Below are 288358 nucleotides of genomic sequence, written 5' to 3'. Positions count from 1 at the left end.
ATTTATGTAAGAAGTGAAGGTGGTCTTGGGGACTGCCAAGCTTTGCAGAACTAGATATTTATCTCCTTAAAATTTGTTTGTGTGGTAGAGCAAAGGTTAAGAACAGTTATTTAGGACATTTAATGTGGGTCTAGAGATATAGAGAAACTGCTAAATGTTTGTGAAAATTACAAAAGTGACATTTTAAAACTCTTAAAACAGTGCCTGAAGCAGATTAAGCACAACATAAATATTAGCTCTTATCATCTTAATTCTTTATATAAAGTCATTTTTAAGTATGACTTTAATATAGCAAGCACTAGTTTAAGAATGTATACACAATCAGTCATTGTTAGAATCCTACATGACTTTTGGTTGACTTTTTGGCCAATTTCCAGTGTCTCCATTCATCAGTCTCTATTCACTCGCTAAAGGAAAAGACTGAGTTTTCAGTCCAAGGTTCTTTGTTCTGGATCTCCTATTCTGTTGATGTGACACATTTTCTGTTCTTAAGCCTGCCAAGCACAGATATGAGTTCATCTATTTTCCCAGATCTTTTCTTGAGGTAATGAGCCAAACGTTAGTTTCTTCAAACATTGTCTGCTGTCCTATCTTTGAACAGTCTCAGGAACTTTTTATCTTTTATTTACATAAAATTATATATTGACTTAATCTATAATCAATTATATACAGCATATGCATTGAATTCTCTTTGCAATCTATTAATTTATTTAAAATACTTAATAATATTTATGTGATGGTTAAATTTAATACCTAGAAATCTAATGATGCCTACTGAATTCTTATTTATGGAAATCTCTTACATATGTTCACATTTATTTGTTTTACCTAATATTTTAAATTAAGTTTACTGGTTAATAAAATTATATAGGTTTCAAACATGCATTTATTTTTTTAAGACTTAGAATATTTAATACACTGACACTGACATAAGATCAAATTGTTAGAGTCCTTCACTAAAATAACAAGACTCAGATGGTTTCACAGAGAAGTTTTGCCAAACCTTCAAACAGCCACTAATTTGCAGTGTTATTTGTTTATTTATTACATTTATTGAGCTGACATTGGCTAATAGGGTCATAGATGTTTCAAGTGTACATTACTATGATACATGATCTGTATATTGCATTCCATGCCTACCACCCAAAGTTAAGTGATCTTCTTTTAAAGTGTATTTTATTGATTATATTGTTACAATAATTCCAATTTTTTTCCCCTTTGCTCTCCTCTGCCCAGTATCCCTCTTCTCCCAGCAATCCCACCCCTTCTAGTTCATGTCCATGGGTCATGCATACAAGTTCTCTGGCTTCACCCTTTCCCATATTATTCTTTTTTTTTAAATGATTAATTAATTAATTTTTTATAACAATAAAAAATAACAACCCCCCCCTCAGACTTAAGATCCTTTACAATCTTATAAAGGACAATGGGCAAAGGTCTTGTGCTCCTCTTGCTGCTTTAAGCTGGGCATGGTCATCGTCCTACCTACCTTTGGATTCAGAAATCCCTAGTTAGAGTGGGGGTGTAGAGCGGAGGGTGGCCTTCCCACATGGGGAGGGATCTCACAGACTCCAGTTCAATTGGCTGTCCCTGGACAATGGCATGCTTGGTTTAACAAGCTGGCATCGTTGTTGTATTCTGGGGGCAACAGATTTGGCAACAGGGTTAAAAGGCATCATTCCATCCATAACCACTAGATGACAAAGGGAAGGGATTAATTTTTCAATGTCCCACATTAGGGGAAAAATAAGGCTTCTTTGGAAGAAGGTGTGCCAGGCACGTCACACCTGTCCAAAACCCTTTTGCCCACTATACTTAGTTTGGGCTGAGGGGAATATTTTAGGTTTACCCCCTCTTAGACCTCTGGGACCTTTCTCTCCAAGCCATTAGGATGGAAAAGAGAAACCAGTTTTAAAGTGAAGCACACAGACTACCCCCTTGTTCACCAACCCAGCCACTTAGTTTAGCCAAACAGTTGAATCTCAGGAGACAGCAATGCAGACAGGATGTGTTTTCTATTTTCAAAGGTCATAAACCTATGATCTCATTACTTGAGTGATTGTCTGTAAATTATCTTTTGTTACCAGATGTTGGATCCCCTTTAAAGAACCTCACACATAACTTTATTTTTTAATGGTAGGACCACTCATGTTCAATTAGCTTTTTCTTTAAGAAAACATATTTTTTATTACTTTATACACCTTCATAATGATTTGCCATATTACCAAAATTTTAATTTTCCATTTTTAAAGTGCATTAGTCCAGATAATAGACAAGTGATAAATATTAGTATAGTTATCTTCTTGTCAACTTATTTTAAAATATACTTTATTTCCTTAACACTTAACACATATGCATTTCAGTAAACTAACTTTCAATTAATTATTGTTATTTAATATCAGTGATTTTCTCTTCATATTTGAAAAAAAACTTTTTCTAATATATTCTGTTTTCAAAACCAGATAATAAATGAACCATACAGTACTTCTTGGGGGGAAACATTTATTTGATGTTATTAATTGATTCCCTGCAAATTATTTTTAAATGGTATATAGTTTATTTCTAGTAATAAATTAGAATCACTTAAGTTTATTCATATAAAATATTTTGGTATATTCTTCAATTATCTATATTCTAGGTCAGGAGTTTGTGGATGAAAAGGGGCTGTGCAATAAACCTGGTAAGCTCAGGAGGGGCCACATGTCAGGCCTGACAAATTAAGTGACCAAATGTAAACCACACAGGATGGTCTGATCACAAATTCCTTACTGGGCAGGTCATAACTTCTCAGGCCTACAGCTTCTTTAGTAAAAGTCAACTTTTATCTTAAATGAACTCTGTCCATTGTCCTCATGCATCTAAGATAACTTACCTTTGACATGTCAGAGTAATTGCCTTTTCCTACCTCGGAAAGGCACAACCCTAGGGGCCAAAGGCAAGACCATTAGATCAGGAGACCAGAGAACACATCATTGTTATTTTGTTCCTGCATACCATCTCTATACGCTGGAAATATTAATTATTAATTATCCTGAACCCACTGATGTAAAAGAAGTATGTTGTTTCACCATTTTTCCCTTTGTCTCATCCTAGAGTTCTATTACACTTTCTCCCACCTCCTTAATCTACTACCAATACATTTCATGCATCTTCCTTTGTTTCTAATGTATAAAATAAGCTGGCAAACTGACATTCTCTGAGGCACTTGAGATTTTGCTCCCTGGCATATGTTGTCACTTTGGCTCAAATAACCTCATAAAAATTTCCTACAGGCTTATGTATTTTTTATATCAACAAGTCATCAAACTATTCTTTAAAGAGCCAGATATTAATATTTTATACATCTAGTTTTTATAGTCTCTGGTGCAACTACATAAATCTGGCATTGTAGGACAAAAACAGTCATAGAAAATACAGTAATAAGATATGACTGTAACTCAATAAAACTGTTTTTAGAAAAATATATAATCAGCTCATTGGTCACGGTTTACCAAACTCTGTTGTAGATTATTGATATATAATCAGTAGACAGGTTGAAGATATCTGAATGTGATAACACACTATAATAAACATCATTTTTATTACTGAAACTATTCACATCATATTATCCCAATAAAATCCATTTGATTATTTAATATTTACTTATATACACCTAGACTAATAAAGTGAGTTTTTTGTTTGTTTGTTTGTTTTCAATGCAAATTCAAGAAGAGATAAAAGACTTTAAAATAAAGAAAGAAATGTTTAGGAACATGTAGAACAATATCAGAAATTCTAAGGTATCTATAATGTAATCACAGAGAGATAAAGTATTTGAAGAAATAATGGCTGAAATTTTGCAAATGTGGTAATAAATACAAAAGTACAGATTTAAGAAGCTCAGTAAAACTCAAGTAGGATAAAAATAAAAAGGAAAAATTAGACTTAACATCAAGGCATTGAAAACCAAAGATAAAGAGACCAACATGAAGCTTAAAAGCATTCAGAGAAAAACAGCACCTTAGGAATAATTATTTGAATGATTATTGAGTCTTTATTAGGAGCAATGGAAGCCTCAAGATAATTGAACAACTTATTTTTAATTTTTACCAAAATTGACTTGTACATCCACTGAGAATATCTTTTAAAATTAAAATCAATACAAAGTTGTTTAGAGGTAAAAGAAACAAAGAGAACCTTTTGCCAGAAAAGCTGAGCTTTAAAAAATACTTAAATAAGTTATTTAAAATTAAGAATAATGACATCAAATGGAAACATATATCTGGAGTAAGAATTAAAGAACATATTAAATAAATGATTAAAAGGATATATTTTCATCATAATGTTTTTAATAATATAATTGTTTTAAGGGAAACATATCATTGTCTTTAGGTATTTAAAACATATGCAGTCATACCTTATGCATATATGATGACTGAATGAATTTGGTGTGGGTTTATTTTTTTATACACTCAGAAGGTTATCACATTTTATATCAGGTATAAATATGTTATTTCTAATAAATGATGAACACTTATGGAATGATATTTTAACTTCATAGAGCAAGCACTAAAATTTTCTGTAAATAGTTTACTTAAAATGTCATTAAAGTAAAATAAAAGTCTAAAAAGATTTTAATAACCCAAAAGAAGGTAAGAAAAGAACTACAATAAAAAAGAAAAATAAGCAGAAAAAAGTATAATCAAATTATAGAATTAAATTCAACCTTAACAATAATTCCACTAAATACTAATGTACTAAATATAACAATAAAATGGAAGATATTGACAGAATAAAGAAAATTCATTCTATAAAATATATCTTTTAAATAAAGTGCCACAGATATACTGTAAATTGTTAGATAGGAAAAGATATACCAATGCAAACCATAGGAAGCATAAGTAAAGTGTGTGTGAGAGTAATGAAAGAAAGACAAGGTAAATTTCAAGACTCATATACCTGCAAGAGATGAGAGGTAATATTTTATAATAATGAAAGATGAATTATTTAAAAAATAAAACAATCAAAATTACTTATTTTCAAATAAAACAGTTCCTAAATATATGAAAAGAAATCAATAGAAGTAAAGGAAAAATAGGATATATCATAAGCGAAACATATGATATTAAATTTGTGTATTTAGAAATTGATAAAAACTAGAAAAAATCAGCAAAGACATAGACAATCTGCAAATCATTCCTAATTACCTGGAATTGATTGTGATGTATAGAAAACTGAACCTAACATCTTCAAAATATACATTGTTTTTAAATTTTGTTTTATTTTTTTATCACCATTTATTCTTCCTCTACCCTCTTCACCTCCACTTCCCCCTGCCTTCACCACTGTTGTCCATGTTTATAAATTCTTTCTCTTTTTTCTTTATTTTATTTTTGCTTATCCCTCCACTCCCCAACCACAGTAGTACATTCACCAAGATACACCATTTGATTAAACTTAAAACAAATGTTATAATTTAAAAGGCTCAATATTATACAATTAGTTTTGTGAGAAAGTATAATTATTAAAATCATTAACATTTCTGAAAACCACAATTTCTATGAGATTAACAATACACGTAAATAATTCAGAGATCAAAGAAGAATCACACACACAAATACACACATACACTCATATTCATTCACATGCACTACATTAAAGTATTCTGAACTAGAAAACATAGCATATCAAAATTGATGTGAAACAGCTATAAAATAATTGAGGGTAAATTTATAGTCTTAAACTTTATATTAGAAAAAATATTGGAAATAAATTTATAGCTTTACACAAAGACTACTTACATGATTCAGTTTGATTAAATTTTAGAAGAAGCCAAATTAATATTACTGCTAGTAATTAGAATTGTTGTTTTCTCTGAGTGAATGCACACAGGAATTCAAAGGGAAGGGACCATAAAGAAAATTTGTTTAGTGATGATGTTCTTTCTCTTGTTTGAGATTTCAGTTGCAAATGGTAATTAATGAAGACTGACAATCCCTAAGCCACCAAGAAATATTCATAATAATAAAGGAAAAAATATGTACTATAAAGAGTACCTGATCACAATACAACAAAATTAGAAGTCCATGAGAAAACAGAAATTCAAAAATGCATTATTTTTGGAAATTTCAAACGTATTATTAATTAACTATTGTATTTAAGGGAAAATACAAACTACAGTTTTAGAACATCTTAGAAATAATAAAAACAAAGCAATTGGTACTTATAAAATAATATAGTTATCAGAGAAAATTTGTAATAAGATATTTGTATTAAAGAGTAATAAAAGAAAATAAACTATTTATTTTTATTTACAGTAAAGAGGTTAATCAAAGAAAAAATTAAAACAATTAAACATATATAAATAAAGCTACAAAATGGAGAAATTTAAACTAGTTGTGAAAGACTATCTAATACAAATATCCTTAAATAAGGGATTAATTGAGGTGCATACTGCAATACATACACCAGTATAATACTTAGCACACTATTGAACTTAAATAATTAAATTAATATACACTGATATTAATAACTTCCTGGGATATATTCTTAAGTAAAAATGAGGTATACAATATTATGAAAAATATGCCTCCATTTATCTAATCAAAGATGGATGATGCATGCATGAATTGTGCATATACTTTATATTAAAAACACATACACAGACATAAAATGAACCAGTGAATTAACACAGACTGATCATCTATGTACAATGGATAGAGTGAACAGGGTGGAGAACACATTTCTGTTCTGTATAATTAACTTTGAATGCATAGACATGTTTTCCATATTTATAAAGCAAAATTATAATAAAAGTACAAACCCTAAAAAGCAAATATAAAACCAAATTAATGTAACTATATCAAGATGTTTGCATAGCTCATTTAGAGCTAATATATCATGTGATTTTAAAATACAGTAATCTGATGGGATATGTCTTACAGAGAAAAAAACTATAAAAAAGTATTTTAATAATATTGTTAATAGTAATATTAACATTATTATTCTGAAAATGGCATGTAGGGAAAGAAAATTATTAATAATGACAATGTGTGTATGAACCAAGTTTTTAATAATAAAAAAAAATCCCTAAGTATAAAATCAAAGAAGTAAAAATTCATAACCCTTCATATGACCTAGAAGTATCAGAAAAAAGTTAAACTTCTAATCTGTTTTTTAGGTACAAACTCTGCCTCCCAGTAGCCAGTTAATGTTTAAGGGAAAAAGCTCTTTACAGTGTTTCAGCTAAACAGAAAGAATGTATGATACAATTAGAACCTCAACGTTCTCCAATCCATAACAAAATAATGAACCTTGGTATTCATTATTTTGTTACAGAATTAGAAAATTAATGATAATTATTTATTTTCTTCCTGATAGAAGATTATATCACTTATGTGGTAATTTTGGTAAAAACAAAACAACCAAAAAACAGAATCAGATTAAAACTCTAGTTAGCATTCAGTTAAAAAAAAATACAGGGGACTTAATATTTCCAATGACAGTGCATGGAGATTCTTAGCAAAATCACAACTGAACAGAATGAATGACCTAGTTTCTTCAACAATATTGCAAACTAATCAATATAGAGGTAGGAACAACTACAAATTAAAACATTCAAGAGGAATATAAGTGGCAAGTTATTGATATTTTTTGCTGTGGTTGTTTCTGATTGAAACACATATTTAAAATAATATAAGACATAAAACAATTGGGGAAGTATGAACACTGACAAGTTATTTGATATTATGTATATTTTTAATTTTGTAGGTGTCACAATTGTTTTGTGCATGTGTGTATTTTAAAGAACTTCTCTCTTAAAAATAAAGTACAATGATCTATAGATGAACACTTACTGATGCATAATACTGATGGCTTCCAGAGTCAAACCTTATATTTAAGTAATTTTCCAACTTAAGTTGGAAATCAGTTTTGATCTATTAACCAGTTTTTTTCAAGTTTGTTTTTCTGAAATAATGATTTCCAGATACACAGAGATTGTATGGATAGTCAGGTAAGTAGGTAGCTGGATGGAAGGATACATACAAATATACATAAATACATATATGTGGTGACAGATGAATGGATCAATGGATGGATGGAAGAATTAATGGTTAAATAGTTTAGGGAAAAGAGAGACAGAACAATGAGGTCAAAGAAAGGAGGTAAATGGAAAGAAAAGGAGAGGAGGGGAGGAAAGAGGAGAGAGAATGTACACATATGTGCATACAAATACTCGCACACCAAACTGCCCCTGGAACTTACTAGTAATGTGCATGCAAATACTTGTACAGCAAACTGCCCCTTGAACTTACTATTCATCACAAGATATTTTCCTATTTTACTGAGTTAATTCCTCTCAAACCCCATTTTCCCTTCCAATATTTCTGCAAACATAATCTAAAAGGGGAAATTGCAAAAAGTTAGATCTCTATTAAAATTCTTCTTGCATTAGTTAACATAAGCATTTTGACAGGAAAATAGAATGATCTTTATTGAAGCTAAGAAAAATGCACAGATGAACAGCATGCAATTTAACATAGAAATTAAAGAAGAAAACTGTTTTATATAAAATATTGATTACTGAATGGTGGAGAATGGTAGCATAATTTTACCTGTATAAAATATATTCAAAACCAGTAAGAGCTAAGCAATTTATTTAATGAGAACATAGATATTGTTTGCTCTGTGGGAGTCTATGGAGTTTTCAACCGGGTAATTTAACTTCATTGCTATATAAAATGATATCAGTATTATCATTCTTTACTTCTGTATTTGTTTTTTTATATGAATTATATTAGCTTGGAACATCGCAACTCGCTCTGAAATTCCTTAAGTAAAATAATTTAGGCATGATATAATTTATTTGGTCATTTCACATAGCTAAATACTAAATCTGGCAGAAAATTCTGCTTTAGTTGTTATATCATATATTTTGCGAAAGAAAATGGTCCTTAATAAACGAAACTTAAAATACTTAATAAACAATAACAACAAAAAAGTGTGGGTTAATTTCTATTAAATATCACTTTTGTAGAGATTATTATCATATGATTTAGGAAAACATACAAAGTGCAAAAATAAACTCTGTCTCTATTCCTATTTCTGTTCCAGCTACTCAGCAAGTATTTCAATTTAAGAAATAACAATGTATTCACTAAGTATATATGACTGTAGGCTCATATGATCCTATTGAACCAATTAAAACAGTAAGTGGAAATTCAATTAATATAATATTTGGTGTTTTTTTCAGTGGTAGACGCTGAAATATACTTTCTTTGTTTATATACACTCTCCTTTTGCCTTCTAAAAAAGTGCATAATACTATATTATTTCTTTCAATTAAAATAAATAGTATTTTGATAATTTTTTTGCATCTTCATGACACCTCAAAGGTAACTATTCATGTGGAGTGAAAGCCATAGGCTGATTTATTATTTATTTTATAATTATTACTGCCATTTTCTATGAAGACAATGTAATTGTAACTCAATGAGTTAATTCTGCTATCCATCCACTATACATTATAAATAAGTGTCTATACTTTATCCTTATTTCAAATCTAAGAGTGTTCAAATTGTTTATAATTAACATCATGTAACAGGATTCAATCAGTTTTACCTTGTATAGCATTTTCAGCACAAAATGTGGAATCTATGCAATTTAATGTTTACCTTTGTACCATTCATTCTATTGTGGAAAATGTAAATGTTTTCTTAAGGTTTACTGAAGTTCATACTCTTAAGTTCAAGGTTTCATTGAAATTAATAGCAGTAATTGTAACATCTCAGAAACTCTATTTCTTTAACATGACCCTTTTTTCATTTCCGTTTATTGACTCCCTTCCTCACTCATTAATCCCTTAGGACATCAGATTCTGGTCAGGATCAAAGTGTCTTAAGAACAAAGCCTTACATTTGTTGACTATAGAAATAGACTTTTAGTCAGCTAAAGGTAACTTGATTTCAGCTGTGTTTCAGCCCCAGGACCATGGGAACGAAATGACCCAATGGACCACACCCTCATGAAATCAGAACAATGCCATGGCTAATATCAGGACTTGATACAATGATCAACTTCTCCTTGTTCTGACCCCAGCCAATCAACAGAGCTCACAATCCCAAATCCTTTAGCCACCATGATTAATGATCTTTCCCCTACATAACCCATCCCTTGGAAGCCACCAAAAAGCCAGGTTTTTGGACACTATGTTACTTCAAATTCTTAGCTTGGCTCTATTTTCTTAATCAATAAACCCTTGCTTTCTTGGCTGCAAACTCTAATTGCATTTGATTGGTTTTGGATGTACACAGATAAACTGACACCTTTAGTCTAGTAATATTCTTACTGAAAAAAATACTACCTTAGGTTTTACTAAATATTCATGACAAAACATTATTTATGGACTGGATACATTCAACACTTTAACTGGATTCTTTTAAACATTAAAGTTTGTAGAATCAGTTTTGGGAAATACAAGAACATCTTTTAAATATTCTTTCTGGAGTATAGTTCATTTATAGGGGATCTGCCACATTATCTTTGTCCATCATAGCATGTTTATATTATTAATCTTTGATTATTTCTTTCTTTCTCTTCTTTCTTTCTCCTTTTCTTTCTCCTTCATGAGATTGCAGGACATTACATTTTTAAAAATATTTTATTGTACACTTATTTTTTCTATTTTTTTTTATTTTATTTTTGTTCAATTACAGTTGTCCTAATTTCCCCCACCCCTTTTGCTCTCCCCTGCCCGACTGTCAACTCCCAACCTGTTGTTCATGTCCATGGGTTCTTTATACTTGTTCCTTGACTAGACTCTTCCTCTTCTTCCCACCGTTATCTCTCTCCCACTCCCCACTGGTTGTTGTCAGCTTATTTCTTATTTCCATATCTCTGGTTCTATTTGCTCATTTGTTTGTTTTGTTCTTTATGTTCCACTGATAAGTGAGGTAATATGGTATTGGTCTTTCTCACCTAGCTTATCTCACTTAGCATAATACCCTCCAGTTCCATCCATGCTGTCTTGAGGCTAGGAATTCTTTCTTTCTGCTGTGTAGTATTCCATTGTGTAAATGTATTACAGTTTTTTAATACTCCCCTTTACTGATGGGCACTTAGGCTGTTTCCATTACATTTGAATGTCAATTGTAAATCTTTTTCAAATCTTTAAATAATGAAATTCTGTAAATTTAGAAAAGAAACACATTGTATACTTTAAAAAGTAGAGACAAAAATAACATTCCCTGGAGTTTTACTACATCTTTTCTTATCTCTACGTGTCTGTCTTAACCATCTAACACAAAATAGATTTGTTTTTATATATGTTTTGGTGGTTCCAGTCTGGATTGTTGAAATAAATGAATCATGCAATTTAAATATTTCAAACAAGTTTTATCTTTAGTTTCTTTAGTGTTGCAGATTGGGCTTATTGTTTTTGTTTTCAAATATTTTAGGCTCCATAAATTTTAAGGTAATGTTAGGGCTGAGAAAGGAGAAAGGTATTTATCAATTTTGCTATTTTTTAAAGATTTTATTTATTTATTTTTAGAGAGAGGGGGAAGGAAGGGAGAAAGAGAGAGAGAGAAACATTGGTGTGTGAAAGATATATTGACCTGTTGCTTCTCACACACACCCCAGCCAGGGATAGGCCCACAACCCAGGCATGTGCCCTGTAAGAATTGAACTGCCATCCCTTTGCTTGGCTTTGCTCGGCTTTGCTCGGCTTTGCTTGGCTTTGCAGTGTGATGTTCAACCAACTGAGCCACGCTAGGTAGAATATTATTTTGGAATTTCAAGAGTGTAGTACTCATTTAAAAATCCTAAAGATGCCTGGGTGATGTGGCTCAGCAGATTGAGCATCGGCCTGCGAACAAAGCGTCGCTGGTTCGATTTCCAGTCAGGGCACATGACTAGGTTGCATGCCAGGTCTCCAGTTAGGGGCATGTGAGAGGCAACCACACATTGATGTTTCTCTCCCTCTAAAAACAGATAAATAAAATAAGTAAATAAAAGACATTTAAAAAATCAGTTTAATTTTTGTTTTAATTAAAAAACCCGAAAGATTATTACTATATAGCTCTAAGTATAAAGTAAGTATTGGTATAGCTATAAGTTCTCCTCAGCCTCAGTGATCTTGTTTTTACTTGGAGACTTAGCTTAATATAATGGTCACTTTACTCTATTTAGCTATATAAACATCAGTGTTGTAATAAAATTTCTAAGTTGGTAACTTGGGTCAGTGTGCAGTGAAGTGATCTTTCATACTGTTTTTAATTTTTTTTTTTATGAAAACTTCCACATTTGGCTGTCTTATGCTTCTGGGAGATCAACCAACCTCCAAGTATTTTCCTAAAGCCTCTTCTGGACTTCTTGTACCTTTATTATGAGAATTATGAAGTCTTTTTCTCTGAACCTTTTACAGTTGATTAATGTGGTCAGTGCTGTGCCTTTATGTGAGCCACTTTGATTCCTTTCCTTGAAACTGAATTCACAAATTTTTATACTTTCTGTTCCTTATTGATTCTCCTACAAAGGACTTCTCTCTGTTTTCCTAGGATATTCATATTCCACATTGCACATTCACTTATTTTAGCTTTTAAGCCAATTCTTACTGAATTGTTCATTCCATAACAGGACTGAGAGGATCTGGTAAAGCAGGAAGGATTCCATGGCTTCAGGTACTCAGGAGAGAAAAACAAAGCTAAAATCAAAACAAATAATTAAATATATCCTAATAAATTATTTAAATACAAGTATAAAGTGTTGAGACAAAGATGTTGTAAATTTGATATTCTACAATGTGGAGACATAAACATTGGTCAATATCATCTAGTTCAACAACTCATTTTACAGAAGAAACTGAGATGCAAGTTCAAGCAATTTGCTTAAAATGAGCTGAAACAAGAAGATAATTATGGTGACAATGTCAAAAGAAATTACCTTAACCACCTTTTCCCAAATGTGTATTAGCTTTCAAACTTCAGAAGGAATTGACAGGGTCATTGATATGCATTAAATTAAATGGTTAAATATTCCTTTTAATTCAACAAACATATCAAATGCCTACTACATAGATGGATATACAGTTTGCAACATGAATACCATGATGGTTAAGGCATGTTTCCTCTGTCTAATGCATTTTAGTAAAAAGTAGGGAGATATAACACAAAGTTATGCATGCATTATTTCAGGAATAAATGATCTATTGCTTGAATGTTAGTGTATGAATATCTTCATTGATTAACTTAATAATAAAACATTATTTTTATTGTCATCATAATTCAAACTTTAGATTTCTCTTTAGCATACACCAAATTTCCTGGAAAATATTTTTAAAAATCTTAGATATTTTAATGAGCTGAGCTTTTAATGTTTTTTTTTAAATGTTCAGCTCATCACACTTAAAATAGTATTTTATATTCTTTTACATACATAGAATATTTAGAAATCCTTGGAAGGCCTAATTAAAGAAACAGCTAATAGAAAAAAAATTTTTAAGAAGTAGTATGATTTTATTGAAATGCTTTAGTACAGTGTTGGAAGATCTGAAAATCTTATATTCTAAACCAATACAAGCACTAAAAATGATATATTGCTGAATCGAGTTGACACCATATTTAACACAGGACAGTTATCCTATGAATATCTGTAAGTTGATTAATATAAGTTAACTTGGAGCCTGAGAAATTTTGGTGTCCACATTTCTTTGGCTCCTCTGTGTTGACATTTCTCTAGCTCCCCTTTTTGGCTAGATACACAGCAAGTCAGCCTCCACTCAGCAGAGCTGGACAGGACCAACATCTTCGGTAGTTTCATGAAAATGTTTCCACACCAGCAGTAAGAAAGGTGTGAGTTCTGGGATGAAGCTGCTAGGAGGCCACCTTCCTCATCTTTACTGAACTAAAAACAGGTTCACAGCTGCTCAGGTTCACACTGCCATGATGTATGGCTAAGTCTAGTCTAATTAGTTAATCAATGTATTAGAAGTACTTTGAAACACACATGTGGTGCCAAATAATGTAAGAAATCGTCGTCGGCAGCCGTCCGTCTCGAGAGACGATGGTGTAGCTTCTTAAGAGTCTATCTGCACCGCCGAGAATGGCTGTGCAGTCCGACTCGGGAGTGACACGGTATCTGTCTCCTCCCGTGTTGAATCGACATCTTGTGATGACGCTGAAGCTACAGAGCCTGGGCAGGGTAATATGGAGGGTCTGCTGTTGCCCATGCAGCAGACCCCCCCTCTCTTCGCAGCTGAAGGGTCCAAGGGAAAGACGGAGTCGATACAGCTTGGGTTCAGGTGCGCCGCAGGAGTTGCCGGTGTTGACTACAACGTCAAACCGCCTTAGGGACTCCGGCTCCGGATTTTCTGTCGGGGTTTACTCCCTTAGCCTTTCCCCTGAAGAGGTATGCCGCAAGGCAGCGGAGGTTTTTTGGAGTCAGAGTTTTCCTTCTCTGATGTACCCTGACTGGAAGATCGAACCAGCGACACTTAGCTCGCAGGCCGACGCTCAATCCACTGAGCTAAACCAGCCAGGGCAATGTAAGAAATAATCAGGTCTTATTTCAGAGGATTACAATAAATGTTCTATTATTTTTTCTCTTTAGATCGTTTTTTTAAAATTAACTCCCTGTTTTACTATAAATATTAGATGAAATGATTACCCTTAAATCAACTGGTTTTAGTCATGTCAACAGGTCTATACTTGTATGCCAAGCTGTCTACTTATGCATGTTCATAAAGACATTTTCATTTCTCTATGCATGGAAATGCCAAGAAATATAGATATCACTCGTTTATCAAAAATTAAAATTACATAGCATCTAAATATACTCTTTACATATGTCAAGTCAACTCTTTCTAGATATAGTCAATCTGTATTGTATACCTGGCTTTACCAGGCTATAATATCATTTTATCTCAAAAACCATTTTAAGGTGCAAGAAAATGCTCATTTCTGCAATGACCAAAATTACACTTTTTACCTTCGATTCCACCTCTGCTGTAGTGAACTTTGAAATCTTAACAGCTGCTCTATTTGTTAATAACTTCAATAGATTTTACTTTTCCATCTACAGAACTTAGTTTATTCTCTTCAAGTTTTAAAATTCAACAGGAGGGACATGTTATTTATTATTCTATGTAGGCAAATTCTCTTCTTCTGGGGATGAAGAATTCAGTTGGTTGTGCATCAATGTGCACATAATAAAATTCACAAAGAGGCAAGGTGTGCCTTCTGCCAGTGTCAGGGGGGCACCTCGGGTGGGATGTTATCAAGGGCCACCTTGTGGAGAAAGCAATCTTCCCCTCCACAATCACCCTGGAATATTTTTTGGATATTATTTTAATGGAGGAACAAATTTTTACTTGTTTGTATTTTTTTTTGTAGGTCTTTCTTACCCACATTTTTCATGTAGTGGCTTTAGTTCAAATGATCAGTTGTGTAGACTTGCTGCTTCTGATTATAAAAAGCTAACAAACATGAAAAATTAAAACTAATGATGCTTAAATATGCATTTAGTATAACACAAAAATACACCTTTTTGTTTATGGCAAAGAAAAAAATTATGATACGATTAGTCAATAACCACAATGGTTTATTTGAAACCCAGCTGCTAAAAAAAAATAAAAATTCACACTATTATAAATTTTCAAGGTGTTCTTAGAAGCTTTCATTCTATACATGGTTTTATTCAGATGTCCACAGGCATTATCATTATATATCTACATAGAAGTCTTTATCCTAAAGTCACCTTTGGCAACCCTGAAATATATAAATTAGAAACTTCAACAATGCAATTATGTACGTAAATGCTGTGGCCTCAAGTACTGACAAGACAAAAGAAAAAGTCACCTATCAAAACAAGATGACAGTTCACAGATTGAATAACCATCTCTCTCCCCCAAAACTGGAAGTAAATGATCTTGAGCTATAGAAGGGGGAAACAATGGATCTTGGAGGATTCAAAGATCTGATGCTTTTGTATTCTAATTGCTGAGCTCTAAAGCTAAAAAATTCAGATAAAAACACACTAATCAGAAACCAGCAGGCTTGCCCCATGCTCCCATCCTGGATTTACAGCGGGAAGTGGCTGAACAGGTAAGACACAGATTCACTGTTATGGGTCTGGCGGATAGCCTCAGCCATTATCATCAAAATGTTAATAATCTGTATCTCAGAGCAGTGTTTGTGACAACAGCCTCAAAAGAGGCACTATTTGTTCTGGAAATAGCTGGCCCAGAGTAGATTCCATGGGTAAGGATAGCATAAACTTTGGTGGCTCCGGCCGAGAGCAGCTTGTCCACAGCGTGGCAGGTTGTGCCCCACGTGTCAGCCATGTCATCCACGAGGATGGCCACGTGGTCCTCCACATTGCTCACCAGGACCATCCGGTCCACTTTGTTCACCTTCTTCCTCTTTTTGTGAATTAAGGCAAATCCCACATTCAAACTGTCCGCAATTGACGTGACCCTTTTGGCTCCACCTGCATCCAGGGAAATCATGATATAATTCTTCCAATCTGTGATGTTCTCCTGAATCCACCGAAGGACCGTGGGCTCCACGTACAAATTATCCACGGGAACATCGAAGAAGCCCTGGATTTGAGAAGCCCATGGTGATGACATGATCTGCCCCGCAACCGAGAGCATATTGGCCACATGTTTTGCAGAAATCGGAGCACAACTCTTGTCCTTTTCATCTTGGCAGGCGTATGGAAAACACAGAATCACGGCAGTCGTCCTGGATGATGATGCAGTCTTGCAGGTATTGATCATAATGAGCAGCTCCATCAGGTTGTTTTGATCTCTCCTCAGCCACTCTGGGTGATGCAGGCATTTTCCCGGCTCTCGCTTTCACCAGTCTCCACACTGGCCTCGTGGTTGCTGAACTTCTTGTTGGCCACCGTGCCCAGCTCCAGGCCCAGCCAGTCGGGGACAAGCTGGGACAGGTCCTGGCATGAGCTGCTGCTGAAGAGTGCAAGGTTGGTCCCCTTGGAACTCACAGGTACGTGGCCAAAATTGAGGTAGCCGGTGGCACTAGAGGTTGCAACAGGAGCAGGAAAGCACGGCTCAGGAATTTTTAATATGCATGCTTAAATGCATCTTATGATAGAATATGCATGATGTAGATCAGAATTGAAAACAATTTAAGTAATTAAACTACCTTCTTTTTCGTGCACTGAAACAGAAGAAGGTGTCTTAGTAAATCCCCACCTAACACTTTTCTGGATTAGCAAATACTCTTTCTCTTTGTAAAATATATTGACTCATATCAATGACAAACTAAATATTTGGTATTAGAAATCTCTTCTTATATGTACTTTTATTATAAAAATAATATTCTAAAACCTTTTTAGGCTACATGGACTTGTTATTTTATGTATATAATGTTATTAAATATTATATTTATAGATTCATATTAATACAAGTATAATGTGCAACTCAAAGGAAGCAACTAACACAAGCCTTGGGTATAAACACATTAACATGAAAGTATTAGTAAAATGATAAAACAAACCTGGAAATATTCTGAATTCAAAGTCTTACAGAAATTTCTTTAAACTTTTTTATTGTTGAGGTTATTACAGATGTTCCAATTTACCCTATTTTGCCCACCTCTACTCATCCCCACCCCCTTTCCCTTTGGCTGTCACCCCACTGTTGTGTGTGTCTATGCGTTACTCATTCATCCTCTTTGGTATTAACCTTCACCTTCTTTCATCCAGTTCCCTTCTCCCATCTGAAAGCTAGAAGTCTGTTCCATAGGTCCATGCCTCTGTCTCTATTTTGTTTTTCAGTTTATTTTATTAGATTCCATATATAAGTGAGATCATATGGTATTTGTCTTTCTCTGACTGGCTTATTTCACTTAGCATAATAATCTTTAGGTCAACCCATGCTGTTGCAAAAGGTAAGATTTCCTTCTTTATTTATAGCCACATAGTATTCCATTGTGTAAATGTATCACAAATTTTTTATCTACTCATATACTGATAAGCACTTGGGCAGTTTCCAGATCTTGGCTGTTGTAAATAATGTTGCTCTGAACATAGGGGTACATATATTCTATTTTTGTTGTTGTTGGAATATCTGACAAGACTTTATTCCAGGGTGGGGCAATCCATGCCAGTGGACAGTCCTGACTCCCTTATATACTAAGCGTAGACAAAGCTGGCTGGATGCCAGAGTATGACATTACTGGTTATATAATGGTGAGTGTTCTGCACATGCAGGTTTTTAGCTAGTACTGCTGAGTTACAGTGGCCTGGATATCCCAGTGAGGGAGCCTGACTGACTCCATTTTCCCTACACTAGGATTATCCCTGAATCTGAACCCTGAATTTCAGAGATCCTCCACAACACGTGGCTCTACACTCACCAAACTAAATACTTGTTCAGCCTTAAAGTAATTCTGCATCAATCCACAGCTGGCAGTTACGATGCTGAACTATGGCATTCTTTCCCATGGTCTGGGAAATTCCATTCAAAGTCCCCAAATTCTGTTAGTGTTTTCAGCATGTACAATTTAACATAGCTAAATAATTTTATAAAAAACAATTCAATATTTACAGGATTCTGGTCACAGCTATGGCTCACTTAGGAATTATTATAAATGCCTTTTTTAGATTTCTTTGTTCAACAGCTATGGTGCTAGTATTTTCTGTAGAAATTTATTTCTCCCCACAAATTAGATGTTAATATCTGGATTCATTAGACTGAGAATTCACAGAAAGATGATTGACTTTATCCTCCCTTCTAGGATGTTCAATTCACTTTTTTTTTTTCAGATTTAATGTGTTTTATTGATTAAAATATTACATTTGTGCCAATTTCCCTTCCCTCTGCTCCCCTCCACCCGGTGGCCCCCCTCCCTCCAGTTGTCCCCCCCTTTTAGATTATGTCCATTAGTTGTGCATACAGTTCCTCCCAACCTCTCTCCGTCTATTCCATTCCCTCCTACCTTGATCCCCAATTCCTATATCATCTCCCTCCCTTTCCCCATTCCCCCTCCCTGTTGACCTCCCCCCAATATGCTTCCCGTACCCACAGTTCCTTTTCCACTCTCGTTGCCTGTTTAGTTTGCCTTTGTTTCATCTCCTTAGCTTCTGTTTTTTAAACCAGTCCCTTTAACATCTCATATAACAGTAGTTTGGATCTAATGAACTCTTTCAGTTTTATTTTGTCCTGGAAACACTTTCTCTGTCCTTCTATTCTGAATGACAATTTTGCTGGATAGAGTATTCGTGGTTGTAGGTTTTGGATTTTCATTACTTTGAATATTTCTTGCCAGTTCCTTCTTGCCTGTAGGGTCTCCCTTGAGAAGTCAGCTGATAGTCTAATTGGGACCCCTTTGTACATAATTCTTTTCTTCTCTCTTGCTGCTTTTAAGATTCTCTCTTTATCTTTAATTTTTGACATTTTGATTATAATGTGTCTTGGAGTGGTTCTCCCTGGGTCCAGTCTCTTGGGAACTCTCCTTGCTTCCTGGACCTGCAAGTCTATTCCCTTCCCCAAGTCTGGGAAGTTCTCCTTTATTATATTTTCACTCAATTTTTCAAGTTCTAGTTCATCTTCCTCATTCTCTGGCAAACCAATGATTCTTATGTTGGGCCTTTTATAGCCGTCCCAGAGGTTTCTGATCCTCTCATTGTTGCTTCCCATTTCCTCTTGCTGCATTGGCTGACTGCTTGTTCCTTCTCCATATTCCAGTTTGTTGAAATGAACTCTGGATTTTTGTTCCTCACCATCTGTCTCGTATGCGGTTTTGTTCCTTTCGTTATGAAAGTTTTTCGCTTCTTTCTTATCTTTTTCCTGCTCTTTTGTGAATTCTGTAAGCCACCTGATAACAATGGCCCAGAACTGAGCCTCTGACAGGTTTCTTATCTGTTCATCTGTCAGGTTCTCTATCTGCTGCCTGGTGAGCTGTGTCACCGGTATTTCTATAGTTGTCTGCCACATTTTGACAGATGTGTTTTGTTTTCTTGGGCCGGCTGTCGGGGGCAGTGCCTGTGTACTCGTAATGACCCAGCGACCGGCGCCATTTGGCGTCACAAGTCAGCGACCGGCGCCTGTCTGAGACCTATTTTGCAGCCCTGTGGTGCTTTCTTTCTTTGGGGGCGGGGGTCCAAAATGGATTCACACAGTTATTCAGCTAGGAGACCGGGATCCGTCCTCCCGCCCCCCTGGGCCTCACTGTTCAAGGCGATGCGGTGGCCGCTCTCCCCAGCGCTGGGGTCCGCACTGCCAGGGGCTTGACTGCCGCCGGGATTTTTCGCCGCCCCGTCGCTGACCGCAAACAGCTTTGCCCTCTTTAACTCTTACCTGCCCGAATGGCACCGCTGGTTTATAACTTCATATGTTGGGCTTCCATGTAGTTTTATTTTCTGGAATTTCTAGTTATCCTTTGTTTTGAAGTAGTTGTATTCCTCTCTAGTTGTAGAGGGAGACCTAGCGTGTCCGTCTAAGCCTCCATCTTGGCCGGAAGTCCCATATATTCTTTTGAATTGGTGTTTGGGATTCTTACAATATATTCCCAGCAGTGGAATTGCTGGGTCAAAAGGTAGTTCCAATTTTATTTTTTGAAGGAACTCCATAGAATATGTACATGATACCTTAAGATGTAATATATAAAAGCTAAGCAATTTATAATTTGACTCAAAAAACTTTTAAAAATATATATTATTTAATATATATAAATTTGAGTATGCATATGTATTTGAGTCCACACACATATGTAAGGTGAAATAAATAATGATGAAATATATGTTCTATAATCTTGCTTAAAGATCTTTCTTCCACCTACACAGTACATAGGGTGGGACAAAAGTACGTATATAGTTGTGCATATGGAAAATAACTCAAAAATTAATAAATAATAATACAAGAATAAATTCTGTGTTTCACATACTCACAATTGTAAAACTACTTTTACCCCAGCCTGTAACATGTGTAAAACTTACTTGTAACCAATAACTGTAATATTTTTATTTCTATTTATTTAAGTGTATTTCTTTATTTGGAGACAATAACAAATGTGTTTTTATGTTTCTTTCCATATAATCTTTCTAATAGCTAAATAGTTTCTAAAATTTACTATAATTCTTCTTCCAAAAATTACTATTTTAACAAGCTTTTGTAAAACCTACAGCAAAGGGTTAAAAATTATACTGTTGTGGTCTACTTTTGTCAGAAAGCTCTTCTTGTGTCAATCGATTTTTTGCATATATAGATTTTAAACTAATTTTACATTAATTATTGGTAGTGTCAAATATATATAGGAAAAATATTCCCACGAAAAATAAAAATAAAAAAAAAACACACAAAGAGAGAAAATATGAGTGCTAAATACGTGTTTTTTATGTATCACATTTTGGATTCTCTATGCAGGGACCAAAAATAATTTCTCCTGTATTTTAATGATAATACTATTAAAGGGAAATCCTCTGATATTTTCTTTCCAATTATCACTTCTTTTAGGCTATAGGTTTACATATTTTATGTTTCAAAAGAAAACGAAAATGATGTAAGCCAAAATTAAAGAGCCATGATCACTGATTATCATTAACTCAGAAATTATCAAAGAATAATGATGACTGATCAATGTGAGGGCAGAACAATACTCAGTCAGATATATTATCCTTTATATCAATGTTACATTGAAAAGATAGGTAATCCTTGACTTTTTCTATCTGACTTATGTTTTATAGCATGATATTCTCAAGGTCCATTCATGTTGTTGTAAATGATAGTATTTCATTTTTTCTTGTAACTGAGTTGCATATATGTACCACATCTTCTTTATCCAATCATCTATGGAAGGACACTGGTTGTTTCCATGTCTTGGCCACTATGAATAATGTAGCAATGATTTCACTCATATGTGGGATATAAAATTGAAAGCAACAAATGAACAAACAAGACAGACAAACAAAAACTCATATACACAGACAACAGTATTGTGGTTATCAGAAGGGAAGGATGGGTGGGGGGAGATGATAGAGTGTCAAATACATGGTGACAGAAGGAGATTTGACTTTGGGTGATAAACACATAATGAAATGTATAGATGATTAATTATAGAATTATACACTTGACTAAAATCCCAATTCATTTAAGTTTAAACATTAAAAGGAGAAGATAGGTAAAATCAGGCAATTAAAGTTATAATTATTGTGTATTCCTCCATAAAGTATGTAAATAGCCATAGGTTGGAAAAGATGTGAAAATGTTTTCACATTAAAAAGTTTTGCCCTGGCTGGTGTGACTCAGTGGATTGAGTGCCAGCCTGCAAACTGAAGGGTCACTAGTTTGATACCTGGGTGTGGGCCAGGTCCCCAGTTAGTGGCATGTGAGAGGCAACCAATTGATGTTTCTCTTGCACAATGATGTTTCTCTCTCCCTCCTTTCCCCTTTCTCTGAAGGTGAATAAATAAAATCAAATTTTTAAAAAAGATTCTAAATTCCTCCTAATATTAAATTAACATTGACTCTTGATGAATTCTAAATTAATAGGGATGAGAGACCTGTTCTGGTAGATCTTCCTTTAATAGATTAAGAAAAAAAGTGTGACTTCTAAACTAACCAATGAATGGTGAATCAGAATATTTTCAGAGTTTGGAGGAGGATTGGGCAATATAACCAGGTCAATGGCAGCAAAGTATTCTAATCACATGTAGTTCATGAGCTGATTCTCTAAGGCAAAAGAATTTACATTGGGAGAAATAAAATAATTATATTAGAGTTGGATCATAGTGTGATAGTGTGTGTTTGTTTGTGCTTGCATGCATACACATGCAGGTGCGCACACATTTGTATGCAGAGTTCAAAGTAAAGGCGTAGGAGCAGCAATCTATTTGAAAAGAGAAGACTGTGAAGGCAACTGTTTCACCCTTTTCATATAATGAGACTAAACATCAATTTTATATATGAGTGTTGGCTGGATCACACTGATTAAGTAGAGCCTCTGAAGTTTTCCTTTTCCTCAATCTTTGTGAATAAATTGGCTAAGCCAAGGCATTGAGGACCCCTCTCATCCTTGTTAAGGATAATGGATGTGAATATGGACATAAAAATTGTTTGAGAGAAATTTTATGCAGATTAGTGAGAAAGAGAAAAGCAACCACTGACATCTGGGACATTGCTGGACATCTGGGACTTGACAGCCAGGCCTTGGTGTTCTCCTGTGGAACATAAACAATTCCAGGGAATATCAACATCATTGAAGTCACTCTGACCATATGGTTCAAGACAAAAACAAGATCATCTGTACTTATGCCTGAACAAAGACAATGAACATTATCAATCCACAAAAATGAGCAATCTTCTATTTTGGCTAAAGTGAGTGTTGCTGCCTCTTTACCTATTACAGTTTTAACCTCACTTTACTCTTCTTTTATTCAGGATAAGAAGATGCACAGTCACAGAACTAAACTCGCTTCCTGACATTACAACCAATCCAATCTAAAGGCAAAACCCTGTCTCCTTAAACTCTCCCTTAAATCATGGGACCTGAGTTCAAAACCTATGACAGGCATATCAGATAATCCATTCATGTGTGTTCCTTACTGTAACTGCATCTGTATTCCTCGTAGACTTTAGCTAGAATCCACTGACATTAGTAGCTATAAAAATATTTTCAATTTCTTATTTGGTTTCCAAATCAAGGTTTAATAAATAAATGAATATTTTATTTGAACTTTTTCAGAGAAAAGTAAAGGGAAATTTTATAAGACATGAAAATTAGAAAAGAAATTATTACATGATTTAATGGTTCTCTCTCTCTCTCTACTGGTCCTAGAAGAATAGATCTTCAAATTTCTTTTGAAATTATTGCATCTCAAAAATGGTAGATATATTTTTAAAAACAATGTGATTTTTATTGTATTAATCACCATTAATTCTATAATACTTAGTTTATAAGTACTTTTCACTTATGTTATTCATTAGGCTCTTTGAAAATGTCTTCTAAAAAAATAAATTTTTCTAAACATATTTAATTATGTTGTGAGTTAATACATTTTCATAGTAGTGGTAAGAAATATAATGCTTTAAAATTATTTTATTTATTCTTTACTATTAATAATTTGTATTCCTTAAATAGTAAGAAGATGCATCTCTCTATAAAATTGTGATTGAGACTAGATTATTGTTATGAAATATAATTTAAAAGTTTGTATATTTATTAAATACACATATAACTTTATTCATTGATAGTTAATACTTGCTTATAGTTTTTTTAAAAGATTATTTATTTATTTATATTTAGATAGAGGGTAAAGAAGGGAGAAAGAAAGAGAGGGAGAGAAACATCAATGTGTGGTTGCTCTTGCACGCCCCCAACTGGGAACCTGGCCTGAACCGAGGCACATGCCCTGACTGGGAATGAAACTGGTGACCCTTTGGTTCACAGGCCAGCACTCAATCCACTGAGCCACATGAGCCAGGGCTCACTTATAATTTCTGCTGTTTGTCATAGATATTCATAATAGTGCTTGAAAAAGAAATGTGTAGTTTTTAATTAGTTCTGATTTATAAGTATATCTGTTAAAAAGCTTTCTACCTCAGAAAATTAAGAACCAGCTTTACTATTTATTTTGTTGAATTCCTATGGTTGAATAGTCATTTTTATGTAAAAAGAAAAAAAAAAAAAAGGACAGTGGTGTTGTGTGATGTAAAAGTGAGGTCTGTCTGGAAAAAAGTCCATCCATTGTTAATATAATGAGAATGGTTTGCACAACATCGAGGTATCCTGGCAGCCAAGAAGAGTAGACTAGAATGCACATGTGTGAATAATGACAATTTCACTGTATTAGTCAGTGGGGGTAGTAAATGACATCTAGTGAGCATGTGTACTGTGTGGTCATTGCATTGAAAATGACTGAGTAGAGAAACAAATCTGCATCAAATTTTGTGTAAACTTGAACATTCCTCTGTGGAAACTATCTGGATGATTCAGAAGGCTTTTGTGGACAATGCAATGAGTGCAATGCAAGTAAACGTGTGGCACAAATGCTTCAAACATGACTGAGAATCTGTTGAAAGTGATCCATGTTCTAGAAGGCCTGCAACAAACAGAACACATGAGAATGTTGAACATGTAAGAACTGCAACCCTCAACAAAGATCAGAGACTGACAGTACAAGAACTGGAAGCTGATCTGGGGATGACAAAAACTGTTGAATCTGAGATTTTGAAACAGGACTTTGGCAGGAAACATGTAGTGGCAAATTTTATTTCGTGGCTTCTGCTACCAGAGCAGAAGGAGCATCATGCTGCAGTTGCCAATGACTTGATTCAAACTGTTACCAATGAACCAAATTTTCTCAAGAAGGTCATAAATTTGAAAGGGACTGAGGCATCACTGTCCTATGTACAATGTTTCTTGTATCTTGTATCTTCTTCAATAAATGTCTCTATTTTTCATATTGTATGGCTGGATACTTTCTGGACAGACCTCCTCGTATATTCAATTTGATATAGGAGAATATCTCAAAATATTAAGACAAAATAAATCACTGATATGAAGAATAAGAACAGGAAATTTTTGAAGTATTATTTCAAATGCTAATCTAGTCATTTGAAATTTTTTTCCTTTTTTTTTTCTTGAATTTTGAACTGGCTGTGTTATGAATTTACTTGGTGAATTTTGGGGCATACTATGCTGCAAGACTATTTGCATATTTATCAGAGTTCTATGTACTCTACTATGTATGGATGCTTAAGTTGGACAGGGAAGGCTGATTGGGGAAAAAAATTCATCTGATGCATGGTCTAGAAAAGAATTCTACTAATACCTTGAATCATCAGAAAGGTAAACAAACGTTCTAGAGCAAATTAAGCCGAAAACATTGTTAGAGACAAAAGTAACAAATTGAAGCTTTCCTGCTTTGGGAAAATCATGAGAAAGCTGACTCAATGGCACATAATATTTCTTCAGAGGAAAGAAACAAAATAATGTGCATATATAAATATAAAATTTATTTTAAGAAATTGATTCATTCAATTATGGAGGCTGGAAAATCTAAAATCTGCAAAGTGAGGTGACAGACTGGAGTTATAAGGAAGCACTAAAGTTGTAGCTTAAGTCTGAAGGAAGTCCGGAGGCAAAATTCCTTCTTCCTCAAAGGACATTTAGATAATTGGATGAAAGCTGCCGTACTCAAAGTCTATCTAAATGCTACTCTCATCTAAGAAACACCTTCACAGCCACATCTACCCTGGTGCTTGACCACGTATCTTAGTATTGTGTTTAGCCAAGGTGAATTAACCATCACAACATGTAATATTACACACATATCATCAACATGTCAGATGTTTTATCCTCATGCTACAAGTGGACTTGTGCTGCGTTCCTCAACCTTTCCCATATAATTTTACAAGCTTTAGAAAAGAAAGGAGTATACATCCTATCTTGAGATGAACAATGACTTAATTACACTAGAGTATTGTTGTGAAGCTTTTGTAGAAAGAGTGTGACTGACATTAACATTTTTTTCCATAAGTATTTTGATACTTAGGCTAGTAGTATAACTGTGTGTATTAATAGGTATATGTTTAAAAAGTACTGAAGTAGCCCTATCCAGGTGGCTCTGTTGGTTGGAGCATTTTTGCATACACCAAAAGGTTTCAGGGTTTAGGGTTTGATTTCCAGTGGGAGCACGTACAGGAAACAACTGATCTATCAATATTTCTCTCTCACATTGATCTCTCTCTCTCTCTTTCTTTCTCTCCACCCTTTTTTCTCTTTCTATAATCAATAAATATATCCTTGGGTGAGGTTAAAAAATTATAGTCAAAATAATTAAATAATAAGCTGTTCTCAAACTAACATGTGCTTTCTTGATTAGATAATTTTTTAAAATGAGAAATAGCCTTGGAAAAATATTTTTTTTTAATTTTGTTCATGAAGATCTATTATAGGAATAAAAATTCAAATATTTGTTTACTTAATAATTATGTATAAAATAAACCATTATTTTGAGAAAAATTCTAAACATCCTAAATGTTTAGGTATATTGTTTTTTCATGGGGCATCAACTAACTGGTAGATTAAGTCTTGGTCTCTTCCCCCTACATGCATTTTGTGCTTCCTCTCTCCCTCCCTTTCTCTTCCTGCATCCTTTATTCTTTGGCAAGCATTATGTATTCATTTTCATTTAAGGAAATACAGAAGGTGATTTTTAAAAGTGTCCAAAATTTAAAGCAAAGACCCATTTTTTTTTATACCTGTGTATATATGGGCAGAGTATCTAGTACTACTTTTGACAAAGTATTATTGAATTGATAGTTAAGTGAAACTTTTAATTGTTTCAGATGCATGATATACTTCATAAGTAGTACATTTCATTTTATCCTAAGTGCTCATGATCTAAATAATTAAAACAATTGTTCAAATGTTCAAGTGACTTTTTATTCAGTGTTTATTAGTTAGAAATATCTCTGATAGCTATGACACATAAAATTAGTAGCACCGCATACACAGAGTCAAAGCTACAATTCTGTTAACTTCTACTCAGGCAATATCTACTCTATTATTGCTGATGTTTGTAGGCCCAACACAGAAAATAGTACTACATAAGCTTTAAATAAATGGCAATGGCACTTTCGTTAACTCATTACATTTAATGGGAAGTGTGCACAAATGTAACAAAGCAGAATTTTTAGTTAATAAATCTCTAAGACATTTACTTTTTCTTTTATATATATTTTTAACTCTACACAGACAATATTATACATTTCCACATCTTTGGTTGTTAATGGATAGTTGGAAGAAAAAAACATATGCAAAATTGTTACCGTAAACACACATACACACATACAAATAAATAAATAAAAGCAACAATGTTAGAAGGGCATTATCTTATTAAAATGACTAAGTTAAAAAAGTTTACTATTTCCCCAGAACTACTGGTCTTATAAAAATATTTTGCTAGTAGTCTGTGTTCTAGAGGATCCAATGTACATGGATGTTTAGTGATAGTGTTACATTTTAGGTTGGCTGCATTTGTGTGCACACAACCAGAAATAGCAGAAGCTTATCTGTGGTAATATAAAAAACAATTTAAAAATATACTTTCTACTTTATGTTTTTAACTTAATTTTTCAATTACAGTTAACATAAAATATTATATTAGTTCTAGGGGTACAACATAGTAATTAGGAATTTATATACCCTACAAAGTAATTACCCTGATAGTCTAATATCCATCTGACATTATACACAGTTGTTAAAATACTTCTGACTGTATTCCCTCTGCTGTACTTTACATCCCCATGACCATTTTTATAATTGGAAATTTCTACTTCTTAACTTTTTTAAAATTCTCACCACAAGATATGTTTTTACTGAGATTAGAGAGGGGAGAATAGTGGGGGGAGAGAGAGACATCAATGTGAGAGAGAAGCATTGATTGGTTACCTCTTATACACAACCCAACCAGGGATTGAACCTGTAATTTTTTGGTATATGGGAAGACACTCCAACTGAGTCACCCAGCCAGGGCTAACTTTTAACTCTTTTACCTTTTTCAACCATCCTGCATACACACAAATCCCCTCCCATTTAGCAGCCATCAATTTGTTCTTTGTATCTATGAGTTTGTTTGTGTTTTGTTTCTTCATTTATTCATTTTTTTAGATTCCACATATAAGTGAAATTATGCGGTATTTGTCTTTCTCTGTCTGACTTATTTTACTTAGCATAATACCCTCTAGATCCAACCATGTTGTCACAAATGACAAAATTTTACTCTTTTCAACAGCTCAGGATTATTCCAGTTTATATATATATATATATAAATATATATATAATTTTTTTTCATTTGTTTATCAAGGTACACTTAGGCTGCTTCCATATCTTGGCTATGTAAGTAATGCTGCAATGGACGTAAAGGTTCATATATCTATTCAAATTAGTGTTTTGAATTTCATTGGATAAAACAGAATGAAGTTGAAGGATCATATGGTAGTTTCACTTTTAAATTTTTGGGAAACCCCCATACTATTTTCCATAGTGGCTGCACCAATTTACAATACCACTTAGGCAGTAAACTTTTTTACAATAATATTAGCAATAATTTTTGGACATGTCTCAGGGAAAAGACAAAAAAAGCAAAAATGAACAAATGGGACTATATCAAATGTAAAACTTTTTGCACCACAAAGGAAACCATCAACAAAACATGATGGCAACCTGATGAATGGAAGAAGATATTTTCAAATATATATCTGATATGAGGTTAATATTATATATATATAAAGAACTCAAACTGTTCAATATAAAAATCAATAATTCAATTAAAGACAAGGGCAGAAGACTTAAACATTTCTTCAAAGAGAACATACAGACAGTCAACAGATGCAAGAAAGGATTCTCTATATCAATAATCATCAGGGAAGTGCAAATCAAAACCACAATAAGCTATCACCTTACACCTATCAGAATGACCATCATCATTAAATAAACAAACAACACCTGTTGGAGAGGACGTGGAGAGAAGAGAGACTTTGTCTCACCATCTTTATTTTTAGAAGACCCAGAATACTAATCTTACTTTGATGTCTATTTATAAACATCCAGAATATATGAATTCTCAAAGTTACACAGGAAGTTTTTCTTTGATTCATATTTTTATTTTTTCTGGTTTTTAAAGAAAGGACTGATATTTAGATAAGGCACCTCATTTGGTATCTAGCCAAACCAAGCAACTTTTCTGTTTTGGTGAATGAAGGTTTCTACATATTTCAAATATCACGTGACACCTCTAGTATCCATAGTTTTAATGTTTTCTTAAAGGTAAGTCAACTTCCCCTCAAATGTTATCAATGATTTCTTTGGGATTTTTTTTGAGAATGTTTGATTTTTACTCTTTGAGGCAGCAAACTGGTGATATTTACAAAATTTTTACAAAATACAGAAAACTCAGTAGTAACTTTAATTTTACAGGTGCTTAATATAACACTGGTTCAACACAGGATAATGGGACTTCCTGTAATTAAACTCTTAAAGTCTAGGTTTTGAATAAAATTTTTTAAAAAAACCCCTCTTCAAATGTAAACAATGCTATTTTATTTCTTTTCTTTTTCTTTTCTTTTGTGCAGAATTCAATTACTTTAGATATTTTACTTTTAATTGACTTACATATGTGGTTACCATATTCTATTACTTGCTAAGACAAAAATATCATCATGACAAACAATAATATATATCACAACTACAGGGTAAGAAGAATTGTATTAAATGTCATTAATTCTTTTCCAAAATCTCCCCAAACACAAAGTATGTGCAATGATGCATCATACTGAGAATTTGTTGTAAATTAGCTTATAACTTTGTTTTAGTAAGAAATACTAAATATTGAAAGGCAACTTTTCCAAGACACCTTCAAAGAAATTAAATACAAGGAACACGTTCTATTAAAATAATCAAGGAGTCTGTTATTATAAAATGATCTGTACTGTTCATTTAAGATTTAACTCTCTCCCTTCGTTCTAAGACAAAGTATTTGCAGAGGATAGCCACAAAAAAATTTAAGAACCCAAACTTAGGTAAAACTACAGCCCATGGTAGGGAGTAGAGGAGAAATAGCATATTTGGTAAGTTATTTCATTTGTCACTAACAGTGTGCCTTATGTTGAAACATGTTGTTCATTTTGTTTTGATTTTAATTTTTTTCTTATATATTCCTGATTTCCCTCAAAGGCATTATTAATTAAAAGCAGTTTTCATTCTTGTTCTTCTCTCTTCTTAATTCTTTAACTCAGTATCTCTTATTAAATCAACAATACAAGTGACTAATGTGAAAAACCGGAGAGTTAAAAAATTATTATCAAGACACACAGGAGACTTCCGGACAAGATGGAGGCCTAGACTGATACGCTCCATCTCCCTCCACAACTAAGAAGGAATACAACCACCACAATAGCAAAAATAACGAGAAGTTCCAGAAAATAAATGGAAATTCTACATTTGAAGTTATAAAGAAGTGGTGCTCATCCAGATGGGTAGGAGGGGCGAAGCGGGGGTGGAGAGGTCAAACTGTGCTGTTGGCGGCAGCAGTGGAAACAGTGACCGGATGGCAGTAAACACAGACACACATATTTAAGGGGAGGTGAGAAGCGGCTGGGGAGCACCCCCTAGCTGCAGACCAGACCCATCAGCTTGCGATTCCAATGCCGGGGAAGGAAGACCTCTATTGCCTTGGACTGTGAGGCCTGGAGGGAGCGGGGATGTAGGAGGAGGCTCCCAGTCTCTCAGCGGAGAGTGAATGGCAGGAATCCATCTTGGACCCCTGCCCCCATGCGAAACACCACAATGTGATGAGAAAGGTCACCCAGTTGTGAGGAGTTCATGGGGCTTCGCCCCCTAAAGCATAGGAAGCAAAGGTAAACACAAAGCTGTCAAGATGGCACAGATCATGATAGAGATCCCAGTGACACAGCTGACCAGACAGCAAATATCTAATCTAACGGATCAGCAGATATATAATATTTCTGAGGCTCAGTTAAGAACTTTGGTTATAAAAATTCTTACAGACCTAACAGCAGATCTTAAACAAGACGAGGAAGGAATGAAGGCTAGTCCTGCTGAAATGAACAAAAACACATATGAAACTAGTAGTAAGGGAAAGAAAACCGGGAATCAAATCAACAAATTGGAACATAGGGAAGGAACAAACAGTCAACCAGTGCAGAAAGAAGAGATGAAAAGTGAAAAAAATAAGGAGAGGTTCAGAAACTTATCGGACAGCTATAAGTGGGCCAACATCCAAACATAGGGCTGCCAGAAGGTGAAGAAGAAGAACTAGAAATTGAAAAATTATGTGAAAAGATAATGAAGCAGAACTTTCCGAACTTGGGGGAGGAAACAGACTTACAGGTCCAGGAAGCACAGAGAGTTCCAGAAAAACTGGACTCAAGGAGAACCACTCCAAGACACATTATCATCAAAGCAGCAAGATAGAAGAAAAGAATCATGTACAAAGGGGTTCCAATTAGACTATCAGCTGATTTCTCAAAAGAAACTCTGCAGGCAAGAAGGGACTGGCAGGGAATATTCAAAGGAATGAAAATCAAAAACCTACAATCATGAATACTCTATCCAGCGAAGCTGTCATTCAGAATAGATTAGCAGAGAAAGTGCTTCCAGGGCAAAGCAAAACTGAAGGAGTTCATCAGATCCAAACCACTGTTACATGAAATGTTAAAGAAATTTGTTTAGGAGAAAGAGGATCAAAACTATGAACACTAAAGTAAAAACTGTATCACAACAACCAACAGCAGAAGCTAGATAACCAAAACAAATGCAAACTAAGTAGGCAACGAGAGTGGGAAAAGAATTATAGATATGGGGAACATTATGGGGGGAGGTCAGCAGGGAGGGAGAAGGGGGGAAAGGGAGGGAGATGGTGCAGGAATTAAGAAGCATAGTAGGAGGGAGTGGAGTAGACAGGAAGATGTTGAGAAGAACTGTATGCACAACCAAAAAGTATGGACTAAGGTGGGGGAGACACTGGTGGGAGAGGTGTCACTGGGTGGAGGGGAAGAAAGGGAAAAGAAATTGTGACACTCTAACAGCATAATCAATAAAACATAATAAAAAAAGTAAAAAAAAACAATATTATCAGAGAAGCAAGAAACAAGTAGCATCCTTCCTCTCAGGGGCCGTTTCTGAGATCCACTCAGAAATTCAGAACCAGTTACTTTAGTATGTCTCTTCAGGAAATAACAGTGAGAGAATTGTCCATCATTTCCCAAGTTGTTTTTTACTGTGCATCTGCTGATACCACTTGAAGTTTCACTCTCTGTTGTGGACTAAATGTTTGTATTCCTTCAAGTTTCATATGTTGAAGCCTTAAACCCAAGAATGGCTGTATTTAAAGGTGTGGTCATAAAGAAGTAATTAAGGTTAAATTAACCCCTATACATGGGCCCCTATTTTGATAGGACACCAAAGAACTTGCTTTCTCTCTTTTGAGATACACATAGGAAAGGCCATTTGAGGGCAAATCAGTCATCTATAAACCAGGAAGAGAGACTTTCTCAATAAACCCACGCATGCTGGAATCTATCCAGACTCCAAAACCATGAGAAATGTATTTCTGTTTTTTAAGCCATGCAATGTGTAATATTTTGTTCATTATGTCAGCCTGGGGAGACCAATACATCCTCCTGCTCCAGACCACAACTCCAAAAACTTCTTCACTATTTAGATTTATTTTTGTCTTCTGCCTTTTTTTAAAACAGTTATTACTACTACCGAAGTAGAACTTCTACATCATATCATGCAGTTTTATTTCTACTTCTTCAAGTGCCAAATTTCTGCTGCCTACGCTGGATAACTATTAACTATCACCATGAACTGTTATAACAAATGAAAAATGAAAAATATAAATGCTAGAGAATGACTTTGGTGATATAGCAAAAAGTTCTTGTTCCACAAGGATAGGTTAGGGAAGCAATTACCAGAGATAAGAAATGGTGGAACTCTTTTATACTATGGGGGCATTAGGCAAAAAGAGGGGGCTAATTTATACTTTACATATATATGTATGAATCCTTATATAAGCATTTTTTGTTTGTTGTGTGAATGTTTTCTGTCCTGTGGTGACTCTAATGGCATTTAATAGCAGAGTTTAGTTACCCCTTTTACCTGCAAAAAATGAGGCACTGAAGAAAGCAAACCTATTTTAATTCTGAATGTCTGGTGCTATTTAAAACATCAGTGGACTTTGATAGTTTTAATTTTAAGGCATTCTGAATTCTGACCCAATTCTGTCACAGGGTTGTTATTCATTTCATATGTTTGCTGTATATTCACAATTTCACATATTTTGAGATTGTCTCAAAGTTTTCATTGGTTTCTTCATTGGTAGTTGGTATATTGCAAATTTAAATAATTTTCATCTAAACTGGAACGCTTACAAGATTCTTCTTTAAGTGATCTTGGAGAAACATAAGACAATGATGACATTGATGATTTTAGTGATGTGTATTTCCTTTGAAATTTAATGAATAGTTGAATGACATATGAAAGAAGATACATAATGTGTAGGCTTTATAAAGTGGGAAAATGCAATAGAACTTTCACCTTCAGTTTTGTTTTAACTCTGACTTTGGCAGCAGCCACTCCTTTACTTGTCATGTGTTTGTACAAGTGGCAAGTGCCTGGACACTAAAACTTCAATATAAACAATCATGTTTCAAATTAGTTTGCATGGTCAGTTTTAAGATTCAAACCTGTTTTCACAGTTAAAAAACAAGGAAGATTAACAGAGAGATCTAGTCTATCTCAGGAGTAATGTAAATCTGTCTGGCTGGAAAAGCTGTAAACACTTTATTCAACAAATGGAGTCTGATAAACTTAGGTTTTAAGAAAGAAGAGTAACTCTTAAGATGAGTAATCTATTTGCAAGAGAAGCAGCCTTCCTTTTGCTGATTCCTACTTTACAACTTCCTGTTCCACTGACAACCTGGAAACACTATACAGATGTGGTCACATTAATTTTACATTTATTTGGTAATTTACTTTGTCATAAACTTTTATTATATTGCCTTATAAATTAGGCATGGGCAAATTGGTGAATAAAATGTATTCAAATTGAACTGGGTCTCTAATATTATGCTTCAGTTTGCTTTTCAAGTCACTTTTAACAAAAAAAGTAGTGCAGATCATTTAAAAAAAATAGGAATCTATACTGAATAGGTCTATACAAGTCACTGTCAACCCAGAATTAAATATACTACCTCTTTTAAATTATATTTGAAGGGATGGAGGACACTTGCCCTACATTTATTTACCCTATTCTCTTAGACTTTACAACATACTGAATCCTGGTTTATATCGTATTTTAGAAGAGAGTAACTATAGACTAAACTTATTTAATGACTGTAAGACCTGAAAACACAAAATACTAAAATGATCATCTATCTTCTATCTATAAAGGTGAATGGCATTTGCTCTCAAATACACTCACTAAAGATAATGTCTGAGATTATTTTTTGTTTCTTAATCCTGAGATGTCTGCATATATTTTTGTAGATTTTTACATGCTGTGCACTACCAAAATTTGCAAAGTTTTTATTTTTTCCAATGTGCAGCCAAGGGCGAGAGATAAATTATTCTCTTTTATCTTAAATTCGCTTGGGTCCATATCATGCTATATATTATATTCGTTTTTTCTACTTCACTGAAGATGTATAATCCTACTTTGTCTTTTCAGATCATGTTTCATCATATTTTTTGAAAAAGACAAAGTGGAAAAAGAGCATCCTCTGAAATTATTAAAATTAGTTCTTGCCAGTCTCCTATGTGTCCTTCAATTGTGGAAAATAGGAGCGTACCCTTTGGCTCTGAACGTGGCCTGCAGCTGAGGAGCCAAGGACTGGCTGACACCTATTGGGGAAAAGTGCCTTCACAGAATATCCAGCATCAGGTCTCAGCTTTTAAATCTATAAAATGCGGCAGTGACAGGGGGAAGACCCACTAGTCTTCCAGATCAAAATAATCTGAATCATTTGAATTTCTGACAATATTTCAAGTCCGTTCATTTGGAGCATTTTACTCCATTTTGAATTGGGAAGAAACCATAAACAGAGAGATTATTTTTAACAGTTGAGACAAAACTGGTTCTATCAACATCACAACTAAAAAATACACTAATGTCGGGTCTGAGACCCTCGAATAGCAAGGTAGCCTCTTGTCCGGTGACAAAGAAAAACTTCCACGGAGCCTTGGGGAGCTTTTGCATGCTTTATTGGTGCAGCATGGCCAAGAGCGCTGGCGGTACCCTCTCACGCCTACTCTACAGTGCTATGGGCTTATATACTGTATACAGTAATATCACAGGATTTTTAAAAATATTATATTTAATTATTTATCACAGATTTTTTGCTATATCACAGGATTTTGTGGTACTGTATATGTATGTTGTTAAAGTTACATAGGTTTAAGAGTGTAGAATAAATGTAAGGCTGCTACTTCATGGGTGGTGGGGGGTGTCTAGAATGTAATGCCCGCGATAAGTGAGGGAATACTGTCACAAAGGTGACTGCTAGCCAGAATTACATCAGTCACAGGAAATAGTTACATCAGTGGTTATACTATAGCTGCTGTGTCAGCTACCAGAACTCAGCTGCTGAATCACCTATCTGGAGGTCACTCTCCAGAAGTAGGCCCAACTCCATTTTAAGCCTTGGCGACCTATCGCCAGGGGCCTGGCCCGGACAACTTAGCCTTCTGAAGCCACACAAATTTATCATTGCAGTAAAAAAAGGTTTTGCCTTAACTATAGACTCATTTTAGAGTCAAATTGAAAGGAAGAATGTTTTGAACTCAATAATAGACTTGTATTTTAGGTTCAACCAATAATACTTTATAAGAAAATATAAAAATTTGTGCTCTTACTTTGAAACAACAATGCTAGGATTATGAGCATTTTAGACTGATAATAACATGAGTTAAAACTTTGAATATTTATTTTATGTAACATTCATATTTTAAAGCAATATTGAATATAATAATTTAGAGTATACGCAATTATCTATTTTTGTTTCTATAAAGTGCAGATGAATTTTTAAATATTTATCTAGTACTTTGCCTTGCGCTTTCTTAAGAAAAAAAGCTAAACAGAAATTTCCGGAAGAGGCTCCTAGTGAGATGAAAGAATAGAAGCAACACTGAATAAAGCTAATGCAAACAAAACTCTTGATAAGCTATTTAAAGCTTCATGGAATGTAACCTTTTAAACTTACATTTTGTGAGCACACAAATGACCTTTAAAACTATGTGGTAAAGTTTGATGTTAGATTCTCTGCAGTTTGATAATGGAGGTGGGTGTTGGATTTTTGTTTCTGACATATCCTTGGAAATGCATCTGCATGCCAATTAATTATAACTATTAAATATTGTTTAAAAAAAATAAAGAGAGAAAGAAAAGACAGAGGAAAATCTCCTGTCTATGCACATTTTAGTGTAAGCAGAAAATTGAAAGGATTTTCAAGAGACACTTTAACAAGTTTATGTTTTACTATATTCAGAAGTAATGGTTCCACTAATTTCATTTAGGCTGATTAGCATAGAATTTAAGAGGGTTAGAGCTAAATTTTGAGACTATATGTGCCTCTTTCCAAACATGGAACCTTGAAAACTTAATTTGCCTTTTAAAATTTCCAATTGTAATGTATAAAATGAGGCCAAGGCTAGTATATTTCTTATAAGATTTTGTTGAGGACAAAGTAAGACTGTATAAACCAGTTACTTTGGTGTCTCATTTATGCTCAGAACTTAATATATTTGAGTAATTATTATAGACATTATCTGGGAAAACTTTTATGTACATTGGTTTTATATTTTAATATTTTATAGTTTCTTATATTTTAAATTGTTGGCTTATTTTTGTTTATATAGTTTCCTCCTAATTGCATTGTGATAATTTCCTTTCGATTGGGTATCCTTTGAGAAATTAGACCAATACCATGCACATACTATATATTCATTATTTATTAACTACTAATGAAAATGAAAACCATTGCCATTAAAACAATTCAGCTAATGGCAAAAAGCAAACAAAAAAACAAACAAACCCCTTCCCCCAAAAAAACAAAAACAAAGAAAACCATGGATTTCCAAGTGCTTTTGGTGTTAAATTTCCCTGTCTTTTTTTCCCTGAAAAGCGTGCTTATTCACAAGAATAAGCTAAGCTCTTGATCTCTGCCTTCTAATCATGGGATAGGAAACTTCTCAGAAACTTTATTTACCCTGCTATTTCCTCTGTGTTTCTAGAAGCTCATTTAATAGTTCTACTTTTTCTTTTTTTTTTTTTTTTAATGACACCCTGGTTGGTTGTACCATTGTGACTCTTGGCTCTTAGCTTAAATTCAGGGCTCTTCTCCTACAAAAAATGAAAACTCTATTGTAGAATAAAAATATATGATTTATTTTATTTTGATTAAATCTCTTGACTAGCTCTTACATACTAAACATTAACATTTACAATTTCAGAGAAATGATGTGTATAGATATTTATTTCTTTATGGACAATTTTTTTTTATTCATAGCCATAAAAACATTTATAAGACATTATCAGTTTTTATATATTTTAATCATGTATTACCTTCTAAAGACTATTACATAAAGTAACACATACACACACATATGAGGTCTGTCCAGAAAAAGCCCAACCATTGTTAATATAATGAGAATAGTTTGCATGACATGGATGTAACCTGGCAGCCGAGGAGAGTAGATTGGACTGTGCATGTGTGAACAACTTTACTGTACTAATCAGTGGGGGCAGAAGACACCATTGAGTGAGCATGTGTACTGTGTGGCTGTCATATTCAAAATGACTGATCCAGTAGAGCAATGTATCTGCATCAGATTTTGTGTTAAGCTTGAACATTCCTCTGCAAAAGCTATTCGGCTGATTCTGAAGGCTGCAGCTACAAGCAGCTAGTGATTGGCAGCTTTATCATGACAACACACCCGCTCATGCACAATATCTTGTGCAGAGTTTTTGGAAAAACATCAAGTTATCCCTACTGCTCATATTGGTGCCCTGCATCTTGTGACCTTTCCCAAACTCAAATCACCTTTTAAAAGGGAAAGATTTCAGACCAGCAATGAAATTTAGGAAAATATGACAGGGCAGCTGATGACAATTGGGAGAACTGTGTGAGGTCCCAAGGTGCCTACTTTGAAAGGACTGAGGCATCATTGTCCTATGTACAATGTTTCTTACATCTTGTATCTTCTTCAATAAGTGTCTTTATTTTTCATATTACATGGATAGATACATTCTGTGTAACATGTCATAAAAATGTTTTACATGAATGTTTTTGAAAGACCCAGATAGAGTGTAAACAATCAAATATGAGTAGGCCATATGGATGCTGAGGACTACATTTAGGGATTGCTAAAAGTAATTTTTTTAAAAGAAACTATTTAGTTTAGCAATGTAAGAAAATGCTTTCAATATTATGAACCACAGTACGATGATAAGTGATATCATTGATTTCTACTTTACCTTCACCGGTGAAATTAGAAAAGAAAGGAACCGGCAAAGCATGTGTGGTAGGGGAACTAATTATAGTTATGGTTGGGATAGTTTTACAGATGTTACTACTTATAAATGACAACAAAGAAAATTAACATGGGAAAAGTAGAACTGAAAGTCAAAAAAGGTGAAAATTAACAAGAAAAATCTGAAGATTAATGAGAAAAGTTTAGGTATCATGTATAAATATTGAATGGAGGATCAAAGTAAGTCCATAAACAGAGTTGTTGCATACATTTGAGAATGTAGGTCCTGATACTAAAGCATTTGCCTATATTCTGTACCTGTTATCCCCACTGGAGTTGGGGTGTTTTGAATACAAGATAGTAATTATAGTCAAAAAGAAACATAAGTGTATTAGGTTGTTTTCCTTCTGGATAAAGAAAGTTCTTCAATGTTTCTACAGAGAAAGAAAGATCACAGGTTAGAAATTGACAGGGAACTACAGTACACAAGATACATTTCTCATGGGCATGTTTATGAGATTCTAGATAAGGCTGTTGTTAAACAAAGGGTTAGTATGAGACCTGAATTACATACTTGAGAAGAAACAAGAAACAATACTGAAACTTTTCAGGAGATATAGTATTTCACACATACAAGTCTACAGGAAAGGAAAAATAGCTTAAGGCTATTTTATCACCAAAGTTATTTGTTTCTTCAGGAGTTATTTGAACTTCAGATGTTTAACTATAAAGTTCCTTAGAAAGTTTGGATTCAAAGGGAAAGAGAAAAGGTAAGATTGTGTCAAGGTTATGGATAACACAGCATATATTTATAAAGCATATTTAATATTATATAGGATTTAAGTTGAAAAATATTAGTAAGAATGTGTAAGAATATTAATTAAATTGTTTTTAAGCAAGGATCATTATAATTACTTTAAAATCTTCTAAAATTTTATGTTTCATTAGAAGTAATTTGAGAAAAAATTTATATAAAGAGTTGACCTTTTCTTAAATAGAGATTTAATGATTATAATAAACTATTAATCATAGGTGGCAAAACATGGCTTAATGAAATTAGAACATCTTAAATTTTAAAGAACCATTATGGCTTATGAATTTGATATCTTCCAGGTTCTCTCAGAATCAGCATCATTTAGAAACTTAATAGGTATTCAAATTCTTGTGCATCCACCCAGATTAAGTGAATCAAATACTTTGGTGTAGTTTTCAGTAATTTGCATTTTATCAGGCCCTCTAGGTCATTGTTGTACATGTTAAACTGGCAGAGCTACTAACCTATCATTATTATACTCAAATTAGGGCTGTCAGGAAAGAAAAATAACTAAGAACAATAAGAGCAAGAAAGGGATATCATTTAAATTATATTTCCAAAACAATAACAAATATAATTTTAGTATATGTATGTTCCACATAGACCAATATTGTTATGGATCATTAGTTGATTATCTGAAAGTCTAACTTAACCGAGTGTCTTATGTTTCATCTTGCAACCCTAACTTGAATGGACAAGATTAGAGATAAATTGGTCAATATAACACTTATTTTAAATACAGACATACTCAGGTTTAAAAAGATATAATTATGATCATATTTGTTTCTAGAGATAGTCTGTGTGCCAAAATATGTTGAATTCTAGATCAATATTCCTTCAGCTACTTCCTCTTGACATACCCTGAGGTCGGTGAAAAGTTTCCTTAGTCCGCTAGACCTAACAAAACACCATAAGCTGGATGGTTTAAAGAAAATAAATTTATTTTATCATAGTTCTGAAAACTAAAAGTCTGAGATTAGGGTGCCTATGTATTTGGTTCTGGAGAGAGTTATCTTCCTGTATTGCTGAATGCCTTCTTGCTGTGTTTTCGTATGAGGTGTGGGGAGAAAGAGAGGGAAAGAGTCAGGGAGCAGAAAGGGAGGGAAAAGAAAGGAGAGGTAGGGAAGAGAAGGGTAGAGAAGAAGCCAACTGTCTGTGGTCTCTTTTTATAAGACCTCCTCAAGCAAGTCCCACATAATTTCATCTAGACATGATCTCCTTCCAAAGTCTCATTTCCAAATGCGATTTCACTGGGGGTTAGGAAATCAACATATGAATTTAGGGGAGGTGCAAATTTCAGTCCGTAATAAGGATTATTCTGTATTTTATAAATGTAAAAAATAATGCAGCTGTACTTTGACAATATATATTTAGCTATTTTATATAAAGAAAATAAATGCTGAAATTCCCAATTAAAATACAGTGTTCCTGAGAAAAATTCTGGAGTGTTTTTTATCTGAATTACCCACATTCATGAAGTTTTATGCTAAGCAACAGAAAATAAGGACACATAACCCAGAATATATATTGAGTCTGCCTATATTGTATAGACAAAATTGCATACCAACTAGCCGGGATTCTTTTCTTTTTAATTAAAATACTTTATTTTTTGTGTAGCTTTCCTTTTGCAGAAAGTATAGGGGTGCAGTGTATCTCCTTACCACACTCTCTGTTTCCCTTACTATTAGCATCTTTCATTAATATGTATATTTGTTATAATTATTATGCCAATATTTATATCTTATTATTAATTAAAGTCTCCAGTTTATACTAATTAGAGTTCACTCTTTGCATTTTATATTCTCTGAGTTTTAGCATCTGTATGTCAGGTTTCCACCATTACAATATTACACATAATTACTTTCTTGCTTTAAAGTCCCTTTGCTAAAGCATTCATTTCTAAGCCATATGTTTTCCTTGATTGCAAAGTAAAGTCTCTACTGCAGATATCTAAAAGGAAGTGTTTGTACAAAGGAAGAGAAACATCTTTAATTCCTGCAGAAGCAATTTTTAGAGTTGTATATTTGTTATTACATTCTTACTTTTTTCAGTAAGTTCAAAGGTCTGAGTAATATGGACTTTACAGGTGAAATTTTTCATCTCCCCAAATTCACCCCGAGCACCACCAACTAAAATTAAATGAAACATGGAAAATAAGAATAATTAGAAAGCACCCACAGAAAATCAGAATCTTCCTCTGTGAGTTTCTTGGCAGCAATAAGTGACATACAGGAGAAATTTGTTACCTTTCTAATAGAAAAGCAATCTTCTTTATTTGCTGTGTTCAAGCTCTAGCATCTGGTTGGTTACATTTCAGCTAAATTTCATGTTGTTAATAGTCTGTTTAAAACAGCTACTTCAAAGATTTATTTCTGCAGCCGTGTTTGATATTGGTATTTGTTCTTAGTCCTTTGTGGAGTGCATTAATTGGATCATTTTATACTAATCAAAACTGTTTGCCAAGCAGTTACTTTGGCAATTTGGGATGGAAATCCTATTTTTGTTGTGCATACAGGCTCAGTCTGGATCAGGGTAGATATAAGAAAACATATAGATATGCATTTTCCTCTTATTATTTCTCAACTTCTTAACTTCATGGTTAATTATGCTCAATCCACATGCCTTTAGAGATAATGAGTAATTTTAGTTATAAACCTTTTCATTTTTGCATTTTTCTAGTTCTGCTGGCTAGAAACCTATGCATATTTAAGTAACTAGATCTTTTACCTTTTTGTTTCTATTGGTTATTAAAATTCTAACATAAAAAATGTTATTTATTTGTTTTAATAAAAACATTGTCAAAAACATGAGCTAACCTCATGAAACACTTTCCAAACATTAATATCTAACTTATGTTTTCCTAGAAAATTTGACCTGTGATTTGGATTAGTAAAAAACATTCTAGTTAAGCTACAAAATGATATTCAGTAACATCTCATGGACATTAAACAAGAAAGGAGGGCATAAGAACATAAACATTTTAGGGTTGCTTTTACCGGAGTATAAAATCTTTAAAAAAAGAATAAAAAAATTAGGAAGTGTAACCACAAGAGTATTATACTAATAAAGTACACAAATATAAACATTATGAGTAAATTTTAGATCAGAAACAAAGAAATAATATGAAATACTGAAACTTACAATAATTATAAGCATGTAGCAATATTTCACATTCTTTTTCTGTGGTGATACAGCCAAAGAGAATAAAAACCACAAATTGATTACTGAGTTGTGTTGATAGAGAAAGGAGCATATAAAAAAATAATCATGGGCCACTGAAGATTCATAAATTCTGTAAGGCTTCATAGTAAAGACTAAGCCTTTCTTGGAATGAAACACTAAAAAATGAAATAGAATCCAAATACTTGTGGATTAAAGAACTGACATTAGAAAGAAAAATTTATGAGTTTAGTTACTACCCTTCTGTGTAGGATAAACATGATGGTGTAGAGTTTTGAGCCTTCCTGTTGGGAGGGAAATATTTAATAATGGTCCATAACTGTACCTTTGACCATGCCATACTCCACATTTTATGAGTAACACGTTAAAGATGTACAAAGCACACTGATAAATTTTCAAATTATATTAATTAAAAATAGAAGGAATACATTAATATCAGAACCAATAACCAGAAAGATAATAACTAGATTAACAAGATTAAATTTCACAAAAAGAAATTTAATTTTCAGTACTTGAAGAGGGGGGAAAGCTAGTGTTTCATTTATAGCTCGTATTTGGAAAATGTGCATTAAATTTTTAATTGGTCATAAATTTTGTACAATCAAAAAGTGGTAAATAACCATAAAATAACTATTTTTTAATCTACATTGACAGCTATATCCAGAGTAAGTAAGAGATATGATAGTTCTGTCTTCTTGGAATGCTATTACATCTTATTTGAATCATTATGTTATATTTTTGTCAGGGCGCTTTAAGGAGAATAAAAGAACTCCAAGAATATTTACTCAATAACAATGGCGGTGATGCAACTTAAAAGCACAAGTTACTAATAAAAAGATTGTAATCAAAACAGACTGGTACTATCCTGACCAGTGTGGCTCAGTTGTTTGAGCATCATACTGCAAAGCAAAAGATCACTGGTTTGATTCCCAGTCAGGGCACATGCCTGGGTTGCAGATTTGGTCCCCAGGCAATGCATGTATGAGAGGAAACCGATCAATGTTTCTCTCTCACAGTGATATTTCTTTTTCTCCCACCCTTCTGCTCTCTCTAAAAATAAATAAAATCTAAAAACAAAAAACTTATTTCTTAATAAAGGTGTGTTAAAAACTTGCTTGTCGACTACCTATGACTGCTGACCCAACAAAACAACCAATTGAACATTCAGACTTTTTACTTTTCAAGCAAATATTTTACTTCATGTTGGTAAACTTTTAATCCCTTTGAATTATTTTTCTTATCTCTAAGATTGCTGTTACCTATATACCTTTTAGAAAAGCTCTAAGTAATAACAAAAAATATCTCTTATTGAAGTATTTTGGAACACGGAAGCATATAGAACATACTATTAGTAACTTTTAAAAAATTAATCCTCATACGTCTGTGAGGAGTATATCCTTGATATGCAGGTGAAAGAGGATTATATAACCAAGCAGTGAGCCAGAGTGTTTCAATATAGCTTATGCAACTATGACAAGAGTTTCTTTTCTGATTAGGTTTACTATTTACTGAGAGTTGTTCTTGTTAGAAATAATCTCACAGATTTAAGAATTATATTTAGGAAAATAAAAATAGTTAAAACATGGTAGTTCTCACTGTCAGCCTATGAAAACAAGTTATAATAATTCAGCATCCATGTAATAAGTTCGCCTTAATATTTTTGCTTTGTTTGAAAAAATAATACATGAATAATTTAAACTTTTGAGTGATTATTTTCAGTTTTGCATGTATTTTATAAATGTTGGCTAAAACATTCTAGACATCTACATCCCCTTTTTAATGTAAAGTTAATATAAAATTATTTGATTTTAATTGAATTTTGAGGACAATTTTATTAATATACTTATTTACTCTATGTTTATTTAGAATAAAAAATGTGAATAATATTTCTAGAATTTTAAGACCAGCATAAAATGTGGTATTTACACTCAAGGTGCTTAATATTTATTAAAATATAAATTTGAACTGTAAAATATTTGAAATCAGTAATTATGTTCACAATGCTATATTAGTTGTTCAGGTTAAATAATATATTAATCAGTAATTTCACTTATAAGAATATCTTTGTTAACTAACCTTACTTAGCATAGGAATAATAATAGAATAATATTTTAAGCAAATAATACATTTTAAAGTATTCTGATTCATTTAACATTAGTGAATAATACTGTGGGGTACCTAATTCTAACTTAACATTAGAAAATTATTTTAGAAAAACTTCATGTTTTGCCAAAATTCAAACAGTACAACTCAGCATTTTTTACTGCAAATGCAATGTTTCATTCTCACATTTAAATACGTATGTTTTCCTCTTTGCTAGAGTAGCACTGATTGCAGTCATAGCACCTGTTCACAGTTTCGCCAAAGGGGACTAAGCCAAATGAATGTTGGTGATTATTTGCAAGTCACCACTTATTACAAAGGTAAGACAATAAATATACCTAACAATAATAGTCAATGTTGTATTTCTTGAAATAATTTTTGGCCTCTTAGATTCTACTTCTTAATAAATTTTCTTTTCTTGCTTCATTTACATTTTGAGGTTGGAAAGCCATCCTTGAGGAAATTGCCTTGAGCTTGAGGAGAAAAGAAAACTGCCTGGAGTTAGTTTATTATGCGTGTAATGCACCTCCCCTTAGTCAAGTTTCTTATATAATTATCAAATAAAATATTAAAATAGTCTTAAGCAGTCTCAAATAAATACTAAAATAACAAAGTTTTGCAGCATCTTTAAAACAGATTGTGTATCATAATAAATATAAACCCATAAATCAATAGCTATAAATTGATTTAAAGATATAACACAAATATTTTTGCATTGTGAACTCTTGCTGCCCTACTGTATTTATAATTTACAAGTTCTACTAGAGATCTCTCCCTGCGTATTTTACTTTCATTCCAGCATGTTTATTCAGTAAACCAAATATTTGGCTTCAGCATATTTGGCATGTGACTATCAGACTGATTATTTTACTTATCACATGTCAATAACCTGTATAATTTTAATAGTTTTTTTAGAGAAAATTTTTTACCAATACTGCAATTCCCTCAATATTCTGAGCTTATATTATTATACTGTTGTCTATAATATGTGGTCCTTTGGGAGAATAAAGACCAACTTCTATTGAATATCTACTATTTCAAAGTAGTATCATACGAATATCTATTTTCTTAAATTAGTTAAATACACTCAATGCCACAAGTGAGGTAAGTTTAAGAACCATGTTATCATGTTTTATATAATAGAAAATAAGTTGAGGTTTTTTCTACTGATACTTAACTTTCAATAATATCATGATCTTCTTCCTCTTTCCACAACTTTGCATGTGGCCAGAATGATTTATAACTCTTCTAAATATTCTTCATACCCCTGCTTCAAAGTTTACCTTATATCTGATTTGCTTCATACATTTTTAATAATTTTAAAAGGTGTAGATTTATTATTTTAAACTATATTTTTGCTTAAAATTAAAACTTTATAAAATATAAGTAAGTTGAAGGTAAGGCAATTGTTTTGTTTTTTATTGAATCCCTTAAACTAGGTACATATCCAGTATGGGCACAACAGGTAATATGTATTGATGAAAGAGTTCTTGAGTTTAGATCATTCCAGCATCACTATAAATGTTAATAATTAAAAAAAAAACATATACTATATTTTACACCATGTTTCTAAATATCAAAAAGTGCACCTAGGACTTCCAGCCAAGATGGAGGCTTAGACGGACACTCTCGGTCTCCCTCTACAACTAGAGAGGAATACAACTACTTCAAAACAAAAGATAACTAGAAATTCCAGAAAATAAAACTACACGGAAGCCCAATGTATGAAGTTATAAACCAGTGGCGCCCTTTGGGTAGGTAAGAAGAGCGAAAGGGGGTGGTGCTGTTTGTGGTAGCACCAGGGACAGCGGCAGAGAGAGCAATCTCAGCTGCAGTCTAACCCTGGCAGCTTGCGACCCCAACGCTGGGAAGAGCTACCACCGCATCACCTCGAACGGTGAGGCCCAGAGGGCAGGAGGACAAATCCCGGTCTCCTAGTGGAATAACTGCAGGAATCCATCTTGGACCCCCGCCCCCACACAAAGCACCACAGACCTGCGAAATAGGTTGCGGATCGCCACTGGTCACTGGGCAGTGATGACAAAGGGCCACAGTGCGGCGAAAAAGGTTGCAGATCGCCGCCGGTTGCTGGGTTGTGGCAAGTACACAGGCACTGCCCCCTATAGCCTGCCCAAGAAAACAAAACGCATCTGTCAAAATGAGGCAGACAACTATAGAAATCCCGGTGGCACAGCTCACCAGGCAACAGATGAAGAACCTGACAGATGAACAAATAAGAAACCTGTCAGAGGCTCAGTTCAGGGCCATTGTTATCAGGTGGCTTACAGAATTAACAAAAGATCTGGAAAAAGATGAGAAAGAATTGAAAAACACTCATAATGAAAGGAACAAAACCACATACGAGACAGATGGTGAGGAAATAAAATCCAGAGTTCAAATCAACAAACCAGAATATTAAGAAGGAACAGTCAACCAGTGCAGAGAGAGGAAACAGGAAGCAAGGAAAATGATGAGAGGATCAGAAACCTCTGGGACAGCTATAAGAGATCAAACACACGGATTATCGGATTGCCAGAGGGCGAAGAAGAACTAGAAATTGAAAAATTAAGTGAAAATATAATAAAGCAGAACTTCCCAAACTTGGGGAAGGAAATAGACTTACAGGTCCAGGAAGCACAGAGAGTTCCAAAACAACTGGACCCAGGGAGAACCACTCCAAGACACATTATAATCAAAATGTCTAAAGATAAAGAGAGAATCTTAAAAGCAGCAAGAGAGAAGAAAAGAATCATGTACAAAGGGGTCCCAATTATACTATCAGCGAACTTCTCAAGGGAGACCCTGCAGGCAAGAAGGGACTGGCAAGAAATATTCAAAGTAATGAAAAGCAAAAACCTACAACCACGAATACTTTATCCAGCGAAGCTGTCATTCAGAATAGAAGGGCAGAGAAAGTGTTTCCAGGACAAAATAAAACTGAAAGAGTTCATTAGGTCCAAACCACTGTTATATGAGATGTTAAAAGGACTGATTTAGAAAAAGGAGGATCAAAACTATGAAATCTAAAATGAAAACTGCATCACAAGAAACAACAGAAGCTAGGGAATTGAAACAAAGGCAAACTAAATAGGCAACGAGAGTGGAAAAAGAATTATAGGTATGGGGAGCATGTTGGGGGGAAGTCAGCAGGGAAGGGGAAGGGGGAAAGGGAGGGAGATGGTATAGGAATTAAGAAACGTAGGAGGGAATGGAATAGACAGAGAGAAGTTGAGAAGAACTATATGCACAACCAATGGACATGGACTAAAATGGGGGACAAGGGGAGCGAGGGGGGCCACTGGGTGGAAGGGAGCAGAGGGAAGGGAAATTGGAACAAATGTAACACTGTAATCAATAAAACACATTTTTTAAAAAAGTGCACCTAATTTAGGAGGCAGTCTGCATGTTGACATTATGAACAGCACAGGATATATGTGGTAAACCAACATTTCCTCCACTTAGAAGCTCATCTTCAACAATTCCTAGGAAAGCCATAGACATGTTTCACTTTTTAAATATTTTGTTTCTGTTTTTGTTTTTATTTTTCTGAAAGTAAACTATACCTTCTGCTCAACACTTGGAAAAAAGACAATTTAAGGCAGGGAGGATACCATTACTTTATCTATTCTTGAATAAAGTGTCCCACCAGTTTATTGCTGAGAACTGATATTTTATATCAGAATCTTCTAATTATTGAATATGTATACAATGAAAAAGTGCTTCTGAGCTATATATGCTTATATTAGTACATATATATTACAAATAAAGTTTAGTATTTCATATAAATTCTTCATGAAAATTTATAAGAACCTGGCTAAAAACCCTTGGAACACAGCATTAAAAATATTTTTTAAAGATTTTTTAAAATTTATTTTTAGAGAGAGGGGAAGAGAGGGAGAAAGAGAGAGAAAGAAACATCAATGTGTGGTTACCTCTCGTGCACCCTCAACTGAGGACCTGGCCTGCAAGCCAGGCATGTGCCCTGACTGGGAATCAAACCGGTGTTCAATCCACTGAGCAACACCAACCACAGCAGAACATAATATTTTAAATGGATATTTGAACAAGCTAGACTTTCATAAATAATATTTTAAAATTCCCATATCACACCCCTGCTAAAACTGTATAAATGAGGTTTATTTTTTGTTTAGTTGAACAATATGTTAAAGTTATCCCTATTTCCTATCCTTTTAAGTTTTCTTACAAGATTTTTTTTTTTTTACTCAACTCTGAACTTTCTTTTCATTTCTAAAGGCCAAGAGATTCCACTATTTGTAAATATCAGAATGTAGCACTCTCATAGAATTATACTGAATCATTAGAGCCAAGTGGTGATGACTGTGAGTTTTTGATTCAGGTGTATCAGGTTTGAAGTGATTTTTCCAGGAGTGTATCAACAATATAACTATGGACAAGTTAGTAAATCTTTCTGATTATCAATTTTGCTATAATTCTTTAATAACAACTTTTTGTTTAAAAATTAAGTAAAGAATCTAATATCTTATTATAGAGATTAAAAGATTTAATTAATTAAAATCATGACTAGAACCTAATCAGTGTTTATTAGTATTAGAGTTAGTATATTATTTGCTGTAACATCTTGTGGAAGAAAAGAAAATTAATATGTGCAAATTAGAGGTCATTTCATTATTTTGAAATCTTCATAATTGTTGCTATTACTTTAGAATATTAAATTACTATTGATACAAACGTCAAAATACTTTCCCATCACTTACATTTTTAATTGCAAATTATTTTGAGCATTACTATTATTTTGACATCTAAAATATATTCAAAACTTGGATTTCTTAAAAGTGAGTTCTTTAATATTAAAAAAAAAAGTCAAATGCATATCCACTGATAGAAAAACATAGGGGAAAATAATATTCTATATTCAGATATTGCTTTTTAAAAAATTTTGTTAAACTTATTGGGATGATATTGGTTAATAAAATCATATAGGTTTCAATCTATATAGTGTATTTTGCAAAAGTATTTTAGATGTATTTCAAGTGATGCAACAAAACTGGTAGGAAAATAAGATACTGCATTCTGAAACTGATTTTATAAAAATATTCATTTCAAAATATCTTTCTTAAAATAGTATTCAACTTCATCAAAAACATGCAAGCACATAAAAGTCTGTGCAAAGTATTCATTTGTGTGAGATTTAATGTTCTCAAAATTTTAAAATACACAGATGGCTAAAGTACTTATGATCTTTGGGAAGTCTTGCTCCCTCATGCCTCTGGGTGTGCTGAGCTTTGTCAGAATGATGTCAAGTCTGTTAAAGCAGCTTGGCCCATTTTGACAGATCTTTGTAAATTAAAGATAGCAAAATTAAGTTAGGGGAAACTTGAATTCTATCACCAGCTCTCAATGAACAAAAACATATTTCTCACTCCATTTTTATTTGAAATAAAATAATTATTTTCAATGTTTCATTAAAAATTGTATTACATACACATAGTAAAAATACTGTTGACTAAATTTAGTATTTCATCAGACCTATAGGTTTGCTATCAGACAAAAGTATATTTGAATTTTGTTTCTGCCAATTCATACCTGTATGGTTGTATGTTATTTGAAGAGTATTTAATTAAACTCAAAATATCATGAGCTTTCATTAATGTTGCAGAACCCAACTGAAAGTATTTATCAGGGTGTTTAACAAGTACTTAAAAAATCAGGCCTATGTTCGTATAAACTGTTGTTTCTATTTTATCATTATAGATATATTGAAATCTTGATCAAGAATCTTATTTATCATAATTGGTTCATAGAGAACTGATGACCTGGGTGTAATCCTGGGGAAAAAAATTCTTAAACCAATTTATAAAGAATACATGCATATTCACACCTGATGTTAAGCATTATGTACATATTACATAATTAAAATGGTCACCATTTTACAGATGAAAACCATAAACTCAAAGATGAAATTCTACTTTTATTTTTATACTCATAGAAAATATTCAATCCAACATTTGAACCTCAGCCTGTGTCCTATGCTTCAGTTGATGTCGCATTGTGTTGGATTCAGAATTATATTAAGACTTCTGTATTTTGGGAAATTTTACTCTCTAAAAGATCATATCATATCATATCAGATATGATTAGTTTATAGTCTAAATCAATTTTTTGAAAATTAATATCAATAGTTGACAATTAAGTTATATCAATATTACAGAAAGAGTAAATTATTGTAGCATTAATAAATTTGATACTAAAATTGCTGGTAAAATAATCTCATATAACCTTGCATGAGACTATTTTTCACATATTGTTAATAATTTTAACAAATTTGTTTCAGAAGTAATGTAAGTCATACTTAAAACTCAGCTATTATAACAAATGGAGTCTGAACAATTTCCAAGGTATATAAATTGCTAAGAATACAACTAATAATGCAATTGCTAAAATAATATACAACTGACACTAGTGATTTCAAGCCATTTGTGTGAAATAGTTGAATTTCTAAATCTGGTACTAAAAATGTTGATTGCTTTACATATAATAACATGATTCTAAGTCAGATTAGTTTCTTATTTTATATCCTTCAATGAGCACTAACAATAAAATTTATGGTATGATAAATTTTATTCTGTACTATAGCTTACCTTATGAATTACCAATCCACAGATCTGATAAGATAAAAAATAAGTTATTAACTTTTTGAGTTATCAGTTAATTAAGCTAGGTATAAAGAAGTACATGTAGAACAAATAAATTGTTGACCGAAGTCAAAGAATAAAGTAAAGGCTTTTGGAATATAATTATTTGTGCAGTATTTTATACTTCTCTAGTGTCTTAAAGTACAGTTTCATATTTTAATTGAGTGTGTGCACATGTGTACATGCAGTTGTAAGACATGTAAGAGTACCCCAACACTCTCATTATTAGTGTTATTTTTAATTTATTTTCTTTATATGTTCTCTGCATTTCACACAAAGTATTTAGAGATGGGGATACACTTATAGGTTCTATTGCACAATGTTAATACTTAACATGCAATAGTAGAAATATTTTTGCCTTTGATGAACTCACATTGTAAATAAAATTTTCTAGATTTTTCCTTTTAAGAAAAAATATTTGCATGGTGATCTAGATTTCTTAAAGACTAGATAAGAAAGAAAATAAGAGTTAATAAAGTTATGTATGTTGTCTAGTATGCAGCCTTTCTGTAGTGTGCTACTTGGAATACAAACCAAACATTTGTCTTGGAATGCACTCTTCCAAGATACCTGCATGGCTCTTTCATTCAAATCTCTTCTTAAATGGGACATTATCAGATAATCTTTTTGTGAGTAGTCTGTTCAGATTACCACCCCCTCTTCTATCTCTATTCCGTAACCTTGTTCTATTTTTTTTTGCTGTAGCTCATACCAACTAACACAATATGTGCTTTGTAGTTGCTGATGACAATGTTGTATGTTTGTTTATTATTGATTTCTCTCACGAGAACTAAGTATATAAGGTCACAGACTTTGTTTTTGTTAACTCCTCTCTCCCAACTTGTGCTACAATTATGCCCTCAAATTTTTGTTAACTATTGAATGACAGGGCACAAGAAACATAAAGCAAACTGCAACGTATTTAAATAACACATAAATTAGTATAGGTGTTAAGATATTTGTATACAAGGAAGACTTTAATTAAAGACATGATCATTCGTCGGCAGCCGTCCGTCTCGAGAGACGATGGTGTAGCTTCTTAAGAGTCTATCTGCACCGCCGAGAATGGCTGTGCAGTCCGACTCGGGAGTGACACGGTATCTGTCTCCTCCCGTGTTAAATCGACATCTTGCGATGACGCTGGAGTGTCCTCTCCAGTGAAGCTGAAGCTACAGAGCCTGGGCAGGGTGATATGGAGGGTCTGCTGTTGCCCATGCAGCAGAACCCCCCCTCTTCGCAGCTGAAGGGTCCAAGGGAAAGACGGAGTCAATACAGCTTGGTTTCAGGTGCGCCGCAGGAGTTGCCGGTGTTGACTACAACGTCAAACCGCCTTAGGGACTCCGGCTCCGGATTTTCTGTCGGGGTTTACTCCCTTAGCCTTTCCCCTGAAGAGGTATGCCGCAAGGCAGCGGAGGTTTTTTGGAGTCAGAGTTTTCCTTCTCTACATGATCATTATTATAGTTATAATATAGCCATGAAAGTTATAACTTTAATTTTACCTTCATGGTCTTCTAAGGAGTTTCTCCTGACAGAAATCTGTGATGTTAAGAGCACTGAAAATACTCTTTTGCCACAATTTACACTTGGTAGTAAGACACAGAGGTCAGCACATACAACAACACAAAGCTAGTCAGGCAGAGAGAGATTCAAGATTTGGCATTTTCCTCATATCGGTGGAACAGAACAGGTGCTGAGGAAGTGGCCTACATTCACAACCATACCTTTAAGATGTGTGCTGGATTGCTGAAGGGTCTGACAGACTTATGTGGGATTCTGAAAGGTGATTTTGATTTATCAATTAGTTGCCAATGAATTAATCAATTAATTGTTCCATGTTCTACTGATTATGTCTTTCAGACTGATAACATAATCCTTCTCTCTTTCCTATCTATATGCCCAATACTATGTTTTTTATTATGGGCTTTCAAAGACATAAGTGCAATGCACTTTTTTAAAAAAATTATTTATTTATTTTTAAGGAGGGGAAAAGAGGGAGAAAAAATACCAATGCATGAGGGAAACAATGATCAGTTGGCTTTGCCACACACCCCAGCAGGGATCTGGAACACAATGCAGGCATGTGATCTGACCAGGAATCAAACCAGTGACCTTATGGTTCGCAGGCAGGCACTCAATCCACTGAGCCACACCAGCCAGAGCAGCCTTGTGATTTTCTATTATATCTGTTACTCTGCTGCCAGCACCAGCTTCCTATATTCAAAACACATATTGTCACTTCAACATTTCTTAAAGCACTCATTACAAAGGATGCTATAACTATTTTTGTTGTTAATAATAATAATTGGTTTCCTACAACCTAGACTATAAGCTCTCAAAGGAAATGATTATTTTTGACCGTTTTTGTTCCCTGATGTACCCGCACTTAATATATACTCAATAAATATTTATTGAATGACTAACACTAAATAGTTGTCAAAGAATTGTTTGTAGTGTTTCATTTATTTCTGATCAGACCTAGGACCATAAGCCTGACAGTGATTTTAAACTGTGTCTTCCTTTATGTAACGACTCTTGTATCTGCTTTTACCTCTTGTCTTCTCTTTTTTTTTTTTTTAATGAGTTTTTAAATTTTTCGCCCATTGCTCCCCCTCACCCAGCCCACTCTTTCTCCCACAATCATATCCCTCCCTATTGTCCATGTCCATGAGTCCTCCATACACGTTCCTTGACTAAACCCTTCCCTCACTTATTCCCCTTTCCTCTCTCCCCCTCCCCGCTATTGACTGTTATTCTGTTCCTTGTCCTATTTAGTTCATTAGTTTATGTTGTTCTTTAGTTTCCTGTATTAGGTGATATCATATGGTATTTTTATCTCTTTGCCTGGCTTATTTCACTAAGCATAATTCTCTCTAGTTCCATCCATGCTGTCGCAAATGACAGGAGTTTCTTCTTTCTCTCTGCTGCATAGTATTCCATTGTGTAAATGTACCACTGTTTTTTGATCCACTCATCTACAGATGGGCACTTAGTTTGTTTCCAGCACTTAGCTACTGTAAACAGTGCTGCTATGAACACAGGGCTGCATAAGTTCTTTTGAATTAGGGTTTTAGGATTTTTCAGGTATAATCCTAGCAGTGGAATCGCTGGTTCAAAAGGCAGTTCCATTTTTATTTTTTTGAGGAAATTCCATACTCTTTTCCATAGTGGCTGCACCAGTTTGCATTCCCACCAATAGTACAGTAGGGTTCCCATTTCTCCAAATCCTCACCAGCACTTGTTGTTTGTTGATTTATTGATGATGGCCATTGTGACTGGTATAAAGTGGTATCTCATTGTGGTTTTTATTTGCATCTCTCTGATGGCTAGTGATGTTGAGCATTTTTTCATGTGCCTATGGACCTTCTGTATGTCCTCTTCAGAGAAGTGTTTGTTCAGTTTCTTTCCCCATTTTTTAATTGGGTTGTCTGTTTTCTTGATGTTGAGTTGTATAAGCTCTTTATATATTTTGGAAATCAGTCCCCTGTCTGAGATATCACTGGCAAATATGTTTTCCCATATGGTTGGTTTCTTTTTCATCTTGCTGATGTTTTCTTTTGCTGAGCAGATACTCTTTAGTTTGATGTAGTCCCAATTGTTTATTTTTTCTTTATTTCTCTTGCCTTAGCAGATGTATCCATGAAAATATTGTTATGTGGGATATCTGAAATTTTCCTGCCCATGTTTTCCTCTAGGACTTTTATGGTGTCACGGCTTACATTTAAGTCTTTGATCCATCTTGAGTTTATTCTCATGTGTGGTGTAAGTTGGTGGTCTAGTTTCATTTTTTTTGCATGGCCCTGTCCAGCTCTCCCAGCACCATTTGTTAAAGAGGCTCTTCTCACTCTATTTTATGTTCCTTCCTCTTTTATCAAATATTAGCTGACCGTAGAGTCCTGGATTTATTTCTAAGCTCTCTATTCTGTTCCACTGATCTATATGTCTGTTCTTATGCCAGTACCAGAATGTTTTGATTACAGTGGCTTTGTAGTATTATTTGATATCTGGTGTTGTGATTCCTCCTGCTGTGTTCTTCTGTCTCAAGATTGCTTTTGCTATTTGGGGTCTTTTTTGGTTCCATATGAATTTATGGAGTATTTGTTCTAGGTCTGTGAAATATGTCATTGGTATTTTAATAGGGATTGCATTGAATCTGTAAATTGCTTTGGGTAGTATGACCATTTTGATGATGTTGATTTTTCCCATCCAAGAACATGGTATTTGCTTTTATTTATTTGTATCTTACTTAATTTCTTTCTTCAGCATTATATAATATTCAGAGTACAGATCTTTTATCTCTTTGGTTAAGTTTATTCCTAGGTACTTTATTTTTCTTGTTGCAATGGTAAATGATATTTTCTTTTTTGTCTCTGTCTCTGATATTTTATTGTTGGTGTACAGAAATACCTTAGATTTCTGTATATTTATTTTGTACCCTGCTGTTTTGTCAAATTCACTTATTATTGTCTTCTCTTTCTTGATCACATCTTCCTTCTCCCTCTAAACCTCCAACTTGCCACAGCACACACTCAAACCTGCATTAATATTATCCCAACCCCCTTCTTCTGATTCCAGGATGACACCTTATTTTGAACATCTGTTATTTAGTAAGCACACATAAGGCACAAAAATCATAGTATTGTTTAAGAAGTAGCAAGTAATTGAATGCTACTGGAACTTAAATGAAGGGAAGAGAGAGGAAAGGCAAAACTACACAACTATGAAAGTCCTTGTACATCTTATTAGAAGTGGGAGAGAGAGATGGAGAGAGGTGCACAGATGTTACACTGAGATAGGGCTTGATCTTTACTTCAGGCTCCTGAATGACCTCTTTGAAACAACCACTCCTAGTCATGGTCTATTCTTTTACCACTAGACTGATTTTCTTGGTCAAAATTTTTACCTGATCAAATAGGACCTTTCAAATATTAAATGGGTTAAATCAATGGGAAGGAGAGGGTAAAATATACTTAAATTCTTTCTGTTTAATTTTTGGACCCAGCCATGAGTAGTAGAGAAAAGCAAAGGAAAGATACGATGTAAAAGTTGATATGGTATAAAGTAGTTCTCCCGCCCTTTTTCACTTTTTGTGGTTTCAGTTACCCATCATCAACTGCAGTCAAATAATATTAAATGGAAAATCGCAGAAATAAACAATTTATACGTTTTAAATTATGGGCCATTCTAGCAAGTGTAATAAAATCTCATTTCATTCTGCTCTGACCTGTGCAGGATGTGAATTGTTCCTTTGTGCCCCTTATCCACACTGTATATGGTCCCAGAGTGTTAGTCACTAAGTAGTCACCTTGGCTATCAGATCTACTGTTGCAGTATCACAGTGCTTGTGTTCAAGCACCCCTTAGTTTACTTAAAATGGCCCCAAAGTGCAAGGGTAGTGATGCTTTCAATTTGGGTATGTCAAAGAGAGCCATAAAGTGCTTCCTTTAAATGAAATAATATTTATGTATAGGGGGAAAAATAAAACTATGTACAGGGTCAGTACCATCTGCAGTTTCAAGTATTCACTGGGGGGAGGGGGTCTTGGAAAGTATAATCCATGGGCAAGGGGTGACTATTGGTTGCCCTTAATTTGCCGTGTTTGAAAATTTTAACATTTAAGTCACTCTAGGTATACAACTGACATCAAATCATATTCACTTATGATCTTATTAAAGAAAACTGAGGAATAGAAATCTAGATACTTGTCAAGCAGAACACCCAAAGGACTCAAGTCAACTTAAGAGCCATGTTTTCATTGAGAGGAGAGAACAAGATTGAAAAATGGGGAGGTGGCATGGAAACAGGAATCAGAAAGAAGATGGAATTGAAATTGATGGAACTCCCATGACAACCTTCACGTCTTTTGATTCCTTCCTCAGGCTGACTGGATATAATACCACTTACGACTTTGCTCAATGTAAGAAGAAAAGGATGAATTTTTCAGACAGCTATTTTTTTGAACCTATCTGGAAGACTAACACAGGATTCTGTGTTCTTCTATAATGGTATGTTGATTTGAGTTTAATTTTCTCTTTTCCCAGTAATTTCACCAATGATTGAAGAAATACAAAATTGTCTTTGTCAGAAAGAAAGAAACCTCAAATTTCCCTTTTTAATGAAAGGAATACAAAATGGGATTGAACTGAATTGAAAGATGATATATGTTAGTAGAATGGGCATAGTGAGAGATCAGATGACACTTGTCATAAGAGGACTTTTAGCCAAATAGTTCTATTATTAAAGAATAAGCTTGTCTAAGTGTTATGTGTATATGTGTTTTCCAGCCAAAATCATACTATTGAGGTTTTTGCAATAGTTGACATTTTTCTAATGTTAGGCTCACTGCCTTTGTCAACAGAATGAAGCTCTAGCAGAAATATTTGACCACTTTTTCAAATCCTAACCAGGAAGGGAAGTCCTAAATAACCGAAGGACTAATGTAGTAATGAATGATACAAAAATAATGTTACTGTGCAATTGAGGGCAGTTATTAATTTGTTACAGTTGAATGCATATGCCAGAAAGCGCTGTTTATGCAGGCCATTCAAGGAGAGAGAGAGATTACTCAGCCTGAGGGAACATATCTGTGAAATATTTTTTAAACAAGATCTGTTCTTGCACACAACACAGTGTCACATTCACAAGCTGATATTCAGAGGGAGGGGAATTGAACAAATTTTCTTAAGCTTTTCTCGAAATATTTTAAAGAGTATCAATAAGAGAAAATTCCACCTTTCTACCTTATGTTTCCTCATGTGCACAGGAGGAAGTACTTCAGAATATGCAACACAAGGTTGGCATTCTTATACTTACATGCTGGGTTTTGTATACACCTTTGAGCTTTTAAGTACTAAATAATTAAAATATGCATTGCCATTTATTGACATTTAAATAACTATTTAAAACTTACAGCTTCATTTGTTTTAAATTGTCTAGACAAGAATCATTCCCTGATTAAAGAATTATTCTATCCCCAATCTGTTTTACTTCACTTTAATTTGAATATAGGGAAACTTATTTTTTATACCATAAAGTGTTTTCATGTAAAATTATATATTTAGAACATCATGTTGGAAAAGTGCTGCACTTTTACAGTAATTGAATAATGAATCATACCTAAATCTGTATCTTAACCATGCTAATTTTACCCTCTCACATAGTTTTGGCTTTTTGTTTTATTTTGTTTTAAGTATTCACAGTGAGTTTTAGGCAAAATTCTAAAAGATGAAACAATATTCTTATATAGCAGTAGTGTTTTTATTTCCCTGTTGGTTAACTCTGGATAGAATACACCAAGGATTCTCCTCTAATTGTGTGATATCGTGATATTTTCAGTAAAAATTAAGAATTGCAAAAAAGTTAAAAATTATTCTTTAGAGGAATATATGTTTCATTATAGATTATTAAATACTCAATTATTTCATGTTAAGTTTCATAGAATTAATAGTCATGAAAATTTGTCTTAAAATCTATGAGCAAATCTATCAATATATTAAGATATAATTATTTAAAAAGTCAGTCTATTTACATTAGAAAAACACTGAATAATTTAAAATCAACTGAAAATCCATGTCTGTCAAAGTCTTAGATATAATAAAATGTGGGAATATTCAATGCAAGTTGTAATAAGTTGTAATCATCTAAGAACCATTAGGTCACTTTAATAATTTTGCTTTAAATAACTAGGAATAAATAGGAAAAACCCCAATTATTTTCTACTTGAACAGAAGCTGTGTATTATAGCTGTTGGGGCAATGTCATATTTTTTAATGAGATATAGTTTCTACATGTGGATCAAAATATAAATATGTTGAAATTTTACATAAAGCCTAGGTACATGATGTAATTAAAATTCAAAAGAGTGTTTTGTTCTAAGGCAGATGGTTTACTTTATGATGAGCAAGCACATCCTCTAAAATTGGTCCAGATAAGAGAATTTGTCCCCTAGTAAATTGAGTTATCTGAGATGTCAGCCAAGTGAAATAATTCATCATTGCAATATGACTTGAAGATGTAAACTTTTTTAAAAATGGAAATAAAACAGAAGTTAATTTAAATACGAATCTTAAAGACCTTTAAAATTCAACAAAAAAAAATGATCTGAGAAAATTCGGAAATTCAGAGATAGAGGAAATGATATAAAAATATGAAAGTAACAAAGAGTAAGATTGAACTTTGGAAACGTAAGAAAAATGGCAGTCTTAAGGAAGAGACAAGGGTTGACGCTTTCTAAAGCCTGTGTGTAATTTCCACAATTTTTTTTCCTGATGGACCATTTTACTAGTGAATTCCTTGTGACTTTATTTATTTATTTAGAGCATTCCTGTAGGAAATTAAGGGACTTAGAGGCAGAAAACTTCTGTTGGTAACAACACAGCACCTGGAGCCAGTTGAGACAAAGGGCAAAAACCCAGTAGAGACAAAGAGGAGAGGTATTTGCATAATTTTCCCAATTTGCTTCCCATTTTAGAGTGAAAGTATTGTGAGTCATACAGAGATTCTGTAATTGGATACAGTGTGGAGACACAAAGTGTCTTTATTACCTGAAGCTGTCTTGCTATTATTTTATTCAAGATTAAGAGTTCTTTCAAGTTAGTAGCATTGTAGGAAATGTGTTGAAAAGTTGATCACAAGAGGAAAAGGGGGAAAATTGGCATGACTGAAACTGAGGCTCCAGTTGATCACTCTACAGCTCTTGATGTTTTCGGGATTATTTATATTACACAACAGGTAATGAAATTTGGCTCCATATAAAGATCAAACATAGGCATTACTGTAATATTTGTCTTGAAGGAGGACTTTATTTCAAACTTGCATGGCAAAATGACTCTATTGCAAGGCAGAACAGAACATAAGATTCAAACAGCTTAATCACATCTGTATTTATATTTTTTTCAACAAAGCTATATAAAACACTCCCTGAAATCCTCCTTAATTAACTCAGCAAATAATTAATAAATTTTTAAACCTACATAAAATATCAGAGTGAAATGCTTTTTGCCGCTGGTGTACAAATGTAATGAACACAAAATTTACAAAGCCAAGATAATGCTCATGGTTTTCTCTCAGAATGTGAGATGGCAAGTCTCTAAAAAAATATCTTTGTTCAAATTCTACCTGGGTCAAGTCAAGGTGAGATAAAAATAACGTATCTCTCTTTTTTACATTTAATTTTAATGCATTCTTTTTTACTTAGATTTTTCTTCCCTTTGCCTGTTTTTTTGTACTTGTAAAAACTCTTTGGTCAGGTAATAATTTTTAATGTTAGTACTTAAACAAAGTTGTAAAGTTCTTTTCTTTGTTCCCTCTGATCTCTGAATGTTCACCTGGCATTAAGATTCTTCCCTATTTATTTGGAGTCAATAATGCAACTTCATGAGTTGTGATCACGAATATTACCTTTATGCACTAATTAATTGAATATGGTAATGAGGGCATGACTACAAAGTCAAAGGAGAAGAAAATAAGAAATAAGGCAATTTATTTACTGGTGCATAAACAGTGAAAGCAGTTTTTATTGTCTTTAAAACAATTGTTTTTGAATAGGTATATTTTATGTATTTGAATAGATATAAGAAGATTCCATTTTATTTTATTTTTTAAATTAAAAAATAGCGATAATACTTGAAGCTAAGCTATCAAGCTAAACTCTGTGACTATTGTATACTTTGTATCCCAAATTACTGTTAAAAATGGTTGTTTCTACCTTATGTTTTGTAAGTTTAATTTTAATGAAAATCTTTGTATTATGAATTGTAGTAGAAAGAGTTTCTTGACCATCCCTGCTAAAATTTAAGGACAATATAAAATTGTATCATTAAGAAATACTCCTTAATAATTATACAATTGTTTTAGCAGTCCATTGCAATTGTTCCAAAAATTGCCAAAAATCAACATGTGACATTTTGTTTTTATGTTTATAAAATATTTATTGTCTGCTTAATTGATAAGATCTCTGCTCACAAAAACAAAATTAGTAACCCTTTAACTAAAAATAAATAAATAGATAAATAAAATTTTTGTTTGATACTTGATAATTTCCCTTATATTATAGAACATATTTTTCATGCAAAATTGAAGTAGGATCATAAGGTATGTAAGCTATATCATGAAAATGTGTATTGCTAAGTGTCTCTATACAAAGTTAATTAAGAAAGAAAGAGATTGAGAATTAGGAATTTGGAGTTCACAACCAGGATCACATCTAAAAAACTGCTATTAGAAGATATGGTCATAGAAGGTAATTATAATGCTTTTCCACAAAAAGTTACCTTGGTCACTGTTAAAGAGAGAATATTTCTTAGAAAACTGAACTGATGAAGTATGACATTTCTGTGTCTAAGTATAATAATTACGAAGTATTGGTGTTAATATAATTTTGGCATTTGTATGTTAATTTGTAGAGTTTTATTATTTTTTAATCCTCTAAGGCAATATTTTTTCACCAAGAGTAGCTGTTTTCAACATAAGGAAGGAAAGGTGAAGGGATTAATATTTAAATATATACAGCTCCTAAAAATGTTTGATTAGATCAGAATGGGAACAGTGTTTAAATATAGAAATATTATTGTAAGAAATAAGGATGTTATATATTTTGTGTTTACATAAAAACTATTTGTTATATAATGATGAATCTATCTCTTCATCTCTACAATACTGCACAATCAATTAGTTATCTACTTTCCTAACTACAGATATTGTAAAAATAATCTCTTGTGTAATATAAGTTATTTAAATATCTTGATTAATATGGCTCATTTTCTCTATTTCCTTATTTATTTTTCTCTCAACTACTGGCCATCAGGTTCATTTTCATTTTGAAATCGATCTGTGAAAATTTCCAACCTCATTTTTGTGATTAAACATACAAGTGGTAATCACTGTATAAAACATTTCTGTTTTAAAAATTGATATATTAAAAAGAAATAGTCTAAGAACGTTTTCTTTTTATATTTTTCACTTATTCCAATATGTGTAAACTGACTTTTCAGAAAGGATTCATATAACATTAATACTTCAGAAAAAGCTTAACCTAATGCAGTAATTTGGGGCCTCCCCATCTAAAGCAGTAATTCATAAAATGTGTAATGTACATCTGAATCACCTGGGGGTGCTTGTTAAGCATGCAGATTTTTGGATCCACCTTCATATTCATTGAAGCAGAATTTCTGGGAGAAATTTTTATGCAGATAAATATGGAACATGCTTTGGCAAAGGCTTAGCTGTCTAAATGAAACTAGCTAACCTCTTAAAAACTACATATTTAAATTCCTTTTGTGTTCTTTGAAACTCATCTTGAAATTCAAAGTGTAACAAAATTAGCCAGTTTTCTTTTCTTTAAAAAGGGAACTAACATTTGTCAAAAAGCTGGAAATTGAAAGAGTAGAATTCAAATGCAGATCTGTCTGGCTCCCAAATTTGTGCACTTGCTGCAGCAATATGAACATCAATTTTAGTTTAAGAGTTTTTTTTGCATAGATATATAAATTACTTTGGCATCTTGGGTTGCATAATCATATAGGGAAAGAAGCAGAAAATGTGGAGTTAGGTTTTCCCTACAATTAAGTTTCAGCCTTCGCTGTAATATTAGTTTACAATTTTGAAAAAGATGTGAATTAAAATCTTACCTTCTTACCCTACAAAACTGATATGATTTTTATATATTACTCTTCTTAACATTTTTATTTTATCAAATTAATTATTTCCCTAAAGATTTACTTTTTAATACTCACTTTGAGCTTTAAGACCTTCCTAACTCTACATCTTTGTTCTTAAACTTTCATCTCTTACTTCTACAACACTTTGCTTCAAAAGAAAAAACAAAGAAAGAAAGAATAGAAACAATGAATGTGGGTAAAAACATTTGCAATACTTATTTTTTTAAATTTTAAAATACTTTATTAACAGAAGAGTTGTAAAAAGAGTGTGAAAACTTCCCATATGCCCTTTATCTACATTTCTCAACTGTCTTGTATTTTATTATATTTATTTTAGCTTTCTCTCTCCCTCTCTCTCTCTGCTTTCTGACCCATATATGCTCTGTGATGAGTAAGCTACACATTCCTCATGCAGTCAGAGTGCAATTATCAAAATCAGTAAATTAATATAATTATGTAATCTACAGACATTCTAATTTTATCATTGTTCCACTCATCGTCATCGGCAGCCGTCCGTCTCGAGAGACAATGGTGTAGCTTCTTAAGAGTCTATCTGCACCGCCGAGAATGGCTGTGCAGTCCGACTCGGGAGTGACACGGTATCTGTCTCCTCCCATGTTGAATCGACATCTTGCGATGTCGCTGGAGTGTCCTCTCCAGTGAAGCTGAAGCTACAGAGCCTGGGCAGGGTGATATGGAGGGTCTGCTGTTGCCCATGCAGCAGACCCCCCCTCTCTTCGCAGCTGAAGGATCCAAGGGAAAGACGGAGTCAATACAGCTTGGCTTCAGGTGCGCCGCAGGAGTTGCCGGTGTTGACTACAACGTCAAGCCGCCTTAGGGACTCCGGCTCCGGATTTTCTGTCGGGGTTTACTCCCTTCGCCTTTCCCCTGAAGAGGTATGCCGCAAGGCAGCGGAGGTTTTTTGGAGTCAGAGTTTTCCTTCTCTGATGTGCCCTGACTGGAAGATCGAACCAGCGACACTTAGCTCGCAGGCCGACGCTCAATCCACTGAGCCAAACCAGCCAGGGCTATTGTTCCACTAGAGGCACACTAATATACTAGAACCCAATCATGGACCACATGATGCATTTGATATCATGTCCTTTTAGATTCTCTAATTTGGAAAAATTCCTTGATTTTCCTTTGTCATTCTAGACTTTGCATTTTGAAGATGAAAGCATAATTATTATATAGATGTCCTATAATTTGTATTTATCTTGTAATTCATCATGGTTATGCATTCAACTTCTGCCTTTGTGGCAAAAGTGCCATAGAATAGCTTTTCAGTTTTCAATGGTTCATAAAAAGAAACTTATGATGAAGAACTACCCTATTACTGGTGATGTTAAGTTTTATAATTTGGGTTAGGTGGGTTTCTGCCAGGTTGCTCCATTGTAAAGTTACAATTTTTCCTTTGAACTGTCTTGATGGAGGTACTTTTTGACAATATATCCTCATTCTCATGTTTATTACTTTTATGCTCATAATGCATGGAAGATTAATGCCTAAACAATTATTACTATTTATTAATGATATTGCCTGAAAATTATTACTATAATAGTCAAATGGTGACTTAATAATTCCATAATTTCTTTTACATTTATTACTTAAAAATTAGACATAATTTAGAGCCTTCCTTGCTCTTCTATCCATCTATCTATCACATATATATCTATGATTTTTATTCATAATGGTGTAATTGCATAAATCTTATTCATTTGGTGGGTTATAAAATATCTTGAGTCATATATTAAGACTATAGAAGACCACTCAAAGAAAGCATTTATTATTTCATTTTCTTTACACTTAGGCATCAGATACATTTGGAATGTATTCATATGTATGGTGAAATATATTTTTAATAATTATATTCTGTTTATCCAAAACACTATCCAGTTTTTTTAGCACAATTTTTAAAAGATAATCTGTCCTGATGTGATTAGAGATTCTATGATATAATCTTTATTATGAAAATTGCATATTTGATGTATACTCATAATATCTGACCTATTATTACTTATGTTTTCTGAATCTTATTTGTATTTTGTCTACATAAACAGTTGTAGAGAGACAGTCCTTGAATTTCTTTTTGCCTAGTAGGGGGATGTTATATTATTTAGTGCAAGGATATTCATCTAAACTATGAATTAGCACGTTTAGCCTCAAAATAGTGTCATTTGCATGAATAAAGCTATTTTATTTGAATTCCACTTTTTCTGGTACAAGAGAACTAACCCTGCATCTTTATTGTTTTTATTCCTCGGGTATATCTTTGACAATCTCTACTTTTTCCCTGCTCTTAACCACTCTAAGTATATCTCTTATCTGAAGCAGATAGTTTCATGTGTGTGTGTGTGTGAATTAGATTGGAAATAATTTTCATAGTGAATTGCATATGCATTGATATATTGCTATATTTAGTCTCGATTTTGTTATATAATTTTAATCATATGTGGTATAATATAGTTGACATGTTTCTTTGTGCTCATGATATACTTTCAGTGTTTTTTTTAACATAATACTTAACTTTTTAAGAAATGCTTCCAATTTATTGTTTACTTTTGTACTCATTTCTTTTTTTAGTGTACTTCCCTGTTTTTATATTTACTTTTTACTATCTGGTTTATTAGCTTTCTAAGATACACTTTGACACATATTTTACTATTCAACAGTCCATAAACTAATTTTACTTTCCCATTACTATCTCCCTTTTGTTCTCCTATCTAATTGCATATTTCTACTTTATCAGAAAATGTATTTGTATACTATTCTTCTACTTATGACCCCAATTTGTTTAGTATTAGGTGGAAAGTTAAAAATAATAAATGTTCTTCACCATTTTTGTGTCCATCTTTTTTCCCGTAATTTTCTTGTTGAATAAAGATTGTCCATTAGTCAGCTCCTCAAGAAAAGCTGAAGGGTAGAGAGCTTTCTGAGCTCTTCTGTGTTTAACACTGTTTTTATGTAGCTTTAAAAAAAATACTTAATGAACAGGTGGAGGCATATAAAATATTTGGTTGACACTTATTTTCTTAAATATTTTGAAAATGTTATCATATTTTACTCATATAAAACACTGTTTCTTTTCACCTGGAAGCATTAAGGAATTTGTTAACAAGACTGATTGGCGGACTTAAAAAGAAAATTACTTAAAAGAAGACTTGAAAGAAAATTACTTGTATAATTAAAAAAAAAACTTTCAAAATGTGATAGATTAAAAACAAGTCTACAATATTTTGTATCTCCTTCTTAAGTGTTGGAGTCTATTTCCCCACACTTTGAAACAATGCTGGCCTTGTAATTTGCATTGACCAAATGTATGGTAGAATTTATGTTATGTAAATTCCAGAGCTTAGGTCTAAAGAGACCCTGTAGCTTCTATACTTGACTTTCATAAAATATTATCCTGAGACTGACAGTCCTGTTTGCTGCAAGTTAAGAGGTCACTAGTGGTGTGGATTAGAAGCAACATACCACAGCTGACAACCACCTTCACACACTCATGTGAGGGGCACCATTTAGGATCAACAGACCTGCTGTTCCTCTTGCTGATGGCAGCCACACAAGTGAGTCTCAGTATGTTCTACAGGGGATCCATCTAGCCAAAGCACAAAATTTTGAGAAATATTATATTACTGTTGTTTTAAACTACCAGGCTTTGTGGTAATCTCTATGTCAATAATAGTTAATTAATGCAAATATTTGACATGTTCACAGACAAATGAAGCATTAAATATTCAAATAACAGTTCCCAAGATATTTTAAAATTAGAAATATAAAAAAATGGTAGATAATTAAATTACTTTAAGGTTACTTCCAAATCCAGAATTCAGTCATATTGTAAAAAAAAAGCTTTAAATCATAAGGATTTCCCTTTTAGTGTCAGCTGAAATTTAGTTTTCCCAAAAATATTTTCTTTTTTTTTTTTTTTTTGCTCCCAAACACTTCAGTTGTCAAAAAGAAATCAATCTTAGATATGAAGATGCATGAGTATGGAGAGTACCAACTTGTGAAGTCATCAAAAACATACATTACTTAGACCAGGCCATTTCTTCAAATACTGTTTCTTTGAGAAGAATTGCCTCTCTGGAATAAACAACAGCCTAAAATGCACTACCTCCTGATGTCCAGTTTAGGTTTCGTTAAATTGGAGCTAGATTTCTTCCTAATTCTTGACACTTACAAAGCAAATTTAATAGAAAATAAATCTGTGTTGCAATACTTAGTTCCCAAACTCTCAAAGAGTCTTTTCATCCACACTGAGTACGTCATAAAATTAGTCAGCCTTTCAACTACATAAGACATTTCTTAGAACTCAACTAAATTTGCACAAAAATCAACATTTTCCATCTTTTCATGTTCCTATTTAATGAATTTCCAGAATATTTATTTGATCTAAATAATTATAGAAGCAGTATGCCTGATAAAATTGTTCTGAGGGAATAGACACAACTGACTATTGGTATGGAACAACTAATAGGAGCAAGTAAACACATTAGAGTAGTCTAATAGCCATCAATGTTTAGTTCTATACTCCAGTTAGCAGTTTAAAGAGGAAATTCAATCATCAGTTAAAAGGCAAAACATTTAAGTGGAGGCCATACAAGAAATCTCCTTTTGAATTTTTATAAAATAAAATATGTAATTATAAAAATATAATATGGAGATATATAAAAGCATAATGTTAAGACCAAAAATTGAGTGGAGAATTTACTTAGTGTAAATAATATTTACATGCTAATACTATTCTTATGTTAAATTAAAATTTCTAAGAAAAATATTTAAAAATGGACTCCAAATCATCAGAATTAAAGGAATCTATTATAAAATTAGATAAATAGAAATTAAATCAATAGTTTTCAAAAATTCTGAAAATTGATCAAAGAGGGAATCAGTCATGAACCCCTATTAAGTTATTGATTCAATAACTACTTAAAATTTAGTTATAAAAATTATTTTTGTTATAATATGCCTTGGTGAAGGGATTAATAAAAAAAGAAAAACACTCGTAGAAACAGAAACACAGACAACAGTATGGTGATTACCAGAGCGAAAGGGGGTGGGGGGAAAGTAGAAGTGGGTAAAGTGGGATTAACAGTGATAGAGGGAGACTTAACTTCAGTGGTAAACATACAGGAAATTATACAGATGTTGTATTGTAGAATTGTATACCTGAAACCTATATAATTTTATTAACCAATGTCATCCCAATTAACACATTTTTAAACAGGCAAAAAAAAAAAAAAAAAAAGACATTGATAGATAAACATAATTAACTGGATCAGTACATTTTCTTAAAGTTAGGAACAGTTATTTTCTATTATTTTTTATAAATCTTGTTATCCTGTTCCCTTAAATATAATATCTAAAAGCTCCTCAAAAGGTAGTTTTATTTAAATTACTCTACACTTTAGAGATTATGTAATATCTGAAATCTGTACTAATTATGCTATGATTATAAGGGAACATAAAAAACTCAATAATATACCTAAATAGAGTAGAAATAGAAAAGTTAATTGACATGATGATGGGTGTAGGAAGAGATCTCAGAAATATAAAGTGAAAGGGAAAGAATAAAATTAAAGGTAAAGTACCAAACATCATTAAAACTTATCTCTAAGCTTTTAAGTTATTAAAGAGTCTCTTTTGAGAAGAGATAAAAGTTTTACTGGATAGATATCTGAAGTTCTAGAAGTATAAAGAGATATACTGAAGAAAGTAGGTTGTACCTGGTCAAATAATTTGAAGTGAAGAGGGAGCTTTATATTCTGAAGCATATTTTGCATTTCTAATTTGGGCAATTACTTGATACCAAAGACTTGATCACGACTTTCATATAAAATCTAATATCATATATGAATTTAGGTATGCTATAACAAAATGTCTTAAATATCTGAATGAATAATATGTCAGAGGGCAAGCTGAATCATTATTTGAGAGAAGTCCACATTATTTATCTCTTAAAGAAAATCAAGTATTAAAAATAGAGTCCATAAGTTTTCTTGACCAGGATATTCCTTTAAATATTATTATAAAAATATTTTATTTTTACGCATTTTAATGTAAGAACGAGCAGAATAAAAACATTGTTTTTTATATATTCATTATGATATTCCATATAAATTAAATTGTATTATTCCTTTGAGGATACATTTTTGTTTATGCTCAAAATTTTATTACCTGAATTTTTCAGTCTTTAGGTGAAAAATAAATTGTAAACTTTATGTAGAGAAAAAAAGGAACAAAGATCTGAATGAAAATTAGAGAATTAAAAACATAGGTGAAGGGAGTAGCCAAAGATACATGTACATGACCCATGGATGTGGAAAATGATATGAGGATAGACTGAAGGAGGGGAGGAGGTGGGGTTGCATGGAGATGAACAAAGGGAGATAAAACAACAAAAAATCACAGTGAACAATGCTCTAAATCTGAAGAAATTATGCTTTTTAAAAAAATAAATATTAGATTACTCTGTGAAGCCATTTGTTTAGAAGTCACATTTTCACCATATTCAAATGTCAATTAAAATACTTTAAGGAATAAAAGATAAGATAAAAATTTTATCAAACTATCCAAAACACAGACCATTAATAAATCTATTTGAAACATTGATAATGAAGTTTTTCAAAAAACAAAACAAAACTGAAATTTGAAAATTGTGTTGCCTCTAACCCTGGCATACATAGTTTTTCTCAACATTTTACAGTATTTTATTAATTTTTATTTCTAATCAAGTAATAAAAAGAAATATTTAAAAAGTCTAAAAGCTCTAAGATTTATCATGAAAGACAGTGTTTTCTTAAACACCTTCTCTCTGCTCTTCCTGCTTTTCAGAGGTAACCAGTTCAAATGCTGGCTAGTACAGTTGTAAGTAATAGACTAATGGTGCTATTTTTTATTTTATTTATTTGTTTTTAAATATTTTTTTACCTCTTAATTACAGTTGACATACAATATTATATTTGGTTTAGTATACAGCATAGTGGTTAGACATTTATATAACCTATGAAGCAATCACCTTGATAAGTCTTGTACCTATCTGACACCATAAATATAATCCCTATGCCATATATTATTATATCCTCTGACTTTTTATAGGTGACAATTGGTACATCTTAATCCCTCCCCCTTTTCTTACCCATCTTTCTTAACCACCTTTCCACCTGGCAACCATCATAAAGTTTTCTGTACGTATGAGTTTGTTTTTGTTTTTGTTTGTTTCTTATAGTTTTTTAAAGATTCTACACTAGGTCCATTCGTGTTGTTGCAGGTGGCAAGATTTCTTTTTTTTTTTTTTCTTTAATAGCTGAGTAATAGTCTGTTGTACATATGTACCACTTTTTCTTTATTTGTCTATCAATGTACACTTAAGAGGCTTCCATATGCTGGCTATTGTAAATAATGCTGCAATGAATATAAGGATACCTGTGTCTTTTCAAATAAGTAATTTGGGTTTCTTCAGATAGATATACAGAAGTGGAATTACTGGGTAATATGGTAGTTATATTTTTAATAGTTTCAGGAACCTTCATACCATTTTCGATAGTGCCTGAATATATTTTCAATCCCACCAAAAGTATACATGGTTCACTTTTCTTCACATCCTCCCAACCATTTGTTTGTTAATTCATTGATGATAGCCATTCTGACAGGTATAGGTGATATCTCATTCATTGAATTTTAATTAGCATTTCCTGATAATTAGTGATATTGAGCGATTTTCATACATCATCTGGCCACCTGTGTGTTCTTTTTGGAAAAACATATGTTTAGGTTCTCTGCCCATTTTTAATTAGATTGTTTATTATTTTGCTGTTAAGTTGTATAAATTATTTATTACTTTAGATGTTAATCTCTTATCAAATGTATAATTGGTAAATACCTTTTCCCAGTTAGTAGATAGTTTTTCTGTTTTGTTGATGATTTTCTTTGCTATGAACAAATTCTTCAGTTTTATGTAGTCCCATTCTGTTTTTTCTTTTGTTTTTCTTGCCTGAAGAGATCTATCCAAAAATAAATAAATAAATAAACAAACAAACAAGAAACTACTAAGAGAGATGTCAAAGTGTTTACTGCCTATGTTTTCTTCTAGGGTTTTATGGTTTCAGTCTTTAAGCTTAAGCGTTTAATGCATTTTGAGTTTAGCCTTGTGTATGGTATAAGGAAGTGATCCGCTTCCATCCTTTTGCATGTGCCTGTCCAGCGTTTCCAATACCATTAATTAAAGAAACTATTTTTACCACATTGTACATCCTTGCCTCCTATCTCATAGATTAATTGATCATATAGTCATAGTTCTTTTTTCTCTATTTTGTTTCATCAATCTATGTGTCTTTTTTATGCCAGCACCATGCTGTTTTGATTACAACAGCCATGTTGTATAGTTTAATATCAGCTAGCATGATATCACCCACTTTGTTCTTCTTTCTTAAGATTTCTGTGGCTATTCAGAGTCTTTTGTGTTTTCATGAACTTTTTTGAATTATTTGTTCTAGTTACGTGAAACAAGCCATTGGAATTTTCATAGCAATTACATTAAATATGTAGATTGCTTTGGGTAGTAAGACAGTACTATGCTTACTTTCATTTGTACTTTCTTCAGTTTCTTTTTTTTAATGTTTTAAATTTTCCAGAGGTCTTTTTCTCTTTGGTTATATTTATTACTAGGTATTCTATAGTTTCTGAAGAGCTTGTAAATTGGATTGTTTTCTTATTTTCCTTTACTGGTAGTTTATTATTGATGCATAAAAATGAAACCAATTTCTAAATATTTATTTCACTGAATTTATTGATCAATTCTCATAGTTTTTTGGTGGAATCTTAAAGTTCTCTATATACAGTATCATGTTATCTGCAAGTAATAACAGTTATACTCACTCCTTTCCAATTTGGATGCCTCTTATTTCTTCTTGTCTGATTGCTATCACTAGGGCTTCCAATACTGTTTAATAGAAGTGTTGAAAGTGGACATTCTTGTCTTGTTTCTGATGTTAAAAAAATTTTTAATTTTTCACCATTGGGTATGGTATTAGCTGAGAGTTTGTCATATATGACCTTTGTTATGTTGGGATATGTTCCCTCTACTCCCACTTTGCTGAGAGTATTTATCATAATTGTATGCTGGATTTTGTCAAATGCTTTTTTCTGCATCCATTTATATAATTATATGATTTTTTAATATTCATTTTGTTTATATGGTGTATCACACTCATTGATATGTAGATGTTGAACCAACCTTACATCTCAGGAACAAATCCTGCTTGATCATGGTGTGTGATCTTTATAAAGTATTGCTAAATTTGATTTGGTAATATTTTATTGAAAAAAATTTGCATCTATATTCATCATCTATAATGGCCTACCATTTATTTATTTATTTATTTATTTATTTATTTATTTATTTATTCTTGATGTCTTTATCTGGTTTTGGAATCAAAGCACTGCTGACCTCATAAATGAGCATGGGGGGGGTCTTCCCTCCTCTTTATTTATTTATTTACTTTTCTTTGAAAAAGTTTAAGAAGAATTGGCATTATTCTTTTTGAATGTTTGATATAATATATATGTGAAGCCATTTGGTCCATGACTTTTTTTAGGGGATGTTTTTTGACTATCGGTTTGATTTGATTAATCATTATTGGTATAATCAGATTTTCTATTTCCTCTTGATTCAGTCTTGGAAGATTTCATGTTTCTAAGAATTTATCTATTTCTTCTGTAAGGTACAAATAAACTGGTGACTCTCAAACCAGAGTAGGAAATAATTAGCAGCAAGGAACAAACATAATTTAATCCTGAAGTAGGGAGTCTCTGAGTCAGTCAACAGTCTTAGCATACCTACAAGTCAGGAAGTGATATTTCCACAGCTCAAGGTAAATGTATCCAAGATCAAAGGGGAAAAATATTCAGTACCAAACACCAGGAAATGAGAAAATGTAGCTAGACAGCTCAGCAAACAATGTATAAAATTACTACCCTCAATTAATGTAGTTAATCCCATTAGATTACCCTGGCTGGTTTGGCTCAGTGGATTGAGCGTCGGCCTGCGAGCTAAGTGTCGCTGGTTTGATCTTCCAGTCAGGGCACATCAGAGAAGGAAAACTCTGACTCCAAAAAACCTCCGCTGCCTTGCGGCATACCTCTTCAGGGGAAAGGCGAAGGGAGTAAACCCCGACAGAAAATCCGGAGCCGGAGTCCCTAAGGCGGTTTGACGTTGTAGTCAACACCGGCAACTCCTGCGGCGCACCTGAAGCCAAGCTGTATTGACTCCGTCTTTCCCTTGGACCCTTCAGCTGCGAAGAGAGGGGGCGTCTGCTGCATGGGCAACAGCAGACCCTCCATATCACCCTGCCCAGGCTCTGTAGCTTCAGCTTCACTGGAGAGGACACTCCAGCGTCATCACAAGATGTCGATTCAACACGGGAGGAGACAGATACCGTGTCACTCCGAAGTTGGACTGCACAGCCATTCTCGGCGGTGCAGATAGACTCTTAAGAAGCTACACCATCGTCTCTCGAGACGGACGGCTGCCGACGACGAATCCCATTAGATTATAACTCCGGAGTATCCAAGCATGGAGAAATGGAGGGGGAATGGGAATGGGGGATGGGGGGCTACTTGCATTAGTATAAAACCAGCTTGTTTTTCTGTTTGGGTGTGCATATCTTTGCTGTGCACCCAGCTCTGTAGACCTGTGAATAAACAAAGCCTCATCTACTGCTGAAGTCCTGTGTCCCAGTGTTTTTATTGTGAACATTTCTCACACTTCCAGATTGTCCAATTTGTTGGCATATAATTGTTTGTAATATATCTTTGCAATCCTTTTTATTCCTCTGGTGTCAGTTGTTACTTCTCTTTCATTTCAGATTTCATTTAAGTTCTCCCTCTCTCTCTTTTTTTATGAAGTTGGTTAAAGGTTTATCAGTCTTGTTTATCTTTTCATATGACCAGTTTTTGGTTTCACTGATTTTTGTAATGTTTTTTATAGTCTATTTTGTTCATTTCTGCTCTGATCTTTAGTTTTTCCTTCCTTCTACTCACTTGAGACTTTGTTCTTTTTCTAGTTCCTTTAGATCATGAGGATATATTGTTTATTTGAGATTTTTCTTGCTTCTTTTTTTTACATAGGTCTATATTGTTATGAATTTTCCTCTTAGAAGTTACTTAGCGGTGTCTCACAGATATGTGTTTATTGTTTCATTTGTCTCAAGGTATCTTTTTTTCTTCCTTTATCTCATTGTTAACCCAGTCATTAATTAGTATCATGTTATTTAACCTCCATGTGTTTGCATGATTTTTAGTTTTATTTTTTGCATTTGATTTCTAGTTTCATACCATTGTGATCAGAGAAGATGTCTGATCTGATTTCTACCTGCTTACATTTTTTGAGACTTGTTGGTGGCATAACATGTGGTCCATCCTGGAAAATGTTCCATGTGTGCTTGAAAAGAAAATATACTTTGTTGCCTTGGGTGAAATATTCTAAAAATATCTGATCTAATGCATCGTTTTAAGGGCACTATGTCCCAGTTGATTTTCTGTCTGGATGATCAATTTATTGATGCCAATGGAGTGTTAAAGTATCTTATTCTTAAAGTGTTACTGTCAATCTCTCCTTTTATCTCTCAGTATTTGCTTTATATATTTAGCTGTTCCTGTGTTGGGTATGTAAATCTTTACAAGTATTAAATCCTTTTGTTAGAGTGATCCCTTTATCATTATGAACTGTTCTTTGTATCTTGTTCTAACCTTTGTTTTAAAGTCTATTTTAACTGATATAAGTATTCCTGTGTCAGCATATTATTATTTCCATTTGCATGAAATATCTTTTTTCATCCTTTTACTTTCAATCTGTGCATCTTATCTGGCTTAGATTTCACTGTGCACTATTATAATTACTTCATCAACAACTTCTTTATCTCTTGTGTCTAACCTTTTATTTAACTGACAAAAACCTTAAACTGATCAAACAGATTACTCCTCTTAATTTAGGTCAATAAGAACATGTAAATCCATGCAAACTATCTCCTAGAAAATATGCCCATATACATTTAAGTTGATAAGAGACCTGAAGCCTATGTATAGTACCTAGTTTCTAGGTTCTTTTACTTTCCTATTTGACTCTTTAACAACTTCCCAATTCTCCTGTAACTGCAGAAGAATATATATATGTGTGTGTGTGTGTGCGCGCGCGTGTGTGTGTATATATATATATATATATATATATATATATATATTTACTCATTCTCTAGTTAGTCTCAAGTATTTACCTTTTTCTGAATTACCTAAAGCAAAAGAAACAACAAAACATAAAACTGTAAAAACGGTCTTTTATTTCTTTTTGCATTCCCATAATTACGAACCCCCCCCCCAAATGGAATCATCTTCTAAAGAGCAGACATCTTGTGGAACAAGTTTTCCCCAATAGGTTAGTGTCTAGGAACTCTTCTGTATCAATGTACCAGGTGGTGGTGTTATGAGAGGCTGCATTTGGCTCCAGTGAATTTTTTTTTTGAAGACTCAACACATTCATCCATTTCATGATGAGTGATTTATGAGCACACCTGTCCATACTACGCTGCATGTTCAGCAGTTTTTGACCAAAAAATTGCATGATCTCCCTTTCTATTGACCTGATCTTGCCATGAACGACTTTTTTCTTTGTTTCCATGGATGGAAAGATGTCCTCCAACGGAAAAGTTTTGCTGATATGAAAGAGTTGAAACAAAAAACAGCAGAAGTACTAAAGGACGTCAAAATTGATGAATTTAGAAACTTTCTTGATCAGTGAAAAAAATGTCTCGATAAGTTAGTAAATCAGATGGAGGGTACTTGGAAAGTGACTGAAGTTTAAACACGTAAAACCAAATGCTCAATTTTTTATAAATAAATTCTTTTTTTGTGTGTGTGGTCTCCCCTCATAAGTCTACTAGTGCACTTGTACCTCCTATCCACATACTTTGTCTTTTGTTAAAGCAATGAATCTCCCCTATTCTAACCATAGCTTACCTCACATTTCCCTCTTAAGGATACATAATATAAGCCATGTTTAAACAAAAACTTTCCTTGAAACTATTTCCCTTTGCAAGATCTCATCCTCTGTTCAACATAACACTAAAATTTATCAAAAATTATGTTGACAGGTACTTTTTCTCTCCATATTTTTAATTTTTATTCCTTTATAAACCAATGTTCATCAGGTTTTCATCCCACCATTCTATCAAAACAGATCTTACCAATGTAACTAATAACCTCCACAATCTTAATTTATAATAAATTTTTACTCAATTTTTCAGCAGCATTTGATAACTTCTTGCATACCTCTACAAAACAACACAAAATAAACAAACAAACAAAACCCTCTTATTCCTTTGAATGCTGAGATTTGGAATTCAATTATGTATCTCCTTCAATCACACTTGCTTCTTTTTAGACATGTTTGCTTATTCATGGTAAAATCTTTCTAAAGAATTATGTGTTCCATATCTCAGGCTTTAGTTCTCATCTGTAATTAGATACACTCTAAATGACATCATTCAGCCTTAAATGCACTCTATATAAACGGCTCTTGCATTTTTATCTCCAGCTCAAATATCTCCACAAACTCCTGTTTTATATATTCAATCCCCTACTCAACACTTTACCTAGATGTTGCATTAAAATAAAGAGCAACATGTTGTAATAGGAATACCCCAAAATGCAATGGTATGGGCATGTAAAAATTATCCTTTACTTACATTGCGGTCTAGTGATGAACAATCAGACAATGCTCCACAAAGTCAATTATGAGCACTACTTTCTATATTGTTTCTTTACAGTCCTCTGATAAGTTTTTCCCATGTGCATGATCAAAGTTGTGTTTTTAGCCCTATGTAACTGCCATATTGCAAGGGATAAAAAATGGAAGGACAAGAATGAGGACATTTGTATTTTAGTATACAGGCTGAACATTATACATACCATTTCTTCATACATCTCTTTAGACATTTAGTCTCACTTAAATTAAATAAAGGATGGGAAATTTATTTAAACTAAATAAAGTACAGTGTTTCATGGATTCTGCTCCTGGTATTACCGTATCAACTAATTTAAATCAAAACTATCATGGACAACAACTAGTAAAGCTGATCAAGTTTTCAGAAATATATAAATAAATGAATAAGAAAGGTAAGAAGGCAGTGAAAATCATGATGGCAAGATTTGGGAAGAATATAGACTCCCAAAGTTGAACCAGAATTTAATCTGTCATTCCTGTTATTCTTGCATAGAAGTTTTTCAATTATAAAATAAGGTGATCAGATACTGAGGAGATAATTGAAATTTTTGAGAGTCTTGTAGTAGTAGAAAGAATGCAAAGAATTGGATTCTAGCAAGGAAAAATGTTGGGAAACTATAAACTCTCTATATCTATTAGGGAACTTTATGTGCCAAAACTTAGTGGCAAGACCAAAACAAAAGTGGAAAAGTTCATTGAGAGACTGATACCTAGTTTCAATTCATTTCAAGCCTGAAATTACTTTCAGGTGATTTGAATACCAGTGCTTAAGTAGCTGGCAAGAAAATAAAAAATAAATTATCTTGTTAATGAAAAAAAAATACAATAAAATTTTTAATAAAAACAAAAAATGTAAATTCTCAAAAGGAAAATATTATCCAAATCTTGGTTTTTATCTATAATTTTAACACCACGTATGATAAGAAATCAAATCTGGCACAAGAAAAAGAACAATATGAATGTATGATAAAAAGAGATAAATCACAGGTAAAAGAGATTCATAGGAGAGTTAGAATTGTTTCATTACAGGGAGGCTTCAGTAAATATTTTTACTTTGTTTAAAGATATAAAACATGGAGAAAGTTGGTATCTCTATCAACTTAGAATCTATAATAGAGTATGTGGGGAACCACTGCTTGTGGTTTAGGGACTTGTAGCCGCGGCCTGAGCATGACCTGCCACTGACACTCCGGCCATGCTTGCCTTTAAGTCTCAACAATGGCTGCATGGAAGACATACCCAAAAACCGTTCAGAGGGTTTCCCTGGGGATTGGATTCAAAGAATATTAATATGCTTTAGAACTTGCTATGCTTTCCTTTATCTTATAATTAAGTATAAACAATCTCTAACAAGGAGTATTTGAAACCTTGTACCTAGTGCCAATGTGGGGCCAACATGTTTAATAGACCCTGGCACAGACTATTCATTGTACCCGCTGTACTAGAATTTGTATTCAGTTATTGTTAATTGTAACCTAGGTACCTGAAAGCTATTGATGATTTATGAATGTTAATCTTGTGTCTCCCATGGTATCCTTCTCAATAAAAAGCATGAGGGACAAAGGTCTAGCTGCTGTTCTCCACTAGAGAGGCAGTCACCTTCCTTCCCCCAGACATAAAGAAATGTCCTGGGTAAAAGTTATTTAATTGGACATAATAAAGTGTCCTAGGTAAGAATTTGTTCCTCCATGGTCACGAAGACTCTGCTGGACTGAGCAGCTTCCAACCGAGCCTAGTGTGTGTGAGGCACCTCTGCCTCAAGAGTAAACCAAAATTCTAGAGCTGAAATTGTAAGAATCCAGTGAAGGTATTTGGCAGCTGATTAGAGCAAGCTGAAGAGAATATTAGTGAAACAAAAAGAGTCAGAAAAAATTAATCACAATAAAATACATAAACAAAAAATAATTAAAATGGAAATATAATAAATGAAAAATATGTGAATATTAGACTGATAAATTGTGTATATGGAGTATAAAAAAGAAGTTAAAATATTCAAAAGTATAATAGTTGTAGATTTTCAAAAAAAATAGGAAAGATTTAAAATTATACATTAGCAGACACTAAAGAATGAGAATCAGAATATATTTTGACCTAATTATAGTTAAATATTTTCTTAAATATTTATGGTACTAGTAAAGCTAATCTTGAGGAAAAATTCAAGGCCTTAAATGTACATATAAGAAAAGTTGAAACCCAAATAATAATAAAACAGAAAAACTATATTAATAAAAATAAAATAAATGAATATAAATAAAAATAATGAATATTCTTTTTTTAATGACATTAAACAATATTAACAAAAATATGCTAAAAAGCCTATATTTGGTACTTTCACAAGACTAATAAAATTAATATTGCCAACAAAAAAAAGTAGACATTAATGAACAATATTGAAAATCATGAAGGAGACACTACTACATCTTTCTGATATTGAAAAGACCAAAGAAAATATTAAAGGAAATTGGGCAGAGATCATGGAAATTTTACATTAAATGAATGTATTGCTGAAAAATTACCAAGGTCAACACAGAAATATAAATACGCTTGTATATTTTATAATGAAATATGTAATCAAAATTTACAAATAAAATCTAAGTTATAATGGCTTTACAGACAAATTTTACAAAATAGCAAGAATTCATGATTGTCAATATTTTGGAAATATATCTAAATAAGGGGAAAATATGAAACTCTCCCCCATTTGTTTTCTGAAGCCAGGACAACATTGATTAAAATAATAAACTTGGCTAGAATGTTTTGAAAAAAGAGAATTACATTTCCATCTCATTCACGAAAAAATATTAGATAAAAGTTAATATATAAAAAATCTAATACCTCAAGACACGTTGGATTTCTTCCACTATTAAAAATATTTAGCCCTAGCTGATGTGGCTCAATCGATTGAGCATCGGCCTGTGAACCAAAAGGTCACCAGTTCTATTTCCAGTCAGAGCACATGCCTGGGTTGCAAGCCAGGTCACCAGCTGAGGGTGCGTGGGAGGCAAGCACACAATGATGTTTCTCTCCCTCTCTTTCTCCCTCCCTTCCCCTCTCTCTATAGGTAAATAAATAAATAAATAAATAAATAAATAAATGAATGAATGAATGAATAAATAAATAAATAAATGAATAAGTAAATAGAATCTTCAAAAAATATTTAACTTATGGGGTGGAAGGGTTGAGGAAAAAGGAAAAGAGGACTCATGGACATGGACAACAGTGTGGTAAGTGCTGGGGGTAGGGGATATAAAGAAACTATTTGGTAATGGAAAAGATATAATAAAAATTAAATTAAAAATAAAAATAAATATTTAAAGTATTAATGGATGTATCTTTTTAAATTTATAGGATAGAGAAAAGTAGCATATGTTTATTTTTATAAATGATATGTAAAAAAGATGGGCCTGAACTGGGATTGAACAAGGACAAACTAGAACCCATGAGGGCAAACTAGAACCCACTGAGGTGTGTTACCACATCCAAATTTCCAATTTGGTGATATGAATCACCTTCATAAGAAATTGGTCCCATTCAACATGGAGCAAAAAGTGCAACTGGCCAAAGAGTCAGGCTTGGTACTAGAATAATAAGTCATGGTACTAGAATGCGATTTCATTATTGCTCACTTTGAATTCAAATACACTATTTCCAATTTTTGTATTGTTACTTGGGTCCTAGACTCATTATCTTCTGTAGCTCCTATAGTAAGTTTAATCATTTAAATGTTCTTGATTTTTAGTTCAACTCATTGAAAATGAGGTTATTCTGAGAAGACATTATGGAACTAATTGATTTAGAGTAATGTGCTATTTTTCCTACTTATAAAATGATAATGAGATTAAAATGGTAAAACCCACCAGGAAAAGAAAACAGAACAGATGTTGACAAGTTAATGTAAGATAGAAAACAGGTGAGTAGGTAAAAGTTTTGAAATAAGATTGAGAAATTTACAGCTCAGTATATACTGTGATAAGAATACTATAAACATTCTGATTGATGGACTTTGCATTGAAATGTCATCTTTAGGGAGTAATACAAGGAAATGAAAAAAAGTAGGATTAATTTAAGATCTGCCTCTTATCCACCTCTATACACTCCAACCACGTAATAATTTTCTCCAAGCCAAGATACTTTAAAATTTTTATTTATTCAAGAGAAATGTCTGCACAATCCTGAGGCCCAGGGGCTCTTTAGTATTAAAAATCATTCCCTTTCTGGTTACTTGAAAGATATTTCAGATGCGTTTAAGGTTTGAGTGAGTCAATGAAGCACATAGGATACAAAATTTAATAAGGTAATTACTTTCATGTTCACACAAGTGCAACTTTTTTATTATTAGTATTTACATGTAATTACTTTTTAAATTCTTTTGTATGTACAAAATATGCTTAGGTTTTGCTTATCTCTTCAGTCTGTCTCTTCCTTTTAATTGAAGTATTTAGATTGTTTCAAGTAATTATTTTTTAAATTTTTAATTATTTTTTGTTATCCTATTACAGTTGTCCGAATTTTCCCAGTGCTCTCCCCTTTCTTTCCCACCTCCCTGTTGTCTATGTCCATGGGCCATTTATACTAGTTCTTTGACTGGACCTTTCCCTTTCTTTCCCCCCTTATCCTCACCCTCCCTCCCTTCTGGTCACTGTCAGTCTGTTTCTTGTTTCCATGCCTCTGGTTCTATTTTGCTCATTTGTTTATTTTGTTCTTTAGATTTCTCTTATGAGTGAGATTGTATGGTATTTGTCTTTCATTGTCCTGCTTTTCTCACTAAGGATAATATTCTCCAGTTCCATCGCAAGTCATGTGATTATTGATGGTTGGATTTAATTTACTATTTTGCTGTTTTTCTCCTTTCTTTTGTTATTTTTGTCTTTTCCCTCTTTATATTAATAGAATATTTTTGAAAACAATATAATATACATTCATTGGTTGGTAAAAAATGTAGCAATCATTTGTTTCCTTGGCACTTAAAAAAGAAAATATAATCAAACCACCATCTCTACAATTGTAAAATTTTCAGACTGTATCAGTGTTGTAAGATATAGAGAGTTGTGCAATTAGAGGAGAGGTGTTTAATTCACCTTCAATGGAATGAGTGAACATTAAAAAAAAAAAAAAAAAAAAAAAAAAAACTTCTTGCCCTGGCTGTTGTGGCTCAGTGGATTGAGCGTCGGCCTGCGAGCCAGGTGTCGCTGGTTTGATTCCCAGTCAGGGCACATGACTAGGTTGCACATCAGGTCCCCAGTTGGGGGTGCGAGTGAGAGGCAACCACACAGTGATGCTTCTCTCCTTCTCTTTCTCCTTTCCCCTCTCTCTAATAATAAAAAAACAAACAAACACACAAACACATAAATAAATTAATAAAAAAACTTCTTTGTAGAGTGATGTATGAGGAGAATCTTGTAGGTTAAGTACGAGTAGTTAGAGAGAGGTCTTTAAAAGTAAAACAAACAACATGAATGAACATTATTTTTTTGTCCCCCTTTATGCTTCTAGAGAATTTTTATTTCTGAATAAGATCACATGGTTGTACATTTTCCAATCTTAAGCACACAGTGCATGCATCTTTTAATTGATCATTTCATCATTGCTTATACTTTCTAGTTATTGAAATTAAATAGATTTCTTTATCTTCTTAATGTTAGAATTATTTGGCTATTTTTGATGACATTTTTTAGAGCAGTTTTAAATTCACAGGAACAGTGAGTGGAAGGTATGGAGCTTTTCCCATATGCCCTCTGCCTTCACACATTTATACATTTACAGCTTCTTCCGTTATCAACATCCTCCACCAGAATGGCACATTTGTTACAGCTCATAAACCTACAGTGACATATCATTATCACCTAACGTCCACAGTTTACATTAGGCCTCACTCTTCATGTTGAACATTCCATTGGTTTGGACAGATTTATAATACATATCCACCATTAAAGTATCATATAGTGTAGTTTCATTGTGCCCATTTTAAATCTTTACACATCAATTATATTGTTCTCAATTTATACCCTTTGCACTTGTTATTTTTTCTCCCTAAAACGATGTTCTATTAGATCTGGATGTTCAGGTCTCAGTGTAAATGTCAACTGTTCAAAGCAGTACTTCCTGAAGTCTCTTTGTATGTTCTTTAATCCTGTAATTCTTGTTCAAATGCATATGTTAGTACTCAATATCCTTGTCTTTTGTTTGCCTCTTTTCTGCCTATCTCTGTACTTGCACACACACACAAAGTCCATAATAGCAGGCACATTATATGAATTATTTGTTGCATCCACTCAGCCCTTAAATTTCTGAGCCCCTGACCTGCAGGATCTGAAAGAATGTTGCAATTAAATTGTACTTATAATATACACATAGAGAGTGTAAAAACTTTGCTTAAATTTTCTGAATTGTATTAATTGAAAATCTATCTTAATATCTGACCTTTTAGTTAAACACAGAATTGCAAAGTATCAGAAGTAGAACTATGTAGTCTGTAACACCATTGTTCTGAAACTTAATTATAGATATATTAGAAACTAGGATATTTTGTACCCCAATAGTTTAATATCATTGTTAAGAACCACACTCCTGAAAGCCTTGCATGCTGCCTACTTGAATGCTGCGAGAGAAATTAGCAGACCAGAAACAAAGACAATGAAATATAATAAATATGAATATTTCTTTATTAAGACACATGTCTAATATCTATTTCATATTTAACTTTTTTTCTGCTGTCTTAGAGAAAATTTGCTTTTACTGTGTGATTATACATAAGAAAGTGTTTTACATTTTGGCTTATGATTTTGTTAACATTCTTAGTATTATAAGTATCAATGTGTGTATGTATATATGTATGTTTTTGTGTGTTTACATGTATATCAGGTCATAATTCATTATATGAGTAAAATAAAATATTATTTCTAAAAATAAAAAAGGGAAATTATCTCAAAATTATTCTACTGTCTGGCTCTCATTTGCTTATTTCCAAAACTCTACAGTTTTATATTTAAGAAAAACTCTTATGTTAGTATTTTGTGAATGCTTGCTCTGTAAATGACTCTATACTGAGTTCTACCAAGCATATACAGTCCACCCTACTCTTACATAATGCATTCCAGTTCTTTAAAATGTTTGTTATAAAAAATGAAACATTTTGACTATATATGTATATAAGAAAATATTCCTCATGAATTTTACAATTTACCATTTCAGAATTCCAGTCATTATAAGTATATTTACACAAATTTCAGTTTCATAAAGATTACAATGAAGCACAGACTTGTGTCACAGAACATTCAGAGAGGACTTACTATATAACAAGAAAAATAATACACATGTTAAAGCACAGTGCACCAATGTATATATAACTTTAATAGAATGTTTAAAGCTTATATTTAAAAGGTAAAAAAGATTAGAAAAAAATTTAATTGTTATGCATGACTGTCAACTACCATTAAAATATCTTTCTTGCTAGACATGTGTTTTCTATTTCTCACAACTTTAATATAAGATTACCTCTAAGCACCTAACATTTTCATTGCTTTATAGAAACAGAACATTTAATGACATAATAATTAGAATAGTATTTACCTAGCTTTAATTTGGAGACAAAATATAATATCTTAAAAGAAGATAAATCTTAAAATATATAGTATTCTGACTTATCATCATTAAACTTTCTAAACACTGAAACCAATATATCCTGCATAATGAAATCTTTTATACATTTTAGAAGTCAACTTAAAAAATAAATGAGAAATAGAAAAATATTTATTCACCATTTTATTTTAAAATTTGGTGTATGCCTTTTAAAATGTATATTTGAGATATAAATCTTATTCCACAAAGTTGTAACTTAATGACCAAATGATAAATACTGGTCTATGGTTGTAATAGCAAAAATGTAAGTAAAATATTGTCATCTGTTGATTGGATGAACTAATAACTTTTATGTCCATACACTAAAAAAGTACTTGGCAATAAAAAGTAAGAGAAAACTGATATAGATAACAATATGGACAAATATCAACAATTTTGTACCTCTGAAAGAAGCCATATTCAGTAGCACACATTCTGAGTGACTGCATATATCATTCTTTAGAAAAAAGTATTTTATCTTTAGTGATGGAAAATAGATCAGAAAATGTATGGCCATGAGATTATGATTTGTTTGGAACAGGGTATGAGAAAATTTTGCAGATGACTAAAATATTTAAAATATTTATTTTGAAGGTGATTACATGAATGCATATATTTTTCAAAAATAACCAAACTATATAGTTAAAATTGTGCATTGTATTGTATGTAAAGCAAAAAAGGAAAAAAATCAAGTTGATTAAAAAAACATACCACACACACTCATCAAAATAGGAAAAGTTAAAGGTAATTAACATACAAAACAACTGAGATTCCTACATGTTGTTGGTGAAAGTATAAATTAGGACAACCCATACAGAACTGTTTGTCTATATCGAATGAGGCCAAAATGTGTATACCTTAGGACTCTCTCTCTCTCTCTCTCTCTCTCTCTCTCTCTCTCTCTCTCTCTATATATATATATATATATATATATATCCAATATAAATGAGTTAATCCATTCACCAAAAGATGTGTAAGAGGATATTGTCTACACCAATGATTGCATTTGCCAAAATTTAGATAAAAATTACATTTACATAAATTTTGAAGGAATAAAATCATTGTGATATATTCATAGAACTATAATACCATATTGCAATGAAAATAAAAAAAAGAAACTGGAACTCTACTCAACAAGATATATAAATATTGCAAACATAATGGTGACTAATAAAAAAGTTATAAACAACATGATAAATAATATATACTCAATTTATAAAGTTCTAAAACTATTTACGATACTCTGAATAATTACTGTGCACAGAAGAAGGCTGGTAACTTAAAGTGATCACAATTTATGGATGATGCCTCTGACCAGAATTAAACAGTGCATTTATTTTGTGATGATCCAGAGGTGAACACTTATTAATCAGGTACTTTCTATATGTATGTTATACTTAATACTTCGACTAAAAGTTTACTTAAAACAAGTTACAATGCTATCAACATCCAAAGGAATGCAAGTCACCTTAGACCACTGTTTCTGAAAAACGTGATTTAAGACTCCTACTGAATCCATATTCCAATGTACTCTATTATCCAAAGCATTTGAAAAATTAGTACATATCACTCCAGAAAAGTGTTTTATAGCATAATATTTGGAAACATTCTAAATGAAAGTTACAGTTGCTTATTTAGTACAAAAATTTTTGAAATGTTTAATAGTTAATATTTAGATCTAAAATAGGTAATGCATTTATTCCTGAAAAATATTATCTTGTAAAAATATTATTTTGTAATTTATGTATACTATAAATTGATATTCTAAATTATTTTTCTATTATTTGGTTTAAAAAAACTTATACAGATATAGAAGTATAAATTGCTTTTAGAATTTAGATTATCACATCATTCTGCAAATACGAAATTTTTTATTGTTATTATTAGTGTCAATAATAAATAAAATTATGTAGTCTATTATGCATATTGTTTGCGTTAATTATCATTAAACTGGGTAAAGAAATAAGAAATTATTAAAATAAAAAATTAAACAATGACTTATAAAAAAAACACTCTAGCTTTGAATGGCCAAGTGAGAAACACAAGCATTTTTATAATTTTTATTGTCCAAAAATAGATGATATTTTAGATAGAAAATTTGTACTCCATGAATAATCCCTTGGAATTTTACTGCTGTGATAAATATTAACTGTGTCTGATAAGATGCTTTTAATGTGTTTCAAGTGTAGACTTTTCCAGTAATGTATTCCTAAGATCATATAGAAAGTGATGATGAATTGGAGAGAGAAAACCATGTTTCTGTCCGTTAAAATACTGAACAGCTCTAAATATTTTCTCAAATAGAATGTAAAAAGAGTAAAACATAATAAATTTTTCTCAGTTATAGTGTAAACTTAATCTATAAATATATAGTAAAGTATTATTCTGGAAAGAATCAGAGCCATTTGATTTATGTCATTAAATTAGTTATGATTTTTTTAATTGAAAAGTTTTGAAAAATAAAAATAAAACCAATTTATTGTCTATTATCATACCAGTGTTTGCCACAAGTGTATATATCTCTTCTAAAATTGAAAAACACATATTGAAACAATTTACATTAATAAAAATACTTGAAATAAAAATCCATATCAATGTCGCCATATCAGAAAAATTTTCATAACTTTCATATAAAAATCCTATTAAATTTAGAGATATATGAAATATGGAGAGTTACCAATAGATATAATTGCTTATGTTACTTTTCTTTGCATAAGGTAAAGTAAGGAATATTTTGTGTTTCTCAGTGACTTTCAGAAAACCCAATCTAGCACGGGGGGACCAAGATGGCCGCGGAGTAGGAACAGTGTTCTCAGCTCGCTCCAGTTAAGGAGACAATCCAGGAGGAACAAACTCGGGGAGGAATGACTGAGTGAGTGGGAATATCTGATAACGTGAACGGGGAGGAGATCGTGGGAGCAGCGTGGAGGGGGGTGGAGGGGTTTATCACAAACTACAGGCTGAGTCATTCTGAGACTCCGTGCGTTTGCAGTATCAAGCCGGAGAGCTCACTAGCCAGGAGTGAATTCTTGTAGGGAGCTAGGGAGAGGATTTGGCCGAAAAAGCCAGAGGAGGGAGAGAACAGTGAACAACCAGGACTGGGAAAAACTGTGTGACCTGTGTCTAGAGAGAAACATCCTCAGCTGCAACCTCCGACGGAAAGCTCGGCATCCCAGGCGCGCCCAGCACTTGCGCTAGGGCCCTACAGAACAAAGGAGCAGTTTTGGGGCTAGGAGACGGGCCGCACAGAAAAGCTGCTACGGAACTCCGGACCGGGGGAGAACTGTGTTCTTGAAATCAGTGTTTGCTCTTTAGTCGCGCTAGAATCCCACAGAACAAAAGGCAGGTTTGGGGCTAAGAGAGAAATAGGACGTGCAGGGTGTGTAAGTAGGGAAGAGAGCGGAGGTGGAGGTTCTGGAGGGGAGACGATTTTAGGGCAAGGAGAAGGGGCCCCAGGGAAGGACTGCTGCGAAGCTCCAGACCGGCAGAGAGCTCCGGGGAAGGAGAGTGCTGCGCTGACCGACCACACTAGAGTCCCACAGAACAAAGGGACGGTGCTGTGGTGGGAAGAAAGATAGAGCACGCAGGCCGATAGGGGAGCCAGCGGAAGCGGTAGCTCGGAATAGAGAAAGTTTTGGGGCAAGGAGAAGAGCACAGGCAGGAAAGCCACTGCAAAGCTCCAGACTAGGGGAGAGGCCCTGGGCAGGAAAGGGCCACTGGGCCCGGCACTTTGACCGACTGTGCCAGAGTCCTGCAGAACAAAAGGACGATCTTGAGACAGGGAGAGAGGTAGGGTGCACAGGCATATAGACAGGGAAGAGAGCAGAAGCTGTAGCCTGGGAATAGAGACAGGACTGGAGGCAGGGCGGGGATTGCTGGCAGGCACAGGCTGGACCAACAGAGGGAAGGAGTAGCTGGACAAGCCTGAGGAGGGCTGAGGCTGCCTCAGGAGGGGACAACTAAAGGCAGCTCACAGCAGAGCGGTGGTAGGCCCACGAAAAAAAGACTAACAACCCCAGAATCAAGCAGAACCCTCCCACAGCCAGCCAACCAACCAGAAAAGATTTGAAACTCATGGAATTTTGAATAGGAGCAGACTCAGGAAGGAAGCAAGGAAAAACCAAAAAACAAACAAACCAAAAATACCCAGAGACTGTGCATAAAAGTTGAATTGAGTTAAAATCCTCATTCTTTTATCTCTCACTCTCTCTCTAACTACCTCTACCGTCAGTCCCTTCTTATTCTCGCTCCTTTTCTCCCCTCCCCTTCCCTCCCTTCTCTCCCCTTAGCATTCTCTCCTGCATCCTATTCTCAGTTAATTTTATAATTTTAAGTTCTCTCCCTTTCTCACCCTCTCCTTTCTCTGCGCTACGCACCTTCAACTTTATTAAATTTCTTTATTTTGTCCCCCTTCAGTCTACATTCATTTTTCTTTCATCTCTTGTCTTTATTTTCCTTCTCTCCCTATACATAATCTCTCTCTCTCCCTATTACACTTTATATTCTAATCTCTTAATATTCAAATTATAATTCTAATCTATCCCCCTCTCCCTTTACTCTCCCATTCTTACCCCTTCTCTTTTTCTACCCCATTCCCCCACTTCTTTCCCTACCTCTTGTATTTCTCTCCTTCATCCTATCTTTTGCCAACTCTTCAATTACAATCCTCCCCTCCCTAATATCTCCTCTTCCTCCTGATTTCCTTCCCTCCTCTGAGCTCTTTTCCTCCCAAATCCTCTTGCTTTCCTATCTCCTATTCCTCTCTCTCTATATTCACCTTTTCTCTCTATCTTGCAACTTTATATCATGTTTTAATCTCCTAATCTTTTTTATAACATATAATTTAAAAAAGAATTTTAATCCAGTCCCCTCTCTTCTACCTCCCCTTCTTCTTTTGTTCTCTCTCCTACCCTTCTCTTCTCTACTTTCTCTCTCTCTTTCCTCTCTCCCTTCCTGTCTTGCTATTTTCTACTCTGTATTTTTATCCTTAAAAAATTCTCTCTCAATCTATTCCCTATCATCTAACCTCCCCAGCCCTCTCTTTCAATTTCTGGCTGTATGTCTACCTGGATGTCTGTTGTGTCTACCCTACCTCCCACGCTAATCATATAGTATATACCGATTATATAATCCTAATACTATACACTTCAACTTTCACACTCCACACTGTAACCCTCCCCTCCTTTTCAAACAGACAGTGTAAGTGTTAATTGCTCTCTTACATAACCTTGATCCCAATTGCTAATATTAATACTCTATCAACTTCCAGCTCAAAAATTACCCTTCCTTCATTTAAAACAACTCCTTTCTGTTTCTCCTACGAAATAAGAGTCCCAGTATCTCCACAAGTATATTAACAAGGGCTCATTTGCAGCCTATAGTGGGATTGTATTTGGGGGAGACATTGGAGGGTGTGGGTTTCTTGCCTGGGTTGTGTAATTATGTTTTAGCAGCACCTTCACAAAAGATCTCAAGACAAGGTGGGCAGAGTGACTCTTAATCAACTAACCAGAGAAAAAGATCCACCAAAAAGTAGCTGAAATTCAACCAGACAGATTAAAGAAATATCATCAAGGACAACACAGACGGAGATCCAGGAGGGTGGAGGAGTAAGTGGAAGCTACACTAACCCCTTCCCAGGACCAGCCAGTGCTGACTCAGCCCCAGTACAGCAGACAGACCATCCCCCTCCAAGTGGTGTCATACTAAGGGGAAATAAAAGCCGTGCCTACAGGAATTAAGTTGCCACACCCACGGTCCTTAAGCCTGACGGCTGATCACAGATTGAGTATAGTAACAACTAAAGAAGAGAGGCAAAGGCAGTAGATCCCTGGAAGTCTCCAACAGGCTGCCTAGGGCCAGTCTGGTACATGATCTGACGCTACCAGAGGCAGATCCAGGAAGAACTGATCATTCCAAGAAGCACCAACAAACAAAAGGAATCACAAAAATGGGGAGACAGAGAAACAACCCCCCATCAAAAGGAAAGGTAGAATCCCCAGAAAGAGTGCTAAAGGAAATAGAGGGGAGCAAAATATCAGATACAGAATTTAAAACATGGATAATGGAGAAGCTAAATGAGCTCAGCAGAAACTACAAAGAACTCCAGAAAAACTACAGTGAACTCCAGAAGAACTATAAGGAACTTACTGAGAATTATACCAGCATCAAAAAGGACATGGAAGCTATCAATAAGAGCCAGGAGGAAATGAAGAATACAATCTCTGAATTGAAGAACACAGTAGAAGGAATTAAAAGCAGGCTAGAGGAAGCAGAAGATCGGATCAGCGAGCTGGAGGACAACGTACACAAAAACTCCCAGACAATGCAACAAAATGAAAAAAGACTGAACAAGACTGAAGAGGTTCTAAGACAGCTGCAGGACAACATGAAACGTAACAATATCCGTATCATTGGAATTCCAGAAGGAGAAGAAGAAGAGCAAGGGATAGAAAACCTCTTTGAAAAACTAATGACAGAAAACTTCCCTCACATGAGGAGAGAAAGAGTCACGCAAATCCAAGAAGCACAGAGGGTCCCAATGAAGATGAACCCCAACAGGCCCACCTCAAGACACATCATAATTAAAATGGCAACATCCAAAGACAAAGTGAGAATCCTAAAAGCAGCAAGAGGGAAACAACTAATAACATACAAGGGAGCTCCAATAAGGCTATCCTCAGATTTCTCAGCAGAAACACTACAAGCCAGAAGGGAATGGCAAAAAATATTCCAAGCAATGAAAAACAAAGGCCTGCAACCAAGAATACTCTACCCAGCAAGGCTCTCATTCAAAATGGAAGGCGAAATAAGGAGTTTCTCAGACAAAGGAAGACTAAAAGAATACATCTCCACCAAACAAGCAATGCAAGAGATGCTAAAGGGTCTGCTCTAAGAAGATAAAGAAACAGAGAGAAACAGAGAAGAACACGAGTACAAAGGGGGAAAATGACAATGAATAAGTACTTATCAGTAATAACCTTAAACGTAAATGGATTAAACGCTCCAATTAAAAGACATAGGGTAGCTGAATGGATTAGAAAGAATGACCCACATATATGCTGTCTACAAGAGACCCACCTTAGAACAAAAGATCTACACAGACTGAAAGTAAAGGGATGGAAAAATGTATTCCAAGCAAATGGACATGAAAAAAAGCCGGGGTAGCAATACTTATATCAGACAAAACAGAGTTCACAGCAAAGTCCATAAAAAGAGACAAAGAAGGGCATTTCATAATACTTAAGGGAAAAATCCATCAAGAAGATATAACCCTTATAAATATATATGCACCCAACTTAGGAGCACCCAAATATGTAAGGAAAATTTTGAAAGACTCCAAGAAAGATATAGGCAGCAACACACTCATCGTAGGGGACTTTAACACCCCATTGTCAACAATGGACAGATCTTCAAAGCAAAGAAACACCAAAGATATGGAGGCACTGAACAACACTTTAGATCAAATGGACTTAGTCGATATATATAGAAGTTTACACCCCAAAGAAGCAAAATATACATATTTCTCAAGTGCACATGGAACATTTTCAAAGATAGACCACATGGTAGGACACAAAACAAGCCTCAATAAATTCAAGAAAATTGAAATTATATCAAGCATCTTCTCAGATCACAATGCCTTAAAATTGGAAATCAACCTCAAGGAAAAAACTCAAAAACATTCAAACTCATGGAGAATGAATAACATGCTATTAAATAATGAATGGGTTAACAATGACATCAAGGAAGAAATCAAAAAGTTCCTGGAAACCAATGATAATGAACACACAACAACCCAAAACCTATGGGATACAGCGAAAGCAGTCTTAAGAGGAAAGTTCATAGCAATACAAGCCTACCTAAAAAAGCTAGAAGAATCTCTAATAAAAAAGTTAACACTACAGCTACAAGAACTAGAGGAAGAAAAACAAGCAAAACCCAGATCAAGTAGAAGGAAGGAAATCATCAAGATCAGAGCAGAATTAAATGACATAGAGTCTAAAGTAACAATTCAAAAGATCAACAAGAGTAGGAGCTGGTTCTTTGAAAAGATAAACAAAATTGACAAGCCTTTAGCCAGGCTCATCAAGAAAAAAAGAGAGAGAACCCAAATAAATAAAATCAGAAATGAAAGAGGAGAAATCACAACTGATACCACAGAAATACAAAGAATTATAAGAAATTATTACGAACAACTGTATGGCAAGAAATTTGACAACCTAGAGGAAATGAACAGATTCCTGGAAAACTATAGTCTGCCCAAACTGAATCAAGAAGAAGCAGAAAGTCTGAATAGACCAATAACAGTTAGCGAAATTGAAGCAGTAATCAAAAAACTCCCAGCACACAAAAGCCCAGCACCAGATGGCTTCACAAGTGAATTCTACAAAACATTTAGGAAAGAACTAACTCCTATCCTCCTCAGACTATTCCAAAAGATACAAGAAGAGGGAAGACTCCCAAACTCGTTCTATGAAGCCAGTGTAACCCTAATTCCAAAACCAGGTCAAGACACAACAAAGAAAGAAAACTACAGACCAATATCGCTGATGAACATAGATGCTAAAATCCTCAACAAAATATTGGCAAACCGGATCCAGCAACACATTAGAAAGATCATACACCACGATCAAGTAGGATTCATCCCAGGGATGCAAGGATGGTTTAATATTCGCAAATCAATAAACGTGATACACCACATAAACAAAATGAAAGACAAAAACCACATGATCATATCAATAGATGCGGAAAAAGCATTTGATAAAGTACAACACCCATTTATGATAAAAACTCTCAGCAAAATGGGAATAGAGGGAGCATACCTCAACATAATAAAGGCCATATATGAGAAACCTGAAGCCAACATCATACTCAATGGGCAAAAAATGAGAGCATTCCCCCTGAGATCAGGAACAAGACAAGGATGTCCGCTCTCTCCACTCCTATTCAACATAGTCTTGGAAGTTCTAGCCACAGCAATCAGACAAGAAAGAGAAATAAAAGGCATCCAAATTGGAAAAGAGGAAGTAAAACTGTCATTATTTGCAGATGACATGATAGTGTACATAGAAAATCCTTTAGATTCCACAAAAAAACTACTCAATCTAATAAGTGAATTCGGCAAAATAGCAGGATACAAAGTCAATATTAAGAAATCGAAGGCATTTTTATACACCAACAATAAAAACTCAGAGATAGAAACTGAGAGAAAAATCCCATTTACCATAGCAACAAGAGAAATAAAATACCTAGGAATAAACTTAACCAAAGAGGTAAAAGACCTGTACACAGAAAACTACATAACACTGAAGAAAGAAATTAAAGACGATACAAATAAATGGAAGCATATACCATGCTCATGGATGGGAAGAATCAACATCATTAAAATGTCCATACTACCCAAAGCAATTTATAGATTCAATGCAATCCCTATTAAAATACCAGCAACATATTTCACAGACCTAGAACAAATACTTCAAAAATTTATATGGAACCAAAAAAGAGCCCGAATAGCCACAGCAATTTTGAGGCAGAACACAGTAGGAGGAATCACAATACCCGATATCAAACTATACTACAAGGCCACGGTAATCAAAACAGTCTGGTACTGGCATAAAAACAGACATATAGATCAATGGAACAGAATAGAGAGCGCAGAAATAAGCCCAGGTTCATATGGTCAACTAATATTTGACAAAGGGGGAAAGAACATCAAATGGAGTGAAAAGAGCCTCTTCAACAAATGGTGTTGGGAGAACTGGACAGGGACATGCAAAAAAATGAAACTAGACCACCAGCTCACACCATACACCAGAATAAACTCAAAATGGATCAAAGACTTAAATGTAAGCCGTGACACCATAAAAGTCCTAGAGGAAAAAATAGGCAGGAAAATTTCAGATATCCCACGTAGCAACATTTTCACTGATATATCTCCTAAGGCAAGGGAAATAAAGGAAAGAATAAACAAATGGGACTACATCAAACTAAAAAGTTTCTGCTCAGCTAAAGAAAACATCAGCAAGATGGAAAGGAAACCAACCATATAGGAAAATATATTCGCCAATGACATCTCAGACAAGGGATTGGTCTCCAAAATATATAAAGAACTCATATGACTCAACACCAAGAAGACAGACAACCCAATTAAAAAATGGGCAAAGGACCTGAACAAACACTTCTCTAAAGAAGACATACAGAGGGCCCTTAGACATATGAAAGTATGCTCAACATCACTAGCCATCAGAGAGATGCAAATTAAAACCACAATGAGATACCACCTCACACCAGTCAAAATGGCAATCATCAACAAATCAACAAACAACTTGTGCTGGAGAGGATGCGGAGAAACGGGAACCCTGGTGCATTGCTGGTGGGAATGCAGATTGGTGCAGCCACTGTGGAAAACAGTTTGAAATTTCCTTAAAAATCTAAAAATGGAACTGCCTTTTGAACCAGCAATTCCATTGCTAGGATTATATCCAAAAAATCCCGAAACACCAATTCAAAAGAACCTATGCACTCCAATGTTCATAGCAGCACTATTTACAATAGCCAAGTGCTGGAAACAACCTAAATGCCCATCTGTAGATGAGTGGATCAAAAAACTGTGGTACATTTACACAATGGAATTCTATGTAGCAGAAAGAAAGAAGGAACTTCTACCATTTGCAACAACATGGATGGAACTAGAGAAAATTATGCTTAGTGAAATAAGCCAGGCAACAAAAGAAAAATACCTTATGCTGTCACCTATTACAGGAAACTAATGAACAACACAAACAAATGAGCAAAATTGAACCAGAGGTATGTAAACAAGAAGTAGACTAACAGTAACAAGGGGGCCAGGGGGGGGAGGAAAAGAAAGGTGTAAGGGGATGGATCAAGTTAAAAAATATATATATATATATATGAATGACCCACAGACAGGTGCAACTGAGTGGGGACTAAATGTGGGGGAGGGGAGGGACAGGGTGCAGGGTAACAAGAGGGCTAAAAAAGTGAGACAACTGTAATGGAAAAACAAACAAAAATTTTTTAATGGGGGAAAAATGAAAATATGAAGAATGGAAATGCCAGTTCAGTGAATATTAGGACAAAGATTTTCCTTCACGTTGTATATTTTTCTCCCTATTTGATCCCTCCAGAGTTTGGCATTCTAAACAAGTAAGTAATGACATAAGTTCCTTTGCATAGAACTAATAAGACCAGTTGTCAACAGAGGTTCTTTTTTTTTTTACCAAGTCTTTGACTGGAATGTCAAGCCTAAAGGAAACATACTTGGGCTCAGATTGTTACCAGAAAGCCCTGAGGAACTGGGAATGACTTTCAAAGGTAATAAAAGCCCGTGAGATAAAAGGCCTGGTACCATGGTTGGTTGTGCGGTCCACAGCAATCTTTCCAGGGAAGGAACGAAGGTTGTTTTCCTGAAAGATGGCTAGAAGGGACCTTAACGCACAAGGAAAGACCAGAAAGACTTGGAAAAAACAGGTGTGTACAGGCAAGGATGAATGCCGGATATGTGGCACAGCTTCTGTGCCCTGAAGAACAGACTGAAGGTCACCCCAAATATTCCTTGGGTAAGTTCCAGCAAAGCAGAACTAAAGATCATAAATGGTCATTTGCTGCTCTTGTTATGTTTATGCAAACGAACAGGATAAATTAAAAATGGACTTAATGTAGTCCCTTTAAAGACAAGGAGGGTAACCTTAGGGAGAAAAATTATTATTCAAGGAAAATCACAATGATCAGTAGTAGAGTAAAAAACAGGGCAACTAACGGTCTTAAAAGTTTCTTCTCCAGATTTAGAGACTTGTTTGCGGGTTATGTTACATAAATTAACACGTGTTTTTTGTTTTCAAAGGACATAAGCCAATGATCGCATTACCTGAGTGATTATCTGTACGCATAAGCCTCACTTAATCCTCTCTGCAGCGCTGCCTCCTGAGACTCAACGGTTTGGCTGAACTAAATGGCTGGGCTGGGGAAGAATGGGGTGGTCTGTGGGCTTCACTTTAAAACGGGTTTCTCTTTTCTATCCTAATGGCTTGGAAAGAAAAGGCCCAGAGGTCTGAGAGGGGGAAAAACCTAAACTATTTACCTCAGCCCAAACTAAGTATAATGGGCAAAAGGGTTTTGGACAGGCGAGATGTGCCTAGCACACCTTCTTACAAAGAAGCCTTTTTTTTTTTTTTTTCTCTCCCTAATATGGAACATTGAAAAATTAATCCCTGCCTTCTGTCATCTAGTAGTTATGGATTGAATGATGTCTTTTAACCCTTTTCGCCAAATCTGTTGCCCCCAGAACACAACAAGGACACCAGCCTGTTAAACCAAGCACGCCGTTGACCGGAGACAGCCAACTGACCTGGAGTCTGCACGATCCTTCCCCATGTGGGAAGGCCACCCTCCCCTCCACACCCCCACTCTTATTAGGGTTTTCTGGACCCAAGGGTAGGTAGGACGACTACCATGTCCAGCTTGAAGCAGCTAGAGGAGCTTGAGACCTTCGCCCATTGTCCTTTACAAGATTACAAAGGGTCCTAATATTTGAGAGGGGGGTATAGTTAATTTTTATGAACCAGGGGTATGGACTTGGGGGGGATTGCTGGGGGAGGGGGGTGCTGGGTGGAGGGGAACAGGGGGGAGAAAATTGGAACTGTTGTAACAATATAATCAATAAAAAACATTAAAAAAAAAAAAGAAAGAAAACCCAATCTATTTTGAATGTAAACTATGTTTTAATGTTTTTATTTATCAGGATCTGTTTTTGAATTTGAGGAAAACAAATTAAATATGTCATCAAACAGACATCTTACAGGAATAATAAGTATTAGTAATCTTGGCTATTTCATTACTAATATAGCAATAGGACCTTTAGCACACACACAAAAAAGATAATATTATAAAATTTATTTATTTGTCATTTGTCTGCTTATTTATTTATTTATTTATTTTTAGAGAGAAGGAGAAGGAGAGAGAAACATCACTGTGTGGTTGCCTCTCACTCGTGCCCCCAACTGGGGACCTGATGTGCAACCTAGTCATCACCCTGACTGGGAATTAAACTAGCAACACTTGGTAAAAAGATAATTTAACATAATAATTATTGAGCCTTTTTTTATCCTGAAGTCATAAATCATGATTATTTTATTTTAAATATTGTAGAAGACAAAATATTAAAGAACAATTATTGACATAAAAATATATTTATATAGATTAATACCATTTTATTCTTTGAGCATATTTTAAAACTGAAGGTAAACTCTAGAAAATACTGCAATTTATAATAGCATAAAAATAATTAAATAAAAATAAATTTAACAAAAGAAATGGAAGACATATATTAAAAAATACAAAACTTGTTGAATAAATTAAAGACCTAAGGAAGTGGAAAGATATCTTGAATTCATGGAGTAAAAAAATTAATATTATTTAAATGACAATATTTTTTCCTATTTCATAAAAGAAAATTAATGTACCATAACTGAAAGTATAAGAAAATAAGAGAACATACATATCTAACTGGTCTAGTGATTACATTAACTGGAAGTAGTACCCCTGGGCTTTCTCTGCATGTATAAATTCAAAATTTAAAGACTAAATTTTTAAAAATAAGTGTGAAATCAGTTTTTTTCTCATCTCAAAATTTTATAACCAATACCACAAACTTAACTCAGAGCCTTAGCTACAACAAAAATTATTTTTTAATTAAATTTATTGAGGTCACATTGGTTAATATAGTCATAGAGTTTTCAAACATACATTACTGTGATACATCATCTTTAATTGCATTGTGTATTCATCACCCATTATCAAATCATCTTCTGTCACCATATTTTTGACACTCTTTAACCTAAACTACCCTCCACCCCCTTCCCTCTGGTAACCACCATACTTTTGTCTGTCTCTATCTTTGAGTTTCAGATTTATATCCCATATATGAGTGAAATCATATGGTTTTTAGCTTTTTCTGACTGACTTATTTTGCTTAGCATAATATTCTCAAGGTCCATTCCTATTATCACAAATGGCAGTAACCTTTTCTTAAGGTTGAGTAGTATTCCATAGTATTTAAATACCATATCTTCTTTATCCAGTCCTCTATCAAAGGATATCTTGGTTGCCTCCATGTCTTGGCCACTGTGAATAATGCTGCAATGAACATAGAGGTGCATATACCTTTTCAAATAAGTGATTTCAAGTTTTTTGAGTAGATGCTCAGATGAGGGTTTGCTGGATCATATGGTAACTCTACTTTTAGTTTTTTGAGGCACTTCAGTACAGTTTTTCATGTGATTTAACCATTTTAAATTCCCACCAGCAGTGAATGAGGTCTCCTTTTCTCCACGATGTCTCCAAACTCATCATTACCTGTCTCATTGATAATAGCCATTCTAACAGGTGTGAGGTGGCACCTCATTGTAGTTTTATTAAGGAGAGTAATTTATTTATTTATTTACATATATTATTTTAATATTTTATTGTTTATGCTGTTACAGTTATCTCACATTTTCCCCTTTTACCCCCCTCCACCCAGCTCACCACAACTTCCATAGTTAGTCTCACAATTTTCCATGTCTATGGGTTCTGTATATATGTTCTTTGACTTATCACTTCATCTTCTTTCAATCAGTCCCCACCTCCTACCTCCCCTTTTACGTTGGTCAGACTGTTTCATGATATAATTCCTCTTCTATTTCTCTCATTAGTTTATTTTGTTTATTAGAGTCCTTTTATAAATGAGATCACATGGTATTTGTCTTTCACTGACTGGCTTATCTCACTTAGCATAATAGTCTCCAGTTCTATCCATGATGTTGAAAAAGGTAAGAACTTGTTCTCTTATTCTGCTGCATAGTATTCCATCATGCAAATGTGTCACAGTTTTTTTATTCACTCATCTATGGATGAGTACTTAGGTTGTTTCCAAATCTTAGCTATTGTAAATAGCACTGCTATGAACATGCTGGTGCATACATTTTTTTTTGGACTGGTATTTTAGGATTTTTATGGTATAATTTCAGCAGTGGAAATTTTGTGTCAAAAGGCAGGTACATTTTAAATTTTTTGTGGAAATGCCATATTGTTCTCCACAGTGGCTGCACCAGTCTGCATTCCTACTAACAGTGCACTAGAGTTTCCTTTTCTCTACATCCTCACCAGCACATGCTGTTTGTTGATTTATTAATGATGGCCATTTTGGCAGGTGTGAGGTGATATTTCATTGAGCTTTTAATTTGCATCTCTCTGATAGCTAATGATTTTGAACATATTTTCATATGTCTATGTGCTTCCCATATGTCTTCTTTGGAGAAGCTTCTATTCAAATCCTTTGACCATTTCTTAATTGGATTGTTTATCTTTCTGGTATTGAGGCACTTAACTTCTTTTTAAGAAGAGGTCTGTCCAGAAAAAGTCCAACCATCATTAATATAATGAGAATGGTTTGCAATACATCAGTGTAACCTGGCAGCCAAGGAGAGTGAACAGGATTGCTCATGCATGAACAATGAAGACTTCACTGTACTAGTCAGTGGGGGCAGTAGAAGTCGTTGAGTGAGCGTGTATATGGTGGCCATCTCATTCAAAATGACTGAGTAGAACAACAAATCTACATCAAATTTTGCATTAAGTTTGGACATTCCTCTGCAGAAACTATTGGGATGTTTCAGAAGGCTGCAGCTATGGGCAACTGGCAGCTTTATCACAACAATGCACTGCCTCATGCATCATATTTTGTGCAGAATTTTTGGTGAAACATTAAATCACTCAGCTGACTCAGCCCTCCTACAGCCCAGATTTGGTTCCCTGTGAATTATGGTTTTTCCAAAAACTAAAATCACATTTGAAAGGGAAGAGATTTCAGAACATCAATGAGATTCAGGAATATGACAGAATAAGGGATAACAATTCCAACAAACAATTTTGCAGAGTCTTTTGAACAGTGGAAGTGATGGTAGGAGAACTGTGTGAGGTTCCAAAGTGCCTACTGTGAAGAGGACTGAGGTGTCATGAGGTGTTATTATCTTATGTATATTTTGCTTTGGGTAATATGAGCATTTTAACTATGTTGATTTTTCCAGTCCATGAACATAGAACTATAGATTTTATTGTGTCTTTTTCAATTTCTTTCAATAATGCCTTGTAGTTTTCAGCATATAAATACTTCACATCTTTTGTGAAGCTTATTCCTAGGTATTTTACTTAATTGTTGAAATTGTAAAATGAATAGTTATTTTTCTATTTTTTTTTCTGAAACTTCATTGTTAGTATACAAAAATATAGTGGATACTTGTACATTGATTTTTTTTTAAGATTTTATTTATTTATTTTTAGGGAAAGGGGAAGGGAAGAAGAAAGAGTTGGAGAGAAACATAACTGTGTAGTTACCTTTTTTGCATTCCGCCAACTGGAAACCTAGCCCAAACCCATGCATGTGCCCTGACTAGGATTCAAACCAGTGACCCTTTGGTTCAGTGCTCAATCCACTGAGCCACACCAGCTAGGGCTGTACATTGATTTTTTACACTGCAACTTTATTATATTATTTTTTATTTTTAATAGTTTTTTTTCTTTCTTTTTGGTGTAGTCTTTAGGGTTTTCTAGATATAAAAGTTTCTGAATATATTTTTAATAAGCTATTAATCTCCAAGTATTAAAAGTAAAAAAGTTTAAGAGGAAGCTAGTTACAGACAGATTTTTTTTTAAAGTCAGCCCAGTGTAAAAGGCTAATTATATTCCTTTTGCAAGAATTGTTTGCTTAGATGCAGACAGTTTTGTCACACAAAATTGGGAGAGTCACTGTGACCAGATTTGGGTGCAATTTATAAAAAGTGTCCTTGGCTCTTGAGAATTCTACTAAAGCCATTCAAACAACTAGAACTATATAAATTATTGCAGTATGGATACAAAAATCTTCTATGTTAATTATATTAGTAATCTCTCTTTTATTTATTTTTAAAGTATATTTTATTGATTGTGTTGTTACAGTAGTTCCAATTTTTTCCCCTTTGCTCCCCTCCACCCAACACCCCCCTTCCCTCCAGCAATCCCACCCCCCTTAGTTCATGTCTATGGGTCATGAATATAAGTTCTTTGGCTTCACTCTTTCCTATATTATTCATAACTTCCCCTTATTTTGTACCAACCGATTATGCTTCTTAGTCCCTGCATCATATTCTCATTTCTCCCCTTCCCCCATCCCAGCTGATAACCCTCCAGATGTTCCCCATACCTAGGATTTTGTTTCTATTTTAGTTTGCTTAGTTGGATTTTGTTTTTATTTTTTAGATTCAGTTGTTGATAGTGGTGAGTTTGTTGTCATTTTAGTGTTTATAATTTTTATCTTCTTTTTCTTAAGTAAGTCCCTTTGACATTTCATGTAACAATGGCTTGATGATGATGAACTCCTTTAGTTTCACCTTGTCTGAGAAGCACTTCATCTGCCCTTCCATTCCAAATGATAGCTTGATGGATAGAGTGATCCTGGTTGCAGGTTGCCTTTCATCACATTGAATACTGCTTGCCAGTTCTTTTCTGCCTCCAAAGTGTCCTCTGAGAAATCAGCTGATAGTCCTATAGGCACCCCCCTGTAGGCAACTCTCTGCCTCTCTCTTGCTGCCCCCAGAACTCTGTCTTTATCTTTCACCTTTGGTATCTCAGTCATGATGCATCCTGGGGTGGTCCATTCCGGGTCCAGCTTGCCCAGAACCCTCCGTGCTTCCCAGACCTGTATGTCCATCTCCTTCACAAAATTTTGGAAGTTTTCCTCATTTTTCTTCATTTCTTGCTTCCCCATTCTGCACTGGTTAACTGTTTTTTTCTTCCTTATGTTCTAAATCATTGATTTAAACCCTGGTTTTCTTCCCTTCACCATTGGTTTTGTGTAGATTTTCCTTTGTTTCACTTAGCATAGCCTTCACTTCTCTTATGCGTTTGCCTTACTCAAACATATCTGTCAAGCCTGTGAGCATCTTTTTCACCAGTATTTTGAATTCTGCATCTCTTAGGTTGTCTATCTCCTCATCTGTGAGGTTGGCTATCTCATCGTTGCTTAGTTCACCCACTGGAACCTTGATCCATTCCCCCTTTTGGGCCATACTTCTCTATATTCTCATTCTGACAGGCTTCTGTGTTTGTTTGCCTCTGCATCCCAGGTAGAGCTGTCACTCCTGTTATGTTGTAAGGGGTGAAGCCTTAGGGATTTGTCAGTACAGGGCGACCTGTTTCACCACATGGCCCTGTATGTGAGGGAGAGGTCCTAGAGGGAACAATGCTGCCTGCCCAGCACTCGCCCCTTTTCCAGTCACCTCTCCCACTTCCACACTGGACTGGTGCCTCTCTAGCTGCTGCCCTGGCCGTTGTTCCCAGAATAGGTGTGTCTGTGGATATTCTAGGACTGTGGGGGCCCTTTTAACAAGTGGACTCTGCTGAGACCAGTAGTTTCTGCCTCCACCCCAACCCCTATTGGTCTTCACAGTCAGAAGCAATGAGGCTTGATTTTCCCCGGTGCTGCGACTGTGAGCTTTGAGGTCCGGTGAGGATCTGGGAATGCTCCCTGGGTGTCCCTTCTAACTTTTCAAAATGTGTGACTGCACTTTCCACCGGCCTGCTGCCACCGCCTCCACCACCACACCACGTCCTCTCCACCCTGGCTCTGCCCTTCCTACCTGTCTGGATGAGTATTTTTTCTTTATATCTTTGTTTGCTGGACTTCCATGCAGTCTGATTTTCTGGAACTTCTGGTTGTTTCTAGTTTTGAGGTAGTTGTATTTCTTCTTAGTTGTGGAGGGAGATGCAGCATATCTGTCTATGCCTCCATCTTGGCCAGGAGTCTCAGTAATCTCTCTTTTAGGCAGTCAGGATAGAGAAGTCCACATGGACTTACAACAAGATGATTGCCTCAGACCCATACACTTACTGTGTCTCTGAGGACAGCAGTTAATAATGTAGGATTAATGGTTTTGTTCAAGCCCTATAAAAATTATATCAATCAGGACAAAGAAACAATGAAACAAAAATATACTTAATATAAAATGAATATAAAGGAAGAAAAAAGTGTTAATAAAGTAGAGGTTCATCTACTGATCTCTCTAAAGGTCTCAATCAGAGAAATAACTTCAAAAGTATCTTTTCTATTTTCAATAAACAAAATAAATTTTGCTAAATTTAGAATTTGAAGATGTAAATATGAATTAGTGTTCAAATCACTTTTAAATTATTATTTAACAGCAATTGACCAAAGAAAGTTGGAACATGAATAAGAAAAAAAAATGTTGGACTAAAATATGTGCTGCTTATATAGAAAATCACAAGATTCTGTTTGTTAAAGATTTTCAAGTTAATATCTGTATAGATTCTCCAAATTGTTAAAACATATATCAATACATACTTAAAACTGCATTAATTTTTGCAGGGGAGAAACACAGACATAAATATAACCTCCCATCAAGCTAAGAAATCAGGTTTTTGGATTTGGGGGGAAAGCGGAGATTAAGTAAAACATAAATAAATCATTATTTTGGTTGGCTCAAAGAAAAGTAGGGCTGTATGAAAGAAAAAGGTTAACCTTACACCTGGGTTGTAAAGTGAACTTAGGATCCAAATTCTTATAAACCATATAATTAAGAGCTTCACCTTGAGTCTCAAAATTATTTATCTAAATGATTTCACCTGCTTAGATTCAAGTTTCTTTCCCTGTAGCCAAAGTGATTGATTTCAAATAAGGTTTTCAATCTTGTATCCCTCATGTTAATTAATCAAAGCAATTACTTCTTATTGAGGTCTGCTTAAATTCTGAGTTCAAATTTGAAACTGTGTTCATCAAAATCTTTGTACAGTGATACCTCGGTATTTGTTGTTAATTCATTCCAGAACTTGTGCCCAGTGTCAAAAACTGACTAGTGCAACTGATGAAGCATTTACTCTTGTGGGATGGCATTGTGACTCATACAAGTTCTAGGAAGTGCCAAGAGTCCCAAGCAAGTGCCCACTGCTGAAACATATTCTGCTCCTCAAAAAGCGACAAGTGCATGGTTTCATGTGTTCTGAAGCTGATGAGTATGAAGTATGACTTTCTTTTGTTGGTATGTTTTCTTGATACTGACTTCTTGCTATGTCTTTGAATATTCCTGTAACATCTGCAGAAATTCTGAGGGCACTTGTGCCTGGTGCTGCCATTAGGTAAGTAAGGTTCTGTGGTTTTTTTCCTCCACAAAGGCCATCTCAAGGAAAATTGAATACAAATAAGATGTTTTTTTCAGAATGGCATCTGTGAATTCCCAGGAGCATCTTTAAAAAAAAATCATTTTGAGTATGCTATTACAGTTTTCCCAATTTTTCCCCTTTGCCCCATCCACCCAGCACCCCACACTCCCTCAGGCAACCCCCACACCATTATTCATATCACTGGGTCATGCTAATACAAGTAAGATCTTAAAGTTGTATGTTTGTTTACACTTGCTGCAATGACTATTGTCAGTCTTAACAGTGAAGTACTGTTTTCCACAACTCAGGTTTATGAGCTATTTCACTTTTTGTTTGGTTATTATTTTCTTAAAACACCTTTGGCAGGTATGCAGTTTGTACCTCTCCCTTTTCTGTATTTTTGGGTATACTTTTATTTATTTTCTGTGAAAGTCGCACCCTTGGTATTAGATTATTGTAAAGTCTTCTTAATTAAAAAAAATTTTTTTTATCACAGTGGGAAGCTTATCTTTGATGGAACATAATAAAATCTGCTGACACAATAAGTAACAGTAGAAATATTTGGTTCCAGTTGGGTTAGAATCTGCTCTATCCCTAATATCCAAGAAGAAATAATAAGTTATAATCCTATCTAATTCTTGCTGTCTTTCATCAGTGAAAGTGTAAAGATGAATCAGAAGGAGCCTGTAGCAACTCATTAGTGGAAAAAAGCCCATCATTTATTTCTTCAAATTTTTATTATTTTAATACTTAATTTTCATAACTTTTTATCATCTATTAGTTCCATACACTTGTCTTCCTCACTGTGTCTCTTTTTATTCTATTTATTTCTATTTTTGATGGATTTTTGATTCATTCTTTTATTAGTTTGTTTGAGTCTCATTGTTTACCACTATAGGCTGAGAGTCTAGGACCACTTGAGACAAATAGCATTTGCTATTTAATAGGTAGTTATGTATTTTTAATAAAAACAATATGAAATATCTGGGAAGTAAAAACACACACACAAAAAAACAAAGTTTAGTTTCAGAGACAGAGTATAAATAACAGAGATTTTAAAGTTAGATAATCTCAGCTAAAAATCTTCAATCTTTCTGTCAGTCATCTGCAAAACAGGAAATGCTATAAATCATGCATGGATCTTACGTATGTCAAATGAAACGTATATAAAAATAATTGACATTGGCATACTGTGCTTAGTAAATCTGACATTGAACAACACAGTGATTATTGCAATAGTAGTGAGATACAATAAAATTTACCCATAATTTCAATACTTAGGAGTAACATTTTAAAGTTCCTCTATTATTTTTTTCTTCTAAAATATATATATTTGCTTGGCAGAGAGCATTTCCTAAGGAAATATATTTCACTAAACTTTTCAGTATAGCCTCAAGATGTTTTCAACTACTTACGATATATGATTTAAAAATTGATGGTGGAAGTGTGAAATAGTCCCAACTTTTATTATAAAAGAAATAAGGTTTTTATTAAAAATTTTTCTTCTGATAGTGAAACCAAAAGATGTCTGTTTTTGTGCAAATGTACAGTTTTAACTATTATCATTAGAAAATGTTTTCCTAATAAAAAACCCTAAATTATTCATTTTTGAGTATTTTAAGAATACTTTAAATATTATTCATTTGTATTGTCTCTTTTGTGAATAGTTTATTCATTTCTTTGGCCAAAGCATTTTCTTTTAATTTATTTGTATGTGCCCATTATCTTAAGAATACACACTTGTTAACAATTAAAATAATTGTTAGCATATCAAATGTATTTTAATTGTATTTTCAATATTTAGGAAATTATATGCAGTTATAGTTATCAAAACTGTTATTATTCTTGGTTATGCATCCCATGGCATTTAAATGTTCAAAGCTCATTTGCATAAAAAAGTTCAGGCTTTCTAAAATTTAATTTTTTTATCTATTTGTAATATGGTTTGTTTTGTAACATGAGAAGAGTTAATTTGTTTACACTTAAAAATCTTTTCTTATGTCAATGTTGACACATTCTATGTCAAATGTCATCTTTGTTATTACAGTTTCCTCTAATGGTTTTAAGTTTAATTTTACATTATATACAGTTAAATGTTTAATCATAAAGTTTATTTTCATTTTTAGAATAAGATGAGGATTTAATTTTATCTCTATAATTATTATATTTTCATGCTACCTTTGCCATTTATTCTTTAATTTCTTACAGTCAAATATGAAGATGACATAGATGTTTAATACATTTTATGTCCACTTTTTAGTACAGTGTTTCTAAATTGTAACAGTAGTAATAAAATAACTAAGCAGTAGAGGAGGATGATAGTTTCTCTTACTTCAACTGTGAAGCTGTCCAATTAGATTATCTATATAATATATTACCATTATCCAAAAAGCTCAAAATGTGGAAAACATTTTTGACTCATTTTTCCCATTAGCTACATTTTCACTGTTTTAAGAATTTTAATTTGTTCCTATGCTCTATTGTTTAAATTGATCAATAATATCTATCCATACTCTTTGTTACCTCTTTTTTTAATTAAAAAATATTTTTATTTAGGCAGAAATGTGTCTTTCTGCCAGTCAGCATTTCTTTTTATCTTTTTTTTCCTATTGTTTATGCTATTACAGTTATCCCAATTTTCCCCTTTTGTCCCCACAGCCCTATAACCCATCCATTCCCACAGTCAATCCTCACACCATTGTTTATGTCCATGGGTGATGCATATACATTCGTTTCTAATCCCTTCACCTTCTTACGACCACTCCCCCACTCCCTCCCTTCTTACAGCTGCCAGTTTTTCATATATCTCATTAGACTAAGGATAATATAACTTCTTACTATTTTCCCAATATGTTTTATTTCCTTACTCAAAATCATCATTCCTAATACTGCTACTTTTTGCTTTTAATGGAAATTTCTGCTTATATTTTTTCTTCATTACTTCATTGAAATGTATGTACTGGTGCTGTGCTGCTCACTGAATTCAAGTGTTAAACGTTGGACTATACTCACCTCAATACCCATTCTCAGATGGCCACACACTCTTGATGCATTTTTTAACTTCCATTTTGACCTCAAACTGTTTTTTTCTTTTTTCCTTCACTGTTTGAAATCTTTTATTTCTTCCCATTTTTCTCTTCTATAGAATTCATTTTCAAAACCATATCTGTTTAATCTCAACATTCTATAAAAAAATTTCTAATCCACCTGTAATTATTTTAGGATCCTTCAAAGTGTATTGTTTTTATTTTTTTGTAACATTATTACTTCAGTGTGCTTTGTTAACACTTGGTATTTGTTTTTTCCATCTTATAATTTTTAAGGGATTTAGGCATAACACTGAATATTGACCCTTTTATATAGCCTAAGGCCCTGGCTGGTTTAGCTCAGTGGATTGAGCGTCGGCCTGCGAGCTAAGTGTCGCTGGTTCGATCTTCCAGTCAGGGCACATCAGAGAAGGAAAACTCTGACTCCAAAAAACCTCCGCTGCCTTGCGGCATACCTCTTCAGGGGAAAGGCTAAGGGAGTAAACCCCGACAGAAAATCCGGAGCCGGAGTCCCTAAGGCGGTTTGACGTTGTAGTCAACACCGGCAACTCCTGCGGCGCACCTGAAGCCAAGCTGTATTGACTCCGTCTTTCCCTTGGACCCTTCAGCTGCGAAGAGAGGGGGGGTCTGCTGCATGGGCAACAGCAGACCCTCCATATCACCCTGCCCAGGCTCTGTAGCTTTAGCTTCACTGGAGAGGACACTCCAGCGTCATCGCAAGATGTCGATTCAACACGGGAGGAGACAGATACCGTGTCACTCCCGAGTCGGACTGCACAACCATTCTCGGCGGTGCAGATAGACTCTTAAGAAGGTACACCATCGTCTCTTGAGACGGACGGCTGCCGACGACGATATAGCCTAAGCTCTTTATAATTTCATTATACTATATCCAGTAAGAATAAGTATCTAAAATGTGCACACCAAAATCATATTTTTGTTATTTCAACTTAATAATTTTTATTTTAAAAAAAGATTTAAAAATCCCATTGTACTCTAGTGTTCTATTTTTATGACAAAAAGCATCAAATGAAATAGTATGCATTTTAGAATAGTGTTTTAGAATTTCTACCAATAATGCAGCAAACTGTTTACACATATAAATTAGGAAATGTAAATAGTAGATGGAGATTTCTAACTTAATATTTAATGAAGTGTGTAGCCTACTTGAGGATTCTTTGGAGTCATGTTATGAAAATTTTTGTGTACATTTTCCATATAAGGAGCAAGGCATTTGATTAGTTAAGACATGATTAGTAGTAGTAGAACAGTTTAGTGAATTAAATTTAACAATAAGGAAAATTAAGAAAATAAATAGACAATAACAAGGGAGTTTTAAAAGTATGTCAAGGGAAGGAAGAGATGAATCTGCAGAGCATAGAGGATTTTTAGGGTGATGAAACTACTCTGTTTGATATTAAAATGATGGATACATTTCATTATACATTTGTCAAAACCCACAGAATGTACACCACTAACTATGGACTTTAAGTTATTATAATGTGTTAATGTAGATTCACCCTTGGTAAAAATGTATATATGATGAGTGATGCTAATAATGGTAGAGCCTATGCATGTGTGGGGTTAAGGGATATATCAAATATGTGAACCTCCTCTATTTTATTGATAAAATATTGCTAATAATGATGAACCAGAGAGAAAACATTCATTTTTAAATATGCAAATACTTATAAAATGCATTTGACCTCTAAGTAATAAAACTAATATTGAGCCCTGGCAGGTTGCTCAGTTGGTTGAAGTGTTGTCATGTACAGCCAAATGTTACGTGTTTGATCCCTGGTCAGGGCACATAACTAGGTTGCAAGTTTGATTTCCAGTTGGGGCACATACAGGAAGCAACCATTCAATGTTTCTTTCTCTCTCACATCAGTGTTTCCTCTCCCTCTCTCTTATCTTTGTTCCTCTCTATGAAAGAAAAACAAAACAAAATAATAAAACTATATCCTCAGGTGAAAATTAATAAAAGACAACTCATTTTGATAATTTAGAGATGCCATCAAAATATGTATTTTAAATTTTATACTATAAATAAAATTTGATACTCAAAATGGTTGAGGTAAATACTCAAATAGCTGTTGAAATTATTTCAATTTAATTACAAGATTATGTATACTGCTACCCTTTTAAATCTCTACATTTGGAATTGTTTCTGCTTTACTTTTGTTTGAAATCTATTCTGCATTGTATATATATACATACAGTCAGCTTCTAATTCTCAACTCTCAAATAGATCAAACAGTATGTTCTTCTATGCACTATATCAAGGAAAACTGATTCAGATAAATGATGATTCATTTCCATATAACAGTATTGTGTATGCATAAAATATGTGGTTCGAGTTAAATGTCCAGTTGTTTCAGCATGTAATCTCTATAAATATCCTTTTGAAATAATAGTAAAAATAAATAAATTATGTTTTCAAAAGGTCTGAACAAGTGAATATTTATACCAACACAATGATTTTCAAAAATTCAATACATACAAAAAAACATCTTGAGCATACAACCTAGAAGGGAAGCCATAATATCCAGGTATGTCCCTTGAGTGCTTGCAATGGAAATGAAAGCTGAGTCATAGAGAGACTTGAGTACAGAAATTAAGGCTCTTTATTTAGACTTTTATCTGTTCACAAAACCTAAGATAAAGTCTACTTATAAATATTGCCCTATTTATGGCACAGATACCTCTGCAATTCAGTGGAAAAGTATTGTTCTTTGAAATACATGGTGTTATATTATTTAGATATATAAGGTAAAAAAATATCATACTTTACATTAAACCACATATGCAAATAAATAGTTTGAGATAACTAGTAGAGCTAATGTAAATGTTAAGACAATTATGCTAATAGAAATTTTAAAAAGTAAAATATCTTTATGACTGTGCCTTCAACAGGATGCTAAAATTACTAGCCATATAATACTAGGCTAACTGAAATAAGCCAAGTGGTGAAAAACAAATACCATATTATCTCGCCCATAACAGAAACCTAATGAACAAAGGAAACAAACAAGCAAAATAGAACCAGAGGCATGGAAACAAGGAACAAATTGACAGTGACCAGAAGGGAGAGGGGTGGAGGATAAGGGGGGGAAAGAAAGAGAAGGGTCTAGTCAATGACCCATGGACATGGACAACAGGGTGGGGATTGACTTCGGGAGTGGGTTTGGCGGGGCAGAGAAGAGCAATGGGGAGAAAATTGGGACAACTGTAAAAGAACAATACAAAAAAGCAAAATAAATAGATAAATAAAAGGATTTAAAAAATAAAAGAAAAAAGAAACTTACTAACCGTGTAATTAGAGATTGATACATTGAATTTTATTGTGTTTGTAGAGTTTGTTCATTAAAATTTATCATTAAAATTGTGAAACTATAAGGAATACACTTGGAGAATGTATTCTAATATCAATAACTAACCAAAATCATACCCAGAATACACAATGTATGCATATTTCTTAATCTATCCTTATGCCCAAACCATATATCTTAATTGATGAATATTTATATTAAGTCATGATAGTTGATAACATGATTTCTTAAGTTTGTTGTTTATAACATCAAGCTATTATGGGGCCTTTGCATTTTTCACATAAATTTTAGAATAAGTTTGTTCATTTCCATAACAATAACAAAATATTCTGAGGTTCTAATTGAACTTGCATTGACTCTACATAACCAGCTGAAGTAAGTTGACATTTTACTCCTGAGAGTGGTTCCAAAGGAATAGAATCTTAGGATGATTTTTCTTAATTAATTCTTTGGTTTCTACAATTAGCTCTCTAATCTAATTGCATTTAAAAAGCACAAAAGAAAGAAAACGAGAGGAGAGAGAGAGAAAGAAAAGGAAAGAAAAGGAAAAAAGAGAAGAGGAAAAAGAAAAGAGAAGAAAAAGAAAAGAAAACAGAAAAGGAAAAGAAAATAAAGGAAGGGAAGGAAACCAATTACTCTAGTTTCAGTAGCTAAAAGAGCACTGATAGTCCATATAGTCATGCGCAATAAAAAAATTTTAAATATTACTACTGGATACTCAAAATCAAATTGTATAAAAGGGAATTTTGCCTCAAGACCGCCCTCAGACTTGAGCTGCTACAATACCTCCTACTTAGGTCTCCAGCTTAACAGTTTCTGTAGATTTCAACATACCGGTTCCCAAAATTATGTTTCTCTTCTTTAAAATCAAAATTTCTCACTTATAAATATATATAAGCATTTATTTGCTTTTATGTTGCTGGAGAACAGTAATACAGATTTTTAATCTTTCAACCCATAAATATGTACATCTCCATTTATATAAGTCTTCCTTCATTTTTCTCCTATACTTTATAGTATAGAAATCTAACACATCTTTATTAGTTTTTTAATAAGTAATATATTTTAATTGTTAGTTTTTAATATAAAGACTGCAAATATTTTTGTATATTGTCCAATTACTTTGCTAAATTAACTTATTAATTTTAAAGTTTTGTAGATTCTGTTAAATTATTTTTTTATAAAATCATGTCATTTGTTATGAAACCTTAAATACTCATTCTTCTTTTTCATATTATAGATATATATTTTTTCCTTATTTCCTTACTGAGCATTCAGTATAATTTGAATAAAAGTAATAATAATCAACATCTTGTCTTGTTCATGAACTCATGGAGATAGTGTTCAATATTTCACAACTAAGTATAATGTTGACAATGGGTCACTTATATATTTATATTATTTATCCAATTAAGATGAGTCATTTAATTCCTGAATTGTGTAATTTATTTTATGGACAAGTATTTACTTTGATCAACTGTTATTCAGCCTCTATTGAAATGTACATTTAATAACTTTATTCTGCTGATGAGATTAATTGCTTTAATTTATCTTTATCATTTTTCTGTATGTCTGGATTTAATTTTTAGTTATATTGTTCAGAATTATTGTGACTATCTTATGGGAGTAACCCATAATTTTTCCTTTTCCCAGTGTCCTTTTTCAAGTTTGATTTTTAAGATATAAATTAAGCCTGGATTCATAAAACAATGTGGAAACTAATTTATTTATTCTTTAAAAGAGATTTTATAAGACTGATATTATTTAGTTCTCAAATGTTAAGAAAAATTGGTCAGTAATGACTTCTTGGCATGTAATTACTTTGTGGAAGGTTAAGTATAGATCAAATTTTTATAAAACAATATCACAATTAGTTTCTCTATTTCTTATGTGTAGTTTTGGTAAGTTACTTTTTAACAACTTATTTCTTTTCATATAAAATATAAAATTTATTGTATGGAGTTGCTCATAAAATATTCTTACCATCTTTTCACACCTGAGACTTCATTTTGATAGCTCTTTTTTTATTCCTAATATCAGTAGTTTGTGTTTTCTTTTGTTCCTTTGAGCAATCTTCTAGTCTTATTATCTTATTAATTTTTAAATATATCAACTTTCTGATTTCTCAACTTCTTATAGGTTTAATTTTCTTCATCTTATCTTCTTTGATTTTAATATGCTACTTCATTTTAACTTTTTTACACTGATTTTCTACTTATTCTCACTTCTAATACAGATAGCAAAGCTCTAAATTTACTAATAAATATACCTCTACCTACACTGTACAGGTCTTTATTATAATATTTTTATTATTGTCTAGTTCAAACTCTTTTGAAATTTTCACTGTAAATTCTTTTTTACCCTTTCATTATATAGGTTTCCAGGAAATAAATAGTAAATAATTGCTAGATAGTGTTTGCATTTTATACACACATATATGTGCACACACATATACAAATACGGTGCTATGGCTTAGAAGTTTGCAGCTTTAGAACATTCAAAATCATATGCTGGTTAGCTCTACAGAGTTCCAAAAATTCATATGTTTATGTTTATACTAGCAAAATAGAATTATATGTATATTGAATATATGGTGCAACAGATATTAAAAACACTTTTTTGTAACATTCACTATCAATTTTTCTTAATACCTAACACACTCTGAAAGAATTGTGTGTTTTTTCACCTTTAAAAACTATAAAAACACATATAAGGAATAGTTTTAATGTCTTAATAAAAACTTGGGTCTTAAGGAATCTAAAAATGTTCTGTTTTACCATTGACTGGAATTGTCCATCACTTTTGATATAGAGACCACTAAGGTGATTTCTTCTCTCCATACATTTGTTTTTCTAGGTATTTAGAAACCAGAACTGATTGACAGGTGTGCAAGTATACTGAGAAACACTGTGATCTTAGTGTAGTAAGTTTTTACCACCCAGGATGTATGACTATGCAGATACTAGCAGATGGTTATGTAAATGTAAATGTACTTGTTCTACTAAAGCTTGACATAGTGACACATTTAATTAATTTTACATATATTAATAATTTATTCAGAAAATTTATATTAAGAAATTATTTAAATGATTTTCATTCATTGCAGTATTCTTACCTCTTAGCCAGGCTGATGGGCATTGTAAAATCTTGGCAGAAATTTTATAATTGAAAGATTTCAATCTCTGAGAAGATTACACGGCAGATGGCAATGTAAAGGAACTACTCAACTATTTGAGTACAAAGTTTACGTTGCCATCTGTTGGATATTTACTTCCCTGGGCTTCACAATTTACTTGGAGACTAGGAAGTGTGCAGATTCAGTGTTTTAGGGTCCAAGCATTAACATATATGTGAATGTATACAGTATCTACATATGTATGAAATATTTAGGAAAGTATTTTGCTGCTATGTAGCTGGTTTATATTTTTAAGTAATTTTGTAAGACACTATTAAATATTCTAAATACATATCAAGTGTCCTGTTTAGTCTTTCAACTTAAAAGCTTGAAAAAGAGTCCACAAATATTTATCTTAGACTAGTTAATTTTTCTACAATTTAATTAAGATTATATTTGAAAAGCAATTGTTTTAAAGATAAGTATCTTATTAGATGAATATTTATTGAGCAGTATGTTCAAATAATAAAATAGTCACAATAATATACTAGGAAATATTAAGCCAATAGGTTAAGATATAATTCAAATACTTTCAGAGTCCCTTTTATTTATTTTTATATTTTGTTTGTTATCACTTTATTTACCTCCCTTATTAATTTTTTGAGTAAAACACAGGTTCACTTATCAACCACTAAGATGACCACTATATTATTTATATTGTAAAATATTTATACAAATGCACCTATTCTGTGGAATAGATTGTATATTGACATTTAGTCTAAAACAGTACTCAAAAATACCTGTGGAACTTGTTAAATTGTACAAACTTTATCTGTAGAAATTAAGTTACAGTGTTCTGCCATTACTAGTGTAAAGTTTCTGAATATATAATGGTATATATATACGATTGAGAATTTTCCTGATAGTAATGAACAACTTGAAAATTATTTCAAATTATAAATATTACTTTTAAAGTTTTATGTCTCTAATTATCATATAACTAAAGTAAAATAAGTTTTTGTGAAATATATTGTATTTTGAGGTAGATATTTTTTAAGTATATTTTATTGATTATGTTCTTACAGGAGTCCCAATTTCTTTTCCCTTTGCTCCCCACTTTCCAGTACTCCCCTTCCCTCCAGAAATCCCACCCGCCTTAGTTCATGTCCATGGGTTGTGCTTATAGTTCTGTGGCTTCACCCTTTCCTATATTATTCTAAACTTCCCCCTGTCTATTGTGTACCAACCAATTATGCTTCTTAGTTTCTGCACCATTTACCCATTTCTCCCCCTCCCCTTACTCCCCTCCCAGCTGATAACCCTGAAAATGATCCCCACACCTATGATTCTGTTCCTGTTCTGGTTGTTTGCTTAGTTTGCTTTTGTTTTTACTTTCTAGATTCAGTTATTGATAGTTGTGAGTTTGTTGTCATTTTAATGTTCATACTGTTGATCTTCTTTTATTTAAATAAGTCTGTTTAACATTTCATATACTAATGGCTTGGTGATGATGAACTCCTTTAGCTTTACCTTGTTTGAGAAGTACTTTATTTGCCCTTCCATTCTAAATGACAGCTTTGCTGGATAGAATAGTCTTGGTTGTAGGCCCTTGCTTTTCATCATTTTGAATACTTCTTGTCAGTCCCTTCTTGTCTGTAAAGTTTCTTTTGGTAAGTCAGCTGATAGTCTTATAGGCACCCCTTTGTAGGTAACTCTCTGCTTTTCTCTTGTTGCTTTTAAGATTCTCTCTTTATCTTGAACCCTTGGAATTTTAATTATGATGTGTCTTGGTGTGGTCCTTTTTGGGGCCTATCTTCTTTGGGACTCTCTGTGCTCGCTGGACTTGTATATCTATTTCCTTCACCAAATTTGGGAAGTTTTCCTTCATTTTTTTCACATAAGCTTTTGATTTCTTGCTCTTCCTCTTCTCATTCTGGCACCCATATAATTCATATATTGGCATGTTTAAAGTTGTCCCAGATGTTCCTAAGCTTCTCCTCATTTTTTTTTTTTTTCAATTCTTGTTTCCTAATTTTGTACTGGTTGACTGTTTTCTTCTTCCTTATGTTTCAAATCATTGATTTGAACCCCGGTTTCCTTCCCTTCACCATTGGTTTTCTGTGGATTTTCCTTCATTTCAATTAGCATGGTCTTCACTTCTTCCCTTATGCATTTGCCATACTTAAATATATCAGACAAGTCTATGAGCATCTTTATCACCAGTGTTTTAAACTTTGCATCTGTTAGATTGGCTATCTCTTTGTTTGTTAGGTTGGTTACCTCTTTATCACTTAGTTTTCCCACTGGAACCTTGATCCATTCCCTCTTTTGGGCCATAGTTCTCTGTCTCCCCATCTTGACAGGCTCCTGTGTTTGTTTGCCTCTCTGTCTTAGGTAATGCTATTGCACCTGTTACATTTAAGGGGCAGAGCCTTAGGTATTTGTCAGTATAGGGCGACCCGTTTCACCACAATGTGGTGCTGTGTGAGGGAAGGGCCCAAGAGGAAACAATGCCACCTTGTCAGCACTTACCCCTTTTCCACGCACTTCTCCCACTTCCATATGGGACTGACACCTCTCTAGCTGTTGCCTTGGCTGTTGTTCCCAGAGTGGGTGGGTTTGTGGACATTCTAGGACCATGGGAGCCCTTTAAACAAGCAGAATCTGCTGAGAGACTGGCAGTTTCTGCCTCCGCTCCAACCCCCACTGGTTTGCACAGTCAGAAGCAATGAGACTTTATTGTCCCTGGCACTGGAACCATGAGCTGTGGGGTCTGGTCTGGTGCTGGGACTGCTCCCCATGTGTCCTTCTTGACTTTTTAAAATGTTTGACTGTGTTTTCTGCTGGCCTGCTACTGCTGCCACTGTTGCTGCCACCACCACATTGGATTCTCTCTGCCCCAGCTCAGCCCCTCCTACCTGTCTGGATGAGTGTTTCTTCTTTATATCTTTGTTCATTGGACTTCCATGCAGCTCAATTTTATTAAACCTCTGATTGTCTCTAGTTTTGAAGCTGTTGTATTCCTTCTTAGTTGTGGATGGAGATGCAACGTGTTTGTCTAGGTCTCCATCTTGGCTGGAAGTTGAGGTAGATATTTTTTACCAGAATAAATATCAAGACAAATACTTAAAGAAAAGATAGTATGTGCTCTGTGAAGTTCAGGCTAGTAAATCCTCCAAAACTTCATGATCATGGTCATTTGAGATACCCAGGGAATCAGTCAAGATTTCTTTCAGGACAATAGATGAGTTATTTACAGGGCCTGAAAGGAGTTCATTTTACTCATTTCCTGAGTAAAATGAGCACTTAACAATCATTAACTTATATAAGGAATTTGATTTGTAGATTGCAAAAGTAGCTTGCTCCTCTGCTCTTCTGTAGACCAGACTGAGTAATCCCATAGTAGAAAGAATTTTATTTGAATATTTCATATTAATAATTATTGATGTGCATAATGTTTAAGGCTATTTTCTGATAGAAATTCATTTTACTGAAGCTACTGAAATGTTTTCATGGATTTCTTTTACAGGATATCTCTGATGATAAAAATCCTCTAGTTCATTCATTTGTGCCAAATAGTTAGTACTTTCCTGACCTTTGGTAAATAATTAGTTCCAGTTAGTAGCTTTGGGAATCCAAAAGAAATTTGCCTTAATGTTAAACTCTCTCATCTCATAACAATGCTGCTTGAGGAAATAAGATTATTTATGTAAAATATGAGAAAAAGTACATATGTTAACAAGTAACAAACATTGTTTATTACTACTGTAGTTGATATGCATGTAATAAATGTGCTTTAAAATGGAATAAAGTGGCTTGTTGTTCAATAAATTGTGAAGTAAAAGATATGAATATATCATTCTTTAATAGGTGCCTGGTATGCTCATTTAGAAAACTATAGAACTTCTGCATTTCTTGACTGTGATATGTGACCAATGTTAAGGAATATTTTCTAGAAATTTTAGACAATGCAGTATATATTTTATATTTTGTAATGCATTTTATACAATATTATTTATAGCTATCTTAATCAACTGAAATAACTTGTTTAGCTGTTCTACTGGAAAGCTGCAAGTACAAATCAGCAATATTTAACTTTATCAATTAATTTTCTTGCAAATGCATTTAAGTGTTTGCATGTGTATTTTAAAAAGGAGCAACATATATATATATACATATATATGAATATATATAATATCAAATTAATTTAAACATAAGATTAAGCCAGAAAAGATAAAGCACATAATATTATCTCAGCTTTTTGGTTTACCTGTTTACTTTTATGTTTATTTTTATTTTACTCCCTTTTCAGGTTATTCTTTTGAATTACTCAAAATTTTGTTATCATCCACTCAGGTGCTGACTACAATATTATTAATATTGTGAATATTATTAGTTGTATGTTGATATTTTAATATTGGATGCGGTATAATCGATGCTAACATGCCTCAATTTCTTGACAAAATAAAACTTCTAGAGACGCCAATCAGCGTTTTTTCCTAACCTAAGTAAGTCTAAGAAAACACTATGTATACAATAAAGAATTTATTTAATTGAATTGTTTAAGATTTTAGGTAATATAAGGTATCTTCTATAGCTATTCTCCCCCAAGAATTTAAAAATTTTACAGTTGCTTAACAAGGAGGGAAAAATACATTTAACAGCATGGTCATTATTGTAGCTAATCCTAAAAAGGAGGATATTCAAGTATCCAGGTACTCTAAATCATGTACATTGTGCCAGTGTAATTAAAGAGTAGGAAAGTTTCTACATTTTCATTTATTCTATTTATTTTCATCAAATATTGAAATACCTAGGGATCTTAAAGAAGTCTTCTCCTGTATTTTCTTTCTTTTTTAAAAATTTTATGCTAATCTGAATATATAGTAGCTCCTGGGTATCAAAAAGACTATCTTAATTGAAAGATCCATATGAGAAAGCAAAAAAGACTCATGATTAAAATAAATGAGCAATTCTTTAATTTCCTAAAACCCTAACTCAATATTGAGATAGAAAAATGATTATACACAGCCCTACATAAGCAATGACTGATTGCTGTTAATCTGGAATTCAAATTATTGTATATGTTATACTTATTCTTTTAACCAGAAATGTATATATTGAAGAAGGAAAGACATGTCTATGTATTTTAAATGATGAATATCTAAATCAGTTGCTCCCATATTAGTGAGTTTCATGTATTGTCCTTCTGTTATTCATCTGAAAAGTATACAGTGTCATATGCTTTTTGAGTGATAATTAAAAACTAAAACTTTTATAAATCTATCATGGGAATTTCACTACTATAGATTGACCATTTGTAGAAATCTCTTTTCAGAGATAATTGAACCTAACTTTGATATTTGACATTTTCGTTTATGAGAGGATATAACCTTTATCCTTTATGCAAAGGCAGGTTGGAGGTGATATATATGATGGACCTATTCCTGATCTCAGATGAAATAGGAAATTACAAGTTAAATTTTAAGGTGACTGTATAAAGGATATATTGTATTCTGTCAGGGAACAGAAGATTAAAATTTATTGAATAAAAATGTCCATCTGGCCATGCTTCTTAAAATTTGACTCACATGTTAAAAAAAAGTTTATTTGAAAAGAAAATGGAAATAAATTTATCTATAGATAAACTAAAATTGTTAATTTAAAATTTTTTAATAATAGGGTCAAATTCAAATTTTAGGGAGTTTTAAAAAAATAAATACAGAATGTAAATTATAAAATTACATATAAATATGAATATTTATGATGATGATATATTACAATAAATTATAAAAGTTAAAAAAGGTAACAAATAACACAAACTTCACAAAACACATAAATGTGATTATTTAGATTATCTAATATAAAATATTTTATTACTTTATTAAATGTTAGATATAATATTTTCTATAGAGAAAGAGGAACATAATTTATATTTTCCTATAGCATAGTTAACCAAAACATTATTATAATTAGAAAATTAGAAAAGATTTTTCATCTCATGACATATTATAATTTAATGCAAATTGGTAGGATTTATGCAAATTTGAAAAATTCTATAAATTCTCTTTCATACATAGACTGCATTTAGAAAATATTTCATATTCTATTATCTGGCTCCCTCTATTTCAAACCTCATTTCTCTTCCACAAGCTACATTATTTATATCTTGTGTAGTAGCATCAACTATTTTATATTTTACTGAGTGCTAAGTCTTAATTTATCCAAAATTGATTATCTTTAGGCTAGACTATAAGGAAAGAAACAAACCTTTTACAAAGCTCCAAGGAAACCATCTAGTCTTTGTCAACTATGACATATGAATATTGGTAACTCCAACAGACATTTTATCATCAATTATGCCAGAGATGTGGCACATTCTACAATTACCTTGCCAGGTTATTCACAAGACACAAATCCCTGATCAGAGCACATGAGTGTTGCTATTACCAATCACAAACTGAGTAGGCAGGATGAGAGATTATCACATTTTTACTAGTCCTTATTGCTCTCGTATCCTTGCCAATGCTATGAAGAACTAGAAAGGCCAATTTTCTCAATCATGCCACTTAAAATTCATAAATCCCAATGTTTGAGATCACTCTTCCAGAGTGTGATTTCTAAGTTGCCAGATTGTTACAGCCAAGAGTGGGTTAACTGCTACTCATTTTAGGTCATAAATTTTCTCCAGTGAACATTACTCTAGATGGTCAGGTGCATGAGCTGGTTGGTCATCTGTTCTTGTTTGGATTATTATCATTCTTCAACATCATCTTTGTTGAATTGGAAAGAATAATGACTCTTTAAACTTAGTGGTAAATAACAGTTTTGTATAAAAATGAACTTTTAAATTAAAGAGCACATCATTTTGCAATAAAAATAATATAGTATGAAATAATTGTCAAGAGATTCTAAGTAATTATTGACCTCTGAATAAATTTCTTCACCAGTGAGTATATTCACTTAAATATTATTTTTGGGGGATACTGATGAACACTGTAATATCAACAAATTTCATGCTTTTTTGAACTTTGATTTTTTTGGAAGGATACAGAAAATTAAAAAAAAAACATATACTATGTGTTGCTATGAAATTAAATGAAGCAGAATAAAAAGATAGAGTAAGGTAGAATAATTAATGGAGTTTATATGACATATAATAATATTGAAAGTAACTCATGTTTTAGAGTGAAGAGTCTAATAGTAAATATATAATTAACAGTTCTGGTCAAAGTTGCTAGTTTTTCCACAGGCCAAATTTGAGTGTTTCATGAGGAAAACTTTTGCTTCCCTGAACTGGGTTTTTGGTTTTCTTTAATATGCCTTCATTTCTTTTTAATTTACATATTATTGACTAATAACATTATATTATTTTTAGTTGTACAACTTAATGATTCACTACTTGTGTATATTGCAAATGGTCATCACAATAAATCTAGTTAGTATTCAGCACCAAACATATCTATATAAATGTGTTTTGTTTTTTTTTTGCCAAAATTGGTATTAATTTTTTTTCACTTGGCATCCCAATTTTTTATTAGGCCATTTTAGGAACATCTAAAATTAAATACAATTAAACAGTAAATAAGTAATTCAAAATAATTACAATTTCAATTCTGTAGTTGGTTCATTAATGACATATAACAAATCTATATGCAGAACCCCCTTTATTAACAATAACACATAGCAAACTACATGAATATTTCTAAAATATTTATGCTAAAATTATGCATTCTAACTGATGCACAATGAATCCCAAACAAGATGGACACAAGAGGATCACACCAAAACATCTTATAATCTAAATGTCAAAGGTTAAAGATAGAAACTTTTTCCTTTCTTTAAATATGTTTTATTGATTATGATGTTACATTTGTCCCAATTTTTTTCCCTTTGTTTCCCTCCACCCAGTAACCCCACTCCCTCCAGTTGTCACCCTCCCTTAGTTCATGCCCATTGGTTGTTCATATAGTTCTTCTCAACATCTTCCTGTCTACTCCACTCCCTCCTACTATGCTTCTTAATTTCTGTACCATCTCCCTCCCTTTCCCCACTTCCCCCTCCCTGCTGACTTCCCCCAAAATGTTTCCCATACCTATAATCCTTTTCCCACTCACATTGTCTACTTAGTTTGCCTATGTTTTGCTTCCCTAGCTTCTGTTATTGGTGGTTGTGATACAGTTTTCATCTTAATTGTTCACAGTTTTGATCTTCTTTCTCCTAAACAAGCCCCTTTAACATTTCATATAACAGTGGTTTGGATCTGATGAACTCCTTCAGTTTTACTTTGTCCTGGAAGCACTTTCTCTGCCCTTCTATTTGGAATGACAGCTTCACTGGATAGAATAATCGTGGTTGTAGGTTTTTGATTTTCATTACTTTGAATATTTCTTGCCAGTCCTTTCTTGCCTGCAGAGTTTCTTTTGAGAGTCTTGTTGGGACCCCTTTGTATGTAATTCTCTTCTTCTCTCTTGCTTCTTTTAAGATTCCCTCTTTGTCCTTCATTTTTGACATTTTGATTATAATGTGCCTTGATGTGGTTCTCCCTGGGTCCAGTTTTTTTGGAACTCTCTGTGCTTCCTGGACCTGTAAGTCTATTTCCTTCCCCAAGTTAGGGAAGTTCTGCTTCAATATTTTTTCACATAATTTTTCCATTTCTAGTTCTTCTTCTTCACCTTCTGGCAGCCCTATGATTTGGATGTTGGCCAACTTATACCTGTCCCATAGGTTTCTGAGCCTCTCCTCGTTTTCCTCACTTTTTGTTTCCCCTTTCTGCACTAGCTGACTGTTTGTTTCTTCTCTATGTTTCAATTTGTTGATTTGATCCCTGGTTTTCTTTCCTTCACCATTAGCTTCGTAAGTGTTTTTGTTCATTTCAGCAGGACTAACCTTTATTCTTGCTCTGTCTTGTTTAAGATCTGCTGTTAAATCTGTAAGCATTTTTATAACCAAAACTCTGAACTGTGCCTCAGAAAGATTTTCTATCTTCTACTTTGTTAGATTAGATATTTGCTGGCTTGTCAGCTGCATCACCAGGATCTCTATCATGATCTGTGCCATCCAGACAGTTTTGTGTTTACCTTTGCTTCCTGGGTGGGGCTGTCAAACCTCCTATGCTATATGGCTGGAGCCCTGTGCATCCATCACTATCAGGTGACCCTTCTCACCACACTGTAGCATTTTGTGTGGGGCTGGGGGTCCAAGATGGATTCCTGCCATTCCCTCTCCGCTGAGAGACTGGGGGCTTCCTCCTCCATCCCAGCCCCCTCCAGGCTTCACAGTCCAAGATAATGGGGGTCTGCCTTCCCTGGCATTGGAATCACAAGCTGATGGGTCTGGCCTGCAGCTGGGGATGCTCTGCAGGCGCTTCTCACCTCCCCTTAAATATGGGTGTCTGTGCTTACTGCTGTCCCACCACCGTTGTCTCTGTTGCCACCGCCAGTACAGCTGGACCTCTCTGCTCTATCTTCACCTCTCCTACCTGTTTGGATGAGCACCATTTCTTTATAACTTCATAGGTTGGACTTCCACTTATTTTCTGGAACTTCCAGTTATTTCTGGTTTTGCGGTAGTTGAATTCCTTCTTAGTTGTGGAGGGAGATGGAGCTTGTCAATCTAGGCCTCCATCTTGGCCAGAAGTCTCCTGTGTGTGTTTGCCTCTGTGTCTTAGGTAGAACTGTCTCTCAGTATTAATTTCATATTCTGACTAATAGCTTTAAAAGAGAGAAACATATTTGGGGAAATGTTTCTTTAATATTAAAAATAGAAAGTATGATTTGATTTACATTTGTTTGCTATACACATAGATTTTTAATAAAAATTCAAATATTTATAAAAGAAGCAGCAAAAATATAAGAATATTTTTGAAAGGAATGTCCAAGTTCATAATGGAGGAGTTCTATTATTTAGTCTTTTTCTAGCTTTACATTCCAAAGTGGCTTAATGCAATAAAATAGTTTCTGCATATTCTATGTCTATGTTTTTTTACACCATAGTCTAGTGCTGCTGCTGAAAAGTAGCAATACAATGTCAGCTTCTACTGAGATGCCATTTACACCACTGGGAATTGTGGGAATTTGAAAGTAATGACAGGTGTTTCTAAAAACTTTTTTGAATTATTTGTTCACCTTGTTGGTAATGTTGTCCAAAAATAGTGCTTTTAGTTTTAGTATTATGTTAAAACAGTATTTAATAGTTAATACTCCCATGATGCCAACTGTAATATAGTCTACAAAAACATCTATAAGTAAATATTGAAATAAGAGTAGAGGGATAATTATTGGGAAAATGTGTAGATAGTGGGTATAAAAGACTATATTTCTAACATTAAATTTGCAATGTCAGAAATGAGGATTGAGGAAATTATGAGGCTAATAACCTGGGAATTTCTATAAAAAATTTCTTTTTGTAAAAAAATGCATAGTAAAAAGTAGGCTATAAAAGAATATGCTTCATCTACTTGCAAAACAAGTAGTGCCCAATAACTCAGAAATATTGCTTTCACTATGCACACCTGCTGTTATAATCATAAGACTCTTGTATGTATCAGTGAGTGCTAGAGTACTACTGTAATTAGAAAATGTTCTGTTTATGTTTGGTGTAGATTATTAATTTTAAATTTACATGTTTGTATTTTAGAACAGTGGTAACTATAGCTGAATAAAAGTAACTCTTAGAAGTACCTCTATTACAAAGATAAAAATCCCCTTAAGAGGAATGAATTTGAACAATGCAAAGATTATTAATCCATTTAAAGGCCTCCAAGAAGTAACTGAAAGAACATTGAACCTTAAAAATACTTACTGTGTCTAAATAAACAGAATATACAAATATGAACCAGAGGTAGAAAGCTAAAACCAGCAATCTGAGTATTACAATATGCAGATCATAAACACATCTAAGGTCAAAACATCACTTAGAATTATAGTATTTGACATATGTCCAAAATTAATGAAGAATTTATTTAAAAACACAAGACACTATAAGTGACTTAAATTTTACAAATACAGTTATTTACAAATGACAGTGTTGCTACATATAATCTTTTGCAATTTGTGGATTTTTTAATTACATCATAAACTGACTTGTATGTAAAATAGTTGGCAGAACCTTATAAAAGGAAATGCCTGCTTATCCAAATGTAGCATTTCCAGTGATCTATGAATTGAAACCTAAGTCCCCGAAGTTACTGACATGATGAGATTTGTCAATGATTTAACATTATTTAGATTCTCTACCCAGAAAATATGCAGCTCAGCTTAGATATCAAACTCCAAAAGGTCAGATCAACATCAACATAGAGTTTTACAGATTCATAAATTCTCCAGGTTCAACAAGGGGATGAAATACCTTGAGAGGCTAAACAGTTCATAATTCATTACAATGAAGTTCAGGACTTCTAGGAGTTCTTAGGATCTGACATCAAGAGTGCTTGAATCCTTACTTCTGAGGTGAGGTTGTTAAATTGATTTTGAAAATTAGAAAATTAATCAGATAAATCTACACTAGTGGTAGTCTATTTATTCTTCTGTGTTGTTTGGTTTTGTTGAGAGAGGTATTGGTTATTTTATCTCAACAAACTTTCTTGTATTTTATTATATGCTTGTCAGAAAAACTTTGTCAGTCTCGGCAACTGATTATCTTTCTCTCAGGCTGTATTGCAGATGCCCTAATTCCCTAGGAGAATATATATCTATTTCTCTTTTTGTTCCCAATCTCATGTCTAACAGATGCTGTATTTCTAGAAGATACTATGCTGGACATATTATGATTTTCACTTAGCATGAAGCAATGCATTGCACTGCTCAGAACACTGTCCCTTTGCACACCTTGGCAGGAATGTACTATTTGCACCTCTAAGTATACTAGATTCATTAATGAAAGAATGATTTAAAAGTCAATGGAAGCATAGTTAAAATAATATCTGAAAATATGAAATCTTTATTTTAGAAAATATAATATATTAATTTGAAATTTTTACTTTATTTATATTGTTAGAAGCCAAAAATTGATTTGATTGACTATCTCTACATTTCACAATGAATACCTTAGGGACTTGTATTCTTTTATTACTTATGAAATTTTATTTTTACACTATGATAGGTCCCACTCTCTTGTTTTCCAGAGTTACAATTTCCTCTTTTTTATCAGCAAATTTGCCCTCTTCTCAGTATTAAATTTCAATCTTTCCAATATGATGTCCATCTAATCACATAATACTACAAAGACCTGTGAAAATACCCTTGTACTCTGTGTCTGAAGAGATTTGTCAGTTGATTTATTTATATCCTTTTGTACTGGAAGTAGGATAAATTATATGAAAACCTGAGTTAAAATACAGTTTATGGCCAACTATGCTTTCACATGAAATTTGTGTGAAGATCTTCCTTCTTTACTGGTGGCGGTTAATATATATAAAGTGAACGGTGACCTGGTCTTGGGCTCATTATATTTGTGCTTAAAAAAATCCAAAGGCACATAATTAATATCTACTGCTTTTATACCCCACCATTTCAAGGCTCTCTGGCATAAAACAGAAATGGCATTGCAAAACATTTCCAGTCATTGGAATGCAATGACTTTCAAGGACTACCATCTAAATACAGTTAGCAGCTCCCCAAGTTCGGGCCTCCATAATATCACAAATTTAAGTGGCATTCTTTTTTCCCCCAAAAAAGAACTCAAGGAGTTTTTGCAAAGATAATTTATATGACTCTTATTCAATCTCACAGCATCTCTCTGGTTTTGAATTCTCTAATTATTTCTATTTTGCAGATAGTGAAAACTTTTATAGCCTATATGGTTAAATGAAGTCCTTCTCAGAGACTTAGGAATGTTTAAGGAATAATCATATAATAGAGAATTCAGAGTTTAGTCTCCTGGGATCTTGCCTTCTCTATGTACTCATTTCTTTATGAAGAATTGAGTAGATCCTATAACAAAGATATTATAAAAATAGAATGTAATGCAACCTTCTTGAGTGAAACCCTATTCAATAAAATACAACATAACATGGGATTTCCATGAAACCAGTATCTGCACAAAGAATAATTTTTAGAAAAAAAAATACAAAATAAATTACTCCTAAACTCAAGCTTGTTCAAAAAAATAAAATAATAATAAACAAACAAAAAAAGAACATTAAAGGCTACTATCAGAGCTTAGGTTTAAGAAAATAAAAGATACCTAATTTAATTGATAAATAACAATAATAATTTTTATCTTCATCCAGCATTTAATAGACAGAAATGTTGGTTTCCAAACAGTGGTGTTATAGATCTTAGCAACATAGTCACACAGAATAAAAAGGACTCTAAAGGGATTTAAATGTCATATACATAGAGCTTGTGACTGCTGTCAACTATAATGAAATTTGCAAAGATTCTCTCAGGTACATTGACATATTTTATCATAGCAACATTGACATATTTTTATAATAGAAACATTGACATATATTTATCATAGCAACATTGACATATTTTTATCCACCTTTTGACAAACATAACACATTAGTTATTGTGGTGAAGAGCACAGTGCAATGTTACCACATTCCTATGATTCTTTATAAATAACTTTATGATTAAAAAAAAAGCAATTTTAAGTGGAGGGAAGTAAGCTTAGGCTGCAGGGATACTACAGAAGCTAGCCCATTCTGGCTTCTAAAAATCAAGAGAGTAAAAGAAAATAATGCGTTATCTGGGGGTATACATAATACATTTGTATTTTATAATATATTAGTTTTAACATTAATGTTCTTATATATTAATTTCAAACTGAGGCTTTTCGCACATATAAGTCAAATTATTTTCAATTTTTTTCTATTTAAAGGGATTCTGACATATAACATTCAAGTAATAAACAGAATAATTCCATGCAAATTGTGTGCACCCACATGCTCATGAAGTTGAAATATTTTTTTTCTGCAACTTGCCAAACACAACAATATCTGAAACACAATTAAATTTAAGACACAAATCAAAAAATTTTACTTAATTAAACAAACTTCAAAATATATATTTGAATTAAGGCTAGGTTTGGAAAAGGAGGTAAACATTTTAAACACACACATACATGTATACACACATGAACAAATACACAAAACAATTTCAAAACGACAAAAATAGAGACAGGCAAATTAAATTGGCTCAAAGATTGAAAGGCACCTATAACATAAATTCCACATGAGCAAGACTTTGGTTTATTTTTTGCTCTATGCTCAAAATTTTGGTCAGGCACATATTTAAGATAGATTTGATAAATGAGAAAATAAGGGTAGAGAGCAAAAACCATCACAAATTTCTATGCATTGAGATACTACCTATAATGGGCTAAGTACTATGCATTGTTCACATTACTTTTGTTTTCAGAAGCACTAGAAAGTACTAGTATTTCAAGCAGAAATAAGTAATGCAAAGGAATTATAATATCTTAGAAAACTACACTCTGAAATTTCCATTATATGAAGTTTAGAAAGCCTTGAAAAGATTTCATTTAAATATACCAGTTACAACAATCTTAACCATTTGCAATATAAGAATAAAAATATATTCCAATTTTTAATTAAATAACAATTTTACTATATTTTCACTTTTTTTAAACAAATGGGCAAGCAAAAAGTCTTACTTGTTTTATCAGGTTTGCTAATATTCTCAATATTCATATGACTTCCCATAATATTGATGAGCATTATCAGACCACTTTTAAATTTGATAATATATCATTAGATGCAATATGAGGATCATATTTTGCCAAGTAGAGATGAACTCTGCAGCCATATACCTGTGACTGTAAAACATTTCCTTGAATTTTTGTATTTTAAAAACCCATATTTGCATAAATTTATTAAAGAACATGTTTCAATCTGTATAATCAAGTTTCCCTGATTAGAGATCCCCTATATTGATTAAAGTAATGGCCCATAACTTTATTGCACTTTTTCACTCTGACTCCAGGCTTAGCTTTGAGACATGCTTTGGAAATTAAATAGTAAATTATGATATTTAGAAGAAAAGGCTTGAGAGAGTATTTGCATGTTCCTGTTTGCCTTCTTCTGCCATCATTTGAGAACATACTCAGGCTATTCTGCTGGAGGAAAAGAAATAGAAATATCAGAGACAAGTTCCCCCAGTTTCCCCAGACAAAGCCAATATAGATCCACTGACACTCAGACATGTGGACAATCCCAGCCAAGGTTAGGACCTCGCCAACCACCCCAGATAAGTAAACAATTTATTGTTTATGCCACTGCAGTCTTAAGAGGGCTTGTTTTTGTTCTTGTCATTGTTATGTTGCTCTATAATGTCAATGGATAGTGGATAACAAAGTAATAACATGAAAAGTTATGGTGTTTATTTTATTTGTGTGCTCCTTCCTTCTTTCAGAAAGTTGCTAAACTTACCCTATTAAATCATGAGTACATTAAAGAACTTGGCAGTCATTAATTCAAGCTTGATTCATTTCTATTAAAATATCTGAAAAGACCACACCAGTAGAGAGAATTGGTAGTGTCCTTTCTGTGTCCTCATGGTGAACCCAAATTTGACCTCATCAACTATTCTACTGATATCTCAGATAAACTCTCTGAAGTATTTTCCCTATGGACTTCTTTGTAGTTTGTTCTCTAAGAGCTATTAGGTATTCATTAGGAAGGAATAGAAAAAAGCTGCCTATTTTCACTTGTGGTGCCTTAGCTTATCCTGGTAATTCCTGACCCCTTAAACTCTGAATTCATTGAAAAACTAAAAAGAATAAATAAAGTCCCCCAACCTTTCCAAGGTTATGCAATGTGAAAAAGTATCTTGGAGGAGTAGACTAAGTCACTATAATTTTCTCCTGAAATGTGTGCATATCTTTCTGAGCTTTATGATTAATATTATTTTCTAATTCTGAAATTTTGAAAATATGTGTTTATTTTTTTCCACAAAGGATCAGTTCGATGCAATGGCCTAGTAGTGTAGTATAATTAAATTCTGAAGAATTTGAATGAAGTTATTAAAAATTTTGAACTTAAAAAGTAACTGGGATGTCTATGTGTTTTCTACATAATGGGGTGTTGTAGGTTGAAACACTTCCACATATGTCCACACCAGAATCCCTTGAATTTGTCAATGTCATGTACATGGCATGAAAAGCACTTTGAAAATGTGACTAAATCAAAGATGTTGAAATGGGGAAAATATTCATCAAACCCTAGTGGATCTGATGTTATCATGAGGGTCCATATAGGAAAGATACAGGAGGATCAGAGTTAGAGGTGATAGGGATGTAGTAATAGAAACAGAGTAGACTGGTGCACTTTGAAGATGGAAGAAAAACCCACAAGCCTCAGAAACTGAAAAAAATAAGAAAGCACCTTCTCCCATTGGAAGCTCCATAAAGAAACAGTTGGATCTTACCCCAGTGAAACCAGTTTGATACTTCTGACCTCCAGCCCAGTAGGAGAATATTTTTGTGATGTTTCAATCCACTAAATTTGTAATAATTTAATTTGTTATAGCGCTAGCAAAAAACTAATCCATGTAGCTATTGGGTTTATAAATCTATCACCTTCTGTTTTAAAACAGTGTTTAATTTTATTTGTTTGTTATTCTCCCAGGCCTTGACTGCATCTGCTTATAACATTCCAGTGTTGAGGTCACGAATGATTGGATTTGAAACCCATTCCTTTTAGTCCTTGTATTTATAAACTCAGTAAAATTCAGCATCTCCCTATAAGGCTGAATCATGGGGTCATAAAAATTGAGTCTGATCCAAACATAGTTCTTCAAGAAATAGAATGAAACACATTTTTGGCCTCCCTGGGTGTACCCTAAAGGTTTAAATTTTTTGCAGAATTTTGTTTCAATTATTTTATGTGCACATACATATGTTCACATTTGCTGCAAATTTACTATGAATTCTACAAACTTTCCTACACACTGTATGAAACATTTTCTATTGTCTTTAATATACTTTAGGTTTTTTTTAAATTTGTTCCTTTTGATCTTATTATGCTGTTCTTTAGCAAAGAAGCCTGTCTTCTTACCCTTTTCTTTACTAAACCATAGTTAAAAGTTTTCTGATTGTACTCACAGACTTATGACTTTCCACACTTTGGTGGAGCCCTTTGCTTTCCATAAAAATGTTTAACTTCACTATTTATTTTTCAACAGAGTCTATTTTAAACAAAATTGTGTATTAGGCAAAATGTGAGTCTTTATGCATTTAAAGTTGTCTAGTCCATAAAACTATTGTCTTTCTTCCTAAATCTTAGGTTTCTCTTCTTTAATACTTATCCTGATTTTATTTCAGAACTCTCCTTAAGTTTGTATGAAGTTTTCAGCAAGATATGAATTGATCTATAATAAACTATGCTGTTGACAGAAAACAAAGGGGTATCTCTCAGGGAGTCACTACAACTTAAGGACAAAAGTTGTCATAAACTTCTTTTAAATTAAAATAATGAAACTTTATAGTTACATCTGATAAAACTATTATTTTGGATATTTTTTCCTGTCTGAAAATATTAAACTTTGCCAAAAGTTCATATAACTGAACTTGTTCTTCTTTTTTGCTAACCTAAAATAATTTGAGTCTATGAGAAGTCTCTCAGAATTAGCTTCATGTATACAGTGAAAAAACATATACACTGTACATAATGATTACTTCAAAGTCACCGCATGGAAATGCCTTTAGGGAAAAACAAAACATTGTCCTTTATCTTGCATGTAATAAAAAGCATGCATGCAGCTGTGGCCTATTTAATACTACACTTTCCCCTGAATTATTATTATTTTTATTTTTATTATTATTATTTTTTTGCTTTACTCATTTTCTAATTCACTGAATGCAGAAAAAATACTGGGTTTTTCTAAAATGCTCATTAATGAATCACAAATAAATATTCCAGTATACAAAGTGCTAGTATTGGCACTGCATTTTTGAAGTGTTTTATAATTTCTAACAAGACTCTATGCAACTCTGGTTACTGAAAGTGCCACTATCACCAGGTTTTTGCTGATAAAATAGGGAAACTCTTCTTGACATATTCTAGTTCTTAAAATAAAAATACCATGAATCATAATCTATCTTTCTGCAGCATTTCATTTCCTGGTATTAGTTACTTACCCTTTGATGCCAGTCAAATTATATAAATTATGACATCAACAAAGCAGCAGTTCTTACAGGCATTACAATTGCAACTTTTGAAGGGGTTGGGTAGGAAATGTTGATGTTCTGGATCAAATAAAAATTTCTATGGTTGAAAGTCAATAATCAAGTTGTAATGACAAGTTGCATTTGAATATTTACTCAAAATATGTAATTGTGGAATAGATATTTGTATATAAACGTGAATATGAATTAATGACATGTCTCACCACAAAATATTAGCCTAAATCTAAGCATTTATGTTTTAAATAAATTATATGCAGGGTTGACATTTCATGTAACTTGGAATTTTCTTTTTTATGTACTGACACTCAACAGTTTGGTTATCAATTCCTCTAGACCTCTGTTTTGCTTAAACAAGTGCCATCTGTTAAGAGTTTGTTCACAGTTTTATGGTTAAGTGCAAAGGTCCTTAAAACAAGGATGACTTTTCCTGGAAACAAAGAAGAAAGTGGAAATTATAGATACAGCAAGGATATAGTTCTTGTTTTAACTGTTGCCATTATCAGTGTTTCTGTTGTTGCAATTATTAAATATCAAGTTGGTTTGAAAAGAGTGGAGAGAAAAGATTTATGAGTAAAAATAAAATCCAGAGACCACTTATCCAACCTGTCTTCTGTTATCTTTTGACTAATTTCCTGAAATATGTGATCTTGTTAACCACAGAGTTCTATTTGATGAATGGAGATTAGGTGAAACTGGGGTGTGATGGTGGTCATACAAATCTATATATGCATTAAAATCCATGAAACCATAAAAAAGTCAATGATAAGGGTGAGGTAAAGAAGTATGTTATTGCATGGTGTTTACTGACAATGGAACTTGGAGCTATATGTTCCTTGTTGCAGAATAATATTTTTGAATTTAGAAATATATATATATTTTTTTCATAGTAAGTGATTTTTAAATGTATACATGTGTTTTTGATGCAATAATGACATAATAATATAAATTAAAATAATTTAGACTTTGATGTTTTGCCCTTACTCTTTATAATTAACAACTACTTACCTCTTTATATGTAATCATGTGGCCTTAGACAGTAAATATTATATATTTTCTCATACAATAAATTCCTACTTACAATTACTTTTCATTACTCACACAAATTTGCATATTTTAGTGTGTTTAAAACTTAGGTCATACACATAGAATATTCTCAATAGAGTATTGCTCAGAAAATATGCTAAAATTATAGACTATGCTTAATATATCCTTTGAGTGAATTATGTTTGTTTGATTGAAATAAACTAGCAATTTTTAAAAACATACTGTCCTTAAGGGTATCTTTTAAGTATATCCTGTTAAAACTATTTAATATGCAAAATATATGACATATCAAATCTATTTTTAAAGACTTTCAGTTTCTAATGTTAGGTAATAAATGCTGGCCTAATACGTAACACATGTTTTTTTCACAGAGCGTAAAAGAAATTTGCATGCATTGAACTTAACATGTGTTGGATTGCTTAGCTATTGGAATATTTCACACATAATCCTAAAAACATAGCACAAAGACACAATTTTATATCATAGTTTAGAGCACCATCTTTGACACCAAGTAACTTAAGCTGGAGTGCTGATGCTGCCACTTACTGCCAGGATGACTTGTGAATGTAGATAAAAATGTAACCTGAGCCAAAGCTGATTACAAGAAAAACATTAAATAATTTGCTATTATTATACACTACTTTCTTTGTAACATTTTCATTCTGTTTTTACTTCTATATACTTTCAATGTTTTTTTCCAAATTTACACCTTATCTCACACTCTTATGTTGCTGATATATACTGTTAACAGCTGCATGTTAATTATTCTCAAATCTCAGATAGTACCAATTGAGGTTGCAGTGTGTCACCACTAGCTGGCTAGGAGCTGCCTAATTAGAGCATTTAAAATTCCGTTGCTCATAAACCATTTTTATAAATGTAAACAGCAGCACCTTAGTATAGCTCTGTTAACAAACAAGGCTGAATTACCCCTTACATTAGAAGACCATGAATGGAAGCTTACTGATCCATTCTAATGAGGGCTCTATCTTCATTATTAAAACAAAGAACAGATGAGACACAACAGCACACACAGGACTAAATAACATTTTAAATTCTTGATAAATTCAATTGTAATCAATGTAGGTGTGGATCTAAATTGACTTGTTGGACATAACTAGATGATACATGAGTATGACATGGATTATGAAAAGCCCATTTGTTTTGTTTTTCCATTTTTGAAAATAACATTTATAGAATTTCTATATTTATGTCTTTCTTTCCTTTTTATACCCTACATATATTAAATCTTCATGGATCACTTACACACATTTAGAAGATACACAGCTTTCCAATTAAAGTATGGCTTTGAAATAGAGAACAGATTACTATTGCAATTGTTTTTCCTGCACAATGTAATGCAGATTAAATGGTAAAAGACAACTTGTAGACATTTAATTAGCCCATGTAACTTTTACTAAAATACTATTGGTCCAATTACTCTGACCTTTGTACTGTTGTTTATGCTTATAGATTTTAAAATTGTGTTTGTTCTTATTTTATTCTAAAACATTTTAAAACCAGGTGTTCTATTTCTGTGTCATAAGATTTAAAAATAAAATGATATTTTATAGATAAGGTTATACTAGTCCTCTTCCTAAATTAAAAAAAAAAAAAAAAACATGTAGTAGTACATTTTTATAATACTATTTTAAGGTATACATTTAGTTTAATGAGCTGTCATTTATTCTTAAGTTATATCTATATTTTTATTGCTTTAGTAAATGTGATGTATGATAGGAGACACATTTTTGTACAATTTTTTTCACTAACAAACAAAACAAAAAACTCAATAATTATACGTTTCCTCATTTTAAAAAAATCGTGATATCTCACTGTTCTAGGTGAAATAGAAAATTTAAAAATCTTCAGCATGTTATAAATGTTTTCAATTGGTATGCTAAAATTCACTTATGTTTCAGAACCTTTCCAAAGTGGTCAAGAGATTTTTGACTATTCTAGTTATATCTGGCAAACATCAGATTAAACTGAAGAAGCAAAGATATGCATTTTCAGTGATAGCATATATTCCAAGTATGTGCCTACTGGTGCATATTGACCTCACCAGCTACAAATAATTAATAAGTCTCTTTAGGATGCAAAAATATTGCTTCATGAACATTTATGGGAGTGTGTGATCAAGGCAGTAAAGCATTTAATTCAATAGTGACTTGGTACTGAAGTGACTAAATAAAGAGTGCAATATCTGCCCCATAACTTCTGGCTGTAAAAAACAGCAGGGATTCTGGCAAAGTGAGATGAGGGCTTCTGAAGAACCAGGCATTCCTCTGAAAGAGCCCATACACAGACTTACTCAGAATCACTCCTTCTGAGTTCTGGCACTATGACAACAGCGTGAAAGATACAAGGGGCATAATGGGTTAGAACTGAACTGTCTGGCATCAGGGCCAAACCTGGACAGGCAGCTTTCTTCCAGACAGAAATGTTGGTAGATGCCATTGTTACTTTGCTAAGTTTTGCTCCAGTTTTCCCATTTCCCTCATAATTCCAACATGTAGACACCATATCTGAATCTTAATCAACCTGAGTATCACAGTTCACCCTTCCTGGTGATTCCCTGAGACCTCACTCATCCCAACTTGAATGGTCCCCTCCCCCCAAGCTGTTTCTATTGAGTTTTCCATAGGAATGGCCAGTGATGGCACAAGATTCAGATTTTCCTCAAATCCCTCAAACAAGCAGCATCTGGCCTTGGCATGTCTTATACATCTCACTAAGTGGCCCCAGGCCCAGCACTAGCAGCAGCTGGCCTTGGTTTGCAGCTTGGCCTCTCCTAAACACCTCAAAGCTCAGCAGAAGTAGCAGCCATCTGCAGACTCCTTTGTAGCTCATGTTGGGTGACCCTGGGAAGAACAGAAATGGCAACTGACCTAGGCCTGCACCTCCTGGGAGTCCCCAAGCCAGCACACCCCATGGATAGCCTTAGACCACATTGAAGTACCACCCCTCTATCTCACAAAGGACATACTTAAAAGGTAGACTCAGCATGCACCAGACCTCACTGAAGTAAGTACTGCATCTTGGGGTGGGCCTCAGCACATCCGATCCTCCATGACGGTCACAGCCAGTCCTTACAGCAAAATTGAACTGGGGTTAAATTCCTCCCATGGATGTGCCAATGGCAATAGTGGCTCAACTACAACAGAGGGTGATACACAGCCCACATAGAGGCCAACCTTGGGTGAAAGGGGAGGCTGTGCCACTGGACCCTACAGAACACCTACTACTTAGGCCACTCTAACAAGCCCTGGAACTGTAGCAGTTCTACCTAATGCATAGAATCAAGCACAGAGAGGCAGCCAAAATGAGGAGAGAAAGAAAGAAAAAAAAAGACAACCACATTTTCCAAGTGAAAGAAAAATGAAAATCCAGAATAATAACTAAAGAAATTGGAGACAAGCGCTGGTTATAAGGCTACTGAATGAAATTAGGGAAAATGTAGATGAACTTAGGGAGAACTTCCTCAGTATAAAAAAAGACATGGAAACCATAAATAAGGATCAGTCAGAAGTGAAGGATACACTAACTGAGAGGAAGAATAGTTTACAGGGAATCAATAGTAGAGTAAATAAGCCTGATAATCAAAACAGAAATTTAGAATATAAAAAAAGCAACAAACACCCAGTCAGAACAGCTTCTGGGACAACTTCAAGCATATTGACATTCACATCACGGGGTGCTGTAAGTAGAAGAGAGCAAGAAATTAAAAAAAAAAAAAAAGAAATGTAATGATAGAAAACTTCCCTAACCTAAAGAAGGAATATACATGCAAATCCAGAAAGTACAGATCACCTCTAACAAGATGGACCCCAAAATGCTCACATTAAGACACATAATTAAAATGCAAAAGGTTAAAGATAGAGAATATTATAAGCAGCAATAGAAAAGCAATTAGTTACCAACAAGGGAGTCCCATAAGACTGATAACTGATTTCTTAATAGAAACTTTGCAGACCGGAAGGGAATGGTAAGAAATATTCTAAGGCATAAAAAGGAAGGACCTACCTATAACCAAGATTACCCAGCAAAGCTATCATTTAGATTGAAGAACAGATAAAGATCTTCCCAGACAAGAAAAAGCTAAAGGAGTTTATCACCATCAAAACAGTATTAAGGATCCAAGATGGCGGAGCAGTAAGTAGAAGCTACACTAACCTCCTCCCAGGACTAGTCTGGATTTACAACTTAATTTTGGAGAAATCATGTGGAATAACCAACCGAACATTACCTGGAGAGAAGCCTTATAACCACGGAGACACAGAAAAGGCCGCTACTTCACAACGTGACCCATAGGGAGAGCAGAGATTCAGAAGGACTGGCTGGGCTCCCGCGGGTGGCAGCTGAAGGGACTGAGAAACAGCTCAGCAGCTGGGGGTTCCTCCTGAGAAGGGCAGGGTCTAAACCCCCAGCTGAGCTTCCCAGCCTACAGCAACAAAGTGGAAAGTAAAATAGTATCCAGCTGTGAAAAGCAAAAAGCCACAGGGTTTCTTGCTAGCCGGAGAGAAACAGCAGGAGAAATAGAGCTCTTAAGCAGATCACATATGATAATATTTTGGTCCCCACTTACCCTGGGCCCAAGCAGAGGGAAGGCAGAGAGGACTACTCTAGTAGTAGTACTCTAGCTTAGGGAGAGTTTGGTGTGGTGGCTTTGAGGGGAGAACTGGGGAAGCAGCCGACCGGGTCCCAGTGCTGACTCATCCCCACACTGCAGGCAGACCATTCCCCTCCAAGTGGCGTCAGCCTGAGGTGAAACAAAAGCCCTGCCTACAGGAATTAAGCTGCCACATGCTCAGTTCTTAAACCTGATGGCTAATCACAGATTGAATAGATTAACAACTAAAGGAGACAGACAAAGGCAGTAGATCCCTGGAAGTATCCAACAGGCTGCCTAGGCCCAGACTGGTACACGATCTGATGCCACCAGGGGCAGATCCAGGAAGTGCAGATCATTCTAAGAAGCAGCAACAAACAATAAGAGCCACAAAAATAAGGAGACAAAAAAAACAACCCCCATCAAAAGGAAAAGTAGAATCCCCAGAAAGAGTGCTAAGTGAAATAGAGGGGAGCAAACTATCAGATATAAAATTCAAAACATGGATTTTAGAGAAGCTCAATGAGCTCAGTGGAAACTTCAAAGGACTCCAGGGAAATTACAAGGAACTCCAGAAAAACTACAAGGAACTTACTGAGAATTACACAACATGAAAAAGAACATAGACGCTATCAATAAGAGTCAGGAGAAAATGAAGAATACAATCTCTGAATTGAAAAACACAGTAGAAGGAATTAAAAGCAGGCTAGAGGAAGCAGAAGTTCAGATCAGTGAGCTGGAGGAAAACATAGACAAAAACTCCAAGACAGTGCAACAAAATGAAAAAAGACTGAACGAAAATGAAGAGGTACTAAGACAGCTGCAGGACAACATGAAACCTAATAATATCCATATCATGGGAATTCCAGAAGGAGAAGAAGAAGAGCAAGGGATAGAAAACCTCTTTGAAGAACTAATGACAGAAAACTTCCCTAACATGAAGAAAGAAAGAATCATGCAAGTCCAGGAAGCACAGAGGGTCCCAATGAAGATGAACCCCAACAGGCCCACTTCAAGACACATCATAATTAAAATGGCAACATTGAAACACAAAGAGAGAATCCTACAAGCAGCAAGAGAGAAACAACTAATAACATACAAGTGAGCTCCAATAAGATTATCATCAGATTTCTCAGCGGAAACACTACAAGCCAGAAGGGAATGGCAAATGAAAAACAAAGTCCTACAACCAAGAATACTCTACCCATCAAGGCTCTCATTCAAAATGGAAAGTGAAATAAGGAGTTTCCAAGACAAAATAAGGCTAAAAGAATACATCTCCACAAAACCAGCATGCAAGAGATGCTAAAGGGTCTGCTTTAAGCAGTGCTATTTACAATAGCCAAGAGCTGGAAACAGCCTAAGTGCCCATTTGTAGATGAGTGGATCAAATAACTGTGGTACATTTACACAATGGCATATTATGTAGCAGAAAGAAAGAAGGAACGTCTACCATTTGCAACAACATGGATGGAACTAGAGAGAATTATGCTTAGTGAAATAAGCCAGGAAACTAAAGAAAAACACCTTATGCTATCACCTATTACAGGAAACTAATGAACAACACAAACAAATGAACAAAATTGAACCAGAGGTATGTAAACAAGGAATAAACTAACAGTAACAAAGGGGAAGATGGGAGGGAGAGAAGGGGGTAAGAAGGGAAGGGTCTAATCAAAGAACATGTATAATTGATCCAAGGACATGGACAACAGGATGGAGACTGAATGTGAAAGAAGAGGGTCAGGGTGCGGGGAAGAAAGAGGGAGAAAAAAGTGGAACAACTGTAATGGAAAAACAAACAAAAATTTTAGTGGGGGAAAAAATGAAAATATAAAGAATGGAAATGCCAGTTCAGTGAATATTAGAAGGACAAGGATTTTCCTTCACACTGTATATTTTTCTCCCCATCTGATCCCTCCAGAGTTTGGCATTCTAAAGAAGTAAGTAATGACCTAAGTTTCTTTGCATAAAACTAATAAGACCAGTTGTTAATAGAGTTTTTTTTTTTTTACCAAGACTTTGCCTGGAATGTTATGCCTAAAGGAGACATTCTTGGGCTCTGTTGTTACCAAAAAGCCCTGAGGAACTGGGATTGACTTTCGAGGGTAATAAAAGCCCACGAGATAAAAGGCCTAGTACCTTGGTTGGATGTGTGGTCCATGGCAATCTTTCCAGGAAAGGAATGAAGGTTGCTTTCCTGAAAGATGACTAGAAGGGACCTTAAGGCACAATGGAAAACCAGAAGGACTTGGAAAAGACAGGTGTTTACAGACAAGACTGAATGCCAGGTATGTGGTTCTGCTTCTGTGCCCTGAAGGGCAGACAGAAGGTCACCCTAAATGTTCCTGGCATAAATTTCAGCAAAGCAGAACTAAAGATCATAAGTGATCATTTGCTGCTCTTGTGTTTATGCAAATTAATAAGACAAATTAAAAATGGAATTAATGCAGTCCCTTTAATGACAAGGAGGGTAATCCTAGGGAGAAAAATCGTGATTCAAGGAAAATCACAATGCTCAGTGGTAGACTATAAAGTAGTGCAGCTAACCATCTTTAAAGTTTTTTTTCATTTAAAACTTTTCATCATTTGAAAGTTAAACTATGTCTGTGGTATTATCAGAGATGTTTCATTTACAAGCAAGAAGAATGTCAAATGCCTTGCAACTGGATGTCTTTCCAGTAGGACAGTCTTACAGATTTAGAGACTTGTATGTGGGTTATCGTCGGCAGCCGTCCGTCTCGAGAGACGATTGTGTAGCTTCTTAAGAGTCTATCTGCACCGCTGAGAATGGCTGTGCAGTCCGACTCGGGAGTGACACGGTATCTATCTCCTCCCGTGTTGAATCGACATCTTGCGATGACGCTGGAGTGTCCTCTCCAGTGAAGCTGAAGCTACAGAGCCTGGGCAGGGTGATATGGAGGGTCTGCTGTTGCCCATGCAGCAGACCCCCCCTCTCTTTGCAGCTGAAGGATCCAAGGGAAAGACGGAGTCAATACAGCTTGGCTTCAGGTGCGTCGCAGGAGTTGCCGGTGTTGACTACAACGTCAAACCACCTTAGGGACTCCGGCTCCGGATTTTCTGTCAGTGTTTACTCCGTTAGCCTTTCCCCTGAAGAGGTATGCCGCAAGGCAGCGGAGGTTTTTTGGAATCAGAGTTTTCCTTCTCTCATGTGCCCTGACTAGAAGATTGAACCAGCGACACTTAGCTCGCAGGCCGACGCTCAATCCACTGAGCCAAACCAGCCAAGGGCCAATGTGGGTTATATTACATAAATTAACATGTGTTTTCTGTTTTCAAAGGGCATAAGCCTATGATCTGATTACCTGAGTGATTGTCCGTATATATAGGCCTAACTTAATCCTGTCTGCATTGCTGCCTCCTGAGACTCAATGGTTTGTCTGAACTAAGTGGCTGAGTTGGTGAAGAATTGGGTGGTCTGTGGGCTTCACTTTAAAACTAGTTTCTCTTTTATATTCCAATGTCTTGGACAGAAAAAGCCCAGAGGTCTGAGATGGGGGGAAACCTAAAATATTTCCCTCAGCCCAAACTAAGTATAATGGGCAAAACAGTTTTGGACAGGTGAGATGTACCTGGCACACCTTCCTCCAAAGAAGCCCTTCTTTTCCCTAATGTGGGACATTGAAAAAATAATATTTGCCCTTTGTCATCTAGTGGTTATGGATTGAATGACATCTTTTAACCCTGTTGCCAAATCTGTTGCCCCAGAATACAACAAGGATGCCAGCCTGTTAAATCAAGCATGCTGTTGTCCGGGGACAGTCAACTGACCTGGAGTCTGCACGATCCTTTCCCCTGTGGGAAGGCTACCCTCCCCTCCACGCCCTCACATTTTTAGAGATTTCTGGACCCAAGTGTAGGTAGGACGATGACCATGTCCAGCTTGAAGCAGCTAGAGGAGCTCGAGACCTTTGCTCATTGTCCTTTATAAGACTATAAAGAGTCTTAAGTATGAGAGGGAGGGATTGTTATTTTTTATTATTAAAATAATTAATTAATTAAATAATTATTTTTAAAAAAAGAAGAAGAAGAATATATTAAAGGGTGAGGCAGGAGAACTTGTATGTATGACCCATGGGCATGAACTTTGCGGGGGGATTGTTGAGGGAGGGGTTGCTGGGTGGAGGGGAGCAAAGGGGAAAAGTTGGAACTATTGTAACAATATAATCAATAAAATATACTAAAAAAAAACAGTATTAAATGCAATACTAAAAGGTCATCTTTAAAAAGTAAAAAAGATACAAAGTATGAACAACATAATGTTAATAAATACATATCTATCAAAAATTAAATCTAAAAAACAAAATAAATAAATAAGCAGGAAAAGATTTTGATGGTTGTTAGACTGGAGAAGTTTGGGAGTATGGGTAAAAAACCGTGAAAGAATTAAGAACTTAAATTGGTAGTTACAGAATAGTCATGGGGATGTAAAGTACAGCACAGGAAATATAATCAGTAATATAATAGTTATGTATTGTGTCAGATGCATGTGAAATTTATTCTGATGATCACTTAGTAAGTTATGTAATGTCTAATCACTTGTGTGTACACATGAAAGTAGTATAAAATGGTATGTCAACTCTAATTGAAAAGTAAACAATAAAAAAGTGCATATCTATAGAAAATCTATAAAAGCTGAACATCATTGACTTAATGGGTTATTGATTTAATTACAATAATCTCTTTTTAGTTCTTGTACAGTAATTCCTCCAAAAATACTAACTTCTTATAGTGACTTAATCTAAAAGGATGTCATTCAGGAGACACTGTCCTGGTTCTTAAAATAAGTCAATCAATCAATTTGGCTCTGACCCCAGGTGTATAGGTTATAAATATGTGATAAAAAGCAGAAGAAAGGCAGTGAAGGGATTAACCAAAGCACATTTATGGACTACCCATGGCCATGGACATCACTGTGTGGATGGCCTTGGAGAGGGAAAGCCATGTGACTGGATGGAGGTGGGGAAAGGGAGAAGAAGTGGGAGCAACTGTGACAACATAAAAAAATAAAAATAAAAAATGCAGAATCTGGCTGTTTTAATTCCCATTCTTCTCTATTACCCCCTTGTAACACACACACACACACACACACACACACAGATTCACATGCACATAAAAAATTACAAACACATATGCACAATTGTATAAAGAGCCCCTAAGTCTTGAGACAAGGAAGAGTTGGATGGATATTGGAAAAGACCCTCATAAGAACTATTGTGAAAGAGACATGTATCTCCTAACCCAATCTTGTGATTAAAATCCACAAGGATATTAAATAGCTTTCAAGGAAGTTTGGAGACTCAGAGGACAAAGAAAATTTTACACTATTTGCTTTGTAGAATCTTTGGCAATGGCTGCCTCCCAGGCAATTTGTACATCACAGTTCTATGGGAACAGTAAAGTGGGTATGGCTGTGTGGCATATAACTGTGCCTGAGTTTGGAATCTATCACTCTAAGAAAGAACTACTGAGTTTCTGGCAGTCCTTTAAGAAGAAGAGAGAATGACTGTATTTTCATGTGCTATGATGGGCAGCACCCAGAATAAAAGATAAAGATAGGAGGCAGATTTGGGAAGTGTGCCACCAGTAGATGCAGAATGGAGGGTACAAGTGATGATAAGATGGGGATAAAATTATCATGGGGTTTGATTGTATAATGAGGTGAGATGAAAAATAAGAATTTGATACAGCCATGTGTTCATCTCATGTGATGTAAGTTTAGAAAATTGTTGACTTTCCAAAGACAAGACACATCTGCCTGATGTTATGACAACTCAGACAGAAGGACAAAAAAAGAAAAAAAAAGAAAAAAACTTAGAACTTCAAACTTTACACTGAATGTTTTACATTAAGAAAAATTCCTGTTGCTTATTTAGGGGGTGGTGACCAAGACAATTACATTTAATTTTGAAATATAGAAGTTAAACCTACATGTGTTCTTTTAAAAAGCAAGTTATTTATGGAGAACTGGAATGGGAAGAAAAAGTCAGAAAACCAATTATCTTGATATTAAAAAATGCTACTCAGAAATAAACCTGTAAGAATGTAAGTTAATCTACCAAATTCATTTAATGAAAATGGATTATTAATTAAGTTATACCTTGTATTATTTAGCTTGTAAATTATAAACAAAACGATATTAATAAAGCCATTAGAAATCACAAAAAAGTAACATGATGATACTGATAAGAATTATCTTATTGGAAATTAACTTATATGCCATGCATAATACAGAAAAGATTTTAAGTGAGTCTAGAAGCAATTCAATTGAGCTCAGTTTTCAACTGTTTCCCTTTTTAGTCACTTTCTACAGGGGTCATTGAATAAATTACTTATTTTTATGATTCATCCATCACTACCCCATTTTCATTGTCATAGATCACATAGATAATTACTTGAGTTTCAGTAAGTACTGTGAGTGGACTTAAATACATTGTTTGTAGTGAAAATGATTGGTAAGAGGTAATAAGGCTATTTCCATTATGGTTCAAGAGCTAATATGCTCTGTTCATTCAGAAAACCCAGAAGAAAAGTTATCCAGATTATATCTTATGCAGTGGTTGCTTGCATAGATGTTATAGGAAGGACATGCATATGCATTGGTAATATGTCTAAGTATAAGCTCCAAGCTCTTTCAGTATTAAGCCATATATGCTTGCAGCAAATTCTAAGACTGATTTTATATTTCTGGATAAATGGGACAGTAATCACCATCTTCGAAAAGAAGAGCATGTGAACCCCATATGGGGTGAACATAAAATCATCAGAACCAGGGGAGAATATTTTGCTTAAGATAGTACAAAGATGTCTGAAGTTGAGTCAAATTTAAAGTTAGAATTCTATTTGTCTTATTCTATTTTCCTAGAAAATTTAAGATAATATCAGCAGTAAAAATTATTGATTAATTGATTGATTTCCTTAAGCAACACGTTCTTCATAAATTCAGGTATGATACTTGTGCTAAAGAAGTAATTTAAATGCTAAAAGATAAGTGGACATACATATATCTAATAAGAAGACAGAAGACAAAGTCCAGCACTTTCTTTGACACCATGATCATGTCAAAATGGCTTTTCTAAAATGAAAGTTATTAACTTATCCTAGGTTGAGCAAACTACTAAGAGAATATTTTTATAACCTATTATGTAGTTGTAATACATTGTCAATTTGTTGATACTTGAAGGCTCAGTTAATTTGAAACCAGTTTTTGTGCCTTTCTCATAGAGTATTTGAATCACTTCATGGAGTCATCTTTCTGTAGATATTAATCTATATCACGTCACTGATTTTTCTAGAATAGTGTTGCCTACTAGTGAGACATATGCTAGTCATATTTTCTAATTTCACCAATTTATTGCTACTATGAAGAGTTGTCTCACATACAGTTTTTATTAGTACTCATTTGAGAAACCTGGTTTTATTATATAGATATTTTATCTTTGCCAGATTTATCTTCCTGGATTTTTCATTTTGATAATTCCCAGAAGTTTCTTTTCTCGTAATTTGGAGCCAAATTTTGTTCCTTTTGCATACAGTTTTTGAACCATTCTATAAGATTATTATTATTATAATGAGATACTCTATAAAAAAATCAATGTGTTTTTTTAAGTATATTATATCTCAAAGCATTTCTCCTTCATATAACTACATAAAAAAAACTAAATACAAAAAAAAACTAATTATTTTTTACTTTCATGATTTACATTTTATTTAAATTATGACAAAGTATCTTGGTCTGGTGAGGCTGCTACAGCATAATGCCAAAGGTTGAATAGCTTAAAAACAACAGAAATTTACTTTTTACAGTTTCAGAGGCTGTGAAGTCCAAGATCAAGGCACTGGCAGATTTGGTGTCTAGTAAAAACCCATTTTTAAATTTATATATGGCACCTTTTTACCATGTCCCACAAGGTGGAAAGGGTGAGGGATCCTTGGTACATCTAATATATAACAGCACTAATTCGATTTAGAGGGCTCCTGCACTCCCATGATGTAAGCACCACTCAAAAGCCCAACTTTCTATTATCATCACATTTGACATTAGGTTTCAATGTATGAATTTAGGGAGGCTCGAATATTCTGACCGTAGCATGGGCATTTATAAAAATGTTGATGAACTAATATTCAAATTATTTGGTTCTACTTTATGAATTTGCATAATACTGGTCATCGTTATCAACCTGCCATTTAATTTGGACAAACGGTAAAACTGCAAACTTTTACTTCAGGTAGACAAAATATGGTGCAGTGAGACTGCAAACCATTAGTAAACAATGTATGATTATTTTGCTGATAACCCATTGGAATTATACAAACTATGCTCTGGAAAATTAGGTTTTTCACCCAGAGGAAAAGATACTGCAAGGAGAGTGTAAGAGAAACAAAGAGATAGTGTTTTCTACAAAAGTGTTTACAATGTGCTTGAAGCCTTCTTTGACTTCTATAGTATTATAATAGAATATTATTGTGGACCCATTAGTCCATAGAGTCCATGAGGTCAGGATCTAGTCCTCAATTTTATGTGGAAACAATTGGTTCTGTTATACTTAAAGGAGCAGGTTTACAACCAGTGGTTATTACTTAATCAGTAATGAAATGAGTTATACTCATTTCCAAAGCTTATTTTCTTGGGGTAGATTCTGTATGTTCATATACATACTTCAACTCCTGTAACTTAGTTATTTTTCACCTACTTGATGTTTTCCTTACTAGACCTTTTATATTGCATCTTAGTCAATTGACAAAATTTCCTTAAATTTGAAAGTTTACATCTATTGTTGTCAATAAACTCATTTTTCTTGATAACTGGAATATATATGTATATATATACATTCTAATCTGACATTAGAAGCTATTTCTTAAGGATCTAGCTAGTCTTCCCTATTTATCCAATTTTCTTTATCTGATGACTTGATAAATTAAGTGATAAATATCTAGCAATTCTAGATAATGCATAGCTAATAGAATTCCATACTCAGTTGTGAATTTAATTCTACCTTTCTAATTTTAGGAAAGATTTTGGTGATAGAATGAATTTCAGCCTGAAACCAAAATAAAAATTATAAAAGCACAGGGTCATTTTTAGGCTTATTTATCTTCAAAGGAAATTGAAATTTTCTTGATTGAGAATTCTTGAGGAAAGAAAAATTATTGGAAAGGACCAAAGGGATATTCACAGAATACTGAGGACATAGAATAAGATACAAGAAAGAGATGGATCTAAGGATTTTGTGACGGATTTGTGATAGGGCTTGAGAAAAAGAAAGAATGTCAATAATAATACAAATTTTTTTTTAAGTTGAGCAAATAAAAGCATAGAACTGTCATTAACTGAGGTGGGAAAGAATGTGAGGGGAGACAATTTATTGTGTTACAGCTGAGATGTTGCTTAGACTTCCAACTGGTTGTGCAGAGCAGATCATTGGCTAATTAAGTCTGGAGTTGAAAAGTTTGGAAATAATGGGCACAGAGATAGATGTATTTACTACCCTGCGAGTGTATAGATAACCCAAGGATTAAGTTTGCATAGAAAAGAGTAATAAGGAGCAAGTCCTGGGTCAATCCAACATTAAGAATTTGGATTAATGCCATGCATCTTGTGAATCCAGCTGACCATTTCATGCTCATTATTTCTTTTTAAGGAATGTCTTTGTGTTTCTTCTTTGCTTATCAAAGTCCACTTATTTTTGAAAATTGATTTCTCTTTCTCTCTTTCACCCTCCTAAGCAAGCCAGTACTTCTCTCTCCATATTTTTCATTCTTATTACAGTTTTGTTACAGACATATTTATCTGTAAAGAGTGGACACTTAGTTTTTCTCTGTGTGTTTTAGTTTTCTTATTGCTAAAACTTAAGGATGAATATTTGGTAAAACAGTCTAAAGAGGAGATTTTTGGTATATAATAATTATGCAACAACGTTACTTATAAAAGGCAATAAAAATAGCAAAGGGAAATTTTATCTCCCTGAATTTTACCTTGAATAATCATAAATTTTTATCACCAGGCAAAGAAAAGACTTTTGCCAATCCAAGATGAAATATATTAAATAAAAATCAATGATACATTCACAACTCTGCCACCATGTTGGAAGATCAGGAGAGAAGCAAGTTCTTATCACTTTACTGCCAAGACTTGTAGGAGGCATTGTGTGATTGTACAATGATTATGTCAACAAACACCAACAATTAATAACTTTTTAGGCCCAACAAAGAGTTACTTGGTTACAATCAAGATAAAAACATAATTTAGGAGCATTTACTGCTTTGATTATTAAAGGGATTGTGGTGTCTTGGCTATCACACACACACATCCTCTCTGTTAACAAGCAACAAGGGAATAAAGTTAGGGGGCTAAAATATTAACTATTTGGCTGCTTATTTCAGTAACTGAATTCTGTTATAAGATTCCGCATGTCATGAGTGCTAAATATTATTTGAAGGCAAAAATGGAAAGTGAAGTTTTTAAGGGTTTTATAGTCTATGATTTAGAGCTCTCATGCTTGACAACTTCACATTTAAAAAATTATTTTTTATAAATATAGATATGATTGTTATAGAAATAATTATATGTCTGCTAAGAACAAATCATACACACATGATAAATGGATTTGTTGCCATTGTAAATACAGCAAAAACGTCAGTTGCTCTTTAGACACAGTTGATACCCTTTTAATAGAGGGTAAAATAACAAAGTTTTCCCCCAAAAATTTAAGAGCAAGTTGTTAAATTTAAGATAATGTCATAAGCACAATTAAAATGTACCATAAATAAGTTATTTTAAATTCTAATGTAAGAAGGTATTATTAATATTTCATTGGAGTGATTTTAAAATCAAAGTTATTAAAACTGTTCTGTAGATAGTAGCAGTATCATTTCTGATATATTAAGCATACTTTTTCTAATTTGAGAACTGGTTTGTGAAAAGTCACTAAACGTAATCAAAATAAATTGAGGTTACATTGCATTACTTTAATTTTATCTTGAATACAGGCTTTGATTACTTATTTTTAAAATGTAAATATATTTAACAGTGTCTTATTGCCAATCATCACATTTTAATTATTGAATACATGTGTGTCCCCCAAAATTTATTCATATGTTGAAATCTTAGTCCACGATGTGATGGTATTAAGAGGTGGAATCTTTAGAGGTAATTAGGTAATAAGGGTGAAATCCTCATGAATAAGATGAGTCTTCTTGAAAGAAGAAACCAGAGTTTGCTCTCCCTTTCTGTGCTCTCTGCCATGTGAAAACATGACTAGAAGTCAGCCAACTGTGTACCAGAATGAGCATTCTCACCAGGCACTAAATCTTTTACTTCTCAGTTTCTAAACTCTGAGAAATATATTTCTTTGGCTGCTTTTAAGATTATCTCTGTCTTTAACTTTTGCATTTCGATTAGGATATGTCTTGGTGTGGGCCTTTTCAAGTTCATCTTGTTTTGGATTTTCTGTGTTTCTTTGACTTCTATGTCTGCTTTCTTTACCAGCTTAGGGAACTTTTCTGTCATTATTTTTTTAAATAGGTTTTCAACTTCTTGTTCTCTCTCTCCTCCTTCTGGAACCCTCATGAAGCAAATGTTGGTACACTTGAAGTTGTCCCAGAGGCTGCTTACACTATCCACAATTTTTGGAATTTATTTTTTCCTTTTTGTTTTTTTCTGATGGGGTGTTTTTTGCTTCTTTACATTCAAAATCACTGGTTCTCAGCTTAACCTACTTCATTATTAATTTCCTGTAAAGAATTCTCCATTTCAATTATTGTGTCCTTCATTTCTGACTGGTTCTTTGTTTTTGGTTTCCATGTCTTTTTAAATGCTAATGAAGTTCTCTCCAAGTTCATCTACTCTTTTCCTAAGTTCACTGAGCATTTTATAACTAGTGTTTTGAACTCTGCATCAGGGTTGATTGTTTATCTCTATTTTGTTTAGTTCTTTTTCTGGACTTCTGTTCTTTGATTTGGGACTATTTTGTGTGTGTGTCTACTAATTTTCCCCCTCCCTGTGTTTATTTCTATGTGCTAAGTAGAGCTGCTATGTGTCCCAGTCTTGGTAGAGTGGCCTAATGTAGTAGTTGTCCTGTAGGGCCCAATGGTGCAGCCTCCTGTTACCTGAGCTGGATACTAGTGTGTTACCCATGTGAACTCTGTGAACCCTTTCATTGTAGTTGAGCCTTGATTGCTGTTGGCATGTCAATGAGGGAAATTTACATTAGTCCACTTGGCTGCAAAGACTGGCCAGGTCTACCATGGAAGATCTGCTGTGTAGGGGATGACCCCACAAAGAAGAACTCACTATAGTGGGGCTCAGGTACCACCAAATCCACCCCTTGAGACATCATTTGTGGAAGTGGCTGGGTCTGAAGCTGTCCATGTGATGTGCAGTCTATGGGGCTCCCTGGGAGGTACAGGTCAAGGTCATCCACTGCCTGTGTGCTACCTACGGCCACTTGGCATTAGCTACAAAGTGTTCTGTAGATGGCTGCCACTTGTGCTAGGCTTAGAGGTGGCCAAGAGAGGCCAAGGTACAAATCAAGTCTGGCTACTGCTAGTGCTGGGCACGGGTCCACTTAGTGAGAGGTATGAAGCATGCAAAGACCAGTTGCTGCTTGTTTGAGAGATTTTATAAAAGTTTGAAGTATGAGCCAAGGCATGCTGTTTGTATGGAAAAACCACTGGAAAGGACTTATGTAGGCCCTTAAGTTGGGTAGGGCATAGTCTCAAGGAATCACCAGGGTGGGGCAAACAATGAGAACCAGGTTGATGGACACTCAGATATGTTACTAGCCTGCCAACTCTTTATGAGGAGGACTCACCAAAGAAACAATGGCCTCTGCCAGCACTTCTGTCTGGGAGAAAACTGCCCCTCCAGCTCTCACCCTGATGTAAAACAATTCAGTTTACACTCCTTTGTTTATGGTGCCCTTCAAATTGCTGCTCCAATGCTGGAGCTTAAAAGGAGTGAGCATGAGTAAGTGAGTATATGGTTTGGGCTCTTTCAGAGGGATGCTTGGGACTCTAGAAATCCTCCATGTCACTCAGCCACAATCCCCACTCGTTTTTATACCCAGACGTTATGGGGACTTCTCTTCCAGGCACTGAAACCACGGGCTGAGGGATGTGCTGTGAGGCTGGGACTGATTGCTTCTCAGGGGAGCACCTCTGTAGCCAGCCAAGATATCCCTCTTGATATTTATCTGCCACACAAGGTGGGACCATCTTGTTGTATGTCTCTGTCCCTCCTACCAGTCTTAATGTGTCTTATTCTTATATCCTTAGTTGTAGGAATTCTGTTCAGCTAGATTATAGAAAGTTATAAGTGATGGTTTTCTGTGGTTTAATTGTAGATTAGATGTGGTTGTGAGAGGTTCCAAGTACTGCGTTTACTTATACTGCCATATTGAATATCAAATTTCTGTTGTTTAAGCCACCCAGTCTATGGCCTTCTGTTATAGCAGCCTGAACTAAGACAACACATAATATAATTTATGTTGATGTAAATCAATGTGGTGAAAAAGGCTTGTTTTGCCTTCTATAATATTTTAAATATAGGCATATATAAGGTTTTTCCCATTATATACAATCATAACATATAAAACCTAATTCTTTTAAGTTATACTAAATTTAAATACTATTTAGACCACTCACCAGAAATATGAAATTGAACATTTTTATGTAAATGGAAATTTACAGTTGATGTATTTTGGGCTAATGAATCTTTATAATTTAGAAATAAAAATTGTATGTGTGTTATATGTGTGTGCTTTCCAAAATATTTTGATATAGCTTAAATTCTGAACCCTGAATATAACTTAGAGCCACCTGAGGGTCTTACTTAAAAATTACCATTGGTGGCAAGAGACCTCCAGGTGTTTAATGGAAAGAATCTAAGGCTCAGGATTGGTATAATTTACTTATTACAACTCCAAAAGATTTTTTGTGCAGTGAGGTTCAAGAACCACTTGCCTAAGTATGAGCAGATAGTGGCACAGGATTTGTTAATGATTTATGCTTCCTCTGGTAAGAAGAAGGAGGGAGGCAGGGAGAGAGAAAACAGAGGACAGGAGAGGAAAGGATAGGGAGGGAAAAGAAGAGGAGAGGGGAGGTGAGGGGAGAAAAGGAGAGGAGAGGGAAAACAGAGAGAGAGAAAGATGATTTCTTTCCTTTGGCCAAAACACACTTTCTCTTTGACCTAGTAGGAAACAAATGTTGAGAGTGAGGTAAATTATTTGAGAGGAAAGTTTTCTTTGAGGTCCTTTTCTTTCTGCTTATATGGGCAAAACCTTGTGACCTACTACTTTTAATATATCTTGGTAACTTTGCGGCGCTTTACACCATGGGCTGCCAAACTTGCTTTATATGCTTTGTTTCCAGTATGAGCATATTTAGATTTACTCAAGTCTTTGTGCTGTTAGCCAGAAAAATAATAAGGATTTAGCATCTGAAATAAATTGTGGTTGTCTTTACAGGGAGTACTAACATGTTTGTTTTAAGATATTATAACAGTTGTTGAGCCAATTTATTTAATGTAAAATTTAAAACAGTGCAATGCTGGGAGAAAAGCACATAATTTGAAATATTCAAGTATTACATGTACTGCAGTGATACTGCATTAATATTTTTATACACATGCTCCACATTCACTATTATGCAGACTCTGGCAAGTCTCATCAGCATTTTCATATACAATATTCAAATTTTTATGTATTTACTTTGAAAGGGCAGATATGTAATTGATGAATCTATCAAAAATCTGTCAGTACCAACCCTGTATCTGATCAAATAGTATCATTAAAAAAAAAAAGACCTGATAACTATTTTAACAAATTTATCTTGCTCTTAGATAGAAAATGTGTGATTACTGTTTCAACTTGGTACATCTTTGTTTTGAAGACATGATGTGTATAAATTGTGGACTCAAAAATAATAGCAATAGACTGGGCTGTTGTTTTCTCTTTTTAAAGTTTTCTCTTGAGGGGGAGAGGATCTCTAGAATTCTTTAGGCAGTGCTCCTCAAACATAGAGGTGAAGTAGGTGAACTGTGGTAGACATGGAGATTCACTCCACAAATTCTCTTTTTAGGAAGCATTAGCTGCCCAATTGTATGTGTGTGTTTCTCATCAGAGAGCCTCCAACCTCCCCATCTTCTCCCATATTGGCCCTGGAAGGGTCTTAAATTATAGCTAATGTGGAAGAGAAGAGAAGGAATTGACTTGAGAAAGAGAGAATAATGGTAAAATTTCAATTTTGATCTGGAAAAATCTTTATTTATAAAAGAGATAAGATGCCAAAGCCTGTCTCCAGATGATACATTAGTATAATCCTGAGCTTAAATGTCATTTCTGTGGATAAAGAGAAGTTTTACAGTTGAATACATTGAAAATCTTAAATATAAAAATGAAGTTTATTTGCAATCTAAATAGTCATGTACACCTTTATTTAAAAGGCTACTAAAATAAGTAATGTACCTGATGAATTTTTATCTAATTATAAAAGAAGAAACAATATATATTTATATTTTAAAAGAATGGTGGGAAACAAAAATGCGTGCTTTATGTCATGGTGCACACTTATACTTATGTCAATATATTTATTATTTATAAATATTATGTATAATGATAAGATTTATATTATATATATATATATATATTATCTTTTGATAATTGTAAATTTAACCATAGAAAGGAATAGGGCTCTTCACTGTTCTACTCAATGTTACTAATGCCAATATCTGAAAGTGTCTAACGCAGACTAAATATTTAATAAAAATCTGAGCGATTAAATAAATGAACCAAATAATTATTTTTGACAGGCTACTTAGCATATCTTTCTACCTTAAAATAAAATCACTATTCTAAATTCAGGGTGTTCTTATTTATTGCAAAACATGTTATAACATGTATAATTCTTTATTTAATTTTATTTTATTTATTTAATTTGTTTCAATTCTTTTCTTTATCTTAACAAGTCTTCCTTCTTCACTTTCACTATCCAAATTGTTTTGCCACTCCGTAGATCTACAACTTCATCTACTTTTGAGCCACATTGTTTTTCTTTTTCATTTTGTATATTTTATTGATTATGTTGTTACAATAGTTCCAGTTTTTTCCCCTTTTGCTCTCCTCTTCCCAGTACCTCCTTTCTCCCAGCAATCCCACCACCCTTAGTTCATGTTCATGGGTCATGAATACAAGTTCTTTGGCTTCACCCTTTCCTATATTCTTCGACTTTTTAAAAATAATTAATTAATTTTTTATAACAATAAAAAATAACAATTCCCCCTCTCAGACTTAAGACCCTTTATAATCTTATAAAGGACACTAGTTGAAGATCTTGTGCTCCTCAAGCTGCTTCAAGCTGGACATGATCATCGTCCTACCTACCCTTGGGTCCAGAAATCCCTAATAAGACTAGGAATATGGAGGGGAGGGTGGCCTTCCCACATGGGGAAGGATCTTGCAGACTCCAGGTAAGTTGGCTGTCCCCAGACCATGGCATGCTTGGTTTAACAGGCTGGCATCCTTGTTGTATTCTGGGGTCAACAGATTGGGCAAGAGGGTTAAAAGGCATCATTCAATCCATAACCCCTAGATGACAAAAGGCAGGGATTAATTTTTCAATGGTCCATAGGATAGAAAAGAGAAACCAGTTTTAAAGTGAAACCCACAGATTATCCCATGCTTCACCAACTCAGCCACTTAATTCAGCCAAACTGTTGAGTCTCAGGAGGCAGCAATGCAGATAGGATTAAGTGAGGCCTCTATGTATGGACAATTACTCAGGTAGTGAGATCATAGGCTTATGCCCTATGAAAACAGAACATACGTGTTAACTTACACAACATAACCCACAAACCAGTCTCTATGTCTGCAAGACTCTCTTATTGGAAAGACATCCAGTTGCAAGGCATTTGACATTCTTCTTGCCTATAAACTAAGCATCTTTGATGGTGTCACAAACCTAGTTTAACTTTAAAATGAAAACAAATTTTAAATTAAAATAAATTTTAAAGACAGTTAGCTGCACTACATTATAGTCTACCACTGAGCATTGTGGTTTTCCTTTAATTGCAATTTTTCTCCTTAAGATTACCCTCCTTGTCAAAAGAGGGACAACATTATGTTCAGGTTTAAGTTATCCTGTTTGTTTGCATAAACACAAAAAGAGCAGCAAATAAACTCAAGATGGATCAAAGACTTAAATGGAAGCCATGGCACCATAAAAGTCCTAGAGGAAAACATAGGCAGAAAAATGTCAGATATCACATGTAGCAATATTTTCACTAATGTATCTCCTAAGGCAAGGGAAATAAAGGAAAAAATAAACAAATGGGACTACATCAAACTAAAGAGTTTCTGCTCAGCAAAAGAAAATATCAGTAAGATGAAAAGGAAACCAACCATATGGGAAAATATATTTGCCAATGATACCTCAGACAAGGGATTGATCTCTAAAATCTATAAAGAACTCATATGACTCAACACCAAGAAGACAGACAACCCAATTAAAAAATGGGCAAAACCTGAACAAACACATCTCCAGAGAGGACATACGGAGGGTCCATAGACATATGAATGAATGCTCAACATCACTAGCCATCAGAGGGATGCAAACAAAAAACTCAATAAGATACCACTTCACACCAGTCAGAATGGCCATCATCAACAAATTAACAAACAACATGTGCTGGTGAGGATGTGGAGAAAAGGGAACTCTGATGCCCTGTTGGTGGGAAGGCAGACTGGTGCAGCCTTTGTGGAAAACATTATGGAATTTCCTCAAAAAACTAAAAATGGGACTGTCTTTTGATCCAGTGATTCCATTTCTAGGATTATACCCAAAGAATATTGAAACATCAATTCAAAGGAATCTAGGCACCCCTATATTCATAGTAGCACTATTTACAATAGCCAAGTGCTGGAAACAACTTAAGTGCCTGTCTGTAGATAAGTGGATCAAAAACTGTGGTACAATTACACAATGGAGGACTATGTAGCAGAAACAAAGAAGGAACTCCTACCATTTGCAACAACATGGATAGAACACAGAGAATTAGCTTAGCGACATAAGCCAGGCAATGAAGGAAAAATACCTTATGCTATCACCTATTACAGGAGACTAATGAACAATATAAACAAATGAAAAAAAATTGAACCAGAGGTTGTAAACAAGGAGTAGACTAACAGTGACAAGGGCGGAGGGAGAGAAAGGGGTAAGAAGGGGAAGGGTCTAGTCAAAAAACATGTGTAAATGACCCATGGACATGGACAACTGGGTGAGGACTGACTGTGGGAGAAGGGGTGGGCAGGGTGCAGGGAAGTAATAGGGAAAAAAGTGGGACAACTATAATAGAAAAACAAACAAAAAAAATTTTAGTGGAGAAAAAAATGAAAGCAAAATAAATTAATAATTGAGCCAACAACCCCCTACCCCCCAAAAAAGAAACAAACAAACAAACAAAAAACTCACATGTAGGGCAGTGAACAAAAGAAAATGTAAAGTATGGAAATGCAATTTTAGTGAATATTAGAAGGACAAGGATTTTCCTTCACATTGTATATTTTTCTCCCTACCTGATCCCTCCAGAATTTGGCATTCTGAAGAAGTAAGCAATGACATAAGGTTTTTTGCACAAAACTAATAAGACCAGTTTTAATAGAGGTTTTGTTGATGATAACTTTTATTGGAATGTCATGTATAAAGGAGACATGTTGGGCTCTGGTTGTTACCAAGAAGCCCTGAGGAATTGGGATTGACTCTTGAAGGCAATAAAAGCCCGTGAGAGAAAAGGCCTGGTTGGTTATGCAGTCCATGGCAATCTTTCCAGTGAAGGAATTAAGGTTACTTTCCTGAAAGATGGCTAGAAGGGACTTTAAAGCACAACTGAAAACCGAAAGGACTTGGAAAAGACAGGTGTTTACAGGCAAGGCTGAATGGCAGGTATGTGGCTCAGCTCCTGTGCCCTGAAGGGCAGACTGAAGGTCATCCTAAAGGTTCCTTTTGTAAGTTCCAGCAAAGCAGACATAAAGAGCCACATTGTTTTTCTAACTTTATTTTTAAAATTAATTTTAGCAATATTGTATGTGTGCTCCTTAACCATGTAATGAATTATAATGTTTTACTCTTCTCTAATTATTTCAACAATGTATTTTAATATACTATATTGTATTGCAAGACTGTTTGCATGCCTTTGATAGGCCTTGTAATTTTTGCTGTTGCTGCCCTCTGTACTAGATGTTTTAAAATATATCTGGTCAATCTCCTGCAGGTTCACTGTACAGGTCTAAAATGCCAACAGCCTTCCATATTAAGCACTTTTGACTCTTTCCTTCTGGATTTTGTGCTGCTCTCCCTAAAGCCTTCCTTAAAAATTTTGGAAGCTTGTTTAGCCCTTCTGAGCACCAGCATACTAGGTATGCTTCTCAATTAGTGAGAGAAGGAGTTGTCAGAACCCACAGCTTCTTCATGTGCCACAAATGCAATTTTGAGATATGTGGCTTAAAGGATCCCCAACCGGGCTCCAGTTACTCATATTGATACTTTTCTTTCATTAGCAGTCTTTGTTGGATAATCTCCCTTTATTGTGTCTATTATAACTTATACTTACTGGTATCACTTCCTAAATAAGGTACTACCCAGGGTCCTTTGACTGAGTATGTGCTTTCTAAGAAATCCAAACTAGAATAAGATATTTTTTTTAATTTTTGTGTCACTGGCTCCTTTTCCTTCAGAATTTAGTTTAATATCATAGTAAACTATCATGAATAATAGTCTTTCAAAGTTATCCATGTTCTAATTTCCAGAATCTGTTAATATGTTATCTTTCATGGTAAAAGGGACTTTTCAGACATGATTTGGTTAAAATCTCAAAATAAGATTATCCTGGATTTCCCAAGTGGGCCCAATATAATCACAAGAATCCTACTTAGGAGTCAAGGTGAGAAAAAAAAAAAAATGGAAGCAGAGGTAAGAGAAGAGAGAAGATGGTACACTAGTGGTTTTGAACATGGAAGGGTCCACAGAACAAGAAATGAAGTCCTCTAGAATTTGGAAAAGGTATAGAAACAGATTAACCCCTACATTTCCAGAAGGAATGCAGATTTGCAGACCCAATTCTGACTTCTGAATTCCAGAATTATTGGATAATAAATCTGTGTTTTAGGTCACTGAATTCGTGGTAATATGTTACAACAGCAACAGGGAACTAATACAAATATCATTACCTCAAAAGATTTTCCTGATCATCTTCTCTTTGAAAAATTTTGCTCAGAACAATATATGGAAAATATAATGTGGCTTTTATTTTGTTACATAATATGTGCTTCACATTTAGTCAAACAAAGGATTTATGAACCTTTTCTTTATTTTATTATCTTTATAGTACTATTACTTGATATTATGGTGGGAAAATCTGTGTTCCCATCTCTAATTTATGAATTGACACCTAAAGTTTTTTTTCCAAGATAATGTCATACCACTGTTTCTTAACTTTTTCATGACCTTGTTTCCTCAGATTATTTCAGTAGAAAGCCACACTTTTTAAAATGTCTCTGTTTTCTTAGTCCATAGGTTAATGTATGCATTACAGTTCAGAGATGCATGACTTGCCAGGCCTATAGCAATTTTTTCTCTTTTTTATTTAACTAAACTGGAGATTGTCATCTTCATAACAAATAAGTCCTGAATATATTCCCAAAATAAATCCTAAAAGTCTGTACTCTCTTTGAAAAATGTGGCACTTATTTGACATGTTCTCTTGTCTCCCAATGTACATATAATATCCTTGATCTCCTGAGTAAAAAGAAAACAAAACAAAAGCAAAGACAGGTACATGCACATGCGCACACACACACTAAAACAACCTGACGTGCCCAAGTAAGGCATCCAAGTGCTATGTGTTCATGACCATCTTGCTTCTACTATGCAAAAATCTACCCACTTTTTCCAAGTAGCAGAGGTGCAAAGTTGTGGATCTTACTGATAGCATGTAGCAATATTCTGCTATTTCAGTGGATGTCTATTGCAAATTTGTTTTAATTTTTTAATGTACTTGGTATATTTTTTAATCTTCATAAATGATTTAGATATGGCACAATTATATTTTGTACTATTTTTCTTTAGCACTAAATTTTGGCTATCGACAACACATTTAGTTGATCATAAACTATCATGATTATCAGAAATCACAAATATTCTCCTTGAATAAGGTATTTGAAGAACAAAAAAAATTCTGGTTGCCAGATGCAAGCTGAAAAAATGCACAGTCCTTTAGATCTCTGGTCAGGTAAATTTTTCAGTAAGTGCCTCAGAGTTGTTACTCATCAACTTGTCAATAAATTCAGATATATATTCAATCATTCATTCTACAAGTATTTTTTAGAATACCTAATACCAAAGACACTGTGCTAATATCTAAAATACAGCACAAAATAAAAACACATGTAGTTCTTGCAATCATAAAGCAATCTAGTTAGGCACAGATAATTAATATTAAGCAAACAACAACAACAAAAAAGCCATAATTGTGGTAAAGACTCTAAAACAAAATGATAGTAGCATGTAGAAACAAAAGATGGGAAAGAAGTTTACTCTTTTATGTGGATCAAATAGTGAGAATCTCCAAAAATACAGTGATATGTCAATTGAGAGAATTGAAGACATACAAGGATCAAGCCGTAAGGAAAAAGAAGGAAAGGCATGAGGGATGGCACACCATATATGACTTTTCTTAGTTAGGAAATGTATGTATATTCATGCAACAAAAGTAAAATATGACAAAATGTAGAAAAAATAGGGAAGGGAAGGATTAGATACAGTTTCAAAAACAGTGGTCAGAACTTGAACATGTTTTGATGCGATCACAAATAATCTAGGTTTTCTTATCATTGCAATGTGATGCTGCTTTTATTGTGACTGAAACAAACTAATCATGTTCTCAGTGATCATTCTAGCTACTGTGGGAAATAGATTGTAGCCCACATCATCCCATTTTAATGCCTCAAAAAAGTACTGAACTGTCATTGGCTTTTATATAGTGAATAAAGTTGGTGATTTAAATTTTAAACTCTTTTCAGTGGATTCAATGAATTTTTTTGTTTTTATTTTCTTCAATTGGACTGAAACTAAGCCACCCAGATATTTTAATTTGACTTCAGTTGACTTTTCATCATAAAATGTTGCATAACCCAAACAGTGAAAATGTAAAACGCCATTTCTGAATTACATTGTTTTCCCATTTACAGATGTTGTGTAGCTACTCTCAGGATAGGATGTTCCCAATCAAGATCATTTCCCTTTTCCTTTTTAGAGTATTGTTTTCCTTTATTAAATTTCTTTAGCCTCAGTCTGATACTACTGCTTTATTTTTAGGTGGTGTTTTTTTTAATAGAAGATGGAAACAGATTTTGAATACTATTACCACTATGTTGCCCCTCTCCATCACATAAAATTAACCCTAAACAAATTGTAATCCATAGACAGGATTCTTCTTTCATTGAGAAGTAACACTATCTACATCAAATGTGAGAACCCAGAAGAGCTAGACATAAGTGGAAAGGCAGGACTGTCAATAAATAAGTGTCTTCACATAATGATAGGTATTTTCCAAAGATGTGATAAAGATGATGTATAATAATCAATCTAAGTCTCAATATACCCTATGTGGACAGAAATGTACACATGAATCATTTGCTATGACACCAGTAGCAGTAATGATAGTACAGCCAGAAACAACAATACATACAAAGAGCAGCAAATAAGATCTGAAGGAGAAAGATGATGATGTAGAAAAGGGAGATAAAGATGGGAATGAATAGGGATCATAGCAACATAAACAATAAAATGTGGGCACAAATAGGATTCTAGCCAAAAGTCATAGCGACCAGGTCTTAATTAGCTTGGATACTACATGAGTAATTTCTGTAATTTCTTTTATTGGTTCTACTTCGGTTTCATTAATCTGAATAATTCAAAATAGGTATTGCTAAGAAGCCTTGTACTGGACACTTGTAAATTCAATCAGAGTTACTCTCAGTGACAGCCTGAGTGGTTTTTATTCAGGTTGAAGGCAGTGAAGTTTAAATGAATGATTAATTCATTAAAATATATTGTTAGAAATATTAGAACAGGCTGAATATATTTATTACCTATAAACTTAATTAATCTGAACTAGATTCATATTGTAAACACTTGTCATAAAATATAATTGATATAAAGAATGATAGCAGCTGGCTTCTTCTTTTTATTTTTATTTTTTGGTCTAACAATAATTTTAGTAAAATGACACTAATGGAGGATCATGAAACTCAACCGAAACAAAACTTTGTTGTGTTAAAACAAAGTGATATGTAGATTTGTATAAATTATCTTTATTTAATAGGATAGATTCATTCTTGTTAGAAATGTTAGGTGACCATGGACGTAATATAATTTTTATTGGCATTAATTGGGTAAATATTATAGAAATATTCCAGGTGAAATGTCTAAGAAAATAAGTGATTAGTATCCTAATTTTACAGAGTTCTTCCAAGAAATTATGCTTTCTATTGCTCAAAGTATTAATTCCAGGTATGAAAGCTAAACAAATGTCAATATAGGAACCGTGTAGTTTTTTTTTTATATTTATTATGGTCTATCAAAATCTAATTTTATGTTTAGTTTTATTTTAGTTGCTTGGAATTAATTTGAGAGAGCTACTCTTGCAATTTTTATATTGATTTTTATTAGCAAAATAAAATGATATTTTTATGGTTGTTCCTTCTTTCTGCATTAGTTGCTAAAATCACAATACTTTAGTTAAATATTTGTGCTAATGGGCTTAGGACTATTTCTCACCTAAATAAATCAGAACTACCGAATCTGTTCAGTTTACTCAAACTGCAATCAATGTTAATTTCCATTTAGTTCAGCAATTTCATTTATTTGTGTATTGGAAGTTCAATTATTTGCAATTACAGCTTCAATGTATTAAGATAAATGTGATATAACATCTAAATTATAGCTTACAGAAGCTCAATTGTTATTATTTTGTGTATTGGAACCTATTTAAAAATAATCTAAGAAAAGGGAATAAGTGTTATTAATTCTAGTATTTACATATTTTTCTGGACATTATTTATGCAAATGTACACATAAACACATTCACTGTCAACATATACATTTAAAATTATAAAATAGCAAAATTAACAAACAAAAATAGGATTAATTCAAAACTATCTCAGTGTCTTCTCTAGAATGAGTATTAAAACATAGAAGTTATTTTATGGACATCCCTTTCCCATAATTTCTTAATATTTTAGATTTTAAACAACACTAAACTTGTGAAATAGTAAACAATCTTATTTAATGCCAATGCATTTTCCATAATTGTACAATATTGATTCACATGTCTGCTAGATATCTAAAGTCAGTCTAATTTTCACCTTTGATTTTAATAAAATAACAATATTTTTGTCACATTTATTAACACTGAGAGAATGCTATACATAAATTAAAACATTCAGATTTACTGAAAGAATAATAATAACAATAAGAGTAACTAAAACTTTTGAGTGCTATATAATGAATGTTGTAAAGATTGCATTTCAGTTTTTCAACTAAAATGTTTATATTATTTATGAGAAGCAACTGACCCTGAGTAGTTTGAAAAATTTTATTTTAAACAATGAGGCACATTTTCTTATAGATGAAGGAGACAGGGTGTGTTAGCCTTACCTTTCAAAACAATGAACTCCTTTTGTTTAAAGATTTTAATAATCCAATTAATGTTATAAAGAGATCTTTTGATATAGAGAAAATAGTAAATTTTAAAGTAATTTCCCCTTACATTTTCTGTATCTTTCTAATACTTTTAAGAAAAAAATTCAGGTTTCTGGCCAAGATGGAGGCATAGACAAACACGCTGTGTCTCCCTCCACAACTAAGAAGGAATACAACTACCTCAAAACTAGAAACAACCATAAGTTCCAGAAAATCAAACTGCATCGAAGTCCAGCAAACAAAGATATAAGGAAGAAATACTCATCCAGACAGGTATGAGGGGTGGAGCTAGGGCAGAGAGGATACTGTGTGATGGCAGCAGCAGCAGCAGTGGCAATGGCAGGAGTTTAGAAAGCACAGCCACACATTTTAAAGTCAGGAGGGATGCCTGGGGACCATTCCCAGCTCCTCACCTGACTTAGCAGCTCATGGTCCCAGCACCAGGGAAAATCAAGCCTCATTGCTTTTGACTGTGCAGACCAGTGGGGGTTGCGGTGGAGGCAGAAACTGCTGGTCTCTCAGCAGAGTTTGCTTGTTTAAAGAGCCCCCTGGTCCTAGAACATCTGCAGACCCACCCACTCTAGGAACAACGGCCAAGGCAGCAGCTAGAGTGGCGTCAGTTCGGTGCAGAAGTGGGAGAGGTGCCTGGAAAAGGGGCGAGTGCTGGGCTGGCAGCATCGCTCCCTCTCAGACCTCTGCCCCACATACAACACCACAACATAGTGAAAGAGGTCGCCCTGTATTGAGGAATCCCTAAGGCTCCGCCCCTTAAAATGTAACAGGAGGGACAGCTTTACCTGGGACATGGAGGCAAACAAACACAGGATCCTGTCAGAATGAGGAGAGAGATAAGTATGGCCCTAAAGGAGAAATGGATCAAGGTTTCAGTGGGAGAACTAAGTGATGAGGAGATAGCCAACTTAACAGATGAGGAGATAGCCAATGTAACAGATGCAAAATTCAAAACACTGGTGTTAAGATGCTCACAGGCTTGACAGGTATGCTTGAGTATGGCAAACACATAAGAGAAGTAAAGACTATGCTAAGTGAAATTAAGGAAAATCCACACAAAACCAATGGTGAAAGGAAGGAAACCAGGGTTCAAATAAATGATTTGGAACACAAGGAAGAAAAAAAACAGTCAACAAGTGCAGAATAAGGAAGCAAGAATTTTTAAAAAATGAGGAAAACTTCCAAAATTTTGTGAAGGAGGTGGACATACAGGTTCTGGGAAGTACAGATGGTCCTGAGTGTGCTGGACCCAGAGGGGACCACACCAGGATGCATCATGACTGAGATGCCAAAGGTGAAAGATAAAGACAGAGTCCTGGGAGCAGAAAGAGAGAGGCGGAGAGTTTCCTACAGGGAGGTGCCTATAGACTGTCAGCTGATTTCTCAGAGAATACTTTGCAGGCAGGAAGGGACTGGCAAGCAGTATTCAATGTGATAAAAGGCAACCTGCCACCAGGATTACTCTATACAGCAAGGCTATCATTTGGAAAGGAAGGGCAGATGAAGTGCTTCTCAGACAAGGTAAAGCTAAAGGAGTTCATCATCACGAAGACATTATTATATGAAATGACAAAAAACAACTATCAACAACTGAGTCTAAAAAGTAAAACCAAAATCCAGCTAAGCAAACCAGATTAGAAACAGAATCATAGGTATGGGGATCATATGGAGGATTATCAGCTGGGGGGTAGTGGGAAGAAATGGGGATATGGTGCAGGGATTAAGAAGCATAACTGATTGGTACAAAATAAACAGGGGAAGTTAAGAATAATATAGGAAATGGTGAAACCAAAGAACTTATATGCATGACCCATGGACATGAACTAAGGGTGATGGGATTGCTGGAGGGAGGGTGGGTACTGGGCAGAGGGGAGCAAAGGGGAAAATAATTGGAACTACTGTAACAACATAATCAATAAAATATACTTAAAAAAAGAAAAAAATTCTGTTTATTGAGATTTTGGTTTCAAAAACACCGTAAAATTTTGAGTTCCGTTAAAAATCATATTTTTGATATAAAGAATGGAAACTAGTTCTGAAATAAATATTTGGAAAAAATTTAATATTCTCTGAATAAAGAAAAAAGTTATCTTTTTTTGTTATAGGGGGCATTAAAAAAATCCTCAGGCATTTTATAAGTACTCAACTGATAGATAAGCGTATTTTATTTTGAAGAAAATATGCATTAGTTGTTATCTAAGAGATTATGATTACACTTGAAAATATTCAGCAAGATACTTAGATGTAATATAAAACATAAATGAAGAATGGCCATGGTTAATTAAATTGCATTTCTTGAGCAAAACAGAAAGTGTGCTAATCAGATATGAGGTTCCTAGTTTCTCTCCCTGTTAAGCATTTAGACTTTGGGGCAATAAAAAAAGGAGTAAGGTGGGTTTAGTATTATAGAAGTGAACCACATCACTAGGAAATAATACCATATTATTTTTCTGTAATGAAAATGAGGACACTCACTTTAAGAGCTTCCTTTTTATGCAGTCTTTAAAATCGAGAGTGAGGACTTGCTAGGAATAAAATAGACCTACAGGTGGTGTTTTGGTATTTGAGTTTCTAATGCTTCAAATAGATGAAGTGAATTGACAGATGAAACACAGAATCTGTATAAAGTGTGAACGTGTTCGAATATTTAATTGTTCTGTTTAGCTCTTATTAATAACAACAAAATACATTATCACAGAATTGAGTAGAGTTTGAATAATTATGAGTTAGTGAATCATTATTATTTTAAATATGAGTTATGTTTTTAAGATAAATAAACATTTTTGAGAATTTACCAGTGAATACACTTGTTTAAAATGCTTTTAATCACACTTTCTTTAGACTTCTTTTTTTAATTCATCAAGCACTTTTCTCCAGAGTAAAACTCAACTATTGAGTAAAACTCAACTATTGAGTAAAACTCAACTTTTCCCCACTATATAAGCTAATATACCTCTGTTGCTAATAAGGACTGTAGGCTCACAGGGCTTCCTGAAAAGTGCCTCCCAGTCAATGACATATGAAGTATAGTGGCTTGTGGGGATTGTCAGTTTGACTTTTCAGCACAACAGCTAAAGAGCTAATAAAGTCTATAGTATGGTAGTATACTACTGGTGTTTTGAAATTATTCAAGTATATATAATTGTAAGCTAATAATTTTAGTGCGTAACTGGAGCACTATGTATTTTTTTTTTCTGGGAGACAGTAATGATAAGTAAAAGAAATAAAGAAAAACTTAGGAGAACCAGAAAAATTTAATATCAGAAAGAAATAAACTTTAAAAATATAAACATAAAAAATATAGTAAAGTTCCAGGTAACTGTTGAAAAGATTGCAATGGTCATTGTTAAAAAGCATATACTTGAGAACTGTTTAATGTATAATAGATTGAGGCTGAGCTGCCTCCAACAACCTGGCTTGGTTGGAAACTACTCTGTCCAGCAGAGGTTTCATGACCATGGCAGAAAAAATTTATCCAGGATACTATATTTTGTCTGGGTGGAAAAGGAGGCAGTTGTTCCCGCTAGTGGAGAAAGCACAGGACCTCCATTCCTCATGCCTTTTATTGAGAAGGGTATGTATGGGAGATACAAGGTCAAAATTCATAAATTATCAATAGCTTTTAGGCACCTGGATTACAGTTTACAGTTACTGATTATAGATATCAATATAGAAGACACAGTGACCAGTCTGTGTCAGGGTCTATTAAACATCTTGATGCCACACTGGCATTAGGTGCAAGGTTTCATACATTCCTTGCTAGAGATTGTTTATAGTTAACTGAGGGACAAAAAAAGTGGAGCAAACTCCAAAACATAATAAGCATTCTTTAAATCCAATTCCCATGGAAACCCTCTGAGTGGCTTTCAGTCCTGTCTTCTCCACCTTCCAGTTTTCTGTTGAGACTTAGAGGCTTTGCATGGGGTAGGGGCATCTGGCTCACAGCTTGGGTCACAATTCCCAAAACCACAAAGAGCAGTTCCCTAAAATAAATTAATGCTTTTAATAAAAAAAGTTATAAAAATTATTAAAATCAGAAACATTATGGTTTATTAAGACTTGTTAACTTACACATGTGTTCTTTGAGACAAAGACAAAAACTTCAAAAATTACTTTTAAATGTTTCTTTAGTAAAATAATGCCTGAAAACTTATAAAAGTGTTTTGTCTTTATTAAACCATCTGACTAATTGACAACGTCATTTGATTATTAATCAAACTTGTGGTTCTTCAGTCCTTTGGCAACTATGTTAAAAATATCCTTTGAATTTTTAAAGAATCTAATGTGTGTGCTTTTTAAAATTTAATTTTTTTTTTAAATAGGAACAGGTATAATAAAATATATCATTGCTAATAGCTGTACTTTTGGTCCTCTGTAAACAAAAACCATAGCAGAAATGGGGTCCAGGACAGTAGCTTACACTAGAAAAATGAACTGTTGGGTCAACAAACGAACTCTTGTTCTATCTAAAAGGGGTATCCTAAATCAGTTAGAATAAGTTATTGTCCTGTGAAATGTGGAGTCAATGTTGTCAAATCTAATTATTTTAAGAGAGTATAGGAATTCAGTTTCTATATCAGGTTTTATGAGATTACATATAAAACAAATTCAAATGTTTTGAACATTATTTTTAAACCAATAAATCATGGGTGAAGTCTCTATTTGGCATGGTGCACCCAGTTCTTTATCTCTAGGTATAAGGAGCAAAGAGAGAAAATATTTTGAATGTGGCATTTTCCATACTGACATTATTTGCTCATGCATACAAGTTATTCAATTATTTAAAGTTTTTTAGAGACAAACTCATACATAGAGGGCAGGCTGACAGTTGGGGTGGGGATGGGACTGGATATGCAGAGGTTGAGCAAAAAATAAAAGAAAGAGAAAGAACTCATGGACAAGTACAACAGTGTGGATTGCAAGGGCTGGATGTGGAAAAGAATATGAGGTGATAAATAATGATGGAAAAATAAATAAATAAATTCTAAAAGAGAATATAAGGAGGATAAGTGGTAATAAAAACACAATAAATGAAAATTATATGTATGTATATATAATTCAACACATTTAAAAACTATGTTTTAGTTCTCTTACAGTTGACAATGTTTTTTAAGATCAACTAACCTTTAAATGAGACAGTACCTTACTATAGATGATAAATGCCATACTTTATGGAGAACTGAGAGGTTAGAATAGATCATACCTGTTCAGTGGACACTGAGACAAAGTCTGCCCAAGTGAAAGAGAACTTGAATTTTAACTCAAAGATTCAACTTGAATATAGCATTTAAACTTAAATATATGCCTTCATTTTTATTAAACAATTTAGTTTTAACTAATTTTATGGCACATATTGAAAAAATGGTATAATGCTAACATTTGTAGCAATATTCATAGTTTTGTTATTTAGTGATAGGAATATCAGCATGTGAATATTTATAAACCATTATTTTGAGATATACCAATTGAGCACTGATTATGTTATTGAAATATTGTATCATTCAAATTTCTCACATGCTGGTTCTATTTACTAAATATTATCCTGGCCTTACAAGTTTTAATGAATTTTTAATTGTGAGGTGATGATATAGCTTTCGGCTAATGCTCAAACACCATCCATCATTAAATATATTTTAAAACTGATTTCTTTCAGTTCCTGATCACCTGAAACTGATCTACTCCTTTGACAACTTATCATCTGATTTTTTTTGAAATAAACACAAAATACATTACTTTGCTTTTTGGATTTCCTCCTTATTATGGTAACTTAAATTGTAATTTCTTATTTATGTACGGTAAGAACTTAATTGGATTGTTATCTTAGTTTCTCTTGGAAAATTCTCTCTGAATATGAAACTGCATTTTGAACTCAATCTTGCTGATCCTGTTTATTTGCAAACATATGTATATTTATTATTCATTGAAAAGCTGCCTGTTCATAGTTTTGCATATTCTCATCTTTTAAGCTACAATAATCTTTGCAAATCATTTGAAATTGTTAAATTTTCTGTCACTTTCCAAATTTAAAAAATGCTGTTACTTACCTAAAATATGCCATAAGATTAGTTATAAATATAGTTTCCCACTTCTGCATATGAATAGTCTGCTTTATAAATGAGTATAGCTAGGAGTGAAAATGACTCTCACAATCAGAAAATACATGCACTGTATAACTGAGATCAAAGTCTTGTTATTAGTATCATGTTTGGGATCACATGATTTTTAGATTTCAATTTAGAACATCATTATAGAAAATAAAAAGGTGCTTTAAGAAAGGTAAAAGGTGAGAAAATATTAAAATGAGAATGGTTGCAGGGCATTGAAAGAGACATGAGTAGAGATTCTTAAATTTAATAACCCACTCTACTTTTGAAGTTAGGTTACTGCCTTTAAATATGAATTTCAGTGTCAATGAATACCTATTCCTTAGATATAATTTTAATTAAAATTAACAAATTTTTGTGTAATAGTTCACCTCAGATATGAATCTCAAATATATAACCAGAGTTAAAAACAGAATTTTCCTATATTTACACAGATATTTATTAATCTCTTACTTTGTTTAGATATGACTTTTATTCAAGTACTTGCTAGAGTCAGGAAATACTCCATAGAGCAATAAATATAAAAACAAGTACACACAGCCTAGATAAGAAGAAACAGTTTCATCCTTTTATTTTATCTATAATTTCAATGCTTTTTTCAAAACATCCTGTGGACATCTGAACCACTATTTTTTTCAATAAAAGCTTATTCATGAATAGAGACCATGTTTCATCCTAGATAACCATTCACAATCTTCAGACCAAAGTTAGACTTCTGATTAGATGGCTACTAATTTTTTATAATTTCTTCCCCATATGCCTGCCAAAGTCCTGGAAATTCTAGCAATCCAATACCAATTTCTCTGGGTTAAGGCTTTGCCTGCTATTAGAAAGCAAAGTAAGTCACATTAGTCCTTAGCCTTAGGTCCAGTTCCTGTAGCTTGGGCCATGATTCCCAAGAATGTGTTTGATCCATTGTCGCTGCAAAGAATAGGGTTGAAAACATTAAAACAGTAAAAAATAATATAATCTAGTATTTTAGAAAACCACAAATGTTCAGAAAAAAGGGGTGTGTTGGATTTGAACTACTAGATCTCCTCTTCTTATGTCATTTACTTATTTATCTAATCATCAGTGACCCATCTGTAAAACTACGACTGCTTCCCCACTTTGCAGAGAATGCAGAACTGAAATAAAACAATATGTAGTTCATTGGTTTGTCCTAAATCAAAGGTCTTTCTGATTATTGATGTTGAAGGAAAAGTTTGGTCATGCAGCGTTGAACAGCAGAGGTGTATGGAAGTGGAAGTATGACTATAGAGAAAGAAAGAGTTAAACCTAACAAGTGGAACAGGCAGCATGTGAAATAAGCATGCAGAGATAAGGTGCTTTCTATGCCCATTTCTCCCTTCAATATTCCATTGCACTGCAAATGAAAATCAATCTTCCATTTTCTGATAGCCTTCAACAACTGGTCTATTCTTCCCTTAAAAAAGTAACCCTGTCTTAAAATTTAAGTTTTTCATAAATATTTATAAAATAAAAGGATAAGGAGAGAAGACACTTTATTAATTTTCCAATCATCTGTTTTCAGAGACAGTGAAGACTGAGTGTCATGTGAACAAATTAACTTGAAGATGTCTTTGTGTGGTTTTGATACTCTTGCCCAGAAATATCCTCAAAGCTCCTGTTTATCAATAACCAGTAATTTTCCCAAGAGAAGGAAAGAAAAACTCATTGGTTTCTAGGCTACAAAATTCACTGTATTCAAGGTAAAACATTAGTTTTTTTTTTATTTATATGCACAATTCTTTGTGTGTGTGTGTGTGTGTGTGTGTGTGTGTGTGTGTGTGTGTGTGTGTTAGGCTCAACAGCAAATTATTTAAAGTCCGTAAACTTCAGTAAACTTAGCAGCTCAAGGAGTGGGTTAAAAGAGATACTTTTAAACTTATTATAGAATTGAATATATGATAAGCACTTAAAAAATAATTAAAATTTACTGAGTTCTCATTTCATACCAATCATGTTTTAATTGCTTACATGGGCTAGCTCATTCAATACCTTGCCAATTCTATAAAGCAATTCTTATAATATACCCACTTTTCAGACTAGGATACTATGGCATAGCAGGTGGAATGACTTTCCTAAGAACACAAATACAAGAAGGGATGAACAAAGTATTCAAATTCTGGCAGTCTAATTTCAGACATGTGTTCATAATGGCTGCATTCTATCTTTTAATACTCTCTAAGCTGTAAGAGTTTTTTATTATCATCAGTGATATTTATTTTATTACAATGATATCTTTAAATAAAAGTGGTTTTAATATTATTAATAGACATATCAGAGTTAGACACGAGATAACAATATATTCTTACTTGAGCTTAGTTTATGTTACCTAGCCCAGGACAAAACTTAGCATGCTAAAAACTGTACTACTTTTTTTATTTAATGATGAATTTTTTTGGTAATATTTCGACAATATAAAATTGTGTCTTTTTAAGTTAAAGCATTAATATATATTTGAATACCTGAGAAACTCTTTGTTGGTAAGATCTTTGGTAAGACCTGAGCATAAATACAAATGAATATAATAATGAATAGATTCTCTGGACTTTTTATTTTAATTAGTTTTTTCACTGATTAATAAGTTCTCCATTCACAGATCAATGGTTTACAAGGTAGGTCTCCATTGTTTTCAACTTTCACTAAACCAATTCTGGGGGTCTTCTGCCCATCATTCTAGTGAAAATGATTTTTTTGACTCTCAAACAGAATAGTGATATTTTTAGTCATTATTTTATTTAACCACTGGCAACACAAAAATGTCCTGAGGTTGCTTCACTAAACTTTCCTCCTCATTTGGAGTCGCTGTTAATTTTCTTAGCCACTATCTGTGTCTGTTGCCACCTCATTCTCCTCTAACTACTTTGATAATATTCCATCAAGACCAGGCTCATAGATATTTTCTCTGTTCACTGCCTCTTCTTAGGAATAATTTTATTCATGCCTTGTTTCAGAAGTTATTGAATGGTTTATAAAATATTTCCACTTGGATGTCTTAAAAAGATGGTGAAGGGATTAACCAAAGAACATTTATGTACAAGCCATGGACACTGACAACCATATGGGAATTGACTTAAGGAAGGGAGAGGGTGGGCTTGGGTGGAGGTAGGGACAGGGAAAGAAGGTGAAAACAACTCTAATAGCAAAAACAATAAATATGAATAAATTTTTAAAAATACGGAAAATTTATCTTCCTTTTGTACAAGCAATATATTCATTGTAGAGACAGGTCAATAAATAATGAAACATTGCTGAGCATTAGTGTATAATCCCTTGCACCAAATAATAATTTGCTCATGATTTTGTCAAAAGATGCTGATACTATTTTTCCATATCTCCCATTGTATAACCATTAATAAATTAAAATTTAAAGTGTTGTGTTTATTTAAAGAAAACTGTTTTTTAGAACTACTTCTCATTCATTATTTCCCTAGAAAAGTTTGCCCCAGAAAATAAATAAAAAACATAGCCTTCTCCATGATTGATTCTAGATGCACCATTTGATGCCAAACTATGGAATGTACAGAGTCAAACATTTTATTATTAAAGTTGAAAAAAAAAAAACCTGTTGCATCTAGATTCAAACTTTATAAAAATGAATCATACCAAATGACTTTTTCATGTCTTTTTTGACCTGTCACTGTTATAAAAAAGAAAATAAATTATTTTACCTTAGCGGGGAAAATTCAATATATTTCTCATAAAAAAAAGAATAGGAATGGGTTTTCAGGCTACAAATTGATACCTTTCTTTTAACCATTACCCACATTTTATGGAATGCTACATGTATTCCTGATGAAGTTAAAACAAATAAAAATATTCCATGTAAATTTGTCTTCTCTGCTACTACATAAAATACTACTACTACTAATAATAACACAAGATACATATATGTCTTAGATTCTCAGTGAAAAAAGTTAGCGAGTGTGTATTCAAGAAAAATGGGAAGTATCAGCAGGAAAGCTTTCCAATGGAGAGATGTGTTTCTAAATACAATTAACATATATAGCATTATTAGATGTATTAACAAAATTAGCAAAACAGCACAAAGCATTTAGTATATTGTTAGAATGAATAAATAGTGTTATAAAAGGGAAGTATATGCAATCATTACTGGTCACAGATTTGAACCTTACTAGGTTTTCCCTATAACTGCTTTACTCGTGAAGGAATAACTTTGACCAAGCAAGATCACAATTCTACTTGTGGGTATATAGCCAAAAGAATGAAATCAGAATCTTGAAGAAATATATACTCTCATGTTCTTTGCAACATTATTTATAATAGTAAAATTTTTTTGAGAGAGGTGGATGATGAATATCAGATTTTTTCAGTTCCCACATCAGTGTAATAAATAATGTGGACAGTGTTCCTCCATGGTATTTCCAGTATTTTGAGTAATTAATGTTTATAATATTTATTATTATATGAATCACAGTAATATGCTGACCATCTAGATCAGCATAGTCCAACAGAACTTTCTGTGATGATAGAAACAGTCTATACTAGTACTGCCCAATATGTTAGCCGCTGGCCACATATCAAAAGGAACTCTTTAAAATAAACCTAAAACAAGAGAGGTACTTAATTTTAATTTTTTTAACTCTATTTTTATTAACTTAAATTTCCACATATGGCTGGGATTTACTGTATTGGACAGCACAAATCAATTCTCTTTTTGATCATTATTGCCTAAGTTTAAATGCCCAATAATTGTCTCTATGTAAAATGTAAATTACAAATTTTATATGAATAAGCAGTAAAAATTACAAAGTAAACTAGTTAAATGAGAATAATTTGAATTATACCTATTTAGATGTATTATAAATTCATAACCTCTTAGAAGATAAAAATATCAAGATACTAAAAAATACTTGCAAAAAAGAGATATTCAACATATTTTATGGAGTAAGAGATTATTAATAATTTATAGAAAATTATCTACATTTTGATGGTCTTCAAGACCATTAGTTCATAAAGTCTCATATCTAAAAACATTTATATTGTTTCCATATAAATAGTTTTATTAAAATCATAGCTATTATTTTGAAAACTTTATGCTAAATTTTAAATGAGCAATTCAAAAGTATGATGACTATAGTTAACAATGATCTATTGTATATTGGAAAGTTGCAGAGAGTGGATATTGACAGTTCTAATCACATGAAAAAGAAAATGTAACTATGTGAGATGATGAATGTTGACCAAACATTGTGGTAATCATTTCACAATACATTATTCAAATAATTATGTTTCGTATCTTAAACTTATATGATGTGATATACCAATTCCATCTCAAAGCTGATTAAAAGCTGTTTCATTCACAGCAAAGCTAGTCTTAAAAGAGGCTTAGCTGTCATTGTGATAAATACATTGAAGCTTGGTTGTTTATATTTTTAAGCTACTAAGCAGTGGAAATATTATAGACTCTTCTGAAAAAAAATATTTTATCAAGGGAATCAAAGCATCAGTGAATCTATATATTCATGTGTTTTCCTGGATCTACATCAATTACATCTTATTTTATTATATATTCTTATAACAATTCAAAGATTAAATTAAAGAACATTAAATCTATATAAGAAATACTTCTACATTAAATTGTACTATAAAATTTCCTTAGGAACACTTAAGATGATAAATAAAACAGGGTGTCACTTTGAACATGGCTTATTTCTAAGTTTAATTATGATCAACAATAATTTTACATGCAATACAATGGATAATACATAAGATTATTTTTCCAGCCTCTCTGCATTTTCCTTAACAATTTCTTGGATCTCAATTATTCACTTCGTTCCTATAAAATATAAATCTTGGTAAGACACAATGTCCAAAGCCTATCTGTGTCTGACTATATAGTGTGTGTATTTATTTATTTATACATTTTATACTTATTTCTTTTTCCAATTTAATATCTAGGTTTTATATATTTTTAAAAAATTTAGCTACTTTAAAATAAGCATTTGTGACATTTTGTAGTTCCATCTGACAAATGGAACTTTGTAGTGAAAGTATAAATATACTTTTACTTTCATCTTAACTGAGGGTTTTGATGTGATTTCTCCAACTGATACTCAGGTGACAATGTCTAGGGAAACATTGTTAGAAATAATAGTATACTGACAAATAACTCTAATATCATAATAAACAAAATATGTGAAGTGTTGGGAGCTATTTCTTGCATCCACAAATTGACTCAGGAGCCATGCATGAATTTTTGATTTATTTGCATGATTGCAATGTTCTCAAATAAATGTACTCAGATATTCTGTTAGATATACTGGAACTGAGGTGTGCCCTATACCTTCATTTTGACTCAAAGAGACAAGCAACCACATAAATAAGACTCTAAGAACAGAATAATCACACTGAAGCAGATTTTTCTGAAGTTGAGAAAAAAGAAAAAGCATGAATTACAAGTGAATATATAAATTATTTACAGGTCAAGACAAGTAACATCACTAGCATCCTAGAATATTCACTTGTAACCACGCCCAGTCTCTACTCCCTCTCTTCTCCCTAAGTTAACCACTATACTAGCATCTAACACCACAGAGGGGTTTGGCATGTTTTCTGTTTTTATATACAAAATACATAATGATATTATTTTTCTTATTTGATTAACAGTTTATGAAATTCATCCATATGATTCAGATATATTAATTTGTTAATATTATAAGGTATTCCATATATATATATATATATATATATATATATATATATATATATATATATATCGTCGTCGTCAGCAGCCGTCCGTCTCGAGAGACGATGGTGTAGCTTCTTAAGAGTCTATCTGCACCGCCGAGAATGGCTGTGCAGTCCGACTCGGGAGTGACACGGTATCTTTCTCCTCCCGTGTTGAATCGACATCTTGCGATGACGCTGGAGTGTCCTCTCCAGCGAGGCTGAAGCTACAGAGCCTGGGCAGGGTGATATGGAGAGTCTGCTGTTGCCCATGCAGCAGACCCCCCCCCTCTCTTCGCAGCTGAAGGGTCCAAGGGAAAGATGGAGTCGATACAGCTTGGGTTCAGGTGCGCCGCAGGAGTTGCCGGTGTTGACTACAACGTCAAACCGCCTTAGGGACTCCGGCTCCGGATTTTCTGTCGGGGTTTACTCCCTTAGCCTTTCCCCTGAAGAGGTATGCCGCAAGGCAGCGGAGGTTTTTTGGAGTCAGAGTTTTCCTTCTCTGATGTGCCCTGACTGGAAGATCGAACCATATATGAGCCCTGGCTGGTTTAGCTCAGTGGATTGAGCGTTGGCCTGTGAGCTAAGTGTCGCTGGTTCGATCTTCCAGTCAGGGCACATCAGAGAAGGAAAACTCTGATTCCAAAAAACCTCCGCTGCCTTGCGGCATACCTCTTCAGGGGAAAGGCTAAGGGAGTAAACCCCGACAGAAAATCCGGAGCCGGAGTCCCTAAGGCGGTTTGACGTTGTAGTCAACACCGGCAACTCCTGCGGCGCACCTGAACCCAAGCTGTATCGACTCCATCTTTCCCTTGGACCCTTCAGCTGCGAAGAGAGGGGGGGGGTCTGCTGCATGGGCAACAGCAGACCCTCCATATCACCCTGCCCAGGCTCTGTAGCTTCAGCGTCATCGCAAGATGTCGATTCAACACGGGAGGAGACAGATACCGTGTCACTCCCAAGTCGGACTGCACAACCATTCTCGGCGGTGCAGATAGACTCTTAAGAAGCTACACCATCGTCTCTCGAGACGGACGGCTGCCGACGGCCGACGATAATTGGTAAGCGTATTCTACTGTGTATGTGTATAAAAATATGCACACATACGCAAAGAAATGTGGGTTCCAGGATACACTATTATAAACAATGTTGTTATGTCAGTGTATAATCCTTTTAGAGTAAATATGCATTCATTTCCGATGGGTACATACCAAGGAGTGGAAACGTTGCACCAAAAGTTTGCATAAATTCAAGTCTACAAGGTACAGTCAACAAGTTTACAAAATCTGTATAACCAATTTACATTCTGACCAGCAGTGTATGAGGAATCCTCATTATTATAATTTATATTTGTAGGAAGACTAAAAGGGCAGGGCATCTTTCATATGCTTACGGTTCATTTGGATATCTTTTTTTTTAAGGGTAAAGAAATCATTGACTTTATTTTAAGGCAGTAGATACATGATTTACCTTTCAGTGAGGTGTGTGTGTGTGTGTCTGTTTCCTTTAATTTTTTTAAAACTTGTTTTTCTATTACAGTTGTCTCACTTTTCTCCCATTGCTCCACCCCATCCTGCCCACCCCTTCTCCCACTGGCAATACCCACCCCATTGTCCATGTCCATGGGTCACTTATACTAGTTTCTTAACTAGACTCTTACCCTTCTTTTTCCCCTTCTCTCTTTCCCTCCTCCCCACTGGTCACTGTTAGTCTGCTCCTTGTTTTCATGCCTCTGTTTCAATTTTGTTCATTTGTTTGTGTTGTTCATTAGTCTCCTGTATTAGGTGATATCATATAGTATTTGTCTTTCATAGCCTAGCTTATTTTGCTAAGCATAATTCTCTTTAGTTCCATCCATGTTGCTGCAAATGGTAGAAGTTCCTTCTTTCATTCTGCTACATAGTATTCCATTGTGTAAATGTACCAGTTTTTTTATCCACTCACCTACAGATGGGCACTTAGGTTATTTCACGCACATGGCTATTGTTAATAGCACTGCTATGAATATAGGGGTGCATAGGTTTTTTTGAATTGATGTTTCAGGACTCTTTGGGTATAATCCTAGCAAGGGAATTGCTGTGCCAAAAGACAGTTCCATTTTTAGATTTTTGGGGAAATTTCATACTGTTTTCCATAGTGGCTGACCAGTCTGCATTCCCACGAACAGTGCACTAGGGTTCCCTTTTCTCCCCATCCTCGCCAGCACTTGTTGTTTGTTGATTTGTTGATGATGGCCATTCTGACTGGTGTGAGGTGGTATTTCATTGTGGTTTTTATTTGCATCTCTCTGAAGGCTAGTGATGTTGAGCATTCTTTCATATGCCTATGGACCCTCTGTATGTTTTCTTTGGAGAACTGTTTGTTTAGGTCCTTCACCCATTTTTTTAATTGGGTTGCCTGTCTTCTTGGTGTTGAGCCATATAAGTTTTTTACATATTTTGGAGATCAATACCTTGTCTGAGGTATCATTGGCAAATATGTTTTCCCATATAGTTGGTTCCCTTTTCATTTTGCTGATGTTTTCTTTGCTGAGCAGAAACTCTGTAGTTTGATATCTTTTTCAAAATGTTTCTTTGTAATTGGCTGAATCAAGTAGATCAGGGACTGTCAGATGGTCCAATGACCATATTTTAAGTAGAAGTGTTGTATGGGATAAGGGACCTCAAATGCCAGGCTCTCTTCTCTCAGGTATTGACTGTCTCATTCTTTACTGCTTTAAATACATTTCTATTAATAGTCTGGCAAGTATATTTTTAATTGTTTTCAGTAGGGGTGTGTTATTCAAATTTATCTAGACCTCATTTACTAGGAAGAGAACATAAAATTCACTTCTCTAGAGTGTCAAGTGTATTTGTTATTTCCATAATTAATTATATAGTGTAAAATTTTCACTTGTCAACGTGTATAACGGGGCATGGCAAAAAGTATCATGGAAATTATTTTTTATTCTCTAAATTTCAGACTTTAAGACCTAATGTCACTCTGTTTCAATAATGAAACAAAGTAATGCTTTATTTTAATACTTATAATTTTTTTAGAATTTTAATATTTATAATTTTTGTTAATCACTTAAATAAGGATAGGATTAAATCAAATTTTAATATGATGCAGTATTCTGTAATGTTAACGTATGACTTTCAATGTTTTTAGATAGCGCTAACATCTGGAAAAGTTAATGAGGTTAGGAGGTTAATTAAAAACAAAAACAAAAAAAAGAAATATTGAATACATGATTTGACTAGAATATTATTTGGTAAATTAGCTATGATAACATACTATATTCTGTGCTAGGTAAAACATATGAGTCTAAACAAGTACTTATGTTATTGTTTATACCCAAGTAGTATAGAACTGATCTCATTTTATTATAATCAGAGAAAGTTATTGAACAAAGAAAAGAGTGTAATGATTGATTACCCAGAATAATCATTTACATTGTTCACAAAAAAGAACTCTGAATAATTTCTAACTATCTTCAAATATATATTTTAAAATCTATCAAAGAATGTCCAAATGCTGATGTAAATATGTAAAATGCAATTTTATAGACTACTGGATTCATTTAAACAAGTATTTCATATTTATAAAATCTGTTAGTTAGTCCTGGCTGGTGAGGCTCAATGGATTGAGCATTGGCCCTTGGAACCAAAAGGTCACTGGTTCAATTCCCAGTCAGGGCACATGCCTGGGTTGAGGCCAAAGTCCCCAGTTTGGGGTGCACCAGAGGCAACCACACATTGATGTTTCTCTCCCTTTCTTTCTCCCTCCCTCCCCCTCTCTCTAAAAGTAAATAAATAAGTCTTAAAAAAATAAAATCTGTTACCATCTTAAAATCTCATAAATAAAAATAATCAACATAATTATTATCAGCAACAGAGTATTAATTATTTGCTATTTTTGTTACAGAAGTTCTCATTTGATCATGCATGGTTTAAAAAAATATTTTATTTAATATTTTGTCCTGTCTAAAATTTATGTCATAACATTGCTCTCTATACATTCAACACTATGTTAAAAATGTATTTCCTAGATGAAAACTATCAATGAAACTTCCATCAATGAAAGTTCAGTTTGAATTCTCATTTAAAATATAGTTGCATAATTTAAAATGTTACAAGATCTAGTCCACAGACCATATTACTTAGCATAATAAGTTCACCTATTATTTCTTCAGCACAGATTTATAAACTTTATCATTTACTTTATTAATAGAATGGTTTCTCATAGTATTTTATAAAATTATTTTTTATAATTATTAAGAGATTTTATCCATTATAAAATAAATTGTACTATCATTAACAAACACATTTTAAAACAATTTATATAACTTTCATTTTTGACAATAATTAATGAAATATTTATTTGTTTTAAAAACAGTTAAACATTTAGTCATTTTTCAAACCTCTAGTTTATTTGGCTTTGAACTGTACAACTTACTTGACCTTTTGTTAGCTTTTGAAAATATGCTCTTGACACCAAGTTCACCACTGAGTTCTAATTTGTGATGCACAGAGGGAACATTAGAAGTCCATTTAGATGATAGAAGGAAGCTTTTATTTTTCACTGAATATAACTTTAAGAATATAATATAGTTTTCACAATATCCTTGGGTTCTTAATTCTGTGTTCAGCTAAATCTATTAAAAATCAGATAAACCTGTTTCTTAGATTTTAATCAAATGTATGAAGCAAATTTTGTGTATTACTTTTCTACAGAATCAATTGTTAGCTTTCTAAAGTGTGCAATTATTGAATGCATGTGTTTTTATATCAGCTATAATCTTCTTTAAGATTCCCATTTTGTATCTTTATTTCTATAATATTCTATTGGAAGAAAGTCATATCTAGAGACAGTCCATTAACATATCCAAAACAATTAAGAAACAAACAGATTTTTATAGGCTATATTCTTCAACCATCAACTGTATGTTGAAATAACCTTTGCCTAGAAAAAAGGAGAAGAGATTAGTCAAAGATCACATATGAATGACAAATGACAATGATATGGAGACTGACTGTGGGAGAGGGCAGGTGGGTGGGGTGGAAAAGGGCAACTGGGGAAAAATTGGGAAAACTATAATAGAAAAAACAAGAATAAAAAAATAAAGATAAAAAATGTAAATGCATAAAATTTACGCTTTCTATAATTAATGAAGTTAATTAAACTCATCTTGTCCAGTTGGACTTGTTTGCAATGACATTGTATTTAAAAGAGCATTTCCTATAATCAAGCATTTTATATAGTATTGGATTTAAGGCATTCTTGTGAATAAAATGCCTGTGAACAACCTTTGGGAATTACATCTGGTCAATATGCAATCTTTGTAGCACTATGAGAAAGGTTCTTCCTTAGCAGTGAACTGGTGAGGTGAATAATTCAAGTAAGAATTGACATTGCTAGAGGCCAAACTGCTGAAATAGTTTTCCATTAGAATTATAAGAACAGGAGAGATTTTTGGAAAGAGAATAAAGGTCATTTGGTCCATCAAGGCATATCCTTTTTAGTACTCTATTTCCCCAAGGATGGCATCTAATTGTTTCTTGAATGACATTTCTGCTTTATGCCTCAACAACTTTGCCTGCAGGCTCTTCTAAGCATTTATTATTCTTCACATGAAAAGGTGCTTCCTGAAATATGTGCTGAATTTATTTTTTAATTTCCATTTATGTCTTCCTGTCCTATAATCTGTGTTGAAATGGAAATAATAATTTGGGTTGACATTATCTGTGGCAGTTAAGACTTTATAGGCTTCATATCAGACAGTTCCAACCCTGTTCTTAATATTATATGCTCAGATTGATAGTCCTAACAACCAGCACTGCATAGCAAGTAGTGGTAAGGGTCCCAGTTAGAACATTTAATGATTCTAAAATTCAAATTTGCTTAGTACATATTTTTACTTAGCAAAATAGAGACTAGACTTCACTGAAAATAACTGAAAAGTAAATGAATTAATTGGTGTAAATTCCCTGTCACTTGTATATACTAATTAATATGGATATGTATACATATATATGTATAGATGCAGCATACATACATGCATATAGGTTGTATGCATACAGGTGTATAGTATACACATGCATGTGTGTATATATATACACAATGATATATATATGTCATATATATATATATATCATATGTGTGTGTGTGTGTGTGTATCCTGATTTTCTCCTCAAAAAAAGGTAATGAAAAAAACAACTAGGTCAGTGCTATCTAAATAGGCATTTTATTCTCTATTTTCACAAGATCAAATAATGATTTTATTCTTTCTTTACTAAATATTTTAATAGTAAATAGTAAAATCTAAACTCCCACAATTTAATATATACATGTAAAATACATTGTATTTTAAAGTCAATGTAAAAATTATAGTAATAGTTATAGAAACAAAGAAGTTAAGTCTGAAAATTCACATCTAGTGAATTTTCAAAAGACGGGTAACACTCTTTTTGTTTTTGTTTTTGGAAATATAAGAAGAGGGAACCATTGCTTACCCTATATATAGAAGAGATATATACATAAATATACCCCACCTTAACATTAACCACATTTTAGACAATCAATAATTTTATTGCAAAGATACTATCTGTCATGTTAGTTATATAAGAATCACAATAAAATATCTATTATAATCATTGATGGTTAGATCTGGAGTGAGTAGTAATGTAGGTTAAGCCAATTAGTTAAACAAGTTATCTCCTGATATTGCACTTGTCACAGTGATTAGTATCAGTTGATCCAATAAAATATAAATTATTTGACTTGTGGAAAACAATTATTTGTTTTCCTTTATCTGTGAAGGAGAAAGTGTGTTGCTTGCAATTGGTGGAAGCATGTTGCCACTCATGAAAAAAACCGGCTATAGCTCATGCACATGTGAGTGTACAGATACTTTCTCAAAGTAGAAACGAGCCCTGAATCCTGAACTAAATTTTCATTTTTCAGTTGCATAACCAGTAAAACATCACAATAACTAAATCACTTTAATTTGTGTTTTGTTATCTAAAACATAAAAACATTCAGTTTGAAAATCTAAGTTTTATTTTAAAATTAATCTACAGCATTTTTCCCTGCCTGGATTTTACCTAACGCTTAGGGAGTTCATACCATTGGGAAGTTTGATGTTGCTAGTAGCCATCATACTACCTCAAAAACTATTTTTAAGGGTCACTACAAAATGTTTAGGAATAATTAACATACTCCACTAGCAATGGTCTTGAGATGGGCAAAATTCATACACACATGCAAAACACATAAATAACACAGTAAAAGAGGTGGATGGACCAGGGCAACAATGGACATCATCTTACTGCCTTTTCCTGGCAGAATATTGACCTCAACAACAGCTAGTTGAAACATCAAATTTGACCTTGGCTATTTTTTTAATCATACAGGATGCTTAATATCAAACCTGGTGCTCCAAATTAACTTATCCATCGGATTGTCCATTCATTTGGAATAAAGTGAAAGAGAATGTCACGTTACACTTCTCACTTATGTGTTCCTTCTGCAAAAGAGCTAAGGAAGAAAAATATTACTTTTTGTTATCAGGGTCCTTGTCACTAGTTTTTATTGTCACAAGTGTAGGAGAAACTTTTTTATGATCATAAGAGATACTTTAATCGCAAAGAAAGAGAAAAGTTATGACACATCTTCCTTTTTCTTTTATCACAGAGCAGCGGGACTCTCCCTTTATCATAAGTGAAGTGAATTTCTTTTCCTATCTCTCCTTTTGAAACAACTTATGGAATAAGAGGGTCACAAAGTTTAGGAAGGAAGAGTATAATTCTAAGAACACTCCTATAGAATTTTTAGGCCTATTTTCTAATTTGTAAAAGTTTTTAAAACTTCAAGATTGCTTCTTTCAACTTTTTAAAAAATTTCTTAATGCTTTAATCTAATGGCAAGTCAGTAAAACTGAAAAATTTAAAAAGATAGTGATTTATAAATTATCATTTCTATAATTTCTTAAATTTAGGAGGCTTGGCTTGTGAATATGGGACATTATAAAACCTTAAAGCATGCCTTAGTGCAATGTAAAATAATGGAGGATAGCAGAGTAAGAATTGGTGCTGATGAAATGTAATCCACGGTCATTGGTCTGAAATGACAAGCAAAAATTGACTTCCTAGTGGATAAGCTAAACTTTACAATTCATATTGTGCTGCACACATTATACACATTATCCAACTATTTTAAATTTTATGTTGTCTTTTGACACAGAGAACCAGTGATCTCTTGAAACTAACAAAAATAAGTAGTAATATGACTTATTTGAGTACAATGTCAAACTTACATACCCCATCTTTTCATGACAAATTATACTAATTTTCTAAATTATTTTAATAAGAGAAAACAACTGTGAATTGAGTACATATGTAGCATGCCAATTTTTCTAATACATAATTACATCGACTTTCCACTTTCAAAATATTTTAAAATAAATTTCTGTTACAGAAAGTAAGCACAGAGTAAGAATAAATATGCACATCTTTATATTCAGGCAATTTTCAATACATAACAATTTTATATAGTTAATTTAGATTGAATTTAATAATTTAATAATTCAACCTAAATTAAATTAAGAGTCAGTTTATATTACCTGAAGTAAATGAAGGTATATTTTATTTTTAGCTGTTAATTAGTTCAGCGCAATTGTAAATTCTGTATTTACATTGAAATATAAAGACGACTGCTATAACACATAAGATTTGTGCTCACCACATACCTCAGTTATTCTAATAAATGGCACCAGACTCCTAAAGCAAATAATTATCTGTGAGTAAATTGCATGTTGGCTTGACAGTGTCTCCCATAGAAGCTGCCAGGGCTCTTTCCAATCTTTTTCTTCTCCCTGGTCTATCCCTTTTCAACAAATACATCTAACAGCTGTGGATACAAACAAGGCGTATTTGGCAAAAGTAGGAACCAGATGCTAAAGTCTGAATGTATGTTCTATTCAAAGCATCAGGGCCTGTTGCTAACTCCTCGGTGTCACCTCTATTGGCTGTCTTTCTTGATCATCTACTGGCAAGCACCAGAGGCGCATCTGGAGATATGGCCAGGTCATGCAGCTGTGGCCTGGTTTTGGCTAGCTTATGAAATTGAAATCACAACCATTTTGAGGTGGTTTTCTATTTCTAAGAATGTCATGGTAGAAAATAATTTTCAACATTACATACACATATGTGTGTGTATATATATATGTATATATTACCTGTGTTCATTGAAAAAAAAATCTTCAAATTTAAGAAAGCCAGAATTTTGCCTGAGAGGAAAACACTGCTTTCTGAAATAATTAAAACACATTATTACAAAGGATATTTGGACAAGTGTAATGTAGAAATCAGTATTAGAATCTGCATAATAAATTTAGATATCCTACACAATAATATTTTTGCTGATATATCTCCTCCTAAAGCAAGAGATATAAAGGAAAGAATAGACAAATGGGACTACATCAAACTAAAAAGCTTCTGCACAGCTAAAGGAAACATCAGCAAAATAAAAAGGGAATCAACCATATGGGAAAATATATTTGACAATGATACCTCAGACAAGGATTTGATCTTCAAAATATGTAAAGAACTTATATGACTCAACATCAGGAAGACAATCTGACTAAAACTGGGCAAAGGACCTGAACAGACACCTCTCCAACGAGGACATACAGAGGGTCTATAGGCATATGAAAGGATGCTCAACATCACTAGCCATCAGAGAGATGCAAACTAATACCACAATGAGATACCACCTCACATTTGTCAGAATGGCCATCATCAACAAATCAACAACCAGTTTTCTTTACCTAAAACCAGCTTGCATGTATAGTGTTTATTTGGAGGTTGGTTCCAGAGAGCAGAAGGGATAATCAGAATGGTTGGGTAGGGGTGTTGGTAGAAAAATAGGGAAGGTGAGAAATTCAACAATAGGATAGACAACATATGACTGGTGTTGGATCTCACAGTAATTTCTGGGGACCCTTGTGCAATATTTTTTCCAGAGCAACACCTCTGAGGGAGAAAAGGGAAAACATTGGTTTTCATTTCCTCGTGACCAAGAATTATTTTCCATTCTCCCCTGCCACTCGTGTTGTCTGGGTTGTGCATGTCAAAGGGTTAGCCAGATTTCTATGTTCTTTACATTGTGTGAAATCAAATAAAGCAGTGTTTTACATGTCATGACCTTACATCAAGGCACTGTCAAATCACAACCAAAAGAAAAGTAGCTGCATCCTGGAGGTGGGGATGAAGAGATCTGAAGTGCTAACTATGCAGGAATGAACACACAGATGTGATTTCTTTTTTAAATGCTTTTATATATTTGACAGTCATTTGGAAAAACATAGGAACCAGAAATTACCCAGAAATAATTGTTGATAAAAAAGGTTCTCTAAAGAATGTTATTAATTCTTAATTTATTAATGTTATTAATCAAAACATATTTAGAATGCCTTAATTTATTGAAGGTTATGTATCAAGAAGTCTGCTTAACTCTTTACATATATTATTACATTATTTGTCACCATAATGCTACAAATAGATATTCTTATCATTACTGTTGTATTTTCTCACTAAGAAAACTAAGGATACAGAAAAATAAGGCAATTTCCTCAGAATCATTCACATAGAGGAGCCCCAAACTAGAATTTGATCTTTTCCTAGATTATGCATAAAGTTCAGTCCCTGTTAGTGGAGGCCTTTGAAACAAGTGACCTAATGATTTGTCCCTCAGCAAAAATAAAATACCCTCCTATTCATTTCACTGGATAAGTGGTCTGCCAGAGCAACTCCCTAATGTTGGCTATAGATGGAGTTCATGCCTCATCTTTGCCTCCTCTTTCCTGTGCTCAGGATATCTTTACATAGTAAGTATCTCCTAGCTCCTTCCCTCACATCCCTTGCCCTTATCTGCTTACATAGTCACTTTCTTATGGTTTTCAAAAACAGACTTAAAAAATAAATCATAACAAAACTAACCAAACAAAAAAACAAACAAAAAATGCCAGAAAAATCAAATATTCATTTGATTTTACATTATGGGAAAAACAATCTTGTTTCTCTCCAAAGGAATGCTTGGTGCTGGTGACTCACTGGAAAAGGAAGGGTGAAGAAAAAACAGACAAAAATAAAGGAACTAAGTTATCAATATTACTATCTGCCATAATTTTATATGTAGAAGGAAAACTGATTTCTACAATCTGTATCTTTGGAGTTGTGTTAAATTTATGTTTGGAAGAGAAGTACAAGAGTGAATAAAGTGTTCATTGGTTTAGCATAGATAATTAGATTTAACTAGTGTGGTGGTGTGTAGTATAAATCAAATTAAGGAAGATATATAATGGGAGGTATATGGAAGATGGCTAACCATTTCTTGAGTTCAAGAGGAAGAATAATTTGTATTTGATCAGCAGAGGAGAAATATATCTAGGTCCTCAAAGAGGAGGTAGGGAGCATATAGTATTTGGAAAAAGAAATCCTAGCAGTTATGTTAGGGTTTATTGTTAATTGAAAAATTAAATGACTGAAGTGAGAGAAATAAAGTAGTTAATGTCTAAAGAGTAAAATATGAGTTGACATAAGAGCTATCAAATACGCAATTGCCAAAATTTATTTAAAGGATAACTTATGAAATATTTGAATACATGCGATTTTATGTCTTATCTTAGAGAGGTCAAAACTTAGAATTTTAGAGACAATTTTAAGAGTGAAAATTTTAGGGAAAATACTACTTTTAGTATTTTAGTATTTTAAATGTATGTTACTATAATTCATCACCCTGGCTGGTTTGGCTCAGTGGATTGAGCGTCGGCCTGCGAGCTAAGTGTCACTGGTTCGATCTTCCAGTCAGGGCACATCAGAGAAGGAAAACTCTGACTCCAAAAAACCTCCGCTGCCTTGCGGCATACCTCTTCAGGGGAAAGGCTAAGGGAGTAAACCCCGACAGAAAATCCGGAGCCGGAGTCCCTAAGGCGGTTTGACGTTGTAGTCAACACCGGCAACTCCTGCGGCGCACCTGAAGCCAAGCTGTATTGACTCCGTCTTTCCCTTGGACCCTTCAGCTGCGAAGAGAGGGGGGGTCTGCTGCATGGGCAACAGCAGACCCTCCATATCACCCTGCCCAGGCTCTGTAGCTTTAGCTTCACTGGAGAGGACACTCCAGTGTCATCGCAAGATGTCGATTCAACACGGGAGGAGACAGATACCGTGTCACTCCCGAGTCGGACTGCACAGCCATTCTCGGCGGTGCAGATAGACTCTTAAGAAGCTACACCATCGTCTCTCGAGACGGATGGCTGCCGAAAAAAAACTATAATTCAGTTCATTTTGTATTTGTGAATAAATGAGTGAATGAATCAACAAAATTATTAATGAGTAAAAAGAAATTGTCTTCTTTCAGAAGACAGGAGAAGTTGTGTTTTATGTAAGCCCAGAAAAAAAATACTGTAAGTGGCTGATCCCAGTAAAAATATAAATATAAAACAAGTTTAAGATAGATTAACATGGATCATACCATAAGCCTTCAGACATTTTTCCAAGTAAATGGTTAAAGAAAAGAAGTGATAGTGAAAGAGAGCGTATGTAGCCAAAAGCAGCATAGGAGAATCAGAGAAGACATTATCTATATAGAAAAAATAGCTGCATTGACATCTTATCCTGCAGAAAACATCCAAAAAATTATGGAAAAAAAATTTGGTGGAAAGTAATTGGACATCATAAAATCATTCCAGAAACACAGAAAGGAGCACCACAATGCAAGAGCAGGTGTACTGATGAATAGAATGGAATGCTGTATTAAGTTTAATTCATGATAATATAGAAAAGTGTTTTATTGATGCCTGACTGATCTTCAAATCTCCCAAAAGGAATTTCAGAGAAACTTGAATAAAGCAAATACTTAGTTGAAAAAACGTGTTTTTACTGAAACATTGCAAAGTAAGCAAAATAAATAAAACCACTAGCACTTTTGAAAGATGACCATAAAATATTAACACATTGTGAGACAAACACATACTTCAATAGGATTAATACATTAAAATATAAACCCAATTAGTATGTTAAGGAATTATAGAATTTTGCCAAATAAAACATGCGAATTCCCTTAGATGTAAATTTCAAAAATTTAAATTGTAGACCAATAAAGATAAGATTTACAATCATAAATGTGGCCTATTCTGCCTGGCAACATGAATACATGCATTTCAATAGAGTTTTATCCAATGAAAAGGCTAAAGTGGCAGCTATTCTGCCTCCTGGTCTTTGATATTTTTTATTGTTGTTCAGTAAAAACTTAAAATATAGTAAGGAGTCCAGACCTCTGAGAAGTATTATTGAAAAGATAGCAGATATTTTTAACACTTGAAGTATCTAATAAAAATGTGTTTTCTAAACTTATTTTCAGGATCATTAATATACTAATAATGGCTACAATATGTTATCATTTCTACTTTGTGATCATGAAGGAATTAGTCTGAACATGAAGGTACTTTTTTTTATGAGAAAGTTAATTTAATATAAAAGTTAAAGATATTAGTACATATAAGAAGTAATACAGTCATCAATTAACCAAAAATGTTTTCAACATGTTTAAAAATTTATTTTGTTGTGTATGTAGGTATTACACATAAGAAGCATGGCAGTTGGAAAAGGTTTATACATTGAATGCCTTGTTTAAGATTTGAATTATAACCATAAAATACTCTTCACATTTTAAACTGTAAAATTATTTGAACACAAACACACAAAGAAGTAATGTCTTCTGGTTGAGCAGGTATTTTTAAAAAATATTTCAATACTAACGTCGTAGGTCATTGCAAACATGTTGGCAATTTTTAACTAAAAAAAATTTTACATATAAGTACTAAATGTTCAAAAACAAGAACTAAACATAAAAGGATGAAAAAAAGAGCAGAAGATGGGTAGGATGTGAAAATAACCGTATTTAAGGAGCTAAAACCAATTAGGAAGATATAACTGCTACTATTCCACAGCAGACCTAACATGGAGAGCAAGTGTGATAATAAAATGCCTTGGATGATAGCTCTTAAGGCCTGTGAAATGTCAAGAAGCAGTAAGAGTATAATGTTAGCACCTTAATAAGAAAATTATGAGTAATTCAATGCAAGACTGTTTCTGTTTTTGGAATTTAGATTGAGCACTGGATACAATGGAAAACAGTTGGGCAATGCTGTTAATCTGTGCACTAACCACATGTTCAGATAGCTTCTGTGGCTGATAACTGGCAAGAGGTTAAAAATGGAAGATCACTACATGTTAAGGATTTAGAAAATGTAATGGTGTGTTCCTCCATGGAACTGCAAAGAAAAAAAAAAACTATGGAAAAACAAAGGAATTGCTGAACAAATAGCATATCATTCTCTCAATTTTCTTATCAGTTTACTGTGGTAGACTTCAGATTTGTATTAAAAATTAAAGATTCATATATATATGTGAACTTTACAAGATAGTTTGAAGTAAAGAAAATATTCTTCATCTAATAAAAACCTCAAAAACACATTCCAAATTATTTCTCAGTATTTATTTTTGATGTAAATATGTTTATATATTATTTGTGTTTTAAAATATGAATAATGTGATTTGGATTTAGTATGTGTGTTCAAAAGTATTTTTGAGGATGATATGGTAACCTATATAATAATTTCAGTCATCCAATATGGCTGATTTCATTGCTGAAAATAATCTTTGTAAAGAAGTAAAGTAACAAAATATATTTTTGTGAATTAGTTGAAATAATTTTAACATATTTAATATAAAATTGTTCACTTTAAGTTCTTCTCCTAAAAATCATCCCAAAGCCATACATTGTTTAAATTGGTTACACATCAGATGACTTGAAGCATACTTATAACTATTTAAGATAATGCTATACACTTGTATTCATCTGTATGGATTGAACATTTATATATGGAGATAAATCATTGTAACTGAAATTTAAACATCATGATTGAAATAAACTTTGGGGAAAGTCCATTGGGAAAACATTTTCTGCCTTCTGTACCTTAATGTATGCTAAAACTACAATATGTTACCTAATGATTCTCCTGAAGTGGAAAATTTGTTTGTATATGAAGATTAAAAACACTGGGTTTACCTGGCCACTCGTTTCATATTGAGAACAAAAGTAAACTAATCACAAATAATTGTCAAATTTGAATCTAGAACTTGATCAATAATTTTAGGGTTAATCATGAACTGCATATTTTTCATAAAGATTCTAACCCTTTATGATGAGAATAAAATAATCACTATTCCTTAAGTGAATATTGATATATGTGAACATCTATGTTTTTTAAACTTGTACTGAATATTCCCTATGATCTACAAAACTTTTCTTGCTTTCTATAAATTGCTTCAAATATAGAAATACAATCACACATTGATATATACATATGTATGATCTGAAAGGTCATGAATAATATTTATCTTCACGTTGTGGATCCAATCACTACTATTACTACTTTCCATTTTAAAATGTATGCAAATACAGTAAAGTTTTATTTATAATCTTTCTATCTTTTTTCTCACTGAGGAAAAAATAAGTAAAGACAAGAATGTCTATTAATCATCTTGGTTCTGTTAATAAGTATATATTATCTACCTCTGAGAATTTTTAAAATCACTTTGGGCCTCACTTTTCCTTTGAGACAACTGAGATTTTTCAAGAATTTATAAAACATAGACAAAGTGATTAACCAGCTATATTGGAGACAAGTGCATCAATTTTAAAGGGTACTATACTACTACAGAAATTTAAATGAGATAAAGTTATTTTTAGTCAAATGTCTCTCAGAAAAATAGGGAAAAATAGCTAGAAGTAAAACTTTGAGAAGCCACTCGAGGTAAAGGCACATGTGATTCCTCAGTGAGCATAGTCAAATAACACCACTAGTTTGCTCAGCTGCTTCTAAGAAAGTTGAATTTTGACACCTAGGAGACATTTGTTTGGATAAGTGTAGATTTTGGTCTACAATTTATTTGCTTAGGACAATCTGCTAGAGGCTGAGTATTTCTACTGAAATCTCGTTCTTTTTGCTCCCTTTCATCACTATAGTGCCTAACTTATTTCCCTTATAAATGAGATAAAAATTTAATGAATGCCACTTAGACAGTCACAACTCATTATTAGTTTGATTGGCTGTGCAGTTATTTTGTATGGGCTTTGATTCATATTTAGAATCTAATAAGTCTTGAAGATTTAATAAATGTGTTAATTTCGTCACGTATTTGGGAAAACATCCGCAATTGCCACAAAATTTTCAGTCACTTGGAATTTCCAACCCCATGCTGATAGTTTATCACTGAATGATGAGATAAATCAAGACTTGTCTCAGTGTCTTGGCAGCCTCTCCATTTTCTCTGATTCTACTCTCCCACCTTAACACAATACATAGAGTTAACAGGAAAAATTGAAGCTTCCTGGTGTCTTAAGTAATTTCATACTTTGATTTTCAGACCAAATCTTAGAATGCCTTGTTCCCTTGTTCTCCTTCACTATTTAACATAAAAGTGTCAAAAATAATAGATTGTTTATGAGTGCTAATTTCCATACTCCTCTGCACATTCCCTTGAAATACTAGTGCTAAATACATACTTGTCTCTCCCTTAAAAAGCTGTATTTTGTTTTCACAATAGTGTGAAGAGCAGGTATTCTGTGTATAATGGTCTACATTTAAAAATAATGGTTATAGAGAGAAACAAGATGGCGGAGGAGTAAGTGGAAGCTACACTAACTTCCTCCCAGAACTAGTCTGGATTTACAACGCAATTTTGGAGAAATCATCTGGAATAACCAACAAAACACCAGCTGGAGAGAAGTCTTATAACCACGGAGAGACAAAAAAGGCCACTACATCACAACGTGACCGGTAGGGAGTGCGGAGACACAGAAGGGCTGGCTGGGCTCACACGGGTGGCAGCTGAAGGGGCTGAGAAACAGCTCAGCAGCCGGGGATTCCCCCTGAGAAGGGCAGGGTCTAAACCCCCAGCTGAACTTCACAGCCTACAGCAACAGAGTGGAAAGTAAAATAGTATCCAGCTGAGAAAAGCAAAAAGCCACAGGGTTTCTTCCTAGCCGGGGAGAAACAGCTGGAGAAAAAAAGCTCTTAAGCGGATCACATACAAAAATATTTTGGCCCCCACTTACCCTGGCTCAAGCGGAGGAAAGGCAGAGAGGACTGGAGATGCTTGGGGAGAGTTTGGTGTGGTGGCTTTGAGGGGAGAGCTGGGGAAGTGGCCGGCCGGGTCCCAGTGCTGACTCATCCCCACACTGCAGGCAGACCATTCCCAGCCAAGTGGCGTCAGCCTGAGGGGAAGCAAAGGCCCTGCCTACAGGAATTAAGCTGCCACACCCACGGTCCTTAAGCCTGACGGCTAATCACAGATCGAATAGATTATCAACTAAAGGAGACAGACAAAGGCAGTAAATCCCTGGAAGTCTCCAATAGGCTGCCTAGGCCCAGACTGGTACAGGATCTGACACCACCAGGGGCAGATCCAGGAAGTGCAGATCATTCTAAGAAGCACCAAGAAACAATAGGAGTCACAAAAATGGGGAGACAGAGAAACAACCCCCCATCGAAAGGAAAGTCAGAGTCCCCAGAAAGAGTGTTAAATGAAATAGAGGGTAGAAAACTATCAGATATGGAATTGAAAGCATGGATTATGGAGAAGTTCAATGAGCTCAGTGGAAACTACAAAGAACTCCAGAAAAACTACAGGGAACTCCAGAAGAACTATAAGGAACTTACTGAGAATTATACCAGCATCAAAAAGGACATGGAAGCTATCAATAAGAGCCAGGAGGAAATGAAGAATACGATCTCTGAATTGAAGAACACAGTAGAAGGAATTAAAAACAGACTAGAGGAAGCAAAATATCGGATCAGCGAGCTGGAGGACAATGTAGACAAAAACTCACAGACAGTGCAACAAAATGAAAAAAGGCTGAACAAGACTGAAGAGGCTCTAAGACAGCTGCAGGACAACATGAAACATAATAATATCCGTATCATAGGAATTCCAGAAGGAGAAGAAGAAGAGCAAGGGATAGAAAACCTCTTTGAAAAACTAATGACAGAAAACTTCTCTAACATGAAGAGAGAAAGAATCATGCAAGTCCAGGAAGCACAGAGGGTCCCAATGAAGATGAACCCCAACAGGCCCGCTTCAAGACACATCATAATTAAAATGCCAACATTCAAAGACAAAGAGAGAATCCTAAAAGCAGCAAGAGAGAAACGACTAATAACATACAAGGGAGCTCCAATAAGGCTATCATCAGACTTCTCAGCAGAAACACTAGAAGCCAGAAGGGAATGGCAAAATATATTCCAAGTAATGAAAAACAAAGGCCTACAACCAAGAATACTCTACCCAGCAAGGCTCTCATTCAAAATCGAAGGTGAAGTAAGGAGTTTCCAAGACAAAAGAAGGTTAAAAGAATACATCTCCACCAAACCAGTATTGCAAGAGATGCTAAAGGGTCTGCTTTAAGAAGATGAAGAAACAGAGAGAGACAGAGAGGAACACAAGTACAAAGGGGGAAAATGACAATGAATAAGTACTGAAAGAAAGAAGGAACTTCTACCATTTGCAACAACATGATTGAAACTAGAGAGAATTATGCTTAGCAAAATAAGCCAGGCAACAAAAGAAAATTACCTTATGCTATCGCCTGTTAAAGGAAACTGATGAACAACACAAACAAATGAGCAAAATTGAACCAGAGGTATGTAAACGAGGAATAAACTAACAGTAACAAAGGGGGAGATGGGAGGGAGAGAAGTGGTAAGAAGGGGAAGGGTCTAGTCAAAGAACATGTATAAATGATCCATGGACATGGACAGCTGGGTGGGGACTGAATGTGGGAGAAGGGAAGGACCGGGTGCAGAGAAGCAAGAGGGCGAAAAAAGTGAGACAACTGTAATGGAAAAACAAACAAACACAAAAATTTTTAGTGGGGGGAAAAATAAAAATATAAAGAATAGAAATGCAAGTTCAGTGAATATTAGAAGGACAAGGATTTTCCTTCACACTGTATATATTTTCTCCCCATCTGATACCTCCAGAATTTGGCATGTTAAAGAAGTAAGTAATGACCTAAGTTTCTTTGCATAAAACTAATAAGACCAGTTGTTAATAATGATTTTTTGACTAAGACTTTGACTGGAATGTCATGCCTAAAGGAGACATGCTTGGGCTTTGGTTGTTACCAAAAAGCCCTGAGCAACGGGGACTGACTTTCAAAGGTAATAAAAGTCCATGAAATAAAAGGCCTGGTACCTTGGATGGATGAGCGGTCCATAGCAATCTTTCCAGGGAAGGAACGAAGGTTGTTTTCCTAAAAGATGGGTAGAAGGGACCTTAAGGCACAATGGAAAACCAGGAGGACCTGGAAAAGTCAGGTGTTTACAGGCAAGGCTGAATGCCAGGTATGTGGCTCAGCTTCTGTGCCCTGAAGGGAAGACTGAAGGACACCCTAAATGTTCCTTGCGTAAGTTCCAGCAAAGCAGAACTAAAGATCATAAGTGATCATTTGCTGCTCTTGTTGTGTTTATGCAAATGAACAGGATAGATTAAAAATGAACTTAATGCAGTCCCTTTAATGACAAGGAGGGTAGTCTTAGGGAGAAAAATCAAGATTCAAGGAAGATCACAATGCCCAGTGGTAGACTATAAAGTAGTGCAGCTAACCGTCTTTAAAGTTTCTTTTCATTTAAAATTTGTTTTCATTTGAAAGTTAAACTATGTCTGTGGCATTATCAAAGATGTTTAATTTACAGGCAAGAAGAATGTCAATTGCCTTGCAACTGGATGTCTTTCCCATAAGAGAGTCTTACAGATTTAGAGACTTGTATGTGGGTTATGTTACATAAATTAACATGTGTTTTCTGTTTTCAAAGGGCATAAGCCTACGATCTCATTACCTGAGTGATTGTCTGTACGTATAGGCCTCACTCAATCTTGTCTGCATTGCTGCCTCCTGTGACTCAATGGTTTTGCTGAACTAAGTGGCTGGGTTGGTGAAGAACGGGGTGGTCTGTGGGCTTCACTTTAAAACTGGTTTCTCTTTTCTATCCTAATGGCTTGGACAGAAAGAGCACAGAGGCCTGAGAGGAGGGAAACCTAAAATATTTCCCTCAGTCCAAACTAAGTATAATGGGCAAAAGGGTTTTGGACAGGTGAGATGTACCTGGCATACCTTCCTCCAAAGAAGCCCTTCTTTTCCCTAATGTGGGACATTGAAAAATTAATACCTGTCTTTTGTCATCTAGTGGTTACGGATTGAATGATGTCCTTTAACCCTGTTGCCCCCAGAATACAACAAGGATGCCAGCCTGTTAAACCAAGCACGCCATTGTCCAGAGACAGCCAACCAACCTGGAGTCTGCACGATCCTTCCCCTTGTGGGAAGGCCACCCTCCCCTCCACACCCCCACTCTTATTAGGGATTTCTTGACCCAAGGATAGGTAGGACGATGACCATGTCCAGCTTGAAGCAGCTAGAGGAGCTCGAGACCTTCGTCCATTGTCCTTTATAAGATTGTAAAGGGTCTTAAGTCTGAGAGGGAGGGATTGTTATTTTTTATTGTTAAAATATTTAACTAATTAATTAATTATTTTAAAAAAAAGAAGAAGAATATATGAAAGCGTGAGCCATGGGCATGGACTTGGGGAGGGGATTGTCGGGGAAGAGGGGTGCTGGGTGGAGGGGAGCAAATGGGAAAAAATTGGAACTATTGTAACAATATAATCAATAAAATATACTTAAAAAATAAAATAAAATAAAAATAATGGTTGTAATTTGAATTTCTAGCCATCTGAACTATTCAAGTTTTTCATGAACCTGGACCTTAGCAATCTTTTACATATAACTCTAAGGATCTTTATATATTTTCAATATTATGTGATTTTTGCCTAGAATTTTAATCATCAAAATCAATGGTAGACTACACTTTTTAAAATATAAAATTCTACCAAAATTGTCACTATTTTGGAAAGTTGGATTCCTGGTAGCCTCTTACAGTATTTGAGATGTTAATACAGCATCCTGGCAGTGTGCACTTTCATATCCTTCAGGATGGTTCCAAGGAGAAATTCAAGTTTATGACTATTATATCTTGCATTATATTTATGTCTAATCTTTTATTTACCCATATTACATCCTGGATCTTGCATTGATTTATTATTTCATTTGCAAAGAAGACCTTAGTGATTGTATTTTTTTTCAAGGACTGATAATAAATATTGAATGTTATGGCATTTAAATTCCAAAAGATATATTGTAAAAAGTACTCTAGAAATTTTATTTTTAAAGGTTGATATTTAAAGTATTATTTATTTTGGAGACAATTGGGGAAGTATATGGAAAATTACCACTGAAGTTTTGGTGGAGGTACTAAGGACATAGGAGTAAAATGAAGTTCAGATGCTATTCAGAAAGCCAAATGTAGAGTTTCATGGAGTAGGGAATTTCCAATATTCTCAAATAGTGCTGAGAAGCTAAGCAAGAAGACAGAAAAACAGCCATTAATTTGAAAAAAAAAAAAAAAAAGGTTAATGTTGACCTTAATAAGAGCTGTTAGTTTTAATGGTAGATAAATTAAAATGTACTGCTAGCCAGATTATAGTGTCCTGAATAAACAGTAGGAAATGAAATGGAGAGGCACAATGTTTTAATGTCTTTGGAGAGGAATAGAAAGAAGAGACTAAAAATAAATGAATATATGGGGTTACAGAGTTCTTTAAGTGACTGATGGTCACTAACAAATGTCATATGCAGAAAGAAGACAATGGAGTTCTAAGAAATGTGAATAACCAAGGAGCCCCATCTCTTTCTTTCTTATGTGTTTGCCAACCATTCATACTGAAAATCATGTCATAAAATAATAGAGAAATATAGCACCATTCAGTCTTCCTTATTCATCAGTAATCCACAGGTAGACAGTGTTAATAGAATCTACAAATATTAATAAATTATATAAAAGCAGTTGAATTAGTCTTATGCACTGTGTCCACTATTCTGGGTAAATGCAATGCATATGGATTGTGAACTGTGAAATACAAATTTCAATGATTCTGCATGAGCTAAATACTATTACATTTGCATTTAAAACAGGTATTTTACAATATAAAAATGAACTGTAAAATCCATACTAATAATATGAAATTTCAAATGGCAAAAAGAAAAAGCACTATAAGTCAAGAGAGAGCCCACAGGGGGAAAAAAGAGGTATACCTTTAATAGGAAAGTTTTCTTACGTTTTGAACTAGGAGACCTCACAATTTTGTTCTGCGATGGGTCTCACAAAGTATTTACCAGGCTGTGCAATGATCATATCTGGGATCTCAAACTCAAGAGGCCACTGTTGAGTCTAGGTTTTAGTAAATAGCAAGCAAATGATTAGAAATCACCCAGGCAGTTTCAAAAGGTTGTGAAGGTCTTCAGAGAAGGACATCCCAAATTGTCACTATGACATTTAAATTGTTTTGAACTGAAAGGAATTGAGGAAAAGAAGACATAGGATGAGCTCTCTGGCTCCGCCTCATTTGTCTGAAAGCAGAGTGTAGATTTCCCCAGTGAAGGTGTCCTCTTCCATTTTCTGTACTGAGACAAAGATAACAATCTAATCATCAGTGATGAGATGGCACTTGAGAACTAGTCTACACAAATAAACCTTACCAATGAGGACTTATCTTCTATTAGTTTCCCTATATATTTACCTTCCACAATTTCCTGCCTGTAAGAGCCTAAAACTTTTCATTGTCTTGTCACAATAACACACAGTTATTGTTCTTTGCTAAAATACTCTATAAGCTCAAGTTCAAATGACCCTTTTGAGTGTTACTCATCACTGAAGTCCTTCCCTACCTGCTGAGGAGAAAGGCATGAATTAATAAGCTGTTTTTATTTTCTTAATCTGCCTTTTATCTGTCCAATTACAAAGTTAGTATTGATTCCCACATATATTTCCTAGAATTTTACTAATAATTATTTAGATATAAGTATCTATATAATATATGTAGATATTTATACAGTATCTATCTATTTATCTATCTATCTATCCATCTATATCGTCTTTTGGTGCAATTTTCTTGAATTTGATTTTTGATTAATTATTCAAAAAAGAATAAAACCTGATTCGATTTTAAATCAAGGCAGTTTGATAAGGTAATTACAATACATCAACGCCCCCCCAAAAAACAAAAACAAAACAAAACAAAAAACAAGAAAAACTTCATCAGTAAAAAACTGATTTACCCAATATGAATGACATTCAGGAGTTTCGAACACTAGAGTCATTTTTCTCTTCCATATACCATCATTTCAATTCTAAATGTTCAGATGTTTCTCAGTCAATAATTCTATTACCTTTACATTTTGGTCTCCACATTCAGGAGATTGACAGTAAGTTATCATAGACCCCTGAGTTATTGACCCTGACCATTAAAAGTATGTAGGACTACTACTACATAATGGAGGCAGGAATAATAAGCCTCACACACAGGTGACCTACTGGAGCTCTCTTGGAAGGCTGTAAGGTATACAGCAACTATGGCCTACCAAGAGTGTGGGAATCTGTATATTAGGTATGGAGATACAGCACCCAGTTCTTCCTTTAATGAAGGACATTCTGCCTGGCTTTAAGAAGGACAGTCACCTCACAGCTTCTATCTGTCAGCTTTTTAGTATTGGCCTCAGCTGCATAGAGTCACCACCTCCAAGCTTCCACTTTTTCAGAAACCTTCATCTGATGCAGTGAGGGACAGGTAGAGAGACCTAGGTGTTTTGTCCTGAAAGAGAATAGCTCTAACAGGTAACCGTTCCCCAGAACTCACAGGCAAATTGACCAAGGTTTTATCAGGCCTTTGTTATGTTTTCCCTTTGTCTAATTCTGCTTCGTTTTCCTTCTTTTAGAAGTGTTGAACCTTAGTGTAATCTTGGATCCCAAACTTCCTCACTTCTTTTCTGAAGAATCCAACACTTGACACAGAGTTCCTGATCCTTTATGCATGAGAGTCTGGGTCACCCCAACAGGCAAACTACTTAAACAGGCAGAATTAGTAGCTGGGGACCTAGAATGAATGGTTTAAGAAAGTAAGAAAGTAAGAATAAAAGCCACTTATGGCCTTGGTACCAACTGTAGCACAAAGAAGGCTGTATTTCATCTCACTAACACCATTCTTAAGCTGTTTGATACTTGTTCTAATACTAAAAAAAAGGCAACAGTAAAATTTCTTTAAGACATATTCCTTCATAGAATCTGATGAGAAAGAAAAATTCAAGAAAGAAAGTTTATTTGGTCAACTTGAAAAGTATTTATAATCCTTTCTGTTATGAGAAGAGAAATAAATAAGTTACTCACTATACTTAAACATGAATTTTTTGTGGTTTCTTGATATTTAGTTTTACTTTGTGGCACATTTATTAAATGCTTTATTATTTACAGATTATTTTAATCTGAATGGCACTAGGAACTAGATTTCTCAAATGGTGTCCAAAGTAATTTATAACACTACAGAAAAGCAATAATGTAAAAACACTTGGAAATATAATAGCAGTCTTGATAGCAATGCTCTTGTGGATTATTTTAAATAAAATAAAGTATTTCCAAGTTTATGATAAAAAAATCACTTTTTTAACTTTTTAAAAAGTGGTGTTTGGAAAGAACAAAAGAAACTTAACATATGTATTTGTTTCTGAAAAGAAAATGCATTCAGTAATTTCCTAGTGCAACACATGTTCCAAAGAAAACATTGATTATCTTTCAAGGCTGTTACACTTCAAATGGCATGACCTTTAGCCTGGGAATCTGAATGATCTCTCTTTGAGCATCATGGGTGTTCATATTATACTCTCCTACATGGAAACATATTAACCAGAATAATACAGCCATATATTCTGTTATTGTTTATGCATGCATTTATTCAATTTGTTAATTGTATGCTTACCACTGACTATTACCAGGGCAAGGTTGTAAGCATATAAATACTCTGGTGAACAAAACAAAATAAATTATAATCTTTGTGTTTCTGCTTTAATTAAATTCTTTTTTTTATTAATTAAAATTTACTTAAGTAGAGATATACAGAAATGAAGTTAACCCAACATCTTAATGGAATAATTCTGTACAAAGGTCTGCTCTGTTTTGACCCTTGCTTATACAAACGTTAAACTCAAAGTCTCTGATCTTACCACCATAAATCATGAAATTATTTCATACTATAAATATTCAGGAGAATGATACTAGAAAAATAATAGGTGGCAGTGAGAATGGATTTGTACATCTCATATGGAGAGAGAGCAGTAAATCCAGATGCAAATGTTAACTGGTGGGAAGAAAAAAAAAAAATCCAAAAACAAAGACAGAAAGCACGAATATGACAGAGATTTAAGATGGTCCCATGATCTCTACCTGTTGGTGTCAATGCTCTTGTAAAATCACTGCCTGTCCCACACCATCACCAACCTTGAGTTTGTGCAGGGCTATAACTTACCTATAACCACTAATAAAGCAAAGGTGATGAGATGCTACTTTTGTAAGTAAGATTCCTTATATAAGATTCTGTCTTGCTAGCACTCGTTCTAGTCTCCCCTCTCTTCTTTTGCTGGCAAGAAGTGAGCTAACATGAATCTTACAGTCACAATGCACTGAATGTTGCCAACAGCTACAGGAACAGGGAAGCAACTTTCATAGTCAGCTCTCCAGATGAGAAGCCAGGCCTTGCAAACACCTAGATTGCAACCATATGAGACCTTCTGCAGAGAAAATAACTAAGCCATGCTTGAACTTCTGACCCACAGAATATGTAAGGTTATATGTGTGTTATTTTAAGCTGCTAATTCTGTGGTAATTTGCCATATCATATAGAAAACTAATACTACATGTATGACACTTCCTAGCCTCTCAACACACTAGGCACATGGAAGAGAAGGAGAATAAATGAAGTCTATTCCATGCACTGAAATAATACAGGTGGGACAAAAGTAAGTTTAAGTTGTGAGTATGTGAAACAGAGTTTATTCTTTTATTATTATTCACTAATTACTTTATTGGTTCCCACATGAGCAACTGTAAACTTACTTTTGCCCCACCCATATAAAGAATGATTGGAAGTGAGAAATGGGGAAGGTCAGTGGTCTGCTCAAATAGCAGTATCTCACCACAGTAAACCTAATTATGCTGCTCCTATTGCTTTGAAATCTTAGATGTTTTCACTTGCTTCTTACAACAAAATCATTAGAAAATTTAATAAAAATCTGTGTGGTGCTCTCACCCTACTTTATCAAGCTCCCTTTCTGCTTCAGCTACACTTCTCTTCTTTCAAGTCTTTGAAAAAAAAATTATACTCATCTTTCACATGACTTCACACTTCTAACATTTTGAGTTGGGTTCTCTTCACCTTGCCTAATGAAATTTTACTCACATTTTATAACTTTATAACCAAAAATTGCTTTATCCTGGATACTTTTTATGACCCTTAAGACTAGGTCAAATCCTCTATTTGAACTCTTATTACATCATATATCTCTATGATATTTTTACAGGATATCTTGCTCTATAAAAAATCGATATCTCATTACACATAACAGAGGGTGAGGAAGTAAGTGGAGAAGCTTGAAAACAGAAACAAGAAACAAGAGCTTGAATATTGCTTGTTTACAGAATTTACTTATCCATGTATGATTTATTATATTACCTAAATATTAATTAACATTAAGTAATAAATAATGACAAGGAGATTGCTTTTCACAGTGATAAACACATATGAAGTCATTGATAAATTTGGAAGATGCAGACTTTCAAAGACATCTGTTGGCAACTCAAATAAATGGATGTTTCACAATCTATTTAATGTGGCAATCAATATAGGCATGTCTCTAGAAAAGCTTATATAAGTCATTCAAAATATTTAAGGACTTTTTAACAAATGTCAAGAATATTCAGTTTAAGAAAATTTAAAACATCTATTACAATAATCTGTTTTATTTCCACCACAGTAAATTACATCCTTAAAATGTAATACAGCATGCATAGACAAACAGCTGCAAATTAGAATGATTCAATGAAGTATCTTTTCTCTAAGACTTGTTTTTTCTTTTTTATAAATCTATTTAATACAAACTGATTTCTCCTTTATTTCACAAATATTTAAAATTATTTGTGATGTTCTAAAAATTATGTTTTAAGTTTCATGTTTAATAGTTTTCAGAAAAAAGATGTTTACTGTGATGAATGCCAAATGTTAAGAAAACTCATTGACAATTGTGACCTGAGAATAACTTCACTAACAAGTCCTATTTCTCTGAACAGCGTATTCATTTTATAAATCTATTGAGTAGCTACTATTTGTTATCTTTTTATACTGGAAAGAGTAGCTATTCCAATAGCTCTGCCTTAAATAATTCTATTTTCTTTTCTACTCAGTTCAGCCTGAAGTGTATGGTTCTTCTTGACTTTATCTTGAAATATGCTGAAACAGCAGAAGTCAGCATTTATTGAACATTTCTGATCTCATCGTACAATAAAAACATTTTTTACAGGCCTGCCCTATGTGTTACTTATTTTTAATAATTTTTTACTACTTTCCCAGAAAAATGTCAAACAGTTATACATATTTTAAACACGTAAATATAGGAACAGCAAATGCAAAGTCAAGCTATAGAGATGAATGGACAAGGTTATGTATTGAGAAAAAAAATGGGGAGGGAATAAAATGAAAAGAAGAAAAAAGTAGCCTTGAAAAAAATGGATAAATATTGCTTAGATTTTGTTCAAAAATATTTGTGATTTTAGCCCATGATTTGGAATTGTAGCAGGATCAAATATATGACTCCTCTTAGACAATATATGTTAAAATTCCAAAACTAATCAGCATTTTACATATTATTCAACAATCTTGTCAGGGCTATGAAATACTTCTTCAATTTAAATTTGTATGTTGAGTATTTGAGAAATATGTGTACCACTTCCCAAAGTCCCTAATGAGGTATGCTGCCCACGGTGGTCACAGGTACCTACCTGCTATCTCTGAAGTTTAAATTTCATGTCAAGAGAGAGTTAAAATGTTATAACTACTTTTAAACTCTATAAAATACTTGAATCTAAATCTAAAAGGTGTATTCTATTGCTTCCATAAGAAATTACCCCAACCTTAAGGGTTTAAACAACATCCATTTATTTTCTCCTATTTCTAGGTGTCCAATGGGCTCAACTGGAATTCAGTTTAGTCTCCCAACACTGTAATCAAGGGGTTCACGTGGCTGTGTTCTTTTCTGGATGCTCTGGGGAAAATATGCTTCCACATTAATGCAAACTGTTAATAAATTTGAGTTGGAAATAGTTGTAGGACAGAGGTCCTGTTCCCTTGCTGTAGCTGGGATTTTTTCCCAGTTTCTCGAGGCTGCCTGCATTACTGGGTGATAGCCTTCTTTATCTCAGAATTGCAAAGGTACATCTAGTTCTTTTATGCTTCACACTTCCCTGCACTTTTTGCTTCATCTCTCTTCTGCCTCATCTTCTGCAGTAACTTTCTGGCTGACTCTTCTGCCTCTCTCTTCTCTCTTAAGAACCATTGTGGTTATATACAGACCATGGCTAATTTAAGATTACCTCCCAATTTAAAGGTCAACTGATTAACAAATTTAATTCTATCTGCAGAATCTCTTTTGTCATGTAACTAATATATTCCAAAAATTAGTGTGTGAGCATTGTTGGGGTTGGATATTATCTGGTTTAGACATGTAACATATGTAAAATATATAATACTTAAACATCAGGCAAACTTACATTGTTTTTATTTTTAACTATGAGCAGGTGTTGTTTTAATGAAAATACTTTACAGTTAAAAGAATTGACACTTAAAAATTACAAAGTTATTATTAGTAATAGTTTATTTCTTGCCTTAAATATAAATTTATACACTGCTTTTTTGCAACCATACAAAATATTGTACAAAATTTCTTAGATTTATAATATGCGTTTCTCCCAAGGGATTGTTTACACCTTCTCATCTTTAAACAATTTCATATTGAGTTTCTTCAATATTTTACTCTAGATGGGCACATGCTGGGTTGTGGTAGGGGAGTGTAAGAGATGAAACCAATCTATGTTTTTCTTACATCAATATTTCTTTCTCTCTCTCCCCCCATCCCATCCCTCTTTTTAAAAATAAATAAATAAAAACTCTTAAAAATATTCCAACACTAAATCATTTATTTGATCATTGAATAAGAAGAAAATACACATAAAATATACATTTGTAATCCAAAATATTGGAAACAACACAATAAAAATATTTTAATGATCTTATATTTTAGAATTTCCATCTAAAATTGTAAATTAAGTTTTAATAAAGATCGACGTCTGGTAATTTACAGAAATATTCATAAATATGGTATTATATAATTTAGGCCTTAATAATTAACATAAAAAATATATAAAGGTATGAATGGGCATTCTTAAGAAAAGATATATCAAAAATAAATATCGTAAGTAGAGTCAATAACATTGTCTGTAGTAACTATTTTCAGTGACATGTGAGTACTAGACTTATTGAAGAGATCACTTCATAAATTATATAAATGTCTAAACAATATGCTATACACCTGAAACTAACATAAAATAATATTGAATGCCATCCATAATTTTGAAAATGTAAAATTATTATTTTAAAATGTGGAGATAACAGTGAGGTGTCTAAATTTGTTAAAGATTAGAAAGTAGATTAAAGTAATATTAAAAAACTGAAACTTTAACTTTAGATCAGAGCATGAAAACATTCTCTGTATACCAAATGGAAATGACTCTTCTTCCTCAAAAACTGTCTGTGTTCTTCACTTTATCCTATTGCTACATTCAAAATCTTGGTTATATAATATGTCCATCTTTTCTACATCAAAAATTACTCTCTGCAGCATATACTTTTTCCTTTATTTTTCAAATATTTGAGAATCCAGTATGCATCCAGTATGTACAACTGTCTGCGTATAGCTTTATTCTTCACTGACATCAAGATTATCTTTCCATACATTTAATTGTTTCAATTGCATATTATAATGATTTCTACAAATCTATAGCTGAACTTGACTTTGTTGCACCTCACGTCTGAACCAATAAGGTATGGCAAATTGGCAGGTTATTTTGATAGAAAGTATTTTTGCCTAAACCAGCCAGCACAGCAGGGCTTGCAGGAGTGGGAGTGTGGACGTGGTAGCTAAGTAGTGGAAGCTGAGTCCACTTGCTCTTGCTCCCAACTGGTATTCTTGGCTAATAATCATCCAAGAAATAATCTGAACAATCAAGGGAACCTTACCTGATATGATGTTTTGAAGTCAAGGAGTACAGAAGTTGCTTCACAAAGGGCAGTAAGGAGATTTTATAAGTTGAAGGGGAAACACCCTATGCATGGCACCTGCAGCAGCGGAGAGACTAGTCAGAAAACGCCGCTTTGTGGCTCCCTTCCCTCACAGGGCAGGGGGCCGCAGTCCCACACAGTGAACCCCCTGGCCTGGGCTGGCAGTAACTTGGGAGGATATACAGAGGGAGATCCAGGCTACACATACAAAGTGAGCAGTACATCCATAGGGGTAATGCCTGATGCCAACCAGAAGAGTGCCAGAGAAACAGAGACTATCTCCCAGAACAATCAGGGGCTGCACCTGGCTAGGGTGAAGGCCAGCTGCAGCCAGCCATGATGATGAGAGACTTTGGGCTTTTTGGAGAGGTGGTGCGCATGAAAAACCAGACAGTGACTGGGTACTGCAGTGGCCATAACACAGAGAGATTTTCTGAAAGGGGAGCTGAAATGTTCTTGTAAGGAATCACGTGCACAGCTGCCCAGCCAGCAAAGGATCAATTGACCCGATCTGCTCTTTTTCAATGCTTAATTATAATTAGAGGTGTAATCTAGGCTCTCTTAGGGAATTAGGGCCTAGCTGTTGGGTTAGCTTCTTCTAGGTACTTTGTTATCTCATCATTGTTTAACTAATTATTGGGTCCCTTTTTTGCTCCTTTCTACATGGATACCAATATGTGGCCACCAAAGCCAATGAATGCTGTAGGTTTTGGCATATTACCTTTTTCACTTGAGTGATTACTAGGCTTATTCATATTTAACACTATTCTTTCCCTATCTGCAAAAACTAAAATACATAGATATGTTCTTTGATCACTCTTTGGCAGCATTTTCTAGCAACAACAAAATGTCCCAGATGCATATGATTTATTTTTTTGTGCCAAGTCATGAAATTACTCTTCAACAATTACAAATTGAAATGGTCTGATTTTTACATTGTTATATTTCTAGCTCATAGTAAGGACGTAAATAATGTTTGTAAACATATGTAACAATAATTATAGTAATAGAAAATATATAAATAATATTTTTATATATGTTATTGTGTATTAGGCACAATCTAAATGTTTTTAAGACTTTCACATTTAAATCTGAGAACAGGTAATAAGGTAAATTAGTAAACAACATCAAGGACTCCCTGAAAAATAATTATTCAAGTTAAATTCTGAAGAAGCATCATAATATTTATTGAACAGAATTCCTGATATTACCAAACAGTTTAGGAAGAGCTACAGTTAGTGATTACATATTTCTATTTCTAACACAATTTTAAAGAATAAATTAAAAATTTACATTAGTTGTGTTTGCTCAGGATTGAAGAAGCTGATTCATTTGAAGCCTGAAATTAATTGAAGGTTGATATTTGAAAAGTAAATTACTTGCAAAAAACTTCTGCTTGTTCTCTTCCCTTTGCAAGTCTACAGCATGCCCCTTAAGTTATTACTTCATCAAATAAGTTACTAATTTTACATGAATATCTTTTGTAATTTTCAAAATATTAGCTAATGCTGAGAACTTTAGTCAATGAACACACATATATACATCTGCACACAGCCTTTTATCCAGCCTTCATATTGAGAAGAAGAAAAAAACACCTTAGATTTAGAGAGAAGAAAATAAGAGAGAGAAGAAAGAAAGACAAAATTTGACATTGACTTCAACTCTAGGACAAAAGAAGAGCAAAGTAGTTAGATGTAATGAAACACATACTCCATATATTGTGATTATTCAATAAACGAAGAAAAGGATTTGGATGACAGGCATTAAGCAGACACAGTTGAGAGAGAGACAGAGAAAAGGAGGAGACTAAAATTTTGCATAAAGCGAGAGGAAAGCTGCATATGACGGACGAGATATAAAGAAAGGATAAAAAATGCTGTAATGCTGATATTAGCCAAGATTGCTCGTGATCACAGAATGAGTAGTAGCAGACAGGATGACAGAGGAGAAGTCAGTTTAGAATGATGTCACAATATTTGAACAGTTTCTCAGCCTGAGGATGAGGACACATTGTGGTATTCTCAAGTGTACCCAGAACCCATTCTGTCAATCATAGGAGAGAGATGAGGTAGGAATTAGTGGTTACTTGAGCATTCATATTTACTAAGGGTACAAGCTTCTCTTACCAGATGGGCCATGTCTAGGTAAATCTGATACTCCAGTTGTGGGTCAACTGGGGTAAGAATGTAGTTAAACTGTTACATTGGCTTGTTTATATAAATTATTTTTAAATTAAATGTAACATTTTGGACATATTCACCATATTCTGTGTATTTTAAAAATACCCTTTGTGTCCTGTACTGTTGACTGGTCTATTTGATATACCTTTCATTTTAAAATAGTGTAATTTTTGGTAATGAAAAAGTAAAGAGAATAGTTAGTATGTTTTCTTAGGTAAAATACTTGGGTCTGAAATATATCTAGAAAACCCGTGTTTTATGAAACTTCTTTGGAATGGTTGCTGTAAAAGGATAGAAACAATAGATGAGGAATTACGGAGCGTGATGGCAAAACATAGATTGGCCTAATGAGCATGGAGAAGCCAAGAGATTTAGCAATTTATAATTGCTAGAAATGGTATGATTTAATTGACAGTGGTGCCTGGTTAATAAATCTGTAATTATGAGGAAACTAGAAAGCATGAAGCAGTTAGAGGCTAAAGTCATAATTGAGAAGAAGGAATAAAAAAATTAGGAAAGCAGATAATAAATTCATTGAAGGTAGAGATAGGAAGCTGAGACAAAACAGCTCCTAAATTTTAAAATTGTAACAGAAATGGTCTCAGAGGAAGAATCTATACACACACACACACACACACATATATATATATACACATTTGTATGACCACACATGAATGCATACATACACATATACACTCATAAATGCATATAGGGTGGTGGTCAAAGCAGTGTTACAGGAGGTAGGGTCTTAAGTTAGAATGCGGTTATATCCCAGAACAGCCACTTTAGCAACAATAATTTAAACCTCATCTAGCTTAATCTGCTTAAAAAATAATAAACAGTCAATAAATGATTAACAAATGCTGTTTTTGTTATCATTTACATCACTGTTAGCATAATTATAAATAATTTCATTATTTTTAAATTAAATCTAATATTTAACTTCATAAAATTTAATATTAAGAATTTTTTAAAAATTATATCAGCCTGCTTAGGGATGAAGATTAAAACTCGTAATCATGGGAAAGTTAAAAGCCTTGCTGTATAAATATAGTCCAGAACCAACAGCACAAGTGTTACATGGGAGCTTGTTAGTAATGTAAAATCTCAGGACCACACCAGATTCAGTGACTCAGAATCTGCATTATGATAAGAACCCCAAGCCATTATTATGCACCTTAGATTGAGAAGTTGTGAAAAAGTTTACTGAGTAAATCTAACTTCATAACATGTAAAGATCTTTTAAAAATATTACATATCACAAAATTTATAATTAGAAAGGTCCATAGAGATCATTTAGTTCAGACTATATTATACATTATAGGAAATTGAGACCCAGAAGAGTGAATTTATTGCTTCAAGTTTACACAGCTAGCTTATAGTGACTGTTTTAATAATCATGGCTTTTTTCAAAAATAGCTGCAATTTACTTTTACATTTGAAAAGCATTGTAATATTCAGCATGAAATTTAGTCTTATACTAATATTATATTTCATTTAACTAATATATAAATAGAAAAGAGAAGCAAGGTCACAATTTGTAATATAGAGGAAATCCAGTGTAAACATCTATAAATTGACTAACATATTTAAAACTACTATATATATGTATATATATATTTAAAACTACTATATATATATATGAAAATTAGTTTTCTAGGGCTGCTGTAATGAAGTATTACAAACTTGGTAGAATAGATAAGAGAAATAAATTTATTGTCTCAGCCCTGGACACCAGAAGCTTGATATCAAGGTGTCAGCAATATTGGTTCATTCCGAGGGTTGTGAGAAAAACCTGTTTCATGCTTCATCTTCTGGTAGTATGCCAGCAATCCTTTATGTTCCTTGCCTTGTAGAAACATCAGCCATATATCTGGCTTCAACTTCACATGGTATTCTCCCTGTGTGTGTATGTGTCCCTGTGTCTGGATTCCCCCTTTTCATAAGGACGCCAACCGTATAGGATTACAGCACAGTTTAATGACCTCACTTTAACTTAACTAATTATGTCTGCTGCAACAACCCTATTTCCAAATAAGGTCACAGTCTGTAGTACAATGTACTGGAGATTAGGATTTTAACATTAACTTCGAGGGGACACGATTCAACCTCAAACACCAGGTTTTAAATATACTTTAAAAAAAGAGAGGGCCTATAATTGAACTTAAAATTTGAAATTGCAATCAATCGGTAGCTGCTAAGCTACTACATTTTTAAAATGAATATCTTTCATTCTTATTTAAAAATAGTTATATTAAGACTAAGAAAATGATTATTACAAAAACTTTCTAAATGTCTCTTAGTTTATCCTTAAATATATATGTATGTATGTATGTAAAAGAATAATATATAATCAAGCAAGTGAAAAATAATTGTTGAAAATTTATTTGAAACTCAGGTTTTTATAACATTTTCAGCATGTTTTTAATCTGAAGCTGATACAAGGAGATCCCCGGGGAGAAGGGAGTGGTCACAGCAAAAGGTGGAGGCATCCGGACTGAAGCCACAACATGTGATAGACTTCCCTACCCTGGTAAAGGGTAAACAACCCAGGAGGACAACATTGCTTTGCCCAGGCAACCAAGCAAGCACAGGGGGTGATGCCCTGCCCTGGCAGAAATGCTGTGCCTGTGTGGCACTAGGGAGGTGATTGAGGAAGGAAAAACCCTTCTACACCCTTCTGGTTCCTTATTGAATGGGAAACCAGAGGCCACAGCAACACGTGTACCATGGCGTTTATCATGGTGGCCGGGGGAGGAGCAGACCTACCAGTCTAAATTTATAGGATTAACTGGAGTGTTGGATGCTTTCAGAGTGTGTGGAATTTTGGGTCTGGAGGCAGAAGTAGATTAAGATCAGTTGAGGCCCCGGGTGCAGAAGAAAATATTGGGCCCCTTAAAAAAAAAGAGTGACAGGGAAAATAAAAATATATGTTAACCATATTTTTAAATAAATAAAAAATATTATGTACTATTAATGTTTTATTTCTGATAAAATTTGAATATATGTATAATATAATTAACAATAGCATAATAATAATAATCACAAAGTTTTGAACTAGTAGTTGAACATAAAAGTATAAAGTTGGGGTTTCGTGGGGCCCTTCAGAAATCGGCGCCCAGCGCATCTGCGGTTAAAGCCACCTCTGGAGGTTTAAAAGGAGGAAGGGCGGAGTCTCAAGCTTTGTCCTTCCCCTTGCTTTCCCTGTCGTGCTGGAGCACTCATAGACTGGCAAACTCTGGATGCCATGTGGCCTGACAGTGGCCCTGGGCCCCTAGGTGCGGGAAGCTGTGGCAGTGGCACCTCTGTGCAGGCTGCATGCACGCAGACGCCAGGAAATTGCTTGAAGCAGGACTGCCACTGGGAACAAGCTGAGCTGCCTGGATAATCACTCTGCAGCCACCTGCATTTTCCAAAGGATGGCACTTTTAAATGGGAAAAAGAAGTCTGGGTGTAGCCTCGGATTCTTCTGGCAGAGGGTGGCCAGGTTATTTTTCTCTGGATGTTCTGGAGGGGAGGGGCTCTGAGGCAAAGGCTGCCATTCTTCCAAAATTGTGTAGCTTTTGAATGAAAGACTCCTTTCCTTTTTCACCAAACCTCTGCCTCTGGAATTTATGGGCAGTGGGCAGCAGGACCCCAGCTCTGTTTGATAACAGAGATTTACAATTGATGACCTTAAAATGTCTTCCTTCTGTAATAATTATAATAAGACATTCATTTCTCTAGTTAATACCTTACTAAATTAAAGTTCACATATTTGCAGGGGAACAGAAAACAAACAAACAAACAAAAAACCCTGTTAAATATAATCAAAGAAGAGAAATATTGCTATGCATACATTCTCCTAAAAGATTTTAAAAGCCCACACTCTTTTATATTCCTCTCTACAAATGTCTAATCAATACCAAAATCCATATTAATTTTATTTCACTTCTCTCCATTCCTCCAATCTAGATCCCTCCAATCTAAATCTGCCATAACTACTTTAACAATCTTTAACTCTTCTCTGTATATCAGCTTTTTGCACTTTAAGTTTTTCTGTACATTAGAACAAGATTGACTCTAAATCATAAATATGGTCATGTTGCTCTCTTGATAAAATTCTTTCAAGAGCCTATGACATACCCTTAGAGAATGTGAGATATGAAACCAAACCTCCAGCACTAGAATCTTGGTTTTAAAATTAATTTAGTTGAGTGAACTGGATTTTGGAAAAATGTATTTGTTCTTACCATGTGAACAAATGTATTTACCTATGAAGCAGAGATAATTACAAATATTCCATGCTTTATGGGATTACTGTGGGGGATAGAACATATAATATATATGTCACTAAAGGACTGCATAAACTTCATGAATGAATCATTATTGCTATTACTAAAAACTTCATACAAAATTTTACTAAATAGATGTGATCAAGGAGTTTTGGCTCTTTAAGTAAAATATTTAATATCAGATCTAGTTCTGAAGGCACAAGGTCCCTGTATATTGAAAATAGTGCTAGTGTCATCCACTCTTCACTCATAATTATAACTTACATCTATCTTCACTGTAAAACATATTCCTGTTTGGATAATGAAGTATACAATGAGTTTATTGGTATTCTTAGTTGCTTATTTCACAAGTAGATAACATACATGTACTAAAGAATTTACAGTAAATGAATTAATTAGTTAGACATGATATGACAAATAATTGCAAAGTAACTCCACCTAATTTAATGTACAGTGGTCCCTATCTATAATTCAGGATTCAGACAAGGTAACTATACCCTGCATTATAAAATCATTATTTGTTAGTTCCAAACATGGTGTATCACTCTGAAATTTTTCCTTTTATTAGCTGGTGGAGGAGAAGCATGGAAATAGAGCCTCTTCAGATAGTGAAAGAAAGGACAGAGGCTGTGGAGTCAGAGAGGGCAGGATTCAAATCCCCATTCTCTGTCACTTGCTAGCTGTGTGACCATGGGGAAGTTATTTAACCTTATTTTTTCTCATTAGCAAAATGGAGATAATAATAGTGCTTTCCTCATGTAGTTGTTTTGTGGATTAGATGAGTTACTATATGGAAAGTGATTGGAGTTCCTGGTACAGAAAGTACATTCATTAATAATAATAGAATCCAGCATGCTTAATAAAGGTTCGATCTTCCAGTCAGGGCACATCAGAGAAGGAAAACTCTGACTCCAAAAAACCTCCGCTGCCTTGCGGCATACCTCTTCAGGGGAAAGGCTAAGGGAGTAAACCCCGACAGAAAATCCGGAGCCGGAGTCCCTAAGGCGGTTTGACGTTGTAGTCAACACCGGCAACTCCTGCGGCGCACCTGAAGCCAAGCTGTATTGACTCCGTCTTTCCCTTGGACCCTTCAGCTGCGAAGAGAGGGGGGGTCTGCTGCATGGGCAACAGCAGACCCTCCATATCACCCTGCCCAGGCTCTGTAGCTTCAGCTTCACTGGAGAGGACACTCCAGCATCATCGCAAGATGTCGATTCAACACGGGAGGAGTCACTCCCGAGTCGGACTGCACAGCCATTCTCGGCGGTGCAGATAGACTCTTGGGAAGCTACACCATCGTCTCTCGAGACGGACGGCTGCCGACGACGACGACGACGGTCCCTATCTATATCGTGGTTCACTTATCGCGGCCTCACTGTATCGTGGGATTTTTAAAAATATATTTAATTATTTATCGTAGATTTGTCGCTATATTGCAGGATTTTGCGGTACTGTATATGTATGTTGTTAAAGTTATGTAGATTTAAGAGTGTAGAATATGTTTAAGAACGTAAGTAGTGTTTATAAAAGTGTGACAAATGTCAATAAGGGAGTGGGAAAGGCTAATAAGGGACTGGGAATGGTTTATAAGTGCATGGGAAGGGTTTATAAAGCCTTAAAATATATATAAATACGAAAATAAATGTAAGGTTCCTACTTCACGGATTTTCACCTATCATTCGGGGGTCTAGAACGTAATACCTGTGATAAGTGAGGGAACACTGTGCTCCATCCTCAGATCCAGAAATAATAATAGAAGATAAATCTTAAGTTGAGTCTGCTGCTCCCTGTACTCTACATATTGTTTAATGTCTTCACAGACGCCAATTAATTTAATTCTAAGAATAAGCCTATGATGAAATATGGGCTATTATTATCTCTGTTTTACAGGAAAGCACACTGAGAATTTAAATCTAAGTGTTACAGGTAGTCATTAGCAAAGCCATAATTCTACCTCAGGCAGTTAACTCCTGAGTCCAAGCAGGGTATTCAACTTCACTGCACTGCCTCTGAACATAGATGGCTAATGTTCTCTACCTAAAAGTTGTGTCCATGTGTGTCAGGTTAAACACTCTCCATTGACCTTGGCCTTTCCGAGCTCTTCTCTATCTTTTCCTTAGTTCCAAAGGAGTTTTACTCAGGAATCAAGTGACTTTAGTATGGCATACTTATTTAGGTACCAGAAGTTGTTTGTTTCATTCTCTTTTTAAAATCTATGGATTACTTTTTTGAATTTTTGGCAATATAAAAAAGGATGTAAGTTAATAATTTCTTAATAAATATCCATTTTCTATGTTTCTCTGTCAACAACACATCTGGTAAGTGTATAATCTCCTCCTTTACTGCTTTAGGCTATCTAGACCTGATTGCCCCTGCCAGCCAGCATCTTTCATTGCTTTTTCCTAAAGCAAAAACAAATCTATAAACAAGTAAACTGAGAATACAGTTCAGACTATTTACATGACTTCCCAAATCATTTATGTTTGGTTTCTGATTACATATTTACTCTCTTTTCTCACAACTACTTCTCATGGCCCCACAGAGGTCTCTTCAATTCTTTGATGGTGATTCTGTCTCTAGCCTTTAAAAACTTGAAATTAGTGTTTTCTATCCTTGCAAAATTCCCAACAACCTTCTTTGCCTGGATATCTCTTTTTTATCTCAAGACTTCAGTGTATCTGTAATTTATTTTGTTAGTGTTTTAAGTCTCTGCCAGATGGCTCCCTCCATGTCAACTGGACTTCTCAACCTAAGTCAACAGGACCATGCTACATGACTTTTATGTGATCTCTACTTCCCAGACACTTAATAAGAGTAACTGCCTACTAACTTGTCTTACTCTCTTTTGTATTTTTTTCTTCATTGGGAAATAACTATGCCATGTTTACCATTGAAATAATTTATTTTAGTATATTAACTAGTGGTCAACAAATGTATACATGGCTTATTATAATTTTTTCTTTTTTTATAAAATTTTTTTATTTAATTTTTTAAAGTATATTTTATTTATTATATTGTTACAATAGTTCCAACTTTTTTCCTTTGCTCCCCTCTGCCAGCACCCCCCTCCACCAGCAATCCCCCATTCCCCAGTACATGCCCATGGGTCGTACATACAAGTTCTTTGATCTCACCCTTTCCTGTATTATTTTTTTAATTAATTAATTAATTTTTATAACAATAAAAAATAACAATCCCCCCCTCTCAGACTTAAGACCCTTTATAATCTTAAAAAGGACAACGGACGAAGGTCTCGTGCTCCTCTAGCTGCTTCAAGCTGGACATAGTTGTCATCCTGCCTACACTTGGGTCCAGAAATCCCTAATAAGAGTAGGGATTTGGAGGGGTGGGTGGCCTTCTCACATGGGAAAGATCTTGCAGACTCCAGGTCAGTTGGCTGTCCCCTGACAATGGCATACTTGGTTTAACAGGCTGGCATTCTTGTTGTATTCTGGGGGCAACAGGGTTAAAGGACATCATTCAATCCATAACCACTAGATGACAAAAGACAGGTATTAATTTTTCAATGTCCCATATTAGGGGAAAAAGGGCTTCTATGGAGGAAGGTGTGCAAGGCACGTCACACTTGTCCAAAACGCTTTTGCCCACTATACTTAGTTTGGTCTGAGGGGAATACTTCAGGTTTCCACCCTCTCAGACCTCTGGGCCTTTTCTGTCTAAGACATTAAGACAGAAAAGAGAAACCAGTCTTAAAGTGAAACCACAGACCACCCCATTCTTCACCAACCTGGCCACTTAGTTCAGACAAACCATTGAGTCTTAGGAGGCAGCAATGCAGACAGGATTAAGTGAGGACTATAAGTACAGACAATCACTCAGGTAATGAGATCATAGGCTTATGCCCTTTGCAAACAGAAAACATATGTTAATTTATGCAACATAACCCACAAACAAGTCTCTAAACCTGTAAGACTGTCTTATTGGAAAGACATCCAGGTGCAAGGCATTTGACATTCTTCTTGCCTGTAAATTAAGCATCTTTGATGATGCCACAGACATACTTTAACTTTCAACTGAAAACAAACTTTAAATGAAAAGAAACTTTAAAGACAGTTAGCTACACTACTTTATAGACTGCCACTGAGCATTGTGATTTTCCTTGAATCACAATTTTTTTCTTTAAGATTCTCCCGTCATTAGAGGGAATGCATTAAGTCCAGTTTTAATTTATTCTGTTCATTTGCATAAACACAACAAGAGCAGCAAATGATCACCTATGATCTTTAGTTCTGCTTTGCTGGAACTTACGCAAGGAACATTTAGGGTGACCTTCAGTATGTCCTTCAGGGCACAGAAGCTGAGCCACATACCTGACATTCAGCCTTGCCGGTAAACACCTGTCTTTTCCAAATCCTGGTTTTCCATTGTGCCTTAAGGTCCCTTCTAGCCATCCTTCAGGAAAGCAACCTTCATTCTTTTCCTGGAGAGATTGCCATGGACCTCACAACAAACCAAGGTAACAGGCCTTTTTTCTCATGGCCTTTTATTACCTTTGAAAATCAATCCTAGTTGCTCAGGGCTTTTTGGTAACAACCAGAGCCCAAGCATATCTCTTTAGGCATGACATTCCAGTCAAAGTCTTGGTCAACAGAACCTCTATTAACAGCTGGTCTTGTTAGTTTTTTGCAAAGAACCTTATGTCATTACCTAATTCTTCAGGATGTCAAATTCTGAAAGGATCAGGTAGGGAGAAAAATATACAATGTGAAGAAAAATCCTTGTCCTTCTAACATTCACTAGAATTACATTTCCATTCTTTATATTTTCTTTTTTTCCCCCACCAAAGTTTTGTTTGTTTGTTTTTCTATTATATTTATCCCACTTTTTTCCCTATTGCTTCCCTGCTCCCTGCCCACCCCTTCTCCCACAGTCAGTCCACACCCAGTTTTCCATGTCCATGGGTCACTTATACATGTTCTTTAACTAGACCTTTCCTCTTCTTACCCCCTTCTCTCCCTCCCCCCTCCCCCCTTGTCACTGTTAATCTACTCCTTGTTTACATAACTCTGGTTCAATTTTGCTCATTTGTTTGTGTTGTTCATTAGTCTCCTGTATTAGGTGATATCATATGGTACTTGTCTTCTATAGTCTAGTTAATTTTGCTAAGCATAACTCTCTCTAGGTTCATCCATGTTGCTGCAAATGGTAGGAGTTCCTTCTTTCATTCTGCTGCATAGTATACAATTGTGTAAGTGTACCACAGTTTTTTGATCTACTCATCTACAGATGGGCACTTAGGCTATTTCCTGCACATGGCTATTGTAAATAGCACTGCTATGAATATAGCGGTGCATAGCTTCTTTTGAATTGATGTTTCAGGACTCTTTGGGTATAATCCTAGCAAGAAAATTGCTGGTTCAAAAGGCAGTTCCATTTTTAGTTTTTTGAGGAAATTCCAAACTCTTTTCCACAGAGGCTGCACCAGTCTGCCTTCCAACCAGCAGTGATCCAGGATTCCCTTTTCTCCGCATCCTCGCCAGCACAGGTTGTTTGTTGATTTGTTGATGATGGCCATTCTGACTGGTGTGAGGTGGTATCTCATTGTGGTTTTTATTTGCATCTCTCTGATGGCTAGTGATGTTGAGCATTTTTTCATATGTCTATGGACCCTCTGCATGTCCTCTTTGAAGAAGTGTCTGTTCAGGTCCTTTGCCCATTTTTGAATTGGGTTGTCTGTCTTCTTGATGTCAAGTCATATAAGTTCTTTATATATTTTGGAAATCAATCCCTTGTCTGAAGTATCATTGGTAAATATATTTTCCCATATGGTTGGTTCCCTTTTCATCTTGCTGATGTTTTCTTTTGCTGAGCAGAAACTCCTTAGTTTGATGTAGTCCCGTTTGTTTATTCTTTTCTTTATTTCCCTTGCCTTAGGAGATATATCAGTGGCAATGTTGTTATGCGGGATATTTGAAATTTTCCCGCTGATGTTTTCCTCTAGGACTTTTATGGTGTCACGGCTTACATTTACGTCTCTTATCCACCTTGAGTTTATTCTGGTGTGTGGTGTAAGTTGGTGGTCTAGTTTCATTTTTTTGGATGTCTCTGTCCAGTTTTCCCAACACCATTTTTTGAAGAGACTCTTTTCCCTTTCATTTGATGTTCCTTTCCCTTTTTTCAAATATTAGTTGACCATATAGACCTGGGTTTATTTCTGGGCTCTCTATTCTGTTCCATTGATTTATATATCTGTTTTTATGCCAGTACCAGGCTGTTGTGATTACTGTGGCCTTGTAGTATAGTTTGATATCAGGTATTTTGGTTCCTCCTACTGTGTTCTTCTTCCTCAGGATTGCTGTGGCTATTTGGGCTCTTTTTGGGTTCCATGTAAATTTTTGAAGTATTTGTTCTAGGTCTGTGAAATATGTCATTGGTATTTTAATAGGGATTGCATTGAATCTATAAATTGCTTTGGGTAGTATGGACATTTTAATTATGTTGATTCTTCCCATCCATGAGCATGGTATATGCTTCCATTTATTTGTATCTTTCTTAATTTCTTTCTTCAGTGTTATGTCGTTTTCTGAGTACAGGTCTTTTACCTTCTTGGTTAAGTTTATTCCTAGGTCCTTTATTTTCTTGTTGCAATGTTAAATGAGATTTTTCTTCTACTTTCTATCTCTGATATTTTATTGTTGGTGTAGAGAAATACCTTCAATTTCTGAATATTGACATTGTACCCTGCTATTTTTCCAAATTCACTTATTAGGTCCAGTAGTTTTTTCATGGAGACTATAGGGTTTTTTATGTACACTATCATGTCATCTGCAAATAATGACAGTGTTACTTTTTCTTTTCCAATTTGAATGCTTTTTATTTATTTTTCTTGTCTGATTGCTGTGGATAGAACTTCCAAACTATGTTGAATGGGGGTGGAGAGAGTGGACATCCTTATCTTGTTCCTGACCTCAGGGGGAATGCTTTCAGTTTTTGCCCATTGAGTATAGTGTTGGCTTCAGGTTTCTGGTATATAGTCTTCATTATGTTGAGGTATGATCCCTCTATTCCCATTTTGCTAAGAGTTTTCATCATAAATGAGTGTTGTACTTTATCAAATGGGTTTTTTTGCATCTATTGATATGATCACGTGGTTTTTGCCTTTCATCTTGTTTAGGTGGTGTATTACATTCATTGATTTGCAAATATTAAACCATCCTTGCATCCCTGGGATGAATCCCACCTGATGGTGGTGTATGATCTTTCTAATGTGTTGCTGGATCCAGTTTGCTAATATTTTGTTGAAGATTTTAGCATCTATGTTCATCAGCAATATTGGCCTGTAGTTTTCTTTCTTTATTGTCTCTTGACCTAGTTTTGGAATTAGGGTATACTGGCTTCATAGAATGAGTTTGGGAGTCTTCCCTCTTCCTGGATTTTTTGGAATTGTTTTGTAAAATTCACCTGTGAAGCCATTTGGTCCAGGGCTTTTGTGTGCTAGGAGTTTTTTGATTACTGCTTTAATTTCACTAGCTGTTATTGGTCTATTCAGGCTTTCTGCTTCTTCTTGATTCAGTTTTGAAAGATTATATATGTTTCCAGAAATTTCTCCATTACATCTAACTTGTCAAATTTCTTGTGATACAGTTGTTCATTATAATTTCTTACAATCCTTTGTATTTCTGTGGTATCGGTTGTGATTTCTTCTTTTTCATTTCTGATTTTATTTATCTGGGTCCTCTCTCTTATTTTTGTTGATGAGCCTGGTTAAAGGCTTGTTGATTTTGTTTATATTTTCAAAGAACAAGCTCCTACTTTTATTGATCTTTTGAATTGTATGTTTAGTCTCTATGTAATTTATTTCTGCTCTGATCTTGATGATTTCCTTTCTTATACTCACTCTGGGCTTTGTTTGTTGTTCTTCCTCTAATTCTTGTAGCTGTAAGTTTATATTTTTTTTATTAGAGATTCTTCTAGCCTTTTTAGGTAGGCCTGTTTTTCTACGAACTTTCCTCTCAGGACTGCTTTCGCTGTATCCCATAGGTTTTGGGTTGTTGTGTGTTCATTACCATTAGTTACTGGAAACTTTTGGAATTCTTCCTTGATGTCATTGTTAACCCATTCATTATTTAATAACATGTTATTAATTCTCTATGAGTTTGAATGTTGCTGAGTTTTTTCCTGGAGGTTAATTTCCAATTTTAAGCCATTGTGATCTGAGAAGAGGCTTGACATAATTTCAATTTTCTTGAATTTGTTGAGGCTTGTTTTGTGTCCTACCATGTGGTCTATCTTTGAAAATGCTCCATGTGTACTTGAGAAGAATGTATATTTTGCTTCTTTGGGGTTAAAAGTTCTATGTATATAAACTAAGTCTATTTGATCTAGAGTGTTGTTTAATGCCTCAATATCTTTGGTGTTTCTTTCCTTCGAATATCTGCCCATTGTTGACAATGCGGTATTAAAGTCCCCTACCATGAGTGTGTTGCTGTCTATATTCTTCCTGAAGTCTTTCAAATATTTCCTTAGATATTTGGTTGCTACTATGTTGGGTGCATATATGTTTACAAGGGTTATATCTTCTTGATGGATTTTTTCCTTAAGTATTATGAAATGTCCTTCTTTGTCTCTTTTTATGGTCTTTGCTGTGAAATGTTTTGTCTGATATAAGTATTGCTACCCCAGCTTTTTCTTCATGTCCTTTTGCTTGAGATACTTTTTTCCATCACTTTACTTTCAGTCTGTGTCGATCTTTTGTTCTAAGGTGGATCTCTTGTAGACAGCATATATGTGGGTCATGCTTTCTAATCCATTCAGCTACCATATGTCTTTTAATTGGAGCATTTAATCCATTTACATTTAAGGTTATTACCAATAAGTACTTATTCATTGTCATTTTCTCCCTTTGTACTTGTGTTCCTCTCTGTCTCTCTCTGTTTCTTCATCTTCTTAAAGCAGACCCTTTAGCATCTCTTGAATGCTGATTTGGTGGAGATGTATTCTTTTAGCCTTCCTTTGTCTTGGAAACTCCTTATTTCACCTTCCATTTTGAATGAGAGCCTTGCTGGGTAGAGTATTCTTGGTTGTAGGCTTTTGTTTTTCATTGCTTGGAATATTTTTTGCCATTCCCTTCTGACTTGTAGTGTTTCTGCTGAGAAATCTAATGATAGCCTTATTGGAGCTCCCTTGTATGTTATTAGCTGTTTCTCTCTTGCTGCTTTTAGGATTCTCTCTTTGCCTTTCATTGTTGCCATTTTAATTATGATGTGTCTTGAAGTGGGCCTGTTGGGGTTCATCTTCATTGGGACCCTCTGTGCTTCCTGGATTTGCATGACTCTCTCCTCATGTTAGGAAAGTTTTCTGTCATTAGTTCTTCAAACAGGTTTTCTATCCCTTGCTCCTCTTCTTCTCCTTCTGGAATTCCTATGATATGGATATTATTATGTTTCATATTGTCCTGCAGCTGTCTTAAAACCTCTTCATTCTTTTTCAGTCTTTTTTCATTTTGTTGCACCCTCTGGGAATTTTTTCTACTTTGTCCTCCAGCTCGCTGATCCAATCTTCTGCTTCCTCTAGCCTGCTTTTGATTCCTTTTACCATGTTCTTCAAATCAGAAATCATATTCTTCATTTCCTCCTGGCTCTTATTGATAGCTTCTATGTCCTTTTTCATGTTGGTGTAATTCTCAGTAAGTTCCTTGTGGTTCCCCTGGACTTCCTTGTAGTTTCCCTGAAGTTCTTTGTAGTTTTCTTTGAGCTTCCTGATCTCATTGATCTTCCCTATAATCCATCTTTTGAATTTCATATCTGATAATTTGCTTACCTGTATTTCATTTAGCATTCTTTCTGGGGATTCTTTCTTTCCTATCGATGGTTGGTTGTTTCTCTGTCTCCCCATTTTTGTGCCTCTTCTTATTTGTTGCTGCTTCTTAGATTGATCTGGACTTTCTGGATCTGCCCCTCGTGGTGTCAGATCATGTACCAGTCTGGGCCTAGGCAGCCTGTTGGAGACTACCAGAGATCTACTGCCTTTGTCTGTCTCCTTTAGTTTTTAATCTATTCAATCTGTGATCAGCCATCAGGCTTAAGCACTGAGGGTGTGGCAGCTTAACTCCTGTAGGCAGCATTTTACTCCCCCTCAGTCTGAAGCCACTTGGAGGGGAATGGTCTGCCTGCCGTATGGGGAATGAATCAGCCCTGGGATCTGGTTGGCTGCTCCCCCAGTTCTCCCCTCAAAGCCACCACACCAAGTTCTCCCCAAGCATCTCTAGTCCTCTCTGCCTTCCCTCTGCTTGACCCCAGGGTAAGTGGGTGCCAAAATATTTTCATACGTGATCTGCTTAAGAGCTCTTTTTCTCCAGTTGTTCCTCCCAGGCTAGCAAGGAACCCTGTGGCTTTTCGCTTTTCACAGCTGGGTACTATTTTACTTTCTGCTCTGTTGCTATAGGCTGTGAAGCCCAGCTGGAGGTTTAGACCCTGCCCTTCTCAGGGGGAACTCCTGGCTGCTAAGCTGTTTCTCAGTCCCTTCAGCTGCCACCCTTGGGAGCCCAACCAGCCCTTTCGCATCTCCATACTTCCTACCGGTCATGTTGTGATGAATCAGCCTTTTCTGTCTCTCCGTGGTTATACGACTTTTCTCCAGCTAGTGTTCAGTTGGTTATTCCAGATGATTTCTCCAAAATTAAGTTGTAAATCCAGACTGGTCCTGGGAGGAGATTAGTGTACCTTCCACTTAGTCCTCCGCCATCTTGGATCTCCTGTCAATACTTTATTTTTTTATTTTTAGAGTGAGGCTTAGTCTAATTCTTTATGTCTTATACAGAAGCATATAACCAATTATTCCTATACTTAAATTATTTACATGCAACAATACAGTATAACAATAATAAATACAAGATATTCAAGTAAAATTTAATGTTAAAAATAAAATACAATATTAATTTAAGCTAAAATATCACCATTAAAATGATTAATACTGTGTCACATGGTAGTGATGCTAATATAAACAGATAACACATATGCTTCCTATTACTTGTATTTAGCTAAAAAAAAGGAGAGAAGATTATTGACCTAAAAGATGCTCTGAAGATTCCTCATTTATTTTTTCCCTCTTATGAGCCCTCTTCTAATCTAAAACTGCCAAATTTTTTTTGGTGTTCACTTAAGGCAATCCAAGATTGGCACTGAGAAAAAGAAATAGGAAATATATTAAATCCAAAAATTAGAAAAAAAGTAGGGATTTAGAAACAGCAGGAAATAGCTGGTTCGATCTTCCAGTCAGGGCACATCAGAGAAGGAAAACTCTGACTCCAAAAAACCTCCACTGCCTTGCGGCATACCTCTTCAGGGGAAAGGCTAAGGGAGTAAACCCCGACAGAAAATCCGGAGCCGGAGTCCCTAAGGCGGTTTGACGTTGTAGTCAACACCGCAACTCCTGCGGCGCACCTGAAGCCAAGCTGTATTGACTCCGTCTTTCCCTTGGACCCTTCAGCTGCGAAGAGAGGGGGGGGTCTGCTGCATGGGCAACAGCAGACCCTCCATATCACCCTGCCCAGGCTCTGTAGCTTCAGCTTCACTGGAGAGGACACTCCAGCATCATCGCAAGATGTCGATTCAACACGGGAGGAGACAGATACCGTGTCACTCCCGAGTTGGACTGCACAACCATTCTCGGCGGTGCAGATAGACTCTTAAGAAGCTACACCATCGTCTCTTGAGACGGACGGCTGCCGACGACGACGATGAATACAGTTTTAATTTTAATCCAAAAGTAAACATTCACAGAACTGGGTGTGAATAAGAGGAAATAAAGTAAGCCTCTTACTTCTGGAAAAATTAATTTATATTAAAAGAATGACAAATTGATAGTGTTTGAAAAATAAAATATAATCTTCAATTTTCTAAGTTTATATAGCTTAAAATATTTATTAGATGATTAGTATGAAACCATGTACAATAATATGATCTCATTAATTACTAATGTTAGAAACAAGGACATAGTGACTCCCAAACCAGTAAAAAGTCATTAGTAACAAAGGGCAAATGTAATTAAAGGGTCTTAAGGGAAAATGTAATTAGAGGGTCTCTGAGAAGGGAGCTGACAGCATTGGCATATCTACAAACCACAGAAGGGGCATTTAGATAACCGTGTTAGATTGTAACTCTGGAGTAACCAGTAATGGAGAAACAGGGAAGGAGAGGGGAGGGGGAGCTAATTGCGTTAGGGTGGGGAAGCTAATCACTCTCACTTTAGGGCAAGGAAGATAATCACTTTAGGGTGGAGAAGATAATCACTGTAGGGTGGCAATTTCAGGGTGGAAAAGATAATCACTTTAGGGTGGCAATTTCAGGGTGGGGAAGCTAAGACTATAAAACCAGTTTCCTTTGTCTACTTGGCGCGCACATTCTCCTGGCTGTGAGGGTGCGCCTGGCTCTGCAGACTCGTGAATAAAGGCCTCGTTTTACTGCTCAAGTCCTGTGTCCCAGTTTTTATTGTGAGCGTTTCTCACACTAATAATAACTACTAGGTATGTATTAATATCAACATTAAAAGTTACTGTTAATATTACATAAAAATAGGTACTAATCTTGATACAGAGAACTCTGATTAAGGTTCAGTGGGGAAAAGTAAAAAGGGCCATAGGAGGATTTTGCCTCAGCAATGGAAAGCAGTCTAGGATGGGATTGGCTCAGAAGCTGAATGTCTCCAAAACCAATGGAAATAAAAAGAGGGCTGGCTCTTTGGCTCAGGAGATTTACTGGCTCCTGACCTGGCTCTCTCTCAGACTCTGGCACTGGCTCTGGTTCTGGCTCTGGCTCTGGCTCTGTCTCTGGCTCTGCCTTGGGCTCTCTGACACCTGGGCTGGCTGGCTCTGGCTCCTGGGATCTTCTTCCTCAAGCATGCCTGGATGATTGTGCTATAGCTGCCTACATTTCCCACCACATGTGTGGGAAGGAACTCCGGGCACAGCCTGGGATAGGGCTGGACAGGCAGAGGCTGTTAGGTTTATTCTTTGGTTGTTCTAGAGGAAACAAGCTTTGAGGCAGAAGGCTGCTTTTCTTCCAGAATGGTGTAGCTTTTTATATTATGTTGCTTTAGTTTGTAAACTGACCCTACAGAAACTAATAGGGGAAAAGATATGAGAACCCAGGTGTTAGTTAGTCTTAATTGATAGGTTTAAATGATTAAAGCTGTGACTTGATAGGCTTAAGTGACTGCTTTTGCTTTTGAATAGACTCCTTTCCTTTATCACCAAACCTTTGCCTCTGGAATTTTGCCTGGAGGGTGGTGGCGGGCAGCTGGACTCCAATTGCTTTTTGGGAACAATCTCACTCTTAAAAAGAAGCATAATCCTTGGTGATTTAGTCAATTCTTGGGCAAGATAGGAAATAGCTAATAACCATTAGTATTTGCTTTATTCTTATGTGTCTTCTTTTTTTTTAATTATGAGTATACTGAGTTTGTGGACCTAGAAAAGAAAGATCCATTTGATGTCAGTCCTGAGAAAAAATATATGTGTAGAAATGGACTCCCAAGGTTAGCTGAGGCCCAAATTTTATAAATAATAAGACTCTAACAGCCATTTACTAGCAGGAGCTCCTCATTAGTCTATATACCAGGAAGAACCTCAGGTTGACCTCCCAGCTTCCTGCACTATGACCAGCTTGTTTATGTCAACTGAGTCAACAACTGAAAGAAACCCCAGTTTCATCTTTCTACCAAATGAGACTGACCCTCTCCTATCATAACTTAATATGAGATATCATACCTCATTTACGTAAAATGAATCTAATTAAGAACCTCATTTGGATACTCCATTTACATAAAATGAATCTAATTAAGAACTTGGGTGGGGGGAAACTTTTGCTAAAAAGGTGGCCTTTCTTATGTCTCTGTGTAACAAAATTTAGGTAGTTCCTGAGTATGTCTCCTGAGCTGCAGCTCCTTTTTGCTCAAGTAAATTTTTTAATTCATTATTACCTTCAATCAAAATTCTTAATTTTGATTCACAGCCTTAGGGTAATTATGGGAAAGATAATAAAATCAGGTAGTAGAATCAAGATTCAAATCCATTTATTTGTCCTCTTAACCATTAGACCAAATAGTGTCTTTTCTTTGAATTGTATGGTGTTTTCAGTTTTTCAAAATTGAATGCAAAAACTTATGCATAAATATGTTTTATAAATTAGCATATGATTAACTGATGAAGCTTCCCATTTTATTTACCATATTTTTCCGATGTGTTAATTTTAGGAACTTGACTTACTCTATACATTTTTCTAATATAAAGTATTAAATGCAAAAGCAAAAGATAAAGTTATTAGATAATATCAAAATGATTTAGCTCATCAAGATAAAACAAAACAATTTTGAGAAATAGAAGCACAGCAATATTAAATATCTAGGACCTTAATTTTCAGTAACTGTTTAAAATGTGACACCTACTTTTGAATTTTCTTTTTAATAGATTAAGATACAAGGTCACTACAAAGCTCTATGCCCAACTGTGACAAGAAGATAACAGAGAAAATCTTTCTGGTTATCTTATTTTCTCAAAGAAACTTCAATTTCCTATAATAAATAACAATAAAAGCAAAATAAATGATCCCTGGAAAATGTTATAATAAAATGCTTAAATGAAGATATATTTTTCTAGCAGTCTTCAAGTTTAGGGATAAGCATATATGGTGTAATACAGACATATAACTTATTTTTGTTAATTTCTATGTAACTTTTTGTGATTACAACTTCTCTAGTGTGTTCTCAACTAGTAAAAACATTTAATAATGATGTTGGTCTTTAAATTAAAATACTTTCAAAATAAGATTATTAGCCACTGGTACAAAATTAAATTACTTAACATTAGTTAATTACACATGCTTCTAACCCCTATCTCATTTCTTTCAGAAAAACATAAAGATAGATTTACATTTCTAATTCTTAAATCATTGGTTAGAAAAAAAGTTGGTTTCTATTATGAGAATATCCTTAAGCAAATTTCTTTGAATCTTTGAAAAAAATATAGCATGGAACAATATCACCCAAAGGAGCATAGTCTCTAGGGTAACAGTCACTTCTGCCAATATGCTCTATCTCTGAGTCATCACTCAATTATAGATATCCATTCTCACAAAATAACTTGTAAAGTGAATATATTCATCTATTCCTGATGTTGTTTACTTCTTTTGTCTTTCCCTTTTTATTTTTTATTTAATTTTAATTTTTATTCATTCATTCTCTCTCCTTTATTTCTCTTTCCTCTGATATTTATCTTTGGATGATAACTAACCAAACAATTTCGCTTGATGTTTTGCATTGTTTGGTCAGAAATCTAGTTATGAATGATATTCCTATTAGGTGCTAGATAGGATGGGAGGAGAAAACAGCAGGAGTTTAAAACTGAAACATACCTAAACACACAGATAGACACACAGTCTCCATATTTGGAATGTCTTCTTTATTTAACTTTTTTTCAAATATATTTTATTAATTATGTTATTACAGTTGTCCCAATTTTGTTTTTCCTTTGCCCTCCTCCACCCAGTACCCACCTTCCCTCCAGCAATCTCACCTCTCCTTAGTTCATGTCCACAGATCCTGCATGTAAGTTATTTCGCTTTACCCTTCCCTATACTACTCTTAACATCACCCTGTCTATTTTGTACCTACCAATTACGCCTCTTGATCCCTGCATCATTTTCCCCTTTCTCTCCCATCCCCCTTCTAGCTGACAACCCTCCAAATGATCCCCATACCTATGATTCTGTTCCTATTCTGGTTGTTTGATTAGTTTGTTTTGTTTTTGTTTTTTAGATTTAGTTGCTGATAGTTGTGGGTTGTTGTCATTTTAATGCTTATAGTTTTTACCTTCTTTTTCTTAAGTAAGTCCCTTTGACATTTCATATAATAAGGGCTTGGTGATGATGAACTCTTTTAACTTCACCTTGTCTGAGAAGCACTTTATCTGCCCTTCCATTCTAAATGATAGCTTTGCTGGATAGAGTAATCTTGTTTGTAGGTCCTTGCTCTTCATCACTTTGAATACTTCTTGCCTAAAAAGTTTCTTTTGAGAAATCAGCTGAGTCTTATAGGAACCCCTTTGTAGGTAACTCTCTTTTCTCTTGATGCTTTTAAACTTCTCTCTTTGTCTTTGAGCTTTGGCATTTTAATTAAGATGTGTCTTGGGGTGGTCCTCTTTGGGTCCAACTTGGTTGGGACTTTCTGTGCTTCCTGGATTTGTATGTCTATTTCCTTCACTGATTTAGGACCGTTTTCCTTCATTATTTTTCCACATAAGTTTTCAATTTCTTGCTCTTTCTTTCTTTTTCAGGCACCCCTATGATTCAGATGTTGGTACATATGAAGTTGTCCCAGAGGTTCTCAAGCCTCTTCTCATTTTTTTTTTTTCATTCTTGTTTCTCCTTTCTGTAGGAAACAGGGACATAGTGACTCCCAAACCAGTAGGAAGTCATTAGTAACAAAGGGTAAATGTAATTAAAGGGTCTTAGGGGAAAATGTAATTAAAGGGTCTCAGGGGCAAATGTAATTAGAGGATCTCTGGGAAGGGAGTTGAAAGCATTAGCATATTTACAATTCACAATAGGGGCATTTAGATGATCATGTTAGATTGTAACCCCGGAGTAACCAGTAATGGAGAAACGGGGAGGAAGGAAAGGGGTGGGGGAGCTAATCGCCTTAGGGTGGGAAAGCTAATCAGTTTCACTTTACAGTGGCAATTTCACTTTAGAGTGGGGCACTTTACTTTAAAACCAGCTTTCTTTGTCTACTTTGCGCGCACATTCTCCTGGCTGAGGGTGCGCCTGACTCTGCAGACTTGTGAATAAACACCTCGCTTTGCTGCTCAAGTCCTGTGTCCCAGTTTTTATTGTGAGCATTTCTCACAATTCTGTTTTGGGTGAATGTTTCTTTCTTTTGTTCCAAATTATTGATTTCACTCCTGGATTTCTCACCATCACTGTTGGTTCTCTGTATATTTTTCTTTATTTCACTTTGTATAATCTTCACTTCTTCCTTTATTTTGTGGCCATACTCAATTATTTCTCTGAGCATTATGATGACAAGGGTTTTGAACTCTGCATCTGATAGGTTGGCTATCTCCATTTAGTTTAGTTTTCTTGAGTTTTGTTCTTTTCTTTCATTTGGGCCATATTTCTTTGCCTCTTCAATTTGGCAGCTTCCCTGTGTTTGTTTGTGTATATTAGGTAGAGTCGCTTTGACTCCATGTCCTGGTAGTGTGGCCTAAGGTAATAGGTGTCCTATAGGGTCCATTGGCACAGCCTCCCCTATCACCCAAGCTGGGTCTCGAAATACACCCTTTGGGTGAACTGAGTACACCCTCCTCTTGTTGTTGAGACTTGGTTGCTGTTGGCAAATCAATGGGAGGGATTTACCCAGGCCAGTCAGCTACAAAACTGGCTGTGACCACTGACCACCAACCTCAGCCCTCTGTCGAAGATCAGCTGTGCAGGGGCAGGTGGTTGGGCTCCTATATGGTCTGTAGCTGTCCACTGTGTGCACTGGCCCTGGGGTTTCCTGGGTGGTGCAGGGAAAAGTCAGCCCTCACCTGTGACTTGCCTGGGGCACCCCATCTGAGCTGTAAAGCAATCTGAGAGGCTGCTACTTGTGCTGAGCTTGGAGATTCCCAGGAGAAGCCAAGCTGTGAATCTAAGCTGGCTGCTGGTGGTGACAGGCCTTGAGCTCACTGAGGCCAGCTGTTGTTTGTTTAATAGGACTTAGGAAGATGTGAAGCATGAGCCAAGACCACCCATTCATATGGAAAAGCAGCTTGGGTGGATCCATAAATTGGGTGGGGTGGAGTCTCTGGGGATCTCCAAGGCAAGTTAAACAGAATTAGCCATGTTAATAGTCTCAGATATGGCACCAACTTGCTGACTCTATGGGGTTGGGGGAGGGTTTAGAAAAGAGATAATTGCTTTTGTTGGCCTTAATACCAGCGACTCCCTGTATACCACAGGTGCCTCCCAAGCTGCTACCCTGGCACTGGAGCTCAGAGGACATGAGTCTGAGTAGGTGAGTCTGTGTGTGGTCCTTTAAGATGATCTTTTTGGAGCTCCAGAGGTTTCTCCCACAAACTCAATCCCCATTGATTTTTGCTGCCAGAAGTTGTGGGGATTTATTTTCCCGGTACTGGAATCCTGGGCTGGTGGTCTGGTGTGGAGCTGGTACTCCTCACTTCTGAGATATCCCTCCAAAATTTTTACCCACCACATGGGGGTGAGAAACCAGCATTTTTTGCATCTGTGCCCCTCTTTCCCATTTCGATGGTTGTATTTTCATTAATTCTGGAGTTGTCAGACTTCCATTCAACTCAGTTTCTGACAGTTCTGCCTGTTGGCTGCTCCCTGTTTTAGTTGTAATTTTGATGTAATTGTGCAAAGAGGCAAGCCATGTCTGCCTACACCACTATCTTGATCAGATCCTTTTAATCAAGGGTTAAAATTTTATAAACAATAAAAGCCTAGCAGTCATTTGAGGCTCTTCACATATTTTGTATACTGGGAAGAAACAGACTGAAAACTTGTCTTCCTGAACTATGCCTGCTTATTATTACATCTGAGTCAACAACTGCAGGCGAACCTTGGTTTAGTCTTTCTATCAGTGGATTAAGACCTGCTTCTCCAATCAGAATTGTACAGTTGGATACCTCGTTTACATAAAATTGACCTAACTGAGAACTTAGGCAGGGCTATTCAATATTAAAGGTGGCCTCCCCTTTGCCTGGTAGAGCATGGTGTTGGCTGCAACCTGTATTTGTGTCTCCTGGGCTACAACTTCTTTTTACTCAAATAAATGCTTTTTCTTCTTTATTTCAGTCTAAAATTAATTTTGGTTTACATAACAGTGGCATACCCAGAGATGAAGAGGAATGAATAGTACCCAGAGCTGCTACAATATATTTTCTAAAATGTACAGTTTCCAACCAAAAATTTTGAAACTTTCATGACAAGAAATAGGAAAGTATGATATATACACTGAGAAAGATGAAGCAGGAAACAAGCTGCCTGTGAGATCTATGAGATGTCAGATTTATCAGAAAAAGACTTCACTGTACCCACTATAAATATTTTCACAGAAAAAAAAAAGAAAAATGTGATTAAACTAAAGGAAGGTATGATGAAAATGTCACATCAAACAAAGAATATCAGTAAAGAAATAAAATATTAAAATAAAAAAAATGGAAACTTTAATTTAAATGAATAATAACTAAAATAAGTAAACCACTAATGTGTTTCAACATTAGGTTTGAAATGACAGAAAAAAGAATAAGTTAACTTAAAGAGAAATTTAGAGATATCACACAACCTAAAGAAAAGGAGAAAAAAAAATGAAGATAATGAAGAACCTCAGAGAAATGTAGGTCACTATTAAGTACACTAACATATGCATGATTAGAATATCAGAAGAAAAATGAGGTAGAAAATTTATTTTAAAATATAAGACCTGAAATCTTCTGACATTTACCAAAAAACATTAACCTAAACCTGTAGGAAGATCAGTAAATAATAAATTCTAAGTACAGTAAAAACAAAAGAGCCACAGATATGCACAACATAGTGAAAGTCATAGTAAAAGTCATGTTTAGTCATCCCTAGAATGGGTAGGGGCAATGGGCAGAAACTACAAGCTACATGAATACTGAAGCCACAGTACTTAAAATGTTTAAGAAAAACTCAAAACTTTCCTCAGTCTATATCTCTTCTAAGAACTGAAGTTCTTAATGACTTGGTCCACTCATGAACCAAAGCTGAGAGTGTACATCTCATGCTCCCTAGTTGGTTATGCCATATCTTACAAGTATAAACCAGTCTGAAATCTCAATAATTCTAAAATAGGACAACTGTAATTGAACAACAAAATAAAATAATATATATTAAAACTAAATACATAAAATTAAAAAAATATATATATATATATTTACAGTCACAACCAATCTGGAGAAAGATACCAATGAATCAGGTTCTAATAATTGCCTAGGGTTCATTCAGACCTAAAATGGGTAAATGATTCCTATAATTTTCTTTCTGTTACCTCAGTGTCTCATGTTATTGTTAGTCTCCTAACATCAAATTTTAGGGAATTTAACATTCCCTCTAATTAAATCCCTGCAGTTAATATAACTAGTGTAGCTTCCGCTTCTCTGAGTAACTCTGACTAATATGTCAATGTGTTTTCAATTATATTCTGCTATTGTCCATTTGTAGAAAATATTTATTAATAAAGACACATGTTTGTAAAATCATATTATACACTCCAATATAAATATCAGAGAACACATTTAAAGTAGTCATGTAACATAATAGAGAAAATTGTCAATGGTGAGAGATTTACTGTAGAGGTAGTATATCTTTAAATGATTTAGAATCATAGTGCCAGATGATCATTTATTACTTTATATTAGAGTTTCATTAGGGTAAGAATAATTACTTACAGTTTGTGAAGATTTTTGTGAACATTCTCTTACCTACAAAAATAAAATAGATCTTTCAATTTCATGGTCTACATTTTCTATTGGACTAGAGTACAAAATTAGTGAGACATATGCTGCTATGTTTTGTTAACTGTGAAAGGAACTAAATGCCTTTAGAAGTCTCTTGCTGCAATCTGCATTCATACCACTAAAATGAATCTTCACCATGTCATGTTGTATTTCCAAATCTAATTAACAAATATAGTTCAAGGGGTATTTGATTAAATTTTTCTAGAAGGCAGGAGAGATATATTAGTTTGCTAGGGTTGTCATAACAAAATACAGCAGACTGGGTGACTTAAACACAAAATTATATTTTCTCACAGTTCTTCAGGTTAGAGCTACAAGAGCAAGGTGTCAGCAGGTTTTATTTCTTCTGAGTCCTCTCTCCTTGGCTTGCAGATGCTGCTTTCTTGCTTTGTGCTCACATAGTTTTCCCTACGCACATATGTGTATGGCTGTCTGGTTTTCTCTCTCTCTTTCCTCCTCTTTTATAAAGACACCAGTTGCATTGAATTAGGGCCCACCCTAAAGACTGTTTTAATTTAGTAACCTCTTTAAATGCCCTGTCTCCAAATACAGTCACATTTTTGAGGTGTTGAGGGTTGAGGGTTAAGCCAACAACTTATAATTTTGTGGAAACACAGTTTAGTGCATAACAAGAGATAAATTATCCTAAAAAATATTTGAACATTTTTAAAACTTAAGAATCTTTGAGATTCAATCTCTTGATCAAGTTCATTGAGATCATCACTGACAGAGTTCATCGTCGAACCCAAATATCCATATCCCAATTTAAATATTCTATCTCACAACCTTGTTTCCATCATTGTATCAAATGCACTACATTAAATTAGTATATTACACATAATATAAATGGTTGGCATAGTAAAAGTATTTTTATTTTTGTATTATTTTATTATTGGTCAACTTGGTAAAATTCCAGTCTTCATTGGGATTTAATGAAGAGGCATGAGACTTATGAAGCAACTAACATATTAGTGTTCAATAAAAATTTTATCCTCCACAATTGCTAAAGATTCCTATCCGTTTTCAAAGGACTCCACAGGTATTCTAGAAACTTTCGCATCAGCATATCGCTAAAAGTCTGAAGATATGTGTCTATTAAGAGGTAACATGAAAAATAAGAAAACATATTTTGCAGGCATATCTGTAAATCATTTACAGTTTACACATGGTTTTTAATATTATGAGAATAAGCATGAAGCAGAAAACAAGAACTGACAGTGTAATTTCTTTAAAAAATGGTTATATGAAATATAGTCTAAACCATGCTGTTTTTTAGTGAAATACAAATTCATAGTAAATCACACAAATGACAAACTGCTTAAACATGAATACAATCAACAATTAGAACTGTTTAAAGATAATTTTGAGGGAGGTGATAAAACTAAATCCGAATTAGCTATGTACGTTTTAGGTCTTGAGTTGGAAACAGTAGTCATACTGATTTATAATACTTGTAAATAAGTGTCATATGATATTAGAATCAAGTATGCCAATAATATTTTTAATTGCCCTTTCTTTAGATCACAAAAATAATTTTAATCTGTCAATATCTACAATACAGGCTTGCTGGTCTACAAAACAAACTATTGGAAATTTAATGTCATTGGATCTGTGGTGCTATTATTAAATAGCATTGAACAGTTCTCTCAAAAACACGTTCCAAAACAGAGACATATAAACCCAAGTATTACTGTAGTTTTCTACAGGTTTTTTAATCTTTCACAAAATACTGGTCTCTTCATTTGGAACAAGCTTATTGAATTAACAAACATTCAGAAACCATATGCCAGATCTGCTTGAACATAAAACAGGGTGTTTTATGGAAGTTGAGGGATGGAAAAAACAAGAATGGGTACTTATCAAGAGATCTGCTTTGGAACCACGGTCAAGACTTTAAGAGCGGAAGAGATAATCATGCTTCCAAATAGACTTTTGAGACTAAAATATGATTTATAGGTATAAAGACCAGACCTGGCATTATTGCCCTAAGGCAAAGTTTAAACCAGAATCCAATACCTATAATATCTCTGTGACTAGGGCCATGGAAGGCAAGCAGGAACAGACCGTGTAATTATTTTACAATGACAATTAGCATCGTATTAAAAGTCAGATGTGTTTTATAGTGCAGTTAAAGTGAGAAAGGAATTTCAATGGAGATATAAACAGTAAAACTTAAAGACAGATAAATATTTATCAGGACATTACAGCAAAGACTGTTCAGCTTCAATCAGACTTATGATATGGTCATTTGTTATTGACAATGTAAACTGACTTTTGTCATTGAATATATATCATTTTATTGCACACAAGCTTTCTTGAGTACTCTGCCTACTGAGATGTCACAGATTCTATAAAGTTTCAGGAGCTTGGCTATAGGCATTGATTTTTAATAAGTTCTTTTGAGTTTATCACCACTGTGGAGGGAACAAATCAAATCATCTCCCTTGTTTGTGATGAGAAATGTGGTGTTAAACCAAGTTGTTACAGAGTCATAAACTCCTTTCCTACAAAGTCTACTCAGAAGGTATATTTTCAGATTGTCCAAACTTTACAAAGATGATGAAAATATATCAGAACAATGCAGGATGATTCTCAGCCACTTCTGCTTGATACATTTGGATAAGCCTATTTTCTACATAATCCTGATCACATGACTAAGTGTCATTGTTATTGAGTCCATAGCTGGGAACCAAGGATATCCAGTGGCTCTCTAAGTTAAATTATTATGCTAGCAATTCCTGAAACCATACATAATTCACCCAGTGCTTACATAATTAGAAAACTGCACTAAAGACTAAACACTCACCTATATGTAATTTATTGAGACTTCTAACTATAAGCATTGGTATAACATCTGTCGTCTGTAAAATATGCATTAATTAAGTTCTTGATTCTACAAGGTTTAGACTCTAAGTAATGATAAGATAGGGAAACTAAGGTAACAAACTAGGGATTTAAGTACAAAGAAAAATGTAACTATGATTTCAGAAAGAGTTACTCCTAGCTGTCTCCTTTATTACCTCTTACTTAATAACTTCAATTGTTTCTGTTTAATTTATGTATTTTTTGACTGATTTGATTCATACAATTTTAACAAAGTGGGATGAATCACAGTCTAAAATTTTATTTTGAGCCCTTGCTCAAAATATCTTTACCCACATTAATCATAAATACAAATTTAATATGCCACAAATATAAATCACTGTCTCCTTTACACTCCTCAAAATGATTTTCTTCTTACAGCACCCATCTCAGTCAATGTATCCATGTTTTTTCCTAAATTTGAAACCTTAGAGACATCCTAGATCCCTCCAGGTCCTTCATTCTCCACATTCAGTCACCTAGATTTCTTGCTTCCATTTATATTGTTCTGTTCATTTTTTTCTATGTCTTCATGACTCTAATTTTCTATAATTGCTCTTTCCTATTGGTTTTGAAATGTTCTTTTTGTCTTTTATTTCACTTTATTCCAATCTATGCTAAATTTATCAATAGGAAATTTTTAAAAATCCTCACCTGAGGGTATTTTTTCATTGCTTTTAGATAGAGGGGGAGGGAGTGAGAGAGATACATTGATTTATTGCCTCCTGCATGCACCCAGACTGGGGATTGTACATGCTGGGACTGGGAAAAGAATCTGCAACCTAGGCATGTGCCCTGACTGGGAATGGAAACCTCAACCTTTGGATTACAGGATGACACTCCCAATCGATTGAGACACACCAGCCAGGGCAGAACTTTTTTTTTCCCCCAACTGCAAACTGATCATCTCAATTCTGACTCCAAGTTCTTCCATAGTTTCTCTTTTATAGACATAAAGGTCTTCATATGGATTATGTAATTAATATGATACTGCTCAGGAGTACACTGTTCAATCTTACCTGTTCCAATACCTTGCCTATATTGTATTTAGCAATATTTAACCACAAACTTGTCTGAGTTCATAAATTGTCAGGCTTTTGTATTTTCTCTTTTCCTAGAATATGCTCGGACTTTGTGTTCAGCCACCAAACATATGCTTCTCTGAAAAGTTTTAAAATGTGACTTCCTTCTGTCTACTTTCATGACTTTTTGCATGTATTTCATTAAAGCAATGATCACATTGCATTTAAATCAACATATTTGTATTTTTGACTGCCTTGTCACTAGCACATATGCTCCTGGAGAACAAGGCCCAATTTTATCATTATTGTGAATGAAGAGCATTAAACATGTTACTGAAATCATGTTTACCAAAGCACTAAATGCAGCTGGATGTTCCTGATAGACTTTAAACAATTTTTCTTTTATACCACTTCTCTATAGAAATAAGATAATTTTAAACATGAGAAGTTAGTGGAGTGAGCTAGAAGTCAAATAATCAGTTGCAGGAATTAGGTAAAGAAAAACCCTTATGAATCAGGATAAGCTTGGTTACACTGAACTGACACCCCCGCATACCTCTGTAGTTTAATAATTAATATTTATGTTACTCTCAACAAGTCAGCTGTTAATATGAGTGTCCTTCTAGGGAAACTTTTCACTATATGTGTCGGCAGCCGTCCGTCTCGAGAGACGATGGTGTAGCTTCTTAAGAGTCTATGCACTGCCGAGAATGGTTGTGCAGTCCGACTCGGGAGTGACACGGTATCTGTCTCCTCCTGTGTTGAATCAACATCTTGCGATGACGCTGGAGTGTCCTCTCCAGTGAAGCTGAAGCTACAGAGCCTGGGCAGGGTGATATGGAGGGTCTGCTGTTGCCCATGCAGCAGACCCCCCCTCTCTTCGCAGCTGAAGGGTCCAAGGGAAAGACGGAGTCAATACAGCTTGGCTTCAGGTGCGCCGCAGGAGTTGCCGGTGTTGACTGCAACGTCAAACCGCCTTAGGGACTCCGGCTCCGGATTTTCTGTCAGGGTTTACTCCCTTAGCCTTTCCCCTGAAGAGGTATGCCGCAAGGCAGCGGAGGTTTTTTGGAGTCAGAGTTTTCCTTCTCTGATGTGCCCTGACTGGAAGATCGAATCAGCGACACTTAGCTCGCAGGCCGACGCTCAATCCACTGAGCCAAACCAGCCAGGAAGTTTTCACTATATGACAACACAGCTATCCATATAGAGGGAGACTCCAGTACAAAGAATTCTTTACTCTTCCATTCAAGATGACAAAAGAAGAGGGAATAGGAAATCTCCTGTTAATTCTTATGTATTTCAGCCAGGAATTGTTTCACTTTTCATCAGCATACAGCTATGCTGAACTTCAATGAGATAAAGAAGTAGAATTTCCAGTATGCTTAGCAGAAGAGAAAACAAGAAATATTCCATTTACCATAATGATAACTAACCAACAGCAATTATTAAAAATAAGTTTTAACATTAAATATGTGCTTGCCAGTTTAATGCATTACAATAAAACCATTTCATATTGATTAAATATCAACAGTGATAAATTTTTTAAAATATATATGATTGACACTTTTTTCTTTTAATTAGGTAATGTCTGACAAGTCTAGCTAATATTAAAAAAGAAATATTGTGGCTTAACGGGTAGGATAGCTGCCTTTTTAAAGACTGATAAAAATATGTGGCTATGCACCTTAACACATCTGGGCATTATGAAACCAGTAAGTTTGAACACTATAAGATGTGTTAAATATTTGTATTAGATTAAACAATCATTAGTTATAAATTTAAAATTTTTCCCAATTTTTAAAACTAAATTTGAATATGTATTTGTATAGTTATAATTACTATTTAGAAGGGAGGAAGTTCAATCATTGTAAAATATTAAGCCATGCAAACATCATCTTAATTCACAATTATAACATGGGCTTTTTGATGCTTAACATACTATATTTTAAAGTAGTTATAATCATTACATAAAAATAATGTGCATACAGTATATACTTTCTTCTATGTGGAGTTCAGTCTTTCTATTGTCTGTATAGTATGTGTGTTCTTAGTGAGCATGTCTAATGACCTACTTCAACCGTCTTCATGAATATAATAAAACTGCCCTATCTAACATCTAAAAAGAAACCAAACAAATAAATAAACTATTTTTGTCAATATCTCTAGATTGTGCAACAATTCATTGGTGATTTTATATTTGACATTAATTCATTTGAATAACTACTAAACCACTGAATGTCCCCAGAGACTGTGATTTGTTAAGATGACAGCAGATACTATGTTGAGTGGAAAACCCCTCCAGTTTTGTTTCTGCCTCTCTTCCCTGTTTTAGTCACTCATCAAACACTCATGACAGTTAAGTTCCTTTCTCGGAAGGTGCCTTGCATTTCTCTTGCCAGCTGTTTTTAAATTCTTTATTTCTTCCCAAAATGAAGAGATGAAGAATTTTCCCCTTCTCTGTTCTTTATTTTCTGATTTAGGACTTTCATAGTTCATAATTCAACTCTCCATTTCAAGCTGAGGGAGAACTAAAGTCAGATTTGGAATAATATCTCCTTTAGGATTGCTGAGAATTCAAAGAGTCTCTGGAGACACAGATCATAAAATTATTTTAGAGTAATTCTCTGTGTACATCTCTTATTCTGCCTATTATTTATTTTCCTTATGCAATTTTTCCTTTAGTTTGCATTTAATTTTGAGAATTTTATAAGGCTACAGTATGATAACTTTACAGGTCTTAGCCAGACTTAAATTTAGTAAAATATTTAATGTGTGGCAAATTTAATTTCTATTTAATATTGGTAGAATCTACTGGTACTTTAGAGATACCTAAGAGAGAGATGCATATGGTCAGCAAGGGGTATTATCACACTCCTTGAAAGAACTTTTACATGTTATTACATAAGAATATCTCATTCTGAAACATTTTAGGGAAAAAAAGAAACAAAACCTTGGAATCAAAAAATACCTGCTTTGAGTTTTACTTATTTATAATTATGTTCTTCCTTTTATCTCATGTATTGTCTAATCATGCAGTAAATATAAATTACTAATTATTTGTTTTTCTTTGATACTTTAAAAAATATGTTGCAAAATTTTTCTTTGCTTACCTTTTCTTTAATTAAATAATTTAATGCAGATAATAAAATGTATAGAATAGAAATAAATCTTAATTTGCAAAAAAAGAATGGGTCTGTGAATGTTGTATATACCTATTTATTTATAAATCTATTTTCTTTATTGAAGATATATGATTTTTCCTCTTTTGTTTATATTAACCAAGAAAAGTGATCAACTTAAGGTTTCTCTGACTATTCTCAAAACAATATTAAATCATTTCAACTGAATTTCTAAAGGGATGCTAGAAAAGTTAGATCTAATTATTAAAAATATTGACTTAAAAATTGCCATTTGTAATGTCTACCTAATGATGTACTTTGACTTATTGCAAACCATCGTGGCAGTGATTATTCTAAAACACTATGTGTGTATAAAATTTTAAATTAGCATACAGAAAATCTTACAAGTCCTTATTTTATCAGTGAATTTTGAGATTGTTAAAGTGACCTGGGCTAGATTTTACACCAATATCTGTGTTCACTATCAAAATTAATATTCTACTGCAATTAACTTAACTGTAAAACAAAACATTTCTTTTAGTGAAGTTCAATACTTTTTAAAATAATAATAAATACCATTTATTCAACATTTACTCTGAACCATAAAATATACCAACACTTTACATAACCCTATGAGATAATTACTATTGTACAACATTTTATATACAGAAATATTTAAAAAAATAATTTAACAATGTCTGCCTGAAAAGAACAATGAAAACTTCAAAATAGAGAAAATTCAATTAATTGTCTCCACTGAGGGCAGAGGAAGGGGTGTTGTAAGGATTTATTTATTTTGGTTATAATAACATACTAATAATTAACATGGTACAATGTAGTATACTATTTCATATTTTTAAATCTGAAATATCTCAAGTTTACTAGACAATCAAATTTATATTTTGATTTCATATTTTTTTCATCATGAGATTTTTCAAACTTTGAAATGCTATTTCAGTTAACGTTTTCTCTATTACTTTTTTCCAGGTGATAACATTGGGCTATAGATAATATACTTTTTGTGATAACTATTCTAATTTCACAATTTGTTCAGTTTTCTAAGAAAACTAATATGACATGGCTGGCAATTACTGTAAATAAGATATTTTAATAATTACTTCAAGATAAGACACATTTTATAAGGCATCCACAGCATTTCTTTGTGGCTGTTGATATTCTGACTTTTATTATGATCCCCTTAAATTTATTTAGGAAATCAAAAGGTCTATCTTACCATGTTCTTTAATTTATTACATTTATTTATTCTGACATTAATTGCTTCTTCCTTAAAAACCACAACTGTAGCTTGACCAGTATGACTGAATCCAGTGGTTACCATGCAGATGATACTTGTTCAGCAACTCAGAATATTTGTAATGCTTGCATGTGTGCAAATTAAGCTACTATGTACTGTAGTATTTTGGCAGAAAAAGTTTGATAAATAATTATGTTTGAATGGATTAGATCCAACTTTCCAGAGATTATGAGGGTTTTGTGGTCTGGTAGCTATAAAATGACGAACATAATTTCAGTAATCATTTTGTGATTCTTATTCTATACAGTTTATATCAACTCAAAAGTAATAGTTGATATCATTTCAAAAGTTATAGTACGAAGAGAAAGAAAACAGGAATGTGTGGCATTCTTCCTACAATAAAAATGTAATGAATTTGGAGTTTTAAAATGCAATCCTGACAGAATCAACATCAGGCAGCTTTGCCTCAACTGGGCACAGGCCAGCAGAGCTGGCACCCTGTGCTCTGCAAAGGCCCCGAAGTTGACAAGTGATTCTGGATGGAGGTGCAGTGGTACAGCTGTTTGGGGGACCTCAAGGGAAATGTGTCTAAATATTTCTTTAGCCAATATTAGCTACTACTTTTCTTTTCATGAATGTTTATTAAATTAGAAACAAATATAAAGAGGTACTGGTGGGATTGATTACATTTATTATCATTAAAAATTTTTAAACAATGTATAAAAAATAATATCAAAAAGAAATAATGTAAAATACATAAGAACATCTGTGTGTGTTTGAAACTTTAATTACATTTTCTAGTATTTAATTTCCCCCTCCATTTTTCTGGTTAAAATTAAGGTCACTCTTAAAATATTTCTGTTCACTTTGTACAAATAATAATAATAGAGAGAATAATGCTTCCTTTTCACTAATCATTCATGAGTTATTAAGAGAGTTGAAAAAAATATACATATAATAAGTAGAAGCATCAAATAATTGAATGTTTTCTGTTCACAATAGGTTAATTTTTAAAAAGGTATATGTGGGAAAAAAATAATTTCATAGTGTTTTTAACTTGCTTCCCAAAGCTTTTTGGAAAAATAAGAGGAGAATAATAGAAAATATAAACTGAAAAAAATGTTTAATGGTTTTTGTACAGCAACTTTGAACATGTGAAAATTAGTGTTGCTTTACTGAAAACTTTTCAAATGGTAGTTAAAATTGTTCATGTGAATTTTAATACTACTTATAATATATTAAATGAGAATAAAAGTACATTAATTTATATGTAAAAATTTTTAAAAATACATCATATTTGTTTAAATATCTCTTGGGAAAAAAACAAAACTGGCTTTTTAGTACATCACCAGAATTTCAAATGTAGCAAAGTATAATTTGTATATTAATTTAATTAGCATATTTTGAACATGCAATCTTGAAGATATAAGCTAACAAAGATTGCTTGCCTTCGCTGAGCTAAATCTAGTGAATTTCTGTGAACATAAAACTTTAGGATAACTGCTATAGTAATGAAAATAAAATTGTGCCACAGTAGTATAATACCTAAGCCTTAAGAAAAGGCAAATTCTGAAAATGAGTGGGATCTGGGCAGAGATAGAATCAAAGATAATAATCAAATTAAGAGAAAATAAACCTATAAATATTTGAGTGCAAAAATAGACACAGCTCCTAGTTTTATCTATGTTCACATCCTTATATTTGGTCTGCAGACTTGTAGTGTCCTCCCTCTCTCATTCTGGGCCAGCAAGTCATGTGATTTACTATTACCAGTGGATTATCAGTACACTAGATGCAAGCAGAGACTTGAAGGCCCTGCCCTTGCCCTATTCTGATTTTGTTTTCTGGAGTTTACATGAAAATAGGCAGTCATAGAGTGCAAGAGTATGACAGAATCATGTTGAAGAGATAATTTATCCCGGTGTATTATTTTCCTATTGGCTTAAAAAAATAGAGATTTATTCTTTCACAATTCTGGTAGCCTTAAGTCTGAAATCAGTACCAGTGGGTCAAAATCAAGATGCTGGCAGGATTGTATACTCTGCAAAGGCTGTAAGGGAGAGTCTGTTCCAGCTTCTGGTGATTATCAGCATTCTTTGACTTATGGCCACATGACTCCAATCCCTGCCTCCATGGTCACATTGTTTTCTCTGTATGTCTCTGTATAATCTCCCTCTGCAACTCACTTATAAGGACACTTGTGATTGCATTTAGGTCCCAACTGAATAATCCAGAAATTTCTTCCCATCTAAAAATATTTAAGTTAATCATGTCTGCAAAGATTTTTATTTTCAAGTAAGACATTTACAAATTCTTAGGATTAGTTTCTGATAGATTTAGTGTTTCTTTCTTTTTTTTACTATATTCCAGTTTTTACTTTGGTCCAAAAAAATAATTTACACCAATGACACATGCAAAATACATTTCTCACATCCCAACATTCCCAAATATCTTACTTATAACATCAATTCATTTCCAAGATCTCAACAAAATGTCATCAAATCAAATATCTCAAATCTCATGATCTAAATTGTGGGGGACAGACAGACATGGAGAGATGTGGGAAGCAGACAGGCTTGGTTTAAGAAACTCTGACCACTGTGCAGACCCACCCCCCACTGGGCCCTTAGCCTGGCAGTTTGTCTCCCAAGCCTGCTCTGAATCCCACCCTCTGGGGGATTTTAAAGATAGAATAGAAATACAAAGTGGCTTTTAAGGAAAAGGGAACCTGCTCTGTTTTTCTCTGTAAAGTCTCAAATCCTTGTCAGTAAAATGTGAAGAACAGAACGATTAAGTAAGAGGAAATGCTTTTGACCTTGTATAAAATACCTGAATGTTTCAACCCTGTATTGATCTGCATTTCTGTTTCAATCCCTACCATTTGGGGAAGTGCTGCATATTTTCCTTAAGTACTTCCGCATGTGGAAAGTGGATAAAAACCCTGGCTAATAAAGAAATGGGGCGATTTCCACTAGAGAAAACCCCCTCCCTTTCTTCCTCAGATGGAAAGTGTCTGAGTAGTTTCTTCATCTACTCCAAGGGACCCAGAGTCTCTCTCATTAAATCGCTTAAATTAGATATGTGTAAGGCTATGAAGGATCCATCCTGGAGTAAAATCTCTCCCCAGTTTCCTATGGACTTGTGAACCTAGAAAACAAGTTCTGTGTTTCTAAAACACAATGGTCAGGCAAAGATTGGATAATAGTCATAAACATTCCTATTCTTAAAGGGTAAAAGGGGGATCATTATCCCCAAGAAACTTCAAATTTGCTAGCAGGGCATATTTTATTAGCTTTCAATCCCTAAGAACAAATTTCTGAGTCTGGAGACCCTAGTCTCTGGGCTCATTGCTCTGCCCTCTGGGCCCATGGCTTTGCCATCTCTTTCATAGGTCCACCCATATAACCAAAGCTAATGTCCCTATCTCAAAATTCTTAGACATATCAAGATCTGTACCTTAATTATATCCACAAAAAATTTCTTTCTATATTTGGCAATTTACAAATGCCCATATCTAGAACCGGATATCTTTGAGGAGAAATTTTTCAGCTTCCCAGTTGAGGCCATTATAAATCAATAAGCATATCCAACTAAGACCAGTCTAAATCACAGACTCACAGATTTGAGCAATAAAGAAATGTTTTGCATGGATGCTATGAAAAGTTTGTAATTGTTTTGTGGCACAGCATGGTTGTGAATATAGTTACTTTAACTCTTTGTGAGGACAGCATATGTTCTAAAAACTTCAAGAGATTCAATATAGTTAAAACCTAGAACTTATAGAGTGGGGATGGGGATAGAGCTGGTGACTCAAAAAAATGAGACAGGGAAGTAAGCAAGATCTAGATGTTAGAAGGCTATGTGAGACATATCAAGGCATTTAAAATTTATAATTATTACAAGGGCAATGGGAGGGCATTCAGATATTCTTTCAAAAACTAGATTGGATTCAGGACTAGCCAAATCTCATGGACTCATAGCTCTAGAAAAACAGGTGTATGTTATGCTTATGAGGTCAAGCAGAGAAGGCACATGGTAGTACCTGAGGGTCTGTAGTTGCAGGCTTTGGTACCAGATAATTTTTGTCTGCATAAGAAAGACTGAGAACTCCACATTATAAAACAACTGATCCCAGAGTTTTAACTTGTTCTGTTTTGTTTTCTGTTTATTTGTTATTAACAAACAAATGCAGGTGGCATTTAAATTGAGAAACCAATTTCTTTCAGAGCAGTGCTTTTAGCAGGGAGGAAAAAAAATCTTTTTAACTTGATTATTTTCTAATTACTTACTAATTGTTAACCCTGGCTGGTTTGGCTCAGTGGATTGAGCGTCGGCCTGCGAGCTAAGTGTCGCTGGTTCGATCTTCCAGTCAGGGCACATCAGAGAAGGAAAACTCTGATTCCAAAAAACCTCCGCTGCCTTGCGGCATACCTCTTCAGGGGAAAGGCTAAGGGAGTAAACCCCGACAGAAAATCCGGAGCCGGAGTCCCTAAGGCGGTTTGACGTTGTAGTCAACACCGGCAACTCCTGCGGCGCACCTGAAGCCAAGCTGTATTGACTCCATCTTTCCCTTGGATCCTTCAGCTGCGAAGAGAGGGGGGGTCTGCTGCATGGGCAACAGCAGATCCTCCATATCACCCTGCCCAGGCTCTGTAGCTTCAGCTTCACTGGAGAGGACACTCCAGCGTCATCGCAAGATGTCGATTCAACACGGGAGGAGACATATACCGTGTCACTCCCGAGTTGGACTGCACAGCCATTCTCGGCGGTGCAGATAGACTCTTAAGAAGCTACACCATCGTCTCTCGAGATGGACGGCTGCCGACGACTTACTAATTGTATACTAGGGTATGACTTAAGTATAAGAAAGTCATCATCTCAAATGGCAGTATTTAAAAGATTTTTTTCCCTCTCTCAACACCATAAGGAAAAAAATGTTTTCAACATTTCTGGGTAGGCCAGGACATTCTTTATAATAAACCTTGAATTAGATCTATTGTGGGTCTGGATATTTACTGAAAGGATGGGAGAGCTTGTGCAGCTGGCCATGGGAAAAGCTAACTGGGCTAGTGTGGTGCAGACAGTACAGGATGTTTACATGCTTATTCCACGATTGCTTGTCTTAAGAAGGCAATGCCTTTCAAATTCTATTTCTGAAGGTTGTTTAATTTTTCTTAACTTATATCGGGTTTTTCAATTCTAAAAATTTAATGAAGAGCTAATAAAATAATATTTTTTAACTAAAAAATATGGGGGAAAAGACTGAAGCTTGGGAATCCAATTTTTAAGTTATTGAAATGATGTAGGTCAGGCATATTGGAGACCAAATAAATAAGGGTAAAATGGCTGACTTAGAATTTACCATACATATACCTGTATACATCTCATAACTCATTCTCAGAGAAGATTCTTTCAATCACAGAAAAAAATATCTATCAGAGAGAAATGTTTTTCAAGTTTCTGTCACTGATTAAATTGCATGTAACAATTTGTCTTGCTGAGCATTTATTAGAAATAAACATCTGTTTTAGAAAGGGAGAATAGCAAGATTGAGTATAAAAAGAAGTAGAAATGTGATCTCAGAAAATCCCATGGAGAACTCTGGAACTTATATGTCCCCGCAAAGTTGTTCTATTTTGAGGAAAAAAATACCCCAGCCTCTATCAGTCATTGATTTGTGCTGTCCTGAAGGCCATTTCCTTGAACAAGATGGATCTCTGCAGCTGGGACCAATGCTGAACCAGTAGACAGCTGTGACAATCAATGCTTCCTTGGAGGAAGACATGAGCAGTGCATCTCCATGAGCTTACTAAGTAAGGAGAACCATCATACTTGCATACATATCACTCTTCTCTCCTCCCATCTCATGGAAGAGATCTTCTTTCCTAGATTAATTTCCTTTTCATCAACTTTGCACTTTCAAGTTTCTTTAAACTCTCCTTTTGTATGAGCTCTTTTCAAACATATTTAATGGTTTCAAAGTTTTTATTTTTTAAATCTTATTTATCTACATTTTCTATCCCGGCCACAATCATTTTCCTTAAGATAAAATACAAAACACTTACATGATCTGCAAAGTTGTATATGAATATTTTTCATGGTTTTCCCTCTAATCCATGTACCTGCTTTACCTATTGTTTATTCCTGTTCTAGTCATATTGACCTTTGTTGTTACTTATTTTTTTTAGAGTTTTTCTTTCCTGCTTTCTTCCCTAGAATGTTTTCCCCCAGACATTTATACATTATTTACTTTTTCATTTCCTCAAGTTTGAAAAATGACTCTGCCACTCCCAGGGCATTCTTGAACCCTTTAGTCTGTTTTATTTTTATTCAAAAAATGAAACTCTACATGAAATTACATATTCTTTATTTGATTATGTATTACCTGTCCTTCTTAAATGCAAACTCTATGAGAGAATGTCTCATTCGACAATGTAACACCTATAATAACACATGTCATAATAATTCATAAAACTTTTAAAAATTTATTTTGAGAGAGAGAGAGAGAGAGAGAGAATCAATTTGTTTTTCTACTTGTTGGATATATTCATTGGTTGATTCTTGTATGTGCCCTGACCAGGTATTGAACCCACAATCTTGGCATAGTAGGATAACTCTCTCCCCAACTGAGCTATCCTAGCCAGATAGGACTCATAATACAAGTTTTTACTTAAAATAGCTTATTAATTTGGTCATTTTAACACCAGTATCTCATATTTTAAATATACAAAAGAAAATTAATAAATTTATTTAACAACCTTATGTTAATAATGTACTCTGTGGCAAGGTACAAATTACAAAACTATACAACATGGATTTCATCAGAATATTAACAAGCTCATGAATATAAATATATGAATAAGAAATTGCATCACAGCATATATGTTTAAAAGTACACAATTATACAATGGGCACAGTAGTCAAATAAATTGACTATACACTAATAAACTATAGTAATGTAGTATATCTTATGGTCTAACCATATAGCTTTTAAAAATATCACTCTTAAAAAGGCAAGAACTTTGAGAAACATGAATTGTTCTCCTAATGCCCAGCTTCTAACTTACTATATTTTAGGCTAATATAAAGACTTACTGAATTGTTTAGCCTGTAATTCTTAGAACCCAAAAGTGCATTCATCAATAAGCACAAGGCTAAGGGGATAATCAGACTATGATGTTTCAGCTCTTGAAAAGAACAAGTAGCCATACAGGACTTGAGGGTAATTGTACATGTCCTGATCTCCTGCCTGTAACCTCCCTGGTGGAGGTCCTATTGAGAATACCCATGAGGGTTGACAACAATGAAAAAAATAAGTGGTGGCAGCATCCACATACAAAGAGGAACCAAAGTGATATTCTTACCAGAAATAGAACAATACAGAGAATTATTACAAGATATATGTGGCAAGTCACACATCTCACGGTTTTAGAATAAGAAAATACTGAGGCTATTGCCTAACATAGTTAAAGATACTTAGAAATGGAACATTTATTTTCCCCTTCTTCATAAAATAACGCTATGGGAAATGGAAAATTAGGGTGAGATACAATTCCAATGTATATTTATGAACGAAGACATTTGTTCCAAAATCCCACTGATGGTCTCTTTTTAGGCTAGTGGTGAGACATAGAAGTATATATGACATGTATTCATTCTAATTCCCATCCCATATCTGAGGAGATGGTAACAATTAGAATAATTGTTCCTGAAGCATGCTAAAGAAGAAAACTTGCTGCATATCTTTAGACAAAGTATTAAAGTTTACTCCATGCAATATTACTAATAATACATTTTAATTATGGGGCCCATCATCACAGAGTTTTAAAACCTTCATGGGATTTGGTGGATCAAGAAAATCTGGACCTTTAAAGACATTAATGGGACCAGAAGATATTAGATGTTATATGGATTTGCTAGTAGGATAACATTAAATAATAAAAAGAATAGCCTGTTAGTTCTAGCAAAGTATAGCCAAACAGTTCAAAACATTTTATTTCTTGATGACATCAGTTCTTTATGTTTTATCAAAAGAATACTCAAAATTATACTTTAATTTGGGTAGGCAGAAATATAAAATACACCAATACTTTGTTAAGAAGCAAAATATCACATCTTATATTTTAGAAATATTTTCATAAAAACGGGAATAATTGTTTGAAGTTTGAAGAGTTACTTGAAATACATGCTTCAATAAAATACCTCTTTGTCCTGGAAATTTCAAATAAATTATTCTACTCTTCAAATAATTTGCCCAATAATCAAAATTATTGTTTGTAAAATATTAAAAATCTGTATGCTTAAAATGTTGATTGTATTATTAAGTGTTATTTTTGACAACAATATGTATTAAAATTTATTAAAAACACATTTTCATTTCATTCTAAAATGTTCTGCCATAAAGCTAAAACTTGCTAATTATCAACTGTTACAGATATTTGCGCAAGCTTCTGGGAAAATGAATAAAGTCCTGGTGGAAGTATGAACTTTTCTAATAAAGCTGCTTTTTTTCTAGTCTCCTCTGGTTGCTTAAAAACCATTCTTAAGACTCTTAATCTCCAAGACCAATGAGGAACTATTATGGTGGGAAGAGAGACCCTGGTCAAGAGGCTCTCTCCCCTACCCTTGTTTGTGTCTCTCCACAAGAGAATAACCAAAGTGAGAGACAACAGGTATAGTGGAAATGAGATAACATATTTATTTATGAAACACACATGAGCACAAAGTTGTAAGCAAGCACCCAGCTAGCCTAAACAACCCATGTATAGAGGAAATAGAGTTGTTAGTAAGTTTGTTAGTAAGTTAGTGAGTTTGTCCCATACACTTGAGCCAAGGCTACAAGTAAGTACTTAGCTAATATAAGTACACCATCTATTGGGGTTCAGAGGTTATATACCTCAGCTGGCTTCTAGGTTCCCCCTCCTTCCCCCCAATTGGGAATAATGTACACCTACAAAGGCTTTCTTTTTCATTTAGTAAGGCTCTTTGTCTTTGTGAAATTGTTACAGAAGCTCCCTTTCCCAGCACAAAATCTCAAGGACTACCCCCTGTTCTTGTACGATTCCTGTTTGTGACATTCAGAACACCTGGCAGTATAAAATTATTACAGAAGTTCCTTTCTCAGCATAGTCTCAAGGACTCTCCCCTCCTCCTGTGCTGTTTGGCTCATAATGATCAGGACACTAGGAAATCTTATCAAGCCAAGCTCAGGACTGCAGAGTTAATTGGTGAAACACTCTTTCTTTTGCTTTTAGCCTCTTGTGTTAAGTTCTTTGTTAGATTGTAATGGTGAGGGCCTTGTCTTTATTTCCCCTCTGGCCACTCATTTCTAGCTGCTACCTAACAGAAGGATTCTTATAAATTCTTATAAGTTACTCCTAACAATTACTTTAATTTTCCATTTAATGTTCGAAATAATTTAAAAGAACATACAAAGGAAAACCAAATTTTCTTTAAAACATAAGAGAATTAGATATAATAAGTCCTCCATCCTATTTTTCACAGTTCAAGTGATAAGAGCCTATAGTAACTGGAAATTATGTACAGATAATGATATTTGAAGATAAACAATGTTGTAAAGTGGAAAACATTTTACTCTTAAAAACATGTTTGAAAGAATGTTAGGAACCTTTGAGAATTGGAAACTAAAAATGAGGCAACAAAAATCGAGCAACTAGGAACAGGCCAGGGAACAGTGGTAGTGTCACAATGGGGTTTGTTCATGTGGTGCTTTGGTGTAACACCCAACAACTGGTGTTGAGAAAAATAGGGCTTTATTTACAATTTTTCAACCTGGGAAGGGCTGTGAGCACTTCAGCTAGGAGCCCTGTTCTCCCATGGGACCCAAACTTCCCTTGCTCCCCAAAAGGCTAGAAGCCAAAAATATGCCCAGAATTTTCCCATTTCTTATCTGTCAGCTGTCTCCTTCAGGATCTGGGGTACGATGTCATCAGCCTCCACGTAACAGTCCAGGTAAACATGTGCCATGTTGCACTGGATCACACATGGTTCTCTCTCTGCCCTTTCAAAGCTGCATGGGTCTCTTTTCTTCTAAAACCACATGGTGCGCTCTTTCTACTTCCTTGCAAACTGCGTGGAATTCCCTCTCTGCAAATGGCTGCTGCCTTTATTTTTAAATTCCTGACCACAGCCTGTGATGTAGTGGGCAGGGCAACCAGTTCTGACCATTCACAGAACCTTGTGCCAATCCCGTATATTTTTCCTTCACCATTCAATGGTCAGAAGCCCTCCAAGCTCCTTGGGGCCCTGGAAGAACTAAATCCATTTGCATAACTAAGACTAGCTATCAGCCATAGATATGCAAAGTCATCTTGAAAGCTGTCCCCTTCCCCCATTCCCAAACCACAGGCTCTGAGGATTTGGGGGGCCCTGCTCTGTAACAGCTGGAATTAGCAATGTGAAGAAACATTTGTACAGCCAGCAGACAAAGATTGCTCAAGGGTTTGGTTGTCAAAATGTGAATGAACTAATTGTGATGATTATTTCTGAGGAAGATGAAGGAAAAAAAATAGTATATCAGTCTATAGCAGTACAACTTTAACTGATATGTTTCTGTGAAACAGGATATATTTTTTATTATATCTGACTCCAAGTTTACCTATACCAGAGTAAAAAAGCCAGAGAGTAAAAACAGCAAAGCAAACAATAACAGCAAAGAACATATTTTAATGTCAAATTTTAAAAAATTGAAACTCATTTTCAACTTTCCAAAGCATTTTTGATTCAAAAGTTGTCATACTTTCATCTTTTCCAGGAAATCTTTTTAAAATAAATCTTAGGAGGAATGAGAAAAAAAATCTTTGCTACATGTTGGTTTTCTGAGGGATTTTCATTCTGTTCTTGAGTTGAAAGAACAATTTTGAATAACATAGGGATCATAAAAGCAGTGAAAACAATCTTGGAACTATCAGTGTGCTTCTACATTCAAATATGTAAAAGGAAAGAAAGGCATATGGTTGGCCATTACTAAGAGACTTTAGAGTAGAGCACGTAAGGAAATAAGCATGGAAAATAAAGTGCCCATTACCAAGTGATGATTTACTGTATGATTTATGGTAGGGTACAGTGTGCTTGAAACTGCACTTATCACCTGGATGCTATGAAGTATAAAATGAAATAAAATGTTTTCATGGAATTCCCTTATTAAGGAATATGATGTTGATTTCCTTTCTATTTTGTTTCTGTTACCAGAGAGTAGTAGTAAACCTAGGCAATATTCAGTAGCTTCTACTCGAATATTTCTTAGACTCATAAGACCTTCGTTTTCAGAGTCTAGAAATTAACTGGTATAATCTCTTTCTCTTTCTCCCTCTCCCTCTTTTCTCTTTCAGTTCTCTCTCTCTCTCTCTTTCTCTCTCTCTCTCTCTCTCTCTCTCTCTCTCTCTCTCTCTCTCTCTCTCTCTCTTTCCTGCCCTGTGTTGTCATACAACATTCCTGACATATGGAAACCTAACACACCAAAATATATATTCTAGGGGACTGTTACTCATTTATTTAACACATCTGTATTGTCTATCTAATATACTTCAGGCACAATTTTCAGCACTTGAGATACATCAGTAAAAAAATTTACCCAAAGCCTTTTTTCACAGAGCCTACATTTCATAATGGCAAATGGTGGGGTGGTTAATTTAGTGTACTAATCAAGGTTCTCCAAATACACAGAACCAATAGAGTGTGTATAAATAGAAAAGAGAAATTTATTTTAAGGAATTACTCATGTGCTTGTCGAGGCTGGCAAGTCCAAAATCAGCAGAATAGCTTAGCAAGCTAAAGACACTGAGAAGAGTAAATGTTACAGTTCGAGTCTGATGGTAGTCTATTGGCAGAAACCCTTTTTGCTTAGTGGAAGATCAGTCTATGTCATATTAAAGTCTTCAGCTGATTGGATGAGACCCACCCACATTATGAAGAGCAATGTACTTTATTCAAGGACCCCAACTTAAAGTTTAATCTCATTGAAGAAAACACCCTTACAGAAAAATCTAAAATAATATTTGACCATATGTCTGGGCAATATGGACCAGCGAAGTTGACAGGTAAAATTAATCATTGCATTCAGGAAGTAAGAAAATTTTGGGTGAGGATATTGTAGAAATAAGTGAAGATCAAGAAAATGAAAACATCAAATTCTATTTATTTAGGACTTGCTCACAGAAAGGAAGTTAGCCATTGTCAGTTGTGTTTTGACAGAGTCTCAAAGGCAAGCAGAGGAGTGGGGAAATGATACAGGAAGAAAAAAAAAAGAAGGCTTCATATATGACCTTATTTAAGGCTGTTGGCATGGGGAGGTGTAGACAGGCTAACTAGAAGTTGAACATCTGACATAATTGCTTAAGGCTGTATATTTGGCTTAGTTGGTCCTAAGTTTGAAACAGGGACAAAAATTAGGGAACATGTCAATTACAAAAAAAAAAAAGTCCTGGTCATTTGTGGCCAAATGTTACACATTATTTGGTTTCCTAGAAATAGAAGTTGCTAGAGAGAGCAGTCTGGCTTTCTACAAGTATGACTTACAAAAGTTTGGTTTTCTGTGTTGTTTATAAGAGTTTTCTGAAAAAGGTTACTACAAGTTATAAGTCAGATTTCTATTTTTATATATGGTCTTGTCATTTTCCATGTATGTAGTTAGTCTCTCAATATAGATAATAAACAATGTAATAAAAAAGTAAACTGAACAGTGTATAAGAAGGTGATAAATGTTGCAGTAAAAACCTAGGGCCATGTGTGAAAATTGTGTAGTACGAAATGAAAGAAAGTATGAGAAACTTGGCAGTATTAAATTAAAGGTTAGATTTAAGCAAAAACTTCAAGAAAGTGATGAAATTAACTGAGCACTGATCTGAAGGAAGATAACCCTAATCATATTAAACAGCTGCTTCTAAGCTTGTAATATTTATACCAAAAAAATTTATAAAAATTTGTGTATTTATTATTACTTGTTTAAAAGTCACCTTTTAAGTACCCTCCAATTTATTCCTTCTCCCTCAATCCTCTCAAAATCAATTCCCTTTCCTCTGACATCTCTTAAGCTTCTCTAACTCTCTTATTTTGTTTACCTCTTACTCCCATCCCAGCTATACTACTCTTAGCTCATAGGCTGTTGATAGTGCTGTGGTGAAACTTTTTCTCTAATTTGGTGCCTATGTTTTCCATCTTATTCATCTTCCTTGTCTTTGTATTTGTTCTCTCTCTCTCTCTCTTTCTCTCTCTCTCTCTCTCACACACACACACACACACACATATATATATATATTCTACAACCTGTTTAAACCTAATACTACAGACTTCCCCTCTCACTTCATTTTGCCTTCTTCCTTCCCTTTTTTATATATGATATAAAATTTACTTTCTCTCATTGCCTTGCCCCTACTCATTACTTTTATTGCCCCTCCATCTCCCCTCTCAAAAATCATTTTTCTTTCAGTTAGTCAACTCTTATTGGTTTTTTCTTTCTTATAATAGTCTTAATGTCTTTACATCCTTAATAATACTGGCTCATTTGCAATTGATACTGTGACTGAGGGTGGGGGAAATCTTTGTGGGTGTGGGTTTCTTGCCTGGGCTAGTGGTTTTGTTTTAGCAGAAGCTCAACAATAATTTACAAGACATGGTAGATAGTGTGACAGCTAGCTGGAGGGAAGGACCCATCAAAGAGCAACACAATGACAACCCAAACCAAGATACTAACAGACAGCCCAAATAAATGGCACAAGGGGCATCAAAAGATCATTAATTTCAGGAAATCAAGGAGTCTGCACCACTGAATCCCACAGGACTTCTACCACAGAAGATCACACCACAAAGGAAGAAAGTTAAAGCAGATAAATCTAACATGCAGAATCAAACAAGAAAGGTCACCTTAAATGTGGATATGAAGAAACAACACCCCATCAAAAGGAAAAAAAGGATTTCCAGAAAGAGTGATTTATGAATAGAGGCAAGCAAACTATCAGACATGGAATTCAAAATAATGATAATAAGGAAACTCAAGGAATTCCACAAACTCAAAGAAAATTACAGTGAGCTCCAGGGGAGCTATAAAGAACTTCAGAGGAACTATAAAGAATTACAAGGCAACTACAAAGAACTTCAGGGAAGCTACAGGGACTTAATGAGAATTACATCACCATTAAAAAGGACATAGAATTTATCAGTAACAGCCAGGAAGAAATGAAGAATTCAATTCAGAACTGAAGAGCACAGCAGAAGGAATAAAAAGCAGGCTAGGTGAAGCAGAAGACTGAATCAGTGAGCTAGAGGACAACGTAGGAAAAAAATCCCAGAGAGTGCAATGGAATGAAAAAAGACTGAAAAAGAATAAAGAGAACTGCCGGACAAAATGAAACATAATAATATCTGTATCATAAGGAAACCAGAAAAAGAATAAGAGGAGCAAGAGATGAAAAACCTAATTGAAAAAGTAATGAAAGAAAACTTCTTAAACATTATGAGAGAAAAGTCTCACAAATCCAGGAAGCAGAGAGGGTTCCAGTGAAGATGAACCCAAAGAGGCCCATTCCAAGATACATCATAATTAAAATGGCAACATTCAAAGACAAAGAGAGAATTCTAAAGCCAGCAAGAAAAAAAACAGAAAATAATGTACAAGAGAGCCCCAATAAGGCTATCAGCTGATTTCTCAACAGAAACACTACAAGCCAGAAGGAAATGGCAAAAATATTTCAAGCAATGAAAAACAAAGACCTACAACCAAGACTACTCTACCAGCAAGGCTCTCTTTCAAAATGGAAGGTGAAATAAGGAGATTCCCAGAAAAAGAAGGCTAAAAGAATACATCTCCACCAAACCAGCATTGCAAGAGAGGCTAAAGGGACTTCTTTAAGAAGAAGAATAGAGAGAGAGAGAGAGAGAGAGAGAGAGAGAGAGAGAGAGAGAGAGAGAGAGAGAGAGAGAGGGGGAGAGAGAGAGAGAGGAACACAGGTACAAAGGGAAAAAATCACAATGAATAAGTACCTATGATTAATAACCTTAAATGTAAATTGATTAAATGGTCTAATCAAAAGACATAGGGCAGCTGAATGGATACAAAAACATGACCCACATATATGCTGTCTACAAGAGACACACCTCAGAATAAAAGACCTACAAACTGAAAGTGAAGGGATGGAAAAAGGTATTTCAAGCAAATGGACATGAGAAAAAAGATTGGGTAGCAATACTTATATCAGACAAAATAGATTTCACAACAAAGGCCATATAAAGAGACAAAGAAGGACATTTCATAATACTTAGGGGAGCAATCCATCAAGACGATATAACCGTGGTAGACATATGCACCCAATATAAGAACACCAAAATATATAAGGAAAATCTTGGAGGACTTCAAGAAGGATATCAACAACAACACACTCATAGTAGGGGAATTTAACACTTTATTGTCAACAATGGACAGATCTTATCAGCAAAAAAACACCAAGGATACTGATGTATTGAACAACACTCTCAATCAAATGAACTTAATTGATATATACAGAAACTTTCATTCCAAAGAAGTAAAATATACATTCCTTTCAAGTGCACATGGAACATTTTCAAAGATAGGCCACATGGTAGGACAAAAAACAAGCCTCAATAAATTCAAGAAAATTGAAATTATATTAAGTATCTTCTCAGATTGCAATGGCTTGAAATTGGAAACCAACCTCAAGTAAAAAACTCAGAAACATTCAAACTCATGGATAATGAATAACATGCTATTAAATAATGAATGGGTAAACAATGACATCAAGGAAGAAATAAAAAGGTTTCTGGAACCAATGATAATGAACACACAACAGCCCAAAACCTATGGGACACAGCAAAGGCAGTCCTGAGAGGGAAGTTCATAGCAATACAGGTCTACCTAAAAAGGATAGAATAATCTTAAATGAACAATCTAAACCTACAGTTACAAAAACAAGAAAAACAACAACAAACAAAGCCCAGAATAAGTAGAAGAAAAGAAATCATCAAAAATTAAATGACATAGAAACTAAACAAACAATTCAAAAGATCAGTAAGACCAGGAGCTGATTCTTTGAAAAGCTAAAAAATAAATAAATAAACAAACCTTTAACCAAACTCAAAAAAAAAAAAAAGAGGAGAACTCAAATGAACAAAATCTGAAATGAAAGAAAAGAAATGACAATTGATACCACAGAAATAAAAAGGATTGTAAAAAATTTCTATGACCAGAAATATGACAGGAAATTTGACAACCTGTGTGAAATGGAATAATTTCTGGAAACATATAATCTTCCAAAACTGAATCAAGAAGAAGTAGAAAGCTTGAACAGATAGATAACTAGTGAAACTGAAGCCATAAAAAAGAACTCCTGTCACACAGAAGCCGCAGAGTGGATGGCTTCACAGGCAAATGTTATCAAACATCTAGGGAAGAACTAACTCCTATCCTTCTCAAACTATTCCAAAAAATCCAAAGAGAGGGAAGATTCCCAAACTCTTTTTATGAAGCCAGTATTATCCTAATTCCAAAACCAGGTCAAGACACAACAAAGAAAGAAAACTACAGGCCAATATCATCGATAAACATGGATGTTAAAATTCTCAACAAAATTTGGCAAACAGATCCAGCAACACATTAAAAAGACCATATACCACGAACAAGTAGATTCATCCCAGGGATGCAAGGATGGTTTAATATTGACAAATCAATAAACATAATACACCACATAAACAAAGACAAAAATAACATGATAATATCCATAAATGCTGAAAGTACAACACCCATTTATGATGAAAACACTCAGCAGTGTGCGAGTAGAGAGAGCAAACTCAACATAATAAAGGCCATATATGAGAAACCTGAAGCCGACATAATACTTAATGTGCAAAAACTGAAAGCATTCCCCCTAAGATCAGGAACAAGACAAGGATGTCTACTCTCACCACTTCTATTCAATATAGCTTTGGAACTACTAGCCACAGTAATTAAACAAGGAAAAGAAATAAAAGGGATCCAAATTGGAAAATAGGAAATAAAACTGTCATTATTTGTAGATGACATGATAGTGTACATAGAAAATCCTATAGAGTTCATGAAAAATCTACTCTACCTAAGAAGTGAATTTGGCAAAATAGCAGGGTACAAAGTCAATGGTCAGAAATTGAAGGCATTACTGTATACCAACAATGAAATATCAGAGATAGAAACAAGAAAAAAAATTCATTTACTATAGCAACAAGAAGATAAAGTACCTGGAAATGAACTTAACCAAGAAGGTAAAAGACTATACTGGGAAAACTACAGAACACTGAAGAAAGAGATTAAGGAAAGTAAAAATAAATGGAAGCATATACCATGTTCATGGATGGGAAGAATTACCATCATGAAAATGTCCATACTGCCCAAAGCAATTTATAGATTCAACACAATCCCTGTTAAAATACCAATGGCATATTTCACAGACCTAGAACAAATACTTCAAAAATTTATATGGAACCCAGAAAGACTCTGATAGCCTCAGCAACCTTGAGAAAGAGGAACAAAGTAGGAGGAATCACAATACCTTAAATCAAACTATACTACAAGGCCACTGTAATGAAAACAGACTGGTACTGGTATAAGAACAGACATATTGATCAATGGAACAGAACAGAGAACCCAGAAATAAACCCAGTTTTCTATGGTCAATTAATATTTGACAAAGAGGGAAGGAGCCTAAAATGGAGTGAAAATACCTTTTTAACAGATAGTGTTGGAAGAATTGGACAAGGATATGCAAAAAAAAGAAAGAAAGAAAGAACCTAGACCACCAACTTACACCATACACCAGAATAAACCCAAGATGGATAAAAGACTTAAATAAAAGCTCTGACACCATAAAAGTCCTAGAGTAAAACATAGGCAGTAAAATTTCAGTTATCCCACATAGCAATATTTTTGCTGATATAACTTCTAAGTCAAGGGAAATAAAGGAAAGAATGAACAAATGGGACTACATCAAACTAAAGAGTTTCTGTTCAGCAAAAGAAAACATCAGCAAGATGAAAAGGGAACCAACCTTATGGGAGAACAGATTTGCCAATGATACCTCAGACAAAAGTTTGATCTGCAAAAAATATAAAGAACTTATACAACTCAACACCAAGAAGACAATCCAATTACAAAATGGGCAAAGGATGTAAACAGACACTTTTCCAAGATGGACATACAAAGGGCCTTAAAACCTCAATATGGTAACCACCTCACACCAGTCAGAATGGCCATCATCAACAAATCAAAAAACAACAAGTGCTGGCGAGGATGTGGATAAAAGGGAACCCTAGTGCACTGTTGGTGGGAATGCAGACTGGTCAGCCACTATGGAAAACAGTATGGAATTACCTCCAAAAACTAAAAATGGAACTGCCTTTTGATCCAGCAATTCTATTACTAGAATTATACCTGGAGAATCCTGAAACACCAATTTTAAAGAACCTATGCACCCCTATGTTCACTATTTATAATAGCCATGTGCTGGAAACAGCTTAAGTGCCCATCTGTAGATGAGTGAATCAAACAACTGTGGTACATTTACACAATGGAATGCTATGCAACTGAAAGAAAGAAGGAACTCCTACCTCATGACAACATGGATGGACCTGAAAAGTATCATGCGTAGTGAAAGAAGCCAGGCAGTGAAAGAAAATGCCATATGTTCTCTCCTAATACAGGAGACTAATGAACAAAACAATCAAACAAAATAGAACCAGAGACATGTAAACAAGTAACAGACTGATGGTGACCAGGGGAGAGGGGAGAATGGGGGAAAAGGGGGAAAGAAGGGGAAGGTTCTATTCAAGGAACTAGTGTAAATGACCCATGGACATGAACTAAACAGGGATTGATTGTGGGAGAGGGGTGAGGTGGGTGGGGTAGGGAAGAGCAATGGGGGAAAATGGGACAACTGTAATAGAAAAACAATTAAAAAGAACAACAACAAAAAATAAACAAAACAAAATAAAAACCAAAAGAACAAAGTACTCTCCATTTGATGCAATTTGCCTGTCAAGATGTTGTTTTCCACTGCTCAAAAGTTTTTGAAGTCATCATTTTTTATGCTTTTGCAGTTTTTTAATTTCACCTCTTCGATATTGGCAAAACATTTCCCTTTGAGGACTTTTTTCATATGGAGAAACAAATAAAAAAGCCACTCAAGGAGAGATCGGGTGACTAGGGAGGATGGAGCACAGGGATCATAACATTTTTGGTCAAAAACTGCTGAACACTCATTGTGGTGTGGGCAGGTGCATTTGTAAGTTACCTACCATGAAATGGGAAAATGCATTGAAAGAGTCTTCAACAAAAATTCACTGAAGCTGAACATAGCTTCTCAGAACACCAGCTGGTAACACTGATACAGATGAGTTCCTAGAAGATTTACGTAGCCAGTGAATATTGTATTAAATGGCCCACCCTCCAGAAGATAATTCTCTTTTTTGGTGGGGGGGGTCCCACATAATGCCTCTCTTACATCTTTTTTATTTCACCTTCTTTAACATATATTTCACAATAAGACAGTTACATTTTGAATCATTCATTATCTTAGGAAGGAAATATTTAGAAAAAATAATTAGAAAAAAAAAAGAAAGTGAAAGAACCCCCCCAAAAAGTAAATTCAGCAACCAGATATGAACTCAAATATAAATCACCTTTGAAATCTAGAATATCCTAACTTGAAAGTTTTACTGGTTATATTTTGCTGTAATTAAAAAAAAAATAACTGCTTCTGCTTCAATAATTCAGGGTTACTAGCTAGGATCAGTATCTGCTTAATTAATGTCTGTTGGATGGAATTTCCACATGACACAAATAATTCCAATTTAGGTTTTATATCTGTCCAGAACAAAGAACAAAGTTGAAGATTATGCTGGTCAGCCCCCAAGAGGACCCTTGATATTCCTGGCCCCTTTTTATTCACATTATATCTCAAGTAAGCCTCCTCCCACCCTGGATATGACCTCCAATGACAGGTTATAAAATACACTGTGCCTTCCACTTGTGGTCTCTTGTATCACCTGCTCTGGCAGAAGCCAGCCATAATGTCAAAAGGCCTAAGGATAGCTCCACACAGTGAGGAACCAAGGTGTTCTTCCAACAGCCAGCCCAACTTGCCAGGCATTCATGTTAGCCACATTGGAATGGATTCATTTCCCCAGCCAAGTCTTCAATGATTGCCATTTGTACATATAACAGTTAGTACTAATATGCCAAGTTGACTGAATGAAGGGGCACCCAGATTACTGGTAAACATTAATTCTGAGTGTGTTTCTAAGGGTGTTTCAGGAAGAGATTAGCATTCAAATGAATGAACTGAGAACACAGGTGGCCCTTCCCAATGCAGGTGACTATCTCTCAATATGCTGAAGTCCAAAGAGAACAGAAGTGAAGGAAGGATGAATTTGTGTTCTCTCTGCATGAGCTGAGTCATGATCTTAACATGCCCTTGGATATTGGTATTCCTGGTTCTTGGGTTTTTGGAATCACATCAGGAATTTATTCTATCAGTTCCCCCACTTTCCTCCTTATTCTCAAGCTTTTGGACTCAAACTAAATCATACCACTAACTTTCTTGGTGCTCTAGTTTGTAGAAGACAGATCATGGGACTTCATAACCACATGTGCCAGTTCCTATAATAAATTATATATATCCTATATAATGTGTATAATGTATATATAATCTATCATCTATAATATAATATTATAATGTAAACAATCTCTCCAGCTTCCTGCCTCACATTAAACTTGTGTTATCAACCCCTGTCTTCTTATAGATTGTAAAATTCTAGTCCCTGTGATCTAGATCTTGTAGCAGCTTGTTTGTGTCTCTAGTAGAAAGTCCTTTTTATTTCTGTAATACAATAGTTTTTCATTTTTGTACAAAATAAAAATGTCTTGCATACTAGGAAAATGTTTTATCAAAGTATTATTAAAAAGTTTAATTTTCTCATCAGGTAAAAATTAAGATTAATACTATTTATGAATCCACCCTCTGTTAATGAAAGTCTTCCAACTTTGTCCATCTTTTTGTGACAAATTAACCTCAGCTAACATCACACATAACATTCCATTAATGCCAGCCTTATCACTCTATGAAAGCCATTTTCCAAAGTTACTTTTTAATTTTCAAAATTAGAATTTGAATTATGTAAATCTTCCTGAGTCCAATGTTGGCTGAGTGAATAATTTTATTAAAATAAGTAAATGTTTGTAAAAATGCAGGCTCATAGGGTTCAAGTCCAGATCTACCAAACTGGGTTATTAGAGTGTCAATATCAATAGGGTTTTAGTTGAAATTTTAATATATCCTAGTGTTGTTCTCTTAAAGAATCTGATTTAAAAGATCTAAGTAAGAGGTTGTAAACTTCATTTTAACAATCAAGACAGGGGAGTTTTGACAAAATTGAAATTAATAATCACCCTTTGAGAAATATTGTCAATATTGTTTCTCATATTTATTGATATATATTTCTTGAATTTCTTACCACTGATTCTTAAAAGCATTTTTATATGTTTGTTTGTTTTTTTCTTGTTTGTTTGGTTTATTTTTATATAGCTTTCAAAATTGTGATAAAAGTTCTTATTGTCATGAGAAGTAGGCAGAAAGAAAAGGAGCAGCAGCATCAATTATGTATGAGTGAAGGCATTTGTAAATCATGCTTTAATAAGTCAGAAATGACTATATAATAATTCTGTGAATATGCAATTAAAATGATAATATCATATAATGCAAAGCAAAATGCAATTAAAATGCAAACTGTACATCACTACAATGCCAAAATATACTAAGAAAATGGTAACATAAACCATAGTAGGCTTTTATACTTGTCTTTAGTTTACTGCCAAATCTTAACTATTTTATAAATATCAACATGAAAACTGATATCAAGATCAGAAGTATTGGGTAAATATAAAGTGTTTTGATTGATGTTTGGAGTTGGAAATATATGTTTAATTTATAAAAGCAGTTATGCCTCTTAGGACACAAAAGGTACATCACATCACATTCATTGTAATATGTAATGTGAAGATCTGAGAGGCACATGCAATTTGCTGTTTTTAAAAAAAATATTTTTGATATAAATTAGGTTATTGTCTTTATAAGTAGAGGGAAGAAGTGTTATATTCAGGGTAAGAGGCTGCCAACTGCTTCTTTCCAGAGAAACATTCAGGAAAAAATAATAAAAGGGCACACACACTCCCATATATAAAAAATGTAAATATATTTAAAATTTATAATAGGATAAATCAGTGAATATATAGATGTGCTTTTAATTTGTATATAACATATATTAAAATTCTTAGCATTAGGATTTTTTTAAAGATTGTATTTATATATTTTTAGAGAGAGGGGAAGGCAGAAAGAGGGAGAGAAACATCAATGTGTGGTTGCCTCCTGTGCACCCCCATCTGGAGGCCTGGCCCACAACCCAGGCAAGTGCTCTGACTGGACATTGAACTGGTGACCCTTTGGTTCACAGGTCAGCACTCAATCCACTGAACCACACAAGTCAGGGCCTGAGCATTAGTTTTGATATTGAAAAGTCTACTTATACACTTATACATTAAGATGCCACGTGACTAATTAGTAAAATTGGATTTCTATTTTCTTATTATACTGTGAAGAAGATAGAATTTGGAATGTGAGATTGTCATTCAAAGTTAGCACAATTTTAGTTTCAGCATATCTATGGGTAACCTAGAAATTTTTTGACTTTTTATAGTTTGTGATTTTGCTGAGCTGAGGTAAAAATTTTAATTGCTTATGTTTCTAATCTCATGTACAGGAGAAAACCATATTTAAAGTGAATGAACATATTCTGTAGGGTACATCACAACCTTAAACCTCTCTTTTAGTCTCTATTAATTATGAAGTATAGATTACATGAATGAAATTAGTTTGACGGGGGACTCAAATGTTGGAAAATTTTAGTTTCAGGTAACAGCTAATAAGCTTAGTGATCAATATATGTGAAAAGCTATGTGAGTGTAGGACCCACACTGACTCCAGGAGACCATAAGCAGTCCCACCTCTGTGCCTCAGGAGGACTGCAAGCAATCAAGGTGGTATCTGAGCCATTGTACTCCAGGGAGAGGTGACTACCACCCAGGACACAAAGACCACTGCCCAGGGCACAAATGAAAGAATGCACCATCTTCATCTGATTAACTTTTTTCCTGAATTCCAAACCCCTTACCTATACTTTTTCTCTCCTTATAAAAAGGGTCCATTTATAATGGGATTGAAGATGGTCTGTGAGGGTGCAAACCCCTGTCTTCTCAGATCACAGACCATCTGAGTAAAGTGGCCATAGAGAGTCAATCCCTTTTTCTGCTTATTGGTTTTGGTAGATGACAGGAAGCATGAACACCAGTTTTTCCGGTTTCAAGTTCAGATGGTCCCAAAGATTTTAGAATATATCTTGGTTAATATTTTATTTATTTTATAAGAATCTGCCTTAGACTCAGTTTCCTGTTATAAAATGATCTGAATACTAATAAGATATAATTTCAAAAGACTCATGCTATAACGGTACAGAATGAGAGTCGCCTAAAAATAGGACGACCCGGGGGAGTAAATGATACAGCATTTAAGATACCTTGCATAATGATGGCAAGTTAAGAGCCATGCCTTCCTGATGGGAAGAGGGCTGCCTACATGACTGTGATGCTCAGGGACCCCTGATATAGCCAGGGGAAGATCATACTACACCTGCACTAGAGGCAGGGGGCAGATGTCCACCTTGGAAGTCACCAGTGCCCTGACTAAAGATGGCAGCCAAAAGAAGGTCAAAGATACTGGGGAACTGGCAAAAAGGGCGGGCACTAACACACCATAGGAAGGGCTGGATATGAAGTCACACAGGAAGTTTCAGGCTTAGCATTTAAATGAGGGCAGGCTGGAAGTAAGAGAAAGGAACCACATGGTCTGGAGTAAGAGAGAGGAGGTCTGAAAACCAGAAGTCTAGTAAGTCACCAAAGCTGGTGGTATGGTGAGGGACCTGCCAAAACACCCAGATTTGAGTCTTCCTGGAGAAGATGGCAGCAGAGCTGATGGAGCTTCAGGGGTCCTGCCTAGACACCTGGATTTGTAAGAGATGCTTGGAGCTGATCTGTGACTGGTATTGCTGAGCTGCAGACTTCTGCTTTTTTGAAAGATGGTACCTGATTGGATTCTGAAACTGGCCTGGTTTGGCAAAGGGAGGCAGGAATATATGTTCTTGGGTGTGTTCATAGGGAGTGGCACTTAACAGCAGACATTGGCAATTTATTCTAAATCTATATGACTTTTAAATAAACAACCCCTTTCATTTTTCACCGAACTCTAGCATTGAGAGTCACATTTCTTGGCAGTGGGCAATTAAATTCCACAGCTGTTCCAGAACAACATAGACAGGGTTTTATAACAATATGAGGTAGAAAAATATAACATATGTGAACAAATAACTCATAATTTCTAATTGTTTTAAAAATCCTTATAATAATAGTGATTTTGAAACATCATATAATAATAACTTATCAGTAAGTTCAAGTGAAAAATATAGTTTCAATTATGTATAAACTATTCATAAATAGATGTTAATTCTAAGCAAGAGAAATATATATTTTAATTAAAATATCTTTACTGAAAGCCAATAAAATACCAAAGTGAGAATTTGAAATTAAATCAAATAAGACAGTATAATAAAAATGTTATCTTATTAAAACTATGTAATAACTATAAATAATAATTTATAATTTTTGGTCCACATGAGCCTTAATTTAAGTTGCCAGTAGCAATAATGCCTCAATTATTTTAAGAATTAATGTATTTGTAATTTTATAGGAAAAAAAACTTTAAAATTGAAGTTATATATGAGTCTCTCTCAGAGTGGCAAACCCATTTAAACATATATTTTTAGATTTCATCTATTTCTTAGAAACCTATTGTTATATCTGGAACAAATAATGTTATTTTTTTAAATAGCTTAAGATTAATTTACATTGATATTTTTCTGAGTAAATGTCAACATTTTTAAGTACCAACAATGTATCAAATGTTAAATAATGGTGTCAAATATTAAACAAAAATTGATATATTATAAAAAAACTTTATCAAATAAACTTAGATAAAAAAGATAAACATTCATGTAAAAAATACAATTTATCTAAACTGACACAGAATCTCAAGCTACCTATATTAAAACATAGCTTATAGGTACTGGAATTTTTAAAGCCACATGTGCCAGAAGAACAATCTTAAGACAGATCCCCATCAGAAAAAAAAGAAGGGAAACAATACCAAGGACAGTGCCTTTTTGAGAACTAGCAAATAGATTTTACCCAAATACTGAGGGTCTAAGGATGGAAACATTTGTTTGTCTTTGTTGATACCTTTTCAGGATTGGTAGAAGCCTATCCTGCTAGAACTGAAAAATCCTTAGAGGTAATGAAAGCCTTACTAAAGGAAATAATTCATTGTTTTGGCTTACTTGGCAGCATCCAGAGTGATAATGGACATTTTGTTTCAAAAATCACATGAAAAGTTAATACATTTTTAGGATCAAGTGGAGTCTCCACATGGCATGGAGACCCCAGGATTCTGGGAAGGTACAGAAGATAAATCACACCTTGTAGAAAAATATAACAAAACTATGTCAAGAAACTCATCTCGATTGGTATCAAGTTTTACCTATTGATCTGCTCAGGAAAAGGATGACTCCTTGAAATGGGATTCAATTGAGTCCTTATGAAATTGTGTATGGGTGACCATTTCAGGCTGTGATTGGTGTGAGAGACATGTATGAGGATCAAGAAGTGAAGGTAAAGAACCATGCAACATCTAAGCCAGACCTTAGCTGTGATTAATGATCTTGCTTGTATTAGTGACCTCTCTCCCACAATTTTGCTACATTCCTTTGAGCCTAGAGACAAGGTGCTACTCAAAACTCGGAACACAGTCTCCCCAGGAAGCCAATTAAAATAAAAGTGTAGTGGGCCTTGGGACTTCTGATATTTATAATCAGAGTCCTATGGTAACTATAAAGGACAGGGACATGTTTTCTTTAAAAATTGCTAATATAGCCTCAGCTGTAGACTGTGTAATTTTTGTCAACTGTACTACAACTGTTTTATGCTTCCATCAGATGCAAACATGAATTGTATCACTACTACTAATGTATCTTATGCTTTTAGTCATGTCAAATTGCCTGCAGAATTGTTTCTAATATGTGGAAGGACTGTTTATTCAACAGGAAAATGATTACTTCCACACAAGTTAAAGATTTTAGCTGTAGTTATAGTTGATAGGCTTATGTGATTAATGCATGTGGAAAGCTGTTATTCCAGGACTAGAATAAATGAATTATGTGACTCAGAGAGGTTAACAAGCAATTCAACTTTTGTCTGCAAGTGATTGAGATGGTATCTGAACCACTGTGTTCCAGGGAGGGAACATCCATGACACAGATAAAAAAGTGTTGAACAGCAGAGAAAGAAATACTAGGAAAATTGCCACAGAACTGTAACTCTTATTCAATTAACCTTTTCCCCAAACCCTTATCTACCCTTTTCTTCTTCTTATAAAAATGTCAGTTTGAGATAGGATATTAAGATAGTTTTTAGGATACATAACCCGCTGTCTTTTCAGATTACTGGCATCTGAATAAAGCACCCATAAGGATTCAAGTCTTGTCTCTACTTATTTGTTCTGGTGTTTACAGGCAGCACAAATGCTGACTTTTCCAGTTTTAGTTATACAATTTAATACAGTATTGAGAACTCACGTATTTAAATGTTACAATGTGCATGTCTTATTTTATGAAAATTATACCTCAATAAAGATTTCTTATGTGTAAGACTTACAAAATATGCTTATAAAAAAAACCACACTAAAACACTAAATAAATAGGTTATATTACTATACTTTTAAGACATTAGCTACTTTAATGAATTTATGATGTAACTGAAATGAGTTCTAAACATTCTTAAGAAAGCCCTGAGAGAACTGACACTGTACATTTCTCACCTCTCTTGAGCCATGTTTTCTCTTTTCATTGTATTCCAGGTACACTAGCTATTTTATTTTTTCAAATTGTCAGGTTATTTTTCGTACCATTGCTAGTCAATACTGTGCTCCCTGTGCTAATAAATTTTTGCCTTATGCCACTTCTAACACTTTAGCCTCTCTTTATTATTGAGACATACAGGCAAATGTGTCTCATTCATTTATTTAACAATATTTACTGAATATCTAGTACTTCTGTGGTTCTTTTCAACTCTTGGATGCAACACTAAACTAGAGATAATCTCTGCCTTTCATATCTTCATTCTGGTAGGTGATAGAGACAATAAATAAATATTCAAATAAACATGCCATAAGTTAGCTGTCAATATGTATTATTATTTTAAAAATCAAAATAAGGTAAATTCAATCCTTTTCACAATGGAGGAGGGTTGATATTTTATGTAGAATATAATAGAGAAAAGATTGGAACAGAGGCCTGAAGAATTGAGAGAGAGGACAATATAATTATCTGGGAAAGTGTGTTTCAGGTTGAAGAAACATTTGGTTGTTTCCCCTGAATTTCCAACTGTTTCCATTTCACCTTTTGTTTTGTAAATGTGCTTACCTACAGCATTTTTAATTGTAATATACATGGATTTGTCTTTTTCTGTATACACTATAATCTCTTTAAAGGAAGAATAATTTCTGTTTGTTTACAGTGGCTTATAGAATTATAAAAGGTGAATGAATGCCTATAATAGACATTAGTTACATATTTGTTGAACATATGTTTATATATATATATATACACTTTAGGATATATTTATCTAATACTATATGTCATAAATATTTGGTTTGATTAAGAATGAATAAATTAATAGATTATGAATCCATGTCATTTAACAGGACATGCAAAATGAAATAGTCAATTTGCAATACAAATGGGGAAGTAAATAGTTTTCAGTGTGTTAATTTCAAGATGACTGTGAAGCATTCAGATGACAGTGCACAAGTAACATCTTTGAAATACTTTTGTCTGTGTTCCTCTTAATGAATTTATCTTTTTATCTATTAAAAATTTTCCCATATATTCACTGTTTTCTAATCATAATTCCCAAAACTATAAAGTTACACATTAAGATTTCCATTTCCATTGCTTATAATTCATTAAAGTATCTTTTGAGTAATAAGAATAAAATAAATTGTTTCAACAAGTACACAAATAGATTAAGATCATCACCATAGTCAAGATAAATTATATCAAGGATGATGTGACTTAATTTTATATAGAGAACATTGAAAAGCATATTTCAATTGTTATCATGACCATCACACTCAAATACAGAAAGTTGAATGGCATTTTAGAATAAGCATAGATTTTGATAATCAAAGAGAAATAGCATCAAACATTTCTGGGGCATTACTAAACATTTGATATTTGTCTAAGCAATTAATAAGGATAACTTTATTTGTATTTTACAACTCTGTCACATGAGCGTTACTTACATATTGCATATGAGGAAACTAAAGCACAAAACACTTAGAAAACTTGTCCAAATTCTCACTGATAGAATGTGGTCAAAAGAAATTTTGAAATCAAGTTGCAGGTTTCCAGAGTCCTCACTTTTTTTTTTTCTCTTGTTTTTTCTTCTTTTCCTTTTCATTGAAGTTATTGGGGTGACACTAGTAACACTTTTTATCACAGTGTTTTACTCCACTTCAGTTCAGATTATCAGATTTTTTCCCCAAAACTACTTAGTTACTAGATGACTGAAGTTCCATTATTTAAACTCTACAAGCATATATTGTGTTTTGGGAAATTAAAGTATGTGAAACCACATAATGCTAAGCTTATCAGAGGCATTCAGAATTCTTAGTCCTCTCTCCTCTTTCTTAAATTCAAGGATGAGGGCTCCTGTTATTTCACATTCTGTTTCTGTCTGGATCAAGTTTCCTATGGGCTGTCAGAGCTACTAAATCAGATATCTCTTCATACATGCCACTTAGAAGAGGCAGGAACACTATCTTCCTGCAGTTCTTCGGCCCTAAAAGTACAGAGTGAGAGCCTCTCACTGGTCTCTGTGCAGCAACTCGTCAGCATTTCACTGCGGTCTGATCGGCACAAGACCCTGGGGCTCCTTGGTAACAGGAAAAGAAAAGTGTCTGCTCCCCGACAGACACTGAAGGCAGGGGTCATCACTCCCAGCGGGCGTGACTTGGGCCACAGCCAGACATAGCATGCCACAGACCGAATCCATTTTGATGAAATCGGATTCTTTTTTTGTATAGGAGAGTTTATTGGTCTCATTTAAATTAAGTTGTAATCCTCACTGAAGCAGACAGATTTTGGTAACTGATAATATTTTTCATTATTTTTTGAAATGTAGTAAGTTATACAGGAATTTATAATAAACTACTATTGCAACATGACTTTTGGTCAGAACTGCATTTTGCAATTTTTTATTCTGATTTCTAAAACCATTATTTCCCTTAGAGTCTATTTGTTAATTTAAAAAATATTTTAAAAATCTCAGTCTCCTCCTCATTTCATCATTCATACTTTTAAAAACTGGGATTCCTTAAAGAATGTTTGGTTTTACCAGTATATCATTTTATTGAATTTTTTTAAAATTTTCTCAGAACTTCTAGGGTGGCTAACAGATAGAACATAAACAGAATGGAGAGTATCTCTAGCCCTCTTTGTTAATTCAGGGTAAAAACAAGGACTTAAAAGTCTTTCCCTCCAATCTAATGCAATTTGTTATACATTCATATACAAGTGAAATGATAAGGCAAATTTCTGATGCTAAATTTGCATTGTAAATCCTACTTATGTATTATCACACACATTTATGCTATCATAACATTCTTTAATATACTAGTCAGGTTTCATAACATATTAAAAATGAATATTCACTAAGCTTTGTGAAATGGGAATTTATTCTTGTCCAGTAAAGAAAATAGTAAATTATGGAGCCAAAAAATGTTAGAAATATATTATCAATATTTTTCCTTTTAATTTCACTTTTTAAATTTTTCAACTATGTTATGAAGCGTGTAAAATGCTGTGTATTTTTTATGTATATCAAGATATAAACTAATATTATAACTTAAGGGTAGTTTCCCAGGTAAGCAAATTGAAACTTCAAAAGTAAATATATAAATTTTCATGCAATAAAGTAATATTGATAAATCAATAATTTCAGGTAGCGCTATAATAAAACAAGTTCAAAGATCTATATTTGCCTTTAAAACCTTGTGTCTAGATTACATCTTTCATATCCCTTTTAATCAAAGAGTCAACTTCATATTTCACATCATTTCTTATCTGAGGATATCAGAACAGACTTCAAGTCACTATAAACCTTATGATATTGACTTTTCCACTATTATGTTTAATCCAAAAATTATTATTACTACCATAATCTTTAGGAGGAAAGTAATTATAAGAGAGAGTGCAGTATTACCATATTTGGAAGATAAGAGACTTAAGTTGCTGAATTCTATTCATTCATTAGATTCAAGTGAATCAACCCCTATTTTCAATATTTTTCTATGTTCCTACCATAAGTCTTGAAAATTAAAAACGGTAAATAAAATTTTTAAAATTGTAGTTTACATATGTATTTAAGGATTTCTCTAAGATGTTAGTTGAGAATTATCTAAAAACAGCATTTTAGGCAGTCTGTGAAATAAAGTAACAGAATATAGATTTAGTCATAACATTATTTAAATTTCAGGTTACTCATATTAACTTTAGCAAAACCCAAAACTTTTTTATATATTGTAGAAATTTTCCAAAAGGACATAATCATGACTTATAGTCATAATTTGGCTGAAAAATAATAATATAAAAATCATACAAAAATTTCTGGTACAAAAAGTACAATAATTTCAAACCCTACCATATATTGTTTGCTCTAATTCTTCATAAATAAGAACTCATAGTTAGGTTAAAACATAATTCAAACATCAATTTAGACTACAGAAAACAACACCGAGAAGCAAATATATATATATATATATATATAGAACAAAACAAACAAACCAAGAGAAATACCATACCTCTGTACTTGTTGAACAATATGGAAGTGGTGTGGAAGACCCTCATTAACTTTAGTTCTAGAAGCAATACCTGGAGCCTGGGACTTCAGCTGTTTTTGGACAATGAGGAAAAATATGTGTCATGCAAGAAGGGTGGCCTGAACCCAGGCTTGGGTCTTTGAGTCCAATTAAGGAGTAAGATTCTCCATCTTATGAAAAAAGACAGGGCTACAGTCTATAACAAATGGCTCACCCAAATGAGAGGAAGCAGAAACTCAGGCTCCTAGCCAAAAGGTGAGCAACACTGCTCTCTATTATGGTGCCCAAGCACAATATCTCAACATTCCTGAAGAGATGGGAACTCCAACTAGAAGATAATGACATGGACAGAAGACATGGAGGAGTTGTAAGGCAGGGTTATAGGGTAGCCTCAAAATCATAGAGAGGAAGAACTGAGGAGATGCAGAGGGTAATAGAAACTAAGGAAACTGACATATGAAACAATAATTTCCTTTTATAATGAACTTAAAAATTGTGAAAATATATTTCCGGTCAAGATGGAAACATAGACAGACATGCTGCGTCTTTCTCCACAACTAAGAAGGAATATAACTACCTCAAAACTAGAAACAACCAGAAGTACCAGAAAATCAAAGTGCATGGAAATCCAGCAAACAAAGATATAAAGAAGTAATACTCATCTAGACATGTAGGAGGGGTGGAGCCGGGGTGGAGAGGACATGGCGTGGTGGTGGCATCAGTGGCAATAGCACCAGGCTGGCAAAAAGTGCTGTTACACATTTTAAAAAGTCAGGAGACACACATGGGGAGCATTCCCAGCTCCTCACCAGATCGCGCAGCTTACTGTCCCAGCACCAGAAAAAATCAAGCCTCATTGCTTTTGACTGTGCAAACCAATGGGGGTTGGGACAGAGGCAGAAACTGCCAGTCTCTCAGCAGAGTCCACTTGTTTACAGGGCCCCCATGGACCTAGAACATCCGCAGACCCACCCACTCTGGGAACGATGGCAAGGGCAGCAGCTAGAGAGGCTCCAAACCGGTGCAGAAGTGGGAGAAGTGCCTGGCAAAGAGGTAAGTGCTGTGCAAGCAGCATTCGTCCCTCTTGGATTCCTCCCCTGCATACAGCACCATAACTTGGTAAAACAGGTTGCCCCTTACTGATGAATACCTAAGGCTCCGCCCCTTACAACGTAGAAGGAGCGACAGCTCTCCCTAGGACATGGAAGCAAATAAACACAGGAGACTTCTGGCCAAGATGGAGGCCTAGACTGACACGCTTCATCTCCCTCCACAACTAAGAAAGAACACAACTACCACAAAACCATAAATAACCAGAAGTTCCAGAAAATAAATGGAAGTCCAACATATGAACTTATAAAGAAGTGGTGCTCATCCAGACAGGTAGGAGAGGTGAAGCCATGGAGGAGAATTCAAGCTGTGCTGTCTGTGGCAACAGCAGCAACAGAGGCAGGACAGCAGTAAGCACCAACACCTGTACTTAAGGGAGGGCGAAAAGCTCCTGGGAAGCACCCCTGGCTGCAGACCAGACCCATCAGCTTGCGATTCCAAAGCCGGAGAAGGCAGACCTCCATTGCTTTGGACTGTGAAGCCTGGGGGGTAGGGGGGGACAGAGAAGGAGGCTCCCATTCTCTCAACAGAGAGTGAACAGCATGAATCCATCTTGGACTCCCACCCCCTGGAGAAAACATCACAGCATGGTGAGACCGGTCGCCCAGTTGTGACTACTGCACAGGGCTCCGCCCTCTATAGCATAGCAGGTGTGACAGCCCTGCCCAGGAAGCAAAGGTAAACACAAAACTGTCAAGATAGCACAGATCATGATAGAGATCCCAGTGACACAGCTGACCAGACAGCAAATATCTAATCTAACAAAGCAGCAGATAGGAAATCTTTCTGAGGCTCAGTTCAGAGCTTTGTTTATAAAAATGCTCACAGACCTAACAGCAGATCTTAAACAAGACAGGGAAGGAATGAAGGCTAGCCCTGCTGAAATGAACAAAACTAGTGGTGAGGGAAAGAAAACCAGGGGTCAAATTAACAAATCAGAACATAGGGAAGAAACAAACAGTCAACCAGTACAGAAAGAGAAAACGAAAAATGAGGAGAGGCTCAGAAACTTATCAGATAGCTATAAGCAAGCCAACATCCGAATCACAGGGCTGCCAGAAGGTGAAGAAGAAGAACTAGAAATTGAAAACATATATGGAAAAAGTAATGAAGCAGAACTTTCCTAAGTTGGAGAAGGAAATAGACTTACAGGTCCAGGAAGTACAGAGAGTTCCAAAAAAAACTGGACCCAGGGAGACCCACACCAAGATACATTATAATCAAAATGTCAAAAATTAAGAATAAAGATTGTTAAAAGCAGCAAGAGAGAAGGAGAGAATTATATACAAAGGAGTCCCAATAAGACTATCAGCTGATTTCTCAAAAGAAACTCTGCAGGCAAGAAGAGACTGGCAAGAAATATTCAAAGTAATGAAAAGCAAAAAACCTACAACCACGATTACTCTATCCAGCAAAGCTGTCATTCAGAATAGAAGGACAGAGAAAGTGTTAGGAGAAGGAGGATCAAAACTCTGAACGTTAAAATGAAAACTGTATCACAACAACCAACAACAGAAGCTAAGAAATTGAAACAAAGGCAAACTAAGTAGACAATGAGAGTGGGAAAAGAATTATAGGTATGGGGAACATACTGGGGGAAGGTCAGTGGGGAGGGGGAAGAGGGTAAAGGGAAGGAGATGGTACAAGAATTAAGAAGCATAGTAGGAGGGAGTGGAGTAGATAGGAAGATGCTGAGAAGAACTATATGCACAACCAATGGACATGGACTAAGGGAAGAGGAAACTGGAGGGAGGGATATCACTGGGTGGAGGGGAACAAAGGGAAAATAAATTGGGACAACTGTAATAGCATAAACAATAAAGCATATTTAAAAAATTGTGAAAATAAAAATGTTTACTCAATAACTGACTGTTGAATTAACACTAAAATTTTCAGCAAAGAATACACTATTGGCACATGAATGTATACCAGACACATATACAAAAAATAGTTTAAATAATCACAAAGAAATACATTTTTAAATGATGAAAATTTAAATTATTAAAGAATACATCAAATACCAATCACGTTTTATGACTAGAAGATTATTACATTTAAGTAATGACAAATATACTATGGGAGAAAACCTCTATACTTGATAATTTAAAGTACAGTGGTATGTTATATCTGGTTGTAAAAAATATTTTAGATTTTTGGGCAAGATGGAGGCCTAGACAGATATGCTGTGTCTCCCTCCACAACTAAGAAGGAATGCAACTACCTCAAAACTAGAGACAACTAGAAGTTCCCGAAAAACCAAGCCGCATGGAAGTCCAACAAAAAAAGATATAAAGAAGAAATACTCATCCAGAGAGGCAGGAGGAGTGGAGCCGGGGCGCAGAGGACATGGTGTGGTGGTGGCAGCAGTGGCAGCAGCAGCAAGCCAGCAGAAAGTGCAGCCATATGTTTTAAAAAGTGGGGAAGGACACATAGGGATCACTCCCAGCCTCAGACCAGACCACTCAGCTCAAGGTCCCAGTGCCAGGGAAAATAAGCCTCATTGCTTCTGACTGTGCAAACAAGTGGAGGTTGGGGTGGAGGAAGAAATGGTCAGTTTATCAGCAGTGTCCACTTCTTTAAAGGGCCCCCACAGTTCTAGAGTGTCCACAGACCCACCCACTCTGGGAACAATGGCCAGGGCAACTGCTACAGAGGTACCAGTCCCATACAAAAGTGGGAGAAGTGCTTGGAAAAGAGGTGAGTGCTGAGTAAGCATCACTATTCCCTCTCAGACCTCTCCCCCACATACAGTGCCACAATATGGAGAAATGGGTTGTCCTGTACTGATGAATACTTAAGGCTCTACCCCTTACAACACAATATGTGCAACAGCTCTACCTAAGACACATAGGCAAACAAATACAGGAGCCTGTCATGTTGAGGAGAGAGAAAAATATAGCCCAAAAGGGGGAACGAATCAAGGTTCCAGTGGGAGAACTAAGTAACGAGGAGATAGCCAACCTAAGAAATGAGGAGATAGCCAACCTAACAGATGCAGAGTTCAAAACACTGGTGATAAAGATGCTTACAGACTTGACTTTGATAAAGATGCTTACAGAGTTGACATATATGCTTAAGTATGGCAAATACATAAGAAAAGAAGTGAAGGCTATGCTAAATGAAATGAAAGAAAATTCACACAAAACCAGTGGTGAAGAGAAGGAAAACCGGGGATTCAGATCAATGATTTGGAACATAAGGGAGAAAAAACAGTCAACCAGCACAGAATGAGGAAATGAGTTGAAAAAAGAAAATGAAGAAATGCTTGGGAACCTTTGGGACAAGTCTAAATGTGCAAATATCCGAACCATAGGGGTGCCAGAAGGAGAGGAAGATCAAGAAATTGAAAACTTATATGAAAAAAGAATGAAGTAAAACTTCCCAAATTTGGTAAAGGAAATAGACATACAAGCTCAGGAAGCACAGAGAGTCCCAAATAAGTTAAACCCAAAGAGGACCAGATAAAGACACATCATAATAAAAATGCCAAAGATTCAAAATAGAGAATCATAAAAGCAGCAAGAGAAAAGCAGAGAGTTACCAACAAAGGGGTCCTATAAGACTCTCAGCTGATTTCTCAAAAGAAACTTTGAAGGCAAGAAGGAACTGGCAAGAAGTATTAAAAGTCATGAAAAGCAAGGCCTTACAACCAAGATAACTATCCAGCAAATCTATCCTTTAGAATGGAAGAGCAGATAAAGTGCTTCCCAGACAAAGTAAAGCTTAAGGAACTCATCATCACCAAGCTATTATTACATGAAATGTCAAAGGGACTTATTTAAGAAAAAGAAGATCAAAATTATGAACATTAAAATGACAACAAACTCGCAACTATCGACAACTGAATCTAAAAAATAAAAACAAAATCCAACTAAGCAAACCAGAATAGGAACAGAATCATAGGTATGGGGATCATTTGGAGGGCTATCACCTCAGAAGGGAAAGAGGGAGAAATGAGGAAATGATGAAGGAATTAAGAAGCATAATTGGTTGTTATAAAATAGACAGAGGGAAGTTATGAATAATATAGGAAAGGGTGAAGCCAAAGAACTTATATACACAACCCATGGACATGATCTAAGGGGGGGTGGGATTGCTGGAGGGAAGGGGGGTACTGGGTAGAGAAGAGCAAAGGGGAAACAAAATCGTGATACTGTAACAACATAATCAGTAAAATATACTTAAATATATATATTGCCAATATTAAGCAGAAAATTTGGAGCCATCATTACTCTGAGAAGCACATTTGTATCGTCGGCAGCCGTCCGTCTCGAGAGACGATGGTGTAGCTTCTTAAGAGTCTATCTGCACCGCCGAGAATGGCTGTGCAGTCCGACTCGGGAGTGACACGGTATCTGTCTCCTCCCGCGTTGAATCGACATCTTGCGATGACGCTGGAGTGTCCTCTCCAGTGAAGCTGAAGCTACAGAGCCTGGGCAGGGTGATATGGAGGGTCTGCTGTTGCCCATGCAGCAGACCCCCCCTCTCTTCGCAGCTGAAGGGTCCAAGGGAAAGACGGAGTCAATACAGCTTGGCTTCAGGTGCACCGCAGGAGTTGCCGGTGTTGACTACAACGTCAAACCGCCTTAGGGACTCCGGCTCCGGATTTTCTGTCGGGGTTTACTCCCTTAGGCTTTCCCCTGAAGAGGTATGCCGCAAGGCAGCGGAGGTTTTTTGGAGTCAGAGTTTCCTTCTCTGATGTGCCCTGACTGGAAGATCGAACCAGCGACACTTAGCTCGCAGGCCGACGCTCAATCCACTGAGCCAAACCAGCCAGGGACTGTAACATACAGTAAAAATCTAAATACACATTAATTACCTATGGTCCCTTGTAAATATTTAAAGTTCTTTTTCGCTAGCACAATCACATTGCAGTTGTACTATACATTTTTAGAAGATAATTAGAAATAAAATACATTAAAGAGATCATACATATATGTATACCATAATATACTACACATATATGCACATGGACATATGTAAAACAAAATAAGTTTTAAAATTTAAAGAAATAAAAAAGTGATCAAATGTGTCACTATCTGTGCTTTCCCTCTACTCCAAGAAAGCAATTTCAAAAGAATTTAAGCACAATTCAAAAATATTTAATGAATGTACATGGTTCTTATATCATAAAACTGCTTTAGAGAATAGCAAAGTAGAAGATATCCAATACAGTCTAGTAGCCTAGTAAATTTTTAATCTTTATATGGCAGAATATTTGTAAGAGGAAAATAATTTATAAAGCAGTCTCACTTAAGAAAACTTATGCAAAATTATTAATTAAAATATTGAAAAATAAAATAAGTACTTTAATAAATTATATATAACTATCAAGTAGATTTATGTAAGGAATAAAATGATGCTTCAACATCAGAATATGTGCTCAAATGAGGCATCATATGGACACATTAATTGAGAATTAAATATCCGAAAAGTTATGAGAAAATACCATTTACCATTCAACATGTACCCATGATTTAAAACAAAAATAGAATGAACTAAGAATAGGAGAAAATGTTCTCATCCTGAAAGAAGTCATGAATGAATTATTTGTTTTTTGTTATCAACTACAACATCCTTACCCATATAGTCTTCTCTATATTGCTGTGGTTTTGAACCTACAACTTACATGTCCTGGCACCCCTTCCCAATAAACTTCCCCAAATTTTGCCAGTCAGAAACCATGATGGGATACTGAAAGGCAGCAGGAAAAGAGCAATTGTTTTTTGTTATTGTTATGGCAGCAAATGGTGAGATGATACCAGATGCCAACATTTTGAGCAGAGAATATATCATTTGTGCAGTTCAAGTACTAGTTGAAGTTGCAATTTTTTGATGAATTCAGAACAGACAAACTGTCTCCAACAGAGCAAGTGCAGGTGCATTCTTTTGGATTTCAGGCCTGGACCATTGACAGGATCAATACCTGAGTGTTACCCAAACATTCTTGCACCTTCTAGACAGACTTCTCTCTTTGCTATTTGAATACTTCCAATGTTTTCTAAACAAATAAATATATTAAAATGCTATATGGAGTGTAATGTTTTTCTGACCAAATATGATGATGCCTACTATCACCAGTTTCATTTTTCAACCACAGTGTATTTAATTAATGTACTTACACAAATTTCTTAATGTAAAACAAATTACTTGATGCTTCCAAGTGTTTTAATGTTTGGCTAACCTAATTTATATAAAATGTCATCTCATTGTTTCAGGAAAATTTTTTCTACAAATAAATAGTGTTGATAAGTTTTATATACCTTGCATATATTGTATTCTCAGGATTGTGTTTTTATTGTTTAAGGGTGGAAGTGTTATAAGGTATAAACCCCATGAAGGTGGAGTTTTACCAACAGCCTCCTTAGGTAGATATATAATATATACCAAATGTTCATCAAAATCATTTATTATTCATATATAAAAATATAGGATCCCTAGCATGATTAGGTTGATTATTATTAATAATCATAAAAATAATACTAATTCGATGATAATAAGTAACCATTCTATTTACCTATTCAAGTTATTTTAGTAAATACAGAAAATATGGGGAATATAAAAATATCATCTACACTTCCATATTTCCAAAAAATCCAACTACTCTTACATTTGTATTAAACTGACATCTTTTCAATATTGAAAACTTGAAGATATATAGCACTATGTTTAAGTTCTCATAAATTTTGAGTGAGGTATTTTGCTTTATAGAATCAATTGCATCTGGTACAGACACCTTCCTCTCCTTACTAAATGTATAAGGAGGCTATATTTCCTCTTTACCCTGAAAGATCTTCTATCAAATATGAAATAGAAGTTGTTGGAAAATATGCTTTAGAGTTTCATTTTGCACTGTAAGATGTCGACATCTTAAAATTTTAATGTTTTTATTGTCTATTTAATCTCCAAAATTTATTTTCTTGAAAATTAGATATTATTTTAAAAAACTTTAATGATAAAGGATAGTATTTTATTTTATATTAACCCCAGATATTAAAAACACTTCTTAAAATATAACTTAAAGTTAGAAAAAATATGTTTAATTATTTTAAAAATCATAAGATACTTAACACCTCATATCTTTAGAACTACAAAATTACTACAGTTAATAACATACACAAAAATTATAATAAGATTCTCTTGGCAAAATAAAACCTGAGATATAGATCCCTTTGTTGATAATGAGTAAACTTTCAAAACATTTAATCCTTACTATTTGTTTAAAGTATAATTTAAAACTCCTCTCACACATATTTTCTTTAAAATAATGTATTATCTTTTTGTTGGATGTAAATATAGCATACAGGTTTTTTTTTTTCCTGTGTAAACAACAGTGAAAATACATGGTATATACAATGGTCTACCATTAGTAGATTTTTTTTTTTATTGTTGACACTATTATACATGTCCCCCAGTTTTTCCCCTTTGCTCATCTCCACCCAGCCTCCTCCCTCCCCACTTCTAGACTTCACCACACTATTGACTTGTCCATGGACTATGCACATCTGTTCTTTGGCTAAGCTTTTCACTTTTTTTCATCCAGTCCACCTCCACCTCCTCTCTGACATCTGTCAGTCTGTTCCATGTATCTGTGTCTCTATTCCTATTATATTCATCAGTTTATTTTGTTCATTTGATTCCACATTTAAGTGAGATCATATCATTTTTTTTCTTATTGGCTTATTTAACTTAGCATGACAATCTAGAGTTCCATCAATGTTATTGCAAAGGTAAGATTTCCTTCTTTTTTATGGCCAAGTAGTATTCCATTGTGTAAATATATCACAGCTTTTTTATCCACTCTTCTAAAGTTTGACACCTGGACTGTTTCCAGATCTTGGCTATTGTAAATAACACTGCCTTGAACTCAGTGATGCATATATTCTTTCTGACAGGTGTTTTAAGATTCTTAGGATATATTCCCAGAACCGGGATTGCTGGGTCAAAAGGCAGTTCCAATTTTAATTTGTTGAGGAAACTCCCTAGTGTTTTTCACAGTGGCTCCACAAGTCTGCATTCCCATCAATAGTGTATGAGAGTTCCCTTTACTCCACACCCCCTCCAGAAGCTGTTCTTTGTTGATTTATTGACCATAACTATTCTGGCAGATGTGAGGTGATATCCCATTATGATTTTAATCTACATTTCTCTGACAATTGGTGACATTAAGCATCTTTCTATATGTATATTGATCATCTGTATGTCTTCTATGGAGAAGTGTCTATTCAGGTTCTTTCCCCATTTTTAATTGGATTGTTTGCCTTCCTGGTGTTGACTTGTGTAAGCTCTTTATATATTTGGAAATTAACCCCTTATCAGATGTGTCATTGATGTATATGTTCTCCAATAGATCTATCTTTTAATTTTGTTGATGGTTTCTTTAGCTGTGCAGAAGCTATTTAGTTTGATGTAGTCCCCCTTTTTTTTCCTTTGTTTCCCTTGACTAGACTATCTATACATAGGGACCTTACTCTGGAATTAAAATGCATAAATTATTCAATAGTTCAATAAGATAAATTATTTTTAATAATTCTTACCTGACATGTTTTTAGAGAGAGAGAGAGATCAAACAGTCACCTTCTGCACATGCCTCAACCTAGAGATCAAATCCACAATCCAAGCAACTTAGGCAACCCAGGCATGTGCCCTTGTCAGGAATCAAACCAGCACAGAATCAGTGCAGTGAAGAGAAAGGCACTCCAACAAACTGAGCCACGTGGCCAAGGCTAGATAAATTTGTTTTTTAAATCTGCTGTAAAATGTTATGCCTCTGATCACCAATACTGTATTATGCACTTAAAATTTTGTTAAAAGGTAGATATCATGCCAAGTATTCTTACACACATAATCACACATAAAATAAGACACACAAGGACACAAGAAAACTTTTGGAGATAATGAATATATGTCTATTGACTTGATTATGGTGATGGTTTCAAAGCTATATGAATATGTTCAAATTGATCAAACTGTATAAATGTATGCTGATTTTGTATATTAATTATACCTCAGTAAATTTGTTTAAGAAAAAGAGAGAGGAAAAATACACTGTGATATTTTATACTTTACATTAGGAGGCTTTTAATGACATTAAATACTTAGAAATCAATATCATGAAATTCTTGTGACATTGTATAAATTGATTCAAGTGTTAATATAATTATTCAATAGTTTTCTTTAATATTAAAATAGGCAAAATATGTGGTTATAATAACAGCAATAAAATCAACTTCTTCCAATTTGCATAAAATACTTAATCACTCCATACTTAATCATAATAATCCTTTAAAAAATCTGTCATATGGTTGACACTATGCCAACTTCTCTTACCTAATTCCATCCACAGAATTATATAAATTATTACTACAACTAGCCTCACTTTATGTTAAAGAAATTACATTTTATAGTTTGCTCTAGTTAACAAAGCAAAAAAAAAACAAAAACAAAAACAAAAAACAGCTAGCTTTGCCACAAACCACTCTGACTGACCTGCTTGAGTTTCTAAGCTCTATGCTGCATCTTTATTGGTGAAAGGACAGGTCATGTTCATCCACTCTTTTACATAGTTATTAAGAAACAATGTATGTCATATAACACCTATAAAATAAATAATTGTCTTAATTTTATTATTATACAAAGTAAGCTAAAGATCAAATGACATGTAATTTAAAATTACAAGGCCTGTCCAGAAAATGTCCAGCCATTGTTAATATAATGACAATGGTTTGTGCAACATTAAAGTAACCTGGCAGCCAAGGAGAGTGCACTGGAATGCACATGCATGAACAATGATGGCTTCAATGTACTAATCAGTGGGGGGCGGTAGATGCTGTTGAATAAGCATGTGTACTGTGTGGCTGTCAAAATAACTGATTGAATAGAGCAACGAATCTGCATCAAATTTTGCATTAAGCTTGAACATTCCTCCATGGAAACTATTCAGATGATTCTGAAGTCTGCAGCTTCAGGCAACTAGTGATCAGCAGTTTCATCATGAAAATGCTTCTGTTCATGCATAATGTCTCACACACAGTTTTTTTGGTGAAATATCAAATCACTCAGTTGACTCAGCCTCCCTACAGCCCAGATTTGATGCCCTGCAACTTCTGGCTTTTCCCAAAACTAAAATCACGTGTGAATGAGATTCAGGAATATACAATGGGATAGCTGATTGTGATTGGGAAAACTGTGAGGTCCCAAGGTGCCTACATTGAAGGGGACTGAGGTGTCACTGTACTATGTATACAATGTTTCTTATATCTTGTATCTTTTTCAATAAATGTCTCTATTTTTCATAGTACATGGCTGGATACTTTCTGGACAGACCTCTTATGTCATGAAACAATCTGGAAAAACATTTTAAATATTTTTGTGGGTTATTAGCATAAGTGATCATAAAACATTTGGTATTGATAAAATTTAGGAGGCCTTTTTAAACAAAGGCAAAAGTAATTAATTCTAACATTTATTTTGTAACCAGATGGCCAGGCATAGCAAATCAGTAGTATGTAAATAACAGCATTGCAAGGACACATAAAAAAATGACTAGCTACTCACATCTACTTTGTACATAGATGATTCTATATAGACAAGATAAAAATATGTACTTTTTATTGTGACTAATGCAGTCCCTGGAGTTGCTAGTATCATTTTGAAGTTCATTTATATAAAGGTACAAAAACAGATGTGTCAAGAACATCTGGATCCTGTGCTAAAATCAACTATGAAATATAGTACATATGAAATTCAAAGTGCACATAAAATAAAATGGGAAAATATAGTCAACTGTTAGATTACTGAAAAGGCAGCACCATTATTCTCCATCTTGATGTATATAGTAAATATCTTTTTCCTCAGTATTAGCAAACCTTACATAGAAAGCAATTTATGTTCCTCTAGTCAGCCAATGTCATTATAACAACAAACAAATAATTTTGAAAAGAGTACATGAGCACATTTTGATATAGACATAAGTTTATTAGTGACAGTTTTATCTATCCTAACAAAATTTTATCAAAATATTTACTTCAAAATAGCATTCTTCCTGACGTATTTCAGAGAGGTTTCCAGCCAAAACAGGTCATCCACAGCTAATTATATGGCTTTTGTCTTTGTGCATATATTATGATTGGCAAGCTGCCAATGAACCTGTGTAAATAATAAACAAAGTGATGAATTTAAAAATTCTAAACCACTGGACCAAGCTATTGTCTTAACAGGAGAGCATTAACTTTCACACCTGATCCCCATTCTGATAATCCTGAAGTATCTTTATCACATTTATTTACATTGTCTGCTCTCAAATAGTAACACTAGTAATATGAAAGAGGATTACATTGCTTTGGAATAAAATAAAGAAGATTAATTTGGTTGAAGAACTATTTGATTTAACAAAGTTCTCCTTCTTAAAAAATTGCTTCTAATATTGTTTCTTTAAACTCTTCCTTTAAATCGTTTTCTATCAGCCCTCTGTGTCTAGTTTATTTCCACTGGTTTATCCTATCTTGAACTCCATTTTTACAGTGAGAAGCCTGGTTGTCTCTTCAATTGTAGCATCCATAAAAGGAGCTAGTTTAGTGGTATGTTTGCATTGATTATTCAGATTTTGCCTTTAATGGACCATCTGCTCATGTCATAACTTGAGACAGAGACAACTATTCATATTCCCCTTGTAACAATATTTCATGCATTTTAAACCATTAATTTACTCTACAGAGTTATATTTTCTAAGACAAATAATTCTGCCCCAATTAGTTCCATTTCTAAAATTCATTTAAAAATAGGTGTAGTATTTTGTCAACACATTAATTCTAGGAGTTAATTCTTTGCCAAAATAGTTACATTTCTTTTTTTATTATTAGAAAATGAATATGTAAATATTGAAAGAATTTAATGTTCTAGTTTCTTGTATTATTCAAGAACATATCTCCCATTATTTAACCTTTACTGTATCTTGCTCTTTCCTCTATGTATAATGAAACTTGAGATACATTTGACATTTATAGAATATTTGGTTTAGCTTTTGCTATAAATATTCACAATAGGTTTCAAACTTCTTAAAAATATATTTTTAAGTAAACTTAAAAAACTTAAAGGACAAATCATTTTCAGTTAGAGGAGCATATTGAAAATATGAATTATATATCTTCCTTTTTAACTTTTACTAAGGATGATACATATATACTGTATTTGTCATCACTATAATTTTTTATGTCACTAGTAGGGCTATTAATCATGTACAGCATTTTCAAATTAGGGTGAAGCTTGGCTTTGAAGTCTTTCCCATATTGGGACTAACTACAACAGATTATCAATGAATTGGAATTTGTATTTTAAACCAGCTGTTAATAATCAGTTTTCTTAAGAAGCATTCAGGAAGCTTTGTCATAATACACACATCTAGGTCTGCTGCCTGTAGATTTTGATTCAGTATAGCTGAGAGTCTGCCTTTTGATAAAAATCCCCAATTAATCTTTAATTAGTTAGACTGATACACATTTAAGGTCAACATTTAGGAATACATAGTTTGAAATATTTAAATCACTGATTCCTTTTTAAAACATATATATATGTGTGTGTGTGTGTGTGTGTGTGTGTATGTGTATATATATACACACACATGCACATTTAAAACATATATATGTTTATTTGGTTTATTATTTGTTTTTATTTGCTGAAATAATGTTATGTACTAAATGTTTACTCACAAAATTTTTCTATTGAAGCTAAAACCCCAGTGTGGCTGTATTTGGAAATGGGGATTTGAAGAAACTAATAAGGTAAGTCTCTAATCTAAAAGGATAATTATTCTTATAAGAGGAAAAACAGAAAGCTCACTTTCTCTCTTAGCATGCACTCACCTGCAGATACCACGTGGTGACATAGTAAAAAGATCATCTGTGAGCCAGAAAGAGAGCTCTCCGTAGAAATCAATTATTCTGGAACCTTAATCTTGGACTTCTAGATTCCAGAACTGTAAGAACATAAATTTCAGATTTTTAAAAAATCACCCTGTCTATGGTATTTTATTTTGGCAGTTTGATCAGGCTAATAACACATTAGATAGTAATTTCTTTCATTCTTAATTTTTAAAAAATATTGTATTTATAGTAAAGCTCTTATTTCCAAAAGAAATGTGTTGATTTCTTCCTTATTTCAGGGATTAAACAAAAACAAAACAAAAGAGGAAAACCATATCAGTCAGATGTCAGTCAAAAAAATAAAGTTACTAAGAAAAAGGTGGTCAAAAGGTACAAGGCTATACGGTATATATCAAGTTACTAAGAGAGTAGATCCTAAAAATTCTCATCACAAGGAAAAAATTAACTATATGAGGTGATGGATGTTAACTGAACTTACTGTGGTGATCATTTTCCAATATAATGTCAAGTCATCAGCTAGTGTACACATTAAACTTATAGTGTTGTATGTTAATTATATCTCAATAAAACTGGAAGAAAAAATAGTTATTAAGCACTAAGGGAATCAGTGATTTGCTATATGAATTAGACCACATTCAAAGGAGTAGGGGCTGGGAATAATTTGAGGAAAAAAGGTCTGAATTAGGGAAGTCAGTAAATCGGAGAAAAAAGTCTATACTGGTATACAAATCCAAGCTGCAGGAAAATCCAAGAAGTCAAGCACATCTGTCAGCTGAAAAACAATGGGGAAGGATGATCTCCCAGCAAGGGCTGCAAATGGGAATTTCCAGCTCTTGAGAAGCTTAAAAAAAATTCTTCTTCATTTTATGGAAGTTTTACTCTTGCTCATCTATAATCCAAAGTCCAGGGAAGAGGTTTTATGAAAACAACACTCTCAGCCTTAGCTAAGTAAACATAACACAAACCGGCACAAGAACCAGTAAACGAAAGAACTCTGCAGTTCAGCATTCTCTTCAGGTAAAGGCTAATTTTCTTTCTGACTCTTCACAGTAAAATAGAGTGTGATAAAAAGACACTGAAATGGGAGTTAGAAAAGTGGGAAATGATGCTATTTATTCCTCAAGTAGGCATATACCACAATGCAAGTCTTTCAACATCTTCAGAATAAACATTTCCTTATATGAAATGAGGTTATTAAATTAATCATGTCTGAAATTCTTTCCTAGTCTGAAATTCTATTATTCTCTTTATTATTGTTCATTGTCTCTTTGTTGGCCATAGAAAAGGAAATCTAAAAAATGTGGTTAGCTATTGGAGTCTTTTATTTATTAAGGATGGCTGAGTCAATCAAACGCAAAGTGCATTGTTTATTCTTGCTCTTGTATATTACATGTTCTTCAATGCCTTACATTATCCTGCTTTATCCCACACAGGTAAGATCTGCTTTATGAACTCATTCAGGTTTGTGCTCCTTCTTCTTCAATATCTATGTAATCTTTGGTTTCATCAATATGCACCCAGTTTTAGAAGTGATATTTGTGAGAGGCTTTAAAATGATGATGAACTTAGAAAGCAGTATTTTACAGGGGAGAGCAATGGGGAAAAATTGGACAACTGTAATAGAAAAACAATAAAAAAAGAAAGAAAAATGTAAAGTGATATTTTAATTATCAACATTGCTTTATTAGAATAAAATGAAGAATAGTTTACTTTCTCTTAAAGTGTCACACTATGTCAAATCGAAGAATGTTTTCTTATTAATCATTTTATTA

At 34.2% G+C, this 288358-nt stretch overlaps 1 pseudogene; it reads right to left on the bottom strand.

The window, feature by feature from the left end:
• Positions 1 to 16055: 16055 nt before the first annotated feature.
• On the bottom strand, positions 16056 to 16369 carry LOC150021282 (ribose-phosphate pyrophosphokinase 2 pseudogene; annotated as a pseudogene).
• Positions 16370 to 288358: the final 271989 nt, after the last annotated feature.

Source organism: Furipterus horrens, unplaced genomic scaffold, assembly GCF_987537825.1.
Source record: "Furipterus horrens unplaced genomic scaffold, mFurHor1.1.pri manual_scaffold_1, whole genome shotgun sequence".
NCBI lineage: Eukaryota > Metazoa > Chordata > Mammalia > Chiroptera > Furipteridae > Furipterus > Furipterus horrens.
Note: the sequence above shows the minus strand (reverse complement) of the source record. Positions and strands in the feature narration are given on the sequence as shown.